This window comes from Rhipicephalus microplus, chromosome 1 (assembly GCF_043290135.1).
Source record: "Rhipicephalus microplus isolate Deutch F79 chromosome 1, USDA_Rmic, whole genome shotgun sequence".
Lineage (NCBI taxonomy): Eukaryota > Metazoa > Arthropoda > Arachnida > Ixodida > Ixodidae > Rhipicephalus > Rhipicephalus microplus.
The window spans coordinates 132,075,188-132,363,545 of record NC_134700.1 but is presented as its reverse complement, the minus strand read 5'-3'; the positions used below and the strand labels follow the sequence as shown (position 1 = coordinate 132,363,545).

The window sequence follows — 288,358 nt, the reverse complement described above, 5'->3', positions numbered from 1 at the left end:
CTTGCGCAAGGGTTGCTGTGAAGATCGTAGATATTCAAGTAGAAAGAGTCTAATATTCGTTAAAATGTAGTTTTGATCATAACTGACCTAAGAATGATCATATTTTCAACTCCGATTACAGAAATCGGAAGCTAAAAACACCAATATTGGGCATTGCAGTGGATAACCGCTGCCGGGGACATGAGGCTTTCTACGGTACGAGCCGCAACGACTCACTGCTAGAGTAGGTTGGTCGTGATTATCGAAGTGATTCTACTGCCATTTTGTGTTGCAATTTTTAAGTTCTATCGATGCTCTTCATGAAATACATTAACGAAACTCAGTCGAACTTCAAGAAAAGCGCACCTGCACTAAAAGGCATCCATGGGTATGCTGGAACCTTTTTTCCCGAAATTCTTGCATGCCCCTCTTTTGCCCCTCACCCCCAGGAGCAAGCATAGGTAAAACATGACACATAAGTTGTGTGCTCCCTGCCCCCCTGCAGGAACAAAGTTGTCGTCGTCCCCCCCTCCAGCAAAATCCTGGCAGTGCCCCTGACCCTCACGATCAACATATGAATGCTTTAGCGTACTTCCATCCGTTGCCTACGTAAACTGAAGCTATATATGTGTAGCACGATGAGAATACCATCATATTCGGTAAATTTTACACTCGACATGTCGCGATTCAATATGAAGTCTTACAGAAAGTGCGTCGATCTGGCCTAGTTTCTTCCAATGGGCCGCTAACGTTACAAGTGGGCGGTAGAGACTGTACAGCATGACCAGTGCCTGCCAGCGTGTTTTAAGACACTGGGCGACGCTGTACAGTGTGGCCCAGTGCGTTTCAGCGCACTGAGCGACACTGGCCATGCTGTACATTGTGTCCCAGTGCCTCGCAGCGCGCTTTAGTACATTGGGACACACTGTACAGCGCTTCTAGTGTCACCCGCGCGCTGAAACTCACTGGGGGTTACTGGAAACGCTGTTTTTTTCAATAGGGCAGTCAGGTGACATTTACGTGTAGCATCACGGACTGCCTCGAAATATTTTGGTGAATGCACGCTTCTGCTTCAGCATAGGCAAGCAGTGCAACAATAAATCAGGACTGCGACGAGAAAAACACTACAAGCGCCGCCCGCTTCAATTTAAATATGCATCAACCAGCGCACCAAAAACTTTTATTAGACATAAGCAAGAGTTTAGACGAAACTAGTTTAGAAACTTAAACATTGAATTACTGTGCGATGTAAGGGTACTTGTGGCATGAAATGTATTAAAACTTATTGAGAAATGATATATAACACAACAATGATTTCTTAGCAAATTAAACCAAAAGCATTTTAAAGGCTAATTAAGAAAAGACAAGAATGTGGCATCAAACTGTCCACACGTATTAGAAATGTAGCATTGTTCACATGATGCGTTCAATTTTTTTCTTTTTTAACATGGAATGTTTCATTCTGAGTAACTTCTTACCATTTGTCCTCTTTCAACACGCGGTGCCCTGAATGCAATATCCGCCTCATGCGCTGCTTTTTTGAGCTGTACCGGTGGCGCTACCAACGTCAAACAGTGCCGAAACGCGAATGAGTGCGTTACTAACCGCGCAATGTGCATGCTACTAACCATTTTTCTTAAGTTCAGTTTTTAATTTTTTACTGCCGACGCTGCTTCAAAAGACAGCCAAGATGTGTGTTATCTCGGTTGTTCAATTTTATTTCTTTAAAAGCATGGTCGAGTGCGGTATAATGCACGCGTTTGTAAGGTGTATGAATCTGTTTGCGTGACCAGATAACAGAAACAAAACAAAAGCAGTTGCAATGAATAAAGGTCTTCTTATTTCATTCAATACCCTGAGCAGTACAACAATGCGGATAATTGTATGTGTGATTAGGAAACTCACAAAACACATACATGTTCAGCTTTGTGCAGTACTTTTCACTTCGTCTGGCTAATTTTGAATAAAAACGACAAGTTTAAAGATAATCACCTTGTAACAGGCGTCACAGAGGTACAATAATTTGTTCTAACACACCATAGCGAATTTCCAACAAACATTCAGATATTTTTTTTATATTACAGGCCACAGAAAATTTATGAGCAACTTCAGACGACATTACATTAGCATGTTTATGAAAATGTAATCATTAACAACACGGACGCCACCATTCTCTATCAAATTCATTTTGAATTAGGCACAAAAAATTGGGGTTTATACAGGAAGTTCACATCCGTGGCATTACTTAGAGTTGAAAAGTAAATGAGCACGCGTATAGTATGTATACATGTTATGCTAGATTTTCCGCTGGTACATAAAATTCCAGAAGACATGCTATTCTTGAAACTATGCTTCTGGACTAGCAAGCGTTAAAGAAGTGACTGACAGCCTCACTCACGTTTGTAAAATAGTATTTCTTTTGCAAATAATACTACCAGTGCAATAACGATAAAAACAAACTTGTTACCACACAATGGTGTCAAGTAGACGCGCGATGGCAAGCGTTGTGTTTCAGCTGTAGCCCAATAGTGCACGTACAGGTACGTCGTAAATGTTTCGTCAAGTAGACGCGCAATGAGAAGCGTTGTGTTTCAACTGAAGCACAATCATGCGTGTAAAGGAACGTCGTAAATGTTGTCGTTGTATATACCAGAAATAGCCACTATATGGCACCTGTTTTCCTTATAGCGTCAACAAACTGCCGTGGTGCCAGAGCTACACACTCAGCTGACTTTAAGGGAAAAACACTGTCTTGTAGGACGCCATCTTTCACAGTGGCCAACGAACAAAAGTGCACGTTTGAAGCATTGCTGTTGATGTGGTGGCAGCTGAGCAAAATTGAAACTTATCGTTTGTCGTGTGGCAACGACTTTAACACAATTCTGATGATGAAATGTTCAAAGAAGGTCCGACCATTACTAGAGAGACGAGCCCAGCTGGTCTTGTTGGGTGCGCCGTGGACTGAAGGGAGAATCCTTCCACGGTTACCAAAAGAAATAAAAAAATCACAGTATATCCAAGAGTAAATGATGACGAGTGGGGCAAAACGTCCGTCTGTCCGTACGTCCGTGTGTTCATAAATCCGTCTTTGCTTTCGTTTGTCCGTCCGTGCGTCCATGCCTCGGTCAGTCCATTCATGCTTCCGTCATCGCCTCCGTTCATGCCTCTGTCCGTGTGTCCGTCTGTGTGTCCATCTGTCTGTCCGCCCATGCTTCCGTCCGTGCATCTGGGAAGTCATCGGTCTGTCCGTTCCCCTGTCCATGCATCAGTATTTCTGTCCTTTCATGCTACCAATCATCTGGGCATCTGTCCGTTCTGTCCATCCGTCCATGCGTCCATCCGTCTGTCCCTGGGTGCCCTTCAAAACACTGTCGAATTCCGCCATATTGTCACATTTTGTACTGGCAGCATTTTAAACTAATCAGAGAGGTTGTAGCAGCTCACTTGGCTAATTAGCATCGATCAATGATGGAATGTGACAACATGGCGGAATTTGACAATGTGCAAAATAGCATGTCGTATGGGACACGCTCGCAGCATTTCGTGCCGACCGGTTGTGCCCCCCGCGATCTCCAACGTCAGCGCAGCTCTCGCCGACTGGACAACCCCTGCGCCATCTCCTGACACCGACAAGTCTTCTCGCCGAGCGATGCCTCGTACCCTGACTCCTGCAACCGTGTCCACCTTCCATATTTCCTATTTACTTCCATCGCTCGCTGTCTCTGTGCCAATCCTTTTAATCCCTCCTTAACCCATCCCTTGTGAGCTACTGTCGAGGTGTCGCACTCTGATGCAGAAAGTTACGAGGCTCACTTTCCTCTTCTTTTTTCTTTAAGAATCATATAAAAATCACATAAGCACCTAATATGTGCTTCCGTCAGATCGCCCATTCATCTCTGAGTACTTCCGTTCATACTTCTGTTCGTGCGGCTGTCCATCCGTACTTGCTCCTGTGCGTCCGTCCATCCATCTGTCTGTCTGTCTGCCTGTCTGTCTGTCTGTCTGTCTGTCTGTCTGTCTGTCTGTCTGTCTGTCTGTCTGTCTGTCTGTCTGTCTGTCTGTCTGTCTGTCTGTCTGTCTGTCTGTCTGTCTGTCTGTCTGTCTACCACTCACACTGGTGCCACCTTCTGAGTAAGCCATAGCACTAGGTACTTACGAGCCGGTCACAAAAGACACACATGAACAGACCCACGACTTTAGGGGTTCCGCGCATTAAAAGTAGAAAATTGGTTCACATGGAGCGTGTCAAAGGCGGCAAAAGCGAGGGCAGACTTGCTGGTGTAAAACACTTTGGTGACATGACGCTCGTTTTTTCACAATGGCAGCGCATACTTTATTCAGAATGCACAGAATCCTACAGGGGGTTGCAAAAACGTGCAATTGCTTTGCCCGCACCAGTCGAGTGGCAAGCCGAACGGTTGCTCCAGCGCACCAGCGCACGAAGCCGATAGCCCACACAGGTATTCGGCTCATTAAAACTTATCTTGAAATGTGCTGCTTTTTTCTTCTAAGTAAAGAAATCAGTGAAGGACCAAACCTGCATTTTCACAAATGGTGTAAAGAATGACCGTTTCTGGTGAAGGAGTTTGTTGTCGATGCACGTAAACAAAAACAAAAGAAGCAAATGACAGTTAATCATACTAATCATGCTTGTCTCGGTGCTGCACTTGTTTTGTTTTTGTTGTGAAGACTGATGGTGGAATCATGGCAAATGATAGTTGTGCTTGAAGCGCCGGCAAATGTACTTTGGATGTTTCCTTTGTGGATTTAGAAAAAGATAAGTCTTTTGTACTGGTATGTCTTTTTTCAAGGCGATTTTGTTTATTGACTAGATGTTCTGGCGGGTTCACTTAATACTATGTTTGAGATAATACTCGTTAGAGTTGACTATAACGTAAATAATCGATGCTCAAAAAATTTACAGTATATCCACCGAGAGAATGATGATGAGTTGGGTGAAGCGTCCGTATGTCTATTCGTGTGTGTGTCTGTCCGTCAGTGCATACGTCCATTCGTCTGATCGTGTTCAAGAATGCAGACGGCACGCATGTAACACCGATGAGACGTGAGCCAAGGGAGCCGAGTGCAAGCGTCTTCAACGCGCCCGCCGCTCTGCTTCGTCCATCCGTCCCTTCCCCCTACCCCCCCCCCCCCCGTGATGATCCGCCACATACGGCAACTATCCAGGATACTGAGATGGGCACTCGTTTTCCACGTACCTACGCACTGAGCGTATATGCATTCGTTATATAGTACAAGCAGTGTCATGTATGGCCATTTGTAAAAAACGAAGGAGGGTACGAACTACTGGAGACATTTAGCCTATGCCATAGGGAGCTTCGCCCCTACAGTATCATGGAATCGATGCCAATAATGACTACCTGATTAAATTCTGGTTAAAGTCCTGACTGCGTAACAAGCATCACTGTTAAACGCAACAAGCAGTCCTGTTCGTGCTTTTAGAATATGCACGGAGGAATAAAATTGTAATAGGTAATGCTTAACCAAACGCTTTCACCACACTGTAAGAGTATGGAGACAATGCTAACACAAAAGTAGAAAGTCTTAGAGTAGTAGGTGAATCGCATAATATAGTTTCAGGCACTCCTTTGAAAATATATTGTTACCACAATGTCGAAATAGAGCAAAACGTGAAGCACTTAGCACATGCGTATGTATGCAGCAGCGAGAGAATATTTCTACAGACAACCCGAGCTTATTATGATCTAATTTGCTGTGGACAACCGAATTGTAGAATGGACGAAATATAGTGGTCTTAAACATTCGTTTAACAAACTAGCACATGCGATTCCAAGATGAAATTTCTAGGGTCCCTCAAATTAAACTATAGTGAATAGAGATATCCAGTGCTCACAACAAAGGTGATTCACTCTGGAAGCAATATTGTGAAAGTTGCAGTTCACAAATAGTGAAATTGTGGCAAGATCGCCACCTATTAAGTATAATTCTGCTGTCTTTTTTCGCGTTTTTACCTAAACCAGAGACATCTTGTAAATTTTGGCTCATATCTCAACATATATGTCAGTCATGATCTGTAATTCCTGCTTTCTATAGAGAGCTGTTATCCAAATTCGTATTTTTACTTGTGTATTAGAAAAAGTGGGTAATGCTTTTAAGTATTTCGCGTTCTACTATGTGAGAGCATAAAGCCGTCCTGTGAGCGTCACACTTGATGAGGCTATGTTGACACAACTTACGCCATGAATGAACAGAAACGAAAGCGTTCGGTTTACACGCTAAGGGAGAGATCTAATCTCTCCAGGAGCCTACTTCCTATAGTTTGATTGATCCGTGGCCGGAGAGTCTTTTCTTATCACGGTCTACATCACTGCTTTTTTTAAGATGAAGTAACTGCCTCATCGTTACAGTTTGTCAACCCCTGTTTGATGTCAGCACTCTAGGCTATATTATGAGCAACTTTAGTATAGACTCCCTGTTTCTGAAAACTTGTATGCTACCCGAAACCTGGAAACAAACAAAAAATAATTTAGTAATTTCAATTTCTTTGTAAATACACTTTGATTACAACCTTGAAATTGTAAAGTGTACAAAGTTTTACGTGTGGGCGCTGAAGTAGCTTCATAGTTCACTTGCAAATAAAGGCCCTTTTGTTTCTCTCACACTCGAACCATGAATTTTCACCTGAAAGTTGCTGTAATTCAACAGAAACTAACTGACATAAAGGTAATTTTGTACTATTGGTTATTGTATTATTATCAACACCAAGGCTTATCAACACCAAGTAAATGAATCAACAAATCGTGGTCCTAAGGGTGGCTCCACGTGGGCTCCCACTCTTTCTGCCCAGGCGCAACTTAGCTGCAAGGCCAACGAGTTGGCCCATGCTCGACAGCGAGGTCTCTCTTGCCGCACCGTGGGCACTCCCAGCTCAAAGTGGGCGGGCCTGCGGTGGGCCGCTAAGGACGTAGATGGAACTTTTCCGCTTCAGAGACATGCTGTCCGTCTTTACGAATCTCACAAAGTATTATCAACTCGCTCGCATACAATTCATTTTGCCCCCTTAAGCTTATCACGTCCCCACTCGGTTACACTTGGGTTATTATAATGGCACTCGTTTTTTGATCTGTAGTCGCTTCACAGAAGTCTCCCTTCCACGTGAGAAATGTGGTGCATACAGCTACATTAACCACATTCTCTGGAAGTGGATCTCTTTACAGCACTACACGGATGAAAAGGTCTCGCAAAATACTTCTTATTGCCTGATCAAAACTCACGGCTAGTTTCATTATCTCCAGGCACTCCAGAAGACCCACGAGCTTGAGCTTAGCTTTGATCTTTCCGTCCCGACTATAGCAGCAGCCGGCGGTCCCCCTCAATGGAAATGCGGGGATGACTTCTTCAGGATATCAACAAACTTGACACAGTCTTACACAGTAGTCTAGGTACCCTGTGATTAGCACACAGCAGCATTTCGGCGCTTTTCAATAGAGAGGCAAGCAAATCGCAAGCTATGAATCAGAAGTTGCAAGGCTGAACTGATTTTTATCAGATGTGGCAAAATACTTTCATTCTTTTTTTAGTGGACAGAAATATAGTACATACAAACTTGCATGTTTAGAGCTCCTGCAAGCGGGGAGGGGTTGCGACAAAGCCTCAATAAATGCAAAGAGCTGACACCTGCAAATGTATAAGGGAGTACTCAAAAACATGAACATTAGGGAATAAAGGGAAAGTTATAGCAATGGCTTACAAGACGTGTCAAGCTGCCGAGTGTTGCGAAAGTTCTCACAAAGTGTCACTCGAAAGTATTCGTGAAGCTTGCGAGACATTAAAGTTGGCAAATGACTTCGAAACTGAAGGGGTAGAAAAGACCAACACAAAACGAAGGATAAAGGGTGCGCACCTCTTGAAAGTGCCTCGTTTCGCTTAAACACTAAGTGCTTGTGACAGCGTGATACTCGTAATAAATAGGAGGCAGAGCTTGAACCTCGCGCACAAGCCACCATAAGTTCAATAATGGAGTAGATTCTTACACAGACTCGATCCGTCACATTGCCATCATGGAAATGTCAATGAATTTGAAACAGGCATCCCATGAGGCTCTTGGAGTCTTACATTGTAACTGGGTATGAGCCTTGCGAATAATTGTTTCCGGTATATCAGGCTCTCAAAAAAAACAAAAACTTGCAAATTTATCTTAGCTTCAACTTGCAAAAGATTCACCTCTCACAATTGAAGACAAAGGTCCTCATACGGCAGTGTAGGAACTAAAAGAGCACAATATTTGTAACGACGACTAACAAATTTCATCCGAGCTGTTAGGGTTAGGCGGGAGTAGAGCATTTCTTTTAAGCGATTGTGGTAAGAACATGTCACCTTATACAAGAAAAGCAAGAGAGAAAAAGTTTTCACTTTAATGTCCTGCAATTGAAGTATCGCGCATAATTTGGAAAGTGCTTATTTTTAGCTGATACGTTAATGATTGTATATAGTTACGGCTGGCTTCGGGAACTCACGAAGGCAAAATTGTGTCAAGTAAAAAGAAAAAAAGACATCTACCTAAAATATGAAAACATTTGGTTGTGAAGAGCAACAGCCATCTGATGCTGCCCCCCCCCCCATTTAAGAAGAAAAAGAACCCCAGTCTGTTTCACGAAACCTTACAAAAAAGTAAACCATGGGCTTTTCCAATCTGTTCTTAGAAAAATAGTTAGCCTCGTAAATACCGAATTAAGTTTCGTTCAGGCGGGTTAAAAAAGCAGGGCGGCGAGGGCGGGTGTCTTGTTGCCAGGAAAATTATGCGCGTCAGCGTGTGTGGAGAGAGTCGGCAGAAAGGGCCGTGACAATTTCAATTTCTTCAGCGCTTTGTTTCTGTGCTATTTTGGCCTTTATGCTGAAGTGTTTAATAATTGCAGATTATGTTTGGTTTTATTAAACTCAGAAGCTCTAGTGTATATAGAATATAAATAGCTTTTTTCTTATAAAGAAATGTTAGAAAGGGTTGATGCGGAATGCTTGTGCTTCAGTATTCCTGCAGTGAAAATGCAGTAGTTGGAAATTCCTGGCGACATATATATATATACGTTTCGCTCTATAACTATTTATCGTCGTCAAGAACAACTGCAAAAACAAGCATCACTCTTTTAGAACCCCGAGTGTTTAATACAACAAGGGTATTTTGTGAGACAATAATAACAATATTTTACTTGTAATATTTTCATGCGAAAATTAAGTCACAGTTTAGAACAAATCATTTATTTTTTGCACATTTTCCTAATTTCTCTAACAATGTTCCTCTCTTGTCTTTGCACGCCATCTTTCAGTATTTCTTTTCAATTAATATAGGTACACCAACGCCAGTTGGAATATTGCATTTGCCATTAACAAACTTCTCGTTTTCTAAAAAAAATGTCGCCAACCATTATCTTTGACAAAGATATCGAATAGTAATATTGGCAACTCGGCATTTTCTTTTCTGAAATGTTTTGTTTGTGTTGGCATTGGGTTCTCTGGCATGGTGGAAGATATCCGTGGTTAACATTTGCTTTTTCAGGAGTTTCAACGATCTCAGCTGGTAATGAACTACGACCTGCTCTTTGATAACTACTTCAAATAATCTTAACTAAATATCTCCGCAATCAATGGGTCATTGTATGTAGCCAACAAAACTCTTAACTTGAGCCATCACTGATATTTCTGTACTAGTCCTACTTTCCAACAAGGCGTTTTCAAGTATTCCTAACACCAGCGCTCCACTAGGAAGGCTTAGAGTCTAAACAAAAGAGTGATTCGTTGCTCGTGCCTATAAAAGTCTTATGGCGTCATATAATTGCTGGATTGAGAGTGAAACACGAACTTTACTCCGGATCACTCCACTCTGGCGTAGGGTGACAGAAGGGAGTCTACCAATGAAACATAAAGGATGCTAGGTGGTCTTGTGGCTTGCGGACGCGTCTGCTTCGGCTCCTTCAACCGATGTTGTTCAACTGAGTATAATCTGCTTTCCCTCCGATATTTCTACTGGACCAACTGCGGGAAGTTTCAAGAAACACCTGGATACCATTTCATCATGGTAGGTCCACTGGAACTTCTCTTCAGGGTCCTTTCTCCGACACCAACGGTGAAGCATATTTGTGCTTATATATGGCATCGAGTGCCGCAGCGTGAGAAGGCAGGACGCGTGGCCGCTTGTTCGGCCGACCCCTGTTGAGGCCGTGCGTCATGAGGCTATGGTAGAAGGAAAGGAAATCTCCAAAGAGGAAGCCAAGTCCAACGACTGGATTGCCGCCCACAGAAATCAGAACGCAGATGAAACCCAAGTCGAGCACGAGACGCGCTTGTTTAGGCAAAATGAAGCCCGCGTTGGCGCCGCTAAAGCCAGCCAGCTGAGAAAGGTTGCCGCAGCCTCCACGCTACCGCGCCTGCCCACATCAAGCTTTCGAGAGGTCGTCCGCTCAGGGGAGGGCTCGACGTGCGAACAAGCAGTAAGTTAAAGGTCACGCAAGCCATTTTAATGGCTGCCAGGCTTCACCAGAGGCAGCCGAAGAGGATATGTGCGCGCGAATGCCATGAACAATATCTTCGTTATAGCACACCCTTCAAACATAATGGCAATGCACACTGAAAAGTGGAGGAAAACATCTCGGCAGATAAAAGGCACTCTATCCCAGCATACATTACACCTCCGGGAAATACCTGTAGAAGTGTTGTCAGAGGCGTCTACACCGATTTGCCCGAAGCTCCGCTACAAAGCCTTTTTGTCAAACCCAGAAACCCGATGGTGCTTGGAGTCAGGTGCATAAAGAGACACCTACGGTGATGGTACTGTTCAAAGGCATGGAGGTACCCAACTATGTTTACTCTAGCCCCAACATGCTGCGCTGCACGTTGTACAAAAGGCAACTCGAAGCGAAGGACGAAGCGAAGCATCCGTCCATTCATTCGTTCTTGCTTCCATCCGTTCATGCGTCCGTCTGTGTGACCGTCCGTGCGTCCATTCACCCGTCCGTGCGTGCGTCTCATCGTGCGTACGCACGTCCATCTGTGCGTCCGTCCCTGCGTTCGTCCATACAACCGCCCCTGCGTCCGTCCATGCGTTCATCCGTCGGTGCAGCCATCTGTGAGTCCGTCCATGCATCTGTCTGTGTGTCCGTTCGTCCATCTATTCAAGACTCCAACTACAACCATCTCGCATCTTTTCATCATATATTCCGCATATGCACCGACATCCAGCGGACATTCCAAGGACTAAACGAGAGGTGGCACACGCACACTTTCTTACGGCTTGCGCTTCGTGTCTACTTCCCACCTTTAACCACCTCGAGTTCATAGTATACTAGCTCACTGTATTCATGGCACTGCGGCCCAACGTTCCCTAAACCTTTCTAAAACCAAGGAGGCTATGATGCCCAGCGAGTATATCGTAGGAACCCTTTCTTGTCAGATAGTGCTAAATATACATGGCAATGGCTGTTAATGGAGAATGAGAGACAGGAGAATTCGGCTTTTAGTTAACGCGCACACTGCGAATTTTTTATTGTTCAACAACGCAAAGAAGCAATCTCTCACCGGCACCACCTTGGAGGTGAAAATGTATGGCTGGTTGTACACTACTACTACGACTACGAGGAGCGAATGGGTGCCGCTATAAGGAGCTTTGCTCCTAAAGAGAAACAATCAAGCCTAAATACCAACTCTTCGACCCGTGTGGATATCTCGTGGAATTACCTGGGTGTGACCACCGTGGTGAAGCTGGGGTTATGGTACTCGGCTGCTTGCCCTATGGTTGCAAGTTTGATCCCGGCTGCGGCTGTCGTAAAGTCGAAAGGCTGGACGCCCGTGTGCTGAACAATGTTAGCACATGTTGAAAAACAACAAAAAATAACCCCCACACCACACCATGTGGTAAATATTTCTAGAGCCTCCAACTGTGATGTAACTTGTGATCATATTGTGATTTTAGGACGTAAAATAACAATTACTGCAGTTATAGTCATGAATTACCTTACTGCGACAGTGCGAACAGCAAAAGTATGGAAACCTTTAGACTTAGGCTTACGAATTGAAATCAATAGCGATATGCACACACTCACGCCGCCAAATCAAACCAATCATGCGCACATGCTATCCCCTAACGGAACTGTAGCCTACCTTCAAATCTCGGTGAAGATTTCAACTGTGCATCAAAAAAAGCGCAAGTGTGAGCGTCCTCCAGCTGCAGTGTTTATTTGCATTTGCGTCAAATTTTCGATCAGCACCAAGGCTGCTTTTTTTGCTTTCTACCAAGGAAACTCTGGGAATATCGACTTTTGTTTTTTCTTACTCCCTGGACGAAATTTCCGTGACTTCCACTATCAAGGTTTTGCTTCAAAACTAACGTGAAGTGACGCAAAATTTGTACTCGTATCCAGCTTTTCGAATATGAGCCTTTTTTTTTCTTCAAAGGCGGATGCACACTGTTTGTTACGCCTGGGAGTCAACACCGAACGTCAATGTCTCTGCAAAGGCAATAAGTTTCAAGGGCAGCGAACGAGCCTGCCTGACGCGATCGACTCAATGACGTCATCAAGCGGCGGCACTGGTCTGTCTGACGCAACGCACAGCGAGCCCCCTCAGCTCACGCGCCCGATGAAGCAATCGGCGCCTTCCAGTCTGGCGAGTCTCACGCAATGCGTGGCAACGTCACTCGTCCTTGGGGGCAACCACGTGCAGCGGCTCCGTATTGGAAGATCATGACGCAGCCCAGCAGCGGGTCCCCATTGGATGATTCTGACAACAAGGCCAGCAGCGCTTCTGGTTGGACGCTGGTCATGAAAAAGGGCTTCCCGGTGCCTATAAAAAAGCCAAGCGCCATATCGCTAGCAGTCGACGTATGCGTGTGAGAGAAGACATTTCGGCTGTTTGAGCCCTTTCGCTGTCGGCGCGGCCAATTTCCTTGTAAGTGGCGAGTTTCGTGGCACCCTTCGTAACAACACAAACCTACTCCAATCAGCGCATCTTCTAGCCTGACCTCATGAGCTGGCTCACCAATTTACATCGCTTTAGCGGAAGATTGCCACATGCAACCCGGGTCACTACCATCTCTATGCCAAGCTGCTCTCCGCAATCCCTTACGCCGTGATCCGACATGCGAGCGCTTTTCGCAATCGGGGTTCGTGTTCCATGTACACCCGCCGAACGCGCGAGCCCGGGAAGGAGCTTCGCGTTCCTCTCTCGATCAGAAATACTGGTTAGAGGGAGAAGTTTCTTTCTACCCGCCCGTAGGCTTTCACAGATATCAGATGGCTACTACAGGACCACAAGAAGAACCAGTATCAATGCAAACCGACGCGAATGCCGCGACGCCCACGGAGAAATTGGCATGGACGTTTGATGTCAACAGTGGTAAAACAATAGGCAAGGAGCATATATAATGGCTGCAAGTCGGACGCAAAGAAAAACTGGCGGCGAACCTTATTCAACCATCCAACGAGAAGCCCGAGAAAAAGCCCGTGCCCACGCTAAATGGTTGGAAGCAACGCGACTTGATGACTTGAAGCAACGCGACTTGTCCTTTCACTACGGACAATTTTAATATCGTGTACAGGCCACAAGCCAGACTCGACTTACCGAAATGAAGTCGAACACCAATCACGCACGCCATCGGACAATGAAGCGGTCTCACACAATATTTTTACGACAGTGTTCGAGTTCAGATGCAGAGCATTAAAAAAATCAATATTCCTAGTAAAGCCGACACAGAACGTGCAACCAAGTTGAGAAGCGTTGCTACCGTCCAGTTAGGGGGCACTTTTTTCAGTGTGAACCGCCCCGTGGGACATTCCGACGGTGTATGCAGAGGTGTCGTGTATGAACTTCTTTCAGTAACCAGCAGTGCCGAAATCGTTGCTGGCCTCAGAGTCAAGTCACGATACATGGTCCTTGGCGCTTGCATCCTTGGTCGGTATTTATTTATTTATTTATTTATAATACCTTAAGGGCCCCAGTCAAGGGGTGTTACATGAGGGGGTAGACAGTTCACAAACAGATGATTTGTTCGATGGCTTCTTTGAAATGGGTGATGCTTCTTTGAAATTTTGCGGCGTGAAGCTAAGTTAACCATTTAGCTTGAGATTTTAGTTCGGTGACGCTGCTAAGATAGGAATAGTCAGAATAAATGTATCTGGCTGCACGATTTTGGATAGTTTCAAGCGTTTTATAAGAGTTATTTGATGGGGATCCCAGATGGCACATGCGTATTCTAACTTTGGGCGGACTAGTGTTAAATAGGTTAAAAGTTTAACAGAAGGTGGGGCTAGACGTAAGTTTCTTCGGAGATAGCCAAGCACGCGGTTGGCGTCATTAGCGATGCCACCGCCGTCATCACTTTTGATGGCCCGCAAGTCCCGTACTACAAAACCTACCAAAGTGGATACTACCACTGCAAACCCTATAGAAAGTATGTGCAGTTCTGCCGCAAATGCGGTGCACTTGGGCACCGACGGGACATCTGTCCCAGGCCCAGAGAAGACTTCTCTTACAAGTGGGGTCAAGACGCAGTCACTACAGATTATGAATGTATTCCCAACTGCAAAATGTGCGAACAACCCCATGAAAGTGTCGGCAAGTAATGCAAGAACAAGCTACGACAAAACCCACCACCTTACCAATTTATACAACAAACACTGGAGAAGGCGAAAGCCGGAGAGAATGGCTGTAGCTCCCGCAGCGGAGACTTTCCCGAGCTTGACAGGCCATCTCACAGCCCCAGCGGCAGACTGCTCGACAAGCACGGCCGAAACAAGTCTAGGTCTGCTCTGCGATCGCGCTCCAGGTCTCGCACAAGTCCAGCTCACTCTGCACCCAGCGCCTTAGCTATGCCGATGCAACACGCGTAGATTAGACTTCGCTGAACATCAAGAACGCTCCCAATTGCTCATCTACTGAATCTGATGCATTGAAGAATTGTGAAAAAAATGATTTCGAATCAGTAAAAAGCTATAAAGACAAGGTGCATTTGTCGATAAGCTCGCAAAACTATGCCGAGAACAAAAAAGATCATCGAGAAGCAGAATGCAAGCATAGAGAGGCTCCCTCGACTATTAGAAAAACAGCACCAAGCTAAAAACTGGCCTTGAAACTCACCGCACCAGATATTGAAGCTGTGGTGGAGGCCAAAGTACTCTCCATCATAGAAACAAAAGTCGCCGCCCTTGTCGTCTCACCACTCACGGCGACAGTAGAGCCATAACGCACAGCAGCAGTCGAGTTGATGCTCGAAGCACTCATCGTGACGTCGTTGGAGCCCATCTCACCCATAACTGGTGATACGTTCACGACGCTCAGCCATAGGATTGACATTTATTCAGCCCAAATCAACGATGTCAAGTCGCAGCTAACCAACTCGATGACTCTTGTCAAGAATAACTGCATTAGTCACGCGGAACTTGAAGACTGCCATAGAAGAAAAACCACGCGCACAGAGAGAAAAAGTTTCTCACTTCTCACCCGAAGGCGAGCAGGTAACGTACAAGATATTCTAGAAGATGGCAGGCTATAACAATAGGATTTCTACCATGTAACCAACTTTTCACAATGGACAACGGAACTGTCAATCATACAGACACCGGCTGTCAAATCTGCAAGAATATATAAAAGTAAGTTAACCCGACCTCACTGCTCTACAAGATAACAATACTGAAAAAGCGTGGCTCACAGGATACTATACCTTCGCTCTGATCCCATGAACCGCCATTCTACTCAAGAAAACTGTTGTGGCCCAAGCACACTGGATTGTGAAAACACTACAGTTGAGCAGTCCGTCGTGGAATTCATAGTGGAAAGAAAATAGCAACAAAGCCTCTACGTCACTAACATCTAGTAATAGTAGTAGTAGTAAAGATTTATGAAAAAACAGGGGTTGCCAGGTAGACCAGCCTCTAGTGGGTCAGTTAATGTGTACAGGCCACCACGACATCAGCTCAGGGACTACGAATACTTCATCCACGATCTCAGAAAAAGCACAAAAGGTCACTGATTAGTGGTCATATGGGACTTCAATATGCCTCACACAGCTTAGAGCTTTACCATCACCAGTGAGAAAGGCGCGAGTCCACGACTCCGCTCAGTAGCACGGCCTCATATTGTTTAATAATCCGCTCCAACCCACGAGAGTGGTGAATAGCGTCTCGAGAGATACCATTCCCGATATAACCTTTATAAACGTCGAGAAGATGGAATGAACCTGTCTCCCCAAGGCGGCTGGTAGTGATCCCCGCATGACTCAACTCGAACTCAAATATGACCAACGACGTACAAAAACGGGCACAACAACACTGACAAATTGGAACGCCTTCTAAAACTAACTCAATCCTGACAACGCAATAGCGTACTTAGACGCCTTGCTCGTAAAGTTTCTAGATGCCGCCAACGGTACACCAAAGCAATGCAACCTAACGAAGGCAATCCGCCAGTAGATTCCCACTTACTCCACCGCTGAGTGGCCAGACAAGCTTTACCGGAAAGATGGAAGAGCCAAAAACTGAACAAGAAACTCAGGAAGAGAATTTCGTCATTGACACAAGAGGCACAACAGTATGCCGAACTCCTAGCGGGACACAACTAACGCGACCTCTGCAATAAGCTGCAAGGTACGCTTTGCACCAAGAAGACGTGGCGCCTGTTGCGGACTCTCCTCGGTGACCACCCCACCAAGACGCAGCAGCGGCAACAAGTAAATTAACTAACACTCACTTATGACGGCTCGGAGGAAGACCTACTGCACGACTTATGCAACAAACTGCGTGGTCCTGTCCAATCAGCGTCAATGCCACCACTACATGAATAATACGAAGGCATGGCCAACTCCGACCTTGACAGACCCTCCACACCAGCTGAAATTCAAGCAGCTCTTTCTGAGCTGACGAGAAACACGAGTCCAGGCAAAGACAGGATAGCCAACAACACCTCCGACAGCTACTCAATCAGGCTATGACTGCTCTCCAACGATACTAAAATGACTGCTGGGACAAAGAGGAGCTTTGAGCCGCGTAGAAGCATTCAGAGGTTATTAAGATACCTAAGCCCAACAAGTCTATAGCTGTTCACAACCTTAGACTCATTTCTCTGACTTCATGCGTTGGCAAGCTGTTTGAGCGTATGAAACATGACCGTCTCAAATCGCACCTTGAGGACAACGGGTAGTTCACAGACACCATGTTCGGATTCCGCCAGCTGATTTCTACGGAAGACGTCCTCTTAGTGCTCAAGGAAGGCCTAGTTGATCACATTATCAAGAATAGCAAGTCGTCCCTTCTTGCCATTGATGTCAAGAGTGCCTTCGACAATGCTAGCCGTAACGCAATACTATAAAATCTCGAAGGTAACGGCTGCGGTTTCAAGATTTATGGCTATGTTCGAAGCTTCTTTACCTCTCCTATGGCCATGGTTGGAATATACAACATACAGAGCGTAAACCTTGAGCGACCGAGCAAGGGTACACCTCAAGGCTATGTTGTGTCACAACTATTTTTCATCGTGGCACTCCTTAAGCTTCCCCGGATTCTCAAAAACACACAAGGCCTACGTCACGCCATCTACGGGGACAATATTACAGTGTGTACGTGAGGGAAGAGCACTGCAGAGCAAGAAAGCTGCCTTCAGGAGGCGGTCAATGTCTTTGAGAACTACCTAGAAAGCTGCGGCCACCATTGTGCACCTGAAAAAAAACGGAATGACTGGTACTCAAGGTCTACACGCGTGGAAGAATCCCAACCTGCGAAGCGCCAGACCCATGCACCATCCTCCACGGGGTGTCACCGAATGTCACCTTGCTTCGCGTGTTCGGCTTGCACCTGCACCACGACGGATGAGGGGCAGCCACGCTTCACATACTTCAACGCACAGTATTCCAGCTTACACACCTCGTAAGTAGAGTCGCAAACCGACGCAGTGGCCTGAAGAAAAACGACACCCTAAATGTTGTGCTGGCGCTTTTAACTAACCGATTCACCTATGGAGCTTCGTACCTCGCTCTCAAGCCATCTGAAGTCGACAAACTGAATGTGTTCATCCGCAAAGCTACCAAGCTCGCCATAGGGATAGCTGCAATGGCGTCGACAAGCAGGCTCCTAAATATGGGTATACACTACACCTGGCAAGAGCTGGTCGAAGCCCAATAGACCAGCCAACACGAGAGACTTAAGCTTACGTCGATGGGCAGATCGGTGCTTAAGCGCTTTTGCTACCGCGAGCGCTACATCTGGACCGCAAAGAGAAGATGTCGCCATAGCTGCAAGAAGCATTCAGCGTCGCCCAAGTACCATGTAACATGCTTCCCGAGTAACATCGGGAAAGACGAATTGCTCGAGTCGGCACCATCCACAGAAGACACCAGCACGTTTCAGACGCTCGCTACTTCGACGCGGCTAGATACCCGAGCGAAAACACCTACGCTTTAAGTGTGGTGGACGCAGAAGGGCAAGAGCTGGCATCCGCCACGATCCGGGTGTGGAGCGTTTAGTATGCTGAGGAAGCAGCGATCGCCCTTGCCGCTACGACTGGTAACGACACGGTTGTCGTTTTCACAAATTCCGAATCCGCTGTCCGCAATCACACGCGAGGCCGAATCTCCGCCGAAGCTCTCAAAATTGTGAGAAAGAGCTGAACTCCGCTTCCTTACGCCTGTGTGGTATGGGTGATGAGCACGAGAGGCTCGAGGAAAATGAATCGGCTCACGCCGCGGCCCGCGGTCACGTCAGCCGGGCCTTCCTCAGCGCCTTGCTTGACCGGCGGTTAACCAGCGCTGCAGAAGTAGTGAAGACCGTACCACCGACATACAATACCATCCTATAACACTATAGTCTAGCTCGTAAAGTGTAGCCGCCACCTCACTCTAAGCTGACTAAAGAAGAGGCCACAGCGTTTCGAAGACTTCGAACTAACAACTACACACATGGCACTTTAGTGCACAGAGCCTAGCCGACGCTATATGCCTATAACTGCCCGATGTGCGACATAACAGACACACTAGCACACGTACTACTCGAGTGCCCGTGGCGCCACAAAGATACCATTACCATGCCCGCAACGACTGCACGTATCGACCACCTAGCCAAGGCGTGAGAGGCCAAGATTGCCGTGACCTAGACGACAAACGAGAACTAGTCACAAGGGCCCGGGAGGTGATTGCGGCCAGATTATTCCTGGAATAAGGGACCCTCCCACCTAGGCTGACCCTGAGATCACCAACTTGGGAGCACTGTTTCAAAAAAATAATTGTTTATTTCATCATCGTCATCCAATAAGAACTAGTCAAGAGACCAAACGCTCGTAACGAGTGATTGAAGTTGCTATAGCATCAAGTCAACAGTCAAGTGCGTTCAAGTACATAACTAATATCCACGTGACCTCAAATCACGCCACATTACAAAAGTTGCTGTTCAGTCCCTACATCAAATAACGCTGATCAATTGTTCACATGATCGAATTCGAAGGAAATAGCAAGAAAGACTAAATACTAGGCAAGAAAGATGTATACAACTGGGCTGTACATAATATTACTAATCAACTATTTTCTTGGAATCTAACGTGCCTAAACACCATATGGTTATGAGAGACGCCGAAGTTGAGGTCTTTGGAAATTTCAACCTTCTTGGGTTTTCTAGAGGGGAATAAATGCGCTCCTGTAAGAGGCCTACTTTGCGTGGTCTTTCGTCTTTCGCACTGTTTTCCTCCAATATTTTGCAGCAACATGCACAAACAACCATTTTAGCCACACGAGGAATTTTCTTGCCGTTCTTGTTCACTTATCATACTCAATGAAACCTCGTAAGAGGCTATGGCTATTTTCGGATGCCAAGAGGTCTCTGCTTCCACTATAGCTTCAGTGGCCACGTTGGGAGAACTGGAAATAGGTGATGATAATTTATTATATATATATATATATATATATATATATATATATATATATATATATATATTGTAACGGGGTTTATTTGCAGAGCAGAGCGCAGTACGCAGAAGGCGAAGCAGTCAGCAGCGTCCAGCCAAGTGCAGCAAGCATGAGCTTAAGCTGATGGCGATGCCCCTTGTTATGCCTGCGAGTCCACACCGAACGTCCATGTCTCTGAAAAAGGCAATCTGTGTCATGGCCAGCACTCGAACCCGCCTGACGCGAACAACTCAACGGCGTCATCACGCGGTGGCGCCTTTCTCTCGCGCAACGCACAGTGAGCCCCTCAGCCCACGAGCCCGTCAAAGCAATCGGCGCCTTCCTGTCTGGCGAGTCTTACGCAATGCGTGGCGAGGTCACTCGTCCTTGGCTGCAACCACGCGCAGCGGCTCCGGATTCGATGAGAATGACGTGGCCCAGCGGCGAGCCCCATTGTAGTATTTTGAGCTCACGGTGAGTGGCGCTTCTAGTTGGACATTTTGTTACTCAAAGAATCCACACGGTGCATATAAAAAAGACCTGCGGCGCTTCGCGAGCAGCAGATCTAAGTGTCAAAGAAGAGAGCTCGGCTCTTCGAGTCTCTTAAACTGTCGGCCAAAGTGCCGAATTGGTAACGCCTCTATTTTTATGCTGTACATAAACCTTGCTTTAACTCACCATCGTCTCGTCCGCTCGTCTCTCAGCTCTGCGCAAAAGCAGTAGCGAGCTGAGAAACCTACCCTACCAAACGGCTGGTGACCGTGTCGGTGGAAATCGAGGCAGTGGCGCCTTCGGGACCATGTCCGCGTCACCGTCTTTCGTAACAGTGGTGGCACCGGCGAGATTCGTGGCGCCCTTCGTAACGTCGTCGGAGGCGCGATTCGTAAAGTGGTTGGCAGCTGCGGGAACGGCCGGCGTCACCGACATCGATGTGGTGAGTGCCTGATATTTTCCACTCAGTTCACCAGACTACTCTAGCTCAGGTTATAGTAGTACAGGGAAGGGCTGTGGGAAGCATTGGTGAGTGAGCTTTGATCGTTTCAAGCAAAGTCGAAGCGCTTTGAAACCAAGTCACCTCATCAGTTTGGTCAACTCGTCAAGCCTACCAAATAATGCCCTCGAACGTGTTCAAAGCCGCGCCGCACGCTTCATTGCGAAAGATTACAGCCGACATTTCAGTATCACTCACTTTAAATCATCACTATCATTGCCCCGCTTAGATTCACGCAGAAAGATTGCCTTGATCTGCCTCTTTTAAAAATAGCATCCAGTAAGCACGAAACCACCCTCCCTCTCACCAAGCCAACACGCACTTCTCACGGTTTGCACAATAGCCGTTCTTTCAAACGCATTTTCGGGCACACGAACGCTTTCAAGTCTTCAGCATTACCAGTAGCTCTTGAAATATGGAATAGTCTTTCAATAATGTTGTCAACACTCATGATCCCGTATTCTTTCGTCACGAAGTAACAACCATTTTTTTATCGCCAGTGGCATCAACCATCCAGTAAACCAGGTATATTGGTCCTCGCTGTATATTGTATAATTTGTTATAGTTATGTGCTGCACGCTTACAAATGAGTTTCTCTGCATTTTGTTTATTAGTTGCATGTCATGCCTGATCTCGCTAACAATTATAAAACGTTATTTTTATGTTATATAACGAGTATAAACATGTTTTGATATTTCAATTATTTTGAATATGCACTGTATATACCCCCTCACACAATACACCTGATGGAGCCTGTGCGGGTTTTGTGAGCAAATAAGTAAATAAATAAAAAAAAATAAATACATAAAGTTATTACGGAGGGTGTCAACACGGCAGTGTTAAAAATTGCTTGTGCGTCTTGCTAGTAGACTTAAGTGGGTGCAGCAAGTAGATTCTTAAGGGACAAACAGCAAGAGGCTAGTGTGAACGATGGAGAACCTTAAAGTGAGGGAACTCATCGAAATTTGTGAGAAACTTGGCATTACTTTGAGCCATGCAAAACGAAAGCAAGCGATCCTTGAGATCATGAAGGATGAAGGAGTGTCAGCTGAGGAAGTCGATGAGGCCTGGGCGGATATCAAAGCACGCCACGAGAAGGCTGAAAGGCGAGAAGTAGAAGCTCGCGAGCGCGAAGAAGCTGAAAGGCGAGAAGTTGGCGAACGTGAAGAAGCTGAAAGGCGCGAACGTCGCGAGCGTGAGGAGGCGAAGAGACAGGAGCGTCTCGAGTTGAAACGAATAGAGCTGGCAATTCTACAGTGTTCGCAGGCACCTAGCGTAGGTTCTCCGACAGTTCAGGTCAGCGGTTATAGAATTCGGGACCAATTGCCACCGTTCGTAGTAGACAAGAACATGGCGAAGTATCTCGTGAAGTTTGAACACGTCTGTGACCGAAATGCTTTGGAGCGGTCTCTTTGGTCGCGGAACCTGTTAGCTCTTATTCCTGGCGAGGTGTCTGACGTGATAACTTGCTTGTCGAGGGAAGCGTTTGAGAGCTATGACGAGGTTAAGGAAGTGCTCTTGAGACGTTATAAGTTGTCACCTAACGCTTTCAGGCTAAGGTTCCGGTATGCTCAAAAGGGGAATGAGTCACACGTTGACTTCGCGTTTCGTCTTAAAGCCGATTTAACTGAATGGCTCAAGGGTGAAGGTGTTTATGACGATCTCGATAAAGTGGCGGAATGCATTGCATTGGATCAATTCTACCACTGCATCGAGGGAGATGTCTAGCTTTCGCTCCAGGACAAACTTGGTGAAGTGCAGCTAAACAACGCAGCAGAGTTAGCTTAAGAGTATTACACTCGCTGAAAGTTGCATAGCAAGGCAGTGCGCGTTGAAAAAAATGAAAGAAAAGAGGGCTTTTCAAAGAAACCTGATCAACGGAAACCCGCTACGCACCGCATTTTCAAGAAGGACCCGTCTCTTACGAAGGACACTGTCGGGGAAGGGGAAATGGCCGCGGAGCAATCGAGGGAGGTTCCTAAACACCGCACCGATACCACACGAACGTTTGAATCACGGAAGCCGCTAATCTGCTACAACTGCAAAAAGGAAGGGCACATCGCGATAAAATGTAAGCAAAAGTTTGCTTTCGCAACAATCCGAGAATCGAAAAGAACATGCGGTTGTTAGAGCTGTATCTCTAAGAAATTAATGTGAATGGGAAAACGTGTCGAGCACTTCGAGACTCAGTGGCAACCATGGACGTTCTCCATCTTTCATTGGTGCCTCCGGATGACTTTACTGGAGAATGCGCGTGGATCAGGCAAGTCGCCGAGGAGCAGAGTGCTTGCTTACCAATCGCTATGGTTGTCATTGAAGGCCCGTTCGGTAAGCTTCGCACCGAAGTGGTGCGAAGCTGCCGCGCTTTCTGATCGTTTTCCTCATCTTTTCTCTAACAGCTCAGAGCAGCTTCTCAAAGAGCAGGGTATATCGTTCTTCTCCAACTTAGCGTACATGCCCTCACGCGATCGCAAGCGCGGAAGCTTTCGCAGGAGCTTCATATTGTTCAATATTGTGAAGCATCGAGTGACCTTGGTGGCGAGTCCAGGGAACCTCGAACAGGAAATTCTTCGTGTTAGTCATGTGAGCAGTCACTCGAGCGTCCCGTCGACGACGCGACTGGCACGGTTTTCGTAGCAGGAGGATACGACATGGCGCCATTGAGTCAGAGCGAGAGGGATGCAACGCTCTCGCCTGTAGCGGAAAGTTGGAGTGAGCTGTCCAGGATTGAACGAGAAAAGCTCATTCGGGAGCAGCGTGAGGTAGGACCTCTCGATTAAAGCGCTAATGTAAAGCGTAAATTTGGGAAAAAAGAAAACACCCTTCGTAACACCCTGACACGCCGAGAAATGCCGCTGAAGCTCCTCTACTTCACTACAATCGTACTCCACAGAAAAAGGCGTCATCTTGGCGGATTAGGGAGAAGAAACAACTAATAGTTCATAGTATGGCTCGAGGCGAGAGACGTGGACAGTGTCGCGACCGTGGTAGCGTAGGTCTGTGGATGGGAAGATGGGCTCCACGATATAGTTGACGAGTGACGTTGGCTCTACAACGCAGTGTAACCGGAGGTATTTGGGAAGAAGAATGGCGATTTAGGCTAGTTGGTTTGAATTCATGATAATAAGGGTTGCAGTGTGAGCACGAATGTTCTAGAAGAAACAGACGAAAGTCGAGGTACGGAAGGCAAAGAGGACAACACGAGCGCTGACTACCTACTGAATTTTATTATTCGCAGCGCACATGATATTATACACAAGAGGCAACCTTTGAACAGCGCACGTGAGCAACGTGACATATTCTGGGGAATGTTTTGATAAAAAGAAGGTACAAAAATGGCTAACCCTTATCTAAAAGAGCAAACTCTTTGTCATGCAAGGCCACCGAAGGTTGGCTCATGCTTCCGTCACCATTTTTTAGGGGCGAAGCTCCTTAGGGCGTGGGCTGTGCGTCCCCTGTAGCTGTTATGTAGCCACCTCTTGTTTAGTTCTTGCAGTGTTCACTAGATGGTGGTACCGTTCCCTGTATGTACCCACCTCTAGTTTAGTTCTTGCAGTGTTCACTAGATGGCGGTACCGTCTCCTGTATGTAGCCACCTCTCGTTTAGTTCTTGTAGTGTTTACTAGATGGTGGTACTTGTAGCTGATGATGAAGAAATGCAAGATGTTATAAACTAGAAAGCGGTACTTGTAGTTGATGAAAGACGCGAGATCTTATAAAATAGGAGTGATGTCACATATGGCGCGTGTCATTGGTTGAAGGCAATCGTTCGATTTAGTGCGGCGACGTACGCTAGGAGGAGCGATGTAATAAAATCGAGTGGGCAAAATGTACAGAGGATTCATGGTTTAACAGGTTTACCTCCGGAGCTTCGCCCACTCATCATCATTCACTTCGTGGATATGGCGGAATTTTTTTTAATTAAATACGCGTCTGCTATTTCCCGAGTTAACTTGTCCATGTGGCAAGCCAGCACACTCACGCCCGGAAATCGAGGCTGCCACCCGCAGCTTTTGCAGTGCAAAACAAGGTTTAAACTGATTCCTTTGCATATATCATTCATATGTTCTCCTAACCTTTTATTAATGCACCGCCCAGTTTGGCCTATATAACAACGACCGCACGTTAAAGGAATCATGTAAACAACACCAACTCACAATCTACAAATTTATTTACGTGTTTTACGGCGCATGTCCAACTTTTTTTGGTGATTCCACTAAGTCGCTCATCCGTCATTCTGCAAATCTGGCTTACTTTGCACAGAGCTGATAAAACTACATCCACACCATATCTCGAGCCCACCTTCTTCAAACCATGAGATATATTGTGGAAGTATGCGATGACTGCAACTCTTTTTCGCTCTTTATTTCCTCCTGTATTTTCTTGTTTTTGTTTGATTTTTTGCAACAAGGCTTCGCAAACTGAAGAAATTACAAATTTCGGAAATCCTGCTGACAGAAGTCTGGTAATTTGCATTGTTACACTATCAGTCATCTTGTGTAGGCATGACTTGGATAAGCCAGCACTCACAACCGACGAAGCAATAGCTATCTTGACCAGTTTTGTGTGGCAGGAGGCATAGTTTAACAAAGGTTTAATACTTCGCGGTTGGTATTAGCTATCTTGACCAGTTTTGTGTGGCAGGAGGCATAGTTTAACAAAGGTTTAATACTTCGCGGTTGGTATTCCCAGCATACGTGATTCGAAAACACTGTAATATTAATATCTAAGTACCTCAGTGATCCCTGTTGGGGAACTTCGCAAGTGAAGTCTAGCCCACCTCCATGTATTTTAAAAGCACTCAGTACAAGTTCAGCCGGGTTTTTCCTGTTATTTACGGAAGGCAGCAGAAAAATTAAATAGTCGTCCACATATCTGAAAGCGGTTTGCACCAAATCCACAAGTTTATCACTGAGGATGGTGTCAATCTTGGCAAGAAAAATGTCACTCAGAACCGGGGCGACCCTTGACCCATTGCAAACTCCCTTACGTTGTCTATAAAGAGACCCTCCCCACGACACAAAAGTGGAGTTCAAGTAGAAAAGCAAAAGTTCCATGAAAGAATTAACACTGACACCACAATCATTAATGAACAAATCTTCATGATTATCGTTGGTTATACAATCTCTAACATAATTTAACAATGTGCTCTGAGGAATGAAGTCATACAAATCTACAGCATCGATACTTAAAACAGGGCACCCAATTGGATTATTAGCCTTGAGGTATCTGACAACTTCTTGCGAATTACGAACGTGGTAGGGGTCATTCAAAACTAAACTAGATAGACGTTTCTGCAAATAACCTCCCAAAAGCTTCCGCCAGGTTCCTCTTTCAGAAACAATTGTGCGCAAAGGTTTTTCCTGCTTATGGCTCTTAATAGTGAAAAAATAGACAATTCTTGGGAAGAAGCTTTCTTTACGCTATGGGCTAAACCTAGCAAATTCACAGCCTCGAGGCGAGCTATAGCATCTTTCTTGATATTGGAACTTTTTGCTGTAACTTGTACAAAGTGTTTCACAACCGCCTGTGATGCTTTTTGCAAAAAGACATCATTGTGTAGAATAATGAAAACACCTTCCTTATCCGCTTGAAGAACACGCAAATTATTTGCGGACAAGAAACTAGAAAGTGGTTTTAGGCACATAACCAATCTTGATCGACACCCACCTCTCACGATGACGTCGATGCATTCCGAAGTGCACCGACACCGCTCATCTTCAGGCACACGGGCTGACACATTTGTAGTGAGAGCCACCTTTTCAGCTCCTCGGAGGGAAGGTTCCAGGCTGAACCTCGGTCCCAGACGAAGCGTCTGTTGAAACTTCTCAGGAATAGGCGTGTCACCCAGGTTGATGAACGTCCCCGCTGGTCCAGAACGCCTGCTTCGTCTTGGCAGGAGAGGCCGCACACTAATCCACAAAGACTTAGTTGCTAACTCAGACTGGTAGTACCACTGTCGGTACGCTCTCTCCCGGTGACGACCAGTTAGGAACCGGCCGCATGAAACTCGGAGGCAATCTCTGTAGAAGCGCACTTGTCTCCAGCACTCAGACCGGATGATCTTGCACATCCTTTTTGCGTGTCCTCTGGATGGAGCTAAAATTCCTTTTGGGAGGTTATTTGCAGAAACGTCTATTTAGTTTAGTTTTGAATGATCCCTACCGTGTTCGTAATTCGCAAGAAGTTGTCAGATACCTCAAAATAATAATCCAATTGGGTGCCCTGTTTTAAGTATCGATGTTGTAGATTTGTATGACTCCATTCCTCAGAGCACATTGTTAAATTATGTTAGAGATTGTATAACCAAGGATAATCATGAAGATTTGTTCATTAATGATTGTGGTGTCAGTGTTAATTCTTTCATGAAACTTTTGCTTTTCTACTTGAACTCCACTTTTGTGTCGTGGGGAGGGTCTCTTTATAGACAACGTAAGGGAGTTTGCATTGGGTCAAGGGTCGCCCCGGTTATGAGTGACATTTTTCTTGCCAAGATTGACACCATCCTAGGTGATAAACTTGTGGATTTGGTGCAAACCGCTTTCAGATATGTGGACGACTATTTAATTTTTCTGCTGCCTTCCGTAACTAACAGGAAAAACCCGGCTGAACTTGTGCTGAGTGCTTTTAAAACACATGGAGGTGGGCTAGACTTCACTTGCGAAGTTCCCCAACAGGGATTACTGAGGTACTTAGATATTTTTATTACAGTGTTTCCAAATCACGTATGCTGGGAATACCAACCGCGAAGTGTTAAATCTTTGTTAAACTATGCCTCCTGCCACACAAAACTGGTCAAGAGAGCTATTGCTTCGTCGGCTGCAAGTGCTGGCTTATCCAAGTCATGTCTACACAAGATGACTGATTGTGTAACAATGCAAACTACCAGACTTCTGTCAGCAGGATTTCCAAAATTTGTAATTTCTTCAGTTTGCGAAGCCTTGTTGCAAAAAATCAAACAAAAACAAGAAAATACAGGAGGAAATTAGGAGCGAAAAATAGTTGCAGTCATCCCATACTTCCACAATATATCTCATGGTTTGAAACAGGTGGGTTCGAGATATGGTGTGGATGTAGTTTTATCAGCTCCGTGCAAAGTAAGCCAGAATTGTAGAATGACGGGTGAGCGACTTAGTGAAATCACCAAGAAAAGTTGGACATGCGCCGTAAAACACATAAATAAATTTGTAGATTGTGCAGTTGATGTTGTTTACATGAGTTCTTTAACGTGCGGTCGTTGTTATATAGGCCAAACTGGGCGGTGCATTAATAAAAGGTTAGGAGAACATATGAATGATATTTGCAAAGGAATCAGTTGAAACCTTGTTTTGCACTGCAAAAGCAGCGGGTGCCAGCCTTGATTTCTGGGCGTGAGTGTGCTGGCACGCCACATGGACAAGTTAACTCGGGAAATAGCAGAAGCGTATTTTATTAGACAAAATGGTTACGGATGCGTGAGCCAACCTTCGGTGGCCTTGCATGACAAAGAGTTTGCGCTTTTAGATAAGGGTTAGCCATTTTTGTACCTTCTTTTTATCAGAACATTCCCCAGAATATGTCACGTTGCTCACGTGTGCTGTTCAAAGATTGCCTGTTGTATATATTATCATCTGTGCTGTGAATAATAAAATTCAGTTGGTAGTCAGCGCTCGTGTTGTCCTCTTTGCCTTCCGTACCTCGACTTTCGTCTGTTTTTTCTAGCACATTCATGCTCGCGCTGCAACCCCTATTATCATGAATTTGGGAAGAAGTTTTGCGGAGTGGCCAGGTGCGGTAGCAGGTGCCCGAAGCCATACAAATGAACCAGGTGAAAAGTTTAGAGCTGAACGGTTCCCAGGCTGGCTGGATTGCTGCTGCCACTGGTCCTAGGTAGAAAGAGAGCAGGCAAGCTGGCGGCATTCTTCAGCATGACGGGCAGCTTCGGACAGAGTTGTAATTTCGGACTCACCGGGTTTATATCTAAGAATAGTGTCTACTGTATTGGAAGGTTCTCGTTCGTATAGAAGAAAGTACGGCAAAAACGCAGTAGTAGCTTGCATGGCAGTATTATACACGTAGGTGACGAACGGGAGAACTTGGTCCCAAATTAAATGATCAGAAGCAAGGTACATCGACAGAATATTGCCAAGAGTACGGTTGAAGCGCTCCGTCATGCCATTAGTTTAAGGGTGATAGGCTGTACTTGTACGGTGCACGATTCCGCATTCGTTGAATAATGCCTTCAAATTGTCAAAAAGGAAGGCACAGCCTCTGTCACTTTAGTGCTTGTGAGGGTCACCATGACGCAGAACAAAACATCGCAACAGAAACGTTCTAACGTCACGGCCTGTGGCAGTCGGTAGCGCAGCTGTTTCGGCATAGCGTGTCAGATGGTCTATCGCAACAATAATCCAGTGATTACCAGCTAGAGTTGATGGTAGTGGTCCGTAAATGTCAATGCCGACGCGATCAAAAGGTCGACTAGGACAAGGAAGAGGTTGTGACGAGTAGACTTTCCCCGGAGATAACTTTCGTCATTGGCACTGAGCACTTGAGCGAATGAATTTTTGCATGTATTCATACATGCCACGCCAATAAAATCTAAGTTGAAGCCTAGCGTATGTCTCGAAGAGGCCTTGCGGGGGCGTACTGTTGGTCAGCGTTAAAAGCTTCGCAGATAACAGCTCGAAGATGGCGGGGTATCACAAGGAGACACTTGCGACCGTCGGAAATGCAGCGGCGTCGATAAAGAAGAACATCCCTTAGGCAAAAGGTGCTAGTCTGGTGGCGGATAGCGCGAGACGGCGAAGGAGTGCGAGGATCAAAAAGAATGCTTATGAGGCCACTGATCCAGGGATTCTTTCGTTGTTCCACCATCATGTTGCGCAAGGCGGATGACGCAAGTGCAGGCTCAAGGGAAGAGAGGCTAACACTTTCATCTGATATGGGTGAGCGAGAAAAGGCGTCAGCGTTCATGTGCTTACGACCGGATCTGTAAATAACCTGGATGTCGTACTTCCGAAGTTTGAGCGCCCAGGGAGCAAGTCGTGCGGAAGGGTCTTTAAGTGTGGAAGCCAACAAAGGGCGTGGTGGTCAGTGACGACGTCGAATGCGTGACCATAGACGTAAGGGCAGAATTTTCCAAGGGCCCAAATAGTAGCTAAACATTGTTTCTCGGTCACGGAGTAGTTAGCCTCGGCTTTCGTCAGAGTTCGGCATGCCTAGGCGACCACATATTCATCAAACCCTGCCTTTTGTTGCGCGAGCACAGTGCCAAGTCCAACACCGCTGTCATCAGTATGAACCTCCATGGGATCGGCAGGATCGTAGTGGAGGAAGATGGGTGGTGAAGTTAGCAGGTGGCGTAATTATTTGGTGAACGCATCGCCGCATGCTGGTGACCAGGTGGAAAGGTCCTTCTCGCCGCTAAGAAGGTCCGTAAGTGGCGCATATATGGAAGAAAAATTTTGAATTAAGCGTCGGAAGTGTGACGACAAGCCGACAAAACTTCTAAGTTCCTTTAGTGTCCTTGGCTTCGGAAAATCGGCGACTGCTCGAAGCTTGGCGGGGTCGGGAAGTATGCCGTCCCGCGATATGGCGTGACCAAAAATGATGAGCTGCCGGGCACCAAAACGACACTTCTTGAGGTTGAGGTAAAGCCGGTGTCGATGAGGCGTGTGGGGACGTGCTCGAGACAATTCAAACGGGTGTCGAAATCGGTGGAAAAGACAACTATGTCATCTAGGTAGCATAAACATGAGTTTCACTTAAGGACTCGTAAAATGGTGTCCATCATTCTTTCAAAAGTGGCTGGAGCTATACAAAGGCCGAAAAGCATAACGGTAAATTTTTATAATCTATGAGGTGTGGTAAATGCTGTTTTTGGTCGGTGAGTTGCTTCCATAGGAACTTACCAGTATCCAGACCGTGAATCCAGCGAAGAGAAGTATTCTGCTTCCTGCAAACAGCCAAGGGCGTCGTCTATTCGCGGTAACGGTTAAACGCCCTTACAGGTGATCTCGTTTAAGCGTCGGTAGTCGTCACAAAACCGAATGGAGCTGTCCTTCTTCCTAACAAGAATGACCGGTGACGCCCAGGGACGGTTTGATTGATTTGTGGGGTTTAACGTCCCAAAACCACCATATGATTATGAGAGACGCCGTAGTGGAGGGCTCCGGAAATTTCGACCACCTGGGGTTCTTTAACGTGCGCCCAAATCTGAGCACACGGGCCTACAACGTTTCCGCCTCCATCGGAAATGCAGCCGCCGCAGCTGGGAATTGAACCCGCGACCTGCGGGTCAGCACCCGAGTACCTTAGCCACTAGACCACCGCGGCGGGGCGCCCAGGGACTGTTAGAAGGCTGTACAATATTCCGCTGTAGCAAGTCTGCAACACGGTCGTCAATAACACGGCGCTCCGAAGCTGAGACTCGGTAGGGACACTGCCGTAGAGTCGTATGGCTTTCTGTGTCAATCTTGTGAGATATGTTCGATGTGCGACTGAGGCCAGAAGCGTGGCTCTCAAAAGAAGTGCGAAACATTGCAGCAGGTTGACCAACTGGCTTCGTTCTGGAGAAAACGTTGCGACATCGACGGAGCGGTGGAAATCGTCAAAGAGTGACTAGTCAACAACAGAGTCAGAAAAGAGTGCGCTGATGTGCGTAGAAAGTAAACTAGACAGAGCGTCAAAAATATGACGGGCGTCGATGGGATCCACGTGACCGAGACAATCACCATGAAATAAAGGTAAAGGTACACGAGCGTCTTCGTGATGCAATGGTGGAGAGCAACGATAGCGACGGGCAGTGAAGAACATTTACGTTGAATGAACTGGGCAGAGGGCGTGAATAGAACATCACCATCGGAAATAGCGTCACGTACTACACAGTCACCAGCAGAGAAAAGCGTAGTGGTACGGTGGTGTTGTCAGAAACAGACAGTTTATAATACGGCAGGAAGGCTCCGACCGCGTCAACATCAGGAAGTGCACACAGCTCAAGTTCAGCGCGACCGCAGCCTATGATGGCATTATTATTCGCAAGGAAGTCCCAGCCGAGTACCTTGTAATGAGAACACGAAGGCAGCACTGCGAATTCAACCATATACAGAATACCTTCGATGACGACTCGTGTGGTACAGGCTGCGAGAGGTGTTACACTTTGTGCGTTAGCCGTTCTAAGAGAGAGGCCGGATAATGGCGTCAGAACTTTGCGGAGTTTGCGGCACTGGTTGGCGGAAACGACCGATAGAGCGGCTCCGGTGTCGACAAGCGCCATGACGACGATACCATCGACTGACACTTCAATGACGTTAGCTGTACAGGGGCGAGGACTTGTGCATAGTGACGGGGACGCAGTTCGTGCCTCGCGAACTGCGGCCGTTAGTTTTCCTTGTCAGTGGGTCCGGAACGGCGACGCATAGGGGAAGGCGAACGACGACGTGGAGATAGAGAGCGGTGGGTGAGGCCGAGTGGACGATCAGAGGAAAAGGAAGAGGAATGAGGGCTTGAAGGCGTAGAAGAAAACTGAGGGTCAAAAGACGCCATTCGTCGAACGTTCTGAGCAGCCTGGCGATGACGACAGCAACGCGCCACGTGGCCAATACCATCACAAGAAAAACAAATCGGACGGTTGTCGTAGGTCCGCAATTGGTCGGAGTAGACGCCGAGTTGCGGCTGGGGGGCAGAAAACTGTGGCCGAGGTGGTATCGGCATAGGCGGCGGCGAATAAATAGGCGCTGTCTGGAACACAGATTGTCGAGGTCGATCGAGCAGCTGCCTCGGCGTACGTGAGAGGTGCGGCGACTGGCGGCTGTTCACGGGTGGGAGGAAGAACTTGTGCGACCTGGTCTTGAATGAAGTCGTTGAGTGTAGACGTCAATCTGCGTGGTTGATCGGGTACACAGGACATCAAAGAGAGCTGACGAGCGACCTCAGCACGGATCAACTCTTGGATCTTGGAGAGAAGTTGGGCAGGGTCTTCTCCTATGCCAAGGGTGGACAGGCGGGATGAAGAGTCGTGGAGCACCGAGGGACGACGGGTAGAAAGACGTTTCCTGCGCAACTCGTCATAACTCTGTCATAACTCGGTCACTTCTACGACCGTGCGAGGACTCTTAGAAAGCAACATTTGGAAAGCGTCGTCCTCAATGCCCTTCATGATGTGCTTTATCTTAAGCTCTTCGGACATCGACTCGTTGAATCGCTTGTAAAAGTCTAGAACGTCCTCAATATAGCTTGTGAAATTCTCACCAAGCTGCTGGTACCGAGTATGCAAGCGTTGTTCGGCACGGTGTTTGCGTACTTCAGGCCGTCCGAAAACTTGCGTGAATCCCGTTTTGAAGACAGACCACGTAGGGAGTTCCGCTTCGAGGCTTATGATCCACAGCTTGGCCACGTCCGACAGCTGGAAGGAGACGTAGGCCAACTTGGCGGCGTCATCCCATTGGTTGTGAGTACTCACTCGCTCATACATAGAAATCCAGTCATCAACGTCCTTGTCTTCTGTGCCCGATAAAACAGGGGGATCTCGCAGACGCAGAGAACTGGCGCAGAGGACAGTAAGCGCTGCCGGTGGAGAAGTTGAAGCCCCGCTTGCGTCGGTAGGCAAATTGGATCGTAATATGCGTTTCCGAAGCTCCAGTGTGATCGAAACCCAGCACCTCCACCACTTGTAACGGGGTTTTTTGCAGAGCAGAACGCAGAAGGCGAAGCAGTCAGCAGCGTCCAACCAAGCAAAGCAAGCACGAGCTTAAGCTGATGGCAATGCCCCTCAGGCGCCTAGAAATGCCGCTAAGGCTCCTCTTCCTCACTACAATATATATATATATATATATATATATATATATATATATATATATATATATATATATATATATATATATATAAAAGTCTCACACATAAAAATATCAAAAAACTAAAGATCTCTATCTTTTATTTTCAATTCCTCTTCTGTCAGAGTATCACCGAAGAACTGGAGATGAGTGATGATCGTGAATGGATGGATGGATGGAAAACTTTTATTGGGGTACTGAAGGATTCCACCCCCGTTTTATAGGGGTAGGATCGCGGGCCGCTCCCACGTTGGTACGGGGAGGCCCAGCCTCACCGCCGCATGGTGGGCCTTCCGGACCGCCTTGAGTTCATGTATGAGAACCGGACTCGTGAGCATTGAATGAAAGGAGTTCTCAGAAAATTCTTCATTTTTTCTTTGTAAAGAGGGGCACCTTCAGAGCATGTGGTTAAAATCACTGCGATTCTGGCAGTCCGGACAAAGTTCTGAAATATCGGAGTAATGGCTATAGGTTACGAGGCTAGGGTATGTTGCCGTCTGAAGCATGCGAAGAGAGATTGCCTGTGGCCTAGACAACTTTTCGTGTGGCAATGGAAATGACCTACGGCTAATTGATAATGCTTCGTGATCTCGTTGAAGGTAATCAAAATGTCCCTAAAATGAAGGCTGGTGGGTGACTCCTCTGTCTGAGAAGCACAGGTCCCGGCGCGGTAAGTGAAGCCTCGCACCTTGGAATGGGCTAGCTCGTTCACATTGGGAAGGCCTCCGACCCTCAAGCCAAGGTGAGCAGGGAACCAAATAATTGTGTGGTGGGTGAGTTCCTTGTGAGCGAGAATTGTCAAAACTTCCTTGCACACGGAACCAGAAGCGAAGGCCCTAGCAGCGTATTTAGAGTCCGTATAAATATCAGTCTTTTGTTGATCAAGGAGTGCTAGTGCAATGGCCATCTGTTCTGCTTTGTAAGAAGAAGGGGTTCGAACCGACGCCGAGGATAAAATCTGACCCTTACTATCCTCGGATACTACCGAAGAGCGAGCGGAAACGCCATACTGGGCGGCATCAACAAAGCATGAAACAGACGATTGTTTGTGAGCTTGAGCTAAAAGAGAGGAGGCTCGAGCGATACGCGTACCCGCTTTGTACTGTGGATGCATATTTCGTGGAAGGGGGCATACTTTGATGCAAGAGCGTATATAATCATCGAGTGGCGTATTTTGCACTTCGAGCGTCAGGGGGTTGACTCCTGTGTCAAACAGAATCTTTCTTTCCGCTGGTGTGAGGGAAAGCCTGGCAACCTGTGCCGTTTGTTGAGCCTCGAGAACTTCTTCAAGCGTGTTGTGGACTCCAATTTTCATAAGGTTCTCAGTGCTTGTGCGCATAGGAATGCCAAGAATTTTCTTGATGCTTTTCCTTATGAGGATGTTCAATTCATTTCTTTCATGGAGTTGCCACCTGTGCATAGATGCGACATAGCTTATGTGGCTCATCAAGAATGCATGGAATAGTCCGAGGAGGTTGCGCTCTCGAGGACCACCCCGACTGTTGGAAATGCGTGAGATTAGTCGGATGACCCCTTCCACTTTAGAAGTCAGACGGTCGATCGTGCGGCCGTTCTGTCCATTAGCCTCGATAATCATGCCCAGAGCGCGTATGAAGTCCACCCTTGGAATATGCTGCCCCGATGCCGTGTGCAGCCTAATGTCGATGTCTGCCAGTGGGTGGCCAGTTTTTGGGTTTGGGTCCCCGTCTCGTGGGTCGATATAAGAGAAGTTCGGACTTTGCTGGCGAGAGCTTGAGGCCCATTTCGTTTATGTAGAATTCAACACAGTCTACGGCCTCTTGAAGAGAGCTCTCCACAGGGACCTCCGAACCACCGACACTCCATATGGTGATGTCGTCCGCGTAGATGGCGAACTTGATGCCCTCTTGGTTTGAGAGCTTTGCAGCAAGGCCACACATTGCAATGTCAAAAAGCAGTGGGAAGACGACTGAGCCCTGCGGGGTGCCGAAGGAACCGAGATCGTAGGGCTCAGACTTGAGATCCCCAAGCTGTATAGTGGCTTTTCTATTCCTGAGGAACGAGCTGGTGAACTTGTGAAAATTGGCTCCTAAGTTGAGAAAAGAGATGGAGGCATGTGGGAGTGCGAGACATTGTCAAAGGCCTTTCAAGATCCAAACAAAGAATAGCTCTAACGTCTTTTGTCTCCCGATCTATGGTGTGAGGCTTTAGCATTTTTATGACGTCCTGAGTAGATAGGTGTGGTCTAAAACCTAACATGTTGTACGGAAACAGGTTAGTCTTCCCTATGTGCTTTCATATTTGATCGTTGATGACATGCTCGGCGACCTTGCCTATACAGGACGTCAGTGAAATGGGTCGTAAGTTGCTAAAACTGGGACTCCGGCCAGGTTTAGGTATGAGAATAACCAACGCCCTTTTTCATTGCTTAGGGAAAGTCCCCGTCTCTCATATACGATTGATTTCTTTGGTGAGGTAGGTGACAGAGTCATCGTCTAAATTGCGTAGTGTCTTGTTTGTAATGCCATCCGGGCCTGGGCTGGAGTTCCCATTAGAATTGTTTAAGATGGTGCGGACCTCTGCTTCCTGGAAGGGCTTGTCCAATTCGAAGGCTGGTGATCCCGTGTATTGCGTGTAGCCAGAAGGAGGCCGGGTTGTGTCCAAAGGGAGGTATGTCTGTGCCAGACACTTCCTTATTTCCGTGTCCGATTTAACCTTCCTTTCTGAGTGCAGTATTTGGTCTACCAAGCGCGTCTGGTTGGAATTAGATTTGGCCCCCTGCAGAAGGTGTTTGAGGAGGTTCCATTTTCCCCCAACTTTCATCTGACCATCCACATTGTTGCGAATCTCGTCCCAATGCTGTTTTTCTAGCGTCTGACAGTAAGTTGTTATTTATTTGTTAAGACTTGCGATGCGTTTTCGCAGTCTTCGATTCATATGGTGTGCTTTCCACCTGGTTAGGAGGGCACTTTTAGCCTCAAGAAGATGAGCAAGCCTACTATCTATTTTATTGACCGGTAGATCAGTCTCTATCGTTTTGGTGGCCGACTTGACGTCTTCGACCAGCTGAGACAGCCACTTGTCGAAATTCGGTGAGTCATTAATCTCTTCTGCGCTCTTCGCTCTGATCTTACGGAAGAGGTCCCAATCTGTAAATTTGAAAGCTTCAGGGGGCTTTCCCTGAATTTGTAATGTCGTACTCAAAATACAATGGTCACTCCCCAAGTTTTCTCCTAAGTTTAACCATGATACCTCCCCCGTGGTTGTGACAAAGGTGAGGCCTGGGGTAGTATCCCTAGAGCAAGAATTGCCAGTGCGGGTAGGAAACGTGGGGTCAGTGACCGAAGTAAGATTCAGATCCGATACCGCTTGCCAGAGCTCGGCTCCCTTGGCAGTGGTGCGAGGGTAGCCCCAAGCTTGTTGGGGAGCGTTGAAATCTCCCGCTATAACTATGGGTGCGTTCACTTTCCTAGCGATCGTAACGGCTTTTGAGAACAATGAGGTGAAGCGATGGTGCCTGCCTCTTGGAGAGCTATATATGTGGAGTATGAAAATGCTATTTTTTAGGTTTCTGCCAGGTATAATTTCTAAAAGAGAGTGTTCAATCTTGCTATTTGCCATGTGCAAATTGTGCTCAATGTAAGCGTACTTCTAGGACACAAACGTTCAGATACCGCGGCCATCTGGAGGTTTCGTGATGTGATGGGTGTAGCCTGGCAGGCTCATTGTTTCCGTAAGCGTCTCTTGTAGCATAATACCATGTGGTCGAATTGGCTGGGATTTAATATACTGCTGGAGAGCTGCCTTCTTTGATTGGAAGCCCCAGCAGTTCCACTGCCGAATTACGAAATTTTTAAGGTGTCCCGCCATTGTTGGGACCCTCAAAAGCTCTCACCTGAGATACGCTATGGGTTGCCACTTTCTGCACGATCCTGACCTCAGGTATTACTTAGGCCGGAGTAGCCTCGGCTGACTTAAAGCTTTAACTTGGTCAGCCTCGATCTTTGTGACTCTGCTGTCCAATACCGCAATCGACTCGTCCACCGCCCTGAGAGCATTTTTGATATCATTCAAGGTTTCCTTTACCTCTGTTTTGAAATCTCTGTCCTCCTTATTGGCCGGTTGTGCTAGCGCTCTCCTTTTTGTTGGTTTTGCCCCTGGATGGACGTCCATGGGTACCTCATCATGACTCGCATCCGATGTGGCCTCTCTACAGGGAACTGTGTTTGAAGAAGACGGAGACGAAACCTGCTGTGATTTCCTTAAGTCGGCTATTTCAGCCCTGAGTTGCTCGACAATGGCCCTGAGGTTAGCATTTTCCCTTTGCATGTGCGCATATATATCTGAGTGTTGCTCTGGATTTGTACCCCCCTTTACCTCCGGTTGGAAGCCCTTGATCTTGAATGCCCAGGTCTGGTGCTGATTTCTTTGCTGCACACCATTGCTGGCGGTAGGCACCCGTGAGTTAGAACGGCCCTTGGATCTAGAATGTCCTCTGGATCTTGAACGGCCCCTTGCTCTGCCTCTGGAACGGGATCGCCCTCGCGGTGGCTGTAGCTGTTGGCGGACGTCACGCGGGCGCCAGCTGCTGCTCGGCCGCTCAGTCGTAGCGCGGCCACCTGCAGCGGCTGGTAGCGATGGGAAGTCTCCTCCACTATCTGTGAAGTTCATGTCATCGGCGTCTTGTTCCGCAAATTCCATCGTATATTGCATCCGTCGCTCTCGTCTTCGTCGACGGACTATGTAGGGCACTTGAAAAGGCCGCTTACACGTCTTGTCTGCCATGAGATGTGGACACCCACACAACTTGCATTCTGGAGTGCAGACGTGATCCTCTGAAGGAGATGACATACCACACCCTCTACAGACGGCCTCCTCTGGATGTGGACAAACATCGGCTCGATGACCTAGCTTTCCACAGGCATAACAGACATCCGTCTGTCGACAATAGAGGGTGCAGCGAACCAAGCTATTTCCACATATGACGTAATTTGGCACTTTTATTCCGTCAAAAAGGATGATTACCGTGGTTGAATTCTTGATTCTTTTCACTTGGAGTGCAGTCGGAGTCCTTGGGTGTAAAATAAGTGAATAAAGTTGTTCTTGACCAATGTCCGCGTCAACACCTTTGATGATACCTTTGCAGGTGTCGTCGGGGGCAGCTCGGTGGGCACTAACATCAAAACTGGCGGTACCGAGAGTAATGGCGGTGATCTTGGAATACGCTCTGGCGTTCCTCTCCGCTGGGGTGCTTATAACTGCAATGTTCTGCATCATATTCAGGCATACCACGTTTTCCGTGACTTCTTCCTCACTCAACGCTGCAGCCACTGCGAGTGCCTTCGCGAACTTCATTTGACTCACAGTTCTCATATCAGGCCGTTTCTAAGTCTCACGACGACTCAATGGTGATCTCTTGGAAGGTAAGGAAGTCTAGAAGCAGCGATAAGACGCTTCTTCATCGCAGCCCGGGAGCGCTGAGGCGACCACGCGTCACCGTGCATGGAGACGCTTGCTTGCGTCTCGGTCCTGGGGGTATGCGTCCCACGAAGTTTACGTTTAGTGGTAGCCACAGACCATCCAGAATCTTGAAGATCATCGGGAGTGATATTCTCCCCATCGACAGAGACTTGCATGGACATTCCGTGCGTAGAGTGCTGAAACACTTTTCCAAGAAGGGCCGGCGGCCGCTCCGCCGTAGCCTCAGCTTAGCGCGCTCAGCTGAGCAGATGGGCAAACAGAAGAGTATCGAAAAAGGGTCAAAAAGCTCACCCACAGTGAAACACTTAGTATTGATGTAGTCCGTGCGCTTTTATGCATCGACTGGCACCAAAAGACGCTCACAAATGGACAAAAAACTGTCGGAAAGCATTTTCGGACGCGGAGCCGATGTTTTCACATCCACACGAGACGGCGTCCCCCTGGTGGTCCGTCATGATCGTGAAAAGTTAAAAAAATATGTTTGAGGAAAAAGGAAACGTCGACGACAAAAAATAGTCGAAGCCATAAAACAAAGAAATCTGGAGAAATGTGGAGAAATTTGAAGATCTGTATCTTTCACATTCCTTTCCTCTTGTATCAGTGAATGACCTATAGGAATATGTTCTCTTTGACAAGAAAAAAATGTTTGCAAAGTCTTTATTAGTGCCACGGATTAAGAGACTTCACTTGGTTGTGTCCGGCAACCCAAGCATGCTCATTTCTGAGATATAATGTCAGCTTGAATATACTGATGCGTCATGGCCAACATCTTGCGACCTAAATTGCTGAAGCCGTTCGTGAACACCGAGCGCTATCACAGAGATATATCGCAGCCTCATGACCTCGGTAAATGGTAGTAGTGGACGGCGTTCTCTTTAAAACCGGCTTTAGTGTGCGATTTGGCCATTAGAGCCAGGAAGCCTTCCCTGCCTACGTTCCAGAAACTCTCGTGGGGTCGTTCCTTGCAAGCCTACCGCTCTTCCGGTCCGTGATATAGCTGAAAAAAAATATTTTTGTATTTATACTTTTCCACTATATTGTAGCGCTGGTCCTGTTTTTTTGAGAAAGCACCTACACTATAAAATGTCGAGAGTATTCATTGTGGAAGGTGTAAAGCAAAATCTGAATATAATTCCTGATGATTTTATTGAACCTTTTTTCGACAACTATCTGGCTTCTTCGGGGACGCCAAGCTACACGTGAAGCAGTTCCAAATAGCAGACTTTCTGTGCCTTCAAAGAACGAGATGTAGAGAGACGATGCAGACCCAGAGAATGCAGAGATGGAGGCGTAAGTTTAACACTTGTGCTAACGAATTCTAGTCACGCCCTTATGTCACTGGAGAGTTTCATTCAACAAGTATGCCGGTGTGCGATGGCCGATAGAGCTCCCTCCACTTGCCCCCTTCTGTAAAGGGTGGCGCCAACAATGGTGCCTCCAACCAACATTCTAACTGCTTCACGGTTCCATGTGTTCCGGGAATCAGGGAGCAACTGGCCAGTGTGTTGGGGAAGAAGGGTATCCCGTTAGCTCACAAACAAGCTTCAACACTTGGGTGACACAATCGCGAACAAAGCCCCGGCTGCCAAAAGAACGATTCTTCATGCTATCTACCTCAAGCAAGAGGGGGTGCTTGCATTACATCCTCAACTCAATGAGACCACCGTAAGCAGATATCTATATCTTTCCCCTGAAACGCCCTCGTTTCTGCCCCACAAGGCATGTAAGCTATTACACTGAGTGCAGTTGTAGACAAGTAACTTGTACCTGAATTCTTATAGTCACTATGACAGATTACGTAAAAGATTTTGCGAAGCACCTATGCACCTTCTCAATGTGGCTGCTTTAAATTCGAGACATCTGGTAGCGAAGCAAAGGAGTGTTCGCTGTTTTGCAGCGTAATATGCTATGTGTTGACTCTTTTAGAGTGAAAGATGGTATGAGAAAACAACAACCATTTTAAGTGCCACAACTGTCCGCCAGTGCCGCTGCTGTGCGTAGCTGCTATTTTACGAAATAAGAAAAAACTAAAAAAAATCGGCAGTTCCCACGTACCTGGGAATGCGAACCATCCGAGGCATGTGGATGGAATGTGACGGTGTTGCATTTTTTTATTCAATGACACGTCATTCTATGACGATAAAGATATGTACAAATGCTCTTGCTCAGACACTGGTATTTATTATTTGCGGTTGTCTGGTTAACACTGCAATAGAGCAACTTTTTCTTAACGCTGAAGAGTAAAAGTTGCCCATATGTTTTCTCGCTGTTCCTGGGTACATATAAAATATATACCAACTGTGGCACATTTTCGACCCATGGTGTGTGCCACTGTTGTTCGAAAAGTGTTTGACGACGTACGCGACAAGAATGTGACATTATTCATGTCATAACCTGCGCGTCGTATTCATCAAGTTCTCCTATACTACCATTCTAATTTTTCGCGCCGCAAGTTAAGGGGGTTCTCATGAGTGTGCCCAAACGTAAGCGCATAGACAGGTAGATAGATATATAGATAGATAGATAGATAGATAGATAGATAGATAGATACATAGATGGATAGATAGATAGATAGATAGATAGATAGAAACAATGCAGTTTTCTCTGGGTGAAGTATAATGCAGTAAACGAAATACATGGGAAAAAGACCGTTAAATACTCACATACGTGCTGATAACAGTGCAAACAGCGAGAAAAATGGACGTCCTGGCATTGAAACAAGTTCAGCAACATAACAACTCTGTTATCGTTTTTTTTACAGATATAATCTTGCGACAACAGTTGACGTGTAAGGTACGTACTAATGTTATTCCAATAGCTAGCGTGGTAAGAGGATTAGAGAGAAGATCGCAAAAAGTTTTGGAAAAACTCCAGAAATTGTGAGGCATCCTTTCTGTTTTTTTTTAATTTGACAGCGTTTTCAATGCACTGATATTCTTCTGGTAAATGGCGGCATTTGGTGTTCTAGTGCAGCACAATTACCTTGTTCTCGCGATATATATCTCTTATTCTATAGGTATATGCTTGTCCTATCTCAGCTCAGTTCTCGTTAGCACTCCTGCTGGTTCAGTCACTTTCAGTTTTGTCTTCTTTTCTCTTTAGAGCCTGAATAAGCAATGCGCCTGTACACGTTTGGTTAGCAAATCATACATAAAAACCCTTGGACGACATGCCTATCGTCCCGTCAGATCAGTGCGTACAAGACGAAGAATTTCGCTTTCAAGATTGTGCGATTAGGGCTTACTACGTCCCACCCGTAAACACGAACAATCGTGTTTACGGGTGGGACGCAAACATGCTGCATACGGCAAGGTTGGTTCATGAACTCGAGATAGTGACGTGGTAAGAACGATTTCCTGGCAGCAATAACCGGCAAGAGCGGGTGGCAGCATCCGCCCATCCGGGCAGCCAAGGCATTTCTTCCCAGAGTACTGCGCTCACACTAACCCTTTCTGAGAGCGCAGGTGGGCCACGTGCTTCACCACTGGGCCGCAGCTGGCGCATATCTGTGTGGCCTGTGTGCATGGTTCCCACAAGCTTTACTGTGCGGAATCTACAAGGAGGACAGTTAGATCTCATTGCACCAATTCTCATGTAAACGCGGCACGAATTCATAGCTTCTATTTTTCAGTGTCCAACATAGTTGCACCTACTTCTGCGAAGGCACGCTTCATTTTCTGGTTGTAATTTGAACACGGAACCTGTGTAACAAACCGTTTCATCGCCCCCACCCCCCCGTACAAAAGAAACTATCATCATCATAAAGAAGTATGTTGCCCATAAATTTAGGTAAATCCTACCACTCACCAATGACCCTCTAAATATTGAGAAGGCAACAGTGAAACTAACAAACTGATATGTGCCACTGTAGTTTGTGCGGCCTATGCAAGAGCTAACATTATCACGGAAAGGATGGCGTCACGGAAGTCGGGTAATCGCCACTACACACAACTTCTGCTAAATGGAAACACGACTCAACAGATGACAGCAACGCGACAACGGTGAGTCGAATACCTCCATTACGTACAACGAGAAAACACAAGGGGTCAAAAAAGGCATCGGAAACGATCTCGCCTCGTGTCAGGGGCTCTCTGTGGTCTTACTAGAACATTTCTGCGCTGCAAATCAATGCATAAACATCCCACTTACACTTACCTAAAGCAAAGTAACCAAATTGCAGCATTGTAAAAACAACCGCCATCACCTAAGCCCTGAAACAACATAAAAACAACCAGGTTACTGTTCACAATCGTCCAGTTTCAATGTTTTAGCAATTGAGTGGCTCTGTGGAGGCTTCATTTTTTCCTAAAGGTGAGATCAACCAGTTTTTCTTTTTTGTTCTTTTTTTAATGCGCTTAGGTGCATATAGCCAAATACGTCGTGTATTGCGTCAATTACGGCACAATGTTTTCATCGGCCAAAAGTGAAGTTGCCTGCACAACGTATCAAACATGCGCTGTCAATGCCAACACTTTTTCGTTGTTTCGAAACAAACTAAATACCATTTCCGGTTAAGGTAGCAGAAGATGTATTGGGAATCAGCAAAACACGCAGAACATTACGCGAAGGTAACTAGGCCCGATATTTCTTATCGTGTCTCCACCATTCTGACAGCTGGAAACCCACATTCCACACCAAGATCCATTCGTGCCCTTTTCTTTTTTGTTATTCATCTGTACTTTGTTACAATAATATCGAACGTATGTCACCGAGCTTTATTGCGGCAAGCAGCGAGATTCATCGAGCATTGCGACAGTGGATTTTTCTGTAAAAAAACTCCAATTGTAAAGTAACAGAAAGACAATTATAGCCTGATGTGAATGAGGCAATCGATTTGATAGCCGTGTCTGACTTTTTAGAAAAGTAGCTTTTCTGGTGGTCACCAGTAGGTACCCGATTGACGGGAGCGATGTAAGCCCCCATTACACCACAGTGAGCTATGTCTTCTTTGGATTTATATTAACTTTTAAATGCAAAGCATTTTTAGTGAAGTTCGGCAACTTTGAGGGTGTCTATCTATCTATCTATCTATCTATCTATCTATCTATCTATCTATCTATCTATCTATCTATCTAGCCGCCTACGACTTTTAGATCTCCTGGCTGTTTTGCTATATCTATCTATCTATCTATCTATCTATCTATCTATCTATCTATCGATCGATCTTTCTATCGGTCTATCTATCTATCTATCTATCTATCTATCTATCTATCGATCTATCTATCTATCTATCTATTTATCTATCTATCTATCTATCTATCTATCTATCTATCTATCTATCTGTCGAGCTGCGTATGACTTTTAGCTCTCCTGGCCGTTTTGTTAATAGTATCGACACCAAATTCGGTATAGCATAACATGACTGCATTACCAGCATAATTTACTAGTCATAACATCATTTTCATATGTATGTCATGAAAGCCATAACTGTCCTTTCATGGTCTTGCTGTTCTTCCAACGGATTTGTTCACATGACATGTTAAAAACCTGGTATGGTATGACCTGAATGCATGGCGAGTAGAAGTGACAGACTCTAATGTAAAAATCATGACATTGATGTTATGTAAGTCATGAGTCATGACTACATGCCACGCACATGCTGCACTCGTGGTCGTTTTGTTAGTTTCACATATATCTAATTTGGTATTACGGGACGTGAATGCATGATGATTATTATATGACTGGGGCAAACATCAAAGTCATGAGATGCGTGTCATGTAACAACAAGACTCCACGCCACACACATGATGTGCTCACGATCGTTTTGCTAGCTTCACATATACCAAATTTGGTATTACGGAACGTGATTGAATGCCGAAAGTATGTTACTGGTGCAAACATGATAATCATGAGATGAGTATCATGTAACAAGATGAATACATGCCATGCTGATGATGCGCTTGCGGTCATTTGGCTAGCTTTAGATACGAAGTTTAGTATTTCGGGATGTAAATGGACGACAAAGGCACGTGACTGGTGGAAACTTGGTAATGATGAGATGCGTGTCATGTAAGAACATGACTACATTCCACGCTCATCATGCGCTGATAGCCGTTTCGCTAGCTCCGCATATTCCAAATTTGGTATTGCGGGACGTGAACGGACGACAATGGTATATGGAATGGAATGAAAAAACTTTATTTAATGAAAAAACGTCTATGCATGACAATCATCACATGCGTCTCATGTACCAGAATGAGTACATGCTACGCTCATAGTGCGCCCGCAGTCGTTTCGCCAGCTTCACATATACCAAATTTGGTGTTACTGGACGTTAATGGAAGAAGGTATATGACTGGTGAGAACATGATAATCATGACATGCGTGTCATGCAAGAGCATAAGAGTATACCACGCTCACGATCCGCTCACGGCCGCTCGCTAGCCTCACATATACCAAATTGGGTATTGCGTGACGCATGCGGATGGCAAAAGTAATTGTTACGTCGAAACAAGATAATCAGGTTATGCGTGTCAAGTGAAACACAACTACTTTCTACGCTCACGCACTTGCGACCGTTTCGTCAGCTGCACATATACTAAATGTGGTATCACGTGACTTGAACAGACGGCGAAGGTAAATTACACGTCCAAACATGATAATAATGGAAAAAAATAAGATACGCATATTTTACGTCCGCCTCATAACGTTGTGCTGATTTTAGAGTGAGCTATCAACCTTAGTCATTCGTGCCTTGCATATCATTGATTCCCCCTTTACCTGCCCTTGCCATTTTCCCTCTTCCTATCAAATGACCCTAAAGTGCTGCCATGCGAAGAGCTTTCTAGGCTACAGGCAATCTTTTTTCGCATGCTTCAGAGGGATACGTACCCCATCCACTTTACCTACAGTCATCATTTTCTCATTTCAGAGCTTTTTCTGTGCTGCTACGATTGCAATGATTTTAGAGAGATGCTCGGCAGGTGGCCCTCTTTCAATGGGAAAACATCTTCAATTCTCCTAAAACGATTTTCATTTCATGCTCAAGAGCCAGGCCCTTTTGAAACATCTAAACCCTGCCCAGTAGGCCCACAACACGATTGTGAGGCTCGGCGTCTTCATCGCTCTAAATGGGAGCGGCTCGCGATCATTCCCCTATAAAATGCGCTGGATCCTTTCAGGACCTAATGAAGTTTTCAAGACAATAGACTTTCTTGGGGACCATCGACGCGAAAACTTTGGACTTTCTGCCTGTCTGTCTGTCTGCCCGTAATTTTGTCTGTTTGTTCGCCTTGAACTATGCTCTGTACGGCCCTACTTATCCGCAGCATCCACCATATTTGCTTAAGTTTCCGCATTCATACTTCTGCGATTGTCAACTCAAAAGGAATTATTGTGCATATCTAAGTCGCAATAACAACGCGTCAATATTCTGTATGTGTATTTTGCTAGAAAAGTCATACGTAAGTAAATATAAGAACCGTAGCGTTTATCACGCTGCACTGATAGTGCAAAGCTTACACGAAAATGCAAGTGTTTTCAACGCTTTGCTAAGACACCACGGTGGTGGGAACTGCCCTTCTCCTTGTGTTGTACACCTTATCCGAGATAAGGTGTACACATCCGAGACGAGCGTGCGCCCCACGGGCTTTGTTTACCTATATAACTACTAGATAACGCTCGTGTTTTGCCTGCGACGTGACTTGGTGCGCTCGTTCACCTCCACTGCAGTCTCGAGGCACTCTGACGCAGTGCCTCGAACATACCATTCAGCGATTTTTTTGCCCCAAAAATCAGCAAACGTTTTGTTCACTCTCGTTATACGCAAGATTATCGTCTTTCGACGATATTTGCAGTGTAACATGCAGATACAAGGCCAATTTTTTTTATCTATTTGTTCACAGCAGAGCTGTTATGTTGAAAGTTTGCCGTGAAAGAAATATATTATCATGGATCGACACAAGCTCTTTTCGTGCTCACATTCGTCTTTTGCTTCGATTTGACAGCTCGTTCATTGACTTTTGTGGCGTGGGACGCAATACCTCGAACATATTGAGTGCCAAAAAAAAAGCATAAAGTTAGAGAGAGATGTAAAAAGAAAGAAATAATCTTGGCTACAAAGGCTTCCTAGTGAGGTGAGACCCGAAGGCTGGAATCGTGCGCACGCAGTTATGCAATTTATTTTCGTGGAATTTTTTCAACATAGACTAGACAGCTGGAAGCAGTTCCACACAGGCAGGAAGCTCAGATAGATAAAGAGAGACGATTCAAGAGAAAGGACTCCTATGTTCACTCTGCTCGTTTAGTGACATTGTGACGAACACATAGCACCAAAGCATAGGCACTCATCTCTTGAGCTGATGTCGAGTAAAGGCTATTTACAATTACACTCTCGAACGACGTTAAAAATGAACACGTTCCATTGCGGTAATCAATTTATCTCTACTTTCCATTTCCTCGTATACATACACCTCGTAGCTGAGTAACCATCCTAATGAGGAAGTTATTCGCTCTGTGTTTCTCTCCGACGTTCACGCAGTACATTGTACATAGCAGTACAGTGTACCAAGTTGGTTGGAAAAGGACGTGAGGATGAGCAGGAAAGGGGAACTAGCATAGAGAAGTATAGGGAGTAAGGATAAGAAAAGAAGAACTAGATGAACGGAACGGCAAGAAAGAGGCAGTAAGATAGAAACAAACTAAGGCGAAAACAAAGAAATTAATCGAAAAAGAATGAAATTAATGGAAAAATTATTGAAAGATAGCTGTTCTCAGACATCAATAGGCAGAAATACGTTCGCTGATTGCGAAAGAGGTAGGGCACTTTGCAAATGTGGAAATACGCATTCTGGACATCATTTCTCACTTATGTACTTCATACTATAGAGTTTTGCAGACACTTAGCACCACCTGCCGGTGCAGGTTTGGTTAGGGCAAAGCCAGGTTCCCACGCATAGTTTTCTGCATACCTAGGTGCAACTAGCTTGTGCGAAACAATTAAGCTGAATATTAGGCGTGTTTGCGCATCTAGCACTAGAAAAAAAACTACGAATTTCACTCCGCTAGTCAAATGCGCCACCAAACATCCTTGTCCTCACTGGCCAGAACGACAGCGAAAACAAAAGCAGACGCAACAGCTCCGTGCTATACAAAGATATGAGTCAACGAAACTGTTGCATCGTCAATCGCTATGGATGTAAAAGACTTCAGCTTTACCAATATCTGTAGTTTACGCGAAGCAAAACGGTGAGAGCGCTGCATACGCGGGCCGTTGCGAACGTGTTTAGCCAATTACTCACGTTGTTCACAGCCGCTCACACGAGAAAGTGCAATAATGTAGGCCTTTTGCTAATTGTTTTAAGTAGCCTTGACGGAGAACCGTAGTAGCTTGACTATTAAGCTCGACAGAGCCTCAGGCGCTGGTGCCTGCCGTGCAATGGTGACGACTGTGATAAATATCACACGCCGCGACCACCAAGCATCTGAATCGGGCACCACCACACAGCCTTGTGCACGTAAGAGGCTCTAAGTACGGCTTTGACGTAGCAAATATGAACATGTACCTCATACAGGTAAATCACAAAATATTGTTCGTGACCACAATCAAACTTTTCTAACGTTGGCCTCCGCGATTGCCGGAGTTATCTCGGAGGCCTTAGATCTGGCTTTCGTTGTACTCCTTGAAAAATGAACGTGCATGTATCCCCAATTGCGGTATATACAAACAGAAGCCAACTGTTCACATATCATTCTAGGATGCGTAATAAAATAGTGTAACGGTCAGGAAGCGATGGATGAACTGAGAATGCAACTGCGAAGGCGGAAATGGCCACCAGGCTATTCGTGCTGGATAAAGCGCGCTTTATACAACAAATCATAAGATATATTGCTCGTATACAGTATATCGCTTTGTCATGCTGTGTATGAAAAATATTTACCGGATTTAGCTGTTACAGAACGCACGTTGGAGTACTTGCCTGGAACTAGATGTCATGCAATGCTCGCTTGCACCTAAATTGCGAGTTACATTACAGCCACCATGGTGTTTTCCAGGGTGGCGTGCTTAGCCCTGTTCTATTCAACCTGACGCTAATCGCTCTCCATGGGCATCTGCCAAGTACTCTCAGATTGCGGATGTAGGCGGACGACATCTGCATTTCGACGTCTGAAGTAAAACGTCTACAGCTGCGAGAGCGAATTCAGAAAGCTGCCACTCAAGCTGATATTTACCTCCGTAAACGAGGACTAGTAATTTCCTGTGAGAAATGTGCACTTGTGGAATTTACGCGCTAACGAATGCAGAACTACAGTGTCCTCATAAACAGCGAAAGGATGCTTTACCTCCGATCGTACAAGTTCCTAGGTCTTATAATTGACGGCGGCTTCTCATGGAGCCCCCATGTATCATGCGTAAACAGGCGGCTGACAAACATCTGCCATTTGTTCAAGTTATTCACTGGAAAGAACTAAGAAATGTCCACAGCCGCTATAATGCGAATATACAGGGAACATACCATGGTAGGTCACAATGAGTAAATTCAAGATATTTCACGCAACAACATCAACGGCAGCAGAATTGGCAGCCCTTCGTACCGCGTTGCATTTTGTCAATGATTAACCCACACGCAAGGGGACAATTTTCTGTGACTCGAAGTCGGCACTGCAGTCTCTACTACCAGTCTTACGCCATGGACCACACGAGCAGCTGGTACTAGAGATAGCAGAGGTTATACACCACCTGACCAAGAAAGGGCACCAAATTACATTTCGGAGGTTACCCAGTCACTTCGAAATCATCGGCAGTAAACGGGCTGATCAAGCTGCCCGCTCAGCCCACGCAGAAAACCATGAACTGCAACTACCAATTTCTAGAATAGATGCTGCAGGAAATCTCCACTGGCTTGCTGACCAGCAAACCACATCACAATAAAATCGGTCACTCTTCAAGCATGCCCGACTGTACTCGCCTGACCATACGTTAAGTCTTCGAGTCCCATCGAGGCATTGCCTAGCAGACCAGACCCTTTTATGTCGGCTTTGGTTGGGCGTTTCGTTTACCAATGCCCACGCTTTCCTCATTGGGATGGCCGACACTGCCGCCTGTGGCCACTGTGGCAAAGAAGAAACCATCCAACATATCTTTTGTGGCTGCCTAAAGTATAGTAGATAACGACTATGCCTTCGCAAAGAACTCAGCAAAATAGTTAATCAACCTCTGTCAGAGGAAATTATTTTCCAATATCACAAAAGGCAAGTTCACAGAAGAAGGCCCCGAAAGCACCGCTGCACTTTTTGCGATCGACCAGACTTTCTGAACGGTTGTAGCGCCCTTCCTCTGTGTGTTTTAGTTTTCTCATGAGTGCATGTGCGTTTTTTCTTTCTATCTACCTCCTCTTTCTCACCCAATTTTTCCACCTCAGTGTTGGGTAGTAAGCCGGATGCCAATATCTGATTAACCACCCGGCCCTTCTTTTTTTTTCTATCTCTACAAGAGACCTGTCTACAAGCTGCCGTAGATACCATCGAATGCTATCTCAGAAACTGCAGTCTCTAATGTGAACTCGAGAAATCCGACACCTCGTCCTCAAAGCGAGAACAAGAGGCAGAACCCCTCTATACGACGAGCCCGACCCTAGCGTAACACTGAAGAAGACACTAATTCCAAAAGTCGAGACCCTGTGAGCACTTGGAGTTCACATCTACAAGGATGGATCGGGAACTGCCATCATAGCGAGACTCCAACAGACACTATCACAACTCACGCACCTCGTCAAGAGGATCGCGAATCAACGAAACGGACTCAAAGAGCGCCACACGCTACGTATACCGCAAGTTCTGTTCACCAGCCGCATTACGTACGCCACTCCATACCTGAATGTGAAAACAGCTGAAATTAAAAAACTTATTATCATGATAAGAAAGACCACTAAAGTAGCCCTGGGATTTCTCCCAATGGCCTCTACCACCGGTCTCCTAAAGATGGGCGTCCACAACACGTGGCAAGAGCTCATGGAAGCGCATAAGAAAAGTCAGCTGGAGAGGTTCAAGCTGACGCCCACGGGGAGGTCGGTGCTCCGGTACCTCAACTACAGCGACACGTTCATCGCCGATGCAGACCAGAAAAACCGAATCCCGCTGTGCGTTGGAGAGTCGCTGGCCATCGCACCTATTCCACGCAACATGCATCCTACTTTCCACAAAAGTAAACGTAAGGCTAGAGCTGACGCTATTCAGCGAAAGTTCAAGCAAGACCCGGACGCCCGCTACACTGACGCAGCCAAGTATCCGCATATAAACGCGTATGCTGTCAGCGTCGTAGATTCTCGAGGCCGAGAATCAGCGTCGGCCACGGTCAACGCACTCAATTCAGACGCCGCAGAAGAATCGGCAATCGCTCTAGCAATTACAACATGTACAGACGCCGCGGTGACTTTCACCGACTCGCTAGCCGCCCGCACTAATTTTGCTAAGGGTCGTATCTCAGCCACTGCCATCAATATTATGAAACGGCGAGGCACTCCACTCCCATACACTTGTATATTATGGGTGCCAGGACACGAGGTTCTGCAGGCAAATGAAGCGGCCCACGCCGCTGCCCGCGAGCACGTCAGCCGGGCTGCCCCCTGCCCACATGACATTCGACTCGTCGGTGAAGAGACGGAAGTTGTTCAAAACACCTACTCGTCGTTACTCCAGCATTACAGGCTGGAGCGACGAATATACCCTTCACCACAACAAAAACTGAAAAAAGAGGAAAGCGTGGTATTGCGACACCTGCAAAGCAGCACATACACACATGGGGTCGTAATGCACCGTCTCTACCCAACGAGATATAGCTCTGCAGCGTACCGGACACCCTGGCACACTTGCTTCTTGCATGCCAGTGTATTGTTAGACGTAATCTGCAACAACACACGAATTATAATGAAGCAGAACGGACGAACGAAGACCTAACGGAAACGTGGGAGGTGAAGCTCGCCCTCGAGGACCTAGAAGACCAACAACAACTCGTCGCCAGGGCCAAGAGGGCAGTAAAAGCCAGAGGGTTCTTAGACTAAGGAGCCCTCCCACCTCAGGGTGACACCGGGCATTGCTCGGGGCACTGTTTCAAAAATAAACGTTCAGCTCCTCCTCTTCTCTCTTCTTCTTTTTCTGTGATGATGAGTTATGACAACAGCGCAGTATATTTTCTTCTGACAGCGGCTGGCCATCTAACTTGTTTAGTGTATCAGAAAGGTATTGTCTTTCTAGGTTATATTCGGGGCAGTAACACAGGGCGTGTCGAATTGGCTCTTCATCTCTGCAGTGTGCACAAGCAGCGGTGTCGGACATCCCTATGCGGAACGCGTACGCCCAGGTAAATGCGACGCCGAACCATAGTCTGCACAAAGTAGTAGCGTCCCCTCGTGAAAGTTTTGTTGGAAGCCGTAAGGTTAACGTAGAATCAAGGAATCATAATCTTGCATGCGTAGAAATAGGCTTATACCAAAGTTACATCAAATGTAGGTTATTTGTCATAGGGGTTGTTTACTGACAGCCTTCTGGTTCTCTGACTTTCTTCGAATTGTTTGATTCACTACCACATCAGTTTGCCTCGTCCCTAATACAAGTCGTTATTTTTTGGTTACATTATTATTAGCCTTCTTCAAACCAGTCCAACAGTTGTGCAGTTTTCTAGTATTATAGGCTCATTGAATTCACTAATGTTAATGATTTACCCACTTGTACTGCACCATCTAGTGAATCTTTAATTTATGTGTGTTTAACTACGTCACATGGCACTTTTACTAGAACTGGTGTTATCAGGTGTCACCTCAATGATTATTTGCCTTCGTATTGTACGATGCCCAAACGATCGGTTCATTTCCTTGGGCGGTCAACTGCAACCATTTCACGGGTCATAACCACTGACATAATGTAAAAGTTTCATGAGTTATTGTCAGCAGTTATTTAGACATAGCTTTTAAAAGGCCAAAATTATTCTAATGTGTTATATGGCGCATTTTAGACAAAAGAGGTGAATTATATTATTAAACTTTCCCCGTAGTACTACGACGTTAGTGCAAAAGAAACTAGAAAACCTTGGATGAACTACCTACGTTAAAACGCATATTGGAGCGCGACAGGCGTTTAAAGGGTTTTTATTATCGAGAGAAATAGAAGTCCTTGATAAGTGAAGCTTTTTAAAAACAAGTTAAGAACGAATGTAAAAAAATCTAAACATCAACACTACGCAAAACATTTGCTGAAGTACGTTTTGATTCTCGTCAAACATGTTGTACTTTAAAAGGCAGTTTCAAAATATTCTTAGACTACTTTACTCACTCAAATTGTCTTGGGTGACCATATTTATAATACTGGAAAAGATCTCACCAATCAACTTTTTTCAGTCTTCCTCACATCAAGGGTCATTTATTTCAGAGAAACGTTCAATGTGTGCTGACCTATATTCAAAATTTGCGTGCCTAGCAACTTGTTTGCAGATCAAACTTTGCCAGGTGAAATTCTAACGATCATGCTAAGCTGTAAAGCACAACTGTTCCGCAGGCTTTGATCGCATCAAGGTACCACCCATAAAAGCTGTTGCTGATAACTTGAGTGTAGTATTATCTGATATATAAAATACTAATTTGCCTACTGTAGTATTTGCTGATGAAATGATAATCACTATAATTGCTTTATGGTAATAAAGAGGATCAGTTGACGATTTTATCAACTAGTGGCCTGTTTATCTACTGCCGTGTTTTTCGAAAAAAGCAGGGAATGTCAGCCATTCAAAATTCGCAAAATATTTACACAAGCGTCACCTGCTATCGCCTCATCACTAAAGCTTCTGAAAAAGTAAGTCAACTTAAAGTGTGCTACTTTGTATCAAGCAAAAATTACCATCTAATAAGGAAAATCACTTAGATACGTTAGGCGTCTTTTTAGACCTTTTAAAGACATTTGATTCTATCAAACACGATATTCCCTTTACTGAATTGCAAAGGAATCGAATACATGGTAATTCTGACAACAATCAAAAGTTACTTGTAAATCGAGCTCATTTTGTTGGTATTCTTGGCACAAAACCTGATTTACAATATACTAGGTACGGTATCCCCCGGGAGTCAATTCGAGGCCCCCCATTGTATGTCTTTGCATTAATAATATAGTTTTCAAGCCATCCACTCTAAATGCAGTTCTTTATGCAGATAATGCGAGCGTGTTCCATTCTTTTACTAACATGGCTACACTCGTACCATTAGTAAACGCCTGTTCACATAACCCATCAGATTTGATATATATTATTCGTCTACAATCAACTGTTCGTAAAACAAAGTTGCTGGTATTTTACGCCATTAACAAACCGGTGACATTGGATGATACCAATACATATAGATATGAACAGATCGAGCGCGTTGCACATTACAATTTTTGGAGCATTCAGTTTCAGAAAATCCGTCTGGGTAATAAGCACGTAGAGTACTTAGGACACAGTATATCACAAAGAATAGGTGGAGTAAATAAATATCGTCCTATTGCCTACATATCTTAAACAACAGCTTTTATTTTGCTTCATACATTCTGCAATTATTTACCGCATTCTTCTTTGGGGAGTTACACCCCGAAACAATTACAGAACGTTTCTCTTTATACAAAAAAAGCCTTCCGCTTTGTTCATTGCATATATCGGGAACACTGAGCCTCCTACTTTTCGTAAACTGTATTTCCCGTATTCATACGATGCACGCTAACCGAATCTTCTAGAACATTTATTCTCAATACACAGCAGATTCTGGAGTGTTTATACCTACCTACAGCAACAATTTTGCTATGTATTCCTTCATAGGTTTTGCATTATACATGTCAAAAACCAGAAAATTTCGTGCTATAAGTTTAATAAATTGTCAATTGTAAACAAATATAACAAATAAAACACTTCGCAACTTAGATGACGAATCCGTCACTGCTCTCACAAAGTACATAAACGAATGCTGGGAGAAGGGCGCCATACCCCAGCAATGGAAAACCGCCAAAATCATATTAATACCCAAGCCGGGCAAAAAGCCGCTCATCGGAAATCTCAGGCCCATTTCATTGACGTCCTGCATTGGAAAGCTCATGGAAAAAGTAATTTTAACGCGTCTCGTCAGATACATGGACGACAACGAGCTATACCCACACACCATGATCGGCTTTCGACCAAGACTCTCGACGCAAGACGTCATGTTGCAGCTAAAGAATCAAATCATAGACGCCGAAACGCACACCCTGGATACAAAAGCCATTCTGGGCCTTGACCTGCAGAAGGCATTTGATAACGTCACCCACGAGGCCATATTGCGCAACTTGCAAAACCTACACGTAGGTCGGAGAGTGTACGATTACATAAAAGATTTTCTCACCAACCGTAAAGCTACAATCATGGCCGGGGAAGCGGAATCCGAAGAATTCGTTCTAGGCAACAAGGGAACACCACAAGGTTCGGTGCTTTCCCCTTTCCTATTCAACGTGGCGATGCTTGGTTTACCCTCAGAGCTGGAACGCGTCGAAGGGCTTCAGCACAGCATCTATGCGGATGACATCACCCTATGGGTGACGGGCGGGAGCGACGGTCACATAGAAGAGATTTTACAACAAGCAGTAAATACGGTAGAGCGATACGTGGAGAACAATGGCCTAAAATGCTCTCCTGAAAAATCGGAGTTATTACTCTACAGACCTACAAGCAGAGGTCGCAAGCGCATTCACGAACGACACAACATCACAATCTTAGCAGGAGGTTACCCAATACCTCAGGTACAACACATAAGAGTTCTGGGACTCCGAATATACGAGAACGGACATAACGGGGAAGCAATAAAGTTCCTGGATAACAACACCCAACAAACCATTCGAATGATTCGAAGAATCGCCAACAAAAACTACGGCGTGAAAGAACACAACTTAGTGCAGCTCATCCAAGCCTTCGTCGTCAGCCGCATAGTGTATGTGACCCCATACCTCAAGTTGCAAGTGGCGGAAAAACAAAAGATAGAATGCATAATTAAAAAAGCATATAAGCAAGCCCTCGGATTACCGATCACCACGTCTAACGAAAAGTTCGAAGCGTTAGGAATGCATAACACGCTAGACGAACTTATTGAGGCTCATATGATAGCGCAATATGAACGACTCGCGCAAAGCAACACGGGAAGACACATCCTGCACAAACTTGCAATAACGTACGCTGGCCAAAGCGGCAATAAATACGATATCCCAAAAGAAACCAGAGAGCGCATCATAATACCTCCGTTACCCAGAAACATGCACCCCGAACATCACCGGGAGCGGAGGAATGCAAGAGCGAGAGCACTGCACAAGAAGTTTCAACATGACGCGGACGTGGTATATGTAGATGCAGCCGAATATACAGATGGTCGACACATGGCAATAGTCGCTTCAAATCAAGCGGGCCACCTGCTTGCTAGCGGCACCATTAAAACAGGAAATTCGGAAATCGCTGAAGAAACGGCCATAGCGCTGACGCTTGCGTCCACAAGGGCCAGCGTCGTAATCAGTGATTCTAAAACCGCGATTCATAACTTCGCTAACGGAAGGGTCTCGAAAGAGGCGTTAAGAATCTTAAATAACTTTCGCGGAGAGCACGACGTTTATGTTATATGGACGCCCGCTCACTCCTCCCTCCCGGGCAATGAAACCGCACACACCCTAGCTCGAGAGTTAGCGAGCCGAGCAGGGGCAGGAATGACGCGGAGCCCGCGTGCGGAGAGAGACCGCATGTTCAGTTACAACGAAATTACCAAGCACTACAGATTAGGGAGGCAGCATTACCCGCCACCACACTCCTCATTAAATAAGCAGCAGGCTAAAGCGTGGCGCCTATTACAAACAAACACGTTCCCAAACCCAATCGCTTATAATCATTGTTACCCGGACCTCTACTCAGACAGATGTAAACACTGCAATCAGCGGGCGGACCTCAAACACATTATCTGGGCTTGCCCCAACATCGTGAAGGGGCCAAACACATACATGAATACGGAGCAGTGGGAGACCGCGCTGCTAAGCTCAAGCATCGAGGACCAACTACAGGTCATCAGGCAAGCCGAAGATGCCGCTAGGGCCCAAGGACTCCTAGCTGCCATCTAAGGGAGGGGAGTCAACTCCTCTAACACTTGCCGTTTCAATAAAAGTTGTTTCTCTCTCTCTCTCAATTCTAAATCCTCTAAGTACTCAGCAAGATTTGCCGCTGGTGCTCGTAATGAAATTGTGCGAAATTAGAAAAAAAAACTTGCACAAAGGACATGGTGGGGCTTGAACCCGGGTACGCTTGGTGCCAGCCCAGTATTCTGCAACTGGGCTACGCCGGGATTTCTGGCTAATCAGCAAACTCGTCTTAGGCAGGTTTGATGTCGAGAAAGCAATCGCGTTAATACGACGTATAAAGCGTTTTCAAGCAGCGAAAGAACTAGTCGTCGCACAATGCGAATAGCGCAACGAGTGGGCCATACAATGCTCCAACCAATTTCAAAAGTTTGTTCTTGTTCTTTTATTAACTGTGCCGCATACCCACTTCAGCCATAATTCCTCATCGTCGTCAGCCACTGCATAAACAATTGGCACAAATTTTCTTGTAAGTGTTAAGCGGATACCACGCTTCTCAAAAGAATGACCAAAATAGCATAGCGAATGCTCGACTACTACCTAAACAATTTTCTTATTAATGCCCTAGTGGGTATCAAGCAAGTACATTTGCAGTAGTTACCCAATGGGTGTTCTGAAAGGGTTCTGAAAGACCGCTCGCCTAGCTTTCGCTGTGACTGTGTTGCGCCTTCCACGCAGGCCTGGCGTTTTTATTGGAGTCTGACGATTGCAAAGTGTCGTAATCGCAGTCGTTGAACGTCTCCCTATTCAGAGGTTCAATAATTTATCTATCATATACTTCCTTATTGACTGTAATAATTGTAATTTAGCACCATCACCGACATTAAAATAGTAACCTAATTATGCAATTGTTTCTGTGATATTTATGATGTATCTTGTAATGAGTTATATTCCCAATTGTGTATTATGCAATCTGATCTTTGCCTGAATGTCACTGATATTATTCATTTGAAGTACTAATATGGCATAGTATGTACCCAACACATGTGAATAGCTATGTAGTGAATGCTTGTTTGGTGCTGCAGGACTAGTAAGGTGATGTTTCTTGTAACGTCAACGTTACTCACAAGCACCATGATAATCTTGTATTTTTGCACAAATGAATAAAAATAACCTTGCACACCCTGTCTTCACAACAGGCTTGCGTAAAACTAAGGAAGAAATTCTATGGCAAGAATTTTTAAACAAATGACACTCTTACTTCGGCAAACATTTTGATTGGAGGACAAAGAACTAAGACACAGATAATTTCCTTACACAATAGAGGCCGAAGACTAACATTCACTTTAGTAAGCAAACAAGTTACCTTGCCAATGGTTTTATCATACAGTAAAGGTATGAATAAAAATAAAATAACTCACAGTACATCCACATAGTGATTACGATGAGTAAGGCGAAGCGTCCATCAGTCCATCTTTTGACAACTGCAAAAAACAGCTGTCGCTGCACTGATCCAACCCACCAACTACAGCAGAGCAGTGTAGCGTATGTGACATTATGCTTGATTATGGTAAAGCGAGTGCTAAGTATATTCAGTGTTAATAGGTTGCGTAATAAACAATATCAAACTAACGTGACACTTGAACAGGTGTCTTTCTGGCTTTTTCTGCCACTTTAAGCGTTTTGAAGTCATTAATAATATAAGGGCCAGAATAGGAAATAGATGCATACGCAACAATCAACCCATAATTGAAAACATGGAACCGGTCAATTGGATTGCATATAGCTATGCGCATAACTGCGTTTTCACTCCGAGGAATATCTGTCTAGGATGCAACGCGACAGCCATGGGGATGCCACACCTGCGAGGTATATTGCAAAGTTAGGCCATATATACTGCATGTTTCGTGGGTTATTTTTCAAAAGATTATTTCCGGTCTGTCCACAGGAAAAGAGACAATAATAAGAGAACGAGTGGTCCTGTGAAAATGATATCGCAATTTAGATCTTTTTTCGACATGTCTAACTGCGGAGAATTGACATCAATTATATTGACAAGCTCTTTTAAATAGCGTTGTCACGTCTATTCAAACTAACATTTAGATTTTTCTTTGAAATCGACCAAACAAGTTCTGAAGTTTTCACTCTGTCTCACTTTTTCACGCTGATTCTTTAAATGTGTGTCTACTTCTGGGCTCTGATGTAGGTCAGGAGGATCTAATAATTGCTCAAACGTTTTGTGCTACTTTGACAAGTAAAAGTTTCATGGTATTCTTCTATATTGGTTTCCCGCCACAAAAAGTGAAGGCCTTACATGTCGGTGAAGATTGCTTTCTTATTAACGCCTCGCTTCTAATGTCAGCGGTATTTTCAGTAAATGAACAAAAATATTTAAGGATATGTGTTGGTTTACGATTGCCTAATTCACGAAGGTAATGTGATGTACTGTTCGTTACCGTGTTATAAGTCTGATAAAACAATCCAGAATCTCTCACGAGTTATTCTGGAGTTCTTCCTGCACGAACAAGTGACGACAAACCGATACCAGAGGGGTGAGCTTGGTCGTAAGTAGTAAAAATATTTTTTCTTACCTTATATATATATATATATATATATATATATATATATATATATACGACGAATTAAGAAGGTGATTCTAGGAGAAGCCGACGAAGAGGAAGTGCGCGCGTGCATTAGAATAAAGGCATGGCACCTGCACCACGACGTGTCTCCATTTTGTAGCGTCATATATATATATATATATATATATATATATATTGACTGTCACAGGTTCGGATCCTGCCCACGGCAAGTTATCTTTTCACCCACTTTTCTTCATATTTACATTAAAATTCTGTCTAATACATTCCCCTATACTTTCCTTGGCTAGATTGTCTGTTAGATCTCATTATTATTGTGTAAAACACAGAACAACGAGCCCTTAAGTATTCACTTCTTTTCTTAATTCATTAACGAGCGTCTCGTACTGGCAGACTTAGTGCCTTTAGGTGGTATACGAGGAACTATTGGTCAGCTGCCCACTCGTAATAAGTTTACGTGCTACGTGACCACAAATAGGCTCAAAAGAGTGTGCTACACTCGCCGCCATGGCTACTGGTGGCGCTTAAATTAACCTGTCAACATTCAGCTAAGTTGCTTGCATTCATTTTCCAGCAATCCCTTGACTCTGGTTGTATACCAGATGACTGGAAATTGGCTAATGTGGTACCCATCTTTCAGTCTGGTAACAGCAATCACCCCAACAACTACAGGCCGATTTCACTCACGTCCATTTCGTGTAAGTTACTAGAGCACATCATACACTCCCAGTTCATGCGTCACCTCAACCGTAACAATTTACTTCTTCAAACCCAACATGGTTTTCGAGAAAAATTATCATGTCAGACTCAACTTTTCGAACTCGTGACAGACCTGCACACAGCTCTTCATATGTCCATCTGCATCGACGCGCTTTTCATAGACTTTTCTAAGGCTTTTGATCATGTTCCCCATAACCGGCTAATGTTAAAAATACGTCACCTCAGCCTCGATCAGAAAACGACTGCATGGATACAAGAATTTTTAAAGAACAGGTCTCAGTCAGTTAAACTTAACAACTACATATCTCATCCTACCCGAGTAACATCTGGTGTGCCACAAGGCAGTGTGCTGGGTCCTCTTCTCTTTTTAGTATACATTAATAACATTGCATCTAACATAAGTTCATCAATTCGTCTTTTCGCGGACGATTGCGTTGTTTATAGGAAAATAACTTGCACAGATGACGTTGCAGAACTACAACAGGATCTTACCAGGTTAGGGGAATGGTGCAGCAAATGGCAAATGGAAATTAATGTCGAAAAAACCAAGCACCTAATGTTTACTAATATCACTTCAGCATGCTATAGCTCTTATAAAATAAATGACTCGATAATAGAAAAGGTCACGTCATTTAAGTATCTGGGCGTAATACTCACTTCAGATCTAAGCTGGACTGCTCACATAGAGTATACTACTAATAAGGCTCTCAAGAAACTCGGCCTCCTTAAACGTCGCCTGCATTTCACTAACAAGGACACAACACTGCGCGCTTTCAATTCATTGATTCGGCCATCCCTAGAATACGCTTCAATCATATGGCATCCTCACCAAATCGGTCTTACTAACATGCTCGAAATGGTACAGAATAAAGCTGCTCGGTTCATCTCATCATGCTACTCGCGTTACATAAGTGTTTCTTTACTAAAATAGGACCTTGGCCTTACCACACTTGCCATGCGCAGGCGACTTACTCGACTACCGTTCTTTCACTCACTTTATCACAGTAACTCATCCTTCGCCCAGTCTCATATCTTTCCAGCCCCTCATACTTCATCCCGCCTTGATCATGCGCACAAGGTGGCCCCCATTTTTGCTAGGACCAAGAAGTTTCAAAATTCGCCACTATCATTATGCATAATCGAGTGGAATTCTCTTCCACCTAACATCGCCGAAATAACAGATCCTTCCATATTTACCTCCATGCTTCAGGGCTATTTGCATAGTGAAAAACATGGCTGACCTGTGTCCGATTGCCCCCGTTTCGTCTGCTGCTTTTGCTCCCGATACTTATTCAGTGTTCTTCGATGTAATTTTCTTAGGTGTTTTCATTATTATTGTACTAATGAATATGTACTCGATTAATGTTGGTGAACGTACTTGACTTGATGCTGTGATTCGATTTACTTGCTGTTTCCCTTTTATTGTTACTTTTTGGTATTCCGTTTCCGTTCATGTTGCTTGAAATGTATGTATTCACTTAAATCCCCCCCTATGTAAAGCCCAATTGGGCCTTTAGGGTATTGAAATAAATAAAAATAAAGTGGCTAGTGGGATAGCTGTCGTGGTAGCTCAGTGGTAGAGCATCGAACGCGTCATTCGAAGGTCGCAGGTTCAGATCCTACCTACGGCAAGTTATCTTTTCACCCACGTTTCTTCATATTTACATTAAAATTTGGTCTAATACATTCCCCTATACTTTCCTAAGCAGTATTGTCTGTTAGATCTTATTATTATTGTGTAAAACACATAAAAACGAGCCTTTAAGTATACACTTCTTTCCTTAATTCATTAACGAGGGTCTCGTACTGGCAGACTTAGTGCCTTTAGGTGGTATACGAGGAACTAATGGTCAGCTGCCCACTCGTAATAAGTTTACGTGCTACGTGACGACAAATAGGCTCAAAAGAGTGTGCTACACTCGCCGCCATGGCTTCTGGTGGCGCTGACTGACACTCTCGTGTTTAATCTACATATAACTCTAATAAAGTGGCTGGTGCGATAGCTGTCGTGGTAGCTCAGTGGTAGAGCATCGAACGCGTCATTCGAAGGTCGCAGGTTCGGATCCTACCTACGGCAAGTTATCTTTTCACCCACTTTTCTTCATATATACATTAAAATTTGGTCTAATATCTTCCCCTGTACTTTCCTTGGCAATATTGTCTGTTAGATCTCATTATTATTGTGTAAAACACAGAAAAACGAGCCCTTATGTATACACTTCTTTCCTTAATATATATATATATATATATATATATATATATATATATATATATATATATGTATATATATATATATATATATATATATATATATATATATATGAAGTAGTTCTGTGACAGACTTCTGCCAACAAAGCTCATTGAGAAGGCCCAAAATAAGCAGACTCACGCTGCTGCAGACGATAACCTGATAACCTTTATATTGAAGTTTACAAACGGTTAACGTCTGAACTTGAACAACCTGCCAATGCAAGTAAGGTGTTTATTTTTCACCTTGCCCAACTATGCATTCCAATCGATTGAAGAAACACTTTTATTCGCGTTTCACTTCCAGGCAGAGCCACCATTATGCTATGGCAAGTGCTCGCCAGCTTCAGCCAATGCTATGGTACTATATCGTTTCAGTTCAACAAGCCGTAGGTCCATTTCAGCGCCCGCTAATGAAATGCAGCCAGCAATCACCGAAGGCTAAAATGGGCATCCGTTCGTCACCTCTCAAGTTTTGTTCGATCAACGAGCACTGAAATTGAGTTTCCACATTGCGGATGCTTTCAGAATACCTCTTAGTATAGGTAAAATGACATTGCACCTCGTCACACACCACTGACTTGTTCACCGAACCCGAGCTAACAAAACGTTTCCACTACCTTGCGGCCTGAGCTTATTTCAAATGCGACAGAGTCAGGGAGTGTTGAATAGCTAGTAGAAAAGAAGGAAGTGCGTAATCATTTCTTAGGAAAACCTATCTGTCACTTGACTAATAGTTGCGTAAAGCTACCACTTGAGCCAATTCATTTTCTTTCATCATGATACTGCGTTTAGTGAACATTACATGACAGCTTGCTGTAGTAGTTACCGAAAGCCAGCCAGCTCCCAGGCGGATGACATCAATAAAGCAAGAACAACGCGCTTCATCAAGCTACCTTAGCAGATAGAGTTGAGGAAACTGCGGAATACCAAGCTGTCAAAATATAGTTAAAAGGGACAATTAGCTCTCATACTACAAAGCAGATGACAAACATCTTTCAAAAACTTTTCAAAATACAAATTTCTGTCACCTACCATCCTGACTTCAATATTATATCTATCTAATCGAGCAATAATATATATTGTATTCAAAGCAGTGGGAAACCATTGAAAAAAATAGAAATATTTTTGTCATTAGCGCATATTTTTGCGAATATTGCCTTGAACAGCGTTCGCCTTTCGAATATGCATCGGTAAATACTCATCACACCACTATCACCACTGTAGGTTTTGCAGTACTCTAAATATATTCATGTACGCAATTTTGGAGCCTTTTTTAACTCTCCTGTCCTTATTCGCTAAGACAAGAAGAAACCATTGGCAGCAATTGCGCGGAAGGCGTTGCCTTATACGTGGTGCTTCCTATTTACAAAGCTTTAAATTCGAGCTGTGAATTTACAATTAAGTTGAATAACAAAATTGGCTGATCCCACGTACAGTGGGAATTGATGATATGCGAGGCATGAATGAGGAAAGTTGATATGTTACTTTACAATAAGCACAACGTTGCGAGGCGCAGGTAAATTATGGCGTACATGACTTACATATCCTGATTATTATGGTTGGACGTGTCATTTACCTTCGTCATCGGTTCAAGTCACCTGATACCAAATTTGGTATATGTTGAGCTAGCAAAACCCTCACGCCGGTTTTGCTAGCTAGACGAACGGTCCGATATATTCACTAATGCACGCAATATACAAAGAGATTCGTGTTCGTTTCTTGCTAATGCCTTAACACTGAGGCTAGCACCGCCGAACAAGAGAGCGTCTGCCTACTGATCAAGCTTGAGAGGACGCTCCTGAGTTCCGCTAGGCGGCGCGACAGTTCATGAACATTGCAAATGGTTTGACGCCAGGCTTGACCGGTGCAACTAGCGTGAGCCGGCGCGGCTCGGCGGCCACCAGCGCGAAATGCGGCATGATGCATTTCGAGCCGACGACGTTGCCCATACAGCAAAGCACCTCTCTCTCTTCGCGACGAAGGGGCGCTGGGCGCGCTCAAACGAGCTTCGGCAAAGCAGCGCAGCGTGGTGGTTGCCGGTGAGTATTCGCAATGTTCATCCGCTGACGCGCCACCCAGCAGAATTCAGGAGTGTCCTCTTATGAATGATTAGTACGCAGACGCTCCCAATGCTGCCTTGCTCGGAAGTGCTATCCGCAGTGTTAACTTGTGAGCAAGGAACGAACACAAATCAATTCGTATGTTTCGTGCATCAGTGACTATACCGGACCGACCGTGACACGATTAATCTGATTCGTTCTTGCGGGACATGAAGTTTTCGTTGAAATACGTGGCAACTCGCGCTTTCGCCCGCCAAGTACACATATCAGATTCATGAGATATTCTGCAGCCACTTTGGACAGTTAATTGTTAATGGCCGATCATTTCAGTTAAAACTCGCCTTTTTTGCGTGCGCATCGCAATCACAGTGCTTTTGTAGTGCATAAATCCCATAATATCCATTGTACGCGGAAAAAATCGCAGGCTCGTGATTTGCGCTTCCAAACCTTGGCCTTCGCTACACCACTTGTTTTTTTTTTACGTTAGTTACAATTTTGTAGCACACTGCAAGCGATTCCTTTCTTGCGGGTCCTCACCCTCAGAGGGCGAACGAAAATAGCTCATATGAATACCCGGCCACTGCGGAGTTTGAAGCAATGAGCTCGCCCATGCCTCGGCCCGAAAATCAATCTTCCGGACCTCCGACCCCGGCATATCGCACCTACTCTTGGCGACGCGTATGCACCCGCTCCTAACATACACAGATATTCTAGAACATCAAATACTCGAAAGACGGAAACTTTCTCCCCCGGGGCCAAAGTTCAGTAAAGAATCTCAGGTAGCGTGGTGTCGCCTGCACACTTTGTCTTACCCCAATCAATACATACTGTCCAAGACAGATCCGTATACATACGCACCACAGTGCAGGTTCTGCGTCAATAAACAACCACCCTGTATCATATGGTATGCGAATGCCCACACAATCCACCTCTACAACCCAGAGCACAACACACCACTGTAGGGTGGGAGGGAGCTCTGTCCAGCTCGGATTCGAAAACCCAGAGGCTCTCGTGAGACCAGCGAGGACAGCAACCCGTGCCAATGAGATCCCGGACAAAGGATCGCACTCACCGACATTCCTTCCTCGGTCGCAAATAAATGTTTTATTCTCTTTCTTCTTGCCGAGTATCGGAGTGAAATTATCTCCGCACCCCCAGATAAACGTGGTGAGTGACGCCGTGTGGGTGTTGTGCATGGGTGCACGACGCCGTGTGTGGGTGTTGTTGAAGCTATCGAAGTCGTTTAGCGGAGAGAATTTCTTAGATGACTCTAAGCAGAGATGTTCAAAGAAGACGTCTTCACCTCGAGAATGTTTGACTGGTCGTAGATGGTTGTCAACGTGCTGAGAGTGACAGCGACGATGAACGATCAGGTGCCAGCTCACGAGCAAAGCGTTGCACTTCACGTCCCGTCATGCGTGAGTGTTTTTTCACGTTTGTAAGTCACTTAGATTGTATTTATTGTATAATATCCTTGAGTGAGCTCAAATAAAAGCATACTTTTTGGTGCATTGAGCGTATCCCATTTACAGTGCATATTACAAAACGCTTCATGCCGCCAACACCCTGGAGCTCGACCAGCGAAGTGAAATGGTTCAAGCAATAAAATGAGCAGTTACGGCTACAGACCATGCTAACTTCTCCTGCACTTCACTGGTGCTGGCTTAAGGACGTGGTTGTTCGACGAGTTTTCGCAATTTAGACGTTGCGAAAAGCGTACGCGTGTATTCATTTCGATATTCTTGTTTCGATCACGCTAATGAAACCTGCAACATCTAAGTTCAGGGAACCGAGCACTGTTAGAGTCTTATCATGCCTGTGACAGAAGTGCTTTTATTCTGTTGAAGAGGCAGCTACATGATGCTTACGGCGCAAGTAACGACGGCGTAATATGTTTGCAAATCATCACTACGTTAAACATTCGTTCCTGTGCATCCGCGACGGCTCGCTATTTGCTAGTGACCTACTACTGCGGCAAATCCACTAGACAGGCTCGGCACAAGTGATTTCGAAGTGCCGTTCAGTTTATTCGTGAATTCTGGTTAGCGCAGTTTTCTGTAGCACGCACAGGATCACGCAAATCATCGTTGATACACGATCAATCAGCTGACACCACCACCCTTTCCTCTGTGGCGAGAAATGAGGTAGTGAACATTCAGCAGTTCCTATCATTTGGGAAAGTACTCTGGTTTGATCTACAATCATTTGACGATCAAGAGTTCATCTGTTGAAAGCGGCACGGGGAGTACGTGCACGCGTCCAATCTTTTCTTGTATGAGGTCAAGGGTCGATCATCCTTCTGCAGCAATCTTGGATTGCACGACACGCCACCTATTCGCAATGCTCATATACTGTCGCGCCACCTAGCGGAATTTAGCAGCGTTCTCTTAAGGATGATCAGTATGCAGACGCTCCCAAAGCTCCCTTGTCCCGAGGTGCTAGCCGCAGTGTTAACGCAATAGCAAGAAACGAACACAAACCATCTTGTATGTTTCATTCATCAGTGACCATATAAGTCCGCTTATGACACGATAAACCTGATTTGTTCTTGCGAGACGTGATGTTTTTGAAAAAACTACGTACCAACTTGCGCTTTCGATTATAGCTCGCTGGCTAAACATATAGGTGTTGCGAGATTTTGCGTTAAATGTTATGGTCTGACCACTCGAGTTACAACTCTCCTTGTTTTTTGTGCGTATGGTATTCGTATTAATGGAAAGTAATTGCTTGTATTACGTTGAAGAAGCAGCTGCATGATGCTCACAGCGTAAGTGAATGACGTTGGCGTAAGATGTTTGCAAACCATTGCTACGTTAAACATTCGGTTCTGTGCAGCCGCGAAGGCGCGCTACTCGCTAGTGGCCTACTACTGCGGAAACTCCGCTAGACGGACTCGGCACAAATGATCTCGGAGTGCTGTTTAGTTCATACGTGAATTCTAGGTCATGCAGTTTTCTGCAGCAGGCACAGGATTACACAAAGCACCATTGATACACGTTGAACAGCTTGCACCACACCCGTTTGCACTGCGGCAAGAAATGAGATAGTGAACATTGAGCAGTTTCTATCGGTTGGGAAAGTACTTTGGTTCAATATACATTCATTCGACGATGAAGAGCAACCGTCCCTCGTCCAGATACCTGTTCGTTACTCCAGGCTACCCACACCCTTCAAGATATCTTAGAACACCAGCGTCAACAATACCCACCGCCCTTTTCTCGGCTGATTGTAAAATAAGCGCATGAGTGGCGCTGCCTGCAGACAAAAACATATCCGCACCTGCTATTAAATCATGCGATGCACCGAACCGCATACGTGGGTTCTTGCCCGTGGTGTGGAGGACAGCCAACACTCGCTCACATTACATAAAAATATATGTTAAGGCCAGCTAAAGTTAATAAGCCTCAGATTTCGGCGAAAAAAAAAATCGCGATTATGCATTGAGACCTATTGCTCGCCAGCGAGGAAAAGGAGAACCAAATGGCACTGCTGCACCAGGCGTGCCGGGCTGCTAAGGCCAGTGGAGCCCTGGACTAGGGGACCCACCTGTTGCTAAGCCTAACTTCACTTTTCTCTGTTATAAATGCTTTTTCATCCAACGCGGCACGGGCAGTACGTCCATGCGTTTTATTTTGTCTTATGCAATTCACGGGTTGATCATCCTTCCGCAGCCATCTTGAATTGCATGGCACACCACCTATAGGCCACAGGCATTGCGAACGTTGCAGGCAGATCAGCGCCTGGTGTGGAATCACCGGCGTGACGCTAGCTTACGAATGCCGGCGTGAACGCGCGCTGGCTCACGTCGAAGTGTAGGTGCCTTGAGTGTGGCATGTAGTCATGTTCTTACATGACACGCATCTCATGACAGTCATGTTTGCACCAGTCACATACCTTTGTCATTTATTGACGTGACGAAATTCCAAATTTGGCATTTATATATATATATATATATAAAGCTAGCGAAACGGCCTCGAGCGCGTCATGAGTATGGCATGTAGTTATGTTGTTACATGACACGCATGTCGTGATTATCATGTTTGGATGTGTCTCCTAGCTATGTCACTGTTCGCATCACGTAACACCAAGTTTGGTAGATGCGAAGCTAGCGAAACGGCAGCGAGCGCATCATGAGTGTGGCATGAAGTCATGTTTTTCGTGACACGCATGTCACGATTTTATGGTATGGTATGACACGCATGTCATAACATACCAGTTTTGCGACATGTCATGTGAACGAAATCATCGCAAGAGCATCAAGACCATGAAGTGTGAATCAGGACTTCATGACACGCATGTTATGATTTTCATGTTATGACTAGTCGCGTATGCTCGCCATACACTCATGTTATGCCATACAATTTTGGTATTGATACCGTTATCGATACTGCCTGGAGAGCTAAAAGTCGTAGGTGGCTATATACATAGATAGATAGATAGATAGATAGATAGATAGATAGATAGATAGATAGATAGATAGATAGATAGATAGATAGATAGATAGATAGATAGATAGATAGATAGATAGATAGATAGATGCGCTCAATGTCGCTAAGTTTGCTGAGAAATTCTGCGTATTTAAAACTGCGAATAATATATTCGTATAAACGCGTTCTTTGCGTCATTGCTGAAACTTCTACTTACCACAGTGGTGGTCGATGTGGTTATCAGAACTTTATTGTTTTGCCAAAGTGCGTCTTTAGTCGTTTTGAGATGTCTACAGCTACAGACAATACAATTGCTAAGGCAGCGAATAAGGATGACGCTTTTTTTTTAGCAATATCAACCCATTTCTTGAAACACCCTGCCTATAGCCATCACTGTTATAAAGTATAACGTGCTTTTATGTATAAATCGGGACTTTATTTTTGTAATACATCACTTTAGTCTCTTTTTCGTGGCTGGTATCATGTTTATTGTTTCGAAACAGTACAATTTAGCAAGAAGCTATACTCATCGGCATTCGGTAGCATGGTGGCATTGCCATGCTGACGAATAAGGGACAAAGATTAACAGCAATTAACTCATAGGCTGCGTCAAGTACGTTACGGTGTAACAGTGGTTAGAAATCTCGGCAGCTGTGTTACAAATTTTGCGGGTTCGATCCCAGCCATGGCGGACCTGTTTAAATGGAGATGAAAGCATAGGCTTCTTTTGTCTTAGTATAGTATTCTACCACAGAGCCACGCTGGTTTTTCAAGCTGTGCGGAAAAAGACCCGTACAGGCGTCATATCAGGTCATCCTGTATTGCACTCGCACAAATAGTTATTCGGTATTAGCACACTGTAATGAAGAATAAATTTGTACTTGCATGACTCAGGTTCTTACAATAGGGCACTTCTTGACACTGGAGCTAAGCGCCAATGACCGCTACCAATGCGCTTTATCGCACCATATACCACACACTTACGTTCAATTCAATTGGCATGTTTTTTTTTTTCGCTAGCATCCATGAGTCATACTATACCCATCCTTTAGGCACCAGCGTAGTCGTCCCGCATTCCTTGATATGCCCGCAGCTACTCAGTTTACCTACAAACTTTCATCTATTTTGCAACGCTTGTCTCAAGGACCAAAAAGTATCTTTAATAGGCAGCGCCCGATTATACCTTCGAATGAAATTTATTTCCACAATGTGGAGCATCTGCCCAAATTTTTACAGCAAAAGCTGCTATGAGAGCAATACTTGTGTCACGCCCGGTGCCGTAGCTGTCTGCCGCCGCCGTCACCGCTGGTGTCCGTAAGCACTGTCGCACAAATTAAGAAAAACAAACCCAATACAGTGGACACAGCGGGTTCGAACCTGGGTCCACCACATGCCAGCCCAGTATTCCACCACCAAGACATGCCTGTGGTTGGGACTTGTTCGCGAACTTGCCCTAGTCAGGCTTGATGTCAGGAAAGTAATCGTATGAATATGCGTAATAAATCGTTTTAGAACAGTAAAAGAACAATCGGGCGTCATACAATACAAATAGCGTAACGAACGGGTCGTCTAACGATACAACCATTCACAAAAGCATGTTCTTGATCACCTATTAACTGTGGTGGATACCCAGATCAAGCATATTGCCTCATCATCGTCGGCCACTGCATAGCAAATTGGCACAAAGTTGCTTGCAAGGGTTCAGCGGATACCACGCTTCTAAGAAGAATGACGAAAATTAGCGTAACGAATGTTGGACTACTACCCATAAATAAATGTTATTAATGCCGTAGTGGGTACCCAGCAAGCGTCTTTGCAGCAGTTACGAAATGAGTGTTTAGAAAAGACTCTAAAAGGTCGCTCTTTTAGCATTCGCTGTGACTGTGCTGTGTCTTCCACAACGGCCTGTCGTTTTTTTTCTATTTCATTCGGTACCATAAAACAAGAAAACAGGGACTTTCCTGCACTATGGCTCGTCACAGTGCATTACGAAAAATTTGACGCATCGAAGCAGCCATCGTTTTGCTCAAAATCAATTGATCTCCATGTGTGTCGCTTGTCCCTTTTCAATTCAATGCGCCAAGCAATTTGCTCTCATGCAAAGTAGCTCAGATCCACTCTGGCAGAATGGCACGGGTCTACGTCAGGCATTATAACGCACTGTATTTAGGCTGCTAGCAGAGATTCTCGCAAGGTTACATTCCCTTTGACATTGAAAGACTTGTCTTTGATGGAAAGCGTGCTGTTTTGAGAATCAGTCGCCTTGCAAGTGGTATTAGGGGCTGTTGCCATTCAATGGTGAATGCCCCGAGGCATAGCATTGCGTGATTGACAAGATAAAAGAGGAGTAGGTAACTAGGTGCGAACAGCATTTGGGTCAGCGACCTAGTCCGGCACATTCGATAAGAAATAAACAAAATACTGTCACACCACACATATTGTGGAAAGTAAAGTACAACAGAAAAAAAAATCATTAGCATAAGTTTAGGCCTATTTCTGTCTCACTTTTGTTTATTTATGTATGCTCCTTAGAATATTTCTGGTCACCTTTTTTTGGAGCTGCTTTTTTAAGAAATATTTTTTGGCGTGACTATGCACAAGTGTACAGTAAGCAGGATATTATAATCGGTATTAGCATATGTGAACGTCTGGACATCATAACCCGTTATATAAAGCCAAAAAGAAATAATGAGTCCTATGTTAGAGAAGTGATAATTTTGAAGGAATTTGATCACAGCCATTTCACTGTCCTTATATAAAAGTGAGCCATTGCTTGGTGTAACAAGGAGACTATGGGTCAAATCTCGCCATCTCTTAGGTTCATACTTCAATGCTCAATTAAATTTGACTGACAGTAAGAAGAGACTGCGTATTTGACTCAGTAACCAATTACTCCTATATAAATCCTGAAGATATGAAAGACCTCGAAGAGCTAGTTTTTTGGAAATAGATCAATATTCAAGGGCAGTGGCTTGTTTAGTGTAAATAATCATTTTCTTCTTCTGAACGTTTTTTTTTTTCAGGTGTTTTGGCTTCATATATTTGGCTCAATCGAAATTGTTGACGGCACGCAGGCAAAAGTCATGATTAAACAACTTCATGTGCCCCTTCTGCACTCAAAACTTCATCGCGCGAAGTACCTCGTGTACCTATGTCCGCTGTGACCGATGGTAGGTTGGCCCATATTGCTGCATCTAAAATGAGACTTCTTCCGTTCAATGACATTATACGTACCTTCGGGCGAAATATTGATCCAAGCAATCTAAGAAAAAAAATGGCTGTTCTCTTCGGCAAAGCCGGGTCAATATGAAGAAAGAGCCCTGCAACCTGCAAAGGTAAATGCAGGCCTTTGCCCTTTGAGTATCAAACCTCACATTACGTCCGTGACGTGTTGCTGTCTGCGTTTGTTCACACTGCTTCTTTGCTACGGTAATGCTTTATTATCCTTTAGTGCTATTGAAGAAATTTCCTGATTAAGGCAACTAGAAAAGCTCACTTGCTAGCTGCAGGGGACGTAGCATACGACGGGTGAGGATGAATTTACGATTTTGATTGTTTAAAGCTTGGCTGAAACCTGACATTGAAAGAATGTCAGAAAGAAAAAAAACATCCTTCGCCATTCATTGGACGCACCTAAGAGGATTCAAATTCAAGAAATCGATTGGTCTTTTTTTTTCACGCCTTTTGCGTGCTGAATCATCTGTGCAGCCGGGGTGGCGATTCGAGTGCGTTATATCGCAATAAACATACTAGCCTGCGGAGAACTCCGATTTGTTCCCAGAAAGTCACACATCGGGTCATGCAACATCTAGCAGGTTATTTTCTAATATCAAGCGAATAATATTTGACAGTTTGGTCATTAGATTATTACACGTTTCTATAACTGTAACTTGTACTTCGCTACATAGTGCTAAAGTTATACTATTAGGAATTTATTATTCTGTTCGTGAGGACTGCTTCTATTTAACAGCCTTCTACGACTCAGTCATTTCAATTCATCGAATAAAGATATCTCTTAACAAGCAAAAGACACTTTGAGAGTTTCCATGAATCAGTCAGAGCCCCCGCCTACGTTATGGGGCTCTCATAGTCACCTTCTTAACACGGTGTACAATAAAATTTGCATTGAACAGCGACATGGTATGATAAACACAATTAACAGGTCATGACACGAGCAACAAGATTAGCCTGCTCGTACGCGAAGAAACTTTTTCCACCAGTCTCATGGACCCTCGTCACGTGGAACCTTCTCGAAGTTTCACGCAGAACCACGTTGAACCTCGGCCTGTGGTATACGGGGATCTGCCACACGAAATTAAAATTTATATCGACCCATAAACTCAAGAACAGACTATTTATTTAAGCGAAACCGCTAAGGATCCAGCGATACAAAACATTTGGGGAAAGAGTCCTAGGGGTGGTCGATGAGTGAAAATTTCTAGTGGAAGCTAAGAATGCTGTCGGAAATGGGTTTGCTATACTCATATAGATTAAGTAACTGCTGGATAAAAAAAAGAGCTATCTGCATTTTCAGCCTCAACGGCTTCTTCTTTAGGGCTGTGTATTTTCGCAAATATTTATAATTTCAGTACGCTCACACTTCTCTCTACCTTAATAGCAAGTACTCTTTAGCATCAGGTGAGCAACCAGTGTATTTAATCAATATCATCTCTATTATTGACAGAAGTCCATGAACATTCTTCAATAATTGAAAGCAAAAGCAGAAGCGCTGGTGTCGATGTGATAGGCCATGTTCGCAAAATTTCCCACCGTCCTCTGAAGAAAGGCACGGTACAGAGATGTTTTTATTTTAACGGGCATTCAGTCTTCAAAGGGCTAAATCATCATCGTAATGACCATCGTAATTGTAAACTTAGGTTACCTCCAGTGCAGAACTAATGGTTGTTCAACTACTTCCAAACCACGCTGTCCTCCACGTGGAGATTTCTTTGTATTCTGGCAAGTTTGATTATCCGCTGCTCCACGTAAACCTTCGTGGTTCTCGGCGATGTCTTTTATAACATATTGTGTACGTCAATGAAATGAACCATTCCTGATTTGCATCTCTCATTGCCTGACATATCCACGTCACTTTTTCTGTTGAACACTGCTATGGTATTGGCTATGTAAACCTGTAACCTTGGGCTATGATCCGCTGTTTTGCAACTCACTTGTACTCGTGTTAGCTGAAAGTCACATTTATCCAAGGTTCATTTTACCGTTCTCAAAATGCGCAAGTGCGCTTCCTGCGCACTTGCGGATTAGTGGCACCTGTTGTGCTTCATGTGGAGTCGATCAAGGTCCTAGTTGCTCGTGCGAAGCTTTATCTACTATGAATGTTTATGTCAAGCAAGCTGCTGACCTTACACTTTCGACGTCATAGCGCAAGCAAACTTTATCATGCATTTGAACAAGGCGAAAATAACTAACAGGTATAAACTGCCACCCTTGTTGCCTTCTAATGTGTTTTGTCTTTTTAAATCATTAGTAAACAATAATCTTTTATTTGCCAAGGAATATAATAAAACTGCTAAGGGAACCAGGGAAGAAATAATCAACGCGCATTTCAATGTGGAACTTCTTGGACCACTGTATGGTGCCGATAAAAAAGAGAAAAAAAGCTGACAGTTAACTATTATGTAAAATTTTATGTTGCAAAATCATGGTATGACTTTGTATAGGACACCGAAGTGAAGGACTCTGGAATTATTGACTATGTAGCATTATTCAGCGTGCATTGACTTCGCGGGGTACGCAGGCCTCTAGAATTTTACCACTACCGAGATTCGACCGTCGTGGCTCGGTTCGAACGGCATGACCAGATCAGCAGCCGAGCGCTGCAACCACCGATCCACCGTGGCGGACTTACAAGGTAAATAAAATACCCGGGAAGTTTACATAGGCTCTGCAGGGAGAGCAAATCGTTAGCTTCTCCAAGCCAGAAAGCTGAGCTTGTTCAATGAAACACGATGACACAGAGTGGAGGCGAAAACGAACACAAGCAAAATACGCGACTAGACGACGTGCTCGCACATCTGAAATGGAGATAAAGGACAAATTTCTCTGCGGAATGTTTACGCACTAACTTGCTGCTTCCATTTATTTACCTGAAAGTGGTGAAAACACCAGGACAAAAAGCGGTGTTGCAAAGGCAACCACAGTTTTTGAACGGATATGAATTATAACAGTCCGCGTTTTTGAAACATAAAAATTCCTTGTGCAATAGAACAGCGACTTGATTTTCAAGATTAGTTCATTCATTCAGACTCAAGGCAATTTGCGATTGCCTTAGGGGACTCAGCAAAAGGCCCTAAAGATGTCCACTAGGTACATCACCTGTACAGCATTTGCGACAATACGCGTGATGTCATTCACAATTTAACATAACCGCACAAAGGTGCATGCGCAAGAAGTGAGATACCAATAACTTACCTAAAGAGACGCACTGGTGTCTTCAAGAATTGCATCATCGACAATGCAGTTTCTGTCATGACCATCTTTTTTCAGGGTGACTCTTGGCACAATAATTAAGTTGGCGTGAAGCAGCTGATATTGAGAGTTTCCTTCGACGCCTTTAACTACTGCTTACCGCCTTCATCAAGCATTGCACATGCCATTCCGAAGTTTTTGTTACTACCGTCTAGCCCATGCTCTTCTTGCGATTTCTCGTCATTACGCCATGATAAAAATGCAGTATGCACACCCAAATGTAATAATACCTCAAGATATAGCAAGTAAGCAGCACGTGTCTCCACGGGGCAGGGCCGCAGAAGGCTATGGGTTTGTTCTACTCACGTAAAAATATGTCCTACAGTGAAAAAGATTGTGTGCTCGACTTCTGCGTCTCTACATTGCTCGCCTCACACTCATGGGCTGCATCCAAAAGCAGGTATTTCGAAGGGCTGGGGTGGCAGTGGGCGTAACTGGTTAATCGAAAGGCCTTAATCGTACAATTCAAATAAATAAAAGACAGAAATCAGTCACAAATAAATATTTACCGTGGCGCAATAAATAATTAATCAAATAATCGTTCGTTCATTCATTTTACCATGCCTACAACACTGCGCAATCGAGGGCCATGGTGTAACATTCTCTATGACATAAGCTGATTACTGTGCTAGCGTCTTCATTCTCGCGAGTGATTTTGTTTCGCGAGCAGCAGCGCATGCGATTGAGTGACCTCAGCTTTGTTGAGCTTCACGCTGGAGTTGAACAATATACAGCGGCTGAAAATTTTGATTGAAGATGACAGCTCTTAAACATGTAGCATTAGACCTCACACGCATCATATCAAAAAGATGGTTATAGGTGGTGGCCGGGTTTGCCGCTGGTGACTTCTTGGCTTATCTTGCACTAAAATATTCTTTTACAGACTTTTAAACACGAAGCAATTCTTAGAGAACTTCGGCGACTTTGAGCATATCTATCTATCTATCTATCTATCTATCTATCTATCTATCTATCTATCTATCTATCTATCTATCTATCTATCTATCTATCTATCTATCTATCTATCTATCCACCTACGACTTTTCGCTCTCCAGGCCGTTTCGACAATGGTATTATACCAAACTTCGTATGGCTTAACATGACTGTATAAAGAACATATCTGACTAGTCATCACATGAAAATCAAGACATGTATATCATGATTCTCATGATTTACATTTTATGGTCCTTCAGCTAGTCTAGCGCGGGTTTCGTTCACATGGCATGTTGCAAAACTGGTGTCATTTGACATGATTCCATGGCGAGCACAGGTGACAGGCCCTTAACATGAAAATCATGACATGCGTGTCATGTAACAACATCACTACATGCCTCGTTCATGATGCATTGGTGGCCGTTTCGCTAGCTTCACTTACACCAAATTTGGCATTACGGGAGGTGAATGCATGACGTAGGTATGATACTTGTGGAAACGTCATAAACATGAGATGCCTGCCTTGTAACAACATGGATACATGCTATGCTCATGATGCGCTCGCGGCCGTTTCGCTAGCTTCACATATGCCAAATTTTGTAATACGTTGCGTCAATGGGTGACGAAGGTATGACCCCGTATTATCTGTTTTCGTGCTTAATCGTGAATTGTTGAGGTGACCAGGCTATGGCTATTAACGTTTTCTCGACGTGACAAGCGTTGCCTTTATATTCCATTATAAACACAGCTGGAGAGTGCTCTTTGACACGGCAGAAAAACTAGGTGGAACAGCGGTAACACACTTCCTTCATGACAGCAGATTAATGGCCTGCGAAAGCCATGACGGCCTCCACTAGGCGTTTGGGGTTTTATGTAAAGAAATCAGGATCGATAATGGTTTCGGCATCTCTAGAGTACGGCGCCTGAAGTGATGTAAGCAGGAATTTGGTGTTTCTGTTTGATTGCGATTGATTGATTGATTTGTGGGGTTTAACGTCCCAAAACCACCATTTGATTATGAGAGACGCCGTAGTGGAGGTCTCCGGAAATTTTGACCACCTGGGGTTCTTTAACGTGCACCCAAATCTGAGTACACGGGCCTACAACATTTCCGCCTCCATCGGAAATGCAGCCGCCGCAGCCGGGAATCGAACCCGCGACCTGCGGGTCAGCAGCCGAGTACCTTAGCCACTAGACCACCGCGGCGGGGCTTCTGTTTGATTGCGTGAGTCGTTTATTTTCTTAATGGTTATGCATCTCACAAATTAATCTTTTGCAAAGACGACGGTAACAATAAAAAGTTTTATGAAAAAATGGAAGATTTCAGGCAAAGGTTTCCTGTCTTGCGCAGAATGTCGTACACACTATTGATTTTATATGCTGAAAAACCCCCGGTTACCATTTGAGAAAAAATTGTCGGTACCGCACTTAAATTGTGCGAAACTATGCCACAAAGTGGATCCTACAATATACTTACAGTGAGCTCAATTTTGAACTAAAAAAATAAATTTGTGTGTTCTTCGTTTACCATGTATTGTGCATATGTAGACATTGTTTTTGTAACAATTCCTGTGTAGTTGGGTAAGTTGTGTATGTTGTGTCCGTTTACATATGTACACATATCTTTTTGTAACAACTTTTGGTGTGTCTGTGGATGTTGTGTTCTGTCGCAATGTTCTGTTGGATTGTAATTGATGTTCACTGTCTACGAGAATAAATTTCTCTAAACTAAATAAATTCGTTGTCTTTTTTACCGGCAGAAAGCCGAAACCAGCAGCGCATCCTATGTTACACGTAGTAAAGTTTTGTTCGTGCTAAACTTTTGTTAGAGATCCTTAGTTCTCCCGCCGCGGCAGTCTAGTGGCTAAGGTACTCGGCAGCTGACCCACACGTTTCGGGATCGAATCCCGGCTGCGGCAGCTGCATTTCCGAGGGAGGCGGAAACGTAGGCCCGTGTGCTCAAATTTGGGCGCACGTTAAAGAACCCCAGGTGGTCGACATTTTCGGAGCCCTCCACTACGGCGTCTCTCATAATCATACGATGAGTTTGGGAGGTTAAACCCCACAAATCAATAATAAATCAGCGATGCTAAGTTGCATCTAGTAATACTAGAATTGGCTTGACTTGATTCGTGAATACCTATTACGTGTTGCTGTGATGTTAGTCACGTGACAACATGTTACGTAGTCTTTGCGGAAACACCTTGTTTCTCTAGCTATTACGTCGTATATGACACAAACTCGCATGTCACGTGGTTATCTGGTACGCACGGTTACGTTAATTTACGTGAGTGCATGTCGCATGATGCTGCATGATTGTAGTCCTGTGAGTAGTTGTAACGTGGTCTTACGGAATATTTAGTGACACAGCAGACCCCACCATAGTTTTTGTGTTTTACATTGGTTCTAATTGGCTGCATGTTGTTAGAGTAAGCAAAAGGTGAAGAGAACAAACCGAGCACGTACGCATTCGTGTGGATGATAATATATTGTTCGTGCTATACATAACTCTACAAAAGACTCAAGAGCTCCTCTTTCATGGGGGTGCTTGCTGATTGCTCTGGGCGTAGGGAAAAAAACGGAAAGATTTGCTTTTGGCGTTTCACATAATTTTCCGATGGCACCTTACGCAGACGAAGTCTTTTGCAATGGCCTCTGCAGCATTCAGTCATTGGTTTATTTGACCACAATCAGCTTTTAGTCCTCACAAACACAGCTACAATCTTGCAATGACTAAAATACCCTTCACGAAATTCGGTCTGGCAACATGGCTCGGGAGCCTTTTCGCCATGCCTTGTTCTCTCTTCCGAGACGACAGCAGCAGAGATAAGCAGCAAATATGTCGATGATGACTCGAGAGAAGCTCGAGTGACTTGCGGACGTGTCACTGATTCCCGGCAGCTTCTCTCAAAGGAGTGCTGACGCCTACTGCACCAGGCAGAGCCTGTGTGGCCCCTCAAGCCGCACGTGGCTCCTTAAGCCGCACGTCGCAGTGCAGCTACAAGCTGCATTGCAAATCTTACACCGATCCGTGTTCGATCTGTGTAGCCCGCTTGTGAATGTGTGTTTAGTGACATACTATTGTTCATTCTTCTGCGTTTGGGAGTAGGTTACCCTGTGTTTTGTATGGTGTGGAATCCTTTATGTGGTACGGTGCGTTTCCACATATATGCGTTGGTACTGTACGAGCAGTGCCGTGCATTTCACGCAACCGTATAGACAGTGTCTAGTTCGTACAAGTACAAACATTGTGGTGGCAAAATGAGACAATTTATTGGTTCTTCAACTACTTTAGCGTGTTTAAAAGGCCCTACCATCATCACTTACGCATTTTGTGAGCTACGCGCATTGTAGTGAAAGCGCGTGGCAAGCGCGCCCTGCATTGTTATTACCTGAACCGGCAACGCTGACTGGTAACAGTGATAGTGATATGGTGATAGCGGCTGGAAGAAGCGTGGTATCGTAAGCCGTGCCTCACTTAGTGCAGTTAAAATGAGTTGACTGAGGAACGCCATGCATGAGGCACATATGTGCCAAGTTTTTTAAAAGTATTTAACGTATGTGCATCCAATGTTTTGAAGATGAAAGGCCCATTGTTTAGAAGCTCATCTGCACAGCGATGTGGTCGGAAACTGAAACAGTCCCTTCCTTTTTTTTCGCATTTTCTGAGTAGTAGCGCTGTTATGCTTCGCTGAACGACAAGTCGATGCATAACGCGTTGTTAGCTTCGTTCACCTAGTGTATTCCGTACGTTTTCAATGGGACTTCATTTGCGGAAAGAGAGCAACTATCATCAACGTCACCCTATAGGTCTAACAACATCTTCTTTTATGGTTTGCCAACATATTGCTGTAAACATGCAATGGCAAGACATTGCTTGCATTCCATCACCAAATGCTCTCGCCAAATGCGGAGCTGTGTGCTGCCCTAAAAACGCATTGCCTCAAATTCGCCCCCGCTGATGGTGAGGTTACCGGCAAGAGATCGGGCAAGCGTTGCACGAAGTTGTGATCTCACTGATTGGTCCATGGTCGCGTATATTGCTTGTAATGATGCAATAGTATGGTATTTAGAGCACTGCTGTACTACTATGCGCTGCGTTACACACACTGATCTAGCGCACACTTTGAACTACAAGTTGGAAGAGCATGGTGTTGGCCGCTTCGTCAAACACAGTTGATTGTCGATTTTCATATCTCTTGAAAACACGTAAAATGTTATTGGCCTCTTGCTCCAGGCTACTCTTTTAGCCTCCGAACACACAGAACGTGAGCCCATATATTACGAGTAATCAAAATACGGCTGCAAATGCTCTTCTATGCAGGTGAAAGTACCGATTACTTCAAGTACCAGCATGCTTTGCGGCAGCGGTAGCGTGGTGGAACCAGCGGTGAGATCGGTCAATAGCAGCTTGAGACAAATCTCTGCATTTTCACTCGTACTAAATGAATTCTAGAAACTCGTGGTAAGCAATACACTCCTTTGGTGAATCCATTCCATGGCTAATTGTAGAAGTGCTGCAGGGTCCCTTTGAGGATGCATTGAGAATAAACTACCAAATTATTTGCCTTTGTCAAAATCACTTCTTTAAAAACGTGGTATGATCAGCGAAGCTTCAGGGAATGGTTATTTGCTGGGAAAACCAAAATAACTCGTTTTGTTTCACTGCGTATTGTAATGTGAAATATTGTCACATATCTAATATGCCAATTATGTACATCCGACATACACACAGGTTTCATGGTCCTGCTTTGTGCAAATGCTCGTCCGCTCCACATGCTAAGAATTTTAACACTACTATGAACGTGTATTTCAATTTGCACAAACTACACGTGATTGTGAGGGGCTAGGTGATGCGATAACAGAAGACTATCTACTTGAACTAGGCGGGCCTTTCTACAAATCTTTATCAGAAAAAGAACAAGAAATAGGCAATTCACTTAAGGTAATGAATACAAAAAATCATCATGGCGTATTGAATACCCAACGAATTATTTGCAGCAAAGTCGTTACGTGTAAAAATATTACAGAAGGTGCATTTCCTTAGATCCTCTTCAATTGATAGGAGTCATTTGCCTCTGAGTGAGGTTCGCTGGTGCACATTTTATCCTATCACTTTTCTACTGTGAATAAGAGGAAAGGCAGCTGTATCGAGCGTGCTGCAGAGGTCCGAAATACTGACCTGTGGCTGGTGCATAACCTATGTAACAACCAGCTTTTTACACTATATAACCCACATAGATACAAATATTTCCATCATTAAGAATGAAAAGCCGACATTAGTAAAAAAGGCAGGCGTTAAAATTATAACGCATCTGTAAACTAAATGTTGCTAATGCTTACTATTGCCTGAAGTGAAAACCTGATACTTTTTCCACGATATGCACGAAAGCACAAAAGCTCACTCACAGCAGAGTGTACTTAGCATATCAAATTTAGGAGTGGCACTGCAAGCCGGGAAGCTCTTTTAATTGAAGAAGTTTCAATGCGGCTGTAGCAAAAAAAGCAAAATAAATCAAGGCGAACATGTGCACTGTATACACGTCTGCACTGCAGCGCGTTTGGTTGTTTTGCTGTGCTTGTAGATACTAAGGCCTTGGCAACACAGGTGGGTGATTAGAAAGAGAAGACGCAAAGAAAGAGACAGCTAAAAAGATAGACACAGTGGCGCCCGATGCAGATCTTTGTGTCTGTGTTTTTGTCCCTCGTCGTTCGTCGTCTTCTTTGCGCCTTCTCTTTCGAATCATGCAATACCTACACAACCAGTCGTTCACTCTTACGTACGTATACATTTACTCGACATTTGACTGAAGCTTTACATGTCAATGAAGTAAAACACCTATGGGTGAATCAGGAACCCGGGGACACTGACGAGTAAAGTGTTTTCTTTGCTTCTTCACTTGGCGCTTGTTCTGTGAAGTGAATTTTAGGTTACTGCAAAAAAGTTTCACCCACATTTCTTCCTCTCCACTTTCCTGCATCATTTCTTCGAATAAATTCTTGCGATGGGATTTAGCAGTAGTTCTGTGTGCTCGTTCCTTCTTCGTCTGCACTTTTTTGTGCTTCAATAATGCGCTCCTTCCGCTTCACAAGATTGCGTTCCATCAGCAGCGGTGGCACGTACCAATGTTATTCGGCATCTGCACAAATTCGTTGTTATATAGCTATCTTTTATAATGGAAGCGCTTATGATTTCGTTTTCCTCGTCACGTTGCCCTGGTGAGCTAAGGTTGACCAACTTTCTTTGAGTGGAATGAGAAGCGGCACCCATATTGTATCACCTTGAGTGAGAGTGCGGTAGCGACCAACCTAATGTGCCATTTGTGCCCTAGAAGAACATTTGCGGCCCCGGAAAATCAAAGAATGCTATGCAAGCTTGTGTTGTACGAGTTATTTAGTTTTTTTATTGGTAAATATGTGTTAGAAGAACTCTGTTAGAAATGTTGAAACGCGTCTGTTCAAGGGTGTCAAATTTCTCAATATATAACATTTGCTTGCAAAAAATCTCATCACTAAAAATAGGCCTGAATATTTTTTGTTGTATTAGGAGTGGCTGAAAGGAGTGATCCTACTACATAATCATTGTAACAGCACACTGGCCTGTATTTATGAAACTGTGTTGTGTTCGCAGCTCCTAGTTTCCTGAGGAGCAGCCACATTATTTCGGCGCATAAACACCTGTTCGTCTTCAAATAAGCAACAATAAAACACATAATGATCACGCAGCGCTTGGCGGCGCAACGTAACTCTGTTCGACAACAAAAGAGCGAAATGGGGATACCGGGGATGGCTTTCTCCCTTGTGAAGCGTACACACTAATTAATTAGTGGTGCTCAGCCCTTTTTTGAACAAAACCTAAATGGTTCTTTTCTCCGCCTTAGCTGCTCAGAAAACCTAAACACCTGCTACTAAATCAAATTATTTCGGAAAGGTTAAAACATACCTTTTTGAAGGGCTGTGTAAGCACAAACCGAAGAGCGCTTGCGCTGATGGCGTTTTATGAAATTTCAGGAACCATTACAAACATTGTCTTGAGCAAACAGTTTTCATGAAATATTTTTATTAAGCGTTCCCTTTTGTTTAACATAAATTTGTTAAGCAGGCCGCGCTACAGCATGATCTGATTTATGAAAAAACCCTTGCTAATATTTGGATCATCTATTGAGCGTGTGCACACAATTAAATACTAAGCACATATGTGTCTCGCGACACTAGTGAATGTACTCCGAGAAGGAGCATTCTTCAAAAACTGTGTAATGGCTGGGGCGGAGGCCTGCTGTTTTTGCCCCTTTTATCATTGGTGTTAATGTTTTCAACAAATTGAGCACGTTAGGTTAAGGTTTTATAAAGCGAAAGATAGCGAAGATGCATTACCCACGGAACGCAAAACACTGGAGCGGTGCGGATGCAGCAATAAAGGCCTCTCATTTTCCACACGCATTCGAAAACACCTAACAGAGGAAATCAATTGTGTAAGGAGGAAGAAAAAAATGACGGCAGATCCACGAGGTGAATAATGACGATATTGGGCGAAGCTCCTGGAAGTAGTACCGTGAAATTTTCTTCCGTAATTCGCCCGATAAAAAACACCTGGCGCCTTCGTTAAGCAGCTGGCGTCTTCTTTTTGTTTCGCTTTAGAAACAACTGGCGCCTTTTTGTTTTGCATTTAAAAACATCTGGCGTCTTTCGTTGGTTCATTTCATCAATCAACGGTGTTTTAAACAAAAGTTTTTATTGTTTATTCACGCACAGGAGAAATCCCACCGGGCACTACCTTGGAGGTAAACAATGGCTGCTACTGGGAATGAGAGACAGCAGAAGTCGGCTTTGAACACTTCTACTTCTACTAAATTTTTCTACTGTGACATGCCAATGACTGCTAAAGGGGAATGAGAGACAGGAGCTTTCGGCTTTCAGTTAACGCACACGCCGTGAACTTGTTATTGTTCAACAAAGCACAAAAGAAATCTCCCACCGGCGCCACCTTGCAGGTCAAAATGTAACACTTGTTACACACTACGACTACGACTACGAGGGACGCACGGGTGCCGCTTTAAGGAGCTTCGCCCCTAAAAACAATATGCCGTAGTGGGCCACCACCTTATCCTGTAAAACCGAGCGTGAGCTGGTGTGACTTGCACTGTAATCTATGTGCGAGTTGTCGCCACCCGCATTACGTGTCTGTAAGCCTCCTGCTAAAGTGCACCAATAGGTCCTGTATCAGAGCTCGCGATCCACAATTATTGAACGGCATTGAAGAACAAGAAGTTGAAGATTTGCTGTCGACATTGGAAAAACTGGGCGCGAGCAAAAAGTGGGAAGACACTTCAAAATTGGAGTAAGCTAACTTCTACCGAAAAGAGGTCGCAAGCGCCTGGTTCAACAACCACCAGTTCGCATTCGCCAGTTGCAGTGCTTTTAAGGGACACTAAAGTCAAATAACAATTCATGTCAAAGTGAATCACAATGTATGACAACGACTAACGCAACAGTGTTGTCAACAAGAGTACCCTACTTACAAAGACACATGCGCCACGAGTACGACAATCGCAAAATGATCCCAAAAACGTCAAACTTACGACCAACCTTTAATCAATGGTAATAGAATTTTCTGCACTGAAATAAAAACATTTCCTTCATCAAGAGGCGTAATGAAATACTGCTTGTTCGTTACTCTTTGATTCATGAAAAAAAATTGCCGGATGCTACAATGGGGAATGGCACGAGTGCTTCAAAAGCTCAATTTTTGCCTCGTTAGACGGGACAGGTTGTGCCATCTAGCGGGGCTCTATTGAACTAAGCACGCTTACCATCTCGGAGGCCATGACTAAGAAATTGTTGAAGGGTGTTGTTGCTGCTGTGCCTTCCGCAACTTTCATTCTGCGGCTACGAGTGTCAGCGGCCGCGCAGTAAAGCCGGATAGCTGTGCACGGCAGAGTGACATGAAACGGCCACATTCAGGCGGGGGATTTGATTGCGCCAACGTGATGTGGACAACTGAAACGCGATCTTATTCAAAATAACCACTTACTTGGCGCTAAAGTAGCCCTACAAGGTTTCTGGACCGCAATCGCAGGAATCAAAATCGAATTGATATTTGCCTTCAGTGTCTCTTTAAGCAAAGAATTACTCCTCGATTATGCAACTGTGGTATATGGCCCGCCGCGTCTAGGTCGAGGGTTTTTTTTATTGTGAGCAGCAGTGCAACCGCCGAAGGTTTGTTTTCACAATTTCGTGCCGTTATCACGGCTCCGTGCGTCTCAACATGGTGAAAAGTGCTCAACAGTCTAAAGGTACTTGTTCCCCAATTTTAGTTTTTTAAAGACGATAGCCTTTCTTCGGGACCATTGACGGAAAAATTTGGGTCCGTCTGTTTGTCCGTAGAAAAAAAAACTCGAGCGCCCAATTCAACTGAGAGCGTCAACAGAGACTTATTCAGAAGACACACTCAGTGTTGCCGACTGCTGTCACTGCTTGAGCTGGGTTTGGCGAAACAGCTTTCACAGCCAATTAAGCCCACCGGAACTGCTCCTCCACCTCTCAGCCAATAAGCACAGAATATTCCAACTGTGGGAGCGGGAGCGGTCACGTCAGCAGCATGGGTAAGTGAGCTCTGCACATATCTACCTATAACTTTAGCAATTGTGGTCCTAGGAGGGTCAGAGTGGTGTCTATTTGTTCGTGTAGATACAAGGAGTTCAACCGCTACAAATACTGCTATTACAAACGAAAATTTCAAATTTTAGGAACGGAAAACAGTGTGAATCTGGGAAAACAGCAACAGTCGGACCACGTGCCCGGTGCCGCGCAGTTCCCAACCGGGAAAAGAACAAAAAAAAACAACAAAAAATCGCGTGTTGATGGAACTACAATAAGAGGCCTGAGGTGTGGCCTCACCGGTAACCACCGCCGGGAACGCTCTCCCTCACCAGAGAAGGATTGCCCACCCTGGTGCAGTATCTGGCCACTACCTCCGACATGGATACGCCAAATAACTCACGGCCCTCAGTCCTCAGCAGCTGCGAAGCAACTGACTACGGCGGCGGTCAGATCTGCCACGCAGCAGAGGGTGCTAAGAATCTCTGGACTACAGGCTGCCATTGGAACCTGAAGTTGGCAACGTTTATTGCTAGAACCTTATCTAGTGAGGGAAGTCAAGCTGTACTATTCGAAGAGCTAGAGGGTGGTAAATGGGATATAATAGGGCTCAGTGAGGTTAGGAGGACAGATTAGGCCTATACGGTGCTACAGAATGGGCACGTACTTTGCTATCGGGGCTTGGCAGGCAGAAGAGAACTGGGAGTGGGGTTCCTAATTCACAGAAACATAGCTGGCAACATAGAGGAATATTATAGCATTAATGAAAGGGTGGTAGGTGTTGTAATTAAACTGAATAAAAGATACAAGATGAAGGTAGTACAGGCTTACGCGCCTACATCCAACCATGATGACGCTTCAGTTGAAAGCTTCTACGAAGATGTGGAATCGGCAATGAGTAAGGTAAAAACACAGTATACTATAGTGATGGGCGACTTTAATGCAAAGGTAGGGAAGAAGCAGGCTGGAGACCAGGCAGTAGGAGATTATGGCATCGGCACTAGAAACGCCAGAGGAGAGCTACTAGTAGAATTCGCAGAACGCAATAATTTGCAGATTTTAAATACCTTCTACCGAAAACGAGAAAACCGCAAGTGGACATGGAGGAGCCCTAATGGCAAAAAAAGAACGAAATAGACTTTAGAATGACCGCACATCCAGGAATCGTGCAGGATGTGGAAGTGGTTGGCAAGGTACAATGCAGTGACCATAGAATGGTACGGTCTCGAACTCGCCTAGACTTGAAAAAGGAACGACAGAAACAGATACGCAAGAAGCTAATCAATGAACTAGCACTGAGAGGGAAAGTACAGGAATTCAGAGTGTCGCTGCAGAACAGGTACTCAGCTTTTAGTGAGGAAACCAACCTCAGCGTAGATATAATGAATGATAATCTGACCAGTATCATTACGGAGTGTGCAGTGGAAGTTGGAGGCAGGGTAGTTAGACAGGACACTGACAAGCTTTCCCAGGAAACGAAGAACCTAATTAAGAAGCGTCAAACCATGAAAGTGTCAAGTACAACGGACGAAATAGAACTGGCAGAGCTTTCGAAGTTGATTAATAGATGTAAAGTATGCGATGTAAGAAGGTATAACATGGAGAGAATTGAACACGCTCTGAAAAACGGAGGAAGCTTCAAAGCAGTGAAGAGGAAACTTGGGATAGGCCAAAGTAGGATGTATGCACTAAGGGACAAAGAAGGCAAAATAACTACCAATATGGATAGGATAGTTAAAATAGCGGAGGAGTTTTACAAAGATCTGTACAGTAGCCGAGACAACCACGACCTTAATACTATGAGAACTAGCAGTAACCCAGACGACACTCCACCAGTAATGATAGAAGAAGTCAGAAAAGCTTTGGAGAGCATGCAAAGAGGCAAAGCTGCTGGTGAGGATCAGATAACATCAGATCTGCTGAAAGATGGAGGACAGATTGTGTTAGAAAAACTAGCCACCCTGTTTACGAGGTGTCTCCTGACGGGAAGGGTACCAGAGTCTTGGAAGAACGCTAACATCATCTTAACACATAAGAAAGGAGATGACAAGGACAGGCCGATCAGCTTGCTCTCTGTAGTGTACAAGCTATTTACAAAGGTAATTGCTAACAGAGTAAATAAAACATTAGAATTCAATTACCCAAAGGAACAAGCAGAATTTTGAACAGGCTACTCAACAATTGACCACATTCATACTATCAATCAGGTAACAGAGAAATGCTCAGAGTATAACCAACCACTATACATAGCCTTCATAGATTACGAGAAGGCATTTGATTCAGTAGAAATATCAGCCGTCATGCAGACACTGCGGAATTAGGGCGTAGATGAAGTATATATAAACATTCTGGAAGAAATCTACAGGGGATCAACTGCTACCATAGTGCTTTATAAAGAAAGCAACAGAATACCAATCAAGAAGAATGTAAGGCAGGGGGACACAATCTCCCCAATGCTATTTACCGCGTGCTTACAGGAGGTTTTCAGAAGCCTAGAATGGGAACAGTTAGGGATAAGAGTTAATGGAGAATACCTTAGTAAGCTGCGCTTCGCCGATGACATTGCATTGCTGAGTAACTCAGGGGACGAATTGCAACTCATGATTACGGAGCTACACAGGGAGAGCAGAAAGGTGGGTCTTAAAGTTAATCTGCAGAAAACGAAAGTTATGTACAACAACCTCGGAAATGAACAGCGCTTCGAGATATGTAATAGTGCACATGAAGCTGTAAAAGACTATGTCTACTTAGGGCAGGTAATAACCGCAGAGCCTAACCACGAGATTGAAGTAACTAGAAGAATAAGAATGGGGTGGAGCACATTCGGCAAGCACTCTCAAATTATGACAGGTAGATTGCCATTATCCCTTAAGAGGAAGGTATAGAACAGCTGTATCTTGCCGGTACTTAGCTACGGAGCAGAAACCTGGAGACTCACAAAGAGGGTTCAGCTTAAATTGAGGACGACGCAGCGAGAAATGGAAAGAAAAATGGTAGGTGTAACCTTGAGAGACAAGAAGAGAGCGGAGTGGATTAGGGGACAAATGGGGGTTAAGGATATCATAGTTGAAATAAAGAAGAGGAAATTGACATGGGCCGGGCATGTAGCGCGTAGACAGGATAACCGCTGGTCATTAAGAGTAATTAACTGGATTCCCAGAGAAGAAAAGCGGGTTAGGGCAAGACAGAAGGTTAGGTCGGCAGATGAAATTAAGAAGTTTGCGGGCATAAATTGGCAGCAGCAAGCACAGGACCGGGTTAACTGGCGGAACATGGGAGAGGCCTTTGTCCTGCAGTGGACGTAGCCAGGCTGATGATGATGATGATGATGATGATGTTTGTCTGTACATTTATCTGTTTGTCTGCCCTAACGATACCTGAGATGGCATTTAACGGCCAACCCCATCCGCAGCACCCACCAATATTGCTCAAGGTTTAGCGTTCATAGTTGTGCGATTGTCAATTAAAAAAGCAAATATTGCGCATATCTGAGGTGCCATAATAGCATGTCTATGTTATGTATGTCTGCCTTTATACTAGAAGAGGCACTCATAGGTAACTCAAAGGACTGTAGCGTTTAACGGGTTGCGCTGACAGTGCAACGCGATGCTCAAAAAGCTGTTTCCAACGCTATGCTACAACGGCATGGTGGTGTCACCTGCCCGTTGCTTTGCATTCTACACCTTATCACCTGCGTGACTGGCGCACATCTTTCTCCGCGGTCGCGCACGCCTTAGTTTTTGAAGATAACTGCCAGATGGCGCTGGTGTCTAACGTGCCTGGATGCACTTGTTTGCTACCGCTGCATGGTCGAGGCACTCTGACGCAGTGCCACCGGAATACCACTTACCGGTTGTCTTACGCAGAACACCAAATAAACGTTTTGTTCACTCCCTCCAGATGCAAGACTATCATCTTTCGACGGCTTTTACAGTGGAACACGTAGATTCAGGCCATTTTTTAAAGCTATAACATTAGTAGCTAAAGCGGTTGCTTCGGCGATTTGGCAAGATATTATTCACATACAAACAGCGCCAGTTTAAGGGAACTATAAGGCCAATAAGGTGTTCACCAGCTATAGTTCTTGCTATGGTGCTTGACTATGCTGATTGGCGTTGTTCTCCCACGTGTTTTTGTTATCTGTCCGTCTTTAGTTTGCTGTACAGCTATGCTTTATTTTCCTTTTATGCATGACATACAGATTAGTGTACGTGATGCCTTTTACTTAAAGGCTTTGACTAATTTACCTTTCGTAACTTCCTGTGACGCGAAGTCACTAAGTCACTAAGCAACAAAAGGCAGGTCATGCCGTTTTTCTGAACATGCTTTATTTGTGAACAACTTATTTTCGTGATGAATGCTCTCCTAGAAATGCCGCATCCAGGCAAGAAAAAAAAAACACATTAACTAAGTAGGCTGTCAAAGGCGAGCTTACCTATATTACATTCTACATCACGGGTGTGCCATGGTATACAGAATTTGCTTCTGAATTTCTTTTTTGTACTCACGTCTACGTTCACATTGGTGACATGTTTTTTTCATTATTGGTCATGTTTGGTTTTGTGTCAATGTGTTTTTAAACATTTGTCCACTAGAACGATGTAGTGTGTGTTGTTATTGGGTGATACACCAACTCCTACAATAGCTTCTAAAAGGCTGCTGGTAGCATCTGATAGATACATTAACAAGCTCTGCAGATATTCGGAAAACTTTTTCGTCATGGTTTTCACATCGTAGTGGCGCAATAAAAGTAAAGCAGGTGGTGTAACCTTCTTACGTATTGGCTGCATCTGGTGGTAAAAAAGTGGTACCTCTGAGTAAGGTGCCCGCCGTACTTTCTGCGTTTTACAAAGAAATTCCATTTTATTTACAAACTAGTAAGAATTTCATGTTTTGCAGCAGCCATATTTTGAAACACTCTTTAGTTTCAAAAGCCACAAGGCAACGCGCTGAACGCGTGCTTTGGGGCAGTGCGTTTGAAACGCGTTGGTGCTGCCTTGAAGGCTTATATTGCAGTCCCGCTACTAGTCGAGGTGACAAAAAATTAAAAAAAATGCTCCTGCATAAAGCACCACCACAACAAGAAAGTTAATCTATCACACTGTTTTGAAGCGAAGTTTGCTTTCTTGCTGCGAAATAGGTATATATATTCTTTTACTTTCAACGTACCTTTGACTATCACACATTGGTGCCGTCACGATTGTCTTAACTGAAAGGCGCTTGGCTAAAACCAACAACGTGTGCGCGTTATGCCCTGGTAGCATTGAGCGTTTGAGCGAAATGGGGAAGAATGGACCGCAAAGCCGGTCAGCTAAAAGCGCCTAATATAGGGAACTTTAAGTCCCAAAACATTTTTATAATTATGAGAGACGCCGTATTGGAGGGCTACGGAAATGTTCACCATCTGGTGCTGTTTAACGTACAATGACATCGCGCAGTACGGGCCTCTATGATTTTGCCTCCATCGAAATGCAACCGCCATGGCAGAGATAGAACGCGCGGTTATCTGGTCAGCAAGCAAGCATTATAACCAAAGCTTCTCCAAGGTGGATTAGGAAGAAGAAACATATGAATGATGTGAGAAAAAAAAAACTTACAAATAGGGCGTGTAGCGTGTTTGCAAGAATACACTGTGATTGGGGAGCAAAAGATAAAAACTCGAAAAAGCCTCCCACACTGAAATACAAATCGAAACACATAAGCTAAGGAAATACTTAGGTCGGCCAGCTCATTCATGAGTCGACTCACTTAGACTTAATCGAGCCGTGTGTCTGAGTTCGAGTGACTCCGGGTGAATAATATTTTGGTGAGCTTTAGTACGAGTCAGTCCGGTTGAGGAAAATATATGTGAGCCTGAGTTTAAAGATTCAGGTCGAGCCAAATACTACCCTTATTTCGAGTGGGCTCTGAGCAAAAACGTATTTTTGTGAGTGAGTCTGAGTGAGTTCCGTCATTATTGGCCAGCGCATGGTCATGTCTACTGATCCTCAGCAACACTTTCAGCGTTATATCGGCTTAAGTTTGTACTGAAGTCTTTTCACAGATATTTCATAAATCTGTTATGTTATATTTATTTAATTAAAACCTGGGTTAGGGGCCCGGAGAGGGGTGAGGTCATGAAGTTTTCTCGCAAGCGTTTTCAGGGGACGTTTTTGAGAAAGGAATCGCGTGCGAGTCACGTACTTCATAAAAAAACGTTCTTGCTGAAACAAGACCATCAATAACCCATATCGTAAGGTAAGAGAATGAACGGATATTGTAGAGCACTGTTTACGTGATGTATTCATGTTAAATAGCATTGAAGGTAGGATTAAAATTGCTAATCTTTCGCCAACGGAATCATGAGTCGACTCATTCAGGCTCACGTGAATTCGTGAGTCAGTGCCCGTGTGAGTTCTGCTCACTTATGTGTCGATGAGTTTACAGTCCGAGTGTGTCTGGCTGACCAAAAGTTTTCTGACTCTCACTCTGAGTGACTCCTCTGCAAAATATTTTTCTTGGGTTTATCTGAGTGAGCTTCAAGTTTTTCACCTAGCCTATGCAGCTGACAGAGCAATGCGTAGCGAACAGCGAGGGACAGACAGAACAACAGCTTTATTTTCGTCATGAGCGGCCAGAAAGTGGGCCAATTAGGTAGGTCCCCACCTAGCCGTCGGCTAGTCTCATGTCAGAACAGAGCGGTCATGCCTCTCAGCACGTTCACGGGCCCTCTAGACAGCCTGAAGCTGGCCGTCTTGACTGGGGTCTGTGATTGCCGTCGTCCAGTTTACTTTTTGGCTGAAGTCCTGTAACGCAGACCACTGCCAGAGCATGTGACACAGAGAACGATATTCACCATAATCTGGGCAAAGTGGAATAACTTCCGGATGGAGGATGCCCAAAAAGCCCTTGGAGGGGTAAGACCCCGTCTAGAGCATGCGAAGCGTGCTTGCTTGTGATCTATGTAGCTTGCAATGCGAAAAGGGAAATGTCTGTCACTCTCTTCTGTAATGAGATGTTATCTCGTGAAAGGTGACGAGAGATTATTGGTGATCACCCAGTGCTGTGAATCATTCGGTCCTTAAGACGACGAAATGAACATTTCTCATAACAAAGTGCTTATTGCGACAATAGACGTATTAGAAAATGTCCCCGCTGTCACCGGAAGCCTTATTGTTGATACATTGTCAAACCTACAACGAACATATTATAAGGAGATGTTCGTAATGTCGAAAGTACAGTGTGGGACTTCCAAAAACTTTCTAAATGAAACCATGCTCCTTTCACTGATACTAAAATTTTGTACATTTTAGCAGCTCTCTGCCGAATGGCATAATTATTGCACTAGTGAAACCTAACAAAGTGGCTATCAGAAAGCTTCTAAACTTATCGCAATTGCCTAAAAAAACTAGAACCTTAATGTTTCTAACATTGTTGCTGCACATTCCTACACATTCGTCAATCGAGGACATTTATCCCCATTGCCTTTGGGCACTGATGCATTTTTCTTCAGCCTGCTCTTACCAGCCCCATAAGTGTCTTTAAAAAATCAGTCTACAGATTAGAATACTTCAAATTTTACTATGGGAAAGCATAGAGCCATGCCGTGGGCCTCACATTTGATGAGCCCGTGCTGACAGAAATCACACATATAGCAGTTTTGTTACTCTACATAGGTTTTTCAAATGAAAAAGCGAAGAGCAACAGCACTGCTGTTGAAGCCTGCAAGAAAAAAACAGAAAAGGGTTTACTTTCTATCTTCTACTGCACTTAGCCTACCATTATGAGCTGTTACAGCCTTACGCAGATTTAAACAATCTTATTTAGCAAGGTGCTATTATTTGTGTCTGTTAATACCGTAGCCTGTTTCGTAAACTATGGTGACTGGCATGTAACCTTGTAATATATACCTGGGTATTCTTAACCCCTATGTAGTAATGCTGTCGTTGCCTTGTAGACAGCCTAATAAATATGAGAGAAAATTGTAACGCGAATCAAAAAGTTTGCTCTTAAGCTAGCTCGAACTTCTTTATGCCAATGGTAAGAAATATTGGAAGTGAATAATCAGTGCCACTAATTACAACCGAAGACGTATAGAGATGCGTAGAGTAGGGCATTATAACTTCTGCATTATTCATACAGCGTCACGCTCATCACAAACCAGTCAACCTCATGCAGTTGGGCTTGAATATCTACATTATTAAAATCCACAGACTTGCAAACGAAGTGCGTATATTATTATATAGACTATATTTGAACAGGGCTGCGCTCCTCAAAAACTGCAACCAATACCACAGTGGACCACTGTTACTCTCCACGAACGGTAGTCACGCATAAAAAATTTATACATATGAATATTGCAGTGGTCGCGTTCTAAATGAAATTGTTAACGCGAACAAGTTTACAGAGTCAAGTCCGACACTCCTGCTTAGCTGTATTCATAACAGTACTATCACTCTTATTGTTTCAGTTCAATTCTATCCATACAAAGCCAGTGACAGTTGTGCGACAACTAAGCCGCTGTGGTGCTACGATGGTCACGGTGCCCGCCTGCTAAGCCGGAAGACTTTGGTTGAACGGCAGCCTTGGTGATCACATTTCGGCAGATCTGTAATGCTAAATGTTTGTATACTTGGATTACTGTGAGCTTCAGAGAACACAGGGTTGGTTGAATTCGCTAAGCCCTCTACTCCAGCACGCCTCATTATCATATCGCATACTGTGCACACTACTGATTGTGTTATATTTCCGGCATATCTTTATGAAACACAACTGGCTACTTTCAAATGACCTTGTATCACAGATAATCCTCGCTGAGCGCAGTGAGGATAAGCCGACTTGCCCGAAAGTCCACAGGTGGAATACAAACACTCTAGACATAGCCGGTAATGTTCTATGCAAAGCTAAAAAAACTGAAAATTTCCAACAGTAAAAACTGTGAAAACCGATGCGCGCGATAACGTGGCGATTTGCTAAAAAATACTCAATTTCCTTTATAAGGGCGCTTCCTAATTTGCCAGCCATGGTGACATATAATACGGCAAGTTTTTTTCTGCAATTTAATTTGCGTAGTTAAATTGCAATCTGTTTTGTGTAAACGGCAGGATCACTCGTGTTCTCACAAACAGCTGACATGCCCTGCTGGAATGATCAAGACGCCAGCGGTCAGTCGTGCCGCTCAACCTGTTCCTATTGAAGGCGATGGAATAGGCACCTTTAGTGTTGAAGGTGTTACCTAGGATAGTAGCTATTACGTGACGCGTTACGGTTGCGAGACAAAAGCTCGCTGTCGCGCTACGTATACGTTATTCTAGAAGATAAAGCGAATGATTTCACTAGCAAAAAAAGTTAACAGATGCTGCTTCATGGTATTCCTTTATTAAAATTATTAGGCGGCGTGTCTTCCCTTGGAGATACAGAGAACAATTTCATACGCAAACAATTTGAAACAAAGTCCTAATTTGCATACATTTTCTTCCTTAACCACGTTTTTTGCCGAAAATGCTGCTTTGTCATGGTAACAGTTACTGCACGCACAGTTGTTTGTGCTGGCTGCTACCTCAGCGGGACAAGGTGATTTTAAATCCTCTATCTAACAGTAAAAATGAATGGAGAAAATGTCATCAACGCTACCACGTGAGAAAAACTTAGGATTCGGGTCAGCATTAGGATCCTGAAGGTAGCTGGCGGATGAAGCCTTGGGAAACTTTCAGAAAAATCGCCTTGCTAGGGTTTTTTTATCTAGTTGTATTGAAATATTGTCCTTGTGTTTGTGTTTGTTTTTTATCTAAGCGCAGGCGTGCTCTTGGAAAGTTGTACGTCGCGCGACGTAACACTTGCGTGAGGCTGTATGCTACTCCGCACACAGTATTGTGCCGGACCCCTATCTCACTGCACCACCGCCCAACATAGTTGTTACACATCACCAGTCTCATGCAGTAAAAAAATATTCCCGCATATCCATGAAGCGAACGATGATGAAGAAGCTTGCTCCAGATGTTCTATCCGGTAAACCGTTATTCATCTGTACATTAGTTCAATCACCATCATATAAAAATGTTACACGAGAGTTGTTGTGCTGTGATTGTATAGACATACACCTTATAGTCGCAACTTTCACGGCCAAGAGGGGGCGCTAGTGCAAACCAAACATGGCTGCCGTTTGGGGGATCGTGCAGGCGGCGCGCCGGCAGCCGCCGCCGGTGTGCATCTCACTTCAAACTGTGTAGTATTTTTGGCTGCAGCCACCGTGTTGTCAAGGCTTTGCTGAAAAGGTCTTTGACCCTAGCGTGCATTATATTGGACACTGCGTGTGTAGAAACGCGTGTGCTGTGTATATTGAAGGACAAGAAGTTTTGAACGCTGGGCACATCGTCTGCTGCTGCGTGAAGGAATGCACGTACAGCTTTGTGACAGCTGCTCGTGCCATGGCCGAGGAAGATCGAGCGGCTGCGATCGTGCAAAGCAAGAAACCGCAACTTTGACTGCACGGCGTCTGCACAGTGGCGTCCAACATATTTCGTGATTCTTCTAGCTCAGCAAGCAAACAATAAAGAGTAAATTATTGCTACTACGACTTGCAGTACTTGTCCGACTTCAAAATAACCGTAGTAGAAATTGCCAGTGACAAAATATAAAGCAGCAGCGAACCGCCAAAGTGAGGCCAACTGAACGATAGCATGGGCTGGTTGCGTGGACAACCCCCAAACGACAGGTACGACGGATGCAGCATGGGGACTCCACCATCTGTGAAAGTTGCGAATACACAATAGTTTTTTTGTTTTGTTTTTTTGAAGAGCCACGCCACACGCCCGGGTGCCAGCCCACAAGCATTATACCATCCGCTGTCTTGCACAGCCATTTCCCTACACATGCGTTATCTTGTCGTCATAATAACGTAAGCTGTACCAGTTTAACACACAGAGTGTAACTCGGCGTCTGTGTAGAGCACATATTGGGCTATCTGCAGACGCTGCACGAAGCTGCAACGCGCGACGCCTGGCGCGGCGTCGACCATGGCGTTCACACCACTTCTATCACCAGCATTTTGAACGTGTGTCCCTATCTTGCTCACTGCTCATGGCGACGTGCAGTCATCGCGGTCCTCACCTGTTGCGTTGAGTCAGTATAGAGCACAGCTTGGTTGGTTGAAACAGGTTGGACTCCACAGTAAAATACCGACAGGCTGTGACTTGGGCACCGGGGCACGAGGGCATGACAAAAAACCTGCACGCGGACGAGGCGGCTCGAGGCTTCACAAATTACCGAGCCGCTCAAGACAATGCAATTGATGACCCTGCACCCCTGGACCCTTGTGTCGCAACGATTCTGAAGTACTACAGGGAAAATAGGCAGCTGTATTCACGTCCTCATAGCAAGCTCAGTGCTGCAAAGGCAACAGCGCTAAGAATAATACAGACTAACACTTACAAAAACCTGCACACTCTTCACCTGATCTACCCCACGACGTACAGAGATATATGCCCGTGGTGTGGAGCCACCCCAACACTCTTTCACATCACTTGGGAGTGTACAGAGCACGACGAAGAACACACCACTGGCACGTGAGAGGAATGGGAGGCGCTTCTGTCTAGCCCAGCCCTAATGGATTAGCTGCGACTGATCCACAGAGCTGAACGGACGGCTCGCGTCAGTGGGCCCTGGACTAGAGGCACCACCCTGCCTGACAGAATTTGATTTTCACCCTGTATATTCCTCGGGGCACTGGAGCTTTAGCCTGTCTGGAATATTTACATAATAGAGTTTTCTGCTACTACTACTCTTTGAAGCTACAAGATAAGGTCTGTAGCAGCCAAAACCTTCAAGAGATGTGACGACACCGGCTCTCTGAAGATACAGTGACCACTCGTACACACAATATCACTTGCACTCTCACGTGGCAAGCCTGAACGTCATATTTTCTCAAATAAATATTGCCATTGTGTCTTTAGCTCACGACAGTTCATTAAATAGTGTTCTATATCACCACATTGATTCCAAGTTGGGTACAATGACGTCGCGGAGAGTCTACTCTTGTGGAGCCATGCTGGTGTACACGCTGACCCCGTTCGGATGCGATGAAGCAAACAAGCCTCTTCCCTAAGTAGCGCTCTTGTCAATCATCGCTGATGAGGCATCAGCCATAACAAATGAAAATGCTTGTTGGTGTGCGCTCGACCGACCTACTTACAATCGAAAGAATTGGCATGAAAAGACGCATCACACTTCTACTAATTTTATAAATGGCTAGTGCTCTAATTATATTGAAATGTTTAAATGACACTGTTTTGAAGACAAGAAATTTCCACCTCGACAGAAGGTTTTCTGATGCACTTAAAAGAGCAAAGTTAGTAACTAATCTGTGGCTAGTACAGTTAAGCTCTTCAGCTTCGAAGATATGCTGGCATAACTCCTGTTACAGGTTCGAAACTGTAACGACAACGATGGTATACTCTAACAAAAATGAATGCCTTAAATAAAATCTAGTACTTTTCTAGAATTTTCAGCAATCATTTGCCGATTAGTGTATAAACCTCCAAAAGTTCCCGCCTAGTCTATTTAACTATTCGATTAACACAGCGGTGAATACTTGTAAAGTAACCATGCTTCTAGGGGTGAAGCTTCTTAAAGGGCCACTCACCAGGCCCCATAACAAATTTTAGTTAGACCGTGGAAGTAGTTGTGTGTCCGAGGGGGAGCATTATGCCAAACAACTTTTTTCAATCTTGTTAATATGATCTGCGAAAACTGTATTTTTGAAGCGGCACAAAACGAGGATGAGAGGAGGCGAGCTAGAAATTCTTTCCGCCCCCCCCCCCCCGTGTAGCCTTCTCAAGTCATATCTCTTCCTAGCCTCTCCGGCATAGAGTTTTATAAAATTGGACTCTGGTGCTGCAATCCTTCAGCAACCTTGGGAATGATTGGTAATACACCGATTTGCCTCATCATCGTTACCTGCGGGTGGCAAATCGTACTTGCGGCTTCGTTTATTCCTGGTTTCAGTTTTGTTGTGAAAAGAAGAACGAACCTTTTTGATTTTTTGACCCAATTAGAAATGGTAAGCTTAAAAAAATAAGGTGCTAAAGCGCAACAGCTGAACATTTGCTTATTTTTGTTTCATGAGAAAACAGCTACAAGTCACACGAACACACACGGAGCCAGAAGGCCAGAATTATGAAGATTAGACAAATACGTGTACTACCCATCATTTCCAAGCTTAGAGCCCTAACATTATGCTGTGGAAAATTTGCAATTATGGAATTACAGATAGAGAATTATGCGGAATTCCGCGGCCACTATAAATATGCAAAATTGTGTGCAATAATGAACAAATGCAAAAAGGCACACGTAACAACCTATTTATCACACTTTTAGGCTCGCAACATGCCTGCAATAATATAAATTGGAGAAAGCTGTTGTGGCACAGCATCAGAGGGTGCTTGGTACTCTCTTCACTTAGAGAGTGACGCTTGTGGGAGACAATGTCACCATAGCGACTAAATGATTTCTCTGCATCAACAGAGTTGATTGGTATCGCCAAGTATTTCAAGGCGATTGATGAAAGAGATGAAGTAAGCTGCACCATCCCTGCCGAAAAATCCAGAATATCGAAGTCTGCTTCTGGATTTTGTTGCTTGGACACAAATGGAGCCAGGTTCCTGTCACGGGTCTTCAGTTCTTGTGCAGTCTTCAGGTGAATCTGCCATTCGACAGCTAGAGCAGGTGATCCTTCTGCAAGCTGAGGCACGCCTGTCAACTCTGTTCTCTGCTGTGGAAGACGCCAAACTTGCAGAGGATCCAAGCACCTAACATCCTTGAATAATTGTCACGTATTGGACTTCTCTAAGTATACCTGTGCTTTGTTAGCCGCTGTGGTCATTGCAGCCTTCATCTTGCTTTCAATTTGATTGACATCATTATGTGCAACATTTGCTCTCTTCAGCTGTGTTGCAAAATCCTCCTTTGAAGCTGCTTCAAGGTACCCTCGAACCGTAAACAATGCATTGTACGCTTTGTGGCAGGCTACGCACTGACCTTCTGCTGCTTTCAGCAAGCTGGAAACTTTTTTCCCAAATACCGCGATGCACCGCATGCTATATACCTGAGCTCAGTCGAGTCTTCACTAAGCAGTTTCAGAAGAAAATCAACACACGCTGCTTCACCATACTTCTGTTAAACTTGCTGAAGCAATGAAGGATAGTGCTCGAAGTAGGCAGAATGTTGTTCCACAGCCTCAATTCATGAATTCCACCTGCTTTGGACTGGTGGTGGCGGTGCTTTGGCACAATGAACTCCGCACTCTTCCAGATGCGATTTGTAGAAAGCTCTTTTTCTACTCGACAGGCGGAAGGCCTTCTTCATACAAGCGACAAACTTGTTCACTGAGGGAAAATTTGCCTGCAGTGAGCTTCCAACAATGTTCACTGTATGGGCTACACACGTAATGTGAACAGCTACTTCACAGAGTGACTTTACGCACTCCTTAAAGGACTTCACCATGTAAGTGGCGTTATCGCTAACAAAGCCCGATACATCCTCAAATTCAACTCCATACCTCGCGATTGTTCTTGTCACGATGCGTCCAATGACAGATGAGTTCACTTCATCCACGAATTTCACTTCGACGAGTACAGGTTGTAGTGCAGCATTCGCCGTTCTGGCCGACTGAACGAACAACACGTTCACAACCGATTTTGATCAGTCGTCGGTGGTTTCGTCTATAAAACAGAAACTGTGGTGCCTTGAAACATAGCTATCAAATTTGCCTCGTGCTTCTCGAATAATTCTGGAAGTCGTCGGCAGAGCGCGTCAGATCCAGGCACTGATCCGCCTATCGGAACGTGTGTCCGCTGAAACGGTTTCAGTTTCGGATTGTCCACCTTCTCAAGGGGAATATTTGCGGATATCAATGCATCCAAGAACTTGAGCACAACATCGTTCCTCACTTCACTAGCCGTGATTGCGGATTCCAGCGTTTGCAGTCTACTTTGCTTCCTCGGCGCTCCTGAACCTCCGGCTCCGTCTTCCGATGGTTCTTCGCCGCGTTTTCGCTTAGAGGAGTCCCTTGTTCCGACATTCTTGCGATGACGATTGCTTTCGATGTGCTCGTGAATAGTTGATTTGCGGCGATGGTCAACTGCTCTTGCGCAAGCCCGACAAACAAGCGCACCTCCATATTCGTAAAACTCGGCGTGCTTGTATTCTCGAGCACGTTCCTTGGCAGTCTTTTTACTTAAATGTGACCCTGAAGGCGCCATGTCTATTCACGCATCGATATTGAACCAAAGCTAGGGTGGCTAGAACGACCAAAGCAAACTAGAAAGAGGGACACGGCGCACGTGCAGTCGCAAAAACCAGTACGTTGGATCGATAGGTGACTACGGCTACTTACGGCTACCGTTAAGCCTTGTTATCAGTGGCGGCCTAAATTTTTTCTACTACTAAAAGACAATAAACCAACGTGAATAATTTTTCTATTAACCAATAAAGTATACGAGCGCACTGATTAGCCGACATCTAACGCGAACTTTTTTTTCTTTTGTGGAAAAAAAAGAGTACGAAGAGATTGCCTCCGCGTTTCTATCGAGGACGAAACCGGAACCGCCTTCGCGACAGCGCGTTGTGAGCAAGGAGGGTGGTTGCGAGCATGGTTGCAAGTTCGTCACACAGCCCTGTTTCGCGCTAGGCTAGTCATATCTGTTCTCAAAGAAGTGCCTCGCCCATTTTATAATTGTGTACGCGCGCGCAACCGAAACATGGCCGCTCTATCTATTGTGCCTCAATTGCAGGTGTGGCCCGACGCGCCGCCCGCCTGGCACCGCCTGGACTCTCGTCCCAACTGCTGCACATCGTGTTGCACGTGTGCGCTCGCTGGAGTGACTCTACCCTCGCCATAACCTCCTCTCACCCGCTCCTTAAGAAAAGCAATAAATAATCTCCTGCCAGCCGCCGTCTCGTGTGGTCGCGGCGCTCCGGACGCAAACATAACACTGGCGACGAGAAGTGGAATTTCTTAAGTGCGCAGCTCTCTGGGTTACGCCCATGGCTACTGGAGGAATGCAGAACGCCATCGAGCTTTTTAGCGGCAAGAACTGCTCATCGTGGATCCAACGCCTCACGTACTTCGTGGCGAATGACGTCTGCAACGAACAAAAAAAAGTGCGCGCTCATCCTGACGCTATGCGGAGCCGACACTTTTGAAACTGCCTGCGGCTTGGTCACGCCGAAGACTCCTGGAGAGGTGGGCTACGTCGACATAGTTGCCCTTCTGCAGAAGCACTTCGATCCACGACCGTCTGAGTTGTACAGCTGGTACGTGTTCCAGCGACGCGACCATCGGCCGGAAGAGTCGATTAGCAACTATGTTACAGCCCTCAGAAGCTTGTCAGCTGACTGTAACTTCAGAGTGCCAGCGACAACGTCTGCTACATCGACGCCACCGGCAGAAGGCCACGCAGCCGTTTTTACGACCCCCTCCATGCTGCCCCAAGATGTGATGCTTCGCGACAGGTTCGTGTGTGGCATCCGCGACGAGCATCTCCAGCAGCGACTGTTTGCGGAAAAAGACTTTTCAACGCGCGTTGGACTCGGACCTGTCGTCCGAAAGTGCGCCAAAGCAGCAACAAGGCCTTAAGGGAGCGACGAGCTCCGCGGAAGTGCACACACTTCCCAGTCTAAAAAGGAATCCAAACATTCGGCTCAGCAACGACGCTGCTACCGATGCGACGGCTGGAACGAGGCTGACACCTGCAAGTTCAGGACAGCGCAATGCCGTTTTTGTGCCAAAAAGGGTCACATTTAGAACGCCTGCATCTCCAAAAAGAAGAAAATTAAAGGAGGAAACCTCAACGCCCGGCAAGAAACTCACCTGGTTAACGCCCAACCGTTGAGCTACGACCCCGCGGGCACCGATAGGTGCTACGACCTACATGCCGTGAGGGGGCGACAACCTTGCCCTAAATTCCTTGTTGACGTAAAAGTCGAGAGAAGGCCCCTGAAATTAGAAGTGGATATGGGCGCCGCATGTTCTCTCATCAGTGAGGCTACCTACCACCAAACGTGGCCATCGAACGCCCCTAAGCTTTTGAGAGAACCCCTAAACTTGCGCACTTGCTCAGGGGAAGAACTTAGCACCCTCGGTTCGGCACAAGTTTGTGTGCGTTTCAAATCAGAGGACTACGTGCTGCCCCTGCTGGTAATGAAAGGGACCGGGTGCAACCTGCTCGGACGTGACTGGTTTTCAACGCTGAACATCCGTGTTCACGGAGTAAACCAGGTCGCCGAACCAAGTCAAGAGATCCAGGATGTTCTCGCACGCCATCCTGATGTATTTAAGGAAGATATCGACGGCTACGTTGGTCCATTGATTCACTTGGACGTGGAAGAAGGTGCCACACCCAAATTTTGCAAAGCACGGCCGGTGCCCCTAGCTTACCAAGAGCCTATGGAGAAAGAGCTCGACCGCCTTCAGAAACAAGGTATCCTGGAGCCGACGCAACATGCCGAAATGGCCACACCATTGGTTTGGGTGCGCAAAAAGGATGGGACATTTCGCGTTTGTGGAGATTACAGGAGCACAGTTAACGCGGTGGTCAAGAAAACTGCGTACTCGATACCGACAAATGCGGAGGTGTTCGCAAAGTTGCGTGCTGGGCGACGTTTTCGACGCTAGACCTTTACCAAGCCTATCATCAGGTAAGAGTGGATGACGAGACAGCCGCACTGCTTACCGTCAACACCACCAAGGAACTGTTCAAGGTGAAGCGTCTCCCTTTTGGAGTATCCGCTGCGCCAGCCATCTTCCAGCGGATGATGGAGACTACACTGGCCGGAATTCAGGGGGTGAGTGTCTACCTTGACGACATTGTTGTCAGCGGGAAGGACGTTAAGGAGCATGCGCAACGTCTAGAGCAAGTCCTGTCGAGGCAAAGCGACAAAGGTCTGCGACTCAAGCAAGAGAAGTGCCGCTTCGGTATCAGCTCAGTCCAGTTTCTCGGTCATAAAATCGACGCTCAAGCTGTCCATACGACCGAATAGAAGGTGAAGGCAATCTTCGAGGCGCCAAAACAGACGAACAAGACCTCGCTGCAGGCTTTCTTGGGGCTTCTCGCCTGTTATGATCGTTTCTTGGGGAACAGAGCGACGGTAGCTGCAGTGTTGTATAGTCTTCTCGAGAAGAACACGCCCTGGAAGTGGGAGAAAAAACACCAGGCTGCTTTTGGTATGCTTAAGAAGATGATTAGGTCTTCGACAGTCCTTGCACATCATGATGAAAAGGCTCTCATGCTGTCTCTGAATGCGTCACCATACGGCATCGGCGCGATTCCCGCTCAAAAGGATGCGTTCGGCCGAGAGGCTCCCATTACAGTCGCGCCACGAACTTTGGGAACCGCCGAGAAAAACTACTCACAGCTTGATAAAGAAGGTCTTGCGGTAGTTTGTTGTGTCAGCCACTTTCACCACTATGTCGCTAGCCGGCACGTGACCGTATTAACGGATCACCAACCACTCCTAGGCATCATGTGAGAAAAGAAGCAAATCTCTCAGATATTGTCACCGAGGATGACTCGATGGTGTCGCAAATTGTCCACATATGACAACGACTTGGTGTACAGGCCTGGACGTCTGCACCAAAATGCTGACGCGCTCAGCAGGCTGCCACTGCCCGCGCAGGTAGATGAGCCGTGTCCTCCGGGAGATGTGCTTATGCTTGCGTCCGCGCCACGTTTCGAGCTGTCACCGCGTCAGCTGGCTGAGCTCACCCGGAGTGACCCACTGTTATCCCGCGTGATGACAGCCATTTCAAACGGAGAACTACACCAGTTGCCCAAGCAGGAATTTTCGGCATTCGCAAAGCTTGGACACAAGCTCTCGCTACAGGAGGGTTGCGTCATCCGGGGTGCCAGACTGGTCGCTCCAGAGAAAGCAAGGAAACACGTTCTAGACTTAGCACATGCGGGTCACAGGGGCGTGGTGGCTATGAAGGCGTGCGCTCGATGCTATTTTTGGTGGTCCAGTGTCGACAACGACATAGAGCGGGTGGTCAAAAGTTGTGCAACTTGCTGCCAGCACCAGAAAACGCCAACTAAAGCACCAGTCCCCCAATGGAAACGTGCGACAACACCATAGCACACAATCCACGCTGACTTCGCTGAGCCTGTAGAGGGAAGGATGCTGTTAATTGTAGTCGACGCATACAGCAAGTGGCTCGAAGTGCGCATCATGCGTAATATGCGGTCACCGACACTGATCGAGGAACTGCGCAACCTGTTCGCTACTTTCGGCATTCTCGAAAGGCTTGTCACGGATAACGGCCCATCCTTTGTTTCTGCGGAAATGGAACAATTTCTGAAAAAGAATCGGGTGACGCACATCAAAGTGCATTCTGTCATCCAGCCATGAATGGGCAAGCTGAAAGAATGGTGTATGAAACGAAACAGCAACTGGCAAAGGATCAGTCAGGAACATTTGCGTGCAGGCTGGCTCGTTTCCAGCTGAAACAGCACACCACCGTTTCAGTAGCGACGGGCGAAACGCCACCTGCACTCATGTTCGGCCGCGAACTCTCAACGCACTGACACGCATACAGCCGCGACCAGCTGAGAGGATGACCACTGACCACAGCCCTACGAAATCGCCAAGAAAAGTGGCCATTGGGCAATCGGTCTTTTCCCGCAACTTTGCAGGAAGTCCTGCTTGGGTTGGAGGAACCGTGTTAAGGAGACTCGGAGATCGATCTTGGCTAATTAAGTCAGGAAGCGGAACGGTTCATCGGCACCTTGATCACATTAAGCCAGGTGCAGAGGCCTACCCGACAGAAGATTCGCCGCGGAACGATCTCACTACCGGACCAGCAGCAAGTGATCAACAAGACACAGTGCAGGCTCCGTACGTAATCTCGCTCCCAGCGGAAGCACCGCCGCCGCTTGATCTTCCCACAACGCCCGACTCCGAACATTGGGAAGCTGAGGCCAGGCTGGACACTTGTGCGACGCAAGCTCGCGATGACCAACCCAGCGGGTTCGCGCAGCTCCAGACTGCGCCGAGGTCCCGGCGTGATCGGCGTCCACCTGTCCGATACGATGACCCCATCTAAGGGGTAAGGGATGTTGTGTACGCGCGCGCAAACAAAACACAGCCACTCCATGTGCTTTGCCTCACTTGCAGGTGCGGCCCGACGCGCCGCCCGCCTGGCGCAGTTTGAACTCTCGTCCCAGCTGCCGCACATCGTGTTGCACGTGTGTGCTTGCTGGGGTGACTCTACCCTCGCCATAACCTCCCCAAACCCGCTTCTAAAAAAAAGCAATAAACAGTCAGCCGCCGTCTCGTGTGGTTCCTGCGTCGTGGGGCTCCAGACGCAAACATAACAATAATCAAAGCTCATACCAAAAACAAGTCATATAACACGCTTCAGTGATGTCGATTCTTTATTGCGCGCCCAAAAAGCTGTTAGCTGGAATTGCAAACAAACTAACGACTTTTCGCCTTCCCGCGAAGAAAAAAAAACGTAACTTCGTGATTTTTCGTGGAATCGACCTGTTTTTCATATTTCTGCAGAAGAACACAAATTCTGTGATTTTTCGCAGAATCGCGGAAAGCTAGGGGTCTTACCCATGCTCAGTGAAGCGCCGTGTACTGCAGTTCCCATAGACACTAGCGCCAGAGTTCCCTCTAGTGTATATTAGGAAGCTCTATACTCTCCGGCATCCAACAAATAGGTAACGTGCGCATTCTGTGCAGAATTATCCCAACGCCTGAGCATGCGAGCGGCGTTGTTTTGTTGACCGGCATTTTGACGAGCGTTATTTAATGGTCTACTGCCTATTTCTGCGGAATGGTATGGAAACACTGGCTTAGACGCGGTGGAATAGATGAGCACAATGAGTGCGCAAATGTGTAGGAGCGTTACGTTCGCTTCCGTGGCTGTCGTCAGCTCGATGCGCTGACCGCGGGGACACGAACGCACGCAAACAGACGGCACAATAGGCTCGCGTTTCGTTGCAATCACGGGAAAATATGGAAAAAAATTACGCGCACATTTCCTTATCGCGTCTCAATACTTATCTCAAATTTTATAAATCTGTTCAAGTGTAAACGAATAAACGACATACAGAGCATTCGATCCAGGGCCAGCTGTTCTATTCTGTACTTCGTCTTCCCCTGCTTCCTCCAGCTAGCTTCTCGCGCCCAGAGCCCCGATTCCGATGCTCTTAGTCACCACAGTCAGTCATGACTGCGAGCGCGTGGATCTGCCGACAGTGCTTCAGGCTGGCGGGATTGGCTGCAGCGTGGTGGTCGGACTCTTCCATGCTTGAAACTCGTCTGAAAATACTTCGGAGCTAAATCTGGTGGCCGACACTGGATGTGTCACCGTGGTCGTTCGAAATGTCGGTGAAGACGCTGAGGCTTCCTGTGGTTTGGCGTAAACCTTCGCCGATAGCGACTCTGGGTTACGACTTTGTGTTGCAGTGGCCTATAACCTCAGCCACGTTTCGACGCTTCCAGTGCGTTTTCCGATGGTTAGAATGAATTATGTCGCTACGGTCGGTCTCGTCCAAGGCTCGACATGTTCGGAAGACTTGACGAAAATGGTTCTGGCGGGTGGCATTGACTGCCTCACCGCGGCCGGAGCCATCTAGGCTGTGACTTGGCACGCTGGGACTATAATCGTTGCCTCTGTCGGCTGAAGTGTCGTTGTTGCGTTGGGCATTGGCATTCGCTCGCACTTTGGTCGATGAAGAGTCGGCGGATATGAAACTAGCTGTACCTCGGTGGTCTGTTTTTACGACGCTTCAACACGGTGTGGAGATTTTGTGGTCAACAGTGGGTTTGTTGGAGCAGACGTTGCTTGCCGAGTAGGCGCTTATCTCGTCTGAGTGTGGTGTTATGGTTTGTATGCGCGTTTCGATGCTGAGCTGGGCAATGTTTGCGCAACACAGGGTGAGAGTGAGCGCGCAGGCCACTGGACACAATCATGATCCGACGTGCCCGCAGCTTCCTTCCTGTTATCGCTCTTGTTTTGATCGAGCTGGCCATAGCCTGAACGATCAGAGACAGTTTTCATGGTGACAGCAACGACTTTATTTGGGTCTTCGTGGCGTTCAGGTGGTACGTTGGGAGTCAGAATGGCGTGCTTGTCTTCGTCGGCAAGTTCGTACATCATGTTGGCGGAAAGGCCGATGCTAGCTCTCTGCCTGGAACGCATTGATGTGGCTCACACGCTCGGCCAATGACTGCAGATGTGGTACACTGCAAAAATGTTTACACCCTAAAGGGTCTAAGATGGGTCTACGCAATAAAAGCACCCACATGAACACCATTTTTCGACAACAATTTCAAAATTTGAGATGTTCGTGAACAAAACACCCTCAAAGCACCCCCATTTCCACTCTTATACCTGGGGTTTCATGAACAAGGCAACAAATGATTCATTGATATGTGGGTTTGAACGTCCCAAAATCACCATATAATATGAAAGACACCGTAGTGGAGGGCTCCAGAAATTGCGACCACCTAAGGTTGTTTAACGTGCACCCAAAACTGAGCACATGGGCCCACAAGGCTACGAATGCACGACATTTTCGGGCAGTTTTGCTTATATTGTTAGTATACATTAACCATCTTGATACCAGCAAGGCTGCTACTACTAGCTGCTTGCGGGTCTAGTAATGTATCGAATCGGGATGTAATGTGACCGAAACTCAGTTTTTATTGATAAAGCACTAAACTACTATAAGATGGAAGATACATCAGGAGCGCCGCTTGTCCACTAGAATAAGGGCCAACCCTCTTGTATATGTTTCTTTCGTCTATGTCATTGCGTGATTAGTCAACACTCACAAAGTGCACTAATTGTTCCGCACATTGGCGTAGCCAAGCAAGGAACGCTCCCTCCCTCCCTGCGTTCCCCATAAGATCAAAGCATTTAAAGCTGGAGGTAAAACGTACGCCACCTGCAAAAAAAACAAAATCTGCACAGTTGTTTGGCCATAACCACCACGTTAACGGGCCATCAGGTTCCTTAAAAACGAACATTGACATGATGTATTTCCAGCAGATACGTTTTATTTAATTACTGTAGTGAGTGTTTTTCTCCATGTGTCCTCAAAAATGCGTCATGGAAATTAGAAAGAGGACACCGACCATAACAGAAAAGCAGAATAAAGACATTTCGGTGACCTTGATGCAGCCTTGCTCACAATGACGGGAGCCTTGTTGACTAAATTGCGAACAAAGCTCTCCTCAGGGGAGCAGAAACGCATTCTCCCGTTCTTTCTGTCTTTCTGTTTTTTTTTTGTGGCTCCGCTTTTTTTTTATTTTATGGGGCTTCCCCAGCAAACGTGCTTCGGTCAAAGCTTCGACTTTCTAGGCAGTGAGAAATCAACATTGATGAAATATTTTCAACCGCAGTCATGTCCCAGCGGACTGCAAGCTAAGTACGAATATATTGTCGCGACGTGAAGACAGAAGTAGTATTTACAGGTTGAGAAAGTAGCAGCGGGTCAGTTTTTTTATTTACCGCGCACCAGAGCGTTTCTCTTCTTTCTCGTTATTGCTTTCTCGGCTGCGGCGGCTGCATTTCCGATGGAGGCGGAAATGTTGTAGGCCCGTGTGCTCAGATTTGGGTGCACGTTAAAGAAACCCAGGTGGTCTAAATTTCCGGAGCCCTCCACTACGGCGTCTCTCATAATCATATAGTGGTTTTGGGACGTTAAACCCCACATATCAATCAATCAATTGCTTTCTGCTTAAAAGCGTGCAGATGCGCGTATGCGCTGTTGTCTTCGTCTTCCTCGCAGAATGCACGTGTCAATATGTTCTCATGGAATAGTGTGACGGCCGATGCATGCTATGTTGCGAGCAGCACTGTTTTTACCGAAATGAAGTGCTGATAAAATATCGCCTGCATGTCCCTGATTGCGCAGTTCCTAAAGACCACAGAGCTAAGCAAAAGCCATCAAGTTAGCTTTTTTATCAGTATTTACTACATTAAGTCGGTGAAGGTGCGCTAAATATTGCTCCTGAATATCACAAATGCGCGTCCTTACTAGCAGCTCGTGCTGACCGCGCTGCACTGTCACAACGTTCCTTGCGATTCAGATGCACTGTTAAAAAAACGAGTATAACGCAACACGTCACTGCCGCAAAAAAAAAACTGCGCACGCGATATCAGTAATGAGCCGGAGCTAGCGTTAAACCGCATCTAGCCGGTCTGAGAGCGCCACAAGGCGCGATCAAGTCTCGTCGCCTAGACAACCTTGGCTTCCCGGTATTGCTGCGCGCCGGGCGCACAGCGCGGGAAAGGGGTCGACATCGTCTTACATGTCACTGCGTGCTCTGGCGAAAAACCCTCCCGTGTGGGTGCGTGAGGTGTGCGTGGCTTCTCGATCGGTAGAGTTTATTAGTTGGTGTTTAGTTTGAAATGTGCCTGTGCTCAGTGCTCAACCTGTGTGTTCTGTCAGTGCTGATTACTGCAAAGATGCACCATCCTGAAGGCTGTACCTGCGGATTCATATTGTGGAGCACTCGAAGATAAATAGTGAGTACCGCTCTCACGTTGTTCTCTGAAGCGCTTTGTTAACTGCGGGAGCACGGGAATAACGCCTTCAAACAATTTTGTTTTCTAGTTGATGACAAATCAGCATCTGTTTACTTAGCGAGAACATTTGTCCGAACTGTTTCACGGGGATGATAGAGAAGTGTGATTGTGAGAAAGTTTTTTTGTTTGTTTGTTTGGATTGTTTGGAGTACAAAGCAGATTGATCATGCGCCGCTGTGGTTCAGTGAAGAATTTGAACAGATTTTTTGGTGCCTTCTGTTGGCAGCCGTGTTTAACGGGCCCGCTCGTGATGAACATCAATTTTAGTTTACTAATTAATACATGTGTGGGGACGGCTCCTGTTAGCTCTAAGCATCCAGCGTATCTAAGACGCATATTCTTGGGCATGTTGGTAGTTCGTTTGCTCTCTCTATTCTTTTATTGCACAAAAAGACCGAGAACTAAAAACAATGGCGTGGTGTCCATGTCGTTCTTTTCGGTTCTTTTTCGTTTTGTGCGATAATACTACCGTGATAACTGGGGTTGATGCATCGGGTGACAACGCAGCATATTGCTTCGCGTTAGATGCGCCTCGCGAAGTTGTCTTACTTGCTAATACACTCAATTTCGTTAAATTCGTCTTCACCGGTATTCTAGTTCACCCGCAACATAGCGTGACAATGCCGACAGCCGTGCCTGTGTAGGGGATCGAGCACGGAAGCTAGACTTTTGTTTGAACAAAAATTTCGTCTGTGTGTGTGGCCGAATTGCCTACTTGAACATAGCAAACGCTTGTTTGAACATAACTGCTAACGTTCGAGCACATTTTATTTTATTCCGCTTGTTTCCATCATGTGTAACTTTCATATTCTTCTTCTTATTAAGAGTTACATTGCCCTCGCCTCGCTTTGGCGTTTAACTTCGCTAAGTACTTCAGCTGTTAAAGGTATTTTCGCTATGTGAAGCGTATTATTAGTTTGTTTGTTGCACAAAAACATTTTAGTGTTATACATACTGCACGCTATCTAAGCATGCGTTGCAGCCAAAATGTAAGACTGGGCAGCATATTTATCTGGGAACAGAACACGCACAGCCACTGAACAGGCTACGCTGTATCGGGAAGAAGTTATGCTTTGTCAGCCTGCCAGCATAATTGAAACAAATGGCCCTAATTTAGCAGTATGCAATGGTTCTTGAGTGAAAGTAACAAGGTCACTTTATTCCAAATTTCCCAGCCAATTTGGCGGAAAAGGCAAATGTGTTTTTAAAAAAGTTGTGCTGATTTAATGCACTGAAAACAGTGAATCGCTAAAATTTTTCGGAGAAGCAATTTTTTTTGGTCACTTGGTTCTCTTTTAAGCTTCCCAATATGTTGTCTGAGTGTTGTTTGTGAAAAAAATTCACAAGTACCACTCCTTTTTTCAATACCTAGTTTGGAACGTGTTATGTAGAAGGGCTTATGTAAGGTGTTTGAAACTCAGTAATATTAATAGAAGTTTTCGGCCACACACGTCTCAAGAATTTATTCAAAGTGTGTTATGCTTGCATTTTCTCATTGCGATACCGCACTTTGTATGAATATCTGAGCTGTGACTACTTACTTCACAGAAAAGATACTTTGATGAAACATTATTTTGAAACATCTCAAGCATTTGACCTCTACGAGAGAAGATCACTCATTTCACAGAATTGTCATTTTTGTCCATATTGATACACAATTTGCACCATTTTGTAGTCCAACTAAAATTACATTTTCCTTAAATTAAAAACAAATAAACAGTTTTTCGTACGTGACAAGTTTTATCAATACAATTTCTATTTTAAAGCATGAAATAATTTTTGTATTTTCCCATCAACGGCAATGGGGAACTTCGAGGCGTCGGCAGCCGTGCGACCAAATGCCGAATGGGGAACCTCAAAAATCATTTCGTGGCAAAGATCTTGAGGCCATAGGTCGTTCCCTCCTCTGTATACATACCGGTTCAAGATTGTCTCCTTGCTATCCACGGTTGTTTCCGACAGCTCTGTCTTGGAAATGAAACTTTTTGCTGGCATGGAAGTTCACGAGATGGGTCCCAGTGGGGAACGTGGCATTGGAAGAGCGACGCCTGGCTTGGAGCCTGTTTAAGTGTACCCTACGGAGCGTTCAGTCAAGAGGTCATCAAAGCTTATGCACGGTACAGCTGCACATTCGGGATGATTCAGTGTCGGTATGTCGTTTGAGTGACGTCCTTCACGAGGCTGTCTCCGATAGTGGTCAGGTTGGACTGGGTGGAAGAAGGGAGATCGGAGAGTGTGCGGCTGGAGGCAGCCATGAGCTTGGAGCTCCACTCCGCTCATGACTGCTGCTTGAATCCTTCATACCGGTGCCACGCCACTGCACCTTCCCGAAGACGGTCTACAGCCACGGACCATTTCTGAGATTTCATCCAGGCCTCGCACATCGCTATCACGTTGATGGTCGCCACCCAGTCGTCAGCGTCGTTCTCAAAGCCGTGGAACTCCGGTATTTGGGCGACGACTTGCGACGATAAAACATCAGGGGAAATTGCAGAGAGCGCAAACGCGAACCCGCCCTCCTGGTCCGAGAGCTGCATGAGGGCAGGGCTGGCCTCCAAGTCGTATGAGGATGCTAAGTCGAGCATGGCGTCGGCGGTGCTCAATGCCAGCAGTATGGCAGGAAAACAGCACGGAGCTAGGCGCTGTAACAGCGTTGAGCGTGACCTGTATTCGCGCGAAGGTACGCTGCTGCTCCACGGCACTGTCGCATGAGCCATCGGAACCACTTTTATTTGCGTCCGCAGAGTATGCAGTGCGAGCAGTATTCGCGGCGGCGGCACGCACGTCCAAGGAAGCCTGGACAGCGGATCCGTGGCGGCGCGTATGTTGGAAGAGTGGTGGTAACGGAATGCAGGCCGTGGGAAACTTGAACTGCATTCCCAAAGGATAGGAGCCCATGCGTAATTCTGCCTTGAAGTGCTAGCATGCTGTCCGTCAGGTCATGTCTTGGTACCGCAGGAGAGGCATAGACGCCGTCCACTGATGGTCCAATGAGCAGTCGCAGCGGCGGCCGGGTTGATGACTCCATCGTTAAGATAGCGTGAACGGCGTTCCTTGGTGGACAGGCCCACGCTGCCGACGAACCACGGCGACACGTACCGTTGGCTTCCTGCAGAGGGTTCACTTGGCGGGCTGCGCCATTGTAAAGGAATAAACGCAGAGACAGCACCCGAGCTTGAGCCAGCTTGTTTGCTTTGTTTTGCTTTGCTATCCTAGATACATGGTATGTACCCACTTTGGGGGATAAGCTATGAAATTTAAAACCAAAAAAATAAAGAAATAAAATGGCAATTGACGTAAAATATTCATTTCACCTACAAGTAATATGCTTTTGAGCCTATTCTAGACAGCCGTAATACCCTGACGGGAATAATTTTGAAAACTTAAGTTTTAACCTAACGAAGCGACGAAGAATTTTAAATACCAGAATAAAATGGTACTCGTTGAGTATTTATAATGAAATTTCACACAGAATCAAACGCATTTTCATGGGAGTATTTCAAGCCTGAGGCCCCGAAGCTTAAAATATTTTCTTCCGATAAGGTCAAGCCTATTATTGTAAAAAAGTAATTAGAAATTGAGTTCTGCTACGAGAACATCTTGCACATGACAAACAACTATGTGCAATATTTTCCAGTTTTCCGCAGAATTTGCAGAGGGGTGATATTGTCAGACAAGCCCTGTACCACTAAAAGTTTATTAGGAGGACACGATATCGGAATCTGGTAATCATCACTTCTGATTGTCCAGAACGGCTCCACTGCGATTTCCGTGGAATATTTAGGAGATCATATTCCGGCAACGTGGTTATTGCTTCCGTCCTATCTGTGGGTTAGCTGATCGTCTAAACCTGATTGCGGTGAATTATTCTACCACCGGAAGAACCTGAATTATTGAGAGATCTAGCGATAAGCGGGCTAAGGCGTCGGCCAATTCATTTAATGTTAACCCACACTGACCTGGTACCCATACTAACTTCAGGTACTTCAGCTGAGACGGAACTAAAGATTCAAACGTCGTGATGGCAGGAGAGGTATGAGAATTAAATTGTAAGAGCTGTGCATACCGATAGCGAATCAGTAAATATTATTTCTCTGTTCTCATTCCTCGGAAGTTTTCGCAGTGCCATGATGACTGTCATAAGCTCCGCCTCATAAACAGGAGTGAAATCGAGTAGCTTCACGGCAAATGACAAGCTAACCGCACTCTCTACTCGACGCGATATCGAGTCGCTCAAATTCTTGCATGCCATCGTTCACTCAGTTAACCATCTCTCTGATAACAGCTATCTTACGTATGCTATGCCAACCGTTACTCGAAATAATCATGCCCTAAACCTCGCCCCTTTTCACGCACACACCAATCTATTCAAATTTAGCTTTTTTCCCAGAACGATAGAACAATGGTATTTACTGCAGGGTGAGATTAGGAGTGCATTGATAAATCAATTCCTGCCTTCTCTTGGAAGTCGTATCTAACCAATAGTTCCTTGCTTTGTTCTGTTAATATGTACGCCCCGCAGTGCCCATTCATTGGATGTTTATTTTTTGTACTGAATGGAATTGCCATGTATATTGTATTTTGTTCGTGTGATATATTGTACTTTGTTCCCGGAAGTGGTACTTTTGTAATTCACTGCTCTGTTTTTTTTCACCCACTCCTGCTATAGCCCTTAACGGGCTGCAGTATGTGAATAAAAAAAAGTGATTGGGAGACTATTCCTACGCCTGCCCTTTTCTCATTGACGGAAGCATCTGTGGCTATTATGTTACGTGTCTGTGTATGCTGCGGGAAATCTTCCAGCCTGTTCTCTACGAATTTGCGGGACTGAAATTGAGATTGTGTAGGAAAGATCTCATTATATTCTATATTAAGAATATGGTTTGAGATATCAGATGCCATTACGTAAGTATTGTTGATATTTATACTTGTCAGTTTCTTTTTTACATAGATTATCTGCGGTATTTAAAAACGAGGCCAATGAGCGAGAAAGAACGAATCTCGGTCACTGATGAAAACGTATTCAGCTCTTCTCACTGGTAAGCTGTAAAATTTTTGAATTGTCTGTACTGTTAACCAGCGGAATTGACAGAGCAATGTAGGAAGACGCGCTTCCTGATGAATAACATTAATTGCTGTAAACCTAGGGAGCCCCTGACACAGGCGCAGAACTTCCCTCTTCAAGAGAACCAACGGCTTAGTTTTGTACGAAGGTCCTTCTGAAAACAAGACACATCCGAATTCTATTATTGGGCGCACATACATTTTTATAGCATTACCAAGGTGTCTATATACGTACGCCGAATTTACGATTACTCATTCTTCGCAGTAAGCCTAAAGCTCGTTGAGCCTTAGCCGCAATGTACTCTATATGTGGACTCCAGTTAAGTTTTTAGTTGTACAACACACCCAAATATTTAAGAGATTCTGCTTGCGGAACGGGTTCTTCATTATAGGCAATGTCGATTGAAATAGAATCGGCTATGGGAAACGCCTAGAGAGCAACTTAAAGTCACTGAAATTGACTGCGGCCATCTTTCTTGCATGTTCAAGTATATTTGTTATTTTTGCTGTAGAGCATAAATATCATTGTCAGTAGAAAAGAAGACTATACAGCATATACATAGACATAGATGTCCTGGCAGATCGGTATAGAACTCATCGGTATATTAAATAGAAGAGGTAAAATAACTGCTCCTTGGGGAACTCTGCAATTCTGTTTGTATCTAGATGATGAGCATCCAGCCTTGACACAATAAAATTCCCGTGAGCTTAAAAACTCTGTTAACCACGCCGTCAGGTACTGTGGGAAGTTTAGAGTCATCAGTGTGTTCAGCCAAATTGAATGTTTAACGCTATCATAGGCTTTTGCAATGTCGAGAGTCACTAGTGCCGCGTATTGTCTTCTTTTTTTAGCAAGCTGTATTCAGCTCTCTAAGTCTACATGGGCACACCAGATTGAACAATCGCATCTAAAGCCAATTTGTTGAGGTTTTAGAAATGACTTGCCTTCTATCCAACTAGTTATCCTTCCGTGCAGAACCCTCTTTATGAGTTTGACCATGTTAGAAGTTAAGGATGGAGGTCTTATATTTTCTACGTTGAATCCTGAGCCCTGTTCCTTAGGTATTTAAATTACCTTTGCTGTTTTCTAATCTTAAGGAATCCATGCATGCTTTAAAAAATAACTTATAACATTAATAATTTCACAGGGACATGTTTTAAATAATATTTGGATCATAGGTACTGTATTTCCATCCAGGCATGGGGCTGAAAGGGGCACCGGCGTTATCACGTAGGATAGTTCCGACATTGAAACTTCCTCAAAATCGACCTGGTTTCTGCGATTCTGCCTCCTGGTAGGTACAGATTATGTAAGCATACCCTCTAAGCCTTAGCAATCAAACTTAGAGCTTTAGTCATTTACTTGGACGATAGAAGTTCATATTTCGAATTTACTGGTGATGGCAGGATCTCCCTTCTTTTCATGTATCGAAACAGTGCCTACTTGTTTTTCGGTTTTGAGAAGAAGTCGTAATGTCTATGATCATATTCCTATTTTCCTTTAGTGACTATGTGTTTGAAATTACCTGCTAGAAATTCATAATCCGACCAGTTTTTAAGTGACTGATTGTGAATATGCTGCTTCCAAGCCGCCTTGCGACGGCGGTGATCTTGTGTGCAATCTTCATTTCACCAAGGACTACAGGGCACCCTTTCGGCTGACTCAACAGTGAATTCAGCTCGCTTATAGGCTCCTCTAATAATTGCGTTCAACTTCATCGCTTTACAATCATTACTCTTGTCGGAAAAAGTCAATAAAGATGATGTTAGGTTATCTCTAAAATTTTTGTAGTTAACAAAGGCTCTGGCTTGAGGGCGAGGAAGGATTCTCGGGTGAAAAATTTCAAAACGTATAGGAAAATTATCACTACTTGTGGCACAGTCAAGCGCTGCTCAGGACGAGCTTTAATACTCGCACTTACTAAACTTAAATCTAAGGTTGATAGACATCGATCACGAATAAATGTGGGGGTTCTGTTGTTTAAGTACGATAGATTATTATCTGTTGTCCAATTCCATAGACGTTTACCACACTGATCAGTTTTCAAACACCAACACGTTTGATGAGAGTTCAAATTACCGACTACAATGTTCTTCTTACACCATGATTTGATTGCCATATCCAATCGTCTAATGTCTCGTACACCGTGCGTGAAGTACGCATTAACTACAGAAAAAGGTTGGCAACCGGGTAATGTGACGTCTATCGCAAAGATTTCACATTCTGTGGAGATATACTCGTACGAGATTCTGTTAGAGATGAAAAATGCTAGTCCTTCTCTTCTGGACGTGTGGTTTAGCCTTAACGAATGGTAACTGAATAAATTAAATGGTTACTCTATGAAGATCCATGTCCCTACACTGCAATTATATCTTGGATGTACTTTAATAATAAGAATGAGCACCTAAGAGAGCACGAAAGATGCGTAATGACTGAAGACACCAGAAATGCAGATGTAATGAAGAATAAAGCACTGTAGAACTACAATGGGGATGACATTGTGAGAGAGATTCGGAAATGTATCATGGTCCCGGTTTTGACGTTTAGCAATGCGGTCTTGTGCATCAAATCAGAAGCTCAAGCAAGATTGGAAATTAAAACAACGTGGCATAGGTAGATTTGCTTTGGGAGCACACGGGAATACCCCAAATCAGGGGGCACAGGGAGACACGGGATGGACATCGTTTGAGTGCAGGGAAGCTAGCAGGAAGATAGGATATGAGAAGCGATTGAGAAAAATGGGAGAGGAGCGTTGGGCCAAAAAAGTTTTCAGTTACTTGTACATGAAGAATGTCGATACTAAATGGAGGAAACGAACTCGAAATTTGTCAAGCAAGTACATAGACTACAGCAGAATACCAAGACAAAAAGAAACATCGCTTAAAAAGAAGGTGAAGAAAACAGAAAGGAACATGTGGCAGATGGGAATGTTTACTGAATCATCACTGGAGATCTACCAAACTTTTAAGCAGGAAATTTCAAGGGAAAGGTCTACGATAATTTTCTTGCCCCGCCACGGTGGTCTAGTGGCTAAGGTACTCGGCTGCTGACCCGCAGGTCGCGGGTTCGATTCCCGGCTGCGGCGGCTGCATTTCCGATGGAGGCGGAAATGTTGTAGGCCCGCGTACTCAGATTTGGGTGCACGTTAAAGAACCCCAGGTGGTCAAAATTTCCGGAGCCCTCCACTACGGCGTCTCTCATAATCAAATGGTGGTTTTGGGACGTTAAACCCCACAAATCATCAACGATAATTTTCGGAGTAGTTCTCTGCTCTTCGAGGCTAGAACAGGAGTATTGCGGACCAAGTCGTACCGAGCAAGGTATGAAGGCACAGACATGGTATGTGGTGCGTGTGGAGAGGAGGAGGAAACGGCTGAACATTTGATATTGTTCTGTGGAGGGTTCCACCTTATTGTCGAAGATAATGGCGCCGAATTTTTTTAAAGCATTGGTGTTTAGGGAGAGTGAAGGCAAATTAGTCTTTAAACATGTAGAAATATACAGGAGGAGTTTAACTGATTGGGGGCTACAATCGAGACGAGAGCGAAATTCAATCCTTAAACACACAGTGATTATATTCAACTTTATGACCAGGTCGCGTGAGCCACCGCTCCATTTAAAGGGAAGCCGAATACATTCATCCATTCTTCCATCCGAAGCTCCTTATGCCGTGGGTCGTGCGTCCGCGATGTATGTAGTAGCAGTAGTGGTAGTAGTAGTAGTAGTAGTAGTAGTAGTAGTAGCAGTAGTAGTAGTAGTAGTATCAGTAGTAGTAGTCGCAGTAGTAGTAAGTAGCAACCTCTCGTTTAGTCCTTGGAGTGTCCGCTCGATTGCAATGCTTGTATTTGGTGAATATACGTTTAAAAGGTGCAAGTTGGCGATACTTGGAGTCTTAACTAGATGGAAAAAGACACACGGAAGGACAGATAGACAAGCAGACGACAGGATAGATGGACGTGAGGACAGACAGATGGACAGAATGACAAATGCACGAAAACACGGACGGGTGGACGTATGGATGCACGCGCTGACAGAAACACAGAAGGACGGACGGACGGACGCATGGACGCGCAGACGAATGCATGAGGTACGGACACACGGACGCACGGACGGACGCATGGATCGACGTACGAACGGAAGGACGAACGTACGGAGGGGTGGACGCACATATGAACAGACGCACAAATGAACGCAGGGTCGGTTCCACGGACAGACGCACTGATGGATGGAAGCAAGAAGGAACGGATGGGCGCATGAGCGGAAGGACTTACGAACGCTTCGCACCACTCATCTTTATTAAGTCTGTAGACATGCTGCGAATGTTTTATTTTGCAAGACGAGCTCCCATGGGGGAGGCGCTGCGGTCACCGAGGTGAATGGACGCTCTTCACGTCGGCTCCGTTCTCATAGAATAATTTTGCAGCCAATACAGCCAGGCACCGCTCGAATTTATATACCATCTGATTCTTCTCGTCACTGAGAATCCGAAGAGACCGTATTCTAAGGTAGGTGATCATTTTTCGAGATTTTACGACCGAAAACCAGCCCCCACCAAGCAGCGTCTACTATTCCTACGACCGGCGCTCCACGTCGACTGGGGCGGCCTCACGATAGCCAGGCCTCGGCGTTCGCGCCATACAGGCCGTAATCATGAATAATGGAGGTATCGCAGCAGAATGAAGACGCCACCCAACGGGAAGACGAAGACGTCACCCAACAGGAAGATGACACAGGCAACGGGTGGACAGAAGTTCAAAACAGAAAACGTGTGAAGAAAGGTAGCCAGGAACGCCGTGGTAGCCCTAGCCCTACCCGAACACCTAAAACGCGCGGTGCAAATCTGATATCCCGGATAACCAGAGTCAGCAAAATGCCAAGACTGCCGATAGGCGACTTCAAGGTAGTTATAAGGCCAAGAGGAGGACTGCAGCTATCCAAGCTCAGCTTAACTGAGCTACACAAAGCTGTGTATGAAGCGGCCGAGATCCCTTATGAAGAAACAGAGACGGACACGATTTGTCCGAATAATTTTCAGAACATCTTGGCCGGTAGCACCCCAAACCAAGACCATGCAGACAAGTACCAAGGCATCAAGCACATCAAAGCCAACGACAAGTTGTATGAGGTGGGAGCATACGAGACGGCCCCGAAACTCACTGCCAGAGGTGTAATCAAAGGAGTTCCTTTGAACGAAACCCCCCGGGACATCACCGCAGCTATTATTACAGCCCGAAATCCTACAGCGATCGCAGCCAAACGTCTTGGCAATACCACGACAGTGATAGTCCTTTTTGACGGCAGCAGAGTCCCGACGCACGTTATGTAGAGAGGAGTGCTCGCACGCTGTTCACTATACAGGAAACAAGTTGACTGTTGCAAACAATGCAACAGACTTGGGCACAGGAGTGACGTGTGTTGGAGGCGAAAAGACATGCTAAGTGCGGGTTGTGGAACACCAGATCCGAGCGAGGCCCACCACTGTCAGCCACGATGTCAGCTGTGCGGCAAGGATCATCCCACTGCTGACAAACTCTGCAAGGCCAAGTTCAAGACACCCTACATCGTAAAACAACTCCAGTGGTTCCGACCACTTCAAGAGACGCTCGAGGAGAACTACCCCCCTACCACCAAGCCAACCGAACGCGGGAGGTCCAAATTCCGGACGAGGGCAACGCCTGGGTCCAGATCAAGGTCCTGGTCCTGCGCAACGCCCCGCGGCCACACCACCCAGTCTCCGGGACCGAGAAGGCGCACTACATCCCGTTCCAGACACCGGTCTAAGCCAAAGGGTGGCAATGGCCATCAAGGGAACCCGGCATTCACGGTGAGCTGGTCAGACGTGGCTAAAGGGACGCGCCCTGAGCCTTCGGGGGAGACTGCACATAATGTCAGTGATATAGCGGAGCTGAAAAAAGAAAACGCTGAGCTTAGAGAATTGATATCACAACTTACTCGGGAAATTCAAAGTCTTAAAAACTGCACAAATAGAACTTCTAGTCAAATGCGTTCCGCGGCCCAAGAGCGCCTCCAAGAAATGCTAGATAACCGAATGGACGAGGACAGTACCCCGCCACCTCTTAAAAGGAAAGCTCAGGCGTCTAATGACAAAACTACGGTGCAAACCTCGAACATTAATCAAACATTGTCCGAAATACAGAAAGCAGTTAAGGAACAGGCAGAGGCAACCAACAACCTCTCGCTTGCAATATCCATGATCATGAATAGACTAGATAAACTCGAAGCTAACGTAGCCAATCTCAACCCTAGGACACCTCCGGTACTTCCAGCTACCAACCTTCCAATAAGCACTGAAAGAAATTCACACTTATCTCAGGGCACCACATCAGTGGCTATATCAACTAATTTCATGAGGCCTGCCTCCTTTCACCCTCCTCTCTCTTCGATAGCCAACTCAAAATAGGGAAGCCCAGAAAAAGGGACTTAATTATTTGGCAGTGGAATTGCAGCAGCTATGAGGGGAAGAGAGCAGTCTTGCAACAACACCTTAGAGACAGAACCAAACCGGATGTTCTAATTTTGCAGGAAACCCATGCTTTAGCTAAGCTACCGGGATATCAGGCGATCGGCGCCTCAACAGGGGATATTAGAACACTAACCACTTTAGTAAGGAAGGGACTCGTGGCAATCTGCCACGACACCCGCATCACAGAAATTGAACATATACTCGTACAACTTGCCCCTGAAAGAAAAAAATCTCCGAGCATATTTGTTCTGAATTTGTACAGCAATCCCTCACGCATACGACAACGCTTCCTTCTTCTCTTTAAGAAGGCCGTAGATATAGCGGGACCCAATCCACTCGTCATAGGTGGAGACTTTAACACTCCGCACAGTGCTTGGGGATACGGATACACAAGAGCCAAAGGAAAAACGCTATGGCAGGATATTCAAGAAACAGGCTTAACTCTCATCACTGACTCCGACTCCCCTACGCGTATGGGAACTGGGCTTGCAAGAGACACCACTCCAGACTTAACGTTAGTTCGTAACGCGGGGACCGCTAAATGGAAAAACACATTCGATGATCTGGGGAGTGATCATCGAATATTAGAAATCAGGATAGAAACCATGGCTGCCGCAAAAATTCAGAGACAGATTAGATGGACTGACTGGGATAAGTTTCGGAAAGTCAGAAACGCGAAAAAACAAGACCCTATCTGCAATATAGAAGATTGGATCAAAGATGTCAATAACGACGTCAGCGAGGCAACGCGAAGTATCACTTCAAGTCCACCCCTAGAGCAGATTGATAGCCGTCTCGCACACATGTGGGAGGCCAAGCAATCACTGCAGAATAGATGGCGGGGACAGAGGCACAACAGGTCCTTGCGCAAGTGCATAGCCAAGCTGAACAAACAGATCGAAGAACATTGTAAGCAGCTAAGCAAACAGCAATGAGACCAAATTTGTAATAGTCTCGATGGCCAAATGAATGCTGGTCAGACATGGCGCATGCTCAAACACCTGCTAGACCCAGATAACACCAAATCAGCACACAAGCAAACCTTGCGTAAACTGGTGCACCAGTATAACGGCAGTGAGGAGGAATTTATCGCTGAGGCTAGCAACACGTACATTCCCACCATGCCTGTCATAGAGCACGGACCATATTCCGGAGGCCCGAACGAGCTCTTAGATGAGGAGTTTACTGTGGCTGAAATCAGGGCCATGCTACAGAAGCTAAACACCAAATCTGCACCGGGACCAGACGGGATCACTAACAGAACACTACAGAACCTTGACGACCAAGCCATAGAGAACATCACGCAATATATTAACGAGTGCTGGACAGAGGGCACTATACCAAAACAGTGGAAAAAAGCTAAAGTAATCCTCATCCCTAAGCCCGGGAAACGCCCTGATCTATCGAATTTACGCCCCATATCACTAACGTCTTGTGCTGGGAAGCTGATGGAACACGCTTTTCTAGACAGAATCAACACTTATCTTGAGGAGAACGAAATCTACCCAGATTCCATGTTGGGGTTCCGCACACGGCTCTCCACGCAAGACGCCATGCTGCAAATTAAGCAGCAGATTCTAGACAACAAAACAAGAGCTCCCCGGGCGATCTTAGGGTTAGCCCTTAATAAAGTCTTCGACAAAGCATCGCATACGGTTATCTTACATCAGATCTGCCAATTAAACTTAGGATAAAGAGCGTATAACTATGTCAAGGACTTCCTAACAGACAGAACGGCATCTATCGTAATGGGAGAACTGAGATCTGAGGAAAGGCTTATGGGTAGTGCTGGTACCCCGCAGGGTTCGGTCATATCGCCAATGCTGTTTAATCTCATAATGATAGGACTCCCGGCGCGGCTGAACCCAATACACAGAGTACATCATTCTATATATGCAGATGATATCACCATCTGGGCGTTTGAAGGTAGTGACGGAGAGATTGAGCAGAGACTACAGGAGGCCGTCACCACTATTGAGGAGTATCTTGATGGTACTGGCCTCGAGTACTCGCCAGATAAGTCCGAACTCCTCCTCTATCGCCCCACGCTTAAAGGCAGACCACCCAAGGGTTACAACCAGGGCCGTGCTTACGAAGAGATCCAAATTCACACCAAAAACGGCAGGACTATTTCTATAGTGCAACAAATCAGAGTCCTTGGACTCATCATCGAGTCTAAGGGTACAAACGGTGAAACCGTCAAGAGGTTAGTAACCAAAGTCACCAACGCAATACGGCTAATCAAGAGAGTCGCCAACAAACACCAAGGCATGAAAGAGGCTAACGTCACCAGGCTTATTTATTCATTCGCCATAAGTCACATTATATACGTAGCGGCATATCTAAACTGGTATACCGCCGAAAAACTCAAAATCAACGCACTCATACGAAAGGCGTACAAACAAGCTTTGGTTCTTCCAGATAGCACCAGCAACGAAAAACTGTTTCAACTGGGCTTACATAACACTTTAGAGGAGCTGATAGAAGCGCAACAGATTGCCCAGTTGGAGAGGCTAGCCAGCACGCGCACAGGACGGAGTATCCTTGACAAGTTGGGGATACATTACCCTAGGCAACAAGGAAGTAAAGTGTCGGTTTTAAAGGTGATCAGGGAAAAGATCCAGGTCCCCAATCTGCCCAAAAACATGCCCCCCGAATTTAATCAGGGCAGAAGAGAAAGCCGCGCTAGAACTCTGCTTAAGGCCTACGGCAGAAACAAGGAAGCGTTGTTCGTAGACGCAGCGGAGTACCCTAGTCACAAATCCTACGTTGCGGCAGTAATAAACACCGACCGCAAATGCTTAAACGCGTGCTCCATACGCTCGGATAATTCAGAAATCGCGGAAGAGGTGGCTATTGCACAGGCTATAATTTCCCCAAAGTGTAGGTATGTCATCAGCGACTCGCAGTCAGCAATCCGTAACTATGCACGAGGAAGAATATCTCACGAGGCAGCCAATATACTCCTCCGCAAGGCAAATCTCATATCATCCGAGGAATTCGAAGAAAGGTATATTATATGGTTCCCAGCACACAACCCGTGTGAGTCGCTCATTTCCAACTTCAACGAGGAGGCTCACCGCGTAGCGCGAGGTCTCACTTACCGCACTCGCAATGAAGCTTCACATGAGGTACTGGGAGGAGATGAGTGGTGGGAAAGGGACAGAATGTTTAGGTTCTGCGACATTATCCAATTCCACCAAAAGTCGAGGCGCAGATTTTCACCACCGAGCTCCACATTAGACAGATCTCAGGAGGTTGACTGGAGGCGACTTCAAACTAGAACATTTCCCAATCCGAAGCACCTAAATCGCATCTACCCCGAACTATACCCAGATGACTCGTGTAAACTATGTAGCATGAGACGCGCCCTCTAGAGCATATGTTATGGGAATGCACAAAGATACAGGACGCCAATGCAGTCTCCCCAGAACTGCTTGGGGCGCGGTGGAGAGCCGCGCTGATCAGCTGAGATCGGACAGATCAAATATGGGCCATCCAGCGAGCACGGGAGGCGACTGAGAGACAGGGTCTCTCCACCGCCCCTGGTGCGGCTTAGGCCCACGCCTCAATCCGCTGGTTATATAAAGTTTGCTCACTCACTCACTCACTCACTCACGAGCTCGCATTTTGCTGGCCAAGAGATAAAGGGAATTAGTGCAATTTTCATAGTTGATATATGTTTACTATAAGCGTCGGTCATAGCCTTCGCGCTATAGTTTCACAGGATGGGAGAGAGTTCAGCTTAAAATATGAGCAAATACTGAAGCTACGATTGGATACTTGTCGTTTTTTTGCGTCTTCTCAAACACAAAGCAAGAAACTCGTAAAGGTTTGTTATGCATGCGCCTAAAACACCGTGAAGGTGAAAGTCATCATTTGCTATGTTTCCTCAATGAACGTAATGATGCTGCCCCACCCGCTTCAGAAAGCTTTTCGCAACTAGTATGTCATTGCATCGCCTCCAAGATCGGAAGCATCGCAATTTTGCAGCACCTCACCTGGTTCTCCCATGCCCCCGGGACCGGCCCACCATTCACCACACGGTGATATCATGTGATGAGGCCAGCATGTGACTCCACCTTATGTGACGTAGTAGTCAGTAACGATGGCATTAAATATTTCGGCTACTTGTGAAGTAACGACGACCTCTGGTAGTAATGTTATAGGGGGGGTTATGATGTGGAGCTGCCTTTGAAGTACTAGTTTCTGTCGCTGTAGTTAAAATAGCCTTTATTTTAGAAGTATGAGGCCATTGAGACCCTGCTAAATACTTGGAGGACCCCGTTCCTTCTCTCGTGCTTCTTCGTCCTTCTTGCTCTTCATCTAGTGGTCCACCAGCGCTCGCGATAGAATGAACAGTTATCACTCAAAGGTAAACGTTTCCATCAGACGCCCTTACGCCGACGCTGACAGACTATCTACGCGTTGTATGAAGCATATAAGGCTTTCGCCTTAAGCATGTCTTTATTATTCAACTGGATAGTTCGAATATCACCAGTTCGTCCGTGTGCTCATAAGTATACACTGTTTTATGCGCTTTAGAAAACCAAGCTTTCGCTTTTGCAGATATGAACATCAGATAACTTAAAAGAACAGCAATTTCTATTGCTGGCCTTAGCGTTCTGAGGTGCCTTCTGAGGTGCACCTGAGGTGCCTTCACGTCGCACACACGTCTTCGGGAAGCGCATCATAACTTGGATAACTTGGCCTTGATGTAGTCGTCTAAGCTGTCATGATAGACTGTCTGCGATGTTAAAAAATAGGACACAGCTTAACACACAAGACAGTTCATATTACAACAAAATTGTTTACTTCAGCTCCAAAAGTATCTGTTTTACGAAAATTACCTTTTCGCTCCAGAACACAGTCCCAATGAATCACCTGCCGTGAAAGAGATGGATTAAAGTAAGTGATTTTAGCTCTGCTATGTTTGAAGCATAATGCATCACTTAAACAATTTGAGGCGTGCGAAGGTAGTAACAAAATGCCCAGCATATCCACGAAGTGCATGATGACGAGCGGGGCGAAGCGTCCGTCCATACGTTCGTTCTTGTTTCCGTTCATCCGTGCGTTCTTGTGTGCGACCGTCCATACGTCCATTCGTCAGGACGTACGTCCATTTGTGAGTCCATTCATTCATCCATGCATTCGTCCATGCGTCCGCCCGTCTGTGCGTTCATCCGTGCGTTTGTCTGGCCATCCATTGATCCGTGCGTCCGTCCGTACATCTGCCCATCCAACCCTGCGTCCATCTAGTGAACACTCCAGGCACTGCCATCTCGCATCTTTTCGTCCACCCAGCAGACATTCCAAGGACTAAACGAGAGGTGGCACTCACGCACCTTTTTACGGCCTGCGCTTCGTGCCTACTTCCCTTATTTCACCGAATTTACTTCAAAGCTATATACTATTTCACTATATTCATGGCACTGTGGCCCAACTATCGCTAAACCTTGGTAAAACTAAGGAGGTTAGGACCAGCAAGTTTAACGTGGCCAACTTTTCTGATCAGATAGTGCTCAAAGTGTGTCTTCCTGATACTGGCTTCTTTTTACAAGCATCAAATGCAAAGCAAGTTTTATTGAAGATCAAGTGAGAAATACTCGTATATGTAAGATATTTCATCAGACACAACTATATTTTCTTTATAAATAACGTGCGCGCGTTTCCTCCTCAATCGAAAAGGGTGCGCCTGTGCCCCTACTCTGGTCCAGCCGTGGACGTGGCTACCTACTACTAGTAGGACGACAATGACTACTACTAATACTACAACACAAAATACATACATCATGGACGCACGATCCACGACATAGGGAGCTTCGCCCCCAAAATTGCAAAACTAAAGGACTGATTCCATAGACAACATATGTGAGAGCGCACCATGAGAGCAAGCACATCAACTCGCTGAGCAGTCAACTCTTCTGTGGACTACATTACTAAATATAAAGTATAAGGCAATCACCCTTCGTCATTTAAAGCATAGAGAGTCATACTGAAGCATCTTTTACGCTAAAGAGACAGCTGTGATTATTGAAAACTAAACGGCTGGAACAGCTGAAATGAAGTGCACAATACAGCACAATGCTATACAAGGTTAAAATCTATATGAATTGACTGATACAAAAAACAGCACGGAAAGGTTCTGGGCAAGAATTCAGCCAGAACTTATTAAAACGCGAGACACGAGTGCCAAAAACCAGGCCTTGTACCAAACATGAAAGTAAGCTTTAGTTTCGGTTATTTTTTCACACGCTTTGTAGTCAACTTCAGCTCTTTAAGTGGAACCTCGAGCAAAAATGTCTTAGGAGCGTGCAAGGACAATTTCATCCCTGCTTAATTAGGAAAGCGATGTGAGTGTTCTCAAAAGTGAACGCCAATAGCACTATTTAGTGAGAAAAGAGTGGCTATGGCCGCCAAGTTTCTTGGGATGCCGAGCGAGCATTGTGACGTCATTCTCTTTAGCACGCGTCATCTGCAACAGCAACACTGCTGAAATGTGGCCTCTTCGATTAGTTTCAGCAACGACACGTCATGGGTTAATCACGGAAGCTGTGGTGGAAGATAAAAATAAAACTTGCCCCGGGCCAGAGGAAACTAAGATGACCTTTGTTTCCACGCCCACACTTTGAGCGAGCTCGCGAGGACGGATCAAGACAAGCTTTTACCATGGCTACTTGTACCGGCTCTTGTACCGATGCTTGCATCCCCCTATTTAACGCTCTTTTTGGGGACTTTGAGTATTCTCATAAATAAATACATAAATGAATAGCTTGGTATTGTCATACCATTTTGTCGACGTGGTGTCATGAAATTTAAGGCCCACGGGTTGGCTTTTTGCTCTCACATAGTAGAGTACAAAGTACTCTGAGTTGTTCACAACTTTTTCTAAACGCACAGGTCAACTTCGTCCTGGACCTTCCGCATGATTAATCCGGTACAGCTTAATTCTCTTCCATAGAAGAGTACGTCGTACACTGAATTGTTCAATGTTTCTGCTTAACACACAGAAATGCAAGGCAATATCAACGGTCCCGCGCAGCGGGTTGGGATTGATCCACGCGTTGTAAGTTTCTCCCCACTATTGTAGCGCAGCACCAGCAAGAAGTCTACCTGTAACCATGAGAAAGAGTTGATTAGAAGGCCGGCACTGGGTATTCAACCCAGTACCTCCCGTACGGGGAGCTGAAGCGCAAGCACGCCTCCATAATTGTAGTATGAAACAGTCCCATTCATACAATTCTGCATCGCATGTTCTTCAGGATAACGAAAACAATGAAAATAATATCTCAGGTTCAACGGTCCGAAACCACGATATGGTTATGAGCGACATCGTAGTAGAAGGCTCCGAAAATTTCTACCGCGTAGGGTTCATTGCCGAGCACAAGGGCCTCAAGAGCTTAGGGGTGAAGCTCCTTAGTGGGTGGGTCGTTCTCTTGTAGCAGTAGTATGCTGTAGTAGTAGCCACTTCTAGTAAGTATTAGGAATAGTTTACTAGATAGCGCTGTGTGTATATGCATTTAAAAATATTATCACTAGGTGGCGTTGGTGGTTTTCGTATACACATTCACAGCATATCAAGGGAGTGAATGATGATGAGTGGGGTGAAGCGTCCTACCGTCACTTCGTCCCCGACAGACACAGACAGACAAACAGACGAAAAAACACTTCGCCTGACTCATCGTCATCCTTCACTCCATGAATATGGTGTGAATGTTTTTCGCCGCCATTCAAAATGCAGCCGCCTCAACCAGCATTTTATCCAGCGATCTTTGCGTTAGCAGCTGAGTGTTATACCCACTAGACCACCGCGGCGGGGTTTTCCGTGTGTTAGGTCCTAAACAAGTTGGAATCGCAAAGCTGCAGATAATTATGCTATATTTTTGCTGGGTATTGTGCATTGGAGAGTGGTAAACACAGTGTTAGAAGTGAGCCTTAGTGCTTTTCCTGAAGTTCGCAATTTCATTTTTAGTCTAACAGTTTATATATTCTTGCAACAAGGAGGAACCACGGTAGGCGCCAGTGAGCCCGTGTGCTGTGGAGTGCCAGCGCACGTTATAGAACAACATATGGCCGAAATATTCGCAGCTCTCTCCAACGGCGTGCCTCGTATTCATGGGTCGTTTGACGCATAGAACGCCGCATATTGTGAACCACAACGCAAAGAACGAGACGAGGATACGAAGTACGAAGAACACGCTTACTTACAAGGATTGTTCATTTTCACCCAAAACGCGTATATGCAAGCGGCAGAAAAGGACCCACAACGCCAGCTACAAAAAAATGAAAACAACACGACAAATTATCAAAATATGATGCCAAGCTGTTAAACGTTATTAACTCGTGCTTTCTTAAGTTAGTTTTACCGACGCCTCCTTCATTTTATCAATGCGAGGCAGATGTGCCCGATCCAGCTGTTCACCACCCTCACATTTAGCTCTTTCCTGTTCTCGTCCATCACAAAGCTTTCGCGTGTACTTTGCGGTCATGGGGGAGAGAACCCCCTCGTGCAGTGCCTCACGAAGGTAATCATATGAAGTAATTTTTTTTCAGTTGCGTACACATCCGTCGGGTGGCTTCCTGCATTCCCCGTGTTCACGATATTGGCGGTCACGGTGACTCTGTAAAAGCACGGCCGGACTCGATGCTCCTTCCGCACGCTCCTTACGGCCTTCTCAATACCGGCGCCCCGCGTATATTTTTTTCTGACGCGTAGAGGGCAGCACCACCTCACTGTAAGCTGCGCCGGCTCCCCGCGTCGCCGACTGCGACTTTTCTTGACTGCGTTCGATGACCTCGGGTAAACAATGCATCAGACACGCTCAGGCACGCTAACTGCACTAGCGTAGCCATGGTTTATTGTTGCGTGCCGCTGTATAAGTCGCAGCAAGGGAAGACACCGGGTGTGTCGTACCACCAATTTCCTAGCGATGAGGAACTGTGTTCGAAGTGGAGGAAAAATGTTTCACGTGAAAACCTCGTCATCAATGACAAGTCCGCATCGACTGTAGTGTGCAGCAAACACTTCACGGAAAATGACTATGTTCCCGGATATCGTATCCGGAAACTGCGTCCAGGAGCCGTGCCCACGGTCTTCGATCAGTATCCTTCGTATATGGTCCCGGCTACGAAGAGGCCCCGTGAAGAACCTGCAGCGCGTGGCCCCTCGGCCACCTCGGCTCCTCGACAGCCAACGAAACGGAAAGCGTAGTCATCGCCGTCTACCTACGGGAAGTTCTAGTCCACCTTACGACAAAATAAATATTGCTTTTTCTCTTTGAACTTTGTGCGCTGTAATGGAATACTGTTGCTTGTTGTCACTGTGCTGACAATGGATTACTGTGCTGTTGCTTGTGACAACACGCGTGTGCGAAAATCACGCGTGTGCAAAAATCACGGGCGCTGTGACGCGCACACTGCGCCCGTGAACGCGCTTGGAGGCGGCGGAGCATGGATGGATGGATGGATATGGCTGTACCCTTTAGATCGGGCGGTGGCTAGCGCATCCAAGCCGTAATACCTAATGAACCAAAAACTATATTTTTTTTCCTTAAAAAGTGAGTTTGAGGATTGGTACTTTGCAGTGAAGAGTTTAATTTTCACTCGTGCCTTGACTTTAGCCACCAATCACATAACCTCCTTCTAGTTAAGTCTACCCGCTTAAAGTCTATTTTGCCCTCCCGGTCCCCAAACCCCAGTGCTTTGAAAAACTCTGCGCCATCATCCTGAACTATAGGGTGAAGCCCTTTACAGAACATTATCAAGTGTTCGGCAGTTTCTTCTTCCTCTCCACACGCACTGCATATTGTGTCTACCCCTTCGTATTTGGCCCGATATGTCTTGGGTTTCAGTACTCCCGTCCTGGCCTCAAACAGTAGAGAACTACCCTGAGTATTATCTTAGAACCTTTCCTTGGCAATTTTCTGCCTAAAAGTTCGATAGATCTCTAGTACGGACTTCTTAATCATGCCTATTCTCCACATGTCAGTCTCCGTTTCCTTCACTTTCTTCTTAACCGATAGTTCTTTTTGGTTTGTCCACCGGCTGTTTTCTAAGTATTTACCAGTCAACTTCCTGGTTCGCTTCCTCCATTTCGTAGCGACATTTTTTCATGTACAAGTAGCTGAAAACCTTCCTAGCCCAACGCTCCTCCCCCTTTTCTCTCAATCGCTTCTCAAATTTTATCTTGCTGCTAGCTTCCCTGCCCTCAAATGATGTCCATCTCATATCACCTTGTGCTCCCTGATTTGGTGTATTCCCATGAGCTCCTAAAGCAAGCCTACCTATTCCACGTTGCTTAATTTCTAATCTTGCTTGAACTTCTGATCTCATGCACAAGATGGCATTGCCGAACGTCAGCCCAGGAACCATGACCCCTTTCCATATTCCTCTCACAACATCATACCTATTGTAATTCCACCGTGCCCTAATTTTCATCACTGCTGCATTCTTGTTACTTTTAGTCATCACGTATATTTCGTGTTCCCTCAGGTACTCGGTCCTATTGCTTATCCATACGCCCAGATATTTGTATTTATCTGTTATCTCCAGCGTGACCTCTTGTATTCTGAGCTCACTACCTTCTTTGTCATTGAAAATCATGACTGCTGATTTTTCCTTACTGAATCTAAAATCTAACCTATCTCCCTCATTACCGCAGATGTCCATCAATCTCTGCAATTCTTCCTTGTTGTTGGCCATTAGCACTATATCATCTGCGTACATTAATGCTGGTAGTGCCTGATCAATAAGTTTTCCTTGTTTGACTAAAGAGAGGTTGAAGCCCAGCTCACTTCCCTCTAATTTTGCCTCTAATCCTTGTAGGTACATCATGAATAGTAAGGGTGACAGGGGCCACCCTTGCCTAAGCCCCCGTTTTACCTCTGCAGGCTTGGATACCTGTTTTTCCCACTTTATAACTACCTTGTTACTTTTATAGATGCCCTTTAAAAGATTAGTGACTACATGTTCTACGCCTAGTGTGTCCATTATTCCCCACAATTCCTCTTTAACCATGCTATCGTACGCTCCCTTGATATCGAAAAATGCTAGCCACAGGGGCCTGTGTTCCTTTTCTGCTATTTCGATGCACTGCGTCAATGAGAACAGATTGTCTTCCAACCTCCTGTGTTTCCGAAACCCATTCTGCAGTGCCCCAGCACCCCCTCATCCTCTATCCGTGCCTGCAGTCTTTCCTTTATATTCTGCATCGCCAGCCTGTAGACCATTGATGCCACTGTTATAGGATGGTAGTTGTTTGTGTCAGCTTTGTCCCCCTTTCCTTTATAGATCATGCTCATCCTGCTAAGTTTCCATCTATCGGGAACTTCACCATCGATTATTATTTTGCTCACTGCCTCTCTCAAAGCCTGCTTAGACTTTGGACCTAATGTCTTTATCAGCCTAATTGGAATGCCATCTGGGCCTGTTGATGTACTACTAGGAACCCTTTTCTCAGCCCTTTCCCACTCTCGTTGTGAAAATGGAGCCATTGCACCACTTCATTCGTACTTGTCTATTGTGGTGCATAAAGTACTTCTTTGTTGAAATTTTTCTGTCACCCTTGTTTTTATATATTCAATAGCTTCGTCCCCTTCTAGCCCAGCACCTTTGGCTGTAGTTATAAAACTCTGCTTTAGGCTCGTCTCATTTCTTAGGGAGTTTAGAAGGTTCCAAAATTTCGCAGCTGCCTTTCTAATTTTTTATGTACTTCTGCCAGCTACTGAGCTCACTTTCTTCTAATCTTTTCATTGATAAGAAGGGATGCATCCCTTCTACAGCTTAGAAAGTTTTCCCTTTTTCTTTCAACATCATCTGTTGGTTCACCCCGCTGCTTAGCATGTCTGTGTTCCCTAGAGGCTTCCTGACGTTTTGCTATGGCTCTCTTAACTTCCTCATCCCACCAACTTTTGGGTTTGTGTCTTCTTTTCCGGGGTGACTTGTCACGCGTCTTAGCAAGCTCTAGCTCAAAGAGTTTAATTAGATTCGTGTATGTCCACACTGTCTTATTATCCTCCGTGATTATTTTCTCAATTTGTTAAGTGGCTATTTCAATTTGCCTTTCTGGATAAAAATTCTCCTGTAGTTGCTCATCTTGTCTCCTTCCCACTTTCAGTGCTCTTCCAAAACTTAGCTTGATGTTTGTGATCACTACCCAGACTTCTGGAGCCACCTTCATCTATGTGCATTCCCCTGAGCTTATCATACATCCTATGTGACATCAGTGCATAATCCATTGTCGACTGCAGCCTTCCTACCTCCCATGTTATTTGCTCTTCACACTCCTCGGTACTGTTGCAAATGATCAAATCAAGCCTTTCACACATATCCATGATCACTTTGCCTGTCGGGTCGGTATACGCATCTATATCTTCTATGTGCACGTTCATGTCTCCTAGTACAATTATCTCGCACTCTCTTCCTAACTCCTGAATGTCCTTTGATATACACTCTACCATTGCCTGGTTTTCCTCCCTGGCCTTTGCTCCCGTCCACAAGTACACGAAACCAAGGAGTGTCAATTGACCAGCAACTTTCCCTTTTAGCCATAAATGTTCCTTGCACTCCTGCTTGGCCCTTTGCCAGTCTGTACTTTTATGAATGAAGGCCCCAATACCACCCCCCTTTCTGCTGCCTTCTGTTCTATTACAATAAACCCACGCGTAATCCGGATTGTTCGGAGGTTGTTCCATGTCCCTGAGATGTGTTTCTACAAAACCGTATACCATCGGCCTCTCTTCCCTTAGCTGTTCATCCATCTCTTCCCACTTGAGCCTGTTCCTACCAGCCTGCATGTTAATATACTCTATGTCTGAATTGGCTCGGCGCTCGTGGCCACGTCTATTTATGCCCCGGACTCTACCTGTCTTAGATATTGGTGCCACTTTGGAATCGTATCTGTCCATACCACCTGTCGAAGAGTCTCCCTGGTTGTTTTCCTCGTTACTGGCTATCCTGCACTCCGAAGTGCTCGCTTGCCCCCAAAAAAACCTACTGCGCGTCCTGAAAGTCGCCAACCCACCTCATGACCTAGTCGCCCATCGAAGTGAATTCTGTCTCGTTGAAAACCACCCCACCCATGCACCTCTCTGTTTATTTCTACCACCTCAAAGCCTTTCTCTCGACTCATCCGCCATATCTCTTGGTTTACGTTGACAACCGCTCTTTGCAAGTTGACATCACGCACCGGTACCTCCAGTATCGTGCATACCTGTACCTTAGGAGAGGTGGCGCGCATGTCATCGACGCCTTTTGCCAGTGTAGCTGCTAGTCCTGCTGTATCTTTATTTAGGACATCGTTTAAACCGCCTGAAATTATCACGAGGTTTCGTCTATCAGCTGTATATTTGAGTTTTGCGCTCGCTTGCCTCATGACTGCTTCAAGCTTGCGTCCCGGGAACGCCCCTACTCCAACCCTCTTGTCCCCTCTTACCCTCTCTTTGATGGCTTCTGTGCATCGATTTATATTCGAGTCCCCGGCGATTATCACAAACTGTGACTTTTCAGCGAGAGCGTCCTGCACCTGGGGGCTGCTTGCACCTGTGACGCCGGCTGCTTTGTCCCCTCCCAGCCCCACCACTACCTCGCTGAAGCTGGGCCTTGCGACAGTTGAACCGGCTAAACCTGTTTTTTCCAAACTTGCTTGCTCTTCCTTCTCCACCGTTCTGGTTGCCGGTTCCCTACTGCTCTCTCCGTGGGCCGCTTCTTTGTTCAGCTTCGCTAGTGCTTCCTCGGCGGACTTCAGTCTTTCTCCTATTGCCCTCGTTTTCTCTTGCTCTGTCGCCAACTCAGTCTCGAGCTCGGCGATTCTCATCAGCAGTTCACTCTGGGCAACCATCATTTTCTCCATTTTTTCCTCGACCTCACATTGCCTACACTTCGCGTCAGCCTCTTCTCCATCCGCTTCTACGCTTGGGTCCACTTTCAAACCCTCTCCACATCCTGAACACTTTACAGTCTTTTTAACCATGTCTTTCTGACACCAATTGTTCCTATACTCGATAATTACTCAACTCAAGCCCTGCACTACGAAAAAAAAAGTGTAAGCTCTACTACAAAATTTGCGTGTTCAATGTACGGGCACCTTCCCCACGGGGTGGCAAAAGAAAAAAACAACAACAAAAAATTCAAACACACACCCGCACTAACTAATAAATACCTGGTGACTGGCCCCCGAAAATGCCGTACCATAAAATAAATGCTACGAAGATGTCAACCGCTGCTTTACAATTATAAAGACAAGCTCAAAACATGCAAAAACACTTATCTGCGCCGTCGATCCAGAGCGCTGAGACAACACGTCCATCCACCGTCACAGCCTGAACAATGGTCTAGCAGCGCCACCCCGAACTTGCGGCGGCAGGCAGCAAAACGCCCCAATGCGAAGGCCGTAAGGGGAGCGCCGGAGAAGGAGCGTCGAGTCCGGCCGTGGTAAAAGATACGGTGTTGTTAAAGAGCGTGTAGCCGTTCGAGGTGCTATGCGGGCAACCAATGGGGAAGCGTCCTTCCTATGCTACTGCATGCAATGAAATGCAATGTGGTGGCAGCAGTGCGTCAATCCACAAAGAAGGAGCACGAAGGAAGAAACATGACATTCGCATGATATTGGAGTGGAAAACAGGTTTATCGCATCTACGGTGGAAAGTGCTCGGAATCACGTGTGACGAAAACATCGGATGTATGGATGGATGGATGGATGCTATGAGCGTCCCCTTTATAACGGGGTGGTGACAAGTATGCCACCAGGCTCGACAAAAAAAAACTTTTTTTCTTTTTTTTATGTTGGCCTAATGCCTCTACTTTGATAAATTCTATCTTAATGGAAAAAAGGTAAATTTTCAGCTTAAGTTCTCTGCCATTTACGGCACACTGTCCATATTTTATTTTTCCAATATTTATTTTTGTCCTTTCTCTCTAATTTTCTGCCACCAATACTCTAACCGTCTCTTACTTATTTCAATCGCGGGTGTGTTCAGCTTTCCATTGTTGTCCCTAAAACCCAAGGCTTTTTGTAGGCTCGTGCCCAAACGTACACCTGGGTGGATATCTCCACATTCAATCAGAACATGCTCCGCCGTTTCCTTATCTTTCCCGCAGCATGTGCATTGTTCTTCTTCTTTACTGAATCTTGCTTTATAACTACGCGTTCTAAGGCAACCCGATCTCGCTTCAAACAGTAAAGCGCTTCCCCTTGAATTATCGTAAAATGCCTCCCTCCTTATTTCATTTTTGCCCTTTCGGTAGTTACTCAAAGCCAGTTTTTTCTCCATAGCTGCCATCCAGTAAATCCTCTCCGCCTCCCTGACTTTTCCCTTAACGCTCTTTGTTGACATATGGCTTACAATACCAGCCGTATACTTACTAGTGAGTCTTCTAGTTCTTTTTCTGCACTGTGTGTCCACGCTCTTCCTATACAAATAACGGAACACCTTCTCTGCCCATCTACTCTCCTTCATATTTCTTAGCCTTTCTTCGACCCTTATTTTGCTCTGCGCTTCCCTCGCCTCAAAACCTGCCCACCCCATATTGCCCTTTACAGTCTCGTTTGTCGTCTACCCGTGAGCACCCAACGCGAGGCGTCCCACAGTCCTTTGATTTACATCCATTCCCGATTGCACCTCTGCCCTCATGCACACCACTGAGTTCCCAAAAGTAAGCCCTGGAACCATTACACCCTTCCACAGACCTCGAAGCACCTCATACCTATTGTATCCCCACAACGCTCTGTGCTTCATTATTGCCGCATTCCTCTTTCCTTTTGCTGCCGAGGCTTTTTCCTGTACCTCCATGTATCTATCACTCTCATTTACCCATACTCCAAGGTACTTGTATTCACTTACCCTCGGTATTTCTTGGCCTTGTATGGACACCGTCTGATCACAGGGATCATTGAATACCATCAATCCACACTTCGTTACACTGAATCCTAGTCCAAGAGCTTCACCTTCCCTTCCGCATATATTCGCCAGCTGCTGTATATCATCTCGACTGTCCGCAAATAAGACGATATCGTCCGCATAAAATAAACCTGGAAGCTTCTGCTCAATCATCATGCCGCCCTGTTTGTGTGGCAGATTAAAACCAATGTTGCTACCTTCTAGCGCTTTTTCCATACTCACCATGTACAGCATGAATAACAGCGGGGACAAAGGACATCCCTGTCTCAGACCCCTGCTAACCTCAACGTTCTCTTTGCTACGCATTCCTTCCCACACTATGCAAACTGTATTTTCTCGGTATATCTCCCTCAAAAGCTGTATACAGTCGTCGCCCATGCCCATTCCTTTCAATATATCCCACAAAATTTCCTGATTAACGTTGTCGTATGCCCCAGTGATGTCTAGAAAAGCCACGTACAAGGGCCTATTCTCTATTTTAGATATTTCTATACACTGGGTGAGAACAAACAGGTTATCGTCTAACCGCCTGTCGACTCGAAATCCGTTCTGAAGTTCTCCCAAAATATCGTTATGTTCGGCCCATGTTTCTATTTTCATTTTTACTGCTTGCATCGCCATCCTGTATAGTACCGATGTAATGGTTAGTGGTCTATACGAGCGAATCTTGTCCTTTTCTCCCTTGCCTTTATCGATTAAGTTCATTCTACTTTGTCGCCAACTGTCCGGTATTTGTCCGTCCTTTAAGCTTTTTTCTACTGCTTTTAACAATGCTTCTTTAGTGTTATGTCCTAGTTCGTTAATGAGGCTAACGGGAATCCCATCTAAACCCGCGGCAGTGCGCTTTGGAATTTTTCCTTCGGCCTTTTTCCAGTTGAAATTATCAAGTACTAGCTCTTCCTCTGTTGCTTTCTCCGCCACGCTTTTACTCACCGGGGAGATCCCCTGGACTCTCTTTTGAAACGAATCGGCTGTTACCTTTTGGATGTAACCTAGCGCTTCGTACCCTTCCAATTGATTTCCTCCTTCATCTAGAATATGTTGTTGCGTTGTGACAGACTTCCTACCTAGCGCCTTTATGTGGCTTCAAAAAATCCTAGACGCGGCCTCCTTTTTTTCGTGTATCTCTGTCATCCAGTGTTCACTTTCACCTTTAATTTTTGCCTCTACCAATTTCTGTACAAGGGATTTTTTCTCTAAATATATTTCCCATATTTTTTTGACTTCGTCCTGCGGCCGCTTCTCCTTTTTTGCCTTTCTATGCTCCCGTGATGCTTCGCGTCGCTTCTCGATCGCCTCCCGGATTTCCTTGTTCCACCAACTTTTTGGCTTCCTTTTTCCTTTCCAGCAAACAGTTTTCTTCTCTTTCCCTATCTCCTTCGTGATTAGATGTAGCAGCTCACTATACTCCCAGTCCTTGCCTGGTATTTCGCCTACTTCTTCCTCGACTCTTGCGGCTATATTTATTATTTGTTTGTCATTTAAATACGAGCTGCCAGACTTTGATTCCATGCTCATATTTTCAGTTTCGTATCCCATTTGTAATGTTATTCGTTTACGATCTATACCCAAGCTGTTAATGCCTTCCTCGTCTATCCTCATTTCTGTCAGTTTGTGGTAAATTCCTTCAGTCATGAGACAATCAATACTTGATTGCTTGTTTCCGACTTCCCATGTGATCTGGCCGTCACATTTAGGCCCCGTGTTAACTATCTCCAGACTATGTTGCTCGCAAAGATCTAGTAATAACTTCCCATTGGTGTCTGAATATCCGTCAAGGTCATGTATGTGGGCATTCATGTCCCCTAGAAGGATGATTTCGGCCCCATTACCAAATTCCTTAATATCCGCACTCATGCAATCCACTATCTCCTGATTCTTTTCTCTGCAGTTATTCCCCGTCCACAAGTAGGCTACCCCTAGCCATGTTTCCTTTCCACCTACTGTGCCCAGAACCCAGAGGTGCTCTGAACACGTCTGTTTCACTCTAACCCATTTGGCTCCGCGGTGAATTAGCATTCCTACACCCCCACCTTTCCTTTCCGATATGGTCCTGTTACACCCTTCCCAAACATACTTTTTAATATGTGGTGGGTCTTCCAAGTCTCTAAGGTGTGTTTCTGTAACCGCATACACGCCTATCTGTTCTTTGTTTAACTGCTCCTCAATCTCTAACCATTTTGCCTTCTTCCTGCCACCCTGCATGTTTATGTAACTAATTGCAACACGCGCCTTTTTCCTTTTTCTTTTACCTTTTTTCTGGTTTTTCGCAATTCTACCTGTCAAAGCGTCCTCCTGGTTGTTTTCCCTGTTACGAGCTACCACGGACTCCGAAGGGCCCGTGGGCCCCCCAAAAAAGCTACTGCGCGTCCTGCCAGTCGCCAGCCCACCTCGTGTCCAAGCCTCTTATCGAAATGAATCTTGTCTCTTTGGAATCCACCCCACCTGTGCACTTCCCTGTTTAAATCCACTACCTCGAAACCCTTCTCTCGACTAATTCGCCATATCTCTTTGTTTGCGTCGACAACCACTCTTTGCAGGTTGACGTTGCGTACTGGTACTTCCGGTACTGTGCATACTACAATTTGCACCTGGGGGGACACGGTGCGCATGTCATCCACCCTTTTCGCCAAGGTCGTCGCTAGTCCTGACGATTCTTTTTTCAGGACGTCATTTAACCCTCCCGCAATTACAACGAGGTTACGATTGTTAGCTTTAGCTGCGAGTTGTTCACCCGCTTGACTCATTACTGTCCCCAGCGTTTGTCCTGGGAACGTCCCTATCGCAACTCTCTTGTCGCCTTTCACCCTTTCTTTGATTGCCGCTGCGCATCGGACTAAATTTGAGTCACCGGCGATGATGACCTGTTCAGACATTCCTTCTGAAACCTGCACCTGGCTGCTGACTAGGTGACTAGCGTGAGTCACGGCTGCTGGTTTGCTCCCTCCCTCCCTCAAAACTACTTCCCGGTAGCTGGGCCCTGTGGCCAATGTATCTGCCTTTGTCATGCCTGTTTCCTTCATCTCTCCCGCACGGGGGGTCGTCGCCATAATGCTTCCGCCGTCACCTGCGTCTTCGTTCCCTTTCACGACCTTCGATAGGCCCTTCTCGGCTGCCCGGAGCCTTTCTTCCATGGCTGACGTTTTCTCTCGCTCCTTCGCCAATGCATTCTCCAGCTCTGCGATTTTCTCCATGAGCCCACTCTGGACCGCCATCATATTTTTCATTTTCTCCTCGAACTCGCACTGTCTACACTTGGCGTCATCTTCTGCTTTCTCCTCCGCACTAATTTCCACCTTCCACCCTACCCCGCACTCTGAACACTTTACGGTCTTTTTGACCATGGCTAGCTCAGTTTACCGATGCCCACGTGTTAGAAAAATGTACTAAAATACACTGGTCTAAGCCAAAAAGAACCACAATAATAAATAAATACGCTACACTTCACAGCACCTGCGCATGCACGTGGTCGGTCTACGCGCAGGCTTCAGCCACGTGGTGGCTGGAGAAAAAAGACACAGTATAAAATACTAATAAAAAAAACGTACACCGTACTAGACCTAATCAAGCTTTACGCTAGCGCCTTACGTTCTCATAACGCTACATATAGAGGCAAGCTGGAAACATGCAAAAACACTTATCTGTAGCTGTCATTCCGGAGCTCTCCAAAAACACGTCCGACCTCTACCACTGTCTACACTGCGACTCTACCACTGCGACTCTACCACTGTCTACACTGCGACATCGCTATTCATCATGCAGCGTCACATGACGACCACTTCTTGAACTAAGGCAGACCAACGGTACTTCTTGAGAAGCGTGTTTTTGAACTGGTATTCAAAGAAATAAAGGAGGCGTTGGTTTAACAATCTTGGTGAGTGCTGTTTATGCTGTGACCATGGGTCGTGACCCTCAACCAGGAAATAATCGAAGCTCCGGCGATGGACCACCATGGGTGAGTGCAATGTTCAACATGGGTGAGCATTGCACAAGCGTCACATTTCTAGCACTCACCAAGGAACGCCAAACTACCTTAAGAGAGCACGTGTAGATAACTGTTCATGGCTCAGTTTCATATTTTGCACATTCATGATTTGATTTTCTTTACGAGTGTTTCTATGTTATTTACTTTATTTGTGTCACTGTGTAAGCCCATTTCTGAAGAAAGTAAAGTAATTATAAGCCAGTGCGTCATTCATCCTTCTTATTGCCCTGGTCATGGTAGGTGTGCTGTGATTCGCGATGCATCACCATCAAGCCCAAATGTTCCCCTTACTTGTAACGTCTCACGAACCAAGTGACAAATAGTGAAAGTTAGGCACTTTTAGCAAAACCACACAGATAAATATTCAACTACGAAGAAAAAGCGGAGATAGAAGATGCCAAACTACACTTTCGAATATAGTGGGTGGACAATGGTGATGGCGCTCACAATTGGGAGCAGCTGAATATGAACGTACAAAAAGGAGATTGTTGGGGCGTGTACGTTGCTCACCTGTTCTCAATAAAACAGAGCGCACACAAGAAGACGGGACGTGAAGAGACCGGGATAAGCGCTCATAGTGAGCGTTCAACGCCAGTTTATGTCTCAAGGGGTTCGTGGTGGACTATGGGGAACAATAATCAGGATTAAAATTGAGCGACAACTTTTCTTTAGTTGTGTTCTTCGCAGTGACTGCACCACAGTAAGCATAAAGTACTATTTGCTTGACTCAACCTAATTCACAAGCGCGTCACCATAAAGAATAGTGACGTCCCCACTCGGAATTGTCGAAAAATTTCGTCTACACAAATCTTTGTGCTATGCTTGATTTTTCGGCTTCTGGTAGACTGTCTGAACAGCTATCAGCTCTTAATACCGTCGTTCAGTACACAAAGACTTACTTCTACAGGTTTTCAGAAGAAACCGGGTACAGAGAAAAAAGGCTTTGTCTCGTGAAAGAGAACTTCGAGTTGGAATAAAGCACTTCGCTTGCTGCACAAGACCTGGTTGATTGGCGGATCACTGAAGACGCCTTTGCTCTGCAGTGGGTGTAGTCAGGCTGATGATGATGGTGACTGTGCTTGCTGCAAAATGATATAGATCACGTTCGCTTGCTGAATTCTACGCTGAACGGTAGTGCCCCCTGTGGTCTCCGAAGCCCGCAAAGTTCTCGCCGATCAGCCCACCGCCCGCAATCTACTGACGCTGTGTAGCTCTCCCTGAGTGGTCCCCTATCTTTCCTATCTCAGAAATGCTTGTGTGGAGGCCAGTTAGAACATACTGCTATTTTTTTTCTTCTTTCTGTCGCTTTTGTGCAGTGAGTTCTCTCTCCTTTTTTTATTTTTCTACTATTCCATTGAGACGGAAGTGTTTTATGCCTGGGTCCACCACTGCTTCACTGATGTAGCTCCGTCATGGATATGACGTTGCGAAATATATACTAACAAATTGCAATAAAAAAATGAGAAGGAAGGATTCTGTCTTGAGGCGTCACAACAGCAACCTTACAAATTTGCAGTGCACGGTGCATACCACTATGCCACGGAGTGTACGTTGTGAAGATTACTAACAGCAAGCCGTTTATATACACCACTTATCATTTGGCAGTCCTTAGAGCTAGGCAGTCCTTAGAGCTGCCAGTTCTTGTTATCAGTAGTGGAAAGGCACGACGAGTTCGCGTTAGGTCGCGTTTGCAGTGCTCTAAAGGTCTTCGCCTCTTCGATGTGTGGTTTAAAATCTGCGTGTGCTTATCAGACACTTGTTTTTAGAGAGCCTAAAAGTCACTTCACTCGCTGCCGTGGCGGCGTTTACGAAAGCAGTGCGCTCCTGACGCATGACGAATTCCGCGCTAAAACCTGCCATTAAATGAACCAACCCCCCCAACGAGTCCCTCTACTAATAACGAAGTCAGAACTGTGATAGTTTTTTCTCCTTGTTTTATGTATGCTTGGATGCTCGTTTCGTGCATATTTCTGGTTAAAGAGCGTGGTTTTAGGTGTCGAGCTGTGACCGTCGCTAGTTGACGCTGGTTCTGTGGATGCCCAATTCATGTGTGCTTTCTAGTTGAGGTGTGTGCTGCAAGTTTCGCACTGCTTGCCGTTCTTCACGGGATTTTGCAATTTCGTACTATTGCTGAAACAATGCGCCAAACTGCTCAATTACCTATGTGAAGACACTTTTCTTTTTAGTATTATACCGACTTCTAGATGGGGGGATCAGCCACGTTTTTATCCCCTTTCTCCCATCCCGTACAATGCACTGAGCCATGTCACCGATTAAGCAGACACAAGTTCAGTGCCTTTTTCCACTTCTTCAAAAATGACGCATAGAGATTGAACTACCCTACTTTCAGCTTCGTCACGTACCTTCACTACCTTACACAAGAATGGGACTGTTAGCAGGAATAGTTACTGTATCAACGGGGAAGCTTTTATAGCCGTCACTTGCTATCTAGGTGCTTTGAGCACCCGCGTTATATCCTCATCGATATGAGCAAAAACCGCGTGCTCAATAAATAAAGTGGTATGTATAGTGCAATGCCAGCGTCAACGAGTTTCTACATCAAAATAGACTCCCCTAAATTGGGTTTTTTGCTACAGCATTCTTCTTTCATGGCAAGAACGCTCATCACTACATCAAAAAAGAGTCTGGGTCCTTCTGGGGGACTCCACTCGCAACGAGCTTGAATTCTTGATGTTCCCATAAAACCCACCACGAAAGTTTTTTCGCTTGCTTAGCTCACAAAGGAACTACCGATACAGAACGAAGTCTAACGGCGATCACTGATACTAAGAAGTTCCAACCGCACCAACGTAACGAGGTCGCATCGTTTGTTTGGACTACCGGAGAGGCAAGCCACATGCCATACGTAAAAAGAAGATTGTAGTTTTTGCACAAAGAATATTTTCTCAGGCATACCTTAGCATTGCAGTAGTGGTTCTTAGAACTGTGATTGTTATAGTAACTCAGGAACTCCCTTAACGTTGCCGTCTACTTTTTTGTCAACCCGTTCATATAAAATACAAGGTGCTGCTTATAAATTCTGTGCTTTGTAGATTTATGTATTTTTCTTTTCATTTTAGCGCTGCTGTTCTCTACAGATTCATTCGGCGTCACTGCTGAGAGGATCACGATTGTACGTGCGTAAACGTGAAAACAGCGTTACTTTAAGATTCCGAAGTGGGGATGCAAAAATACAGTTCCTTGCGCACGTGTACGTTGTTTTATTCGCTTAAAACGCGTACCTAAAGGATAGCCTATGGTGGCTCTCTAGTTGCGACAAAAGCCAGAAAGAGCTTTCATATTAATATTATTATGTCACAATTTACGCCCCTGAACTACGATACGATTATGAGAAACGCTGCAGTAGAGGGTCCAGGAAATTTTGACCATCTGGTGTTTTTCGACGTGCGCTAACTTCGTACAGTGCACGGGCCTGTATATCATTTTGTATCTATAAAAATGTGACCACCATGGCAGGGATGGAACCAGTGGCCTTCGCGTCAGCAGCCGAGCACCCTGCCATTGCTCCGTCGAGATGGACGTAACGCAAAGCTTTGCCTACCCCGTTTGGAAACGTTTCATTCTTATGACAGCCCTCGCGGTACCTGAATGCACAGGTCGGCAAGCTCAATCATGAGACAAAGACTAAGATCAACTAACACTCAGACCGAGCCGTTTGTCGCAGCCTCAGTGAGTGCTCAATCTTAATAAATAATATTGGGGTGTGCTTAAGAACGAGTGAATACCGTACCGGAAAATCAGGATGAGCCTCAGCCCGAGTGAGTCCTAAGCGACGTATTATTTAGCCGCAATATGCAGGCTGAGTGTAAACATTGTGGTGTGGTTGTCACGTTGCCTCAGAGGAATATAAACAGGCGCGTGGGAATCACTGGTTGATTACGTTACAGCGCGAAAACGACGACAAAGAAAAGCTAGGGCACGGATATGAAATTATATTCAAACGCCTGTTAATCTTAAAAATGACCGAAACGTCGCTTCTACAATCTGAAGAATTTCAGCACTTGCAATTCACATGGAACACCGCAAAATGCCTTTCCCGTCAATGTGAGGTGACCCTCACAAGCTTTCGCTGTAAAGTTCCTCAGTTAAATTTTTATCTCAACAAATCAGGATTTTCATTAACTAACCTATGTGTAGTTTGCAATGAACCGGAAACATTAGATCACTTTCTTCTGACATGCCGCCGCTTCGCCTCACTGCGCTGAATAATTCTTGAAAGACCGATTGGTATGCTCTGATTGCCAGTCAATACATCCACCCTATTATCGTTTGGAGCCAGTCAGTTGGGTGTGGGCCACAGTGCTATTCTGTCAGCGCTACATCAATTCATTCAGGCAACCGGAAGGATACGCTGCTAGTGGTACTGCCAGATATATCCAATTCTTTCTCCCCCTTCCTCATTCTTGTTCATTTGTTTTATATATTCTGGTTTATCGCATTCTTCTGCAATTTTTTCACGTTTTTTCAAAGGAAACATTATTATTGTTCCTATCTAATTTGTCTTTATTATTTTTAGCAAGCGTTGTAAAAAATGATCTATTATGAGGTACAGTGTGGCCAATCCCCCATGTGGGTATGAGCCGAGATCTCCTAGGAGACAAGACAAGACAAGAAAAGACAACGGTTGAATTTTTATCTGCACAAATCAGGATTTTCATTGCCTAACCAATGTGCAGTTTGCAATGAACCGGAAACAATAGATCACTTTCTTCTCACATGCCGCCGCTTCGCCTCACTGCGCCGAGTAATTCTTGAAAGACCGATTGGTATGCCCGGATTGCCAGTCAATACATCCACCCCATTATCGTTTGGAGCCAGTCAGTTGGGTGTGGGCCGCAGAGCTATTCTGTCAGCGCTACATAAATTCATTCGAGCAACCGGAAGGATACGCTGCTAGTGGTACTGCCAGATATATTCAATTATTTGTCCCCCTTCCTCATTCCTGTCAAATTGTTTTATGTACTCTGGTTCATCGAATTCTTCTGCGCTTTTTCACATTTTTTCAAAGGAATACTAATATTGCTCTTATCTAATTTCTCTCTTTTTTCAGCAAGCTTTGTACAAAGAAATATCAATTATAAGGTACAGTGTGGCCAATCCTCCTCTTGGGTTTGAGCCAAGATCTCCTAGGCGACAAGACAAGACAAGACAAATTGGACAAAGAGTGAGCGTCTGAGTTAGCCTTTTTCCTTGTTCTTGCCGCGCTAAAACATAAACAACCAAAGCCAACTAGCCCACTTCACAGCACGAATTACAGCTACCTATATTGTCTTGACCTACTTTACAAGCGTGGTTCACTGGGCTAGTTCAATAAATGAACTGTTGGTGCAGCGCAAAAACAGACGAAAAAAATGAGCTTGTTTGTGCTGTTTACTCTTGCTGTGTTTCTTCTGTTTTTTGACCGTTACACCCAATGAATCACCGGCGACAAAGTTTCACACCGGCAACGAAATTCTTGGTTGGCGACGACCACGAATTTTTGAGAAACGAGCTGTTTAACGTTAACGCGTTAAAAGATAAACAAAGGGTGGTAACTCAAAGGCCGACACTCTAAAACTGAAAACTCGGGGACCATCACATCCCGTGTCAATAAGCCACGCAGGCTGTGGCAGTGTCACTGAAAGAAGAATGAGCAATAAACGGGGCGCACCTGATACACCACTGAAGGAGATCAGGTTGAGACAGCGGGCTTTTATTGCTGCTGCCACTCTCACACAACGCGATAATTACTGAGCACACCCAGCAATAGATCAACAATGGTTCGAGGACATGTGGTAAATAATGGCGCTGGGTTTTACACGCACTTTTTTTGTCTGCACGCGGCCATGGTAGGAAGATCACTGCCCGCCGTCGACTGCACAGGCATTCAGGGACAAGACCCCCATCGTGGTGTGGGCCGGGATTGCTGGCACCGTCGTTAAAAGGACGTGACACTGTGACTAGGGCACCTACATTTATACGGGCTCAAACGGTTTCAAAGAGAGGCAATGATCTCAAGTTCTATGTGCAGTGCGTGTCTTTCTAAAAGCGAACACACACTATACTTGTTCTCAATCTGTACCTCTTCGTGAGTGCGGGCCATTCGCGTATGCTATAGACAAGTGGCCTGTGCAAATGTATAGCACAGCTGGCCTTTCGTTGATTGCTGCACAGTTAGCCACTGTACAGACTACCAGGCCGCAGAACACTTTGTTTTGCTGGGCTTCATGTTCCTTGCAAGTAGAAGATTTATTGTCTCGCCTTACGTTTCTGTCGAGTCGAGGCCACGCTGCTTGGCCGGCCTTATCTACAAAGGAGTTCAGTGATGGTACAGAGTGACTAGATTGCAGCGCCGACGAATTTCTTGCCGCTTTGATAGCGCAGAAACTATTGAGAACATGACCGTAAGTGTTTCAGGAAGCTCTCATGGGGTTAATACAATGCGAACAGGTCTCAAAGCGGGATCAAAATATATTTGTACACGAATTCGCGAATGGTATAAAAAATCACAATCAAAGAAAATAAAACAAGAATGAAAGAATAAACAAAGACACAGAGTAAGCACTATAGGTGACAAAATTCGCGTAAATGCCTTTCTGTCTTTTACAAAACGTGTCAGATCGTACCTCTGTATTCTCAAGCAATAATGTGATGTATAGATTTGGTGAAGAGAAATAGCTGCCATACAAAAGTACAGATAGGTAGGGGGTATTTCAGAGGAAAAAAATTTTATAACGTAAATTCACAAATTTAATCGTGAACAAACGTTCACAAAAACGGGGAAAGCTTTGCAGATGGCGACAACCTCTGGATTTCTAAGAAAAAGAGCAGAGAAAACGTCCATCGTTTTTTTTCCCTTGAGTATGTTTATTTATTATTGCTATTTCATACAAAGATACAAAGGACACTAAGAAAAGAGGGAGGGAGCAAGCTGGCAACTGCCACCTGGAAAGGCACATTGTGCCTACTTTCTATTTCGAGAGGAGAAAACAGATAGAGGAAAGGAAAATATGGAGATACAATGTGGAAAAAAGAGAGGGAAGTGAAGAAAAGCGACGACGACTTAGACAAGCGTTAGTAAGCCAAAGAAACTTATATAAACAGGTGGCCAGGTTCGTTCGGTTTATAAAAGTAAGGAGAGATTCATGGGCATGGTCGCGTCAAGAAACACAACCTTTCGGAAAGAAGTACTTGTCAAGGGTCGCGCACTTAGATACCAGGAATTCATATTCCTTATTTAGCAAAGCTCGCACGTAGAAAATGCGGCATAGTGTCCTATGAGACGCTAAAGTATTTCTTAGGAGCCACAAGCTTCGCACAACAGACTGTCATTACGCCCTTAGCTGTGTTGATTCAATCGCGTACGCTGGCGGATCAAAAAGTGACGAAGAAGGAGCCCCACCAAGTACGAGAGGAGAAACGGGGACATCAGACTAGTATCAGTGTCGTCATGGCATCTGCAGTGTAAATCAAAATCTCTTTTAACTAATTCGACGGAATTAAGTTCATCTATGGCTGCTATGCCATACAATACAACAAAGTCGGTAAACATACTGCTGCGCATAGTCGAGCGAATGTGTTTTATTTTTTTTTGCGCATTCTTCATTTTTGTTACCATTTGTTTTTTTTCTCCAAAACCAATCGGTATGGAGTCCCTGAGCAGATATGAACCTGAATCTTTTCACACGAAAACAGTTAGAACATGGCTCAACTGACTATTCATATGGTATTGTAATGCAGACAAACGAAAATATATTTCGGTTTGTCTGTATTTTCAGCGCTGGCTCTATAGAGCGCTGAAATGGCTCTATAGAGCGCTGAAGAGTGCACGGTAATAGTATTTCCTTAAATTATCGAATCATGGTTTGTTAGTTTGACTTGTATCGGTGAGTGTCCATAATGATTGAATAAACGAAATATATAACTTGCCATGAATGTGGATTCATTGCTGTCTGCTAGTTGGTTTATTGGGGAAAATCTTCACTGACCTCATTCGCATGATTGACGCAGCTCTATGCGTATAAAGACCAAAGAAACACAAAGTGCACTGGAGGAGTGCTCTCTCGCAACTTAAATATTTATTTCTAAACAGAAAACAAAAAACAATGCCGGGCGGAGCAGACAGGTCCGTAAGTAGGGAAGCAAAGTGATTCACTTAGCAACAGCACGTGCGGATCCTCAAGAAAACTGAAAGCATGCCCCCTAATCCAAGAAGATAAGGGAACTCTTCGTCTGTCAAGAAAAACGAGGCATGGCTCACGCATGCGTCAATCAAGCAAACATTCCAACTGACCTAACTTTGCCTTTTACTAACTTCATTCGTTTCACTTCAAAGTAACAAATAGATTAGTGCTCCCGTAAGGTCTACAAAAACATTTGGGTATGATTTCCGCTTCAATATGAGAAACTAAAGTTGATATTTATTGATTTATTTATATAATAAAACACTGTCCCGCACGCTGAGTAAATGCTTCAGAAAGTAGTTTTTTTTTTGTCAGCGAAGTTTTACGCAAGTATTACCTGAAAATAGGTCGCCAAAACACCCGTGGTTATGACTCGCTCAACTTAGTTGCAGCGGCCGCGCTCCACAGAATTACCCGACACAAGCGTGTTTACAAGCCGCGCACATTGAGCCAAGCAGCGCGTTTTTATCACGAGGGGTTGCGAACAAGCTAACAAACGTAAGCTGAGCTGAGAGGTATAGTGCCATGGATATCTGCTCCATTTGTTTCACTTTCGTGTTCATTTGTGCCCAGTGCTATCCTTCTTTGCCGTACGAAGCCTGTAGAGTGATAAATGGCCTAATAACGCCTTCTTTTTTAACTGAAAGCATGGTGGAAGTGTAGAAGAGAGAATATTAGAGGGTCACTGGGGCGCGTTTAATTCTTCCAGGAGGTCACAGATATATTGCGTCAGTGTCCAAGCGTTCGCGTGCGTGGTGATCCATCTAGCACAAAAGCTTGAGAGCCGCTTCGTGCAAACTTCGCTTAGTTGGGATTTTACGCCGAAGCACTCACTAGGTATAGTTGAATGTACGCTGTGATAGTTCAAATCTACTACAGTATGTGCGACACAAATATAGAGCATGCCCCGCTTTACTCCAAGCTTATCCACTAAAACTAAAAAGGCGAAGACAAGAGCGCGAACAGGCGAGGCAACGCATTTCACAAAATCTTTAAAAAAGCAAAGCCGCTGAGAGACAAAGTTTCTCGGCGGGCTCCTATAGGCAAGAACAGAGTTCAGCAACCTGCAGGATCTGAATGAAGCTCTTCACTCGCTCACTGAAACGTTAAAGTCAAAACGTGCTTTCTGGAGAGACGTTGCGAACTTAGTGGCAGGAGGCCTAATATGCTAGGGTTAGAAATTCTCTAACCCGACACAATGGTTCAGTGGCGGCGGTGTTCGGCTGGTTGGTCGTTGCGACACGTGGGCAGTACCGACGTTAGAACATATCGGTGCTTGCCGCTGTTCATTTTTAGTTCGACTCCTGACCCAAAAGCTGAGATATCAAATCCCTGTGGCGGCGGCCATGTTTCGGGGGAGGTGCAATGGTAGAGGCCCATCTATTCTGCGATGTCGGTGCACTTTAAACTACACGGAATGGTCAAAGTTTTCAGAGATTCCCACTATGGTACTATCATGATTATGCCATGGTTTGAGACTTCCAATCCCAACAGCTGTATGCAGGAATTCTATGTCACACTTATGTGCTGTCCTAAACACCTTCGCAGACATCCGCTTTCACGGAGTGAAATTCCTCCTAAAGTTTTCGAATTCTAGTAGCGAAATTCTGATTAGCACAAATGAACCTGTTGAAACGCATTTTCACTTATTTTCAAATGAGATTTACATAACATGTTACAGGAAATAAAAGGCTTAAACAAGGAACCTCGTAGGATTCGAACTTCCAAAGGATCCGCTAGCATTAAAGTTTAAACAATTGTAAACGTTAAGAGAATAGGCGATTTTAAGGATTTATTTTTGGGCTTATGGTGTTTATAACGTATTTTTCATCATACGATTCTGAGTGGTCCTGCCTTCCTTTAAATGAGGTTTATATTAATCGACAAACGGTACTTCACGGGCATAGGAAATATAAAAATTACACCCGCGTTTCACAATGTCAGTTTTCAGGTTTTACTACTGCGAAGGTCGGCATGGGAAACCATAACCTTACGAGAAAGAAAATGGCAACATGGCTATCGGATCAAGACAAACTGCCGCAAAAGCAGCACCGAGATAAAAGTAGGCTTATTGCTAACTGTTGCTGAGTTCTTGTTTATGTATTTATTAGAATACCCTCAGGGCCCGTTGGGCATTACAAAGGGGGTGGGTACAACATATATAACACACAAGAAAAAAGACAAAATAAAGAAACAAGTGTCAGATGCGCAAACCAGGAAGGCAACATAAGTCAACTAAAAATGTATAAGAATTCAAGCACATACAAGACAAAGATAGATAATGGAAACTGCGTATAGTTACAAGCATTGCTGAGAAATTGCAGTCTTGAATAACAAAGGGTCTGTAATTGATACAACGGAAGAGGGAAGGTGGTTCCAATCGGCGGCTGTTTTCGGTAAGAAGGCTGCTGAAAAGAATTTGGTGCGGCAAAACGGAATGGCAACCTTATGCTGATGATCAATGCGCGATGAGTGGTATGACGGTTGTGAAATGAGGTCTCGCTTCATTGATGGATTGTGAAAAAATATCTTATGAAAAAAAATGCAGTCGCGCCAGTTTCCTCCAGACAGTTAAATTGGGTAGGTCAAGGTTAGATTTCATTTCTGATATGCTAGCAGTACGGGAATAATTAGACCAAATGAACCGAACTGAGCGGTTCTGAACAGATTCTAACGCGTTAATTAAATTTTGCTGCACGGGATCACATATAGCGGACGCGTACTCAAGCTTTGGGCGAATTAGTGATCGGTATAATAGAATTTTGAGGGACAGCGGAGCGCGAGAAAAGTTAGGGGACAAAAAAAAAATAAAAGAACATATATCCACGCATGCGTGCCTAAATCTCGTTTTCTTTGCAAATTTAGGAAGCACCCGTACTTTCCTGTAAATGATGCAGCAAAAGAGCAACGTTTACTTTGAGCTATCAAAAAATTCATTTCCGCAGGACCTTGCAGCCAGTTTGAACTGAAAGTTATATGACCAGATATACCCTTCGTCATCCGTGGCTCCTCAACGTTATAGATACAGTTCGAATGCGGCTCGATTTGCTTGAATGCGGTTCCTCTTGTGGTTCTTGACCACGGCTTCCAAAAAAAAAAAGAGTGCCATTCCTATCCGTTTACTTTCTTTCAGGACACAAAGAACGGTACTGCTATTGTACCTTTCTTCATGCTTTTACATTGACACAATACTTCCTCACCCGCAGCGGTTTTCTGGCTTGAGGCCTTGAGGTAGATCAATAATGTTTTCGCGACGCGCCTACAGCGTGAAGCTCCCGATCGTGGCAGCAATAAAATAAAGGAGGTTTGGCTATACGATACTTCTTCGAGCCAGAGATGGTCGCTAAAAGAAAAACATATTTCAAGATTCGCCGCAATACCGCGTTTATAGGCCATAAATAAGCCCTGTGGGTAAGAGGTGAAATAAAATTAACAACACTTTTAATGTCACCGACGCTCTGAGTAAACTTTTCATTGCGAAAGTTTCTTTATGCAAGGTCACTGCAATGGTTCATTGACCAAATTCTGGCCCCAGTTTTGTAACTTTCCATAACGAATACCGTACCTTAGTGCTACACGCAAAAGAGTACTTTAATGCGTTCAGGGTTGTGCATTCTAACTTCAAGCCATGCATTCGACTCTTACTATGGCGGTTTGTTTCTATATGCTGGTTATAGAGAAAAGAGTTTTTATCTGGTCCTATTTATTTAACCATTTTTATCGCCACGTTGCTCCACACTTACCAGTTACTTCGATGAAGCTTCTCAATCACGTTCTTGATGTCCATCATACTCGATAAGTTCCTTTTATTTCCTCTTGCCATAAAAGCCCTCATAGTTGAAATTCTTGTATAGTAACATGCGGTGAATGCAGAAACATGTACTTGAAAAAAACCGACTCAATACACATACCCTTCTGCAAACATATTTCAGGCTACGCCTTGCAATAGGGTTCTCAAGAACGTTTCCTACACTGAACCACACGCGCCCATTTCACCTTTATGCGATCAGGCTTCACCCACAAATAAACTGCAATCACAGCTGGACGCAGGGCGTGACGCGTTGCTTGGGAACTTCGCAGTAGTTTTAGTGCAATATAATTACATTGCGTGCACGAGGCTAGTGTAAAAGACGACGTGTTCCGCTGAAGATCTGTTTATTGGCGGCCGACGATTGCGTTAATCGTTATCTCTACACTTTCCCCGATACCTCTCTATTGGCACTAGTTCGCCCCGCAAGCATTGAAGTGGGAAGGTTCCAGTGGTACTGGTTCATTGTGTTACAGCGCGTCAAAAGCACAAAGAAACTAAGGGTAACACGCGACGGGACATGACACTGAATACGCACTTCTATAAGAGTTTTTGCCTTCAGCATTGTGACTGCTTACCGCCGCTTCGATTAACGTCACAACCACAAGGCAATATGTATTCATTGAGAAGATCAACCAATTCGTTCAGAAGATAGAAGATCAACCACACTTTTACAAATTTTGAGACATTTTAACTTCGTCAAAGGGTATTCCAGTCAATAACAGAAGTCATCTAACGTATTAGTACATATATGTCCGAATCACTGTGTTGCTATTTGTAAATACTTCTACTTTCTGCCTGCCTTGTCCTCATTTGTAAGTAAATTGTGTATGATCTTTGTTCCACAAGTGCTCCGTGTAAACAATTCTTTGTTTTACTGGTTTTTCGTAAATATGGTTAAGTTGTGCGTATGTTGTTCAGCTATTCATTTTTTGTGAGTAGTTCTTGTTCTCTTGCATATTCTTGACGAACTGCACATGCATGACTAGATGCACTAATGATAGAACACCGCTATTTTTCTTGTTTTTATGTGAAATGTTCTGTAAAAACCTATCTTGTCCGCACCCCTATGTATTGTCTTCGGGCCTATAGGGTAAATAAAATGAAAAAAAGTATGCCTTAATCGTCGTGGTCTCTATAAACAAACTAAACATTCAATATATTTATAGGCATATGTTTAAGTTAGCCTAAGCCATTACTATTTACGTTTGTTGATGCAGCAGAGGCTACTTCTTCTCGGTTATATTGTAATTGCTCAAGCTTCCCTGATCAGCGCGATTGAACCACTATGCAGCGCGTGTAGGTAATCATGCATTAGCATGCATCTAAAGAGGCCATGACACCTAATGTTTTGCTAAAACATCATTAGATGGGTCGATCCTTGGGTGTTCATAAACAAGCGGATGAAGCTTCAGCACCCTTAGTCAAGCGCCTAATTTATAACGAGCACTTTTATTATACGTGAGCAGCCCGACAGTCAGACAGCACTGACACACTCGCGAGCCATGATATATAACGTGCCACTTGCCTTGCCAGAGCCTGTATTCAGGCCAACAATTTTGCTTTTGTGATCAGATGCATGTACAATGAAGCTATTATAAATATCTTCAGCTCGACATTTGAAAGCAAATTATTCGCAGCGGCTGGAATTTCGGTGTAACCGTTGAAGACGACTACTCCCCACCATTAGGTCCTTGACGTCTCATATGCAGGCTATGGCAAAACGGCGGTCGCCGATGCTGGGTGGGGACTATATTGCCAGTGACTTGTATAGCGTTCACTTTGAAGTGAAACATTGTGTTACATTCCACTTTTCATTTATGTAAGGGCACAATGGAGCCTTAACATACATTTTCTCTTCAAAACCGGATTTTGGTTCGTATATATCCACGTCATGGCCCATTAGAGCATTGGCACCAGTGTGTACAGCAAGACTGTGCCTTGTTAGAAATTTAACAATAATCAGCGAAAAAGTGGAATGTATTTTCGTTGCCAGCTTTTCTAAAAGTTCCTAGATCTCAGTTATATTGTCATGAATAGAACACTAAACTTGCAAATGCTTTCCTTTCGTAAAGTTTTATGCTATCAAGATAAAGCGGGAATGGCTGTTCAAAGTACAAAATGAAGAAACATTTCTCCCTGCAAACGCAAGAACTCGTGTATAGGAGCAGATTATTCAACTCTTCAGGAATTCGGAAATTTAGGCATGTAGTGTCACCACAATTTCATTTTCCCCTGCACTCATCTCGTCGTGGGAACTTGAGCAACGATAAGTATCTTGGGCAAAAAAAAGGGGGGGGGGGGCTGCTCCTACCGGAGGTTGCCATTGGTCGTTGCTAATTCCAGCATTTTCTTCGGGAGAATATATTGCCACGTTCCATTTCCAGCGTTTTTGTTATCGTCCCGAAGCACCACACGATTCTCAGCGCAAACCGCGCCTGCAGTTTTCTAGAAGGTTCCGGACTGTAGTAGATCATTTCGACAAGATCACGCCCACTGTGCGAACGGCACAGATTGTTCTGGAACCTACGCCACCACCAGCGATAACGCTAGAACATTCGACGGCAAGAGTATAAATGCCGATGCGCATCGCCGCTTGTCAGTTTTTGATCGAAGGCCGACGCTCCGTTCGCCGCTGTCAGTCCGAGACTGCTATCTGTGCGAGACTGCTGCTGTAATTGGACTTTCCTTTTACCGAGCACAGGTTCGCCCAAATAAAGAGTTAAATCCCAACACGAAGTCTCCTGTCTTCGGCCACGTCACGACCCCGTGACATCTGGTGGAGGTGCTGCTTCGTTCATGTACCGGACGCCCCCGTCAAGCCGTGAACCCAGCCCACGTCGCGGAGAAGACACCGACGCCAACCAGGAGCAGCGAACAAGCCGCCGACAGCAAGGGCTGCCACCGGAGTACGGGCTTCTAGAAGACAAGGCGCGGAAGACCAAGGCCATGACCGCGACTGCAGCGACAATGACAACCGCAGCATCCCAGCCCACGATGGTCATGCATCAACCCAGGGAACCACCAATTTTCCATGGGTCATCGTTCGAAGACCCTGAGTCCTGGCTAGAAACATACGACCGTGTAGCCGCCCTCAACCATTGGGACCATGACGAAAAGCTGCGTCGTGTGTTCTTCTATTTGGAAGACACCGCAAGGACCTGGCTCGAAAATCGGGAGTCCACGCTCCGAACGTGGGATATTTTCTGCGGCGCATTCCTACAAACGTTCGCGAGCGTCGCTCGCAAAGAGAGGGCCGCTGCTTTATTAGAGACCCGGGTTCAGCTACCAAATGAAAATGTCGCCATTTTCACAGAAGAAATGACCCGACTATTTCGTCACGCTGACCCAGACATGTCTGAGGAGAAAAAAGTCTGTTTCCTCATGCGAGGGGTCAAACAGGAGCTCTTCGCGGGACTGATGAGAAACCCACCGAAAACAGTCCAAGAATTTGTAGCCGAAGCGACCACTATCGAAAAGACACTAGACATGCGCACTAGACAGTATAATCGTCACCTGACTGCAGACTGCGCTGCTGCTCAAGCCAACAACTCCGGAGACCTGCGTGAAACGATCCGAGCGATCGTGCGGGAAGAGCTGCGCAAGCTGTTGCCTTCGGCGCAGCCTCAAGTGGATTCAATCGCCGACATTGTGCGAGAAGAAGTTCGGCAATCGCTTCAACTTCCCCACGCACCGCTGCCAGAGCCGGAAGCTATGAGCTACGCCGCTGCACTGCGTCACAACGCTCCTCCCCGTCCACGCCAAAACGCCGCCCCGTCGCACTTCCGTCGACAGACGCCACCGCCGCCACCACCCCCACCGACGTCATACCGTCCGCCAGCGGCCCAGCGCAGTGCACCGAGGAAGACTGACGTCTGGCGCACCCCTGACCATCGCCCGCTCTGCTACCACTGCGGCGAGGCCGGACACACATACCGCCGTTGCCAGTACCGACAGATGGGACTGCGTGGCTTCGCCGTCAATGCACAGCGTCCACAGCCAGGAGAACGACCACGTGACATCGCCGACTACCTGACAGGAACTCGGTGGACACCACGAAGCTCTTCGCGTTCTCCGTCGCCCAGCCGCCGCACGTCACCGCACCACCGGCAGTACTCTGGCCCTACGCGGGGCCGGTCTCCTAGCCCGTATCCGGGAAACTAAGGGCAGCAACCGGTGGAGGTGCGGTTGCTGTGCGACGAACTACCGAAGATCCTCCGACGACGACGACGCCGCGATGGAGCTTTCCAAACACAACGCCAACCAGGCAAAGCCCTGACGGCGAAAGCGCACTTACCGAATATGGCCTGACGACGCAACATGGAAGCAGCGGAACAAGCCGACGCAGCCGTGACCCGACGCCACGCCCTAACTGTAATGCGAGACGGCGAACTAGCGACCTCGACGTTCTTATCGACGGCCACAGTGTGACCGCTCTCGTCGATACTGGAGCCGACTATTCTGTCATCAGTGGGTCGTTCGCCGCGAAGTTAAAAAAAAGTTAGGACAGCTTGGAAAGGCCCTGAAATTCGCACAGCTGGAGGTCATCTCGTAACGCCTGCAGGAATCTGCACAGCGAGAGTCACCATTAACGGCCGTATTTATCCTACAGACTTCGTAGTCCTACAGCATTGCTCGAGAGATGTCATCCTTGGCATGGACTTCTTATGCCTCCATGGTGCTGTCATCAACCTAAAAACAAAGTCGATAACGTTATCCACAGAAGAAGCACTACCGCCACGCACGCCGTCAGGACACCATGCCTTGAATGTGCTGGAAGAGCAAGTCACCATTCCGCCTCGCTCAAGCGTCATTATTTCAGTCGGCGCTCCTAAATCACCTGACTTGGAAGGCGTCGTTGAAGGCAGTCAGCATCTGCTGGTCACCCGAAATATTTGCGTCGCAAGAGGAATTGCAGAGCTGCGGGGAGGCAAAGCAACGGTTATGCTCACAAATTTCAGCAATGAGTACAGACATGTGAACAAAGGAACAACGGTCGCATACATCGAAGAACTTGTCGAAGCCACCAGTGCTTTCGCCCTCGCCGATTCTGCGGAACCTGCTCAGAGGAACCAAGCCCCTCCCATAGCTTTCGACGTCAATCCCAGACTTCCGAACGATAAGAAAGAACAGCTCAAGACCCTGCTCCTGCAATACGAAGATTGCTTTTCGTCGTCATCGAAAATTCGGCAGACCCCAATCACGAAGCATCGCATCATAACTGAAGAAAATGCCATACCACTCCGTCAGAGTCCGTACAGGGTTTCGACGCGAGAACGTGAAGCCATGAAGAGACAAGTTGATGAAATGCTGCGGGATGACATTATCCAGCCGTCCAAGAGTCCATGGGCATCCCCCGTGGTGTTAGTGAAGAAAAAGGATGGGACCCTACGTTTCTGCGTCGATTATCGCCGCCTGAAGAAAATCACAAGAAAGGACGTGTATCCTCTCCCACGAATAGACGACGCACTTGATCGGCTCCATAACGCCAAGTACTTTTCGTCAATGGACCTCAAGACTGGCTATTGGCAAATCGAAGTCGACGAAAGAGACCGAGAGAAGACGGCGTTTATAACACCAGACGGCCTTTTCGAGTTTAAGGTGATGCCCTTCGGCCTTTGCTCAGCGCCTGCAACTTTTCAACGCGTTATGGATACAGTACTTGCAGGATTGAAGTGGCAGACTTGCCTTGTGTACTTGGACGACGTCGTCGTGTTTTCCTCGAGTTTCGACGAGCATCTTCGGCGCCTTGAAGCTGTACTTCAAGCCATCAAGACTTCCGGACTCACACTGAAGCCAGGAAAGTGCAGGTTTGCGTATGAGGAGCTCTTGTTTCTGGGGCACGTTATCAACAAGTCTGGAGTTCGTCCCGATCCACGGAAAACAGCCGCCATCGCCGAATTCCCGCCGCCCACTGACAAGAAAGCCGTGCGCCGATTTCTGGGCCTGTGCGCCTATTATAGGCGGTTCGTGAAAAACTTTGCCCGCATCGCCGATCCTCTCGCTAATCTTACCAAGGCCGACGTGGAGTTCAAGTGGGAAACACCACAGGAACACGCTTTCCAGGAGCTTAAACATCGCCTCCAGACGCCTCCGTTACTTGCCCATTTCGACGAATTCGCCGAGACAGAAATACATACTGACGCAAGCAGCGTAGGTCTTGGCGCCGTTCTTGTGCAGAGGGCTGACGGACTTGAAAGGGTTATTAGTTACGCCAGCCGATCGCTATCCAAAGTAGAAACAAATTATTCCACAACAGAAAAGGAGTGCCTCGCCATCATCTGGGCTACGTCGAAATTTCGCCCCTACCTCTACGGCAGGCCCTTCAAAGTTGTGAGCGACCACCACGCCTTGTGTTGGCTAGCCACCTTGAAGGACCCTTCAGGTCGCCTCGCACGATGGAGCCTGAGACTTCAAGAATATGACATTACTGTCATTTACAAGTCCGGCAAAAAACACTCCGACGCCGACTGTCTCTCTCGTGCGCCTGTCGACCAACCACTACCCGACGACCCGGATGACGACTACTTTTTGGGAACGATAACTACCGACGACTTCGCTGAACGACAGCGGGCCGACCCGGAACTTAAGGCCCTAATAGAATACCTCGAAGGCAGGACCGCCGAAGTCCCGAAGGTATTCAAGTGCGCACTTGCGTCGTTCTTTCTACGAAACGGTCTTCTACAAAAGAAAAACTTTTCACCGCTTCGAGCTAAGTACCTCCTTGTGGTGCCTTCAGCACTGCGACCAGAACTCCTGCAGGCCCTGCACGACGATCCGACGGCAGGGCACCTCGGTGTTTCTCGCACGCTCGCGAGGATACAAGAAAGGTACTACTGGCCACGTCTTACCACCGACGTCACTCGTTATGTGAGAACATGCCGGGACTGTCAGCGACGCAAGACACCGCCGACAAGGCCAGCGGGACTTCTGCAGCCAATTGATCCACCTTGCCGACCTTTCCAGCAGATCGGCATGGACTTACTGGGGCCGTTCCCGACGTCGGCTTTCGGAAACAAGTGGATCGTGGTAGCTACCGACTACCTCACCCGCTACGCCGAGACAAAAGCCCTGCCACAAAGCAGTGCAGCCGAGGTAGCGAAGTTCTTCGTCGAAAATATCGTCCTATGTCACGGCGCCCCGGAGGTCCTTATCACCGACAGAGGAACGGCATTCACTGCCGACCTAACTCAAGCGATCTTGGCATACAGCCAAACAAACCACCGCCGGACGACGGCGTACCACCCACAGACCAACGGCCTCACCGAGCGGCTTAACAAGACGATCGCCGACATGCTGTCAATGTACGTCGATGTCGAACACAAGACATGGGACGCCATTCTTCCGTATGTGACCTTCGCATACAACACGGCGGTGCAGGAGACGACGCAGATATCTCCATACAAATTGGTCTACGGAAGGAACCCGGCAACGACGCTCGATGCCATCTTACCCAACGTCACCGACGAAGAAAACCTCGATGTGAGCGAGTACCTTCAACGCGCCGAAGAAGCCCGACAACTTGCGCGTCTCCGTATCAAGAATCAACAGACGACCGACAGCCACCGTTACAATCTTCGACGACGCTTCGTGGAATACCAGCCCGGTGAACGTGTTTGGGTGTGGACGCCGATACGCCGACGTGGACTAAGTGAAAAGCTTCTGCGACGGTACTTCGGACCCTACAGGGTGGTTCGACGTCTCGGCCCACTTGATTACGAGGTTGTCCCCGACGGCATCACGAACTCTCAACGACGCCGATCGCGACCTGAAGTCGTCCATGTCGCGCGCCTCAAGCCGTTTTATGCGCGTTAACAAACTGAAACAGTGTTTTTTGTATTATTGTTATATCGTAATTTATTCATTGTACTTTCTTGCATTATTGTTGTACCTTCATCTTTAGTTAAAGCATCGGGACGATGCCTTTTTTCAGAGGGGGGCAATGCCACGTTCCATTTCCAGCGTTTTTGTTATCGTCCCGAAGCACCACACGATTCTCAGCGCAAACCGCGCCTGCAGTTTTCTAGAAGGTTCCGGACTGTAGTAGATCATTTCGACAAGATCACGCCCACTGTGCGAACGGCACAGATTGTTCTGGAACCTACGCCACCACCAGCGATAACGCTAGAACATTCGACGGCAAGAGTATAAATGCCGACGGGCATCGCCGCTTGTCAGTTTTTGATCGAAGGCCGACGCTCCGTTCGCCGCTGTCAGTCCGAGACTGCTATCTGTGCGAGACTGCTGCTGTAATCGGACTTTCCTTTTACCGGGCACAGGTTCGCCCAAATAAAGGGTTAAATCCCAACACGAAGTCTCCTGTCTTCGGCCACGTCACGACCCCGTGACAATATTTTAGCTTCAATATATTTATGGTAAAACTTCTGCGCTCAACATAAATGTTTTGCAGAATATATTTCTTGTTTGAAAAAAAAAACTTCACGATCTTCTTCCTCTTCAAGGAGAGGAAGGAGGGAAGGTTTCCGGAAGCGCAAGTAAATTGCAGTGCTTTTTTTCGAAAGTAACTTTTTTTGGAAGAAAGCCGTAAGTATTGCGGTGCTACGGAAGCACAAAATTCCTGCTGTCTTACGCTTTCGGAAAACGCGGAGAGTGAGAAAAGATAAGAAGGAAAGAAAGAAATAAGAATACTTGCTAAGATTATAGACATTGTATGCTTGCTTTTAAGAAGTGCCGGCAATGTTTTAGTTCTTTTCATTTGGCGAACATTCCTGCCCATTTGACAATTTTAAAATTAAGGTATACATATTCCATTTTTAACTTCAATGCGCCACTGCACATCCATGTTGTTCTAGCGTGATAACTTGCGGCAAAACGGAATTCCTTTCCTGCCTCTCCGCTGCAAAAAAAGAGAGGCAGAGCAGGAGAGAGGAGACAACCGGCTCCGCCTTCTAACCGAGACCATATTTGCTAACAACAATGTTCTTATCACTATAATGAACCAAGAAACAGGCTGAGGCAATAAAGTCAGTCAGCTTTATATGCGGAGGTTCTCACGATCTATCGATCTGTCTGTCTGTCTGTCTGTCTGTCTGTCTGTCTGTCTGTCTGTCTGTGTGTCTCTCCGTCTGTCCGTCCGTCCTTCCACCCTTCCGTCCGTCTGTCCTTCCGTACTCATGCCTCCCATGATACCATGTTACAATGGTTCAGTAATGCGTAAGTGTTTCATACTCTAAACTCACATTTATTGGGCCGATTTTTAAGTGCATGAAACACATGGATGAAACGACGAAGGTGTTGAAATAAATCAGAATTACATGTAAAGCCATCATTAGTAGGCCACAAAAGCATGCAGCGTATGAATGCCGCTAAAACAAAGCAGATGTGTTTTACTTTGCTTTGTACTTAATTTAGTAGAAAACTTCAAAGCTTGATAATACACGAAGCATATTTGCAACGACTTGAGAACTGCATGAAGATATAACGACATCAAGGTTTCGTCATTAAGGAAAAGCGCGCGTTTTTAAATGACAGAGAAGCAGTATGAACCTGATCCGTCTGTCCGTCCGTCCTTCCACCCTTCCGTCCGTCTGTCCTTCCGTACTCATGGCTCCCATGATACCATGTTACAATGGTTCAGTAATGCGTAAGTGTTTCATACTCTAAACTCACATTTATTGGGCCGATTTTTAAGTGCATGAAACACATGGATGAAACGACGAAGGTGTTGAAATAAATCAGAATTACATGTAAAGCCATCATTAGTAGGCCACAAAAGCATGCAGCGTATGAATGCCGCTAAAACAAAGCAGATGTGTTTTACTTTGCTCTGTACTTAATTTAGTAGAAAACTTCAAGGCTTGATAATACACGAAGCATATTTGCAACGACTTGAGAACTGCATGAAGATATAACGACATCAAGGTTTCGTCATTAAGGAAAAGCGCGGGTTTTTAAATGACAGAGAAGCAGTATGAACCTGAAGGTCGCAATTGACTCAATAGGGTGGCATACACCTATATTATGCTCGTTATTGCTACAGTTTCGTACTAATGGTGGGAATCAGACGTATTCATTTAAAATAAAGTTTGATGTGAAGTTTCAATGTACACAAAATTAGGAAGAAAATGACTGAAGCGCAAATATTTGGTAATGTTTAGTGGTTCATCAATATCGGAACCTCTTTATAGCGGAACCCTTAATGTTGCCTTATCCATGTGTTTTACGGAAGAATACTTTCCCAGTAGGAAGCAGCGCCTTCAGAAGGGGCAGCGAAGGCATGAAAAAACCGTCTTTGAAGTCGCACTGATTTTGAAGCTGTTTAAAGTACTTGACTATTGAAGCAGTAAGAAGGAGCAGTGAATGTTGCCATCACCCTGGTGATTCGTTTTTTTTAAACATCATTCAGGGTAACGCTTGCCACAGTGCACTCATGATAAAGCCTTATAACACCACGAAAATTGCGCGATCTTTACTTTCCTCAATGCAGACAGGCTAGACAGTGTGCCAGAACTTTAATACCCTCCATCGCCTACACTCGTTGAAATGACTAGATGGAAAAGCGAAAAACTTTTAGCGGCTGACTGATCAAATATTGGCGACCAAGCTGTGACAGCTGCGGGCCATGCGCACTTATCTTTTACAGCTCTAGAGTTCTTTACGCACTGAAAACTTCTCTCTGTCCGCATCACTACACGTAGTGCTTAGGACGAGTGCCTTTTAGTGCAGAACTTTGACTAAGTGGAAGACGGCTAGCCAGAACTGGGAAAATTTCGACACAGAAGTTTTCACTTTCGAAAGCGTAGGGATAAAAAAGTCAGAACAAGTAAGTCACAGACGCAGTCGCAGGGATGTGTAAAAGCATCTATGAACTTCGCAGACCCAGCTGTCTTTTCTTTTGTTAGTAGATAAGAGAGCCTAATATACTCGCATAGCTGGAAGTATGCAGCTTATGAAGCCGACAATTTTTTTTCTGTAAGTTCCAAATCAGCAACAAGTTATTGGGAAAACCCTGACTCAAGAAGAAATCATATTACCGAAAGCTGTGACGGCAGAAAGCGATGAAGTGGGGAACACGCAATATAAAACATTTAGCAGGTATGTTCAATTCAACTCATTTTCACTAGAATATCGAAGGTGAGGTTAAGTTAAGTTTGTGAGTACAAGCCACATATTTTACAGCAAAGCAAGCATTTTTGTTGTTGAACATTGTTAGTGTCGCCGATATGCCACCAAAAAAGAACACTATAGAATGGCAACCTCGTCCTCATAGTTTTCTTTACGTGCAATTATTTATACAGACAACACAGCCAACAATTGCATGTCGGAGCCACACACCTAGCTTACAGTTGAGCTTCGAATTTCTCCGTCATTACCATTTCTCGAACACAGAGGCCTTCATTTTAAATGGCAAGCATTTCGTAGCGGACTTCCGTGACTTAGAGCGTATCTATCTATCTAGCCGCCTACGACTTTTAGCTCTCCTGGCCGTTTCAATGATGGTATCGATACGAAACTAGCCGTGGCGTAACATGACTGTATGAAGAACATATTTGACAAGTCATAACATCAAAATCATGCATGTGCGTCATGAATGTCATAAACTACATTTCATGGTCCTGCAGCTCTTGCGGTGGTTTCGTTCACATCACATGTTGCAAAACTGGTATGGTTCGACATGATTGCATGGCCAACGCAAGCGATAGACCCTAACATGAAAAGCATGACACGCGTGTCATGTAACAACATGAATACAGGCTACGCTCATAATGTGCTCGCGGTCGCTCTCCTAGCGTCACATATACCAACTTTATAATTACCGTACGTGACTGGATGACGAAGGTGTGTGACTGTTGCAAACTTGATAATCATGAGATACTGTGTCATGTATCAAAATGACTACATGCCACGCTCGTGATGCGCTGGCGCCCATTTCGCTAGCTTCACTTATACCAAATATGGTATTACGGGACGTGTATTGACGAAGGTGTATGCTACTGGAGCAAACCTGATAAACATGACATGCGTGTTATGTAAAATCATGACTACATGCAACGCTCATGATGCGCTGGCGGGCGCGTCGCTGGCTTCAAATGTACCAAACTTGGTGTTACGCGACGCCAGTAGACAAAATAGGTGAATAACGCATCCTAACATGATAATCAGGACATGCTTGTCACGTAAAAACTTGACTACATGCAACACTTATGATGCGCTTGTGGCCGTTTCACTAGCCTATTATATGCCAAATTTGGTATTACGTGACGTCAAGGGATGGCAATGGTATGTAAGTGATGCAAACGTGATAATTATGAGATGCGTGTCATGTGAGAACATGTATACATGCCACAGTCAAGACGCCAATACATTTCGACGTGACGCGGTGTGCGAGCTTGCCGGCGTTTATTTAATTGCGTCACGCCGGCGTTGCCACGCCAGCTGCTGGTTCTGCCATATACTCGCAGGCGTGCGCCGCGCTGCGTTGCTTTGACGCGTGCGCGTTTCAGCGCGTCCAGCTTCGCTCCATCACGAAAAGAGGGAGACGCAGTGTTCTCGGGGTAACGCATCGGCACGAAAGGCAGCATGTCGCATTTCGCGCCGTTTGCCGTCGGGCTGCGCCGACGAACGCTGGTCGCGCCCGTCGCGCCTGGTGGTGGTGGTGAAAACATTTAATAACCATTAAATGGTTACAGAGAGGTGATTGGGTTGGGGCCTTATTGGCCTCCTACCCTCACAGCACTAGGTGGAACCCCTATTCCGGGGCTCCATTGGCAAGCAACGCCGTCCGCGCACGTTGAACCAGAGCCTCTTGGGCCTTCAGGTCTTGACAGCCGAGCAGGGCCGCCTCCCAGTCCTCTCTCGTGGGATTGGGGTTGGGGGGGATAGATGGATTAGACTGGCACGCCCAGACGATGTGAAAGGTGTCAGCCACCTCACCACAGAACTGGCACGTGCCATAAAAGGATGAATTGAAATGTTTTAGCACCGCCGGGCACAGTACAGTATTGGTAAACAGTTTTAAAAGGAGGCGCTCGTCAGCGCGATGCAGTCCCTTACAAGGGTCTGGATAGCGCCGGTGCTCCTCCTTGTAGTAATTGGTAATATCTTTGAATGAAAGGGCCGAATTGTCTGATTGCGAGTAGGCTTCCAAAGACAGGGAGATAGCCCGGGAAGAGAGTGCGCGGGCGGCCTGATCGGCCTGTTCGTTACCCCTGAGTCCTTGGTGACCGGGTGCCCAAACCAGATTTCGCGGAGTTGGATTAACGTATCGGCAGCTAGGTTCCAGTATCCGCTGAGCAAGCGGTGAAGCCCACCCTAGCTGATAGTTCCGACAGGCCCCTCGTGAGTCGGTGATGATATGTTTAGAAGAGGGATAGGTGAGAGCCAGAGCGATGGCAACCTCCTCCGCGTGTGTTGCGCTGTAGGCTTTGAAAGTGAGCCCGTTTACGGTGTTTGCGTTGTGTATGACTGCGGCAGTATACCACCCCCCATGGTGCGGGCCGGCAACGTCCACGTAGCACACGTGTTCCTCTTGACCAAAGTGTCGCTGCAACGCTTCCGCGCGCGCCTGGCGGCGACCACTGTGGTTTTCTTTGGACATGTTGCGGGGAAGGGGTCGGACCCGGAGGGCGCGTCTCCAAGGTTCTGGCACTCTCACCCTTTCCTCAATATAGTAATCGTGTTTGATGTGTATTCGGTCCAAGAGGCGGCGACAGGAATGGGTCTGTGCAAGGCGCGTGTATTGGTTAACGAGGTGGGCTTCTCGAAGTTCCCGGTAGGTATTCACCACGCCTAGGGCCAGAAGTCTCTGGTTGGACGTGGTGATAGGGAGGTCGAGAGCCCGCTTGATAACTTTACGGTGGATGACCTCGAGTTGATCATCCTCGTGTTTGCGTAGGTGCAAGTAGGGAGTCGAGTAGAGTATTCTACTCGTTACGAAAGCATGGGCAAGCCGCATTGCATCCCTGCTTCGTAATCCGCCCCGCTTGTTGGAGACCCGGCGGACCATACGGCCCACCTGGTCTCCCACCGTGCGAAGTTTGGCTATTGTGGTGTCGGCCTTGCGTTGGTGGTGTATGAAGAGGCCAAGGACGCGGATCTCCTTGGCCTCACGGATCGGTCCCGAGGGAAGACTGATATGGAGCTGAGTTGTGTCCTGAGGGGAGGGACGTACGTGCACAAATTCTGACTTAGCCGGGGCACACTGGAGTCCGCAGTAGGTTGCGTAGTCGTCGACTACAGTCGCTGCTGCTTGCAGGCATGACTCCATGTGACCCAGGTTACCTTGCGTGGCCCAGATCGTGATATCATCCGCGTAAAGAGCGTGATGTATCCCTGGTAAAGAAGCCAATTTGGGGGGAAGATGAAGCATGGCTATATTAAATAGGAGAGGAGAGAGGACCGCGCCTTGAGGAGTTCCCCTCGAGCCGATGACGTAAGGCCCATGTTCCTCATCTTGTATGCGTATGTAGGCTCGACGGTCTGTAAGAAACTGTCTAACATAATTGAATGTTTTATAACCACAGTTGGTCTGACTGAGGTGGTCAAGGATTACCTCATGCTTCACGTTGTCGAATGCTCCTTTAAGATCCAAGGCCAGGACTACCTTGTCATTGTGGGGGCATTCAACAGGATCTAATATGTCATGGTGGAGCTGTAGAAGTATATCCTGGGCTGACTTCTGAGGGCGGAATCCAAACATGGTGTCCGCAAAAGGGTGCTGTGTTTCTAGAAACTCGGAGAGTCTGTCGCGCACCATCGTTTCCATCAGCTTGCCGACACAAGACGTGAGGGAGATGGGGCGAAGGTTCTCCACGTCAATAGGTTTACCTGCCTTCGGGATGAAGGTCACGAGAGCTGATTTCCATTCAAGAGGGAGAGGAGTTTCTCCGTCCCAAATGCTATTGATGTATTTGAGGAGCGTGGCGTAGGCTGCGTCGGGAAGATTGGCCAACAGTTTGACCGTAACCTGGTCACGCCCTGGTGCAGTGCCACGCTTCATCTTGCGTAAGGCCGCCTGGAGGTCGTGGAGCTGGAACGGGGTGTCCAACTGCGTGTTCTTTTTGCCTGCGTAGGAGTATGCGGCCGTCCGGGGGTCCTTGGTGGTGCACAGGTATCGGTCCCTGAGCGTGTTTGCCAGCTGTGTTGTCGTTCCTGTAAAGTTGTGCATGACCTTATGTAAGTGACGTTGAGTTTCCGTGCGTGTTTGTGTTGGATCGATGAGAGCGCGAAACAGGCGCCACGTGTTGCGACCAGACATCTGGCGTGCAGCCGTGTTGCACCTGTCCACCCAGTTAGTGTCGGCTAGCTGAGCAGCATATTCCGCAGCTTGCTCCGTGAGTTCTAAGATGCGTTTTTTGAGGCGTCTGTTATGTTTCTGTTTTTTCCATCGTTTGGTGAGGCTGCGGCGGGCCTGCCAAAGATGGAGGAGGTGGTTGTCCACGTCCGTTTGAGTTTCCGTGAGCTGTATCAGCTGTTCGTGTTGTTTCAGTGTAGACGTCAGTGATTTAGACCAGGTGTCGTATCCCGACTGGAGAGGGTCTACAATAGGTAGAGTGGTGCGGAAAGTTGTCCAGTCTGGGATACGAGCTTGTGTAAGTGGGCGTTTTAAGGGACGCATGTACACAGTTGTGTTTAATACACAATGATCACTACCGAGAGTGTCCTGTGTGTTCAGCCAGTCGGCATGGCGTATGTTGCGTGTAATTGTGAGGTCCGGGCAAGTATCTCGTTGAACAGAGTTGCCTACACGTGTTGGGCTGGCGGGATCAGTGTGGAGGGTGAGTCCAAGTGTAGAAAGAAGTTCCGCAAGCTTCCTTCCACGCGTGTCCTCTCGTGGGTAACCCCATAACCTGCTTGGGGCATTGAAGTCGCCGACGATCAGGAGGGGGTCCCGTCCTGCCACCTGCATAGCTTGTCTGAAAGTTTCGCTGAACGTGACGTTCTTAAGCTTTGGGGGACAGTAAATGTTTAAAATATGAACAGGTGGGTCAGATCGCCTTATAGGCAGCACCGACACCATTGTGTATGGGAAAGGCGGTGTTGTGGGGAGTGTGACTTCCTGGGCGGTATATTGCTTGTGAACAAGTATACATGTCTCCGGGTTGTGTTGAAATGTAGTGTAATTTGTGAGTTTGACGTCCGAGCCGGGTTCCTGAAGGGCAACCACGGCAACAAGGAACTCAAAGGTCTCAAGATAGAGGCGGAAATGAGCCCGCTTCTTGTGGTTCTTGAGACCTCTGCAGTTCCACTGTGTTAGTAACAACGGCTGAGTTGCTCTGGCTCGCGACCTAGGGTTGGAGGCCATGTTCGGAGATAGAGGGTGGGGTTGTGTTGTTAAGATTACTCAGTTCACCAGCACCCTGTGCTGACGTACTGGAGTCTTCAGAAAAGTCCGACTCATCTGGAGTCACTTTGTTAAATTTTGAGGGGCGATTAACGTCCCTAACTGGCCCTACGCGCTTGAGGACGCGTGGATTGTCTTGTATCCACTTTTGGATAATGTGAGTTACTGTTTGTGTCACCTGTGCGATGACAGTCTCCATATGACGCGCGATGGTGTCGTGGATAATTTTGGGGAGGTCGGCCAATTGTGTTTCTATTGCATTCACCTGGGTCTCCAGGGCCGCGACGCGACTCTCTACAGTAGTAGGAATCTCCCTGTCTGTTATATTTTCCTCTTCGTCGCTCAACGAGGGCTTAGTAGTGAGATTGGTTTTGAGCGAGTCAAGTTCGCTGGCTAGTTTTTCATTCTGAGATCGCAAAAGGGCGAGCTCATGCCTGAGTTTTTGTGTTTCGGTAGTGCTTGTGGCAGAAGGAGGTGGAGAGGAGAGAGAGGAGGGAGAGGAGGCGACCTCCACCCAACTGCCCACCTTGGGTTGGTTGCGTGCAGCGTTGCCAGATGGAGCGCCGAGAGCTGGAGATTCCGCCGCGCCAGGTGGTAGCGTTGCCGTTGCTGCTTTGCCAGGAATTGGCACTTTGCCAGTTGACCGGTGCTTTGGTTTTGTTGGGGTCCCCGATGTCCTGGACCCTGGTTGCTGAAGCCTGATGAATTTTTCAGTGCATTCGCGGGAGCTGGTGAGGTGCGGACCCCCGCAAACTATGCACGTTGGGTTGCATTCGTGGAGGGCCATCCCCTCAGGACCAGCGCCCACGTTTTGGCCACAAAGGCTGCATCTTTCGGTGACCGGGTTGGGACAGATATCCGCCCGGTGCCCCAGTGCACCACAGCGGTAGCACGCTGGCACTGTCTTCTTGTACTCCCTGACGGGAGTCAGTTCTGCGTTATAGTGGACGAAACGCGGAACCTTCCTTCCCGCGAAAGTCAACACAGCTACGTTGGAGTTCCCCAGCTTGCGCGCATAGACTAGTTCACCGCCACGCCACTGCACACTATGTTTCAGAGATGCACTGGTTTTGAGGTTGTGCACAGAAATCACGCCGCGACACACATCACCGGTGAGCTTGAGGTGACCGCGAAGCGGCAGCGGTCCTTTGCTGGTGTTGATTTGAAAGTCCGACAGCAGTTTCTGAGCCACCTCGTTATTCTGCGTGCCACAGATGATGATGTTTTGCTCCCAATTGGGAGAAATGCTGATGTCATTCATGTGCTGCCTTCCGATGAGTTGGGAAATGGCAGCGCCGAGCTCACCTTGTTGAAACGCTGCCTTGAGGGCTACTATGATGCGTGGCTTGAGCACGATCACGTAGTCGCCAGGATTCATCCTGACCGTTGGTTTCGGCGTCCACTTGGAGACTGGTGAAGTCTTTTGTGGAGCTTTAGGAGATGGAGCACGAGCGTCTCCAGTGGCTGAATTGTTGAGAGGAGTTTTCAGTGCAGACGCTCCTTCCGCGTTTCTTCGGCGCCGACCCTCGACGAGTTGAAAAATGTCGGCTTGCTCCGCCGAAATGGTGGATGGGCCGTCGTCTGATGAATTTGTCGGGATATACGACCACGACAGAGTCGTAGGGTCGTAGCCACGTAGTTCAGGCAGCGCCATGTTGAGGAGTTGACCGAGCGGCGTCTCCGCATCCAGCAGCGGCGGAGCCGCCGCCGTGAGGCTTAGCTCGTTCGCTACGTTGTGATGCAAAGTTGCTCGAAGTGGCCGAAAATTGGGCGTACCTGGGTGAGATCGGTGTCCCCAGAATCTTGCTGACTTGGCAGATGCAGTCACACAAGTTTTAGAGCAGCCACATTGAAGAGAGCACGGTTCCAGCCGAAAATCGACGGAGCCGATGAGCGTCGCGTCCGATCACTTCGCGAAGCGCCCGCGTCTCCCCCGTCGCGCCTGGCGTCAGATTATACAGTTATCGCGTTTTCCAAAGTTAGCGTCGCTGTGCCGAGCGCGCGCGCGTCAAGGCTACATTGGAGTATATTGGGTCTTTCATGCATGATGTGCTTGCAGTCGTTTTGCTAGCGCCACATATACTAATTTTATGTTACGTGACGTCAATGAATGAAGAAATATGACTGGTGCAAATATGATAATCCTGAGATGCATGTCATGTAGGAACATGCCAACATACCATACTCATACCATACATACCTTACCATACATACCATACATACACATACCATACTTACCATACATACCAACATGCATACTCTTAGCGTGCTCAAGGGCGTTTTGCTAGCTCCACATATACCCAATTTGGTATCACGTGTCACGAATAGATGACGAAGGTAAAGGACACATCCAAACATAACAATTATGACACAGATGTCATTTACGGTATATAACCTCCACCTCGTAACGTTCTGCTGAATTTTAGGTAAAATGTCAACCTTTCTAATTTGTGCTTCCCATATCATTGATTCCCACTGTACGTAGGATTTGCCAATTTAATCCCCTCTCAACCACACCACACAAGGCGAAATTTGAATCGTGCTATCGCGGCCTTGATTCTCATTTTATTGATAAACTAACGCAATAGAAAACATACATAATTTTAGTTGTGCTTTTTGGCCTATTGTGATAATCCTATTTTGGTCTTCCAAAGAGGAAGAAAGGAAGCAAAGGGAGAAGGCAGGGTTTTCACCGGGGATTAGGGAAGGGAACAGGAAAGTTGAAAAAGAGGGACGAGAAGAAGAGAAAAAACAGAGATACAGACAGTTAATTCCTTGCCGCATGTAGAGCTCTATAGTAAGTCTGAGGAGTTCACACAAACCGATCATCCCCAAAGAACACATGAGGTCTTTTACTTCCCAAGAGCGTGTGTAACTCGTAACTAATCTGAAACAGCAGCAGAAAACTAAAATAGAGAAGCGTAGCTGGGCCGAAGCGATTGTTAGCAGTCAGAAAATGTGCTTGCCATCACAACAACAAGCTAACCAGGAATAAAATTTTTGTTGATTAACTGTCAACTCAAGTTTGTACGCAATGTTGTGTGTACGCCGCAGGGCGCGGGTTCGAATCCCGGCTGCGGCGGCTGCATTTCCGATGGAGGCGGAAATGTTGTAGGCCCGTGTGCTCAGATTTGAGTGCAGGTTAAAGAACCCCAGGTGGTCTAAATTTCCGGAGCCCTCCACTACGGCGTCTCTCATAATCATATAGTGGTTTTGGGACGTTAAACCCCACATATCAATGTTGTGTGTACGTGAAACATATGACTTAGCCTGCTTTACAATATGCGAACAAAATAATAATTATTACGAAGGTACAAAACCTAATGAAGTATATGCATATTGAACTTCTTGAGGTATATGACGGTTGTCAGAGTCTGTTTTAATTTCATTAGGGACCAGTGGTATTCTGGTGGTATGTCGCAACAAGTTCCTTATTTAATGGCCAACATAGGTGACACTGGTGTAGAGTGCACCATCCTCCGAATCATCTAGTGTATTGATTGATTCATATGTGGGGTTTAGAGTCCCAAACCCTCCATATGATTATGAAAGATACCGTAGTGGAAGGCTCCGAAAATTTCTACCACCTGGGGTTTTTTAACGTGCGCCCAAATCTCAGCACACGGGCGTACAGCATTTCTGCTTCCATCGAAAATGCTGCCGCATTTTCAAAGCACAGGACGTCTTGCCGGGATGGTTTTCAGAGTTATTGGAGGAGGGGGGAGGGGCATTAAAAAAGCAAATACTTGCTCGGTCATTTGCTTTTATTTCACACCTTCAGATTAAGGAAAGAAGTACAGTTCCTCGGCCTTTTACGGAGCCTATTTTTTTTTCTGAAGCTGTAGCAGCCTTTTCTTATCAACGCTATGTCAGTCTCTCCTACTACATGCGTGGACTGGCTCTGTGTGAAACTTCTTCACCTCATAGGATTGCGCGTTTTGGCCGTGGTCATTATCGGTTGCCGCATAGGGCACCTCGTATTCGCAAAAATGGCCAACGCCAAAGAATTATTTATAAGAGAACTATCTCTACAAGAACTGTTCGGCCATCATAAAACAACATCGGTGCTGGTAAACACTCATCAAAGTTTATTAGCAATGGCAAAATGTATTGACTTGCAATGCAAACACTTCGCTTGTTAGTGAGGGCTGTGCATCATAACATGTAGCGGTTGCCATTAGTCGTTGCCGTGCTACTGCATAGTAGATACCAACGCGCCCTATGAGCCATCGAATTCAAAGATAGTTAACTGGAGATAGATTACTGCTACCAATCTAACATTAGATAGAAATAGTCTGCACCACTACCCTTGCACCGTTTGGGTAGTTTTTTCCGGACTTGAGGTATGTATGTACGTGCGTAAGTGAAACACGTATTAACTTGTCAGACTATCGCACAAAAAGGTTTTGCGGAGGGCACGCTGACAGTGGTTAGGACCCGCAGGTCACGCGATCGAGACCCAGCCGTGGCGGTTGCATTTTCGATGGAGGTGAAAATGCCGTAGGTTCATGTGCTCAGATTTGGGTGCATGTTAAACAGAGTGTCGATAAGGGGTATCTTCTGAAATTTCGACCACCTGGTCGAAATTTTAGAAGTTCTTAACTACAGCGTCTCTCATCTTTATATGGTGCTTTTGGGACATTAAACTCCAGATAAATATCAATATCAGATTGTGGTGATGAAAGAAAATTGCTGCCGCTATTCTTTGAAGCCACATTCCACAGAGGGAAACTACAAAAAGCGTCTCAAGCACGTGAGGAGTAGGCTGCGTTTGGCTCAACCAACGCATTAGTCTTTGTCCTAATTTAATATATAAAGTTCATAATTCTGTTAATAAGTTTACTCATGAGCTAAATACACCTGGCTATATAGCCACACGCATATTTAGTTCTTTGGCATCCTATGAGGACACTATTTGTCGAAGCATAACCATGCACAAGAAACTGCACACTTAGGAAGTCACGTACATCAGTCATTCTTAGTGCCAATATCATAATGCTCCATCAATGCCCACCTTGGTGGTACAGGAGGCACAGTGGTCTACTGCTCACCGGAAGGTGGCGACATCGATTGAGGCCACGGGAGTTGAGTTTTGGCGGAGGCGAAATGGTAGAAACCTGCGTACTCTGCGATGTCAGTGCGTGTTAAATAAAAAAAAACACCAGATGGTCACAATTTCCGAAGCACTCTCCTACGTCGTCGCTCAAAACCATCTTCCAGTTTTGTTACAGAATAACACAGATATTATTATTATTATATTATTATTCTTATTATTATTATTATTATTATGTTTCTTCAATCCTGACATGATATACATTTCCGAAATGCTACACATAGAAGATAGGGGAAAGGCCCGAGTTCTATTGCGAACGCAACGTTAGCTCATCTTCCCTTTCCACCTCACCTTCCCCGCACCAGCCTTTTTCCCTGTTCCGCTTGTACCGCGACAAAGTGCAGCGATAGCGGCCAGCCAGTTGAGATCATTTCTACACCCGTGGACTACGGGAGTAAAATAATCAAAAAAGGGAGACTTGAACCAGCTTACCAAGCGTGCGTCCGCAAGTCTGCAACCTCCATTTACCTCTCTACGAAGACTCATGGACGCACAGGATGACTGCGACAGGTCGAATCTATACATTGCTTAATACCACAAACAAATGAACAAAAGGAACGCTACGCGCCTGTAGCTTATTCGTCTACGCGTTAGACAAGCAGATGACCAAATCGCAGCCGAGTAACTATTGTTTGCGCGTGTGTTACGGATTATAGTGTCTTGTTTTTTAAAGATGATAGTCTTTCTAGGGGACCTTCAACGGCAAAAAAATTAGCAACATATCCACGGAGTGAATGATGGAAAGTGTGGCGAAGCATTCGTCCGTCCATTTGTTCTTGCTTCCGTTCGTCCATGCGTTTTCTGTGTGTGCGTCCATCCACCCGTCCGTTCGTGCGTCTGTTCGTGCGTCCGTTCGTGTGTCCATCCATTCATCTGTCTGTGTTTCCATTCGTCCATTTATTCAACACTCCAAGTACCACCATCTCGCATTTTTTCATCATATATTCCCCATATAGAAGCACCGCCATCCAGTGGATATTCCAAGGACTAAACGACAAGTGGCACACGCACACTTTCTTACGGCTTACGCTTTGGTTCTACTTCCCGCCTTTAACCACCTCGAGTTCATTCCTGGTATATACTAGTTCATTGTATTCATAGAACTGCGGCTCAACGCCCGCTAAACCTTTCTAAAACTTACGAGGTTACACCCAGCGAGTATAACGCAGCAACCCTTTCTTGTCAGATAGTGCTCAATGTACATGCCGAAGCTGCTATCGGGGATCGCAGCATGCGCGTTAACTCAAAGCCGAATGCTCCTGTCTCTCATTCCCTAATTGCAGCCAGTGGCATGAACATTGAGCACTATTTTTTTATTGTTCAACAATGCGCAGAAGAAATCTCTCACTGGCACCTTCTTGGAGGTCAAAATGTTATACTTGTTACATACTACAGCGGCTACGAGGGATGAACGGGTGCCGCTATAAGGAGCTTCGCCCCTAAATTTTTGGTTGTTCTGTCTGTCTGCACATTTATCTGTTTGTCCACCCTAACGGTACCTCAAACGGCACTGAACGGCCAACCCCATTCGCAACGCCCACTAATATTCCTCAAGGTTCGGAGTTCATAGTTGTGCGATCGTCAATTAAAACGCAATTATTGCGCATATCTGAGCCACCATAACAACACGTCGAAGTTTCGTATGTCTGCATTTCTACTAGAAGAGGCCCACACAAGTAACTCTATAAGGAATGTAGCGTTTTAGCGCACTGCACTGACAGTGCAACGCGATGCTTAAAAAGTTGCTTCCAACGCTTTGCTACAAAGTCGCGGAGGTGGCACTTGCCCGTCGCTTTGCGTTCTACACCTTATCACCTCCGAAACTGGCGCGCATCTTTCTCCGCTGGCTGCACGCCTTTCTTTTCGAAGATTTCGTTTAAAACAAGCGCCAGATGGCGCTTGTTTTAAACGTTCCTTGATGCGCTCGTTCGCCTCCGCTGCACGCTCGAGGCACTCTAACGCAGCACCTCCAGAATATTCTTCACCAATTTTCTTGCGCAGAACATGAAATAAACGTTTCGTTCACTCTCTCTAGACGCAAGACTATCGTCTTTCGATTACATTTGCGGTGTAACAAGCAGATTTGGGACCAATGTTTTTCTTTTTTTGTTCTTTCAGTTTTGTTCTTGCTTGTTCTGCTTTAATAGTTGTCTATTTTTTAAAGGGTTCTTATCGCGACCTTTAGTAGACAGTGTCATCTTGCTTATCACATCATCAAAATTTCATTTATCTTTAATCATTTTGTTAGATGCTTTTCCAGCATTCATTCTACTGCCCGTAGTTTTTATATCACGAAGCAAAACCTCACCGAGCAGATTCGGTGATAACTGCGAGGTATGCAAAAAGTTTCTCATCGTAATTACTTTCTCGTTTTTGTATCTACATTTCTGAGTTGGGGGCTCACAAAGGCATTCAATGCGCAGTCACTATTGCTATCACAAGTTCATCACTATCAATTGAGAGAATTTCAACAATGAATTCGTTATTTCTGCATTTGTCATAATATATCTTGAAGGCGTCCTGCAAAACTTTCAGACTATGATCAGAAACGTATGCCTATCGGTGGTCAAGAATCCCCAGAACAAGCATGCTAATTAATGAAGCGCAGCACATGGTCCAGAATTTCCAATGAATTCTGAACCTTAGCTAAAAATTGTTTTCTCTTCTCTCTATATATGACACCACTTGCCCAAAATAACTCCTTTACGGACCAGTAGCTAACATTGCCTGGTATGAGCATGGTGCACTCGAAAGGTACTGAGGCCACCGCGAGAAGCCGCAACCTGTCCATGCGTGCGCGCTCGATTGCATTGAAAAGCCACGCGTTCATAGAAGGAGGAGAAGGAGAAAGTCTGCGAGGTTAAGTGGCACACGTGACGTGGTTTTTTCTCCCTTGCCAATACCTCCCCATTTAGCTTCCAGTGCTCTGGTCGGGGCAACAATAGAGAGAAAGTAAATGCAGCGTGCGAGAAATTTTCGCAATTGTCCTCCAGTACTAGGTGCATTCTAAATATTTTTCGCTTGTCATTTCACGAAACAATGGTCTTCTTTATTGAATTAATCCAGTGGCTACTTAGAAGGGTGTTCCGGGGTTCCTATAAGCGCGTTGAAGTGAAAAGACATTTTTTTCACTTGCCCTTAACGCAAACACGCAAACAAGAATTCAAATCTTTTTTATAAAGTAGGCTTGTTTGAATAATTTATTTCAGCCATAAAAGTTGCACATTTTAAACACTTTTTGTATTATTATCACACCTAAAAGTGCCTTTCTTTCACGGTAAACTAAATATACACCATCAAGAAATTGAAAAAAAACGAACATTGCCGAACGCAATTAACATGACATGAAATTCCGGAAAAACCATAAATGACTTAGCAGCTAATCTTACCATTTCCTCACCACAGCGACCTAGTGCAAGAGCCATCAAGCAAGGCGTGAAATAAGCGCTGCTCCAGTATAGTTACGCAAGTACACGTAGTAACATTCCTCGTTCTTTGAAACAACATCTTCAGGAATAATGACGTTGCTTGTCAAAGTGAGCAAAAGAATGTCTCTCAACCGAGGATCTCTTACTATACAAGACGCAATTATTATAAAATTATTGTTGTTATCGAGAATTTATAACCTGAGGAACACATCGGTCAGCTTAGAAGAATATACATATGTACTATGGAAGTTCTGAAATAAAGGCGACATAAAGACAATCGGAAGGCAAAAAGTGACTCATGGGCGATGACTAAGCACCAAGAATAGCTAAGGCCACGATACACATGTACAAGTGTATATGCACACAGGCAAAAAATTATCCAGCACACGTCCAAAACTTGCCTCAAGTCAGCAGATCACATAGATAAAAGCATCAGAAAACTGACATCCTTTGAAAGATAAGTATAATTTTAAAAGCACAAACGCCAGGCCTGCATGCAAGGCGCAGCATAGACACAGCGAAAGCTAGAAGAGCGGCCTTTCAGAGCATTTTCTAAACACTGATTGGGCAACTTCTGCAAGCACACTTGTTGGGTACCCATTACGGCATTAATAATGCTAGCATTAACTGTGCTATTTTTCGTCATTCTTCTGAGAAGCGTTGTATCCGCTACACACTGGCCAGGAATTTTGTGCCAATTGTTCATGCAGTGGCTGACGACGATGAGGAATTACGGCTGAAGTGAGTATTCGCCACAGTTGATAGCTGAAAAAGAAAAACCTCTTGTAATGGTTTGGAGCATTGAACGACCCACTTGTTACGCTATTCGCAGTGTGGGACGCCTCGATCGTTGCTCTTTCGCTGTTCTAAAAGCTTTATTACTTATATTAACGTGATTCCTTTCCCGACATCAAGCCTCCCTAGGGCAAGTTTGCGCACAAGTCCCAAACACCAGCAAGGCTCAGTGGTAGAACCACTGGCACGTGGCAGACCCGCGTTCAAGCTCCGCTGTGACCTTGGTACGTAATTTCTTTTTCTTATTTCGCAATACGTTACGGACACTCACCGTCGCGGCGGCGGCGGACAAATACGGCACTGCGCATGACGCGAGTTGTGGTCTCATAACATCTATCGCTAAAAAAGCACAAATTCCTTTTCACGCAAGGCATCTGAAGGCTGGTTAAAGAATTTTTCATCATATTTCCTTATATATCACTTATCCGCGGGTTCCCATGTGGCATTGTCATTATGCCAGTCCGATAAACATCAGGCCTCATACGGAGGTTGACAGCCGGAAATATACTGGGCAAACATTAAGTTCGAACTCCTACGTTTGCCTAAGTGGTTGTTGTGCTTCTCGAAACTATACACTAAAAGCAACGAGTTTCCCTATTGTAACTGCGCCCGACACAATAGGAAGGAAGGAAAGAAGGTAGAAAGAACGAAAGAAAGAATTAATGAAAGAAGGAAAGAAAGGAAAGAAGGAAGAAAGAAAGACTGAATGAATGAATGAATGAATGAAAAAAAGGAAGGAAGGAAGGAAGAGAGAAAGAAAGAAAGAATGAATGAATGAATGAATGAATAGAAGGAAGAAAGAAAGAATGAATGAAGGAAAGAGAGAAGGAAAGAAGGAAATAAAGAATGAATGAATGAAAGGAAGGAAGGAAGGAAGCAAGGAAGGAAGAGCCGGAGAACTGTGGCACACACTCAGGCTGAGGGATTTGCCAAGGACCGGGTAGTTTTAATGAAATACTGTAAAGAACTTATTGACAAACTGACTGAAAAATTGGAATATATCCTTTCGTGTTTAAACGGTGCGCCATTATCTAATACAACATAACCTAACAGCCCTGGCGACGACGGAGAAAGTACCTCGACTACTAACGATAACCTCCTCCATAACAACGCAATGCATGCACAAGCGGGAGAACTCAATACCTTCATCAGCTGGTGCAGAAGTATCCATCGTGGTATCCACATGACATCATTGCTCACCGTCATCCTTCTCGCCCCATAACGTGAAAAAGACGTTCATGCCTAAATGTGTACCCTCAAAAGGAGAACTCTCCGTTGAGCCATTAGCAAGTCGTTTTCGCGTAGGAACTTTCTCAAGTAGGCCATCACCCTAATATATAATATGCACTCTCACCGCACAGTATACTACTAAATTGGAAAAGCTGGGCGCGAGACATAGTGGCCTTGTTCGCTTAGTTCTCCAGTATGGTTTTCATCACATCGTTTTTAAGAAGCTCCGCCGCTAACGAGTTCTTGGTGGCTGTAGACCCTGTTACGTCCTCACTACGCATGCTACGCTGAAAGCACAGGCAGGTGTCACGTGCATCGAATGCTCTTTCTCTGCGGCACTAAACGCTGTAAGAATGTTAGAGAGAAGCTTTACGCGACCACTACGGGTTTCCGCAGAACGAGAAGAACATAGCATGACTCTTTTGACATACGAGAAAATTATACTCACAGAATCATTTCTACTGGTTCATTGTATTATAGCAGTCATGAGAAACCTAAGCAGTTGCAATCGCTGTGCACCTTTACGAAATGGTCTGTCCGCTGCTCTTGGAGAATGCTCCCCAAGTTCACCTTTCGTGTTCATATATAGCACGCTGTGGATTGTGGCTTGTCGATCTCGTGTTTTGAAGCCAAATGTCAGACGACGAGTCTGAAACTCTCCGCCTGGTTTGGGTATTCATGAAAAGAAATCTTTGCTGTGTATCGTAGCCAGGCATAACCGCCGTTCTTCAGAATGTTTATTGCAGAAATATTTTTGTTTTTGTTCGCAGAGGCTTTCAACTCAACCTCGGGAATAAAGATTGCCTTGCTGTCTCCACACATCAAGTGCGGAAATGCCAGTCTTTGCATACCTTTGCTAATGTGCTTTGAAGTTTCGTATTTGGAACTGTACGAAGAATACGAGTTTAAAAAAGAGCGTATGAAAGTGGTCTAAATGAATGCAAAACTAAACATGATTGATGCGGCTCAAACAACACACTATATAAAAGAATGCCGAAAAATGTGGTAACGTACCCTAAATAATACCCTACTAACATTTGAGAGCACCATTGGTACACCATACAGGCTCTCCTATTTTTTTCCTTAACACACGGTGCTGCTAACGATGAGCACCAATCATGAAAGTGCATACTAGCATAAAAGCTCTTTGATTTTGCTTCTACAAACATGTTTTGACGACTAGATTTTGATTGTTGACGAGTGAATCATGATATGTTAACGCTTATATAGCTAAACATGCTATGAACTCGGCCTGTACAACGAACACAGATTGTGCTTTATACAATGATAGACGGGGTGTAAAAGGACATAACTGCATTGCTCATTTACATAATTGACACGTCCTCTTTCACACCAGGGTCTTATGCATGGTAAATTCATGCATTTGCAACCCGTTCACTCCACCGAGAAGATCTTTTTTCTATTTCTGGGCTCCTTCAGACTTCGCACGTGCAGTATCTGGTAGATCCCTCGGTTGCCGAATCGTGTTAAACTTTTCAATCACCCACAAACAATATAGCACAATAAAACTCAATGGGGTCATACATATATGTCTCCTTTTATATGATTTACTCGCTTCATTTTATACGCGTTTTGGCCCAGTTAAGCCGTTCGTGAGCCATATGCACGCCCCAAAATGCAATCAAAAGTCAGTGCTGCCCTTGAAGATGCACTAACTCAGAGCTTCAAGCTTCTGCAGTGCTTCCTATGCAAAAGCTAGGATAAATCTCCCTCAAAAAGTTCCATGTGCGTGGGTGGTACGATGCACTTGATAGATCGGGCATCTGGGTCTCGATGTGAAGTGCCCGGTCACTGCTAATGTCGCCATTTTCGCCGGCCTCTATGCCGACCTTTCGCGGAAACGAGCACCACTTAGTAAAAGCCATGCATCCACACGCACCTCTTAGCAGTTCTTCGAAGACTTCATGCATCGAAGGCGTCTCATCTATCATTAAATATATGGCCCTTGCTACGAAGTATATGTCAGAACCCATATATGATGAAACAACTTCACGATCGATGGCGAGGTGCGGGTTCTGGGCAGAAAGTCGATAAGTGAGGGCAGCACAAACACGCGCATAGCAATGACGACATAGTACGCCGTACCACCCATTTCAGTTTTTTCCTCTGTATTGACATCTCGCTCGTGTCGCAGGATTGACACCATGCTGTGTTATTGTGGTATAGCACAAGTTAGCTATGTACGACACCCGATCCCCGAATGTTCGCTGTAGTCGCGTATTGATATTCAGGTTATCTTCGTGTCTCTTGTATTTTTTTACTTCTGTAATACGCCACTCCCGAGTAGCACTCTGAAGACTTAAGCAATGTACACAAATGGTAAACTGACACAATGCCAACGTCAGTATAGTACGCGCCACGCGGATTTCTCGTGAGTGTGACAGCAATCCCGTTTTTGTCAGTGTCCGTCTGGCATTCGTACAATTCTACAGAACTGTGAGCGTATACACATTGATAAGCTTAGAGTTGCTGCACTTATGAAACACGCTATAATCGCTGGCATGAACATACCTATAGCTATACGTATGAATAAAACTTTGTTACAATGAAATGTTTAAATAAAAATGTGAGAAAAGAGTAAACATTATATATATCCTGAGTTGTCAGTGCTCTTTTCTGTTTAACTTTTATATATTATCTGGGGTTTTACAGTTCCAAACTATGATACGATTATCAGGTTTGATAAGGTTTCATAATAAAAGAAGCTGCTTTTCACAAGAGATAATGCGGAATGAAAATGTCCATATGCAATAAAAATAATTGTTTCTTTGTTGCGCATCAAATTCGCAATATGCATATGAGAGGCGCTGTAGTAGGGCTCCTAATAATTTGACCGTTGGGGTTTCTCGAACGTGAACTGAAGTCTAAGCAGGCAGGCGTCTCGCATTTCGGCTCCATGGAATTACCATCGCCATGGCCGAGATTGTATTGCGTGGTTTCACGGCCAGCAGATGAGCACTGGAATCTCCTTACAACAGGGCGATGGGTAATTCGCATATCGACACAAATACAACATTCTCGCCGCTTTATTATATATGTATGTATGACAGAGTACTCCACGCATACTAACATACAACAACGCTCGGACATCAGTTATTCCTTGTACTGTTTCAACATTGCCAAACGAAACATTTTGGACTCGAGGAAGTCAAATAGAGCAAAAGCATATTCGCTTTTCCGTGAATACTCTGTCCAGCATAAAGCTATAAAAGTGGCACTTCATTCACGCTCAAAGTTTAAGTGGAGCCTGTTTTCAAAAGTTTTGCAAGGGCTTACAACAACAAAGCGCTGCGCGTTTATGGCAGTTTTTTATTCACCTCAGCATGCGCAGCGGTACACAGGGAGCAAATGAACAAAAGAATCCAGCATAACGCAAGAACGCCGCCACGCCCACATTCCCTGTAAATACAGACTCGAAGAAAATTCGCATTGCTATATGTTTGCGTACTACAAAGAATCGCGACAATCAGGTGATTACTTATACGAGGAATTTCCCTCACAATTTCACACAACGCATGTAGACACGGGTCGCACGTCTGAATATACGAGCATCAAGTAACAAAAAACGAACACTTTGTTCCACACCCCAGAATAGCAAACAACACTGCGACACCTTTGACACCAGCATGCCAGACACGCGAGCGTTTACCTTACTGGGACGATAGAAATCGAAATGGTAAATATGTTACACATATCGCTAAGCTATGAAAACAGGTGTTCGCTCTTTACGTACTGCCACGATTCATTGAAAAATATTGCTGAGGCAAGTGTGCGTGCGTGTGTGTGTGTTTGTGTGTTTGTCAGTATAGAAGAATGGCGCAACCCCGAACTGATCCATTTGGAAAAGTCGGTGAATGGTGAGTATACCGCATTTTTGCAATCATAACGTCGGGCGCAGTTGGGACGCATATTTCTGCAACTTACACAAGATGACGTTACATATAGAGTGTACTTCTACGAAAATGCAGCTTCTGCCTGCGAACTTACATTTCGACAGCCCCGTACTCCCCCCTAAACTTGATCAACTCCACACTAATAGACACGCGTCTGCCAAAGTTTCTGTCTGAAGTTATGATTATGCATGGGAATTCATCATAATTCTCTCTCAGCCCGATTCCTCACTCTTGAACACCTTCCACCTGCGCCGCAGGGTCTTGATCCTTATCAGTATGCCGGCTTCCAAAGACGGAGGCGTAGAGTTAATCACTGAATCTACTCTAATTTCCATCCTGCCAGTGCTCACGGGCTCGCACTTCCGATAGTGTTAAACCACGCTGGAAGCTAGTTGCCTGTTCTCGAAAAGCAAAAAAAAAGAAATAATGTTTGAAAGCAACCTAATAAATTCCCCACGAATGAAAGTCAACGGCAGATAGCGTGCCTATCTACAAAAAAAAACTGCAAGCTATCGGGAAATAACAAGATCGAGGCTACGTGTTCGTGGTTTATGCGATGTCTCTCCCGCAGTTCCACCGGAAGACTCCCAAACGAGTCACTACACCGACGTGTCTGACTGCGAAGTTACAACACAGAAAAAGCAATGGCGTTGATTGCTCCAAGCGGGTGCTTTTACGGTTTCCCAGGCGAACAAGACAGATTCGTTAACGAATTTTCTCACTGGGGTTTGCGGTGAGGCTCCTTTTTGTCGCATACGTTTGCTGCGGCAATCTGATATCATCGCATTTGGCGGCGGATACAATTGCGATCTTTACCATGGAGGTAAGCGACATTTAGGAACAGTCTATGATGGCTGTGCAGGATTCTGAGCAAGTTCGTTCCTTGTTACGTGGTACGGTAAGTTAAGCTGTCTGACTTACTCTGTAATTCTCTGACTTAGGTCGACTTGTCCTAATTTGGCCTTCGCATTTCCGGAGCTTTTATTCTCCAACGACCGGAAGGGAGGCGAGTTTCGAAAGAAAACACTGATGACCAATTTATTGGCCATTAGTACTGATGGTGCGTTGGTTTTTGCAATGTGCTGGTGTCTTTAAAGCAGAGAAGTTTAAATTTCATGGCTTTCATTGCCATACACAAAAAGCATGTAATATAAAGCTTCCGGAATTAAATATAAAGAAAGAATAGAAGCGTTTCAAATAGGTCCGCATGCAAATATATTATGCGCGCTCGTGACTTGCATAAGCGCCTGCTTTTTTAATCATATTGCATTTGCGTATACTCCTCATCATGCCTTAGTTTTAAAGACAATGGACTTTCTTGGATACTACAACCAGAACCTTTTGTCTGTCTGTCTCTTCCAGTCTGTCACATGATTCCAGTTTGTCACATTGTCGATGAAACAGCAATTGTTACGTATATCTGAGGTGCCACATCAGTACTTAGTTACTAAGTGGTGGGCTCCTCTATCAAAATATACATAGACACGTAATTCTAAAAAACACTAGTGTTTCTTATGGTGCTGAAATGCGACGATATGCATGAACAAAGGCAGTCAGAAAATCGACGACATTTGCAGTTAAGCCCACAATTACGCGGTCTATTTTGGCGTTCTTCATTTTCGCGGGTAAGAAAAGACGTAAAAGATGTCTATGTGGCTTTGGTGTTCGTATGGTTATCAAGGGTTACCAACAATCTAGGATTTCGAGAGATACGCACAATGCTTAACCACTTCTCTGGCCGTTCGCTCTATCTGCTCTCTGCGCCCCACTTTACCTTCTGCTCGGGCCTCACTCTGGACCGTTCGCAGGCTAAGTGTCTATGAACAACATCATAAAATTTGCGCTCGAGACACCGCTGTGAAACGCCAACGCCGAACCAAGAACGCTGTTTCGATCAATTAGTGATATTAATAAATGCGAAGCATTTCTTAGCGAACCTCGGTGACATTGTGCATATCTATCTATCTATCTATCTATCTATCTATCTATCTATCTATCTATCTATCTATCTATCTATCTATCTATCTATCTATGTATCTATCTATCTATCTATCTATCATCTATATATCTATATATCTATCTAAAATCTATCTATCTATCATCTATCTATCTATCATCTGTTTATCTATCTAGCCGCCTACGACTTTTAGCTCTCCTGGCCGTTTAGTTAATGGTATCAATACCAAATGTGGTATGGCTTAACATGACTTTATGAAGAACATATTTGACTAGTCATGACATGAAAATCAAGACATGTATGTCATGATTGTCATGATTTACATTTCATGTTCCTGCAGTTCCTGCGGACGTTTCGTTCACATGGCTTATTGCAAAACTGGTATGGTATGACATGATTGCATGGCGAACACAGTTGACAGACCTTAACGTGGAACATCAAGACATGCATGTCATATCACAACATGACTAAATGAAACACTCATAATGTGCTCACGGCCGTTTCGCTAGCATTACATATACGAAATTCGGCATTACAGGACAAGAAGAAATGACAAAGGTATGCGACATGAGTAAACATGATAATCATGACATGCGTGTTATGTAACAGCATGACAACATGCCACGCTCATGATGCGCTCCCGGCTGTTCCAGTAGCTCTATATACCAAATTTGGCATCACGTGACATGAATAGACGACGAAGGAAAATGACACGTCAAAACATGATAATCATGATATGGATGTCATGTACGACATAATTGATGCACACCTCATCACCTTGTGGTAATTTCAAAGTGACATATCAACCTTCCTTACTGCTGTTTTACATATCAGCGATTCCCGCTGTACATGGAATCTCGTAGGTTCAAGATAAGAAAAATCGCATGCAAAACTGTCGTATTTCAAAATATTTTTTACCAATACAAACAGAGAATGGGACCAACAAACTTCTATCATTTCCTCCATCATCCTAAATGATTTGTTTTATTATGTCGGAATGAGTGTGTTGTATTTTTCTTGTGTGTTGTCAATTTTAATGGTATATGTACTTGTGTAGTAGATTGTGATAGAGGTGACTTTGATTATTTGTTTGGCTGGCTATGTATCCTTTTTGTATTCTACTTTTTGCAAACACTCCCCAACTGTAATGCCAATCGGTGCTGTAGGTATTGAATTAAATTAATAAAGTGTCAAAATATAAGCATTTCATTTAAACACAATCAATGTACCTTTTCACGAAAAGTGGTCTAACAGTGACATGCGCCCACCACAAACTTTACATAAGTTGCCAAGTTACATTTTTAGCAATAACTTTTAGAGAATCACTCGAGATATATTGAGAATAACTTGAATAAGAATATTGAAAGAATACATACAACCTTAATTTTAGAGATGACGGTGATTACATGCAGACCTTTCAATAAACAGCACTATTTCTAGATAAAGATGATTTGTTGTGCTATAGTTTATCCTGTGACGCAAGCTGAATTTATGTAGATTGATCATCTAAATAGCTATAAAGATATACGTGTAATGTCATGTATAACCTGATTGAATGCTATTATATACAACAATATATAGATTATTGCCATATATGACCATACACAGCAACGCCCATGTATGGGTATATTAGGGAGTAGGTATATCGGGTTGTGTAAGGCCCACATAAGGCTATTACCAAAAAATGGGCATATAGAGTCATACAAGGTCCACACATGGGGATTTCATATAAAGCCTGATATGCCCAATTCCTTATGTAGCCATATCTGGGGATTTCATATAGTTTCTTATAAGAGATTTTTGTAAGAGGTGCGACGTACACCTCTGCAACACGCGGACATGTAGTACTTTACTTACTAGAACCCGGATTCGCAGAAAACTTAAATACGCTGTTTAAACCTTTCAAGCCCACAATGTCATAAATGTAGGCCCGGTAAACTTGTACGAAAGCTCAAATATCTCAAACAGAAACCCCCGCAATAAATCGAGGGCATGAAGAAAATGTGAACCGTTCTTTCTGGTTGAAAACAGCAATTCAGATGTATAAAATTGCTTGACTACTATTGATAAATCGACATAACTCAATAAGCACACCGCTCACAATCATACTGCTTGCCACTGTCAACTTCTCGAGTATTGAAGATATTTAAACAAGCTCAAAGTATTACTTGAAGTGTGGGCATACTTAGCTTTAAGTCGGCAAATAATATGTTCCTGGCGCAGCGAAATAATATATGTAAGAGAGCCGACCATTCATTAGCAAAGAAACATGTTTTTGCATGGGGACAGTGAGCTGCGACTCTGACAGTTTTCTGGTACGCAATGATATTACCAAATCACACATGTGCAACACATGGCCCACCATTAAAAAATGTATAATTTTTTCTATTTTTAGAGGACACGTTTGATGAAATTAGTTTGGTGAGATCTTGGTGCATGGTCGAAAAACCGATGTGAAAACTGAGGAAATAATAGCAAAATAACACAACGTCAAGGCTTTTGGATTCGCAATTAAGGGTCTCACCCTGGACAATTAGCTTGTACGTTAAGATGAAACGCTGGACGTTGGCGGATGTTATTAGAGCGTAATTGTGCTTGGCAACATTTTGTGGCTTGAACGATCGCTGTGTACTGAAGCTTTTTTCAAGACCCAAAATCACTCGTTCTCGTCATAGACTGTAACTTCGCACGCACCTTATCGGCTATTGGTCCTTAGGAAACTGAGGTGAATATTCACTGTTCAAAAAGAATTAGCCATGCCAGCGTGCTGGCATAACCCAGACAGCGTTTGCGATTTCACTGGGGGTAGCGGTCTGAAAATCGGTGCAGCTAGTGGATTTGGTTGAACCTCACAGTGTTCAGTATAGTCAATATTCCCTGTGGTACAAAGACTGGTCTGAAACAGGACTCGCAAGAGAAACATGAGGATAAGTAGTGTTCATACAGGCCACGATTTTGAAAGTAAGGTGATAGTCATCGATACGCAATAAGTCACAAATGCCAAAACAGGCATTCATAGGCACTGTAAAACACGGTACCCGTAGTAACCTATAATTAGTGCTTATATATAAAAGCGTTTTGATAAGAATGGAAAAAGCAAGATAAGTATTTGCGAAAAGTTCTGCCTCTGCCTGATAGTTTCGATGTGGTGAGGAGCATTTAAATGTCGGACCTGATTGATATGCGGGGTTTAACATCCCGAAACCTTCATATGATTATGAGAGAGGCCATAGTGGAGGACTCCAGAAGTTTTGACCACCTGTGGTTCCTAACGTGCACCCAGATTTCAGCACAGGAGCCTACAACATTTCTGTCTCCAACAGAAATGCAGCTGCTGCAGCCGGGATTCGATCCCACAACCTGCGGGTCAGCAGCCGAGTACCTTAGCTACTAGACCACCGCGGTGGGGCTGAAATGTCGGACCAGCACTCTAATTTCTAGAAGTCAGAAGACGTTCTTATCAGAGATAGCAATCTATCATAACATATCCAAAACCGATGCGCTTGAGCATAGCAGTAGAGCGCAGATTTTTGACTCTGCGCGCTTAGTTAAAAACTTTACGCCAAGCATGAGGCCCCTACGGCCTCGTAGCGTTTCGCAGATAACAGCACAAACCACCACCTCATATATAAAGCGACACACGGTACGGACCAAGCGACTTTGTTTTTCGTAGTTCCCATGGACCAGAACAGTTTGCTCAGAAGCGTAGCCTGTTTTCAAAATTGTCTCCTTCTCACCCGTGTAGCCGCTCTAAAGATAATCTCTTTCTTCGCATGTGACGTCCACGCTGCTTCATTAATGGCGGCGGCAACAAACATTGAGCAGCGCATTTGCGTAGGGGTTACGCTTTGGGGATCAAGCCACGTTAATGAAAATGACACAAGGTAGCTTTGTGGTTTTACTACTACGTGTGCATTAACATTTGCTCGACTCTCACAAAGCATTTTGTTTCGCGTGAACCCGTTCAGTATGCATGTATTTACTGAACACGTTAAAACAGGAAGGCCTACCTAACTCCTATTCATACGTCTTGATGAACTCACCAACGCATACGTAACTATTTCTTCACTTTAATCATGTGTGCGTGGTTCAGTACTATGCCCTCATAACAATTCTTGATTTTTTTAGTTAAAGATAATGTTCATATCTGCGCAAGGTGCACTTCCATATTCAAAGTAGTTCCAACATTGGTCAAAAAAGAGAGGTTGCCAAGAGTGTTGCTCATAGGAAACTTTTGCTGAACATGTCATTTGGGGCGTAATGATCGGAACATGAAAACAGATGAAAGAAAGGAAGACCTGTCCCGTCTCCAAGTTCAAAGCATTGTGGCACAAGTGACTAGTTCAGCAAACTTAGTACTAACTCGTCCAGGAGAAAGTTTTCACCGGGAGCCATCTATATGCTTCATATGCTTCTTCAAGTCCAAAAGTGATACTTCCCGCAAGTTTCATGCAAGAGTTTTTTGTTCGGTTCCCGCTACATTTACCAAAAGTGATTCAAAAGCAAGGGCATGTAAAAGACTTTATTGCTGATATGCAAGTGAACTCGCTTTCATTGCCCCAGGGAATCGAATCAAGGCTCAGCAACATCTGGGGTCATTCACATGTCGGCTGCTGGAGTCAGCTGATTCCTGTGCTCATTATACAGATAGGCTAGTGTCTCGATTGAGTGCTCACACGCATATGTTTGAAAGTCAGTGCAGTGCTTTTTAGTCGGGCTATGTCAGAAGTCCGGTGGCGTGGATGCTTTGGCAGGGGTGAGCAAATGGACAGACAGACGGATGGACAAGAAAGAGAGACGGGCATACACACAGACGTACGGGCGGAGAGAAAGGCATACATACAAGACTTACGGACAGACAGACATACATACGGCCGGACAGGCAGACATTTGACAAGACGGCCGGACAGGCAGACGGATGGACGAACGGATGGACACAAGGACGCTCACCCCAATTATAATCATTCACTTCGTGCATACGTTGTGATTCAAAAATGCGAATGCATTTCTTAGGCGGGCTACGTTAGATGCCCGGTAGCGTCCGTGTGCCGGCAGGTGTCTCTCTGCTCTCAATTTCTCTCCTACAACAGAAGTTGCAGGCCGAGCGCTTTTCTTCACCGCTAGCAACCGCAGCAGCTGGTGTGGGTGGAATAGCGGAGAGTGAATGCAGAGCAAGAGCGCGCTCTGGCATGTGAGGGCGCTCCCAATGTGGAAGTCCGCAAGAAGATTGACTGGTAAATACTTAGAAAACAGCAGAGGGCCCAACCAAAAAGATTTAATGGTAAAGAAGCTGAAGGAAGCTGAGACTGATATGTGGAGAATGGGCATGATTAAAAAGTCCGCACTAAAGATCTTTCAAACTTTTAAGCGGAAAATTGTCAAGGAAAGGATTTATGATGATACTCGGGGTAGTTCTTTTCTGTTTGAGAATAGGACGAGAGTATTGTGAACCAAAACATATCGGGCCAAATACGAAAGGATAGACACGGTATGCAGTGCGTGTGGAGGAGAGGAAGAAACTGCCGAACACCCGATAATGTTCTGTAAAGGGCTTCGCCCTATAGTTCAGGATGATGGCACAGAGTTTTTCAAAGATATTGGGTTTAGGGACAGGAAGGGAAAATAGACTTTAAGCGGGTAGAGTTAACTAAAAGGAGCTTATCTGATTGGTGGCTAAAGTCAAGTCACGTGTGAAAACAAACCCTTCACTGCAAAGTACGAGTCCTCAACCTCACTATTTAAAGGGGAAATATTAATCTAGTTTTTGGTTCACTAAGTATTGCTGCTTCGTGGCGTTAGCCACCACCCGATCTAAAGAGTGCAGCTATATCAATTCATCCATCCATCCATCCATCCATCCATCCATCCATCCATCCATCCATCCATCCATCCATCCATCCATCCATCCATCCATCCATCCATCCATCCATCCATCCATCCATCTATCAATCCGTGCTGCCGCTTGTGTGAAGCCAGTGTAGGAGAGGGTACGTGAAGTGCTCTGCCACTCCTTCTCTCACAGCTCCCTCTCTCTCCTCCCTGCGCCCCACTCTCCCATTCGCTCGCTCTTGCGTATATATGAGACGCATGCCTCACTCTCGCCCGCTTGGTGATGAATGTGTACATATACTGTTACTGTACAAATGCTCGTCTCGTCATTATTTACGCCAATAAACTAGCTCCACCATGTATTTCTGGCGCGAGAAATGCATTGGCATCTTTCACTATTCCTTACAAATAGCTGGTGCCAATATTTTTGCAAAAGTCTTCATGTACACTGCCTTGTCATCGGCACCTATCTTAAGACCGCAGTAGTGAGCATTCAAATTATACAAGACTTCTGAGATTCAATTGACATAGCTTAAGAGCGCCACCCGTTTTTTGTCTCGCTCGCCACAAGCTGCTCACGATTAATTGCGCAGCTCGCATTTCACTGTTATGTCGTGATTGACACTTCAGCGTCAGTAATAGAAGTTTCACGAATCAATCGCACCTCGGATTTGCCATCTTGCTCGCTTAGCGATTGTGGAACCACGAAAAATTCATCAGAGGTTCGTGGAACCCCGAAGAGGGGCTTACAGAACCTCTAAGTTCACCGGAAGCCGCTTTAACATACTTAAGTTTGAGATTTCGCCTGGTGTAAGGGAAATATAATTTGCCCTTTTATACTCCCTCCTGGAGAGTTTTCCGTTCGTGTGGGTTAGCTGCTGGTAATTTTAAATGCGAAGCAATTCTTGGTGAACTTCGGGGATCTCAAGCGTTTCTTTCTATCTATCTATCTATCTATCTATCTTTCTATCTATCTATTTATCTATGTAGCCACCTACGACTTTTAGCTCGCACGGCCGTTTGGTAATGGTATCTGATACCAAACTTGGTATGATATAACATGACTCTATGGCGAACATAACTGACTATTAACAACATGAAAATCAAGATATGTATGTCATAAATGTCATGATTTACACGCCACGGTCTTGCTGTTCCCACGGTGGTTTCAGTCGCATGATATGTTGCAAAATTGGTATGGTGTGACACGACTGCATGGCGATCACAGGCGACAGACCCTACCATCAAAATGATGACATGCCTCTCCTGGCCGTTTGGTAATGGTATCTGATACCAAACTTGGTATGATATACCATCACTCTATGGCGAACATAACTGACTATTCACAACATGAAAATAAGATATATATGCCGTAAATGTCATGATTTACATGTCACGGTCTTGCTGTTCCCACGGTGGTTTCACTCGAATGATATGTTGCAAAACTGGTATGGTGTGATACGACTGCACGGCGATCACAGGCGACAGACCCTACCATCAAAATCATGACATGCCTGTCATGTAACTACATGACTACATGTCAAACTCATGATGTACTCGTGCTCATTTCGCCAGCTCTGCATATAACGAATTAGGTATTACGGCTCGTGAATGGACGTCGAAGGTATGTGACTCGTGCAAACATGATAATCATGAGCTGTCTGACATGTAACAACATGACCACATGCCATGCCCATGATGCACTCGCGGCCGTTTCACCAGTTTCACATGTATCAAATTCGGTATGACATGACGCCAACGAACGACATAGGTAAATCACACGTCCAAACATGATGATCATGATATGCATGTCATGTAACAACATGAGAACGTCCCACCCTCATGTTATACTCCGGCCGTTTTGCTACCTCCACATATGCCAAAATTTGGTAATTTGGTGAGGTGAATGAATGACGAAGGTATGTGACTGGTGCAAACATCATAATCATGAGATGCGTGTCATGTAAGAACAGTATGAGATGCGTGTCATGTAAGAACGTGCCACACTAAAGAGGCCAATACACTTCGAGGTGAACCGGCGAGCATGCGCCGGCATTTGTTTTATAGCGTCACGCCGGCGATGCCACGCCAGGCACCGATATCCCCCTAGTAGAGATCACTGGATCTGCCCACTGACCTTCATTGTGAATCTGTATACCATATATTCGAAGGCGCGCACCAAGCGGCGTTGCTTTGACGCGTGCGTGTTTGAGTGAACACGGCGTCCATCCGTCACGAAGAGAGGCAGACGTAGTGCTGTTCAAAAAATGCTGTCGGCGCGAAATGCAGCATGTCGCATTTTGCGCCGGTTCCCACCGGGTCGCGCCAACGGACGCTCGTCACACCAGTCGTCTCCGGTGTCACACCATAGAGTGCTCGCGTTTTGCTAGCGTGGCGTCACTGCTCCAAGCCTGCGCGTGCGTCAACGTTGCGTCGGAGTATATTGGGCCCTTCATGACGCGCTCGCCGCCGTTGCGCTAGCTCCACGTGTACCAAATTCGGTATCACGGGAAGTGAATAGACGACGAAGGTATATGACACGTCCAAGCCTGATAATGATATGTGTTTCATGTAAAACACGACTACATGCAACACTCATGGCGTTCTCGCGGTCCTTTCACTAGTACCACGTATACCCAATTTGGTGTTACGTGACGTGAATGGACGATGAATGTAAGTTACACGTCCAAATATGGTAATCACCATATGAATGTCGTATAAAACATGACTACACGGAACGCTTCACGCTTCGCATATTATTGATTCCCTCTGTACGTGGGATCTGCGAATTTTCTTCGTATCCACTTTGTGACCCCCCCTTCCCGTCCTTGTAAAACTCGGCAACACGTTGGCAGAATAAAAAACAAATAAATAAGTAAATATAAAGAAAGTCAACTTCGGAAGAAACATCATGCAGAAATACGATGCCCCTATTTAGCTTCCACCAGAAACCCACAATGCTGGACTCTCGAGCATCTATGGCTCGCGCGTGCAGCGTACGAACGTTCGTTTTTACATGTGTGTGCCTCTTTTCACGCGATCGACATCACGCTGCTGAAATGTCTCTCCGGAAATTTCCCATCACGACGCCTCTTTCTGCCATTTATCAAATATGCCTTGGTTGCAAATACTTGCAACCAGTCATCCACGCATCGTTGCCGTGACATTGCAGATGTTGTCTTAACGTGGCAGAGTGGCTTCAACATTACGAAAACAATGCGTTCTGTTAGGAACCAAGCCGAAAGAAATCATTCAATTTTTAAGTCCACTGCTGTGGCACGCATTTACCTGAGATGCTCACCTCGCCATCTGCACATCCGAAGCTTCTTGGAACACACAGAATCTGCTGAAGTGCGTGCTGGTATGAAATATTGTTAGGTGCATTTTGTGTCTGGTGTGGATTTCATAGCACAGCTTCCCGCCATACAGCTGTTCAGTAGTTGAGGTGATGCACTTCTAAGCACGAAAAGCATGTTCAAGTTTAAGCAAGGCCATCGTATCTTCTTCCTTTTTCTTTTAAGTTCTGATGCTTTAACCTAGACGTACATTTTCAGAGAGATTTGTAGGAGTTTGATCGTTAAGATTCTTACACTCGCCGTTGTTCATTTTTGATGGTGAGTAAACTAGTTGTCATAGCTCTCGTTAGAGGCGCCACTGGGCTCTCTCTCGGCCGCGCTCTCTCCGGTGAGTCATGCAAGCTCAGCTCTGCCGCTCAGATGGAGCCGCGTGCTCTATACTCGGCGACAACTTTCTGTGGCAGCACAGCCAAAGCTACGTGAGCGGACCTTCTGGAATTATTTGTTACTACGCCAAGTAGTCCACTTTCCTGCGACTTCGGTTTCGGTTTCACAAGCTCATCCAACATGTACTTTTTTCACACGACCACCATGCAATAAATCTTACATGTATTTGGGAGAAAATAAATTCAATGGTAATTTTTAAAAACAATAATACGAAGCTTCTGTGAAGTGCCCAAATTTATTTCAAAAAAGAAAACGTACGACAGAGCAGTTACTGGGAGACTAGAACAATGCAAAGCCAAGAAACCATTTCCTAAGTATCAGTGCGTACTTGGTCAGAATTATTGTTTTCCTTCTTTTAGAGACAACGTTACTAGATTACCTCAGTTTGCAAACTCCGCCGGGATGCGGCGGCGAAACGCGGCCCCCTTCGTTTCTCGCTCTCTAGGTGGCGCTTCCGACGCCATTTGACCAGTCGCCGCATCATAACGGAGCCTTCGCGCAATGTTAAACGGAATTTACGCGGTTAATTTTGTGTAATGGGAGTTATTTCCCGAGAGGGTGAGCGAAGGTTATTACGAGTGTGCAAGTAAATCACCAGTTCAGCCGCTAAGGCGATGCCACACGTCAGAGACGTGAGCGCGATGCCCGAATCTTGCGGGACTTCTGTTCATACAGCTCTTTTGCGTTCCTGTTCTTTAAAATTCGATTGCCTATGTAAAAAAAACCATTGACAGTGGGCCACAGCATTAAGTCTAAATGCTAGAGGGCTATGCACTTCGATTCAGGTGCACGTTAGAGAACCCCAGGTGGTTAAAATTTTCAAAGCCCTTCACTACGTCGTGCCTCATAATCATATCGTGGTTTTGGCCCGTAGAACCTTCGATATTATTGTACGATGAGCCACGCACTACGGCCATCTAATGACGCCGGATATGTTAAAGTGTAAAGCCCAGAACGACTTGTTCGTTCCAGATAACTGAATCGTATGATTCGCATTATTTTAGAAGAAAGATACCGAACTACTTCAATAAATATTTGGCCTTTTTAAGGCTATAAAATGCGCGAGATGACGAGAACACAAAGTCAAATTCAACACAATTTATTGAACACTGAACAAAGTCAAATTAAACACAATTTACTGAACACTGAAACAAACAAACTGGAAGCCACTTTTCTTCAAAGGCAAGAGCCAGAGTTACAGGAGACGTGCTTTTTTGTTTGCTACAGCCACCTTTTCCTTGCTTTCTAATTTATGGTTGAAATCTCTGGAAAAGAAATGCATTCTTGTCACAATGACAAAGTTCAATATTTGGCAAGTGAATGCTGATTAATGGTCTGAACAGCCCAAGCGAGCAATGCTGCACTTTTCAAGCTCTTCTAGCACCTTCCAGAAAATATTTTCGCAAGCACCAGCCTCATCTAATGTTGTAGAAACTACATAATTAACAACTCTCATCACACGCAACATTTTAGCTGTTGGATGCTTCATGCAGCCTTCCTTGAAACTTCTATAGCTTGTCATATAGGCATCAGAGCCAACGACGGGTGCTGCACTGCTTATATCTTCTAAGCATAGAAGGCTTGCTGTGTGCTTTTCAAACTTGTACACTACATATCCACAATGGCGCAGAAGGCGCCATTGTGGCGTCATCCACTTCTCCTTTGAAGTAAGAGTGGGCGTCATCCTGCTCTTCAGGTTCTCTGGACGTTTCACAAGTGATCTTTAGCAGCTTTTCCTCTATGAATTTTCAGCGGGAGGCTTGAAAAAATGTCTCTTTTCGGCCGCGGATTTCGTCGAATCGTACCCACTTCAGCAACCAGTCACAAAGCAGTGAGGCATGTTTTCTCAAATTCAAGAACCGTCACATGACACATGTGAGCTGTGTAGCTCACAGGGAAAGCGATGACTGAGTTGAAGACACTAAAAAACACCTGGCACCATGCAGATCACGCCAACGCTGACAGCGTCGGTGCCACGCCGGGCACCACGTTGATAGCTACCGTACTAAGTTGCAGCCAGAGCACACACTACGCGAGTTACGTCTAAATAAATCTTTCTGGGACTCAGTGACAGCGATGACTACGAAGCACACTTGAAAGCAACAAAGCAGCACCCGGCATAGGAACACAACTGCAGTAACTCCGCCGGCGTGGGTCTGGGCACCTCCGTGCTGCGCACTCCGCACGACCCTCAGACCGGTCAAAAAGCCGCAAGCGCGCCCCTCTCGGTGGTGCCGTTGTCAGACGGCACCGCCGAGAGGGGGCGCGCTTGCGGCTTTTTGACCGGTAGAGGGAAGGGTGACACTCGCGGCGCCGCAGTTTGCAAACTGAAAAAAGTATCTAGTAACGTTGTTTTAGAGACACAAGAACTTTCTGGAGACGCTCCCGTTATTTTGTAGTGCACGTGAAGGCAGCAATGGGAAGCAGGAATATTGGTACCGATCAGTCATGATAACGTGACCCACGAAATTATTCTAACACATATCTCACAGGTGGATTGCGGCCAAAACACTTTCAACTATAATAAACAATTCCTCACTGACCGACAATCATACATTCGTATTTTGGATTCAGGACATTGAACACGGCCCTTTCCGATTTGGCACGAGAGGGACTCCGCAGGGAGCAGTCCTCTCGCCCCTCCTATTCAATGTGGCAATGATGAGACTCCCCGCTCAGCTGGCGAAAGTCGAAGGCATACAGCATGCGCTGTACGCCGGCGACATCACCATATGGGCGTCACACGGCTCGGCAGGAGACATGCAGGCAAGCCTGCAGCAAGCGGCGGACATCGTGGATGACTATGCCCGTCGCTGCGGCCTTCAGTGCTTCCCGTTCAAATCGGAATTCGTGCACATACGCCCCTCACCAAAGTGCACCACAAAAATCGGCCTCTTCCTTCACAGCGGACCAATACCCGAACGCGATGAGATTAGAGTACTGGGGCTTTTTATACACAAAAATCGCAGAGCAGACACAACATTGGCCAAATTGCGTAAGGTGGGGGACCAGGTAGGCCGGATGGTCGGCCGGGTTTCCAACAAGCGCGGGAGGTTACGATGCAAAGATGCCTTGCGGCTGGTGCATGCATTCGTAACCAGCCGAGTCCTGTACTCGGCTCCATACCTCCACCTACGCAAATCCGACGAAAATGCCCTTGAAGTCATTCTCCGCAAAATCTACAAGCGCGCCCTCGACCTTCAAGTCGCACCTCTAACCAGCGCCTTTTGGGCTTGGGAATGGTGAACACCTTCAAGCAGTTGAGAGAGGCACACTTGATAAACCAATATACTAGACTCTCTAAAACACCGTCAGGTCGCCGCCTCCTTGCCCGGCTTCGCCCCGCCGCGGTGGTCTAGTGGCTAAGGTACTCGGCTGCTGACCCGCAGGTCGCGGGTTCAAATCCCGGCTGCGGCGGCTGCATTTCCGATGGAGGCGGAAATGTCGAGGCCCGTGTGCTCAGATTTGGGTGCACGTTAAAGAACCCCAGGTGGTCAAAATTTCCGGAGCCCTCCACTACGGCGTCTCTCATAATCATATGGTGGTTTTGGGACGTTAAACCCCACAAATCAATCAATCAAATCCTTGCCCGGCTACACATCAATCATTCAATACACACGAAAGAGCGCATACAGATTCCAGAAGTTTGGCGATACTCCTTGCACGTGCGCCCTCTTCCGGCTAACATGACTCGAGACGACTACAGTGGCCGACGCCTTGCGCGGGCGGAAGCCTTGGCTCGACACTACGGCCAAAAATTCGGAGTATTCTACGTGGACGCCTCCAGCCCGCACCACGGTGGTTGGTACACGGCTGCGGTCGTCCACCAAAACACCGTTGTAAACGGACTCACATTCCGTGCACATAGCATTACGCACGCGGAGGAGATCGCCATCGCACTAGCCACCGCGGATCAGGACTCGAGGGTCGTTATCACCGACTCAAGAGGTGCTTGTCGCAGTATTGAACAGGGATACATTCCGTACCGTGCTTATAAAATTTCGCAGAACAGCAGCTACCCAGGTGCCCCCGCGCACCGAACGATCATATGGGCTCCGGCTCACACGGACCTCAATTGTAATGAGACGGCCGATGCCACCGCCCGCGCGCTCACTCTCCGGGCACCATCCTCGACCCCTACCGATCCGGAACTCGAACCCAATCCTGCCTACACCTTTAAGGAGATCACACAATTTTATCAATCCGGCCATAACGTCTATCCGAAACCCTGTAAGGGCCTCACGAAGGCGGAGGAGCGAATCCTCATTCACCTTTATAATAAAACTCTATTGTGCCCGGCAATCATAAAACACTTTGACCCCGCTAGCACGGGGAAGTGCCCGCATTGTGAGGAAAATTCCTCTGACATTTTCCACATGGTGTGGGCATGCCAAAAAACCCCAAACCTTACCCCACCACCCAACCCTTCGCGGGAAGACTGGGAGGCAGCCCTGCTCAGCTGCTCTGACCTGACGGCCCAACGGGCCCTGGTTGAGCGTGCCCGGGCCGCGGCCAACGCCAATGGGCTCCCGTAAGAGGGAGCTCACCTAGTGTTTGTACGGGGCGGCCCCTTAAGGACCGTTCCCACCCTCCCTGTAAATAATAACTGTAAATAAATGTTTTTCAGCAGCAGTGTGCTCAAATTTGGCAGCACGGTAAAGAACTCTAGGTGGTCCGAATTTCCGGAGCCCTCCGCTACGGCGTCTCTCAAAATCATAACGTGGTTTTGGGACGTTAAACCCCACAAATCAATCAAAGAATGAACGCATTTGTTACCCAGGCAAAACGAAAGCAATCACTCTCTCCGTAGACACTGACGGAAGTGGTGTTAGGGTACGTGATTGTCAGCGTCATTTTATCAACAATATTAGGTACAGAAACAGTTTCCAATCGCGTTTTTTCTTCAATGCAGTTGGTTTTGCTGAAGACTGGCAGGTCACTGGTGTCACTTCCAAGGCAGCTATAGTTAGTGATTAGAGTCTCACTTTAGGTGATTATTCGCACCTCTCACCGCCTAGAGAGGGCGCTAGTGCCAGCCCAACATGGCTGTCGTTTAGGGGATCGTGCAGCTGCCGCTGGTACAGTGGCTAGATTCGGGAAGTGTGATGAACACGCCGGCTAGCGCGTAACACCTTGGGAGGAAACCGCCAGATGGCGCTGGCACACGTTTGCACGTGTGCAGTTCAGTTCGGACTGGCACGGTGGATGGACGTGTTTTTTGTAGCACTTACTACATTGTACGGCTTTTCCAGGAGTCAGTCACCAGATATTTACAAGTTTGTACGTGTGTGTGTGCTTGTTTTTTTGTATTTCTTTCTCTTGCCACCCTGTTGGGGAAGTGCGCGTATATTGAACACACAATTTTTTGTAGTAGAGCTTAGACTTCCTCTTCTGCGTATGGTAGGGATCGTGTTTTGTAATTATCGAGTAGAACTAGTCATAACGACAATTGATGTCATAACGACATGGTTAAAAAAGCTTTAAAGTGTTCAGAACGCGGGGTGAGTTTGAAAATGAACCCAAGTGCAGAAGCAAATGAAGAGGAGTCTGGCGCGAAGTATAGGCAATGTGAGGTCGAGAAAAAATGAAGAAAACGATGGTTGCCCAGAGTGAACTGCTGTTGAGAATCACCGAGCTGGAGACTGCGTTGGCGACAGAGCAAGAAAAAATGAAGGCAATGCGAGAAAGACTGCAGTCCGCCGAGGAAGCACTAGCCGAGGTGAACAAAGGAGCGGCCGACGGAGAGAACAGTAGGGCACCGGCAACCAGAACGGCGGAGAAGAAAGAGCTAGCAAGTTTGGAAAATACAGGTTCAGCCGGTTCAGCTGTCGCAAGGCTCAGCTTCAGCGAAGTAGTAGTGGGGCTGGGAGGGGACAAAGAAGCCGGCGTCACAGGTGCAAGTAATCCCCAGGTGCAGGACGCTCCAGCTGACAAGTCACAGCATGTGATAATTGCTGGATCTTGGATTTAAATCGATGCGCATAAGCAATCAAAGAGATAGTAAGAGGTGACAAGAGGGTTGCAGTAGGGACGTTCCCAGGATGCAAGCTGGAAGCAGTCATGAGGCCAGCGAGCGCAAAACTCAAAACTACAGCTGATATAGGAAGCCTCGTGATAAGTTCAGGTGGTTTAAACGATGTCCTAAATGAATATATGGCAGGACTAGCGACCACACTGGCGAAAGGGGTAGATGACATGCGCGCCACTTCTCCTCAGGTACAGGTAGTGATATGAACGATACCGGAGGTACCGGTGCGGGAGGGCAACCTGCAAAGAGCGGTTGTCAATGCAAACCAAGAGATATGGTGGATGAGTCGAGAGAAAGGCTTTACGGGTGGTAGAAATAGAGAGGTGCAAAGGTGGGGTGGCTTTTAACGAGACAGAATTCGCTTCGATGAGCGGATAAGTCTTAAGATGGGTTGGTGACTTGCAGGATGCACAGAAGGTTTTTTTTGGGGCCACGCGGGCCCTTCGGGGTGCATAATAGCTAGTAACGAGGAAAACAGCCAAGAAGACTCTTTGAGAGGTGGTATGGACAGATACGATTAAAAAGTGGCACCAGTATCTGAATAGGTGGAGTCCTGGAAATAAATAGACGTGGCCACGAACGCCGAGCCAATTCAGACATAAGGTACATTAACATGCAGGGTTTCAGGAACAGGCTGAAGTGGGAAGAGATAGAAGAACAGCTAAGAGAGGAAAGGCCGATGGTATAGGAGTTTGTAAAAACACATTTTAGGGACCTGGAACAACCCCCTAACAATGCGGACTACGCGTGGGAATATTGTAATAGAACAGACGGCAGCAGAAAGGGGGGTTGTCTTGTGGCATTCATTCATAAAAGTTGGCACAGGGTCAGGCAGGAGTGCAAAGAACGTTTATGACTAAATGGGAAAGTGGCAAGACAAATGACTCTCCTTGGTTTCGTGTACTTGTGGACGAGAGCAAAGGCCAGAAAGGAAAACCAGGCAATGGTAGAGTGTATATCAAAGGACATTCAGGAGTTAGGAAGAGAGTGCGAGATCATTCTACTAGGAGATATGAATGCGCACATAGAAGATATAGATGGGTTACTGACCCAACAGGCAAAATGATCATGGATATGTGTGAAAGACATAATTTCATTATTTGCAACAGTACCGAAAAGTGTGAAGAGCAAATAACATGGGAGGTAGGAAGGCTGTAGTCGACGATAGATTACGCACTGATGTCACATAGGATGTATGATAAGCTCAAGGGAATGCACATAGATGAAGGTGGCTTCAGAAGTCTGATTAGTGATCACAAACGTATCACGCTATGTTTTGGAAGAGCAGTGAAAGTGGGTAGGAGACAAGATGAGCAACTACAGGAATTTTTTATTCAAAAAGTCCAATAGAAGAAGCTACTAAACAATTTGGGAAAGTAATCACTGAGGATAAAAAACAGTGTGGCCATACACGAATTTAATTAGACTGTTTGAGCTAGAGCTTTCTAAGGCACGTGACAAGTCATCCAGAAAAAGAAGACACTAACACAAGAGTTGGTGGGTTCAGGAAGTTAAGAGAGCCATAGCAAAACGTCAGGAAGCCTCTAGGAAACGCAGACATGCTAAGCAGCGGGGTGAACCGACAGATGATGTTGGAAGAAACTGGGAAATCTTTCTAAGCTGTACAAAGGATGCATACCTTCTGATCAATGAAAAAAATTAGAATAAAGGGAGCTCAGTGGCTAGCAGAAGTACATAAAAAGTATAAAAAGGCAGCTGTGAAATTTTAGAACCATCTAAACTACCTAAGAAAGGAGACAAGCCTAGAACAGAGGTTTAGGACTACCGCTAAAGGTGCTAAGCTAGAAGGGGGCGAACCTATTAAATGTATAGGAACAAGGGTGACAGAAAAATTTCAACAAGGAAGTGTGTTATGCACCACAATAGACAAGGATGGATTAAGTGGCGCAATGGCTCCATTTTCACAAGAGTGGGAAAATGCTGAGAAGGCGGTTTCTAGCAGTACATCAACAGGCCCAGATGGCCTTCCGAAAATGCTAATAAACACATTGGGTCCGAAATCTAAACAGACTCTGAGAGAGGCAGTAAGCAAAACAATAATCGATGGTGAAGTCTCTGATGGATGGAAACTTAGCAGGATGAGCATGATCTATAAAGGAAAGGGGGACAAAGCTGACATAAACTACCATCCTATAACAGTGACATCAGTGGTCTACAGGCTGGCGATGCAGATTATAAAGAAAAGACTGGAGGCATGCATACAGGATGAGGGGGTGCAGGGGGAACTGCAGAATGGGTTTCGGAAACACAGGTGGTTGGAAGACTGAGGCAGCGCATCGAAATAGCAGAAAAGGAACACAGGCCCCATTGGCCAGCAGTTTTGGATATCAAGGGAGCATACGATAGCGTGGTTCAAGAGGACTTGTGAGGAATATTGAACACACTAGGTGTGGAAGATGGCGTCACTGATTTAAAGGATATCTATAAAGGTAACAAGGCAGTTATAGAGTGGAAAAAAAGGTATCCAAGCCTATAGAAGTAAAACGGGGGCTTAGGCAGGGGTGTACTCTGTCACCCTTGTGATTCTTGATGTACCTACAAGGATTAGAGGCCAAATTAGAGGGAAGTGGACTGGACTTCAACCTCTCTTTCATCAAACAAGGAAAACTCATTGAATAGGCACTGCCAGCATTGATGTAAGCAAATGATATAGTGCTAATGGCGGACAACAAGGAAGATTTGCAGAGATTGATTTACATATGCGGTAATGAGAGAGATGGGTTAAATTTCATATTCATTAAGAAAAATATCAGCAGTCATGATTTTTAATGACAATGAAGGTAGTGAGGTTAGAATACAGAAGGTCATTCTAGCGATAAAAAATAATTACAAATATCTGGGCGTATGGATGAGCAATGGGGCCGAGTACCGAAGAGAACACGAATTATACGTGACGATTAAAGGTAACAGGAATGCAGTTGTGATGAAAAACAGGGCACTGTGGAAATTGAATAGGTATGAGGTTGTCAGAGGATTACGGAAATTGGTCATGGTTCCTAGCCTGACGTTCGGGAATGTGGTCTTGTGTATGAGATCAGAGGTTCAAGCTAGATTAGAAATTAAGCAACGTGAAATAGGTAGGCTTGCCTTAGGAGCTCAAGGGAAAACACCAAATCAAGGAGTACAACTTGATATGGGATGGACAACATTTCAGGGCAGGGAAGCTAGCAGCAAGATAAAATTTGAGAAGCGACTGAGAGAAATGGGGGAGCTGCGATGGGCTAGGAATGTATTCAGCTACTTGTACATGAAGAATTTCGATACAAAACGGAGAAATGGAACAAGGAAATTGACTAGCTTATACTTAGAAAACAGCAGTGTAGGCATCTATTATGCGCTTCATCCTCATCTGAACAGCAGTCAATCATCATCATATGTTCTGGCTGACAATCATCATCTGCTTGGCACGAGCGCTTCTTTGTCGGGTCCGTTGCGCTTGTTCGTTCCCGAGTTCACGGCCAATAAACCTCGCTACAACCGAGTCGTCATACGTGGTGGAGGTGGATTGACGTTCCCAGTACCTCTACTTACAACGCCTACTCGCTGGAGCTCCGTTCAGGCCGCCGCTTGGACCCTCAGTCCGCCAACATGTCTCAGAGTGAGTGGGTGGATGCCCTTTCGGCTCCCGTCTCTGCGCCGCAAGCCGTCACTGCGCCGCGAGCCCCTCCTCTTTACATCGTAAACCACCAGCGTGACCCTCCGATCTTCGCTGGTCTCCGCGGCGAAGATGTGGAGGACTGGCTCGATAACTACGAGCGGGTAAGCGCAACTAATCACTGGGACGACTCTAACAAGCTCCGCCGAGTATCGCTTTATCTCGCGGGCGTTGCCAAAACATGGTTCTTGAACCATGAGATCGACCTCACCGACTGGCCTGCCTTCAAGCAGCAGCTTCGCCACGTATTCGGCACGCCAGCCGTTCGATCCGCTCTAGCGAGGAGGGCCCTAGATACTCGCCAACAACATCCCGGCGAGTCATACACATCTTATATCGAGAATGTCCTTGCGCTTTGCCGGCGCGTCAATTTTTCGATGTCCGAGTCGGACAAACTGCGCCACATCCTGAAGGGCATCGGAAGCATTGCCTACAATGCCCTTGTTGCCCAGAATCCTTCTACTGTCACGGACGTTGTCTCTACGTGTCAGCGTCTCGACGAACTTGATTCTGTTCGCCTTCAGTCGGGCAATAGTGAACACCGTACCGCAGACCGGGACCTGCGTGACATGATATGGGAGATCATACGAGAAGAACTTCAATCAATGGGCATCTCACAACCTTCTCCATCTGTCACACAGCCTTCAAGCATGGCCCTCCGTGACATCGTAAGGGAGGAACTAACATCATTCACCGGTCCAGCCTACGTCCAGCCACCTCCGTCTAGCCCTCCAACGTACGCGCAAGTTGCGGCCGCGCCTCCTCGCAACGTAAACTCTACTTCACCGCTGCCATCATTCACGCCGGTTGCTGCTGCACCACCGGTCCACTTCCGGCCAATCCCACCCGACCCTCCGTCAGTCCACTTGAGTGCGCTATCTCCCGGTGTGCCGAACGACCTCTACTACCCACCTTGGCGCCCGTCTTGCCCAACATGCTTTTACTGAGGATATCGCGGCCATATATCGCGCTTCTGCCGCAAGCGCCAGCAGGACGAGCGTCGCGGGTACGACATGCGCGAACGGGACTTTTCCAGAGGGGATTCTTACGCTCGGCGTTATTCATCTGGACAGCAGCGGTCTCCATCTCCGCCCGCGTCAACTGAGACGCGGAACACTTACCGTTCAAACCGACGCCGATCACCTTCGCCCTTCCGTCGCTCCTCCTCTCCTCTTCGGCCAGCCTCGTTTACTACTGATAACCGGTCGGAAAACTAAATGATGCAGTTTTCGGAGGAGAAACTGCATGTAACAGTAGGACTCATATTCCTCCAGCACGCCCATTCAACATGGTTTCTGTTACGGTGGAAGGAGTTCTCGTGGACGCTTTGGTGGACACCGGTGCTACATTTTCTGTGATTAGGTATGATTTGTGCAAACGCCTGAAGAAAGTAATGACACCTTATAATGGACCCAATCTAGTCGAAGCCCAGGGGAACGCTATTCGCCCTTTTGCTCTTTGTACTGCTCGTGTGTTTATTGATGACATTTTGCATTACATCGAGCTCACTGTGTTTACCCGGTGCTCTCACCAGCTAATTCTAGGGTGGGACTTCCTATCTTCTTCTTCAGCCGCTATATGTTGTGTTGAACGGATTCTGCACCTAACTAATACGGACTCCATGTTCGACGAAGGCGTCTACAAGCCTCTACGCCTGTTCGCTCGCAAAGATCTCGAACTACCGCCACACCAAGAACAAATTGTGACCCTGATCTCTAAGGACATCGACCACGGTGACGTCTTGGTGTCCCCTTCGTCGACTTGCGTCGCAAAAGGCATAGCCCTTGCATCAGGTGTCGTACGCTTTCATCATGGCTCCGCGCTCGTCATTGCTACGAATGAAACGCCAGAGAAAGTTCTCCTGCCAGAGGGCACTGCAGTAGCCTGTGTTGTGGATGCTGAGCCTGTCAGCGTCACGCCACTTAACCCTGTTTCTACCAACGACCGTTCTATGAGTAAGCCTGCATCATCCTCTCCCTTCACAGCTCTTATCAGTGATGACTTAACAGCTATGCAGGCGCAGCAGTTGCTTGCTTTATTAACAAAACACGCCGATTCTTTCGACACCTGCTCTTCAACGTTGGGCCGAACTACCACTGCAGCGCATCGCATTCAGACGGAGGGAACATCTATTGTACATCGCCGCCCGTACCGCGTGTCTCTCGCTGAGCAAAAAATCATCGAGGAAAACGTCGCTGACATGCTACAACGAGAAATAATTCGTCCATCAACTAGCCCTTGGTCGTCCCCTGTTGTTTTGGTACAGAAAAAATATGGCTCCGTGCGCTTTTGCGTTGATTACCGGGCACTTAACAACATCACACGCAAGGACGTATACCCCATGCCACGCATCGACGACGCCCTTGATTCACTGCAAGGCGCCGAATACTTTTCAAGCTTTGATTTGCGTTCGGGATATTGGCCAATTCTCATGCATGATGACGACAAAGAAAAACGGCATTTGCAACCCCCGATGGCCTATACGAATTTAACGTGATGCCTTTCGGGCTCTGCAATGCCCCCGCGACGTTTCAACGCATGATCGACACCGTCCTGCGTGGTCTGAAATGGAAGACGTGTCTCTGCTACCTTGATGACATTATCATCTTTTCATCAACGTTTTCTCAGCACCTGAGCCGCTTGGATGACGTCCTAACATGCCTCGCCGGTGCGGGTCTGCAGCTCAACACTAAGAAGTGCCGTTTCGCCACCAAATCCATCAAGGTTCTCGGTCATGTCGTCAGCAAGGACGGTATTCGCCCTGACCCCGAAAAGATCGCTGCCGTCCTTCGATTTCCATGCCCCACAAGACTTAAGGATTTGCGAAGTTTTCTTGGCCTCGCATCATATTTTCGTCGCTTTATACAAAATTTCGCTTCAATAGCTGCGCCACTTCACAAACTACTTGCATCTAATGCACCCTTTGTGTGGTCCGAGGAATGTCAGTCGGCGTTTCACCTATTGAAGAAAGCTTTGACGTCAGAACCTGTACTCTGCCATTTTGATGACACCGCCCCAACACTCCTGCATACCGACGCCAGCGGCTGTGGTATAGGTGCTGTTCTCCTCCAACGCGATAACACTGGACGGGAAAGGGTCATCGCATATGCTAGCCGTGTGCTAACTTCTACCGAAAAAAACTATACCGTCACTGAGCAGGAGTGCCTCGCTGTGGTTTGGTCCATACAAAAGTTCCGTCCTTATCTGTACGGCCGTCAATTCACCATCGTAGCGGACCACCACGTCTTATGCTGGCTTTCTACAATGAAGAACTTGTCCGGACGCTTGGGTCGTTGGATTGTACGCCTACAGGAGTATCAGTTTGAGATTATTTATAAATTGGGCAAAAAACATCAAGACGCCGACGCTCTTTCTCGTTGCCCACTACCTACAGCGTCGTTCGACACTCCAGCTGCCACCTCCAACGACACCAGTGCGGACGTGACTCCCACTTCTGTTGCCTTGCTCGCCTCGCTGTACCAACCGCCAATCGACAATGAACAACCCTTCAGTTCTCACCAGCAGGCTGACCCGTATTGTCGGCGCATTATAGACCACCTTTCAGGAGCTACGCGTCCACCCAATGCACGCCTTCGTCGACAACTCGAGCACTTCAAGTTTCAGGACGGTGTGCTGTATCGTCACATATATCATCCTGACGGCACACGCTGGGTACCTGTTCTGCCACGCGCTCTTCAACATCATGTACTTAACGCCTTTCATGACGATTCGACTGCTGGCCACCTAGGCTTTCACAAAACCTACGACCGCATTCGAAGCCGCTTTTATTGGCCTGGGATTTCTACCAGCGTAGCAAAGTACGTGGGTTCCTGCTCTCCATGCCAACTTCGCAAACTTCTGACATCTCCCCCAGCTGGTCAGTTACAGCCAATGACGTGCCCTAGGCAACGCCTTTCGAGGTCGTCGGTGTCGATCTTTATGGACCCCTTCCTGTTACTGGTGCTGGAAATAGATGGATAGTCACCGCCGTAGACCATATGACACGCTACGCCGAGACAACTTCAGTAGCTACTTGTTCAGCATCGGAAGTTGCTGACTTCGCCCTTCAGGCCATAATACTACGTCATGGTGCACCTCATGTACTTCTGAGTGACCGTGGATCTGGTACCACACACAAAATGGCGTCTAGCTACCATCCTCAAACAAATGGTCTGACCGAGAGATTTTATCGAACCCTTGCCGACATGATAGCCGTATACATTCAACCGGATCACAGAAACTGGGATAAACTTCTACCGTTCCTCACTTTCGCCTACAACACTGCTGTTCAGCGCACAACAGGCTACTCACCGCTTTATCTCATTTACGGAGGTTCACCTACTTTCTTTATCGATGTTTCTTTCTTCACCAGCAATGGCCCTACATCACCATCTTCTTGCGAAGAATATATTTCTCGCCTTGCCCAGTGCCGCCAGCGCGCTCGTATGAACACGGAAGCTACGCAACAAGCAAGGAAGGCCGTCTACGACACCTCTCATTGTGTGGTATCATTCTGACCGGGTGACGAGGTGCTACTATTGACACCGATTCGCACACCTGGTCTCTGCGACAAGTTCCAGCCTCGATTCATCGGCCCATATGTTGTTTTAGAGCAGACTTCACCTGCCAACTATCGTGTGACGCCTCTTGTCGTGCCAACTGACCGTCGTTACCGCAGCACCGAAATTGTACACGTTTCCCGCATGAAGCTCTTCACACGACGTTCCTGGTCACCTTGACTACCCGCCCGCAGCGGCCAGGCTGGCCGCTTCCACGGGGGGGGGGGGGGGGGGGGAATCAGTGTAGGCATCTAATATGCGCTTCATCCTCATCTGAACAGCAGTCAATCATCATCATATGTTCTGGCTGACAATCATCATCTGCTTGGCACGAGCGCTTCTTTGTCGGGTCCGTTGCGCTTGTTCGTTCCCGAGTTCACGGCCAATAAACCTCGCTACAACAGGGTCGTCATACGTGATGAAAAACAGTTGTGATGAAAAACAGGGCACTGTGGAAATTTAATAGGTATGAGGTTGTCAGAGGATTATGGAAATTGGTCATGGTTCCTAGCCTGACGTTCGGGAATGTGGTCTTGTGCATGAGATCAGAGGTTCAAGCTAGATTAGAAATTAAGCAACGTGGAATAGGTGGGCTTGCTTTAGGAGCTCAAGGGAATACACCAAATCAAGGAGTACAACTTGATATGGGATGGACAACATTTCAGGGCAGGGAAGCTAGCAGCAAGATAAAATTTGAGAAGCGATTGAGAGAAATGGGGGAGCTGCGATGGGCTAGGAATGCAGTCAGCTACTTGTACATAAAGAATTTCGATACAAAACGGAGAACTGGAACAAGGAAATTGACTAGCTTATACTTAGAAAACAGCAGACGGCAAAACCAAAAAGAAATATTGGTTAAGAAGAAGGCGAACGAAGCTGAGACCGATATGTGGAGAGTTGGCGTGATTAGGAAGTTTGCACTAGACATCTACTAAACTTTTAAGCAGGAAATTGCCAAAGAAAAGATCTACGATAATACTCGGGGTAGTTCTCTACTGTTTGAGGCCAGGACGAGAGTTCTGCGAACCAAGACATATCGGGTCAAATACTTAACAGTAGACACGGTATGCAGTGCATGTGGAGATGAAGAGGAAACCGCTGAACATTTCATCATGTTCTGTAAAGGGCTTCCCTTTTGGTCCAGGATGGTGGCGCAGAGTTTTTCAAAGCACTGGGGTTTAGGGACTGGGAGGGCAAAATAGACTTTAAGCGGGTAGAATTAACTATGAGGAGGTTATCCGATTGGTGGCTAAAGTCAAGGCACGAATGAAAAAAAACCCTTCACTGCAAACTACGAGTCCTCAACCTCACTATTTAAAAAAAAAATAAATCTAGTTTTTTGTTCACTAAGTATTACGACTTCGTGGCATTAGCCACCGCCCGATCTAAAGGGTACAGCCATATCAATGCATCCATCCATCCACGTCACCCAAGGCAGCGATGCGCTGCGCAGTGATGGGAATGAACCACGCGGGCGGGAAATGTGAAACCTTTAAAATATTTTTTTTGCTCTTGCAAGGTCTCAAATGACGACCACAAAGACATGCTGGTTAGCTTCCAGAAAACAGGATGCCTACGTGGGTGCGCGACTAAACAGAAATTTCGTCAGGTCGACAGTACGCCGAAAGTGAGCGCTTCACGGCAATGAAACATTTGATCGATGTGAAGTCGTAGGAGACTGGAACGATAAACTCAGTTGTGAACCAATTACTTGCAACACCTTCCATGGTGAACCATCATTTTCTTATGCACTAATCTGTAAATAAAGCCCTGCATTCATAACGTCATACTCGAAGGCGAGATTCACGAGCGGTATCTGTATGAAAACCTTTTATTTTGTGCACACAGGTCATACAACGCCTTTCCGAGTAGTAACTCACTAGCTCTTTACAACAATGCATTCCTAATAGTTGGTTGCTCGTCCTTTTTTATCCTCAAGAAATAAAATGTTTTATAGTTCACAAGCGACCCAAAGAACATTGGGCTGCAAGGCTAGGTGATGCGCCTGAGCTTCAGGTACTTCCTCTTTTCACGGGAAGTTGCACACTCCTTGTGAAGTACCTTTGTGTAAAAATGCAAACGGGTGAGCAGAAAAAACTGGGTTACTTGATTGGTGAGGCTCGGACCATGTGACACTTTTTTTTTTCAGGCAGGAAACAAGCTTTTCGAAGTTGTGACTGTGAAGCTCGTTGTAGCTCAACCACTTTGAAGAAGTGGTTTCAAGGGGGTCTACAAATGCGAAGAGCTTCTCTGAAGGCCTATCCACAGGCTTCTGCGCGAGGGGGGCAAAGGGGGCTGGCCACCTGGGAGAGGGGCGCTAAATCTGTTCTATACAATGACTAGGCAGCGGGGCACTCTTTTAGTCATCTAAAAGCGGGGCGTAAACTCTGCTTCATACACTGATTTATAGGGAGGAGGCGCCCTGCAATGAACCTTTGCCCCCCCCCCCCCATAACAGCAAGCAGGCGTAGGGGCTGACCCCTTTTAATGGAGACAGTCTTGCCATTCACAGTGTGCTCGAGGTGCCGGAAGATGTACATTTCACCGAAGTGCAGGTCGCACAAAGCCGAGTTTTCTTCAAGCAGCTTGTCAGCGCACGGGATCGCTCTCCACCACTGCGCTAAGAGAGCTTCGTTCGTGGGAACGCCAAACAACGCATGCTTCTGTTTAGCTGACTTGTAGCCTGTAGTGAACCCCGCGATGAAGCAATGACTTTGTTTTCGTGCCATGAGAGTGCATACAGAAGCATTGGTGTCAGAATGCCACCGCAACTAAAAAAAAAGAGGATGAACGCACCTGTCGAAACAGTCGGAAACGTGCAAACAACGTTGGTTGGATGGATAAATTAATGTGGCTGTACACTTTAGATCGGGCGGAGGCTAACGCCACCAAGCCGTAATACTTAGTGAACCAAAAACTAGATTTTTTTTTCTTTAAATAGTGAGGTTGAGGACTCGTACTTTGCAGTGAAGGTTTCAATTTTCACTCGTGTCTTGACTTTAGCCACCAATCAGATAACCTCCTTCTTGTTAATTCTACCCGCCTAAAGTCTATTTTGCCCGCGATGTCCCCAAACTCCAGTGCTTTGAAAAACACTGCGCCATCATCCTGAGCTACAGGGTGAAGCCCTTTACAGAACATTATCATGTGTTCGGCAGTTTCCTCTTCCTCTCCACACGCGCTCCATTTCGTGTCTACCCCTTCGTATTTGGCCCGATATGTCTTGGTTCGCAATACTCCCGTGCTGGCCTCAAACAGTAGAGAACTACACCGAGTATTATCATAGATCCTTTTCTTAGCGATTTCCTGCTTAAAAGCTTAATAGATCTCTAGTGCGGACTTCTTAACCATGCCAATTCTTTACATATTGGTCTCACCTTCTACCTTCTTTACCGATATGATTTTTTTTCGGTTTGGCCCCTGATTTGTTCTAACTATTTATCAGTCAATTTTCTGGTTCGCTTCCTCTATTTTGTATCGTCATTCTTCATGTAGAAGTAGCTGAATACCTTCCTAGCCTATCGCTGCTCCGTCATTTCTCACTATCACTTCTCAAATTTTATCTTCCTGCTAGCTTCCCTGCCCTAAAATGATGTCCATCCCATATCACCGTGTACTCCCTGATTTGGTGTACTCCCGTTAGGTCCTAAGGCAAGCCTACCTATTCCACGTTGCTTAATTTCTAATCTTGCTTGCACTGCTGATCTCATGCACAAGACTGCATTCCCGAATGTCAGACCAGGAACCAGGACCCCTTTCAATATTCCCCTCACAACATCATACGTATTGTAATTCCACAGTGCCCTGTTTTTCATCACCACTGCATTCCTGTTTCCTTTAGTCGACTTGTTATATTTCGTGTTTCCTTAGATCCTCGGCCCCATTGCTTATTTACATGACCGGATATTTGCATTTATCTGTTATTTCTAGCGTGACCTCCTGTATTCTAAGCTCACTACCATCATTATCATTAAAAATCATGACTGCTGAATTTTTTACTGAATCTCAAATCTAACCTATCTCCCTCATTACAGCAGATGTCCATCAATCCCTGCAAATCTTCCTTGTTTTCGGCCAATAGCACTATAATATCTGCGTACTTATTGCTGGTAGTGCCTGTTCAATTAGTTTTCCTTGTTTGATGAAAGAGAGGTTGAAGCCCAGTCCACTCCCTGTAATTTGGCCTCTAATTCTTGTAGGTACATCATGAATAACAAGGGTGACAGAGGACACCCCTGCCTAAGCCCCCGTTTTACATCTGCAGGCTTCGGTGCCTGCTTTTCGCACTTTATAACTACCTTGTTACCCTTATAAATATCTTTTAAAAGCTTAGTGACTCCATCCTTCACACCTAGTGTGTCCAGTATTCCCCACAAGTCCTCTTGAACCACGCTATCGTGCGCTCCCTTGAAATCCAAAAGTGCTGGCCACAGCGGCCTGTGTTCCTTTTTTGCTGTTTTGATGCACTGCGTCAATGAGAACAGATTTTCTTCCAACCTTATGGGTTACAGAAACCCATTCTGCAGTTCCCCCAACACCCCCTCATCCTCTATCCTTGCCTGCAGTTTTTCCTTTATAATCTGCGTCGCCAGCCTGTAGACCACTGATGCCACTATTGTCACGCTCATGATGCTGTGCTCGCGGCCGTTTAGCTAACGTCGTATACACCAAATTTAACATTACGGTACTGGAATACATGAACAAGGTATGTGACTAGTGCAAACATGTTAATCATGAGATCTGTGTCATGTAACATTATGCCTACATGCCACGCTAATCATGCGCTGGCGGCCATTTCACTAGCTTCACTTATACCAAATTTGGTATTGTGGAACATGAATGGATGACCAATCTACGATACTTGTGCAAACATGATTAACATGAAATGCGTGTCATGTTACAACATTACCACATGCTACACTCATGATGCGCTCGCGGCAGTTTCGATAGCTTCGCATGTACGAAACTCGATATTACGCGACGTGAAGGGTCGACATAGGTAAATGACACATACAAACATGATAATCACGACATACGTGCCAATCAATAACATGACTATATGCCACACTCATGATGCACTCGCGGCCGTTTCACTATTTTTACAAATGCCAAATTTGGTATTACGTACGCCAATGAAGGACGAAGGTATATGACTGGTGCAAACATGATAATGATAAGATGTGTGTCATGTGAGAACATGACTGCATGTCACAGTCAAGGCGCCAATACATTTTGACGCGTCGCGGTGAGCGTGTCCACCGACGTTCATTTCGTCGGGCCATGCCTGCATTGCCACGCCAGACACCGATCCTGCCATATACTCGCAGGCGCACGCCGTGCAGCGTTGCTTCGACGCATGCGCGTTTCAGCGCGTCCGGAATCCCTTCGTTATGAAAAGAGGGAAACGCAATGTTTTCTGGGTAACGAATCGGTGCAAAATGCAGCATCACGCTTTTCATGCAGATTGCCATCGGGCTGCACCGACGGACGCTGGTCGCACCGGTCGCGCCTGACGTCAGACTATTGAGTTCTCGCATTTTCTAAACGTAGCGTCACTGTGCCCAGCGTGTACGTGCGTCAACACTACAATGGAGTAATTTGGCCCTTCATGATGCGTTCGCGGCCATTTTGCTAGCTCCACATATACCAAATTTGGTGTTACGTACCGTCTATGGACAACAAAAGTATATCATTGGTGCTAATATGATAATCTTGACACGAAAATCATGTAAGAACATGACAACATACCTCGATCATAGCGTGCTCGTGGTTGTTTCGCTAGCGCCACATATACTAAATTTGATATCACGTGGCATGAATAGATCGCCAAGGTAAACGACACTTCAACACATTATATTCATGACACAAAAGTCATGTACGGCATTATTGACCTCCACCTCGTAACGTTGTACTGATTTTAAAGTAACACATCAACCTTTCTGATACGTGCTTCGCATATCATTGATTCCCACTGTACGTGGGATCTGCCAACTTTTTCTTCTTTCGCTTGCGACAGCAGCGCCCCCTTTAACATGCCACCAGCTTGCTCCTGTGGAAAGAGGAGCAAGCGGCGCAGATCAAAAGAAGGCTGTACTTTTGCGAAGGTATTCGCGACTCTACCAATTCATGCGGCCCGTAGCGGCAATATGGGGAAGCTGCGTACTGAGGTCCAAACAGTCCAAGCGCCAGCCTTATACGGTACGAACACGGTAGGATGATGCCGCCCATGAAGAAAAAAATGGCAGAATATACACTGGGTGAATGATGGAGAGTGGGGCGAAGCATCCCTCCGTCCATTCGCTTTTGCTTCCGTCCGTCCATGCGTCCGTCTATGTGACCATTAATGCGTCCATCCGCCCGGCAGCGTGCGTCGGTTCGTGTGTCCGCACCTCCATCCATGCGTACGTCCCTGCGTTCGACAATGCATCCGCCCCTGTGTCCGTCCATGCGTCCATCCGTCCGTGCAGCCATCCGTGCGTCCGTCCATGCATAGCCACTGGCAGGTGGCAGCACCACATCGTCTTCGAAAAGCACACAAATCACCTGCTTTTTCGTGCATTGCATTGCGTTGCCAGTGCAGAGTAAGAAAAGCTAGGGTCTTTTAAATTACTTACCTGTGTATTTTTTGTTAAATAAACGCACTAACAAATGCTGGCGCATTTACAATGCATCTTGGATATGCGTAATATGGCTTTTTCATCGTAAATGCTCACAGTTATGTGCTCCGTCAGTAGATATGGATGGCCGGGCGTTTGAGCAAAAGCATTCACCGTATGCCTTAATCGGGAGAACGACAGACAAACAGAAATGCAGAGAGGCAGGCTATAATGTCTGTGTTGAAGTTTTCCAAGAAAGCTGATTGACATTAAAATACCGCAACTCTGCCTCAAAGGAAACAAGGAGCCCTTGCTCCATCAGAAAAATAGAATCAAGTGAATCTTCACGTTTGCCTGCCTGACAGCATTCTTTCTTATGTTTATATTTTATTGTGAAAAGTTTTGTCCTAACTGTTTACTTTGGGTTATGGCTGAATTTCAGACTTCTCTGTTAACGCTTCAATACATAATAAAGCTGATTGAAACACAAACAAAAAAATGCGCGCAAGACCAATGTAGTTAAACTTTTTTCTAACCTCCACGCACAGTACTAGTAGGCTATGCTGTGTGCATTTTTCTGTGTCCATATTTTGTTATTTTCTCATGCGTATTTATGTTCTCTTCCTTTATACCGGGAATGAAATCTTGTTCAATGTGTTCAGCAGCACGACTCCATGCTTTTTGCAGACGACAACAACAGTCATACGTATCAGATGCATGCATCGTGGTGTCCAGAAGTCACCTCAATTAATGATCTGATAGCTATATCTAAGACCACCCTCCGAAAAAATGTTTCTAGGACCTTGGCCGATGGTCGCGCATGCGCGCGAGGCCACAAAAGTTCTTTTGTGTTTCATGAGGACCACTGAACTTCAGGAGTGCCTGTGATAAAACACCGCGACGACGTACTGTGTAGTCTCAAGCGGGCTATTTATCCAATTGTTTCTTACTGTTCTTTTTTCACTATCTCTTTCCTTTTTGTTATTTACCCCCCCCCTCCAGTGTAAGGTGCTGTATTATTGCCTCCCCCCCAATTGTAGGGTAGCCAATCGAGCCAACGCTTCGTTAACCTCCCTGTCTCTTTTCTACAGTTCTCTCTCTCTAGCAGAAACAGAATCCCCGGCCAGCTTACCAGCGACAAAGCATAATTTATTGAATAATGGACCTTACAAATACGCTTATCAGCGGCATACTTTCAAGAGCCCCATTTCTTTGCTATTGAGGGCACCAGCATTTTCGCGTACAGAACAGCACTCGCGGCACGCTCCGGAATGCTCCTGCACCAGGCACAGCGGCAGCACCGATAGCACACGCATAATCATTGAGTCAAAGTCGTCATTCGTGATTTAATTTAGGTTCTTTGAAACAAGGTGTAACCACGAAACGTTGCCGGTGCAGGTTTAAGCACGCTGCTTCAGTGTTCTACCCAAATAGGTTCATCTCTATATTAAGCTGAAAGTTATGATTTTATAGAATTCCTTAAAATCAGATGAATTCTTCGTGTGAATGTGCAATTTATCACTGACCTTAGCGCGGATTTTTATTATGCAGTCGGGAAAAATTGGAAACAACTCCGCTTCTTTGTAAAGTACTGAGCGCCGACAATATGAAGTGTGAACAAGCTATCAAACGTGATTACCTTCAATAGCCTGGCTTAATTATTGTGCTATATATGTGTGTTGAAAACGTCATACTTTGGATATTGGAGATTTTTTTGAAGATGATGATGGCTTATTTGGTTAGTGTTAGCACGCAGTAAGCGCATTAAAAGAAAGGAGCTATAAATATTTTGCTACATAATGGAGGTTCTATCATTATTTGCGTAAAAGTGATGCTGCTGTCTTTTCTTCTAGGAAGGAATAATAAAGTAGGCTCTAGCACCATAGAGATGCATCAGAAGCCACGGTATCTTCATATAGCTGTCGTACAGGTTAAGCTTTGTGTTGTCATTCATGGGTCAATCTAGAGTGCTCAGACTGTGAGAATTATTGGGCCTAGCAACACAGTGTAGTGTGCCGAACCAATAGAACTCCTTGTCGTCAATGACAGCTTATATTTACCTTGAGAAGAGAGTTAGACTTGCGAATAATAGTCATCGCTATACAGACGCTATTGAAGTAGGAACCACACGAGTGCTCAAGAGCAAGGAAACAGACTCCGAATATTTGCAACTTTCGTGAATAGCAGTTCGCAGGAGGCAAGAACTTTACAGGTAAACTGATGATATAATTTGTAAATTTCTAAAAGACCACGAGGGTTGCTTGAAATAGATCAGTGGTTCGAAGTTTGTACTTTCCATTCTCAAACTACGCTCTCGTAGCGTCTCAATCTATAAAAATGTCGCAACCTTTCTTTAGAGCTCCGCTTTACGAAAGTGCTCATGCGTTCCTGGCATAGAATTGCACGTTCCCAGAAGATGAACTGCGCAATTTCAGTCACTCCCGAAGCGGTTGTAAAATAGCTGCGGCAGGCCAAATGGAGAGCTGTTGTCATGTCTTTCTTGCCACATTTCAGCCTGCGACTAGTATATGACACTCCATAGAGGCGCTGATGTCTTCTTCTGATGGGGATTACTCATTTGACTCACGGAGCCGCCTGGAATATCAGTGCACAAGCACGTCGCTTTGGTGTGATGGTGAAACAACGTAACCCGAAAACAGGCTAAAATCGATTAAATTCTCGGACCAACCGGTATTTGGAAAAAACGTCACGCTCACACTTCAACGACGGCATCGACAGAAATTGCCTGTCAGCGATATTCTCATCAGCTGATGATTGCGTCAGAGTTTACACGTGCGCGATAGAACGTTCGAACATTCCATTGTTATTGCTAGATAGATAGGTGGGGTTTAACACCCTAAACCACCATAAGATAAATTAGAAACGCCGTATAGTGGAGACCTCCGGAAATTTCGACCACTTAGGGTTCTTCAGCTTGCACGCAAATCTGAGGAGACAAGCCTGCAGCATTTTAGTCCCCGTTGAAAGTGCAGCCGTTGCAGCCGGGATTCGATTCCGCGACCTGCGGATCAGCAGCCAACTACCTTAGCCACTAGACCACCGCGGTGGGGCTCCATTGTTGGTACTAGACCTAGTTCCAAATGAAGTGGTGTAATAGCGTTTGGTTGGAATCATATCAGCATATACTATAGTATTGCGAAAACTTTCCACACATTCCGGGCGAGCTGCGATGGGCGTGATAATACGAGTGATGGTGGCGTAGCCGTACGCGGCAATATGACATGCATTCGCACCAGGTCATGCTCGCCCTGTTCTTGACTTTGCGTGATGTATTTTCTGCAGGTAATACTCCTTTAGAAAACTCAGTGATCCGAAGACAACATGTCTACTAATGAGTTCCTGGCAGAGCACGGCATGTCTTCAGCTTTGTTGGCCTTGTATCTCGAGGTCCGTGAGAAACCCGGATGGCATGCAGAATACCCGGTAAGTTTTGATGTCTTCACTTGGGCTATGTTTATGGCCTTGAATATTTAACAAATGTGTATTTGTAAGAGGTTCCTTTATTTTTTATCAGTAAAAGGACGGAGACTGGGGAAAAAGCTGACAAGCTGCTTTACTAGATACAGCCATTCAAACGTGCACTTTGGTGCGTTTGCAACAAACTGTGCTTCCCATATTAAAAAATAAAGAAAATAATATTACAGAGAGACTAATATAAAGCAAGATGACAATGAGTGGTGTAGATAAAATGGTAAGTAAAACAGCAAGAAAACAAAAGTAAAACGAGGGCGACACCAGATTATTAGTAACAGTGTATAGCATTTTCATATGAAATATGAAGTGCTAGAACATCACAACCCAAGCTTGCGTTCCAGAAAAAAGTGAGCACTCTGAGCTAGAGAATCCAGTGTTGACATTCAACAGCTAAAGAATCAAGGTAGCATGCCTTAGATTAATGTAAAACACATGCTTAAAATATTGCCATCTAGAGTTGTGAGCCGGCAAGCCCTAGCGAGCCAAAAAGGGCAAAGAGAACGAAGAAGAAGTGTGGTTAGCGCCTCGTTCTGAAGATACACGCTCGTGTCTTTCTGCCCCGCTGTTCCTGTCTTGTCTCTACGGCTCTTGGTGCGTGACAAACTGGTGGACGTGCTGGGTTATCTATGCACCGTACCCCTCCATATAGCAGGAACACAAGCGTCGTACCGGTAGTCACAACTGTGCATCGCGCCAGCAGTAGAATCCGAGGGCTATCCCCTGAGTTTGGACTGCTCGCAAACAACATGGCAGCTCCGACCAGCCCTACCGACACCAACCCTACCGGTACGAACGGCACAACGCCGCTTCATTGCACCTTACTCACACCGCGAACGCCGAATCCCTTTCATGGCACTGCACTTGAGGATGTAGAAGATTGGCTCGTTCATTACGAGTTTGTTGCCGTGCACAACCAGTGGGACGACGCAGACAAACTGCGGCACGTCTATTTCAGTATTTTCGGCGGCGCACGTGTCTAGTATGAGAACCAGGCAGGTATTCTCACATCATGGGAAGACTTCAAACGCCGACTTCTTGGGACATATGTCAGCCCTGACCGTCGGGAGAGAGCTGAGCGCGATCTGCAGTCCCGCATACAATAGCCGAACGAAGGGGTTGGGATGTATGTCGAAGAAATGACGCGCCTTTTCCACCGAGCTGACTCCGGCATGCCAGAAGAAAAGAAGGTACGGTACCTCATGCGCGGGGTGAAAGAACAGCTTTTCGGTGGGCTTGTACGCAGTCCACCAAAGTCTGTGTCAGAATTTCTCACAAAAGCCGTCACCATAGAAAGCACTCTTAGGCACCGGGCCCCGTCATACGAACGGCACGTCAACGCTTCAACTACGGACTACTTAGGAGATTTCGGTGGCCAAATAGATTTCTTCCGAGAGATCATACGTTCAGTCATCCACGAAGAACTCCAGAAGCTATCAGTGCCCTCGCAGCCCACTACCTCCTCGTTGTGCAGCGTTGTCCGAGATGAAGTCCAGCATGCCTCAAGAGAACCGCCTTGCATGCGGGATTATCAACCTCCCGGTGACTTTCCTCGCATGTCGTATGCTCAAGCTTTGCGGCAACCTGTTACACCTGCAATTCCGCATCCCACCGTGGCCCCAGCCATGCTGCAGACGGTCCAAGTGGCGCCATATTACAACGCACCTCACCTGATCTCGCGGAAGTCAGACGTCTGGCGTGCGCCAGATCGACGTCCTCTCTGCTTCCACTGTGGTGAAGCTGGGCACCTGTACCCACAGTGTCCTTACCGACAACTTGGACTACGCGGATTTTATACGAACTTACCACCACCGAGGTTCGGTCAGCAGCCCCCTGAAATTGAAGAGTATGTGGCTCAACAGCGCGGAACTTCGTCATCCTTGCACAAGTCACGCTCCCCGTCACCGCGGCGATTTTCTCCTAAATGCCGCACCTATTCGAGCGTGGCGCAGGGTCGGTCACCCAGTCCACGCCAGAAAAACTAACCACAGCGACCTTCGGGGCGAGGCTGCTCATACTGGACAAGCACAAGGCCTCCAACCGACGCTTCCGCAAACTGACAATTCTCCGACGACAACGACACCAGCTGGTTCTGCAAAGATTTCATTAGACATTCCAGTGCTGCTCGACGGTCGCAAAGTCAGTGCTTTAGTTGACACGGGTGCGGATTTTTCTATAAGTGAAAAACAGGCTGTTCTCCTAAAGAAAGTGACGATGCCTTGGAACATCAGGCCTATTCGTACTGCTGGCGGGCACATCGTGATGCCACTCGGCGTTTGCACAGCACGAATACAGATTCGTGGTTCTACCATCGTTGTCAGCTTGAGCGTTCTCCGTCAGTGTTTTCGAGACCTGATCATTGGCATGGACTTCCTGAGGGAGCACGGTGCTATCATCGACAATCGACAACGCCTCGTCACGTTCTCGACAAAAAACGCCCCACCAGAGCATAATCCCAGCCATGATCGAGTATGTCTGCGGGTGATCGACGATGCTGTGACAATACCACCGCGCTCAAGTGTTATGGTTCAAGTGGCGTGTAACAAATTAGCACACAGTGAAATGGTGGCGGAGAGCAATCGATCCCTACTCTTTTCCCAAGGTCTCTACGTAGCACGAAGCCTAGTAGACCTACAGGCTGGCCACTGCGAGGTACTTGTTACGAACTTCAGCTACGAGCGCCGACACCTTTTTCCTGGTACTGTCATCGACTATGCCTACCCAGCTAGTAACCAATGTGACTGAGTGTTTTGCTTCCGAGGCAACCGATAATGCCGAATCACCTCTCCGGGGCGTCGATATAAATCCAACGCTTTCTGACAAAAACAAACGAAGGCTTAATGACCTGCTGACAGAATTCCACGCCTGTTTTGCACGTTCATCGAGAATCCGTCAAACATCGATTACGAAACACCGTATTACCAACTACGGTGACGCGCATCCTATACGGCAACAGCCTTACCGCGTTTCACCAACCGAGCGACGCGCGATTCAAAAGCAAGTGAAGGAAATGCTTCAAGACGGTGTAATACAGCCATCAAGCAGCCCTTGGTCATCGCCAGTGGTCCTTGTAAAGAAGAAGGATGGTACACTTCGCTTTTGTGTCGATTATAGGAAGCTGAATAACGTCACAAAGAAAGACGTGTACCCGTTGCCTCGAGTGGACGATTCTCTTGACAGGCTGAGGCGAGCAAAGTACTTTTCCTCAATTCGGCATCTGTTCCGCTCCAGCCATATTCCAACGAATGATGGATACCGCTCTCGCTGACCTCAAGTGGAAAAGTTGCCTCGTCTATCTAGATGATGTCGTTGTCTTTTCAGAAACGTTTGACGAGCACCTTCGTCGCCTTCGGAGTGTTTTTGATGCCATACGATCCGCTGACCTTACCCTCACACCTGAGAAGTGCCACTTCGACTACAATAAACTGAAGTTCTTGGGTCACGTTGTGAGCGCTGCAGGCGTTCGGCCCGATTCCGAGAAGACTGCCGCTGTGGCCGCTTTTCCAGCTCCGACAAACAAAAAAACTCTTCGGCGATTTCTAGGGCTCTGCGCCTACTATCGCTGCTTTATTGGAAATTTCTCTAAGGTAGCGGAGCCTCTCATTAGACTTACGCGTGAGGACACCCCATTTCAGTGGACTGACGAACAAGCGACTGCCTTTGCGGAACTGTACCATTGAGTTTCATCCTCTCCTGTACTCGGTCATTTCGATAGGGACGCTGACACAGAGGTGCGCACTGACGCAAGAAACATTGGTCTCGGAGCTATCCTGATGCAAACACAAGATGGGATCTAACGTATGATTGCCTACGCGAGCCGCACTCTATCACGTGCCGAAACCAACTATTCAACGTCAGAGAAGGAATGTCTCGCAGTAATATGGGTGATTACAAAGTTCAGGCCTTATCTCTATGGGTGTCCATTCAAAGTTGTGACTGATCACCACGCTTTATGTTCGTTGGTTAACCACCGAGACCCCTCTGGGCGATTAGCACGGTGGAGTCTGCGACTTCAGGAGTTCGATGTCCCCATCGTATACAAGTCGGGTAGAAAGCATGAAGACGCCGACACGCTATCACGGGCACCTCTGGAATCCGACCATACAGCTGTAGAAGACGACAGCGCCTTCCTGGAGACTCTCAGTGGCGCGGACCTCCTCAGTGAGCAACGAGCGGACCCCGAGTTAAGGCCCATCATCGATCATTTAGAAGGCAGCACCGCGTCTGTTCCTCGTCCACTTTCCCGTACGTTGCCGTCATTTTGCTTACGACACGGCATATTATACAAGAAAAACACCAGTGTTGGCAGCAGATCGTATCTTCTAGTCGTCCCTCAAGACCTTTGTGATGACATTCTATTAGCCTGCCACGATGAACCGATATCCGGCCATCTGGGATACTCACGGACGCTCGACCGGGTTTGACAGCGATATTTCTGACCAAAACTCGCAGCTTGTGTCAAACGCTACGTGAAAGGATGCCGCGAATGTCAGCGTCGCAAGTCACCACCTATAAAGCCTGCAGGCCTCTTACAACCCATCGATCCACCGCGTACGCTTCGTGGCCTTAGTTATTATGTATCTTTCGTGCACTCTTAGGTACTCAACCCCGTTATTCATCCATACGACGATATGTTTGTATTCATGCACCATTTTTAGGGTGATGTGCTGTATCTTATGCTCACTGCCTTCTTTATCATTGAATACCACGATTGCCGGTCTTTACTACTGAACTCTTTAGTGAACTCGTTACCACAGGCGCCTATCAACCCAGCATATTTTTCTTGTTGTCGGCTATTAATATTGTATCATCTGCATACATCAATGCTGGGTATGACAGTTCTTCATGTTTTTCTTGCTTGGCAAAAAAGAGGCTTAAGACGAGTCGACTCACCTCTAATTTGGCTTCTAGTCCTTGTAGATAGAGCTGAATTTACAAGGGTAACAAGGGAACACCCTGTCAAAGCCTGCGTTGTGATTCTATAGGTTCCTATACTTGTACTTCCCATTTCGACACCAATGGTCCTGCTGAATTGTCCCGCTCGATTATTACAAAAAGCTGCATAGGACGATCCTTGCCCTGAGAAAAAAATGGCAGCATATCCCCGGAGTCAATGATGGAGAGTGGGGCGAAACATTTGTCCGTCCATGCGTCCGTCTGTGTGACCGTCCATGCCTATGTTCGTGCACCCGTCCCTGCGTTCGTTCATGCATCCGCCCCTGCGTCCGTTCATGCGTCCATCCATGCATCTGTCTGTGTGTCCGTTCGTCCTTCTATTCAACACTCCAAGTCCCACCATCTCGCATCTTTTTATCATATATTCTCCATATAGAAGCACCGCCATTCAGTGGACATTCCAAGGACTAAACGAGAGGTGGCACACGCACACTTTCTTACGGCTTGCGCTTCGGGTGTACTTCCCACCTTCAACCACCTTGAGTTCATGGTATAAACTAGTTCACTGTATTCATGGCACTGCGGCCCAACGCTCGCTAAACCTTTCTGAAACCAAGGAGGTTACGCCCAGCGAGTATAACGCAGCAACCTTTTCCTGTCAGATAGTGCTCATTGTACATGCCAGTGGCTGCTAATGTGAAATGAGAGACAGGAGGATTCAGCTTTTAATTTCTTACGGCTTGCGCTTCGTGTCTGCTTCCCCCCTTTAACCACCTCGAATTCATTCATGGTATATACTAGTTCATTGTATTTATGGCCCTGCGGCTCAACGGTCGCTAAACCTTTCTAAAACTAAGAAGGTTACGCCCAGCGAGTATAATGTAGCAACCCTTTCTTATTCGATAGTGCTCAATGTACATGCGAATGGCCGCTTATGGGGATCGCAGCGTGCGCGTTGAATAAAAGCCGAATGCTCCTGTCTCTCATTCCCCATTAGCAGCCATTGGCATGTACATTGAGCACTATTTTTATTGTTAAACAGCGCACAGAAGAAATCTCTCACCGGCACCACCTTGGAGGTGAAATGTTAAACCTATTTCGGGTATGTGCCATTGATGTTTACGTACTACGAGAGACGCCCAAGCCACGCCATAAGGAGCTTCGCCCCTAAAAAAGTTTAAGCTCTACTAGTACAACATTTTACGTGTTCGGTGTACGTGCACCCCCTCCATGTGATGGCAGGTGAAAAAACACACAAACATATATATGCAAGGTGACTTACTTTCCCAAAATCCGTACAATGTAGCAAGTGCTCTAAAGATATACATTGTTGTCTTATTAATTGTAAAAGCAAGCTCGAAACGTGCAAAAACTGGCAAACTAGATTATATTCTAGTTCACTATACAACGGGCACTAACGCTTACACTGGCGGTGATATTGCCGCTGGTCCTCGTCACGGCGTCGCGCAGGAGAGAACCTGGGAAGGCGTGAAGAACGCAGTGATTTACCGGCGTTTGCTACTGAAACTTGCCGATCGCCGCTTATGGGTGGTGAGAAACAGAAGACTCCGATTAGACACAGAGACCAGCAATTCTATGTGAGTTATTCCGCGCGCTTCGAACGTTTCTTGTTTAACAACGAACATAATAAACCTCCCACCGGCACTACATTCGATGAGAACATCCGGTTCCTATATACAAGGGTGGCGAGTGAACCGTTGTGCAGCGCACGCAGTCAGTTTTTTTTTATTCAGAAACTCTCCCAGAGCCGTTGCCTGCATTGACGTTGTGAGGCGACAGAGAGGGAGGAGACTCGCACACACCACACATATTTACAATGGCAGTGCCCACTCCATAGGAAGAGTGCTAGAGAAGATGGGAATCGAGGGTAGGCTGGCAGACGCTCCCTGTGTCGGCGTTGAGAGACCAGAGACGGAGAACGTACGAGTGAAGGGATAGGTGGGGGCCAACGTGCATGCGCAATGAGGATGTTAACGCCGACGGGGCATGCCTTGAGGAGAGAAAGAGGCAGCGAGCGCAAGCAAGTGGTAGGAGAAAAGTGGAGAGAGTAACGTGCAACTGTTGGTGAGAGGAAAGAATAAGAGTTTCGTAGGCATAGGTAAAGCCCCTATACTTCGTAAAAGTACCGCCATCTGCTCTCCCCGTCGCCGCCTCCTCTCAGGCGCGTTGCTTTTTCTTTCGCTTGTGACAGTGGCACCCTCTGTAACGCGCCACAAGCTTCCAGTCTGCTTTCTAGGTGATGAGAGGAGGAAGCGGCGCAGTTCAAAAGAATGCTGTACTTTTCCGAAGGTATATAGGCACTTTAGGCTTAGTAGAATTGCGGAGGCCGCCGACGACGCGCGGCATAGGCTCAAGAAAAAGATGCTTCACATCTAAAACAGCGCGGCGTCACGGGCAACCATGCAGTAGAGAGATGGGTAACCTGGCTACCTCCCCGTTTTCTTTCGCTTTGCTGCTGTTTTGCAGCGCTTGCCAGCAGCGCACGATGTTTTCCCGAGGCCAATCCGTGAGACCATATCCGAAAAAAGCAGAAGCATTGAATAATGAAGGTCCCAATGCTTTTCGGCGTTGCGCTGACGATCTTCCATTGCTATCGATGACACCGCCACTGCCATTGATGGAAAACGTTCACTGCCTGAAGACCTGACAAGGGTGTGTCGCACAGCGCATTGAGCAAAGGTCACCGTGGTTCCACGCTGAGATATGACCGAAACGCAAGACGATGCACTACAGTGTCGTCTCTCGATGACACTGGTATCTAAAGCTCTGCCATCAGTACGCTGTTTGCCGTGAAGTTGAAGAAGTCCAGATGCGCTGGGAAGGCCCCGAAACATAGACAGCTCATGGTCAACAGGTAACCCCGGCAGGAACTTGTGCAACAAGAGTGACCATTACCAATAAGATTTCTCTATTGATTTCGTGAGCTTTGTGGTCTTGAAACTTCGCTTGACAGATGATATCTTCTGTATGGACTTCCCCAACCACCTTGGTGCAATTATTGGCTGACATCCAAGTCGATAAAGCTATCCTTGAAAATTGTCCTACCACTCGGACAGCACGTCTCTAGTGTGCTGGAATACTATCTCATCATTCCCTTTTTAACAAGCATAATCATTCTTGCTGGTACACGGTGACTAGAAGAGCCGGTAGACATCATTCAAAGTCAACTGGATGCCTTGATAGTCATTAGAATTACGTCGCAACAGTAATGACCTAGTTACGCAGGAGCAACGCAACAGCCATGCCCACCAATGTCAGCAGTGGGTAAAAGCATCTCAGTAAAGACACAATGGTTGCCTACGTAGATGTTCCAGAAGACTAACTTTTTCTCTCTCGCTGATTCTCGCTTAGAATATTGAATTCTCACCTTGAAATTCACCTAAGTATATAAATAATTACCGTTTACAAGTTTTCTTCCACGTCAATATCCTATTATGACAACTTTTCCTCTTATAGTACGGTGCCCAAAAATATGGGGAGAAGAAAATGCCTTATCCACCTGGAACATATAATGGACTCACACACCGTGTTTTCCTTTTTAAAGTTGACAACGAGTAAGTACATTATTTCACTTAACACTTTGGGCAGGCAGTGGTTTACCCTGAAGGGTATAGTAGGATAGATAGCTATTTACTGAAACAGGTAAGCTAGAGAAAATATTTAAAATTTATCAGTATTTTTATTAGTATTGGTAATATCAAAACTGCATGGAGCGAACCTTGTAAGGAATAGTGCTTGCGCTCCGCTAATGTCATCAGTAAACGGCGCCGTGATGCAGCATACCTTAAAGCACTTCTTCTTTTCTGTTTTGCTTCACTACGTGCCCGCGTTCATTTCCTTAAGCCATTTACGAAAGAGTTTCAGCGGCACTAATATCAGTGGTTTTTGTTGGGCCGCCGTCATTTTTATTGAACTGGTTGTGAGTAGTGGTATTTACTTAATTTTCATGGCGCATACCTCTTTTATTTCGATGGATCGTGACCGCATGACAAACCGTGAATGACTACATAGGCACACCAAGACGACTAGAGACAGTGACTTTGCAAAGCCTTGTCGCATAAGCTTGCTATAAAACTCATGCGACGCGTTGAGGGGGTTGTACAAACTCACGCAACCCCTCGGTGTTGATGTTCTTCCGCGTTACACCACACCACCCTTCGTCTCGCCGCATATAAAGGGCATGACATACCGCGACTACATGAGACAAGCCTATGCTTTAAAGCAGTTCTCCCATAATGTAACAACCAAGTTAAACAATTTTGAACAACAGGGGCACGTGCTCAACAATAAACACGAATGCAAATTAACTCGCTTAAAAACACGATTTCGCAAGCCTCCCTTAGGAGCACGCGCGGCCGTTCAGCGCCAGCTTCCTGTATGGATGGATGAATCGATGGATATGGCGGTACCCTTTAGATCGGGCGGTGGCTAGCGCCACCAAGCCGTCATACTTAATGAACTCAAAACTATATTTAATTATTTTTTCCTTAAAAAGTGAGTTTGAGGATTCGTACTTTGCAGTGAAGAGTTTAATTTTTACTCGTGCCTTGACTTTAGCCACCAATCAGATAACCTCCTTCTAGTTAAGTCTACTTGCTTAAAGTCTATTTTGCCCTCCCGGTCCCTAAACCCCAGTGCTTTGAAAAACTCTGCGCCATCATCCTGAACTATAGAGTGAAGCCCTTTACAGAACATTATCAAGTGTTCGGCAGTTTCTTCTTCCTCTCCACACGCACTGCATACTGTGTCTACCCCTTCGTATTTGGCCCGATATGTCTTGGTTCGCAGTACTCCCGTCCTTGCCTCAAACAGTAGAGAACTACCCCGAGTATTATCATAGATCCTTTCTTTGGCGATTTTCTGCTTAAAAGTTCGATAGATCTCTAGTGCGGACTTCTTAATCATGCCTATTTTCCACATGTCAGTCTCTGTTTCCTTCACTTTCTTCTTAACCGATAGTTCTTTTTGGTTTGGCCACCTGCTGTTTTCTAAGTATTTACCAGTCAACTTCCTGGTTTGCTTCCTCCATTTTGTATCGACATTCTTTATGTACAAGTAGCTGAAAACCTTCCTAGCCCAACGCGCCTCATTCATTTCTCTCAATCGCTTCTCAAATTTTATCTTGCTGCTAGCTTCCCTGCCCTCAAATGATGTCCATCCCATATCACCTTGTACTCCCTGATTCGGTGTATTCCCGTGAGCTCCTAAAGCTAGCCTACCTATTCCGCGTTGCTTAATTTCTAATCTTGCTTGAACTTCTGATCTCATGCACAGGACCGGATTGCCGAACGTCAGCCCAGGAACCATCACCCCTTTCCATATTCCTCTCACAACATCCTACCTATGCAATTCCACAGTGCCCTATTTTTTATCACTGCTGCATTCCTGTTACCTTTAGTCGTCACGTATATTTCGTGTTCCCTCAGGTACTCGGTCCCATTGCTTATTCATACGCCCAGATATTTGTATTTATCTGTTATCTCTAGCGTGACGTCCTGTATCCTTAGCTCACTACCTTCGTTATTGAATCATGACTGCTGATTTTTCCTTACTGAATCTAAAATCTAACTTATCTCCCTCATTGCCGCAGATTTCCATCAATCTCTGCAAATGTTCCTTGTTGTTGGCCATTAGCACTATATCATCTGCGTACATTAATGCTGGTAGTGCCTGATCGGTAAGTTTTCCTTGTTTGACTAGAGAGAGGTTGAAGCCCAGCCCACTTCCCTCTAATTTTGCCTCTAATCCTAGTAGGTACATCATGAATAATAAGGGTGACAGGGGGCACCCCTGTGTAAGCCCCCGTTTTACCTCTGCAGGCTTGGATACCTGTTTTTCCCACTTTATAACTACCTTGTTACCTTTATAGATACCCTTTAAAAGATTAGTGACTACATGTTCCACGCCTAGTGTGTGTCCAGTATTCCCCACAATTCCTCTTGAACCACGCTATCGTACGCTCCCTTGATATCCAAGAATGCTAGCCACAGAGGCCTGTGTTTCTTTTCTGCTATTTCGATGCACTGCGTCAGTGAGAACAGATTGTCTTCCAACGTCCTGTGTTTACGAAACCCATTCTGCAGTTCCCCCAGCACCCCCTCATCTTCTATCCATGCCTGCAGTCTTTCCTTTATAATCTGCATCGCCAGCCTGTAGACCACTGATGTCACTGTTATAGGGCGGTAGTTGTTTATGTCAGCTTTGTCCCCCTTTTCTTTATAGATCATGCTCATCCTGCTAAGTTTCCAATCATCGGGAACTTCACCATCGATTATTATTTTGCTCACTGTCTCTCTCAAAGCCTGCTTAGACTTCGAACCTAATGTCTTTATCAGCCTAATTGGAATGCCATCTGGGCCTGTTGATGTACTACTAGGAACCCTTTTCTCAGCCCTTTCCCACTCTCGTTGTGAAAATGGAGCCATTGCACCACTTGATTCGTCCTTGTCTATTGTGGTGCATAAAGTACTTTGTTGAAATTTTTCTGTCACCCTTGCTCTTATATATTCAATAGCTTCGTCCCCTTCCAGCCTGGCACCTTGGGCTGTAGTTATAAAACTCTGCTCTGGGCTCGTCTCATTTCTTAGGGAGTTTAGATGGCTCCAAAATTTCGCAGCTGCCTTCCTATCTTTTTTATGTACTTCTGCCAGCCACTGAGCTCCCTTTCTTCTAATCTTTTCATTGATCAGAAAGGATGCAGCCCTTCTACAGCTTAGAAAGGTTTCCCATTTTCTTTCAACATCATCTGTCGGTTCACACCGCTGCTTAGCATGTCTGTGTTCCGTAGAGGCTTCCTGACGTTTTGCTATGGCTCTCTTAACTTCCTCATCCCAATAACTTTTGGGTTTGTGTCTTCTTTTCTGGGGTGACTTGTTACGCGTCTTAGCAAGCTCTAGCTCAAAGAGTCTAATTAGATTCATGTATGTCCACACTGTCTTATTATCCTCCGTGATTACTTTCTCAATTTGTTTAGTGGCTATTTCAATTTGCTTTTCTGAATAAAAATTTTCCTGTAGTTGCTCATCTTGCCTCTTTCCCACTTTCACTGCTCTTCCAAAACATAGCTTGATACGTTTGTGATCACTACCCAGACTTCTGGAGCCACCTTCATCTATGTTCATTCCCCTGAGCTTATCATACATTCTATTTGACATCAGTGCATATTCTATCGTCGACTGCAGCCTTCCTACCTCCCATGTTATTCGCCCTTCACACTTCTCGGTACTGTTGAAAATGATCAAATCAAGCCTTTCACACATATCCATGATTATTTTGCCTGTCGGGTCAGTAACCCATCTATATCTTCTATGTGCGCATTCATATCTCCTAGTATAATTATCTCGCACTCTCTTCCTAACTCCTGAATGTCCTTTGATATACACTCTACCATTGTCAGGTTTTCCTCTGTGGCTTTTGCTCCCGTCCACAAGTACACGAAACCAAGGAGTGTCATTTGACCTGCCACCTTCCCTTTTAGCCATAAATGTTCCTTGCACTCCTGCTTGACCCTTTACCAGTCTGTGCTTTATGAATGAATGCCCCAATACCACCCCCCTTTCTGCTGCCTTCTGTTCTATTACAATATTCCCACGCATAGTCCGGATGGTTCGGAGGTTGTTCCATGTCCCTGAGATGTGTTTCTACAAAACCGTATACCATCGGCCTCTCTTCCCTCAGCTGTTCTTCTATCTCTTCCCACTTCAACCTGTTCCTGCCAAAATGCATGTTAATATACTCTATGCCTGAATGGGCTCGGCGCTCGTGACTACGTCTATTTCTGCCCCGGACTCTACTTATCTTAGATACTGGTGCCACTTTGGAATTGTATTTGTCCATAACACCTGTCGAAGAGTCTCCCTGGTTGTTTTCCTCGTTACTAGCTATCCTGCACCCCGAAGACCTCGCTTGCCCCCCAAAAAGCTACTGCGCGTCCTGCAAGTCGCCAACCCACCTCATGACCTAGTCGCCCATCGAAGTGAATTCTGTCTCGTTGAAAACCACCCCACCTATGCACCTCTCTGTTTATTTCCACCACCTCAAAGCCTTTCTCTCGACTCATCCGCCATATCTCTCGGTTTGCGTTGACAACCGCTCTTTGCAGGTTGCTATCACGAACCGGCACCTCCGGTATCGTGCATATCACTACCTGTACCTTAGGAGAAGTGGCGCGCATGTCGTCGACAACTTTCGCCAGTGTGGCTGCTAGTCCTGCTGTATCTTCATTTAAGACATCGTTTAAACCGCCTGAAATTATCACAAGGTTTCGTCTATCAGATGTAGTTTTGAGTTTTGCGCTCGCTTGCCTCATGACTGCTTCAAGCTTGCGTCCTGGGAACGCCACTACTGCAACCCTCTTGTCACCTCTTACCCTCTCTTTGATGGCTTCTGTGCATCGATTTAAATTCGAGTCCCTGGCTATTATCACATGCTGTGACTTTTCAGCTGGAGCGTCCTGCACCTGGGGGTTGCTTGCACCTGTGACGCCGGCTGCTTTTCCCCCTCGCAGCTCCACTACTACTTCGCTGAAGCTGCGCCTTGCGACAGTTGAACCTGCTAAACCTGTTTTTTTCCAAACTTGCTTGTTCTCACTTCTCCACCGTTCTGGTTGCCGGTTCTCTACTGTTCTCTCCGTAGGCCGCTTCTTTGTTTAGCTTCGCTAGTGCTTCCTCGATGGACTTCAGTCTTTCTCCCATTGCCCTCGTTTTCTCTTGCTATGTCGCCAACGCAGTCTCGAGCTCATCGATTCTCACCAGCAGTTCGCTTTGGGCAACCATCATTTTCTCCATTTTTTCCTCGACCTCACATTGCCTACACTTCGCGTCAGCCTCTTCTCTATCTGCTTCTACACTTGAGTCCACTTTCAAACCCACTCCACATCCTGAACACTTTACAGTCTTTTTAACCATGTCTTTCTGACACCAATTGTCCCTATACTCGATAATGACTAAACTCGAGCCGTGCACTACGAAAAAAAAGAAAGTCTAAGCTCTACTACAAAAATTTGCGTGTTCAATGTACGCGCACCTCCCCCACGGGGTGGCAAAAGAAAAAAAAAAATTTCAAACACACACACCCGCACTAACTAATAGATACCTGGTGACTGGCCCCCGAAAAAGCCGTACCATAAAACTAGTGCTACAAAGATTTCAACCGCTGCCTTATAATTATAAATACAAGCTCAAAACATGCAAAAACACTTATCGGCGCAGTCGATCCGGAGCGCTCGAAAAATACGTCCATCCACTGTGACAGCCCGAACTGAACTTCTGGCCTGAACTGAACCCCTTCACGTATAGTAAACTCGCGCAGTGCCATCTCGCGGCATCGGCGAGCGGAGTGCGTGCTCGACGGCCCGAGGAGAGCGTTCGGCCTGGTCACGGCCTACGCCCTAAAAAATAGAGGAGGTGGTGCCTCGACTCGTTCCGTAACGGATGGGGACGACAAGGAGAGGCGCGGAAATAGAACTAGAAGCAGCTAAACAGTGGAGTTGTTGGAATTGCCGTAGTAAGCACCTTGTGTATCTATGCGAACCACTTCATACACATTCATATACAGCTGAGAGAAACATACAGAAGATCTACGGTGTGGCCTGCTTTGTCCTTTAAAAAGCCAAATTGAGCGGGGCGGTGGTGGACACAATTTTTTCGCCTTCACTTGTGCAGCGTCATCCTCTTAGCACATCTAAGGCGCGAGATGAAAGCAAGTCAATATACATGATAGTAATATTTTGTCACAATAGAAGAGCACGTATTCGGGGTAGAAAGGAAGCTGCTGCACAAACTGTTTGTGATCTCGACGAATCACTTCACTAAACTGCACATGAGGTAATTCGATCAGATCAAAAGGTTGTAACCTTTTTAGGTAGCCTACGGTGTATGTATGCAGTCTACAGCACTTGGCGAACGCCTTAAGTACACCACATTCAAAATTTTTTGGCGTATCAACCATGCCAGAGGTTCCCACTAGGCCCAATGGAAAGAAAACCGCATCACTTTTGCGACCAACGCGAAAAAGACATGCGGCGCCTGAAACAAGTGTGACCGTTGGTGCCTGAAACAAGTGTGACCGTCTTGAAAAGACTTGTTACTGGAAAGCACGTAAGCTACAGAGGGGTAATAAAACTGCTGCCACAATGTGCATTTCTTCCATTTTTTTTGACAACGAGATATTTTATTCTCAACAGGCTTACAAATTTCTGTCCTTGAACCTGGGCCTACGAAAGAAAGTGAAATTGCCAGTAAGAAACAAAAAGAACCGCCAAGCCTGAACAGGCTTGGTGCTGTCAGGCATACTGTATTGGAATTTTTCCTAATTAGCAACAAGATGTGCCGTAGGAGACTAGTGAAGTGTGCTGCTATAGTCATGAAGTCGGTATTCATATCTTTCTGTTTGTACGCTAACTTTCACCATTGTAAAGAAAAGTCTCACTCGAGTCACCTGCATTTATAAGCAGTGGTTCTTTCTAAACACAACAATCTCTTGCCCCGCCGTGGTGGTCTAGTGGCTAAGGTACTCGGCTGCTGACCCACAGGTCGCGGGTTCAAATCCCGGCTGCGGCGGCTGAATTTACGATGGAGGCGGAAATGCTGTAGGCCCGTGTGCTCAGATTTGGGTGCACGTTAAAGAACCCCAGGTGGTCGAAATTTCCGGAGCCCTCCACAGCGGCGTCTCTCTTAATCATATAGTGGTTTTGGGACGTTAAATCCCACATATCAATCATCAAAACACAACAATCTCGCACTTCAATTTGACGACTGCTACAGCCACGTCAAAGATTATATTTTCGAATGGAAATGAATTTTGAACACGACCAGTATAACGACAGACAAATAGCATGACAGGAACAACAATTCAAGTTTAAGTCATAGCCCTGAAAAACAACGAAGAAGTAGAAACGCCGAACCGGTGCCTCCAATATGGCACACTTACATGCCCTTTTTCGTAAAAGGGCTTTCTTTTAGTACCCAGAATGCTAAACAAAATTTGGTTATCGCGCTGAACCAACGCACAGAAAGCATACCCACAAAGTGCGAAAAGAAAACATGGGAAAATTCCAGACAAACAAATTGGCCCCGTATCTGCATACTATTCTGCAAATGTCGTCCAAAGAGCATAGTCTTGCGTGTAGAGAGAGTGAACAAAACATTTATTTGATGTACTGCGCAGGAAAATAGGTGAATTATATTCTGGAGGCGCTTCGTTTGAGTGTCTCGAGCGTACAGCGGAGGCGAACGATCGCATCAAGTCACGTCACACTTGAGACATGAGTGCCATCTGGCAGTTTACTTGGAAAACGAAGCGCGTGGCTATGAGACGGATGTGCGCGCCCGTCTCAGAGGTGATAAGGTGCAGAACACAATGCGACGGGTAGGTGCCACCACCGTTTCGTCTCAGCAAAGCATTGGAAACACTCGCCCATTCATGCAAGCGTTATCAGCGCAGCGTGATAAGCGCTATGGTCATCAAAACTACTTATGTATGCCTTTCTCTAGTAAAAGACGCACGTGCAGGATATATACGTATTGTTGTGGTGCCCCAGACATGCGCAATGATTGCTTTTTAAATGACAATTGCACAAGTATGAACGCTGAATGTTGAGCAACATTGGTGGGCGCTGCGGATAGGGTCGGCCGTTTCAAGTACCCGATGCCGTTAGGAGTGGACAAACAGACAAATGTACTGACAGATCAAAATTTTCGCGTCGAAGGTCTCCAAGAAAGGCTATCGTCTTTGAAAAATCATAGCATATCCACGGAGTGACTGATGATGAGTTGGGCGAGGCGTCCGTCAGCCCGTCCATGCTTCCGTTTGTCCGTGCGACCATCCGTGCCTCAATTCATGCATCCATCCGTCAGTCTTTTCGTCCGTTCGTGAGTCCGTCCATCCGTCTTTCTGTCCATTCGTGCGTCCATCCGTCCGTACGTTCGCGCGTTGATCCACCCGTCCGTCCGTCTGCTAGTCTGTCTGTCCGCCCGTCCGCGCGTCCATCTAGTGAACACTCCAGGTGCCACCCTCTCCCATTTAACAACCCCTGTGGCATATACCCGCTCTAGAGCGGGTATGGGCCACCTGTGGTTACATACATACATACATACATACATACATACATACATACATACATACATACATACATACATACATACATACATACATACATACATACATACATACATACATACATACATACGGAGGAACGGCAGACCCAAGCCGTAAGAAGCTTCGATCCTAAAGCTGTTGTTTGTGCCACTGGAAATATTGGTCAGAATTTCCGTGGGGTAAAACGCCCACAAATTAAACTCAGGCAATACCAGCGTTGAACGCGAAACCAAATCGTCGTACATGAAACCAAAACACTAAACGATGGCTAACCACTCACCATCAACATCACAAAAAGTGAGCTCGAGCGTCAGCTTAGCTTGAGTATCTTTGTCGTTCGGGTTTTATCATGTAGCGGGCAGTTTCTGGCGTTTTGGTACCCGTTATTGCTCAATTTTAACTTTCCTTCATACACTTCTACAACCTGTGGTAAAAGTTTGCTTGCAAAACCGAGTGCAAGCATAATCTGCAATTGTTGAGCCGATTTCGGACATGTGAATTCAATTCTCGGTCAGACAGACCATTGGCGGGAAATGGGTTCCCGCTGTCTGTTGGTGCTACAATAGCAACTACGTTTTTCTCAATGCGACATCTTGATAGATGAAGAAAGCTACGGATGAAGCGAGTGATACCGAACGTGAATAAAACTTTCAACTTCGTTTTGTTACCATTCTGGTCAATGTCTTCATAGTCAAATCCCCGACAAAAAGACAATTCTGTGTTCTTTATTTGAACTGCCGTAAAATTTCTAGGAAGCCATACCCATTCACTGATACCTGAATCAGTTTGGGTTGGTACTTCTGACCTGCCTGGCAGTTTTGGGACGTAACACCCCACAAATCAACCAATTACTCCTGACATGGCTTCAATCTCTAACTGTCTTATTCGTTTGTGAAAAAAGAGAACGCATTTAATTTCTAATATATACATAAGTTGCTTCGTTTGACACAAGGCAGTAAACATATTGGCATACGCTGAAAAAGTTGTTCTTTTTAATTTTTAAATTTCAGAACACAAACGTGAATAAAACAGGTTTTTTTCGATTGAGCAATATTTCCGGAAATTTTGCATCTTTTTATGTGTCGCATGGCGGGAAGAAATGTCATGGTAATGGACTCGCCATTAAGGTTGCAGATTGAGGACATGTAGAGAAACCGCAACCGAGGGTACAAATGCAACATCACCTGTGCAACTATTAGCACAGGATAGAGAGTCCAAAATTACAGGAAAAAAAGGCCATGATCTACTGTTGGATAGAGAGAGATAACAAAGCAGTTAGAAGGCTGAGAGGTAGGCCTGAGCTTGAACTTTCTAACCTGCTACTCAGCAAAAGGGAAAAAAGAACCGAAGAAGAACGTGATAAACGCGATGATGGTGACAGGAAGAGGGAATATGTACAACAAAAACGTAGCATGGTGGTCTTCCTAAAGTGTAGTGTATAGGCGTCTGCGCTGTTACTTTGTTTTTGATTAAAGATCTTTGAACTAGGCGTAATTAGATAGCGTGGCGTATCATAATAACTGGGTACGTGCTGAAGTAATACTTCTTAAAGAAAAAAAAACTGTTGGTAACGGGAAAGGAAAGGGTGGCTGCGGGTATACCCCGAAGTGACAGACTGTGAGTTTCGCCAACTTTTAAATACTCAGTTCCATTGTCATTCATCGCTCCTCCATTTTGTTTGCATGCATAATCTTGAACCCCTCTAAGAATGCTTCGAGTGAAGCAGCTGCCAAAATAAATTCGTATAGAATATAAAGAAATAAACCAATAAATAAATAATTAATTAACTTTATAGGCACGACATGCGTCAATAACACTTCTTGGTATGAGCGCCTGATGCGTATGTTTGTTTTGGCTATGCTATGTGTGATTTCGCCTGCGTTACGCAATGTGAATTGCCCTGCCGCAGTGGTCTAGTGGCTAAGGTACTCGGCTGCTGACCCGTAGGTCGCGGGAATGGATCCCGGCTGTTGCGGTTGCATTTCCGATGGAGGCAGAAATGTTGTAGGCCCGTGTGCTCGGATTTGGTGCACGTTGAAGAACCCCAGGTGGTCAAACTTTTTGGAGCCCTCCACTACGGCGTCTCTCATAATCCTATGATGGTTTTGGGACGTTAAGCCTCACATATGAATCAATCGCATTGCGTCTTCTACAGCGTATACTAGAGCCAGGTGTTCTAAAGTGATCCGCACCTAAAATTTATTTTGAATGTTAAAACTTGTAACAGCCTATAATTTACCTCAGAGCAGCCATCACGGCCTTTACGTAAGCTTACAGCCTTCTATCTATCCGCCATGTTAGCCTCAGTTTGACTTAAACGTTATTATTGTGATAACACAGTAAAATTTTGAAGGGAGGCAACACAAAACGTAAGTGATTGTATTTTCGTAATTGCTTAGTTACTGTTCAGGGGCTGCAGTTGACTACAGTAATCCATCAAGTTTTGAAAGAAGTATTTGTAATCGCCGACTTATTTTCTGTAACACGTTCAGCCGCGGCCACATCTGTGTGGAGCGCGCGAGAAGCCGGTTTTCGCTTTGCGGGTTGAAACCTTGAAAGGGTTTCGGGCTCTGAAGTGTCGTAACAGGAGAATGCGTGTCCTAATTGTCAACCTGAACATGTCAGATCCCGATACTGCCTCAAGTTTTCGCGCTGCAGAGCGAAAACCAACAGCGCGTGTGCTCTACACAGACGTGGCCGCGACTGTACACTGCCATCCTTCATGAAACGGAATACGCGAGCACGGGGCTTAACCTCTGCGACTGCCTACACCACCATTATGCGACGGCTAAAGAAAGCGTATGCACTTTTGGCAGCATCTATTGGCAAACAAAACAACGATTAATGACCCTTGGACAAGCGCTGCTGTATAATGATCCCGCTTTAGCCTGATGACGGGTGGCACCACCAAAAATGCGGATGCGCTTTGTTCATCCGTCGACTGATAGTGTTTTAGGCAGTCGCCGCCGAACATCGGTCATGCGCTTACGTGATCTCTTCAACAAATGACGATAGTATACCAGCCTGCCGTGGTATATTGGGATTCGCTCGGAGGATTTCAGGCTGAACGGTCGAGCCCTTGCGATCTCCGACGCCAGCGTAGCTCACGCCGACTGGTTCGCCCTCCGCGGTCTCCTGACGCCGTGCAGCTCTCGCATCGTGGTGCCCCGCCCTTGGACGGCTTCGACCGGATCCCCACTTTCCTCTTTCCTTCTATTTTCCGTCGCTTGCCTCTTTATTTCTTCATATATTTCCTTCTTTTCTTTTTATCCCTCCTTCCCCCACCCCTATAAGGCACTGCGCCATGTCGCCCCTGAGGCAAACAGAAATTAGGTGCCTTTTTCCTCTTCCTTACAACCACTCACCACCTGGTATATTATGGTACAGCGTTTCTTTAGTGGCTAATCCGGTAATTTTACAATCGACTCTTCGTTTTAGGGGCGAAACTCCTTATAGCGGCACCTGTTCGTCCCTTGTAGTATGTACCAAGCATAACATTTTGACCTCCAAGGTGATGCCGGTGAGAGACTTCTTCTGTGCGTTGTTGAACAATAAAAACTAGTGCTCAATGTACATGTCAATGGCTGCTAATGGGGAATGAGATACAGGAGCATTCGGCTTTTAGTTAACGCGCAGGCTGCGATTACCATTAGCAGCCATTGGCATGTACATTGAGCACTATCTGACAAGAAATGGTTGCTACGTTATACTCGCTGGGTGTAACCTCCTTAGCTTTAGAAAGGTTTAGCGAGCGTTGAGCCGCAGTGCCATGAATACAATGAACTTGTATATACCATGAATGAACTCGAGGTGGTTAAAAATGGGAAGTAGATACGAAGCGCAAGCCGTAAGAAAGTAAAAGCCAAATTCTCCGCCTCTCATTTCCCATTAGCAGCCATTGGCATGTACATTGAGCACTATCTGACTGAAAAAGTTTGCTACGTCATACTCGCTGGGCATAACCTTCTTGGTTTTCGAAAGGTTTAGCGAGCATTCGGCCGTAGTGCCATGAATACAGTGAACTAGTATATACCATGAGCTCGAGGTGGGTAACGGTGGGAAGTGGACCCGAAGCGCAAGCCGTAAGAAAGTGTGCGTGTGCCACCTCTCGTTTAGTCCTTGGAATGTTCATTGGATGGCGGTGCTTCTATATGGGGAATATATGAAAAGCTGCGAGATGGTGGTACTTGGAGTGTTGAATAGACGGACGAACGGACACATAGACAGATGCATGGATGGACGCATAAACGGACGTGGGGGCGGCTGCATGGACGAACGCAGGGACGGACGCACGAACAGACTCACGCACGGATGGGCTGATGGACGCATGGACGGTCACTCTGACGGACGCATCGATGGACGGAAGCGAGAACGAATGGGCGGACGAATTCTTGACCCCACTCTTTATCATTCACTCCGTGGATATGCTGCCATTTTTTAAGAACGCCAAATATCGGGTCAAGAAGTTGGTATTCGTATGTACAGTGTCAATGTTTATGTTAGGGAACACGAAAAGGCGTAGCCCAGGAGCTCCACCGGCTGCTTGCAGCGTGTGCTTCTAACAGATCTGACCTAAAGGAAGCGCATTCGCTTTTATTCTGATTAGCTTAGCCTTGCTGAAGTCATTACGTATAGTTCAGAAAAAGTAATGCCGTACAGCCCGAATTTGTCACTACGAGGATAATGAGAGCTCTTTTCTTTTTCCAGGCCAACTAGTTTGGAAGTTTATTGGGAAGGGGGCACGAAGAAATGGCATAACCGTGCCCTGGTAGACAAAGAAGGAAAGTGTCATTCCGTGTACAGTGACGAGACTTCCAAGAACATCGAAAACACGACTGTCATTGATGTGAAGGTTTCGCCAGGAGATTTCTATTCGCCTGCTGTTCGTCTGACGGACACGAAATACTTTCAAGTGAGTAGCACGTTCATCAGTTGCGTCGCGATTTCCTTGCTATTCGCCGACCTTAGCAAAGGCTCTGCAGTGAACAGTCACGTTACACTGTGGCATCCTTTCAAGCACCATCTAGCGGGGCTCTCTGTATGTCGCGATGCTTGTGTGCGCTACATGTGTGCACAAGCTTACCACAAGAGCGACTGGTGGTCCTTCCGTTTGGCGTCAACGCTATCGTTCAATGAGCGCCCTTACAGATCCAACGTTAGGAAGTTTTTTAAAAGGGGCACCAACACTTCGGGGTCCACAAAGAAAGAGCGCAAAAGCCACGGCGCATGCGCGAATTTCAAACCACGCTTGGCTTTTGGGTTGGGGACTCTATATCTCAAATTACAGACATCTCTCGGCTTTCGTAATAGGCATTTCGAAATAAAGGCCCCAAATCCTGCCCTAAAAGCTTTTCGTCCGACAAACGTGATGGCACCCGCTGAAATGACATGACCAAGCGATTGGAGAGTATATCCAAAGCGCCGCAGACCCTATTCAAAAACTCTATGCTCTATCTTTACACAAAAGCATGCATACGCAAAGGGCTTTGGGGCCCCTATTCTAAATCTATATATTACGCAACTCTAGATGCCGAGAAATATCCGGCTGTGCCCAGCCAATGCTATACACGTAGCGCAATGCTGCGTGCGGTACTTGTCAAAACATTAAATTTCGCTCAGTTGCAATACTTGTGATTACTTCATTTGAGATGATCACTTGGATGCAAATACGTTATGAGTACATGAGCGGTATCATTGTGTATACCATGCGCAATCGTCGCCGTCATTGTCGTCGTTGACATTTACGGCAACGTATTGGTAGTAGGCATCGCAGTATTGGTAGTATGCATTCTTAAGTTCATGTCTCCAGAGATCGAGAGAAAAGCTTACTCGGAGAAGTAGATGATGGGAAGCGTAGGCGTGGGCAGGGTAGAAGGTAGCGAGAAGCGGGCGCAAAGTCAGCCCTATATAACGAAACAATAGGAAAGGGGTGCACTGCGATGAACGTTCACCCCCCCTCCCCCTGAAGGGGATCCCTGCGCGTGCCTATTTTCATCAGCGTCGTTGTACTGTCACTCTGGAGGAGATACTGAGTGGAACAAAGATAACTAATTGCGTCCTGTGCGCTGCCGACCTGCGTGCTGCCTATTGCCAGAACCCAAACTTCGCAGTGGAAAGAAAACACTAATGCTGGAGGACTGTGCAGTGCCTAGACGTTTTACTATGAAGGATATCAAGATAGCCAGCATTTTTTATGTGAATACGATAGTTAATTTCATCCTCGTCGACTAGCTGCTACAGTAGCTAAGGAAGGAAGATGTTTCAGGTTCCGAATGGGTCCGCTTGATGACTCGAGTGCACGGTGGCAACGCGAAGGAAGAGCCCTAGTCCGGTGAAGAGACGCTTTATCGCAGCCTCATGCGTCTGCCCGAGTCCAAGCCCGAACCTCCACACTCTTTTTCGCATTCATACATCCTCTTTTCAACCTTCGGTTGAACAAAGGCTATCGACACAAGCCAATCATACGTGTAGGCTCGGATCACCACAATTAATCGCAAAACCACTTTCATAAGAGGCACTGCATTGGTGAATATCAAGTTATGAAGTACAACACGAGAGGGGATAGGTTTTCCGCGTGTCACACTCTCTCTCATACCAGGCCGACCTCTGTCGGTAGACATTCTCACGCTCGAGCCCCGCAGCACTCTCATTAAATGCTGCTTCGTAGAAGCCTTCTTAACAGCAGTGAGTACACCGTTGGGCTCTCTGCGCTTACCAGGTGTGCATGCGAAAGCGAGGCGCCCCGCCATCCTAACAACACTCGGTAGTAGCGCACAGCGGGGGAGGTTATGCTCGTCTTCATGCGGCAACCATGGTCAGTCCAGCGGTCGCGTCCCCGCGGCATTTTCAACACACGGGGATGCCAACAACAACTCCGACGGTGGCGCCTGGCTTGCTTCTTGCAAGACGCTCTTCCGAGTAAGTTTTCCCCTTCTCTAGCCCCAGACGAGAGAGACCTTGACCGCTCCGCTAGTGAACTGTGTGAACGAAGAAGTCTCCTTTCCTTTCCGTGCTTGGGTATTCCGCGTTCGCCTTCGTGGAACCGATCAGCTTCATTAGTTGACGGGACGGGAGCTGCTACGCGCTCTGCATCAACCATATTGATTACGCTGCACACAACACGCTGTTAATTGTTGCCCAATGCTAACTACGATCATCAATAATTGTGTAAAGGAATTTAAATGTATTGTATTTAGTCCATGCCTGATTCGTGGATAGCTCCGCTAGTAGACACATCTGTGACGGCGAATCTGTCCATTGATATTTAATAAATATAAACCGGTCTGCTAGATCCTTATTCTTTTTTTCATATTTTAATTCCAGATAATTTTTATTAGTCTATTATTATTCAGGGAAGTGTGTTGCAAGGAAAACATTTTCTTTTTAATATAGCGAACGGCAAATGTGACCTAAGACAATTAATAAACTTGTTGGCTTTCGCACACACTATGTGATAATTCAAGTGAAGCTCAGTTGTAAAAATCAAACCAAAGTACTTATAATTCTAAGCTTCTTAAAGTTCACAATTATTAATAGGGTTAGTTCAAACGAAGCAACTTTAACAGAAAACTATCATAAGTAACGATAATTACTCAAGTTGTTATTTATACACCATTTCTTTATTTTTTTAAAGTTCTCTAGCAATTTTACCTGATCCACTATAGTGCCATTAAAACTTCGTATGATTCAATCGTCTGCACAGAGACTGGTACAAATGTCTGTTTCATCCGGGAGTTCCTTTGTATATAAAAGGAACGGAAGTGGGACCAGCACACCACCATAGGCCACTCCTGACTCTACAGCTCAATCTTGAAACTTAGTGCCAGAAAATTCAACATATTGCTCAGGAGCATGCAAAGTACATGAAAGCTAGTTTGTAACGATATCATCTGGGAACAAAACAGGACGTTTACTGTAGTTTACAGTGAGACAAATTGTCGAAACCTTTCTCGATGTCCATGAAAATCATATTCGTCTGCAGACGAGAGTTTTTTAAAGATCAGGGACTAATTTTATGAGCTGTGACTTCGTAGAGAAACCTTGCCGAAAAGTATATTGGTAGTTGGATAATAAATTATGCTCATTTATATAGCCTAACAGATGTTTTGAAACTATAACGTTCATGCAGATTTGAATAAGTGGTAGTGATTGAAAGAGGCCGATAGTTTGCTACATTTTCAGGACAGCCGCTTTTACGAACGAAAACCGCATCAGCTTTCTCTTACTGCTTTGGTAAAAAACCTCGAATAAGGGGAGCCCTCAACAATAATGCGAGGTATTTCGGATCTTAATCAGCTTCTTAGCATAAAAACTCATTTGGTTAGCCATCGTGCTCCGGGCTTTTTTGGTGTTCAAACTGAGCAAATAATTAGGAACACGTGGTTCAGAAGTTTAGACGTCAGTCAATGGTGGCCTGTTTATTGGTCATTCATTGTTCGGCAAGATGCGACTATCACCCGTAAATTCTTATGCAAAATATTCGTTTACTCTATAGGCGAGAGGACCCTCCGTAGACTGACTCAATGAGCTTTGATTTATGTATTGACACGTTTCCAGACCTTTTTCAAAGCTTCCATATATTATAGAACCGTGATAGCATCTTTTGAACTTTTTCAGGGGTAATTAAGATCCATCAAGATGTCAAATGGCTAGTTGATTCTGAACAACAAATTGTTCCGAACTTCTTACTTTTTCATTTTATTTCTCTATTGAAGCGTATTATTTATCTTGATATCCAAGCTCTTGTATTAGTAGATTTCTTGAGACGGTTTCGTATGAAGACAATCCAAGACATTACGAAGTTACAATAGTTTTTCCATAAACGATCCGAGCTCTGGTTATGCATAAAATGCTGACAGAAGCTCTTATCAGAACCCTCTAACAATTTCAGAACTTCGAGGTTATAAGCTCGGGCAAAGTTTAAAACATACTTTGTGAATGGTTGACAGCAGGGATTGAAATATTTAAAGACAACACTGCAGGCTTATGATTCGAGGTATTATCCGTGATCTCAAAAGCCAGTACAAAAGACAACAACTGATCAGACAAAAAATGATTGAGGATAGATAAAGTACGCGCATTAACCCTTGAATAGTCGCTCACCAGGGGGCCTAAAGAAACAAGAAACAAATTAAGTCAGGTATTTCCAGTTTGAAGTTTCTGCTGCTCCAAGAAAGTTGCCGCTTTCGTTTATTTCACGTAGGTTGAAGTCGCCTGAACTATATCATCATCATCTTGCATATTGTGATTCATGAAGCACTGGAGACTAGAAAGAACTTGGGTTTATGTATTTGGTCGACTGTATATAATACCTATATAAATGACACAATTAATAAAACCTGCCTGAATCCACACCCTCTCACTATTGCAGAAATGGAAAGTACAACAAACTTAATATTGGCACGAATTAGCCGTGCAACTCCTGCCTTCTGCTAATCCGGTCTTTAATAACCCCATAAAACCTCATACTTGGGAGTTCTTTCACTAATATATTGTTATGAAGCATTGTCTCCGTAATCATCATACTGGCCTGCTTATGTTCTATAGTCAGTGCTTCGATAACATTGACCTTATTTAACATTCCTCTAGCATTCACGTTCAATTTCTTGAAGCTATGTGTTTCTAAGATTTAAGCGGAACTATTCTGTATGTGAACATCACACTCGTAGCGCTTTTTGTTTCATTTCCGCATGTAGAGCACATAAGGGTCTTCTAGCTTCTACGTTTACTTCTTTACTTTACCGTGTTACCGGTATACTAAATTGCTCTTACAGAGTAACCAGAACACGTGTTTCCTTTTTTAAGCTTTAGCTCCCTATGCGTTAAGGTTTGCGTACGTACGTATACGTGTGCTTTCACATTTGTGGAAACCATTAAAAGTGGTGTTACAGCATTTACGACGTATTTAAAATGCGAAGCATTTCTGAGCGAACTTCAACGACATTAAGCGTATGTACTTATCTATCAAGCCGCTTACGTTTGGGTGCTCTCGTGGTCACTTTCATAACTTGGCGTGAGCGAAAATTAGCATGAGAGAGTAAGATGGTTTGACCATTGTGACGCGCTGGTCAAGACAATAATAATGTCACAATCCCGTTACGCACGTCGTGAAACACTTCCCGCCAGACAGTGGCACATACTAACGGACGGGTATGTGCCACTGGTATGAGGATACGTGCCACAGGTGATTGACACTTAGTATCTACCCAGCAACAATGAGAAAACACGGGAGAAATTTAAGCGCGTGAGCGTTAAGAAAAAAATACCCACCACCAGTAGCGTCGATCCAACGAATGCAAAGAATTAATCTCAGGGCCCCAGCTGGAATCAAACTTAAGTACTCTGCGGGGCAAAAAAGCATTGTACCACAAAGCTACGCCAAGTCTCGGAACTACTTATCAAATACACCCTAATCTTCGTGAAACGTGAGCAGTAGTCATTCTGCCTAACCAATTTTATAAACATTAGATTTGTATTCCTTTCATACAGCCGCCACGTCAGGTTAATGTCAGTTATGGTTAGTTGCCATGCGCTGAAGTTGATTTATGTAGCAGTGTGCATGGCCGAAATTCTCGCGAGCATCAGCGCTTCATATCAGCTTCTGGTGTTGCTAATACGCATGTTCCAGTTGGCACTGTTGTGTAAGTGCACACAACTGGCTATATGACCATCTGCAACTCTTGAACATATGTCTGTGCGCGCAACTATTGTACATTTATTTAGCGTCATTTCATGACGTGTCGCTTCATAAAAAAATTGAAACACGGTTACCTTCTCTCCGCATGCTTTGCATAACGTCGATTGTCAGGTACGTAAGATCTGCTGAATTATTCGCGTTGTTGCCTATCTACTGTTACGAAGTGACTTTGATGTGTGCTTAGTGTTTTGGTGCAGATTTCGCACAGCGCGCTCATGCATGGTGTACTGTTGTGTGCCGTCATCAAGTCATGGGCTGGAAAGATTGCCGGCGTGTCATTTCACTACTTCCCTGCTAATGAGCAACTACGTGCAAAGTGGCAGAAAACATTTGTCTAGAAAATCTCGTTATTAATATAAGTCTGCCTCCACCGTCGTTTGCAGCGAGACTTTTCTCGTGAGTGACTATGTCAGTGGACGCAAAATTAAAAACAACTTGCTTTCGTAGCGGTGTCTTATGTATTTCAAGGATAATCGTCGTGCCTTGTGTCATCTGCAAAAAAAACGCATACAATCAGCAGTTGGAATTTTTGCTCCTTCAAGCAAGCCGTTCAAACCGAAGGCAGAGCCGGAATATCTAGAGCATGCTGTTTTGAGCCGTCAGAAACAGAAGACGAACAGAAATTCATTAATGCGGACAAACAAACATTGCACAGCCAGTGCTTAGACGCAATTCAGCGATCATTTCTAAAAAAAATTGGCAGCATATCCACGGGGTGAATGATAAGATTGGGGCGAAGCATTCGTACGTCCATTCGTTCTTGCTTCCGCCCGTCCATCCGTCCGTCTATGTGACCATCCATGAGTCCATCCACCCGTCCGTGCGTGCGTCTGCTCGTGCGTCCGTTCCTGCGTCCATCCATGCATCCGCCCCTGTGTCCGTTCATGCGTCCATCCATGCATCTGTCTGTGTGTCCGTTCGTCCATCTATTCAACACTCCAAGTACCACCATCTCGCATCATATATTCTCCATATAGAAGCACCACAATCAAGTGGACATTTCAAGGACTAAATGAGAGGTGGCACACGCACACTTTCTTATGGCTTGCGCTTCGGGTCTACTTCCCACCTTTAACCACCTCGAGTTCGTTGTACATACTAGTTCATTGTATTCGTGGCACTGCGCCTCAACGCTCGCTAAACCTTTCTAAATCTAAGGAGGTTACACCCAGCGAGTATAACGTAGCAACTCTTTCTTGTCAGATAATGCTCAATGTACATGTCAATGGCTGCTAATGGGGATCGCAGCATGCGCGTTAACTAAAAGCCGAATGCTCATGTCTCTCATTCCCCATTAGCAGCGATTGGCATGTACATTGAGCATTATTTTTTATTGTTCAACAACGCGCAGAAGAAATCTCTCACCTGCACCACCTTGGAGGTCTAAATGTTATATTTGTTACACACTACAATGGCTACGAGGGACGAACGGAGGCCGTTATAACGAGCTTCGCCCCTAAAAGAATAAATTTTCTCTCATTCCTTTGATTTGTCCGGGACGGATTATGTGGCTGCGCCTTCTAAGCTCGACACATGAATGTACACTTCGTAAAATGAAATACACATCATTTTGTTCGTTTCAATAACTTACAGAAAACAAAGAAAATGCTTTACTATGATCGCATCGATGCTTTCTCAAGACCACAGTTGTAATATATGCTTCATACTATGTTTACATTGCATTGGTACCACCAGGAAGTGTGACAGCACGCAGTAAACCAAGCATTTCTTGTTGGCGCGAGCCTCCGCAACGGCTGGCGGCGAGTTGGCATGGAGCGCCTCCGTGAAAGGATGGCGATAGGTAGAAACAGTCCCTCGTGCGCAGGCCGTAAAGAAACCGAGTGCGCGCCTCCATAACAGCTGGGCTTGGATTTTCCTGGTTCATTCGGCCCCGCTAGATGGCGCCACCTATTCAACTTGTCGGGGCTCACGCGTTAACGGCTTCGATGTTCTTGGCAACTCTAGCTTCGGTAATTCGGCTGAAACATTGTAATCGCTATTGGCGCTCGCAATTTGGCTTATTTTGACTCGACAGCTCGAGTCTCCGTAACGCTGATATCATGGCTCTCTAGGAAAAAAACATGAATTTGTGAGATAGGGCCGCCAACGTAAAGGTGAACTGACGGGTAGTTTACCTGACGTAAAGTTCTACGTTCCGTAAAGACCCGTTCATGCGCAGATTCCGTCCGGAAACACGGTTACGTAAAGAAGTGCGTGTAAAAGCTAAAGGTCTCCATTATTGATGTCATTTCGTCGTGTAGTGGAGCTTGACCTTTGTTCCTATTGGCCGTTCCTTCTACGAAGATGGCCCCGCTGCGGTGGTCTAGTGCCTAAGGTACTCGGCTGCTGACCCGCAGATCACGGGATACAAGCGCGGCTGCGGCGGCTGCAACGGAGGCAAAATTGCTCTAGGCCGCGGTGTGCTGAGATTTGGGTGCACATTAAAGAACCCCTGGTGGTTGAAAAATTTTGGAGCCCTCCACTACGGCGTCTCTCATAATTATACGGCTGTTTGGGGACGTTAAAACCCACATATTAATCAATCAATTTTACGAAGATGCACAGACGTTTTCGTATTTTACTCAGCATCTTGGAATAACCCTCGCTTACTTTAATGTTCGTTTCCTTAGGCAAGTAAGAATTACTCACAATAACAGTTCTTTCTCAGACGTCAGCTAACCTGCGAAATATGGGACAGTCTCTACCTCCAGTTTTTTTATCTAGGTGATGTTTTACTTCAAGTGACCTGATTTTAGGTTTCAGTATGAACCTAAACTTTTCTTTTTTGTGTGGTTCACAAAATAATATTATATTATACGATTACTATCAACTATTTTTTACAGAGAGTTCTCAAAGTATAAATGTTCTTCTAATAGTGTTTTTATAGTCTGTTATTGAAATTGCGCAAATGTGGCTACATTTTTAATATTGTTTTCACACGTGCGTATCACTACCCCTTGCGCACATTATTGATTGGGACGAGTTACGACACCTGATCAGACATTTATTTGCCTTTTTGTGAAGTATACGGTTTACGTATCTGCACTGTCATCTGTAACTGATCTACGATTGGTTAATTGAATAAAGAAGGCCGCTAAACACATCGTCATTCAACTTTCATCAAAATGTCATTCGTTTAATGTCACTCTACTATAATACATCCTATCATTAGGTTATTTCACCTGAAGTTTTTTCATTGCTGATCAACTTTTTGGCCGAGCCAATTTATATTTCTGTCTCTTTAATTAGGACTACTCTATGTCCACTCGTCATTTTTTCACACCTCCAATTTCGTTCAAATTTTCTTCCACTGTTGATAGACTGATATTTATTTCAACGAAGCTTGCTTTATAACAGGCGTGTTTTTCCTTTATCTGCGAAAGTTTACTCAAGATTACTTTACGTGTTTTAAGAAGTTAGCTAGTCTTTTCCTATTGTATAGACCCGGTATTGTTTTTGACATCTCCCGATAATGACAACAGCCTTCCTGCCAAACAACATTTACCAACAGATTTCCCATTGGTACGTGGACAAGAAAGCACAAGGCAGGTAACCACCAGGAATATCCTATTTCTTAACGTTAAACTGCATGTAAAAGTTGCTGCAGCCATCATTGTCACAGTCCGGCCGTTGTGTCTACTGTAGCCCTGGTTTGTATGAAAAAGTTGAAGGTCACGGCAACTTTTGGCAAATGCATTATTTATAGATGAGAAAAGTATAACAAAATTTTATATACCTATAATATTTTAATATTTCAATTTTTAGGGTTCAACGTAACTAAAACCAGGACATGTATATGAGAGGCGCCGTAGTGGAAAGCTCGGGAAATTTCGACCACCGGGGGTTTTTTAACGTGCCCCTAAATCTAAGCACACGGGCCTTAAGCATTTTTGCTGTCACTGAAAATGTAGCCGCCTCAGCCGAGATTCAATGTCGAGACCTACGGGACAGAAGCCTAGTGACCTATAGCCACTAGGCAACTGGAGTGGGTCGATATAGTAAAAATTCAATTTTACAGCTGGCACCGATACCATGGTAAGCAAGTGCGTAGCGAGCGTTTTAAGTCTTGCCATTTGCCCCAGTTGATTGCATCACTTTTGCGTGTTGCTAATAGTTCGTATCTCCTTGATATATCTTTTCTATAAACAAGAAAATATTTTGGCTACAATCTGTATTGCTTCGAACGTGCACTGCTACTCTTGATGTATTCAAATTTCCCCTAAAAAAATAGAAAGGAACGCTCAGAACAGACCGCTAGGCTGATAAGACAGTAAGCGCACCCCTTTCGGTATGAGCACATATATCTCTGTAATGTATTCATTGTTATGCTACCGTTTTACCATATCTACTGATACATGGAAACCTCTGGTACAATATAAAACTTAGTTTCTTTCTTACAGACATATGTCAACGATAAGCCGGGTTTCAAGGCGAACATGCTAGAAATTGAGCGTAAGTTCTACCAACCTGTGTTCTCCTGCTTGCAAATTTGCACCGTGGTTCAGAGGCAAACAACCTTGTGACGGAGGCGTGTTTTTCCACGTCTGCGATGCGCGTCACGAGAAGATGCGTGAATGTGAGACACAAAAAGAGGCAATCCGCTAATACCAACAATTTTTCGAAATAAATTTTTGTTGGCCTACTTGGTATTGTCTACTCCATGAGACTCTGCCGCTATTGAAAAACACACACAAACAAGCGACACGGGAACGACGCAATGGCGGAACTTCCAACTGATTTCGAAGTGTCACCTATGTCGAATCAGTTGGAAGCTCTGCCCATTTCGTTATGTTCATGTCTCTTGTGTTTTAATAGTGGCAGAATGTCATAAAATATCATTCATAACTTCGGCATAACTATATAAATCACCTAGAAGTGCAAACCCTTTACACTAGTCGGCAACTCCAACGTAAGCACTGTGGACTTTAGAATCAAGCTTTGTCGCGACCCTTTGTGTCAGTTTATGCCAGTTTACGTCCCTTAATTCACATTGCATGTGATAACCGCTTGGACAACGTAGAGTTACTCATCATTATGGTATCCAGGGCTTCCCCCACTTGCCATGATAGTGTTTGTTGAAATGAGTGGACATTTTTGAACATCTGTTTGGACAAACATGGCCACGCTATAAGCGCAATGTGATTGCATCACTGCCTCACGAATCTGTAATATACCCTCATTTTGCTTTTCACTGCCTACTCAATGGGAATGGATACTTAAGGCACAAAATGACACCGTCCTATCGATACATTTCAGCGCAGAAGAAGGGAACAATTTTCCTTCCGCTGGACTGGTAGGTTTATAGAAAATCTCAGCACAATAATGCGGTAAACAACAGGACAGGTCAGGACGCGTTAGCACACACATTGTTGTGATAGCATTCATCGGGACACTTCGGGTACACGTTTGCTGTCGGTCTCACACTCCCAAAAAATTAACGTGGATCGAGTCCTGCAATGTGGGACGTGCGATAAAGCTGACACTGGAACAAAGGGTTCGGTGCAATTTCTTTGGTTTTACGTCCCGAAACCATGGCATGGCTATGAGCAATGCCATAATGAATGGCTAAAAAATTTCTATGTCCTGAGGTTTCTTTGCGTGTGCCTAATTTTTATGAGTCAATAGCGTTTCGCCTTGATTGAGATGCAGTGGTCTTGATAGGCACTCGACCCCGTGACCTTCTGGTAAGCAGGCGAGAACAATAGCCAAGAGAAATCATGGCGGGGCATCACGGTACATTAGCCGGTGTTGTCACAAAAAATTAGCACAATGAGCACCAAAAAAAAAGCATCCGAACACAAGAAAGTGCGTCATACAAGCGCTGCGGAACAACTGAAAGTTTTATTTCAGCTCTCGGAGATGCTCATATTTTGTATCTATAGCATACGTGATTATATGCTTGGTTGGGGTTATTAGTACTTTTCATGCCTTCCTGAATGTGTGTATATGACACGTTTCTTCCATTAAACTTTCAGTTGTTAGACAGTGCTTGTGTGGAGAACTTTCTTGTGTAACTTTTATTTTTCTGTGCTCGCGCCGTGAAGAGTACGTTCTAACTAGCCCAGTTTGCTACTTTATTTTACCAGAAAGTCTGTAACAAAGACAGCAAAATTTGGCTTAGCAGCATTTAACGCATTTAATTATAGACAGCACTTTACTTACCCAATACCTCACGATTCGCTTAAAGCCCATTGCAGAACTTCTTTTGGACGCTTTTGGTAATTCCTTTAGACAAGATCTCACAAAGCTATTTGAACAACAAAGATAGAATAATGACTTATAGCACTTTAGTTCCACGCGACGCAGGGTTTAGCGTTGCGGTTTTTTCATCACTTCGTGTAACTACGTCGAGCCAATTTCTTGATGAACAGCTTATATGAACCTATACTGCGGTGAAGCAGTGCCACAAGAGTTTAAAGATCAGCTGTCGCTAAACTACGTTACACTTCATAAAAACCAAATAATTAATAACATAACATGTAACGTTCACATTCAAGCCAAGAAATGCCGCAGCGCGAAAAGACCAATAACATTGACAAATGATGAGATTGTGCCATTAAAGTGAATGATAATCTAAGAGTCCATGGCTGAGAAAGTACCACTTATTAGAACAGGGCGACTAATATTTCCCACTTGACTGTCGCACATTTGGCAGATTCTCGTATACCATTGGGTGGCATGAACAGGGAACATGGCTGCTTGATGTGGCTTATGGAAATCTTTGAAGCTCAGCAGACAAGGGTAACGCAAGCATAATTGCTGTGCGTAACATAAAGTGAGTTCTATGGAATATGACTAAACTTTAGAGCTCATGTAGCCTGGAGTTTATGAGAGTGAAATTGTTGACAAGTCTTCTTCTTACAATATCCAGTTTTTTTTATCATGACGGCACTGGAAATTTGGCAACAGCTTTTCAAAGACGACATTTCATAATTGGCTCCCATAAATTCGCAATGTCAATTAGAAAACGCACCGACGCTTATCGAACCGGTGAGGTTTACTAATTTGGCCGCGTTACTAAATTTTTAATGTGAATATATTTATAGCTGACCCTCAATCGCGCTACGCTGCGCACAGATATAGTGGCCCGAAACACTGCACAGAACTGCATAAATTTCGCTCAACAAGTGCGTCTCGTTGTTACATGGTCTGCTTGAGTGTAACCCGATGGCGAAACCAAGCGCAGAGAGAGTTGCATTCTACATTCCACTGCTCGCATAATCATTCTTCGCACGCGCACGCCAGTTCTTTTGTCGCTTTTGTGTGTAAATAGACAGGATATACAAGTCTGACACTCAGCTAACAGTGTCGTACATGTTCTCTTACGCGATCAATAAGTACGCAAACAAGTTACAGCCAAAGGGAATTCCAAATGCCAACTAAGCGCCCGTCATATAACGGCCGCCCCCGGACACGACCCTGACAGGGCCCACTATGGCAGGACATATGCTAACACGTTGCACGCGTTGAGAAGCACCTGTACACTCAATATTTTTTTTTGTTTAGGGGTAACGCTCCATATAGCGGCACCTGTTCGTCCCTCGTAGTCGTTGTAGTTGTGTGTAACAAGTATAAAATTTTGACCTCCAAGGTGTTGTTGGTGAGAAATTTCTTCTGTGCGTTGTTGAACAATAAAAAATAGCTCTCAGTGTACATTCCAATGGCTGCTAAAGGGGAATGAGAGACAGGAGTATTCGGCTTTTAGTTAACGCGCATGCTGCAATTTTTTTTTATTTTTCAACAACCCACAGAAGACAAGAAAGAGTTGCTACGTTATACTCGCTGGGTGTTACCTCCTAGGTTTTAGAAAGGTTTAGCGAGCGTTGGGCCGCAGTGCCATGAATACAGTGAACTAGAATATACCGTGAATTCGAGGTGGTTAAAGGTGAGATGTAGATACGAAGCGCAAGCCGTCTGAAAGTGTGTGTGTCCCTCCTCTCGTCCAGTCCTTGGAATGTCCGCTGATGGCGGTGCTTCTATATGACGAATATATGATGAAAAGATGCGCGATGGTGGTACTTAAAGTGTTGACTAGGTGGACGAACGGACACACAGACAGATGCACGGACGAACGCACGAATGGCTGTACGGACGAATGGACGCTTGGACGGACGCAGGAGCGGATGCATAGACGAAAGCAGGGACGGACGCACAGATGACCGTGTGGACACACGATCAGACGCACGCACGGACGGGCGGATGGACACACGGGCAGCCACACAGACGCACGCATGGATGGACGGATTCGATTGGATAAACTTCTATTTAATCCTCCTAAACACAGATCACTGTGTTGCGGGCAGCTCATAGATGGACAGAAGCAAGAACGAATGAATGGACGGATGCTTCGCCCCACTGTCCATCATTCACTCCGTGAATGTGCTCTCATTTTTGCCATGTGACACGCGTGAGCCAGGAAAAAAAGTGTCCCCGCCACACCGAAAGGAATTGTGAGGAAATGCGAATGAATTTTTTTGCACTGAGAGTACACAGCGTAGTGATTTTAGTAGGGTAAATTAATGACGAGACAAGTATTTGTACCGTAACCATTTATTTAACTATTCAACAGCACCTGTTAGTGTTGTCATTGTAACTGACGGCCATAATGTTAGCGTCTTACCAACACAAACGCTACACAAACGCTGGCTGCACAAACGCTACAAACGTGTTTCAAACGCACTTGACTGAGGCGGCGTCAGGTCACGTTCAAGTCAAGAAGGCGGGGGGGAGGGGGGCTCTGGTTGCTAGGGTTGAGGACAAGCGCGTGCGCCCACAGCTGTTGCTGGCAGCTGCCGACGCCGAAGTATGACGTGAGGGGGGGGGGGGGGCTCCAGTTGCTACGGACACACGGGTCCGCGAGTGTTGCTATAAAAGAGGGCGGTAGACGGATCCCAACGGCCGCCTGACATAGCCCGACTAAGGAATGCATTCGCATTTAGAAGAAAATTGGCAGATCCCACGTACAGTGGGAGTCGATGGTATGCGAAGCACGAAAAACAAATATATATATGTCACTTTAACGTCAGCACAACGTTATGAGGTGGAGGTAAATGATGCCGTTAAAGACTTCCTTGTCATGATTATCATGTTTGAATATGTCGTTTACCTTCGTGATCTATTCACGTCAAGGGATACCAAACTTAGTATATGTGGAGCAACGTAAACTTCCTCGAACACGCTATGAGCGTGGTATGTTGTCATGTTCTTACATGACATGCGTGTCAGGATTGTCATGTTAGCACCAGTCATATATTTTGTAATCCATTGACGTCACGTAACATCAAATTTGGTATATGTAAAGCTAGCGAAACGGCGGCGAGGAGACCGTAGCATGTATTCACACGCATCACATGATTATCATGTTTGCAGCAGTATCATACTTTCGTCATTCGTTCAACTCCCGTCATACGGAATTTCGTATAAGTGAAGCCAGCGAAACGGCTGACAGCGCATCATGAGCATCGCATGTAGTCATGTTGTTACATTACACGCATCTCATGATTATCACGTTTGCACCAGTCACATACCTTCGTCATTAATTCACGTACTGTAATACCAAATTTGGTATATGCGACACTAGCATAACAGCCGTGAGCGCATCTTGAGCATGGCATGTAGTCATGGTGTTGCATGAAGCGCATGTCATGATTTTTATGTTACGGTCAATTTCTTGTGTTCGCCATGCAATCATGCCATACCATACTAGTTTGGAACACGCCATGTGAACGAAACTGCCGCAGGAGCTTCAGGACGATGAAATGTAAATCATGACATACATGACATACATGTCATGATTTTCATGTTATGACTAGTCATATACGTTCTTGATACATTGATGTTATATCATACCACGTTTAGTATCGATATAGTTATCGAAACGGCCTGGAGAGCTAAACGTCGTAGGCGGCTTGATAGATAGATAGATAGATAGATAGATAGATAGATAGATAGATAGATAGATAGATAGATAGATAGATAGATAGATAGATAGATAGATAGATAGATAGATAGATAGATAGATAGATAGATAGATAGATAGATAGATAGATAGATAGATAGATAGATAGATAGATAGATAGATAGATAGATAGATAGATAGATAGATAGATAGATAGATAGATAGATAGATAGATCTATCTCGCGCGACGGTAGCATTATCAGCGGCCCCGTCTCGATACGCGGCGCTAAGAAACGGGCAGGTCCGACGCTCCAGGCCGAAGAGCAATCCGAATTTGACCGGTTTACAGCCAATATATACGCGATACTAGAGCAGTACCGCGCCGAGACCACGGCCGAGTATCGCGCTTTCAACGCTAAACTAGAGAGCATGCAGAAACAACTTATCGAGTTGGCTGCATGGCCAGCACGAATGGACGCGAGGACTAAGATGTTGGAGGAGGACCTAGCACGCAGTAAGCGCGCTGGGCTAATACCTAGACCTTAAAATGGCGTCGTCACAATCATTCACAATTTGGCAATGGAACGCAAGTACCCTCCGTACGCGGAGAGAAACGTTACAACAATTCATTGCCTCTATGACCCAAAGACCGGCCGTCATTCTCCTGCAGGAAACGCGTATTGACCGATTCGCTCTTCACGGATACAGAGTCGAGGCCATCTGTTGGAACAAAGCTCGAGGAATAGCCGCCTGTGTCTAAGCCTTATGCTTACATGACATATGCAGTACGCCCAGACCTCAAAATAGAGCATCAGATGATAGAGATCATCCCCAACGCTCACATTAAGCAATCGATATTTATCCTTAACGTGTACAGCTCACCTTCACACAGCACAAAAACATTCACCACACTACTAACTAAAGCGACGCAGATAGCAGGCAACCATCCCCTCATCATCGCGGGGGACTTCAACGCCCCCCATGTAGAATGGGGTTACAACCGCACAACACAGAAAGGACGCCACTTGCAAACACACATCACTCAACACAATCTCATTTAGTTAACAACCTCTCTACCCCCCCCCCACATAGGTAACTTAGTGTCAAGGGACTCATCCCCTGACCTGACCCTAGTACGCAACGTTTCGAATCCCACATGGGTTAATCTGCAAGCTAACCTCGGTAGCGATCCCTTTATCTGTAGCACAACAGTCAATATAGGTAGCCTCGAGCCCAGAGACTCTAAAGTAGTAGACTGGAACTTCTTTAGGCAAATACGCAAACACGACACCAACCATTACTCTTCACTCTCTGAACTCTTTGCGTGACTACAGTGGGACGTAAAACAAGCTACCAAAAATATTTCTACAACACGCAACATAGACCACATGGACAGCTACCTCGCACATCTCCTGGAGGCTCACAAAGGTCTTCAAGAAAGATGGAGAATGCATAAACTCAACCGTAGGCTACGAAAAAGAATTGCATTGCTCAACTGACAAATCGAGGAGTACAGTCACACACTAGCACGCAATCAGGGGAGTGAGGTGTGTAATTCGCTTGACGCACGCATGAGAAAGGGTCTAAAATGGGACCTTCTCAGGCATCTGCTCGGCGACAAGCCCACCAAGTCAGAGCAACGACTAACTGTAGATAGACTGTTACACAAAGCGCGAGGACAGCAACTTACCGACGCGCAGATTTTAGATGCTACAGCAGCCCGGTATCTATGCACAGAACCTACCTCACATGAAGACTATCCACCTTATGCGGGGGCCACAGACGACCCATTTGAGCAGGCTATAACTAGCGCTGAAATACGCGCGGTAATAGCAGAGCTCAATACTAAGTCAGCCACGGGTCCTGACGGTGTCACCAACAAGCTACTCCACAACCTGGCTGACCATGACATTGAATCACTAGCCACCCACATGAATGAGGTTTGGGAGCAAGGGAGCGTCCCGCCATAATGGAGGGCCGCGACCATCATACTCATTCCCAAGCCGAACAAACCCATGGAACTCGACTCTCTACGACCCATCTCCCTCACATCCTGTGTGGGTAAGGTCATGGAGCACGTCATTCTCCGTCGAGTCACAAAATATTCAGAGCGAAAACACCTCTTCCCATTCAATCAAGTAGGGTTCAGGCCGGCTATGGCCACGCACGACGTACTTCTCATGCTGCAGGAGACGTTACTTAGAGTAAGGAGCAAAGACCTCAGAGCAATCCTAGCTCTTGGCTTAGAGAAAGCGTTTGATACCATAAGCCACGCTCATATACTACACGAGATTCAAGAAGCAGGCTTAGGCCGCCGCTTCTACGAATACGTCCGCTCTTTCCTAAGAGCCAGAACGGCCACACTTAAAGTTGGGGATCTCAAGTCACACACCTACAACCTAGGCCCGCGCGGCACCCCGCAAGTGTCGGTGCTCTCACCGTTTCTTTTCAATTTAGCCTTCAGGCAACTTTCGCAAAAGCTGAGACACATCGAAGGCGTAGAACACGCTTTACGCCGACGATATCACTATTTGGCGCACTGGAGGGAGCGATGGACAAATCGACGCGAGCCTTCAGGAAGCAGTCACTGCAGTACAACCATTTTTAAAGCCCACGGGTCTCACACTATCGGCATCGAAGTCCGAGTTGCTGCTTCTGCCACCACAGTACGGCCGCACCAAAGCCGAACCTATCATACACCTCTCCACAATGGATGGCTCGGTTATCCCGATAGTGTCGTCGGTTCGAATTCTGGGCGTTATCTTACAGGAGAATGGCAAAAACGACCTAACTATCACACATCTCACCAAAAAAGCTGAGGCAGTCATGCACCTCACCCGACGCGTCGCTAATAGACACGCAGGACTCACAGAAGAAAGCTTACTACGCATCTTTCATGCGTTCTTAATGTGCCACGTTCACGACGTTGCCTGCGCTCACCCGTGGAGCGAAGGCGATCAAACTAAAGTAGACAACCTCATCCGAAAATGCACAAAACGAGTACTTGGTCTACCCATGTCCACAAGCACGCAGCGCCTGCTATCCCTTGGGGTACATAACACGTTCCAAGAAATCATGGAAACACCAAGAATGTCCCAACTCATGCGCCTGTCTTCGACAGCTGCGGGTCAGGAACTTCTCTCCCATGTAGGTCTTCCCATACCAACTCAAGTCAACGAACTAGAACCATTACCGCAACACCTTCACGCTAAAATCACAGTGCTACCCTTCCCCAGGAACATGCACCTGGTGCACAATCAGGCTTGAAGAAGGGCACGAGCTCAATCCTTACTAAAAGCGGCCAACCTACACGCCACAGACGTGGTTTTCGTAGACGCCGCTAAATACGTGGACAAACCCTACTTTGCAGCTGTAGTGGTCGCCCCAGACGGAAAAGCCCTTAATGCTCTCACCGTAAAAACACAGAAAGCCTGCGAGGCTGAACAAGTGGCCATTGCCCTTGCTCTAGCACTCCCTCAGCGCGACACAATAGTTACCGACTCTAAACCCGCTGCACTGGCATACCTCCGCGGTACACTTTGCCAGGCGGCATTAAGAGTTCTAGCATCTGTTCAGATAACTGTAGACAAGCATATCCACTGGTTCCCTGGTCATGAAGGGATCAACGTTCAACCAGGGGTCCCCAACGGTAATGAGCTGGCCCATAACCTCACGCGTGATCTTACGTGCCGCGGGGGGTCGCGGTCCGGCGTGCTGGCCGGGGACACCAACATGCACCGGGAGCCACTCCTATCATATCATGAAATTTGCTCGCACTATAAGTTATTTGGAAAGGAATTCCCCTCATCTCACTCAGCACTAAATAAAGCACAACAATTAACGCTTCGACTGCTGCAAACGCACAGTTACCCCAGCCCCTATATCTGCAGCAAATACCTACCTTATATAAGGCCAGAATGCCCCAAATGCCAAAATTCAAGGTGCGATTTAAGTCACATGCTGTGGCAGTGTCCCGTGCTAAACGCTAGCTTCGGGTCCCCTGCCACCGAGGACGACTGGTTCAACCACCTCAGGAGCCTCGACAGGGCCCTTCAACACCAGGCCGTCCAGAAGGCCCAAAAGGTGGCTGGCGAGCTCCGACTCCCAGCCCCCACATGGGCGGAGCCACCGGGCTGGCCCACGTAAGGGGTGCCCAGCCCCCTTCAGGACCTTTATTAAAGTTAATTCTCTCTCTCTCACCACTTGTGAGTTGATGGACGGCCGGCGCTGTGTTCTCCATCAGCGACAGTGTGTATCACTATGATCTGACTTTCGATTTACCATCCAAACTTTCAGTCCAATAAGCACTTTCATCATTGACGTATACAGTATGTCCCCTTCACCCACGTTGCGACCCCGAGGCAATATCATGTCCTTGCATTCGTAGCGTGTGTAATGCGCGTGCGTATATCTGCTTTGAATACCAAGCTCTGCCAACACTAACAAGCGAGCACTTTGAAGCACAAAACACAGAAACGTCGTAACATGTTGGCGAACGAAAAGAAAGGACCACCCGCTATTAAAATCGAAGTTAATTTCTGCCTTTTCTATAGATACACTGGCCCAGACATGGCTCTGTTCTGTAATCAAAGGAATGGCATTCGTAATTAGCTTTTGGTGATGCAACAGAACTCAGTGGGGTACATGCGATTGGTAGCCCGATCCGCAGCATAGTTACCTCAGAAACTTTTAGGGCCTTGCCTGCAGCTGTGTAGCAAGGCGGGGAAAAAGGCTAGCATCTTTTCGACAGGCCCACTGCACATGAGCACTTGCCTTCTTCAACCTCGGGTTTACTAGACAGGTTCTTCGACTTGAAGTAAATTTGATGCTGTTAGCCGAAGAGCTTTTAGGTGTGCGCAGGGAGAGCCACATCATATCCACTCTATGACAAGTAAAATGCTTTATGCCGATGAGAATGAGGCGATCCGCAGCCACGTACCTTTCGCCTTTGGTGAAGAAACCCTACGCGAAGCCACAATCAGCACTAAGCTAAAGTGCAGCGTTGAACCTGCTAGGCGCAGCCATTTTTGTTTTTTATCGTTGTTTCAAGCACACGGTCCGCTTTGTAGAGCTGCGAATAGAGGGTGTAAAACAACTTTTCAATAGCAATGGCTCAATTTTATACTTAACACTGACGTGAGCTGGCGAGACATCTTGGGAGCAATAGCAGACGGCTGCGCCACTCCCCGAAATTATTTTTTGCTTGTAAAATTGCACGAGAACAACTTAAGATGGGGTGCGGTTAACGTTTCTTTGGAATAACATTGTCAGTTCCGTCAGGTTTGATAATGCCCACGTAGCTCATTGTGATTCCGTAAGCAAAAAAAAATTTTGAAGCGTACGTGAATGAATATTCTTGTGTCACAGACTCTCCCCATAAAGCAATGCATCTTACAAGGTTTCACCAGCGTCACGAAAGTTTTTGTGTGCATCGCTATAGCTGTATGCAACTACACACAAAGCGAAAGCAAGATAGAAACTCTTTTTTAGAAAAAAATACAATTTTTTTGGTTTCTATATTGACGGTACGGTACGTAATTACACGAACACGACACTTTCATATCAAGTCACAATAAGTGAGCTGAGTGTAATCTTTTGAACTGATCCTACGTGATAAATAATGAAACATGAAATATAACTGATAAAAGTCGCATGCAATGGGCGTGGTACGTGAAACCACGCAATAACATGCTGCTGTCATAAATACTATGAGCTAATCATCGGCAAGCAAACATAGCGAAAGCAACCTTGAAAAAATTCATGTCGTCGTTTCTCTTTCTGGCATTGCGTAAAGAACTTGCTAACATCATCCCACATTACCACTTAGAATGCAAAATACTTCGCATAAAGTCAAATATAACAGAGTATGTGTATGGCATCCTAAGGTGTCATTTCAGCATAGCACACGGCCTCGTTGTCTGACTTCATAGTACACAACATTCTTCTGTCGGTTTCTAACAATGTAGTTCAACGGCGTCCTATTTCGATCTGTCTCGACAGGGAACGAGCTACGAAGGCATTTCCAAATTCAAACATCCTCCCGGCTCTACACTGTTCGTTGAATTCAGTGTGACTGATCCATCAAAGAAGTAAGTCAAGCTTCAATACTTTAAACACTACCACAGTTAAGCTTCTACAAAGCGTTCATTATAATTGGTGGCCCATGGAAGAAATTGTGCGTGAATCCTCTTCACTTTAGAGAGTTCAAGCACCAGTTTTGTTCCGAGCTGGATTGATGCCGACTATATAGATACCACCCCTCATTCAATTGAGTTGGGTCTGGAAGATCAAAATAATTTATAGACAGCAAAGTATTTGAAATTAAGTGCAGGTCTCAAAGCATTCACGCAGCTTAAGCTGATATTCACTGTAACGACTAAAATGCTGATCGCCCACTTCATATGCAAATGAAGCCGTGCAGAGAGCTAACAGGAACAGACAACTGCTCTTTACAAACAAAGCATCTCCTATAAAGCGAAGGAGTGCATAACTTGCCATCAAGACGCTTCTATGTGCGAGGCACATTAGGGGCCCAGGCTTTCGTAACTGTCGAGTGCTGTGACCGCTTGGCGTAACAAATGCAAAATAATGTGTAACATTGCCACCTGCAGCATATAGAGTGAACGCTCATCCCAAGGAGAAGTCTTTCTCCTCGTGTTCTTCGAGTGCCTTGGTGATGATATTTAGTGCGGAGGACACTGGCTATCCAGGTTGTCGTAACTCTCCTTTTATGCCGCCCCCACTTGGCATAACGGATGCAAAGCAATGTGAACCATAGCCACCCGCAGCATATTGACTGCGAGATCAGGCCAAGGTGTAGTATTCTTCCTCTTGTTCTTCGAGTGCCTTGGTGACGATATCAAATGTAGAGCCCTTTTGGAGCTCTGGCTGTCCTATGCTTCCGTATTTTGTGTTCTAGAGGCGTAACGCGGGTATAACTACATGTAAATATACAGAAAAGGAGGAAGCGAGCTAAAAGTACAAATGAAGCAAAAGAATAGACAAAATATCAAAGAAAGAAACCGCTACAAGTGTATAAAGATAGAGAAAAAATCGGCAGCAATGTAGGAAAAGAGACAGAAAAAACGAAGAAATATTAGAGCAACAAAAAAGTAAGAACGAAAGAGAAAAGCAAACAGATTGAAGTAGGGCTGCCCAGCTCTGCATTTTTTTCAAGCTTGTCACCACTTGGGCGAAGTTGCCTGAATTTTTTGGGGGACTAAGCGCAGCAGAGGGCAGTGCCACAGCATATTCGGGATGCCTGTGTTAATGCGGAGGCTAGTTGGTAAAATATAATATGCAAATATGAAATGCGCTAAGGTCGACACAGCAGTGTGTTAGTGAACAGCATGAACGTAGTCTATCTGCGAGAGTTCTAGTATTTCACGCGCCCTTTTTCTTTGAGCTCGCCCTAACACCTTCGTGTTAATAAAGAAGTCAACCAGGATCACACGCACTGACCTAATGCTTTCTGCCTGTTTGCGGCATTTTATCTGCAGGTACTAAATCTAGGTAAAACTTGTCTCGTTCTCAAAGCTTTCGCTAAAACAGCAGGGTACCATGAACAAGATTTTCCAGATTTAGAAGATTTGCACCAACGTGGCAACCTTTTAGCCAGGTTGTGGTAGACCTTATTAGCTACTTGCATCTTCATTTGGCTATTGCGTCGTTCCCCTTACTTCAACGAGATTATATATATCAGCTAACGAAGCAGCAGATGGCATTATACTATGCGATGTCGAAGCATGGGGGTCAAAGCGTGTTTACAGCTTCCAAAAATGCAGTTGGCACTTGTATCACAAAAGAAAAAAAGGCTTATGGTTACGTGACTGGGTCTCAAAGGAAAAGTATGCATAGGGCCTGATTTGAGCGACTGCTTGTTAGTTTTCCCGAATCCACACAGTAATTCGAAGTGAACAGGGCTGTGGAAAGCACTCCGCATCCAAGGCAATTTGGGTTCAACAAATGTTAAACAATTTATAGCAGGTGTTCTCTACTATGAGAGAAAGATACAGAGAGAGGTTATTGAAAAAGGAAAACATAACAGAGGACGCTATTCACGGCCTGTCGTCGCGGAGACATGGCTTAGTGCCTTTTAGGATTGAGGAGGGGGGGGAGTGTATAAGAAGAACAAAACAAGAAATAAAAAGTGTAAGACATGGCAAGCGAGTCTCGCCAGTGCAGTGAGTAGCACAAAGTGAAAGCATTCGTTTACATGTTAGGGAGGTTCATGGAAGCGCAGAACTCGCGGAAGGCTCGGAGGGCTTGCGTCTTTGAGCGCGCGGGAAAAAGGATGTCTTCCACCGTTGCCGCAGGCAGACTAAGCCGGCAATAACGGCTAACCATCACGCAACGTTCCGTGGCCAGGGCAGGGCAAGCACAAATATTATGCTGCAGCGCTTCATAATCGCAGCACCTTCGGCACGAAGGCGATGAACAGCGTCCCGCTGAATAAATTCGTGCCGCAGACCATACGGTGCCAGTACGCAGGCCAACCAACAAACGCTGCTCGCATCTGTCCTGGCCTGTTTCTTGAACGGTTGGTGGAGGCCTGCTGCTTGCCACCCGCGTATCGGGGTGGGCCGTTGGTAGCGGAAGCCGCAATCGTTGCCGGGAGTAATCCGACTGGGCTGCTGCTTCGGTGGCTAGAGTGTCGCAGTGGTGTGCTACTTTATCGGCAGCGTCATCTTCCTCGTTGCCAGCTATCCCAACGTGCGAGTGTAGCCAGTGGAGGGACAGGCGCACACTTCCATCTTCGAAATCGGCCATGCAGCAATGCCACAGTGTTGCCTCCTTGATCTGGTTGAAGCAGCACTTGTAGGGCTGGTCAGTAGCCACACAAAATCACCATGGGCAGCTGCCATCACGTGCCAGCGAGGTAGGTGGCTGTCAAGTAAACGCTCGTCAGTTCAACTGCAGTGGAGCTGCCAAGCAAGGAAAGGCGGAACTCGATGGTTGTCCCAGTTGACGGTATGACGCAAGAAGCTATGGCTGAGGGGGGTGCGGTCCGGAATGGAGCCGTCTGTGAATGCCAAGAGGTGTCACAATAGCCTCTCATTAGGTTTCGCCACAGCTGCCTGGAAGAGCTCGCGCATCGGTGACTGCCTTTTGTTGAGGTTTTCCAGCCCTAATTTTACGTAGAGAAGCTGCTGGTGTGGTGGAGGGGGCTGGACAAGACAGGGAGCCTTGGTCTTAATTTCTTCATAGAGAGCGCAGATATTTGCCATTCGTGACGACTGTGAGCTCCGCAGTCTCCGAAGAAGGGCATTGCCCCCGGGAGCCCTATGAAGGCGGTCCGCGAGGTGCAGCGCCTTCCGCCGCACAAAGAGTGACAGATGCCAGGTCTTGACCTCCACCAGTGTTGAAGCCACGGACGACTGGCGTGAAATGCCTATGAAGTGTCGGACTGTCATGCAATGTTGCCGCTCCTGCTGGTGCTTGCAGTGTGGCGCCAGCTGCGCCAGGAACAGTGCGTAAGTTTACGCCGCTGTTGCAGCCCTTTCGTAGAACCAAATGGCCAGCTGTGAGGTGCATCCGTGGCCTAGATGAACCACTTGCTTACAGCAGCATCGACCCTAGTATCTTGAACGTGGCGAGTTAGACGGCTGGTGTCCAGGTGAGGCGGCGATCGGTCTTTAGCCCCAGGTACGTTACTGCCTTGCTCCACGAGATGGGCCGGCCTAAGAGAGCTTTCTTCTGTCCCGGAATGCGATACGTGTATGCAGTAAAAGACTCATAAGGAGTAAACAGCGATTATATGAAGCAATGCGTGTCGTGTTTAGCGACAGAATATAAACTACTCATACTTTGTCACCGCGCGAGTAGTGAATGTGAGACTGACTACATGTATGCGTGCATCACACCAACTGTCACTGCGTACAATTATGCGGCACTCGTATAAGCGGCGCCACAATACTGTTACTTCTAATCGTATCAAGAATGGTCATAAAATGCACGTGACAACTTTTGCGTAAAAACGCTAAGACTTTTTTTTCATGCCGCATGAAATGGTTGCTAAAGCGAACGATGTATCTGTGAACTTAAACTATCATAATTTTGAAGTGGTCGTGCTGCACTTATTTCAAATTGGCCAAGAAGCTTTTGCGTTCAGTCACTGAACCTAATACCTCGGAGTTGTTTTTTTTATTTGCTTCCATGGGTATTTTGGATAATTGTATGACGCTTGGCTGAAAATAGTTACTGTTTTTGTTTTTTGTTTCAGTTTTATAGTTATTTTTATGCTTGTGAGCTGCCAGCCCTGCCACAACCATACTATAGCCAAAAAACTAGGATAGTCTTAGTATTCAAAAAAGGTGGCATTGGTACCTTAGTTACCAACAAAAGTTCTTTTCTTCGTGGCTCATTACGTGCCTTTATTTAGCACGTGAGCTCATATGTGTTCACCTAATCCACTTCATGTTTACACGCGAAGAAATGGGAGAAAATTTGAAAATGCAGCAAAACGAAGGATAATGCCTTTGCTCTGTCTCGATCATTGCAACACCTACTTTAACAGGTCAGCAAACTCACTCATCATTCAAGTAACTAAGACTCACTGAAGTTTATATCAAGCAGCCAGTCTGAGCCTAAGTCAGTATGGGTGAGTAATACTCTGATGAGATTGAGTCCGAGTGAGTTCAGATGAGATAAAAATTACTAAGTCTCAATCTGAGTGCGCTTGCTCGAGGAAACTTTTGTGGGTGTGATTAAGAGTGGCTTAATATCTTTCATGATTGTGCTGAGTAAGATGCACGTTTTTGTGCCCACATTTATTTATTTTATTTAATGCATACTGCAGACCTTCACAGGTCCAAGCAGGTGGGCACGGTACAAGTAGTAAGTACATGTTAGGCACTCAAGTCACATATGGGGATAACTAATAAACTTCTGCATTATTTTTTTTTATTTTTTTATTTGAATATACTGCTGGCCCTTCACGGCCCAAGCAGGAGTGGGTACACAGATACATCGAAATACATACATTGCCAGAGAAAAAAAAGAAAAAAAAATGAACAAGCACAAAAAAAAAAATCATGGTGCAAATTCAATACACTGTATGCGGTTGATGAAAGAGTCAATCGTACTACAACAAACAATGTCGTTGGGTAGGCTGTTCCAGAGGGAGATAGCTGACGGAAAAAGTGAATGTTTGTGAGCGTTTACACGACTTAAAGGTTGGCGTATTGTTTTAGAATGATTTAGTCGGAATGATTGTTTAAGTGGATCTTGCAGATAATGAGAGCGTGATATGTGGAAATGACCATGATATAATTGGTAAAGGAATTTTAATCGTGACATTATTCTGCGTTGAAAAAGTTGTTTTAAGTTTGCCCTTGCGAGTAAATCTGCGGTACTGGACTGCCTCGCGAATTCTGAATATACGAACCTTACTGCCAATTTTTGTATTCGTTCTATTTTACTAATCAGGTACTTTTGATGTGGACTCCAGATGAGATCGGCGTACTCTAAACATGGTCTAATTAGTGTTTTGTAGGCATTTATTTTAATGTGTGGTGGTGCATTGCGCAGTTTTCTTCTCAAGAAAGATAATTTCTTTTCCGCTTTCTGACACATGGCCAAGATGTGTGGTTCCCAGTTAAGATTCGGCGTGAGTGTAATGCCTAGGTATTTTACTTGATTGCATTTTTCGATAATTGAGTTTCCAATCCTATATGTATAGTTAAGGGGGGATTTCTTATTTGTAAAAGAAATGCAATGCGTTTTTGATGTGTTTAATTTCATGCCCCAAGTATTGCACCAGGAATAAATTGCCTGAAGTGAATTGTTAAGTTTAGTTTGGTCGTCTGAATTGCGCACGACTGTGTACACGACACAGTCGTCGGCAAACAGACGCATCTGAATAGGGTTCTCAACGGAAAAGTGGATGTCGTTAATAAACATTAAAAATAGCAGAGGTGCAAGAACCGATCCCTGAGGTACACCAGAATAAACATCAAGTGGTTCTGATAGCTGATTGTCAATTTTAACGCTTTGTTTCCGTTTAGTTAAGAAGTTGTTGATCCAGGATATTATTTTGATATCAATACCAAAAGCCGTTAGTTTTTTGACTAAATCCAGATGTGGGACAACGTCGAACGCCTTAGAAAAGTCTAAAAATATAGCATCTAATTGGACGTTATCGTTGATTGCGTTGGCTATGTCATGAGTTAATTCAGCTAATTGGGTTATAGTTGAGAGGCCTGATCTGAAACCATGCTGTTGTTTGTAGAGAAGTTCGTTTGTTTCTAGGTGAGTTATTATGGCCTTGAAAATTACATGTTCCATTATTTTGCAGCACGAACTCGTAAGTGACACTGGGCGGTAGTTGCTTATTTCTAGTTTGGGGCCTGATTTATGTATAGGAACTACTACAGCATTGCACCAGTCGTCTGGTATCTGTGAAGTTTGAAGAGATAACGTGTATATTTTAAAGAGATACTTAGATGTCCAATTAGCGTATCGGCTTAAAAATGAGTTAGTGATTTGATCGGGGCCCGTAGATTTCTTTTGATCAAGCTTTTGTAATAGAGAAAGTATGCCCTCCTCATTTACGATTAATTCTTCCATGGGTATTTTCACAGTATAAGGAGGTAGTAGCGCATTACTGGTATGTTTCGTGAAAACTGACTGAAAAAACTTGTTCATCTCATTAGCAATGTGTTCGGGATCTTTAATGATTTGTTCCGAATTTTTAATTTGTGAGATTGAGTCTCGTTCATCTGATAAGTATCGCCAGAATTTTTTGGGACAGTGCGCCATAAACGAAGCTAACGTAGTGTTAAAGAAGCGGGTTTTTGCTTCTGACATTTTATGCTTTAATGTCCCGATAAGATCACGTACGTTGTTTTTGGTTCCCTTTTTCTGCCGTCGTTTTATTTTTCTTTTCAGTTGAATTATCTCACGCGTTATCCAAGGGTATTCTCGGTTGATGCGTTTCTTTTTATTCGGAATGAATGTGTCTTCGCAATATTTAACAGTGCTTTTAAAATGCGCCCAAAGTTATTTTACGTCTGTAAGCTCAATGAATTCATGAAATTGTGTTTCCAGGAAACGTAGCACAGCAGGGTCATTTGCACGTGCGTAATCTTTAAAGTAAGTAGGTAGTGGCTTTTTGTATTTCATCGCGCATGAAATAGGGCAGGTTAAGGTAATCGATTTGTGATCGGAAATGCCATTCTCGATGGACGCAGAAGAACCTTCTAATGTACTACTTACAAACGCTAGGTCAAGTAAAGACGATGACGTCGCAGTGATCCGAGTGTTATCAGTTACTAGTTGATTCAATGAAAACGCGAACGCTACGTCCAGTAGTAATTCTGAACTAGCAACGTCACGACCATCATGTGAACCATTGTTCCAATTTATTCCGGGAAGATTAAAATCCCCAGCAAGGATAATTTTTGACCTAGAGTTAGTATGCTTTGAAAGATAATCATGAATCACTTCAATGTAGTCAGGTGCCGCATTTGGAGGCCGATATACCCCTCCTACAATTATACTTTTATCATAATATGTTATTTTGCACCAGACGCTTTCGTGGTCGGGAATGCCATCGAGTTCAAAGGATTTGATATTTTTTTAATTGCTACCGCTACGCCCCCGCCTCTTGACCCGCTATCTTTACGGAGCAGTCTGTATGAGGGAGGGACGACTTCCGAGTCACGTACTTCGGAGTGAAGCCAAGTCTCTGTTATTATTAGAACGTGAGGTTGGTAGGACGAAATTATGTTCTCTAGTTCATCAAACTTGTTTAGCACACTTCTGGCATTGAGGGAAACGATTCTAAGTGTTTTAGTACTGTGCTGTCAGTTCGAGTTTTTCTTATTTGTAGAAGTTTTATGCTTAGATGAAGTTGGTCGGTTGTTTCGTGGTGGACCCGCTTTCTTCGATATATCTGTTCTAGCATTCTTTACTGGGTCCCAAGTATAAACTTTATCATTGACTTTCAGTTTATCGAACGACAGTTTGACTTTTGCTCCTTTGGCCCTTTCGTTTGCCGCAGAGTGCCATAAGTGCGCGCGCATATCCCTTACTCTTTTGGAAAAATCTTCGGAGACGGATAAGGGCGTACCCTTGAGTTTATAACAGCAAGATAAGATTTTGTTTTTTTCACTGTAGTCGAAGAGACGTAGGATGATTGGCCTTCCCTGGCTGGTTCTATGGTTGCCTATTCTATGAATCCTTTCGATGGTCTTTACTTCGATACCGAGTGTTTGTTTCAGAATGTCATCTTTTACTTTCTTTTCCAGTAAGATAGCATCTTCGTCAGACTCTTCCGTTACACCATAGATAATCAAGTTATTACGTCGGCTTCTGTTTTCTAAATCATCCAGTTTAAGTGCAAGACTTCCAATTTCATCTTTCATGGTGGCGTGCTTACTTTCATACTCGGCCAATTTTTCTTCGCAGTGTTTAAGTCGTTCCATATCAATTTCGATTTTAGTGAGCCTGGTTTCCATATTATCCACAGTTCGTTCAACCTTTTTCAAATTAGCCACTACTTCCTTTAACGTTTTATTTGTTTTAGTTTGTTCTTTGAGTATTTGTTTTAAAATGTCATTGTTGGGACGGGTGTCCGATTCCGAATCAGAATTCGGACCGGGATTTAGCTCAACATCACCCGATGTTAGTAACAGGAGCTTACACACATCATAGCAATCAGCAATCAGGGCAACAAGAAAGCGTGGACCTGGCAGCACCATCAGGGTTACATCATCGTCTATTAATGAGGTTACCGAGTAATTGTTACTAACCTGCACAACGAAAAGAGCAGGAATAAGCATCGGTCCCTGGTCGGTGCCACCAAGTCCACTGAAGTGTCTCGTGTCATGAGCCAGGCTTTTATACTGTTGGGCGCCTGCTTGCGTCGACGAGATCTCGTCCGTGGCGTGGTAGCTGCGCTGTAGAGGTGCGTAGAAGATCGCAGGCGCTTGCGCAGATTCATTCCCTGTTGTTGTGTCATCGGCGATTACTGGCGTAGTTCCATTTGTGTGCAGATGCGTGACCAGCCCGGTAGAGAGGCCTTTAGGCCATAGCGCAATCTGCACAACGAAAAGAGCAGGAATAAGCATCGGTCCCTGGTCGGTGCCACCAAGTCCACTGAAGTGTCTCGTGTCATGAGCCAGGCTTTTATACTGTTGGGCGCCTGCTTGCGTCGACGAGATCTCGTCCGTGGCGTGGTAGCTGCGCTGTAGAGGTGCGTAGAAGATCGCAGGCGCTTGCGCAGATTCGTTCCCTGTTGTTGTGTCATCGGCGATTACTGGCGTAGTTCCATTTGTGTGCAGATGCGTGACCAGCCCGGTAGAGAGGCCTTTAGGCCATAGCGCAATCTGCACAACGAAAAGAGCAGGAATAAGCATCGGTCCCTGGTCGGTGCCACCAAGTCCACTGAAGTGTCTCGTGTCATGAGCCAGGCTTTTATACTGTTGGGCGCCTGCTTGCGTCGACGAGATCTCGTCCGTGGCGTGGTAGCTGCGCTGTAGAGGTGCGTAGAAGATCGCAGGCGCTTGCGCAGATTCGTTCCCTGTTGTTGTGTCATCGGCGATTACTGGCGTAGTTCCATTTGTGTGCAGATGCGTGACCAGCCCGGTAGAGAGGCCTTTAGGCCATAGCGCAATCTGCACAACGAAAAGAGCAGGAATAAGCATCGGTCCCTGGTCGGTGCCACCAAGTCCACAGTATTATCAGTGCTATGTCGGCTGGCATTTATGTTTTCTGTATACCGTCACTTTAATGCAGTAGCATTGATACTCAAGCTCAAAACTTATTTATCAAAGCCGTGAACCACAGGTGTGTGAGGTTCCTAGGCCTCACTCAGCAAGCTTCTTTACGGGAATTCTTTTTCAAAATATTTGAGCACAATTGAAAATATATCCATCATAGTAATGGTAGATTATGGTGCTGGTAAAATGGTGGCACATGGTGTATGGTGGCGCACGGTGGAGGCAGTAGTGCCGGCGGTGCTGGAGCGCAAAAGCTCTGCAGCGTCAGAACCACTGTGACGAAATGCCACAAAAAATTATATAGAAGGCAATGCAAAAAACACCCATACAAAGAAAAAAAAACACGCGGAAGTAGGATTCGAAAGTGCAACCTTCAGATCTGCAACCGAAGACTAACCCCTGCGCTATGCTGATATGTGAATATTACTCTTCAGAATGACTACTCTTCTTATAATTTTTCGTTCAACTTCACTCTTCTATGTCACCTACTCGAGACAGACCGTATCTGCACCTGCTGCTAAAGTTTGCGCAGTTATAAACACAAACAACTGCTGCCGGTAACAATGGCCACCGCGATAATGACAGCAGCTCCAAGTTTGTGCTGCAATTCACAACTACAAAAAGGATAGCGTTAAGCAGCAGGTATAGCTTACTGGGGGATACTGCCAAGTTTATTATCAGTTTCTCGATCATTCCAAAGATGGCATCTGCACAAGCTTTATGACAATTTTAGTATCGGTTTCTCGATCATTCCAAAGACGGCATCTGCACAGGCTTTATGACGCCTCTAGGCTCATTCTAAAATTACGTGGGCATAATTGTCTGTGTATTGTGATGTTTTTCGTGCCACTTACAGCTCAGTCATGCCAGCGCACCAATCTGTAGCTTTATTGTTAGCAAGAACTACGTAACGGCTTGGCCAAAACGAATGCAGAGCGCCGGGAAAATTATGGCATTCTATTGGTTCATCAAATATAAGAAATAAAGAGTTTTTTTTCTTGCATAAAAGTCAGAAAAATGTCGGCGAGTGTGACTAATGGCTCTCGATGAGTGGAGTTGTACGTTTGCTGGAAGTGCTGGAACCGCGTCGTATTCATGTTTGTCGCACCTTGAGCGGACGCGGTGCACAAGAACGAATGCTTCATTTGTGATAACTAATGCCACTGCCGTGCTGTATGGACAATCGTACTCGCCGAATTAGTGTATTCTGAAACCCAGAAGCGCCGAGACACTTGAACAGCTCGGTCAGTAGGCCTAACCTTTGGTCGAAACCATGGTGGTAATCAATCATGGTGAAATCACACTTGCTGGTGCTCGTCTCTATGCATGTAGAATGTGAATGTTTTTCCATTTTAGTGTCGACGCACTTTGACTACTAACATAAAGTACAGCTGAGGCAATTGAGTGTGCATGTATTGCCAGTGTTATGTTTCTGGCGTGGCCATATTAGGTGGCGGCTGTATTCTGCTCTACTGTTGTAAAGGGGGATGGTGAACCAGAATTCCTTTATTTCTCGACTAGTGCGCAGCGATGTAACACATTCACTGTCATTGTTATCAGTGACACTGTGGTGTCGTGGTTTCAGTTACGGTATTGGAACCGGTTTCATGGCTCCAAAGAGGGCGTTTTACATATGTATCTATGAGCCATGCTTGTTACCACAAAAAGACTTCCCGCCCGGGTCTTCGCTGTGCCATTTTCTCCTACTGCCCGGCCCGCGTTTCGGGTGCCAGACCTCGCGTTCTCCGTGCGTCGCGTGTCCGACGCACGATACAACATCTGACGACGGGTCGTCAGCGCATCCACTTGCATCCGGCCGAAGGTGGGAAGGCAAACTTTACTACTAGTGCTACCTTATTAAGCACACCGCTTACTACCCCACCGATGCGGTATTTCCTTAAAATTACCTGCTTGATAACAAACCAAGACCATCCCTGCATTGTTCTACGTCTATCCTGCCGAAATGTGAGTCATTCTTCCATCTCCTGCTGTGCGGCTCACATTCAAGATGCTGCCTACGGATATTTCGGCGGGTTGACGGGACTGCGGACTTATACACGCGGGGCGGCTAGACAATTATTGTCTCCGCATCCTGTCTGTCTCGGCAGCAGCATCTTGCCCGCAATTTCCCCACCTCCATTCCTGCAATGCCCCTTCGTGCCTCATATTCCTTGAAAGACTTGGCGTTGCGTCTTGCAAGTGTACGTCGACGCGGCGGCCCCGGACGCTACGCCAGACGCGAAGAAGGCATTGTTACTTAACGCGCTTGGAGTGTATGGATTTTCAGCTTACTACAAAGCTTCTGGCGAGCAAATGCTGCTTGGAGGCATCCGGGCTTCAGGAGATGGCGCAACATTCGACTCGTACCAGCAGGCCTTAGACGTCCTAAACGCATACTTCGCGCCGCTTTAAGATGCTTTCTGCGTTCGTGCTCGATTCCGGCTGAGAAATGAAAACCTGACGAGACTGCCGTCCAATTTATTGTAGCTCTGCGGCGATTGGCCAACAAGTGCGACTTCGGCACCACTGCAGATAGACTGATACAGGCCCACGTTCGACACGGCCTGCGTGACCCCGACTTGATTAGGTCATTTATCCAGATGGGGGACGCTTTCATAGTTCAGTCAGTGTTGGAACATTCCAGGGAAAAGGGGCGCGTCGACCGTGTGTTGCGTGAGCTGGCTGCTCTGCAAGTCGACTCGGTTATGCGACGCGAGCATCAACGCCGCGGCGTTCATCCTCCTCGACCACAATGCTGCTACAACGTAGTGCTTCCAACCCTGTTTTGCCATCAACTCTCCGAGGTCTGCGGAAATCTTGCCAAATATATCAGGTGATACTTAAACTTCACGTACAGCGACGATCCCTAGCCGATTGAGAGTGTGAGCACTTGCACCCTAGCTCGCGGTTATCCGGAGGTGCCTGCTCCTAGCCTTTGTCCTGCAGTTGAGCATAACCTCACTCAACACGCTTCGACTGGGGGTTCTCTATGGCGTGGATGGCAGTTCCGTTTGTGTCTGCTGATGCGGACCATATATGACCTGCATTAGCTGTCCTTCCTTCGGTTGCATCTGCTGCTCCCGTTTTGCCTGCTGCTGCTTCCGTCCAGGCTGTACTTGTTTCAGCTGATGGTGATCTCCGGGATGCTGTTTTTGTTCTCGGTACACAAGATATGCATTCGCCGAGCGCACCGGCCGGGATTCCGGAGGTGATCCCTGTTCTGCGTGCGGCGGAGGTGCTTCTACCGGTCGCGTCTGAACCGGCCGTGCCCGTTCCTGTTACGTGCACGGCGCCTGCATGCCGGTGGCACTGAACCGTGTTCTGTCGGATCTTCAGCGCATGCTTGCTCCGGCCCCTAATGTGCCGGAAGTGCACTAGAAAGAGAGCCCATGGGCTGGTCCTTTTGCACCACCAAACAGCTGTGGGCAGTGACAGTGCCTGTCCTGGAAATGGCATCACTACAGACGTCAACGCCGTAGACTCAAACGAGAAAGTGACTATGCGGGCATCATCTCTGAGGGGACAGGATAATAGCGCTGTGTGTGGCGTGTGCCTTGCATTTTTAGAGGCGGAGCTTCTTAAAGTGGCACCCATTCGTCCCTCGTAGTAGTCGTAGTCGTGGTGTGTAACCAGTCTTACGTTTTGACCTGCAAGGTGGTGCCGGTGGGAGATTCTCCTATGCGTTGTTGAACAATAAAAATTCGTAGCGTGCGCGTTAACTAAGAGACTATTTCTCCTGTCTCTCATTCCCCATTAGCAGCCATTGGCATGTACATTGAGCACTAGCTGACAAAAAGGGTTGCTACGTTATACTAGGTTGGCGTAACCTCCTTGGTTTTAGAAAGGTTTAGCGAGCGTTGGGCCGCAGTGCCATGAATACAGTGAACTAGTATATACCATCAACTCGAGGTGGGTAAAAGTGGAAAGATGACTGGAAGGGCAAGCCGTAAGAAAGTGTGCGTGTGCCACCTCTCGTTTAGTCGTTGGATAGTCCGCTGGATGGCGGTGCTTCTGTATTGGAATATATGATGAAAAGATGTGAAATGGTGGTATTTGGAGTGTCGAATATATGGACGAATGGACACACAGACAGATGCACGGACGGACGCACGGATGGCTGCACGGACGGTTGGATGCAACGACGGACGCAGGGGGATGCATGGACGAACGCAGGGACGGACGCACAGATGGATGTGCGGACACATGAACAGACGCACGCACGGACGAACGAATTGACGCACGGACGGTAACACAGACGGACGCATGCACGGACGGAAGCAAGAACAAATAGACGGATGGATGCTTCACCCCACTCTCCATCAATCACTCCGTGGATATGCTGCCATTTTTTTATTTGCTGTGCATTCCTCCACACATTATGTTTCGAAATTCTCAACTTTTTTGTGTATGCCGTACATTTTTATCCGTATTGCTCACTGGTTGCGTCTCTGCCGCATGAGAAGAAAAACAGCTGCCACACTCTTTCCCTCCTTCATTTTAGAATGTTCTCGGTCGCTAGCGTCACTTGTGGCGAACGGTGCAACAACGCAACACTTTGCATAGCCTCCGAAACAGTGGTGTACAGTTGCAGGTCTCGAACAACTTTCGATTGACGCGTCCCTATGGGCCGCAGATGAAAAATGCCTAGCTGGTACCGTCCGCGTCCGTGATGATAGTGTCGGTCGCAAGCGTCACCGCACGGCGCTTGTTTAAAACTGAAGGCAGGCCAACTCCGCTGGGAGCGTGAGCGATTCCCCAGGCAACGTTCAAGAGGAGGCGTTGATATGAGCCATGCTTGTCTTCATAAAGAGAGTTTCCGCCCGGATCTCGTGCGTACCACTTTCTCCTCCTTCGCAGCCCACGCTTTGGGAGCCGGGCACCGTGTCGTGCATCGCGTTCGACGTACGATTCGACACCTGTAGTTTTCTATATCACAGCAAAGCAGCACATCGCGCATGTCAAACTGATGTGTGTACGAGCACCAAATATAAACTTTCACTAGTGGACTCTGCTTTTCACCAAGTTGGAGGCGTTCTTGATGCCGCACGATTAAAAAGGAAGCACTTCTGGAAAGCGTAATGACGCCCGTTGGCTTATTCGACCATAAAATTTTTTTACGCATTCCAGAGTGAAACAGCAAAAGTAAGCGATGTCACGTACTGCCATGTGCTTTTCCATCATGCCACCATCATTCACCCAGCTTTCATCACGCAAGCCATCCTCCAGCTTGTTTACCAAGCCATTTGCTGCCTTTGTTGTTTACCTCTGCACATGGCTCGTACCCAAAAGAGGGGATCGGCCAATTTTATGGTACATTTGCCTGATACTTTCTTCATTGCTTCATTCCTAAAAACTTTGGTTATTTTTTTATTATATAAAGTGCCAATGGCGGATTTGCAGAAAAGAGAAGAAAGGTTGTGAGCCGACAACTTATCAACAAAATCATTTTGTCGCAGTGATGTATTCCTGAACGGCGAATAAAACATCCTCGTGGCTGTAACCCAGTGCAGAGGCTCCAAACGAAAGAAGAGCAGGTTCTGATAATTGCAAGCCCAGTTTTGAAGAGTTGGCGCTAGTACGTTTTTCTTCAATAAATGGAAATGGCTAATATATAATGAAAATAACTAATCGTTTCTTCTTTAATACAGTAAATGCACATAGGGGAATTCAAAAAAGCAGATCTATTCAAGTGAAAAAATGAGGCACGTAACGTAGCAACAAAACTTTTCGATGACAATTTCCATCATCCTTGAATTAGACAGTTCACTTGGCCAGAAAATACCAAGTAATTTTTTTCTGGAGAAGCCGTTAGTGTAAGAATCGATAAATTTTGCTCTAGTTTAGGCGTGCGAAATCGCGCCAACGTAATGTGTACTGTGGGTGAGAAAATGGGAATGATACGTGTCAAATGAAATGCCTTTCCAAGAGAATCAGCCATTTTGTTTAACAGCAAACCTTCGTGCCCCGGTGCCCAGAATAATTGTATACTTTGGAGATGACAGAGAACTGATGATTTAAAAAGTTTCAGTATGAATGAGCTTAATGCGCTCATGATGCGCTCGTGGCCATTTCGCTAGCTGCACATGCACCTGATTTGGTATTACAGGACATGAAGGTATGACGAAGGTATGTGACGGGTGCAAACATGATAATCATGAAATGCGCGTCATGTAAGAACATTATTACACGCCACAATCAAGGTGTCAATACACTTCTACGTGACCCGGCGCGCGTGCGTGCTGCTTTCGTTTCATGGCGTCACGCCGGCAATGCCACGCCAGCGTTGCTTTGACGTATGTGCGTTTTAGCTCACCCGGCGTTGTTCTGTAATGAAGAGAGGTTGATGCGGTGCTGTCTAGGTAACGTCGTGCCGATGGACGCTGATCGCGCCGGTCGCGCCTGACGTCAGACGATAGAGTGCTAGCATGGCGCATGCGTCAACGTTGCATTGGGGTACATTAGGCCCTTCATGACTCACTCGCCGCCATTTTTATAGCTACACAAACGTCAAATTTGGTATTATGGGACGTGAATGGACGACGAAGGTTAATTACATGTCCAAACATATTAATCAACACTTGCGTGTCATGTAAAACATGACTACATCCTGCGCTCATAGTGCGCTCGTGGCTGTTTCGCTAGATTCATATGTACGAAAGGAAAAAAAATTACCAAGTAACTCCCACCTCGGCCGGAAGAACTACAGGACTTTAAGATAAAGTCTATTCATTCAATCATTCACTAAAAAATTGACACCACAAAGAAGGAACGCATCAACAGGTCCAACTAGCCCCTCAATACGTCTTGATCATATATACCGAATTTCGTGTACATGACATCAATGGCTAACGAAGGCATATGACTGGTGCAAACGTGACAATCAGGACGCGTGTGACATGTAAGAACGTGACAACATACCACGCTCATTATTGACTCGTGGCCGTTTCGCTAGCTCCACATATACCAAATTTGGTATCGCGGGACGTTAATAGACGACGAAGCTAAATTACACGTCCAAACCTGATAATCTTCATATGGATATCATGTAAAACATGACTACATGCTACGCTCATAGCATTCTCACGCCCATTTCACTAGTTCCACATATACTAAATTTGGTAACACGTGACGTAAATGGACGACAAATGTCAATGACACGTCTAAACTTGATTATCTTGATGTGGATGCCACGTAAAACATGACTACATGCTAGGCTCATAGCACACTCGTGCCCATTGCGCTAGTTCTATATATACCCAATTTAGTATCAGGTGACTTTATTAGATGACGAAGGTAAATGAAACGTTCATACATGATAACCATGACATAGAAGTCATGTACGGCATAATTTACCTCCACCTTGTAACGTTTTGCTGATTTTAAAGTGACCTATCAACCTCCCTAATTCGTGCTTAGCATATCTTCGATTCCCACTGTACCTGGAATCTGCCACTTTTTTGTGGTTTGTGAAATCTAGGCCTATGCACAGAGAAAAATAGGTTAGAATCAGAAAGAAAAATATTTCAACAGTGTTAGAGGTTACTTCATATAATCAATAAACAATTCTGCATAGTAAGACTGTTAAAGTGACATTAAAGTGACATAAAAGAATTGGTATTTGTGCATCAAGGTATCACACTGCATTTTCAGTATACTTTGAAAGTCCTATGCTGAGCCATAAGGCCCCTCTTTCCAATTGAACGAGCGGCCGAAGCTTGTAGGCTGACGCATCAGAAAAAAAGAACGCAGCCAAGCTCTAACACAGGTCGGAGGTATATTTTAAATATCATCAAAAATGCGTTTATTTTTCACACCTGATCTACAGCTGCTCAACCTCCGCAATAGACCCATGGCGCGTGCTGCTTTTGTCGCGATGTATTCAATGTGAGGACGCCAATTGAGATGTTCATTATACATAACTTCAAAGTATTTCAGTGATTGTACTTGTGGGATATCTTGCAGCCTCCAATATAATAAACACGTGCACAGGGTTTTTAACAGGAGAAACGAGAATAAAACTTCAGTTTCAGTTCATTTCGGACATAGCTACATGACATGAAATATGTCCACGAAGAAAGACAAAAGCTGACTCGTATGTTTCCCTGACGAGGCCTTCACCCCGGAATACTTGTATTAGTATTCAGGTTCAACATTTAACCATCCAGCATATATTCGAGTTTATTTAGATATGCTCTCAAGACATTTAAAGACACTCGATGTCATGTGCCATTTCGAAGAAAGCAATGTCGTCGGCATAAACATATGTTTTCACACCCGCCTGAATGGCGTTGGTACTAAGCAACATATTAATTAACACGTGGCAAAGTACTAACCCCTGACGTACACCTCTAGTTTTCTTATGCTTACAGGAAGAGAAACCGGCTTGAAAACATTAGATTCTCTTCCACTTGTAAATTCTTTCACCCATGCTACAATATAGTGTGGGAACCCATGACTCCTTTTACTAAGCACGTTTTGCGTCGCCACCATCAGCGAGCACTTTCCGCTGTCACTACCATTGGTTCTTTCCCACTACAACCAATACCACGAAAAGAAGCTCCTCACCACCACCACCATCTGCCACAATTTTTTTCTACTCTTATCATCAGTTGAAATGGCCACTACAGCTGCCAGGATACTCACTATTATTTCCACCACATCCACTATTCTTTCCATTATATCTACCAACAATTCCAGCATCTACCAACGCAGGATTTTCAATAGGGCAGGGTGAATGGTGCCTCTCCGCTATGTTTTCAACAAAAATAAGGGTCATGCATCAGTTAAAACAGCATTAAAATAAAAAACAGTGTCATTTCTAAAGCGCAAGTAAGAACCCACATCCTTTTGACACTATTTGATGTGGCGTACCTCCCTTGAAAAAATAACTTTATTCTAGTTGAAAACCAGCCTACAATGCCTAGTCTCTACTAAACCTTAGCAAATGCTGCCAATCAGCATTTGCTAAGGTAACATTCGGCGTGCCGCAAGGTGCCGGTTCATTGCCCCTTCTGTTCCCCATCTACATTAATGACTTGCCGGCTAACAATAAATCTAGTATCCGACTTTTCGCTGGCGATTGCTTCATCTACACCGTCATCAATAGCCCTGCCGATGCTAGTAAGCTAAAACGCGACCTCGACTCAATTGCTTCATGGTGCAATAAATGGCTCATGCCCCTAAACATAGATAAGTACAAATCATTATCATTTACCCGTAAGCGTGCCGTACTTGCCAACATATATTCTATTAACGCCGTGTCCATAGCTCCCGTATCATGCTACAAATATCTTGGCGTCCACTTGACTTCATCGCTATCCTGGACCACCCACATCGATTCCATCTGCTCTACAGCATCCCGTATACTCGGCTACCTACGACGCAACCTGAAGTGCGCATCCCCCGACGTAAAAAAACTAGCTTTCATCACCTTTGTATGACCTAAACTTGAATATGCTTCAGTAATCTGGCATCCTTCACAAGCCTACCTAACAACTAAATTAGAGTCCATCCGAAATCGCGCAGCTCGCTTCATATCCTCGCAATACTCACACAAAACCAGCGTTGCCGAGCTAAAACACTCTCTTCCTCTTCCAACTGTTGAATCCCATCGCTTGATCACCCGTCTATGCCTTCTACACCGCTTCTACTATCATCCACGCTCAAGAAATCAGTTGCTCCAATCTGCTCACAGAACTTCATCGCACATAAATAACAGCAGGCCCATTGCACGCCTAAATGGCCGGACGACAGCATTTATCACCTCATTTTTCCCTAATGCAATAGCCCTCTGGAATGCCTCACCGGATGACTCCGCTTCATGCGCCGACAAGGAAACGTTCCGCGCAAAACTGAAGGAATATTTTTTGAAGCCTCTCTCCTGATAATCTCAACTACTTCGTGTTTATCGCCAATAGTTTTAGAATTGTACTTAGTTTTGCTCTGCAATTGTTTAACATATGTAAAGCATTGTGTATTCTTTTGTATTTAGTTCTAGTTCGTTCATGTGATTTCTGATTCCTGTCTCCTGTGTAAACTTATTTGCTTTTATTCTTTTTTTGTTGAACATTGTACCCTATCTTGTTACTTGTCCCCCCTTATGTAATGCCTTCGGGCTTTAAGGGCGAAATATATGAAATAAAATGAAACACCGATAGTACTCACATTCTTCCTCCGAACACTGTGCTAAAGTACGATTAACACCACATCAACCCACGTTTTTGATGTAGGTAATGAGCTACATAACCACCTCTGAATATACAAAAATGTTTGCTTCACAATTGATCACCTCGTATCCCCGACTCAGCCTAAATCCAAGAGCAACTAGAATCTACCTGCTATAAGCAGTCGTAATGTCAAGCAACAGTCACAGAAGCAGCGATAGACGACAGCCCGCAAAGTTATGCCTTGCTAAGAATCAGTGGCTTCTGAAAGCAAGAGTGCGTATTTAGGAGGGATCTATCTCTATCTGGACAGCTTCCGTAATTTCGAGAATAGTATTGCTACAGAGCCATGTACTGACGAAATCGCGCCTATCTACAGCAGTGGAGCTGTAGACGCTGTCAGTGTCTACTACTGCTACCTCACGTTAGCTACAAGCTTTCAATAACGCTAGAAGTATAGCACGCGAACGTGGCAAGCAGCGTGACTACACCAGGTATTATTGCCGCATCACTCTTTGTATGGTTCGGCAGAAAAACACAGCTGAAGTGGCCTACTGGGCACTCCAGCGAAATGTGATTATTTTTGTACATATACCAGCGTAAATAAGAAGGGCGACTCCCAACATGCCGGCAATTTCAGTGTGCAAACGCATTTTCCTTTGTAAATTACATTCACAAGTCTACAAAGATTGTTACTTGGTTGTTCTTTTTCCACACGGAACAACAGTAAGTTGTTTTTCAATCTACAATGTAGAAGAATACTGATTCTGAATTTAACTTGTGAAGAGATACAATATTGTTAAGAGGTACTGTAGGCAAAAATAAAAAAAAAAACGTTGCTTCAAAAGATACATGTAATTTAGTACTCGTGCACACACCCCCACACTTTATACTTTGTGGGCTTACAGAACTTCTAGGTAACCATGATTGCACTGTATTGTGTTCTATTTGCAGAATCAGCATTGGAATTGAAAGTAATACCAGTGATATCGAATACGCCAATGTACCCGAAATTAAAGCGGGCCAGAATGTTACAGCATTTATTCGCAACTCACCTGATTTCTGGACAGTGTCAACAAGCTTCGATCCTGTACCCAAAAAACTACCTCATGCAAAGCGAGACACGCAGTCTAACATAGTATATTTTAGTACAAACTGCACCATCATACGCTTGAACCACGTAAGTAACCTGTAAATTAGGGTCGGGCCATAATTTTACCACACCATGTGTTTCTACATGCCTGTATATTTTGTAACAAGGTTGTAGATGAACTGACAGCAAGGTGGCCTAAACAGACTGTATTTACCCGATACTTACTTTTTAATGTTCATTATTGCACAACTAAGAGTTTAATTATTCCTAAAGTGGCAGTGTTACGACTGCAAAGTGACGAAAAGGACATAATTCTCAAACGATGTCACCAGTATTAACGATGATACAACAGTCTATGATGTGGGGGAAAGAGGATATCATCTTCTACAGCACTGAAAAGAGCATGCTTCATAGTCATCGTGGAAGTGGTTTGTTCACAATCCAAAAGCACTTCTTGGGGCGTCTGTATCAGAAAAGTTTGCGGAATGTTATGCATCAGCAACGATAAGTCATGCACTTCCGGCCGGCGACTCACACATTCTTTAACAGTGTTCAGACAACAGATTTTTTTTCAACGCAATGAAATATTCCGTTGTCCCTTCAACGAATAATAGTGAAGCTACTGATACTTATAACGGCCAGATGATGCACCGGAAATATTGGATTGGCAATACGAGTTTGTGGTTCGTTCATAACAGCAATATAGAGATTAGTAGAAGCCAGTATGATTTTACTAAGAACAGGACCACGCTGTTTGCGCTTCTGGCGCAGAAAGAAAACGATCTGAAGAATAGTGTAGTGCAGTGGCAAAGTCAAATCTTGAAATCTTCATTGATACAACGAGGTAGTTGACTGTTATGAAACACTTTCAACTAAAGCAACCCAGGAAGGCACACGCAGTGTCGTTCACTCAGTTTCGCAGTCACGCGTCTCCAATACGAAGCATATTAATAAACGGTCCGATGTCATCCCTTCAATTTGTACTAAGTGGCTAATCACAGGTAAACATTCCTAGACTCTTTAAGCGAGCATTTTATGCCTTTAGCATTGGCATAGCGCGTTCGATAAAACCTAAATCAAGTTAAAAAATATTCGAGTCTGGTGAAGGTATCATTATCCACGACACGCAATCGCGAAAGCTTGTGGAGGGTTCGATGAGCACACCCGAAGGCGCCGTAGTTTCACTATTCATCATCATCATCATCATTTATTTTACCCTTAAGGGCCTCTCTCGGGGCATTACATAAGGGGGGGGGGGGACAATCCAAGTACAAATTTCGATGAAAATGCAGTTCATGGTTACAGTTTTTGAATTACTAAAACATACAGGTAACAACAAAAAACAAAAAGGAAACAGAGCATGTCAAACGAAATATTCAACAGTCAATTCGCGGTCCAAAATATACAGGCGGCAGAGAACAAACAACAAAGAAAGACAAACAGTGATTAAGAGTCAAGGGTAGCTAGTAATAAATCTCTAAATTTAAAAGCAACTTTTTCGCTGACAATAGCATCCGTCAAATCGTTCCACTCATCGATAGCCGTAGGAAGAAATGATTTATTAAAAGCGTTAGTAGAACCAAACAGACGTTGGATACTCAGGGAATTAAATAGGCGACGAGATGTTTGGACAGGCGGAAGTAAAAGTGAGCCATGTAGGTGAGGAAAGCTGTAGTAAAGTTTGTGAAAGAGACAGAGACGTGAAATTTTGCATCGAGCTGACAAAACAGGGAGACCGAGGGATGATTTGATTTGACTGATGCTTGCTCGTTTGTCGTAATTTGCAGAGATGAATCTGGCGGCACGATTTTGGACGGATTCAAAAATGTTAATTAGGTATATCTGATGAGGGCTCCAAATTGCAGATGCGTATTCCATTTTAGTACGAACAAAAGTTTCAAAGGCCAATTTGCGAAGGCTTGCAGGTGACAATGACAATGATCTCCTAAGATAGCCAAGAGTTTTTGAGGCATCGGCAGCTAGTTTGGTAATATGCGCAGTCCAGGTTAGTCTGCTTGTAATTACAACGCCCAGGTATCGGTAAGAATCCACTTGGGATAACACTGTTGAGTTTAATGAATACGGATGGATGACGTTAGTGTGTTTTCGTGAGACAGGCATGAACTTACATTTGGAAGTATTCGGCTTCATCATCCACTGAGCGCACCAGTTATCAATGATGTGTAAATCTTGCTGTAGTATTAGCTGATCTTCGGGAGTTGATATACGACGGTAGATGAAGCAATCGTCAGCAAAAAGCCGAACCGTTGATGAAATGCCGGAAGGAAGGTCATTTACGTAGATTAAAAGGAGGAGCGGGCCGAGAACCGAGCCCTGAGGGACGCCAGAGATTACTGGAGTAGTATCAGAATAGGCACCACCAATAACAGTGAATTGCGACCGGTGGGTTAGGAAGCACTTAATCCATGATAAGGTCAGGGGATCGAGGGAAAGAAAGTTTTTTGATTAGTCGTTGGTGAGGGACGAGATCGAAGGCTTTTGAAAAGTCGACAAAAATAACATCGGTCTGAAATGACGAATCAAGGTTGAGATGAAGATCAGTCGTAAATTCAAAAAGTTGAGTTTCGCATGAGAGCCCTGAACGGAAACGATGCTGCTTATGAAAAAAGAGAGAGTGATCATCGAGGTGACGAGCAACATTTGTATATATTATGTGTTCCATAAGTTTGCAAGCGATGCACGTTAGTGAAATGGGGCGATAGTTAGATGGGTCAGATCGCTTGCCAGACTTGAAAACTGGTACAACCTTCCCAAGTTTCCAATCATCTGGGATGAAACCTTCAGAAATGAACTGTTTAAACATTATCTCCAAAAATTTGCAAGAAATGCTGTTATTAGCCTTTAAAACTTTG

At 45.6% G+C, this 288,358-nt stretch overlaps 1 protein-coding gene and 1 pseudogene across 1 annotated transcript; one reads left to right on the top strand and one right to left on the bottom strand.

Annotated features, from left to right (window-relative positions):
* Window positions 1-92,949: 92,949 nt before the first annotated feature.
* LOC142765730 (uncharacterized) lies at window positions 92,950-101,475 on the bottom strand (annotated as a pseudogene).
* A 9,055-nt stretch (window positions 101,476-110,530) lies between these two features.
* On the top strand, window positions 110,531-265,104 carry LOC142798508 (uncharacterized). The gene is made up of 4 exons (XM_075887384.1): window positions 110,531-110,756; window positions 220,712-220,852; window positions 242,621-242,825; window positions 264,508-265,104. The coding sequence occupies exons 2-4, from the start codon at window positions 220,761-220,763 to the stop codon at window positions 264,598-264,600; spliced, it is 390 nt and encodes a 129-aa protein (XP_075743499.1). The 5' UTR covers window positions 110,531-110,756; window positions 220,712-220,760; the 3' UTR covers window positions 264,601-265,104.
* Window positions 265,105-288,358: the final 23,254 nt, after the last annotated feature.

Coding starts and splice junctions, on each gene's coding strand:
- LOC142798508 (XM_075887384.1), top strand. CDS start 220,761: ATGAGTTCCTGGCAGAGCACGGCATGTCTTCAGCTTTGTTGGCCTTGT. Junction 220,853..242,620: donor GATGGCATGCAGAATACCCG/GTAAGTTTTGAT, acceptor TTCTTTTTCCAG/GCCAACTAGTTTGGAAGTTT. Junction 242,826..264,507: donor CGGACACGAAATACTTTCAA/GTGAGTAGCACG, acceptor CTGTCTCGACAG/GGAACGAGCTACGAAGGCAT.